General features: G+C 39.5%; 1 protein-coding gene and 1 long non-coding RNA gene across 3 annotated transcripts; one reads left to right on the forward strand and one right to left on the reverse strand.

The window, feature by feature from the left end:
• Positions 1–4,499: 4,499 nt before the first annotated feature.
• Positions 4,500–223,531, reverse strand: LOC148188931 (uncharacterized). 2 transcript variants are annotated; one of them, XR_015777132.1, is made up of 7 exons: positions 222,966–223,531; positions 92,160–92,430; positions 49,165–49,205; positions 23,081–23,201; positions 13,659–13,721; positions 7,859–8,025; positions 4,500–6,684 (listed from the first exon to the last, which is right to left on the reverse strand). It is a non-coding gene; the product is annotated as an uncharacterized LOC148188931 (long non-coding RNA). The 2 variants fall into 2 exon arrangements; XR_015777131.1 differs by lacking the exons at positions 4,500–6,684; positions 7,859–8,025 and adding an exon at positions 12,658–13,568.
• Positions 181,779–203,819, forward strand: LOC121948481 (uncharacterized). The gene is given in 10 exon segments (XM_088081134.1): positions 181,779–182,192; positions 182,521–182,652; positions 195,184–195,274; positions 196,293–196,393; positions 196,483–196,566; positions 196,727–196,788; positions 196,878–196,973; positions 198,670–198,724; positions 200,730–200,918; positions 201,833–203,819. Coding segments are annotated over 9 exon segments (1,797 nt in total). The 5' UTR covers positions 181,779–182,192; positions 182,521–182,529; the 3' UTR covers positions 202,829–203,819.
• Positions 223,532–235,490: the final 11,959 nt, after the last annotated feature.

A 235,490-nucleotide genomic window follows, 5' to 3' on the forward strand; every position in this document is an offset into this window, starting at 1 on the left:
CTGTAATTTTTGTATTTGAAATGACACAGAACTTCTTACACACTTAAAATTGTGCTGTATGTAACTTTGGAGAAAGACAGTTAATAGATGAGTTTCATTCAGGTTGTCAAATACCAACACTTTGGATTGGCCGTTTGGTCCAACCACCAACCCATAGCGTCAGTGTTTGATGACCTGAGAATAAGACTCAGCAGTCAACTATCTTTCTCCAGAGTAACATTCAGCACCTTTAAAGCTGTAACCTCTAAATGAAATTATTACTCATGGCAGGTACTTATTGGGCGGATTTCTTTGGTGTAGCCCAATATATTTTATCGCAACCATAGTGCAACAATCTTAATACCAGATTATGGTCTCTGTACATCTCTTTAACGCTTATATGCCTTATTTGTCTCTAAAGAATTTTAAATTCTCTTACCAGAATTAATCTATCTGAGAACATTGTGTTGTGTTGTGCAAAGAAAGATCTTTCATCTTTTACCCTATGCAGGTAATGATGTCATAGTAGAAGTGAGTGATAGTCTGTATCGTAATAGTCATCACGCCATAAGAAGAAAGCACTCTGTGTGTGTGTGTGTTGTGTACATAGCTGTTAATGTGGGTGAGTTATGGAGAGCACGACCCAAACAGATGCCAACAGGTTCACAGGGCTCTCTTTACCCATCTGTGGCCATCTGCTTAAGCAGAGTTGAGGGAAGAGAAGGATGAGTGAAGGTGGGACTCTCAGGGGTATTCAAGGACACAGCCTCGCTTGTCATCACTTAGAAATGCGAGGAGGGTGAAAAGAGAGTGAGGCTGCATCCAATCAGTGTTTTCAGAAAGAGAGGCCGGGAGTTACATAATCAGAGATACAGTACGTAAACACATTGACATGGAAGTTGTGAAATGTCTTGGCTGCATATCAGAGAGGACCAACATCCAGGACTTATAAAAGTTAGTCAAAAACAAATGACTCAAAAGACATGAAAGAAATCGGAGCTCTGTGGTACCTGTTTCCCCGTAACCCTGGTGTCACTGACATGTTAAAGTTTTGATGCTTCTCCTCCCATGAAAACTTCGTAAGTGTGTGCTCTCGACACACGAGAAAACCTTTGAACTCCTCAGAGGGAATTAAGCAGCACTTATTCTCCGCTGACGAGCAAATCTGTGACTCAATATGTCTCTCAAGCCTTTCTGTCCTCCCCAGTGAAAAAGAGGATCATAATCATCAGCACTTCAATAGCTTGCTTATGACTTAAACCAATCTTCTTAGCACGTGCTTTATTACTATGAGAATGTACAACTGTGCTTCTGCCAGCCATCTGCTGCACCACTGTGAGTTTTTGGTTGTGGGACAAGTGCAAAGATTCAGGATTGCAGCAGCAGGGGTGTATAGGGTGTGAGTATGTTTTTCTTTTGCAAATCTCACAGTTGACAGTCTTGTCACATCACTGGTTCTCTTACTGCTCTCCACAGAGGCAGAAGGAGATTTACGGATCTGCGTCCTAATATTAAGTGGATTAATCAGGAATGGAGAGTCGAGGTTGTCATAAATATAAATGAGGTCTTTTGAGGCATAGGGCGAGACACGCTTCATGTCCACACAGTGTAGGCTATTAGGAGTTTATCAGTGCAGTGGATTAAGACCAATAACCTCAATTTAGAGGCCAAGACACGCAGTCAATCTTAATGATGCATTGGAAAGGGGTTAAACCCAAAGGTAATATGGACCAGCAGGCTTGTCTAAACCACTCACTGACCCAGGGCATAATCCAATTGTCTTTCATGCCTCAGGAAGCAAAAAGTTCAGTGTATTTGAGGTTGAAGCTCCATTTTAGAACATTTTTTGCCTTGTTTTCTGTTACTGTAATGCAGACTAGTAAATGTGAGAATAAAAGCAGAATTTGCTTGAGTAAACAATGTGGTACCTGTCAATGTTAGCCTGGAGGATAGTACTGGTTGCAGCCAACACATCCAGTTGATAAAAACTGGATGCCACCCATCAATCCCCAAAGAGAGATTACCAGATGCTCCTATCAATCTCACGTCTTTCCCAGGGCCTGGTAGTATATCCTCCTTGCCAGGAATCTGTGTTGGAGAAACAGAATGAATGAACACATTTGTACATGCAGAAAAACACATATTTGGGTATGCAAAAAATTACCAAATGTAACTGTTCTGGAACATATGTTCCCTTAACGCCTGCTACATATGTAAACACTGCAGTTCTTCATCTGATGGCTACATTCATTTGGCTCTTGGCACAATTAACAAAGATGGGAAAATGTAGAGAATCATGTCAGTCAGCTAAAATCAAATTTCAAATTAGTTTGGTGCTGTTTTCATATGAATCTATACAATTTATTTTAGAGGTATCTCTGAGATCTTGGTTGTCACTCCCCAGGAAAATCAAGTTTTCATACCAGTGAATCCAGTACATACAGTAATCCACGCCATCACTCATGCAGCGCAGCTTTAAACCAGTCTGAAATCATTATATTGGAGCCACCAGCATGACAACCTCACAGATAGACTGATAGGGAAAGGAAGATGGGAAGAGGGGATGAAACAGGGGAGAGAGACGGTGGAAAATTGATTTTCTTTGAGCTGCATTAATCAAATAGACTACAGAAAGGGCATTATCAGTGCAATGGATTTAATACAGCGTATTAAATGAAGACAAAGGCGTGTCTGGTGGGGCGAGCTTACTTTGAGGGATGATGATGGGAATGATCAAAATTCGATGACATTTCCATGACATGCATACATTTCAGAGTACAGTTATTCATAAAATATCTCTTCTCAATGTATTACTCACATTCACCATAATGTATAAATGAATAATTTTGTGATTTGTATTCTTAAAATTATTTCAAACTGCAGCTGTGTTTCTGCAGAAATCTGCTCAAGTCAATGTCTGCAACCTGAGTATGTGTGTGTGCACGAGTTTGCTCTGATGCGTGCAAAAGTGTCAGCTGTACAGTGTGTGTGTGTGTGGGTTGCTGGCACATGCAGACGTCTGCCGCTGAAATGAGGACACCAAACAGACAGCATTGGACAGGGAGACGAAAACCTCCTCATTGTAGAACAGTCACAGTAAAACCAAAACCTTTTCAGCTTACAATATGTCCATTTCATTAGAATTTTGAGACTGTTGAAAAACAGGACTGAAAAACATATTCACTATGCTTTCTTAGAGTGAGAAAAATATATACTTTAAAAAAACATAAACATCAGTATAAGTAAGCAGTTGCAAAAGTGGCCACTCAGTACTGAGTTTTTAAAAGACAGATCTGTAAAATGTTTTGTGTATCACTGTAAATGTCTGTGTGAGCCTACAGCCCCGGGCAGCAGCACCTCATGGCCACAGGGTAAGACAACAGCCAGGCAGGATATGGTGACTCACTGACGACATCCTGAGAGGAAAACAGGGAAGATCAGTCTGAGAAGCTAAACTGCGAAGCTAAGAGAAGAGAACATTGAATATAAAAGTGAGAACTGAGGTTATACTCGTTTGCTATATTTGTCTTACTGAATCACTATCTTCTGTTAAAATATACAAACGGACATTGATGGAATCTATTCAGAGAAAAAGCAACACCCTGCGCCACATGTCAGTGAGCCCTGTTTGGAGGTGAAGACTGAGTGAAGGAGACAGAGAGAGGAAGCTCCACAGGAGGGAGACAAAAGCACCACATGGAGCATAATAGGAAGGTGGGCTGTTAATTTATCTTCAAGTTTTATGACTACTATTAGGAGAACTTTAATTCTGATCCATTGACAGCAGGGGAGAGAGCAACCCTGCTGATTGAGAATTGAATTTCTATTTTAATATTTAAATGCAGGCAATATTGCTGCTATTAGCTAATTAATTTATGACAAGCACAAACTATTCATGATTTATATACAATTTGTGTTGCAGGCTACTCTTATAATTCTGTATAACAAGCAGTGTTTCGCTGTAAGGAATGCATTTATATTGTGTTATATAAAGCGCATCATAATTTGACATTGCAAATGCAACTATTTACAGCTATTTGGGGTTCAATGTCTTATTCAAGGACGCTTTAACATATGGTCCGGAGAAACCAGGGATTAGGGGTCTACCTGCTGAGCCACAGCTGAGTAATTTAAATAACAAAATATTATGGTACCTTTTCAACCTATAAATAATAATGAGAAACAGATCCAAATATATTTACCATCAGCAGACACCTAGTTAGCTATACTGGCAACTCAGTCTCACTGCCAACATGTCAAATATCAGTGCTTGGTTAGTGGCCCATTTAGTGGTGACAGTTGTTTTAAAAAAAAAATAAACAGCTACAAAGTCCAGCTAGGGTGGATGGGAGGGGAGGTGGATGGGTCAAACAAACTCTGAACGTTTAACCCGAGGCAAATTTGTGTTTCTGAGGAAAGCAAAGACATGACCCGCCCTTCTCTGCCTCTGATTGGCTTACTCTGACATTCTTACCCTAACCAATCTCACTTCTCAACTAAGGCAATGAATATGAGATAGAGTAAGGCAAGTTATTTTACTAATTACGTAGCGTGCTTATATATTTTGCAGACTATGCTAGCAGTGTAGCCTATGTCACATGATGTTATATTATGTAAGTAACAAGCTAACATGCTAACAACAAAAGCACTAACTATGTGCTTTTGTTGCCTAAAGCTAAGGATGTAAACGTAAAAAAAAAAAATATATATATATATATTTTTTTTAACCAAAGCATTTACTGGGTAGAGACTGTGCATTTTTTCTGTAAAAGAAAAAAAAAAGAAAAAGAAAAGTTTATTTTGAAAAGACACGTTGCATGTAAGAAGTGTAAATTGACATGCTTTCCCTGATTTTATGATGCAGAAAGGCTGCCTACTACATCATTTTTTGACAAGATCAAGCATCAGTATTAGACATGATGGGATTAAATAATGGCCAATGTGATTCTTTTTGCAGACTCCAGAGAGAGACATGGACTTGCTCAGCTAAACTCACAGGCAACAAGCATCAGACTTCTTCAGACAGTCTTTATTACTCTTTCAGACTCTTTCACTCTATTCTTTTCAGACACTTTGGTGCTGGTGCTTTTGTGCCTCTATTTGCAAAATCGACAGATAAACAGTGTTTGTTATTTACCCTTTAGCTCTGTGTAAATACTGCTGTTTTTCAAAGGGGTCAAACTTGGTGCCAGACTGTATTGTTTATAAAGGTTTTAGCCTGAGAATATATTGGGACAAGTGTCCCAATGTGCCAGTGTCCTCATGTGCTGTGCAAGATGTATGGACAACATGACCTGATCATCCAGTTGTAAGTGACAGAGAAAAAAATCATCTCTAGTCTTTCTGCTCCTTAGACTTGCTTCATAATTCAAGATCTCTACTATGAAAAAAAAAATTCAAGCATCTCGAAGCCCGGGAGTGTAATAGTGATGCATCAACACTGTAGAGCCCTAAAAGGAGCCCGATGGTGAAACACAGAAGAGAATGAATATCTGATGAGAAGACAGTGAATATCTGATGGAGAGACAGAAAACATAAACCATAATCTGGCCTTTCTGGAGGAAACATACAATATTTATGATGGTATGTACAGTAGGCTAATATTTCAGGCCTTACAGAACCAGACCGGAGGATCTGACAGTGACACACAGTCGCAGAGAGGAAAGAGAAGACATAATGTGGGGAACAATCTGAACAAATAAAAGTCAGAAGGAGAGCAGAAAGTCCACGTCATGTCGTGTTTTGTGTTTCAGCAGAGTTTAGAGCTAAGAGACAGCATTTTTCTGTTATAATATAAAACAGCCTGTTGAAAATTAAAGCTGTTGATCTAGAGGGCACATGGGGGTCAGTCCACAGACATTCAGGAAAACATTAATTAACAAAGCAAAAACATGGACTAATTCCATGGTTGAAAGAGACAATAAGCACACTTATTAAATTTCTTATTACCTCATCTGGTAAGATGTGTTTCCTCAAAATCCATACAAATATTCAACATTATGCCAAAAGAATGTGTAAATTTAAAAGAATTTATGACCTGAAATTAAAGATAAAGTAGAAAAGAAAATACTTCAGTGTCTACTTATTGCATGCAAAAGGCAGAGATTCATTTTTGGTATGCATGTAAAAAATCTTCTATGAAAAATGGTTCATTAAACCATACCATGTTACATCCAGACAGGACACATTAAAACACACTTATAGAAAAAACAAATAAGCAATAGAAGCTACATTAACAGGAGCACCAGGTGCTCGACGGTGATGTCTAAATTAAGGTTGAACAAATACATATAAAGTGCTGTGTGCTGAGATAGCAAGTGGCTTCCAAAAGTGGTTGTCCCTACCAATTCACATATCTTTTTGCAACAGAGACAAATGATTTTAAATAGATGCTTTTATTTGCACAGGGAACTGTACTTTTGCCCCGTGGGCAGAAGCAGAAAGTGGTGATTAAGGATTGGCCATAGTCATCCAAGATTTTGCCATTAAGAGTTGGACTGCTTTAAAAGTGGGATTTGTTTGCTGCCCAGTTTAACTATTTAGAAATCTTTGTCTTGCTTTTGACACTTAAGAACTTCAACCAGGATTTAGTTTTTAACAGTAGAGACACACTATTTAAATTGCATTGTCTGACCTTAAAAATCCTGAGTTTATGAAGCAGTAAGAGTCTTTTCTGTGCTTTTTTGCAGATGCATTCCACATGATCTGTAAAGATAAAACAACACACTACTTAGAGGAGGTCCTCAGGCACTTAAAGGAACTTACTTGCATCACTTACTGGCCTTTAATGTAACTGGTTTAAACATTTTAAAAGGTACTTGTTACCATTTAAAAAACCTTTCCTTTCAAAAACCAGTTATTAAACCACTTTATGAGTTATGTAACAGTGTTGGTATACATTTTTACTGCCTGTACATTCAAGGCATAATTGTACGGTGTGACACTAAAGTCACATGTCATTTGCATGTAAAACTAATGTGAGACTTTCTGTATTACACATACATTAATTTGTAAATGTATACTTAAATAAGGATTGGCAACAGCTCCTGGGGAACTCCAGTGTTTAAAACAAAACTGTCAGGCATAAAATAATTTTCCATAAAGATATACTAGGCAGGACTGCACAGTTGTTTACAAACACTATAGCCAGGGAAAGTGATACTGAAAGCACAACCTGAGATTCACTCTGCTTCGCTATATTTTCATTTTTTTTTTTTTTACACTGTGTCCCTGATTTTTGTAGCATACTCTTAGAGGTGTTCTTATTCTCTGGCTCCTTGTCGCTATACCTTTTTATAAAGTCCCAGGTTCACCTGTGCGTTGTGATGAGGAGTGTCCCAAATACAGCAAAGTAAGAAGGTAATAAGGCAGACAGAGGGAGAGTCTGCAGATAAATACATTGCCACACACTTCTAATGGGTCATAAGTGATGAATAAAAAAGGGATAGCCTTAATCTAAACATTGTTTTTTCTTTTAGGAAAATCCTACATAGTATACCTATAACTCTCTGAGATCAGTTACATAAGAATTCTTTTATCCAGCAAATAACAACCATGCAAGCATGCAAGATAAAAAGACGTGATAGCGGGATATCTGTATTAAAAGTATTAAGTGCAGAGAAGAAGTCCATACATAAAATCTGGCTGCATGCTTTGGCTTTTTCTGTTCAGTTTTTTTGGTGTTCTTTGCTCTCATTGAGGGTTTGTTTGCTGGCTCTTATGGACAACAAGAGACTCCAAAATAGTGTCCACTCATCATCTGGCCGGAGGGTTATTAAGCACTCTTAAGTTTGTGGACCTACTAAAATGGCTTCAAGTGTGTGTTGAGAGCAGAGAGGGCCCTGGTTTGCTTATGGCAGAGTAGATGTGGCAGAGCTACCTGACATATCCAGTTCCGCCCTCCCTCTCCAGGTCTTCATCGTCTTCAGTAGCTCCTCTGGGATGGTCTGTTTGCCTTCCTCATTCTGTTCGCCTCCTTCTTTTGGTCAACAAAAAGAATGACATCATCCCTGCTGCCAAAATCCCCAGATGCGTCCAGCCCCTCATCTGAAGAGAGATAAAAACAGACAATAAGACCTGAACTTACAAAGAAGCTGGCAGATTGCTTTTGATTGTTTGGTGGATTTTTATGACATAGCCTTTATTATAACCCCTCATCATCTCAGGCAGGGGGACAGATATGTGAGTTTGAGCTCAGAGGTAAAAAAAGGGACACCAAACAAACACATACATATGCAAGGGGGAGAGAAAACCACAGGAACACTTCAGGATGAAATACAATCCAACATAAAAGCACCACAAACAACATCCTGTACACCTTTCTTATACAATGGCAACAAAAAAATCAACATTACAATCCCTCCAGGCTATTATCTATTCAATAGCATATAATGTAAGGTATTTAAACAGTTAGGAAACACCTCTTTTCCATTAATATGTAATACATATTAATTAATAGGATTTAATATGCTTTAAGGCCTGAAAAGTAACTGAAAATTAGCACACCTCTAAACAAGCATACACTCAAAGATTCCCCATTGGTTAGATATTATTTTATTCAACACTGAATCACATGGCTCCTTATAATGTGAATTCATAACCTATATTGCAACCTTATGCAATTTCAGCTCAGGGTTCCTAGCTTCCTAGGTACCCTCCACAATTTAAAATCTGCTTTACCAAGCATGCAAGTGGATGGAATGATGGATACATATCTTGACATGGTGGAGGGCCAAAGTAAATGTATAGCAAGCAGTGAAAAGTTCATGTAGTGAGCCAAAAATATGCAGCATTATTTTTCTTAGCTGTTGACAAACATGGGGGGAAAAATGAGCCAATGTGGGCTTTATCTTGTGCAGGTGAGTAGCAGGATAACTCCCCTCAGGATATTCATGTTGTTTTCACTGGATGTGCAACAAGGGCGTGAGTTTCATTTCAACATTGGGACACACACACACACACACACACACACACACACACACACACACACAGAGAGAGAGAGAGAGAGAGAGAGAGAGAGAGAGAGAGAGAGAGAGAGAGAGAGAGAGAGAGAGAGAGAGAGAGAACTGGGTGCTTTGCGGTTCTCTGCCAGAATATTTTGAGCCTTAAAAACTTCATTTCCTGATACCTATGCACCAATGTCTGCCTTTTATATATCAACTTCTGGTGCGAATGTCTTCAGCTTTGTCAAAATGAAAGTTTTCTGCTACTTTTGTGTTCTCCTTTTCATGCACAACCTTTCAAACCAGGAAAAGACAAAATTTATGGTATTCATCCAAATCTAAGATAATATGTAGTCTTTTTTAATCATAATATTGATATAATATCGATATATAGCCCTGCCTTATGTATAAGTTTACGGTGTAAAAGTCTCGTTCTTGTGTCTTCGGGGCCCTCTAGGGGTAAGAAAAAAATGCTTAGGGGACCTTTAACTACTGAATGATCTCTGTGCAACCCACAAATCACATTGTGGTACGTCTCTAAAAGACAGCACACTTGTAACTGTGATGTTCACTATGTTTCAGTACAATGCTTAAGGAGAAGCTCTGCAGGCTGTTTCCAGCTGTCCAGATTACACTGGCAGAAAGATGACAGTCTCACAGCACTCCACCTGGATCAAAGAGCTAACTCTGAAAGACAAACCTACTTTGCAATAAGTGAAATGGGAGACCTTCCCTGCTTGCATGGACAGTGGTAATTGTAATGCATAGGAGAAGGACGGCTAGCATTTGTACTTCTGATTATACGTGATAAATTAGGGATAGCAGGCATTTGAACAAAACAGTGCATTGCATAATTTGATTAAAAATAAAACAATCAACGAAAAAAACAAAGAGGTTAGGTTTTTCATCAACTTTAGTCCACGCTTTTTACACTTATCTCAAATTAATGGTTTGGTCTTACTGCAGTGGGGTTGCCTTGCTTCTTGGAGCCATGCACTTATGCTGCTTTATTTGTCCAACACTGTAAACAAGGAATAGTGAAACAAAAACATGAAAGGGAAGAATCTTCAGCTTAACAGTGAAAAAGACAGACCAGAATCAAACATGCCTCTGTGCATGTCTCCTTTACCTGTGGCCAAAGGTATCATATTCAGCAATAACTTATCATTATGCAGGCTGCAGGACAACAGACCTGATTCCTACTTAAAGGCAACCAGTCAACCTACAATAGCATCTACACATTTACAAACACTCGCACATAGGCCATTTCTCAAATGTGTATTGTTTTGAGGAAAGACTAATATGCTCGATGATAAATGACTAGTTATCCGCATTCAAGGTGTAAAATGTGTGGGAGATGCTGATTACTTTAAATAACAACATGGAATATAAAGCATAATGTGTTAAGCTTTCAAAGTGGGCATGTTATGTCCTTGGACAGGGATGAGTGACTACAGCTTCAACTCAGCTAAACTAACCTGGGGTCTCTTCCTTTGAGTCTGGATCATATTTTTTTATTTCTTTGGCAAAGCAATCCTACAAACACAGAAGGATAGTTTTTTTCCAAAACAGTTTTATCAACAAACACGCAAGAGAAATTTTGGATATTGATCCCTATCCACCTCATTCGTCCTCTCCATCCTTTTGCCGATCAATGTATTGATTAAACCACAAACAACTTCTTCACATTTTCTGTCAACAAAAACCTGCCCATGCTTATCTGTTCAGTTTCATTCCTGCCTGTCTTGCTGTCTCCCTCCAGTTTTCATGTTGTACCGCTAACCCTTTTTCCTCATCATTTTTTGCAACAGGCTGCAGGAGGCAATGCAACCACTTCATTTTTCATCAATTTCTCTCCAACTCCAGCAGAGAGCGTCCACTCACAATATCCTATTTGTGGAGGGTTTCAGGGTGTGGAAATGAGTGCAAGTTAAATGTTTGGCAACATCATGCCTGCAAACCTAAGTGTTCAATACACACTGTGGCATCTTTCATTTCCAGTCCCCTTAACTTTTCCCTGCACCCCCCGCTTTATCATTCCCTCTGTCAGACTTCATCAGGCTATATGGAAAACTGTCCTCATCAGCCCTATGTTACTGAAAGCAGCAGCACCACACGATATTAGATAGATTGCTGTCCTTGGAGGAGTCACAGGAGTTGAAGAGGGGTTTTATGTACAGCTTGTACTTGTTCAGGTAAATGGCAATCAGCTCTGATTCGTCCAGTAGGAGGTGAAAGTTAATTTCAAGCTAGCTGACCAGCCAGTCCAAAGAGTCCCTAAAGATGGGTAAGATACTTGTTTCGAGAGCTACAGGCCAGTAGCTGACAGTTTGTGAAAAATGCATTATTTTCCATGACAGAGAATATCCTGATAATCGATATCTATTTAGATCTGGCCAGTCTTAAACGACCATTAGAAAACAGAAATGAAATTGACTGCTCTAGACTGGTTCTGATTTTATTGATAAAAACATTTTCATTAGTTGTCAGTGTCTTCTTTGTCTCATATGAGCAGTGGTGTTCCCCAAGGCTCCATCCTTGGCTGCCTGTTGTTCCTTGTATACATAGAGCCACTGGGAAAAATCACATTGTACATAAATACAAAATACACTACCGTTATTGTGTGGATGACAGACAGATTTATGTCCCATTAAAATCTGTGAAAAAGTCAGTTTCTCATGGGTTATTATCTTCTCTGCCATAACTAAATATTTGGATGCCAAAACTTTCTCCTGCTAAATAAAAACATATAGGAAATCATTATTTTTGCATCTCCTAATTACACAAAAAAACATCTTGGCTCACTGTTTACGAATGTCAAACCTGCAAGCATATACCAAGTTGTAATATTCAATTCATTATATTAATTGTTTATTTATGGTTAAACCAAAAAAAAACTGTCTTGCCTTCAACTTGTACACAAAGCTACATAGCTACTCTGCTTTTAAAAAATACTAGAAGACATATCAGCCCCGTTGTAGCCTCTCTTCACTAGTTTCCTGTCAGTTTTAGAATGTATTCTGTAAGATTTTACTGATAACCTTTCAAAGCACTTCATGGTTAAGCTTCCGGTTATACTGCTGAATAGCTGTTCCCCTATGAGTCAGAATGCTGCCTCAGATCCTCAGGCAGGGCTCTGTTGGCTTAACCTGACGCAGCAGATGGTTTGTTACACAGAACCATCTGAGAAGCCGTCACTGGAAACTGTTAGGAAAAGAGCAGACACTTAAGAAAATACTTGGCAGGTATTGGATGAACCATCTGACTATCATCGTCTATCGCAAGCCAGTTCGGTGAAAAACAAAAATATCTTTTAAATCAAGAACGGCGTTCAGTGTCATTCTTTGCTCTTCTTTAAATGAAGACATAATTTCCAGTTCTTATGTAACTTATGCTATTGCAGCATCCACGCTAACCTCATTGGGAGCCGCCTCTGTTGCTGGAATGAGAGCCTCTCCATAGCTGCCAGTAACAGGATGCTAATTGGTTTGAACCACTGAATTTTGTGTGATGTTGTGATACCTCAATTCTTGCATGATCCTGAGCTCAAGACTAAAGGTAACCTGGCTTTTGCAGTCAGCACCCCTCAGTTTTGGAACTCCCTGCTTGGAGAGGGGAGGCAGCAGAATCAGAGGAAAAACAAACGTGTTATTTTTTTGTTTTATTTTGGTGATTCACATGAACCCTAACAGCACATTAGAGGTATGCAGCACAGAGTGTACAACCAAATCTCGGGCAGTATATTTCAGTGAGACAGTTTGTAAAAATTGCATAATCTGTCACTTAAACCAGGTAAAAGAAACATGATGTGGGCAGTGATGTTGTGTGCTGTTCCTGTGGATTTCAGCAGATTATACCACTATGTGTGCAAGAATTGACTTAGAAGATAGGGTACCGTAATGTGTTTGTATGCTATATAGTTCCAGGAACAAGCTTTCATACTCTAAAATGTCCACACTGCTTCCACTGCGTTATGAGCCCCTTAATACAAAAATACTAAGTCAGCCTATGTACCAATGAGTCACCTAAACAGAGCCCGTAGAGCTCATTGTAGCATTTTCTTTTTGTCTTTCTTTTGTGCTAGACAGTTCTCAAATTGAGTGTGATAGATGTTAGCATCACCCACTTCCAGAGGGAATGAGCAAGTGCGCTATATGGAGATATTTTCTAACGTGGATTCACAAAAGATAAAATATCAACAGATATAATAACATACAGAGACAAAAGGACACACAAATCTCTCTTAGTCATACAGTCACACACATGCATGCACACTTTTGCATCACGCTTTTTACAGCACCTCTAACCTTTGTGTGATGGCACACTCAAATGAAATATTACCATTTAAAAAATTGTTTCTCTGTCAATTGACTTAAAATCCTTTGTCTTTCCCTTTGTTTTTCACCACCACAGTGGGCATTAAATGTACACACTAAATTGAAACAAGATAAACAGCAGAGGGCAGTAATGCAAAATAAACTGCATGTAACTATTACAGTAAATACTCCACACCTTCGCCAGATGTAAATAAAAGGCGTCCATTTCAGCGTTGGCTGGTAAGAAGTTGTATTCCAATTCATGGTTGAGTTCTTTTACCACTTCATCCTGCAGATTTTTAGTGGGGGGAACTCAAAGCTGAGAGTGAGTCTAAAATGAGGAGACAGGTTAAGTGGGAGAAACTGGTACGAAGCCCTACAGTCACACTTAATTCCACACACACAGAGTAGAAATACTCACGTCCAGTGGAGTCAAAGCTGTTTGAGGATTGCAGGTATCTTTTGGCTTCAAGTTCTGAATCACCTACAAATAGAAACACAAAGGAGGGACACACACACACACACACACACACACACACATAACTTATGTTCCTCTTCTTTCTATTTTTTAATAGAAACTCTACTTTTAATGTAACACAGAAACACATAATCTGTTGCAAAGTCCTGACCGTTACCATAGGAACGCAATCTGATAATTATATCTGACCTGCATATTTGATTTGTGTGTGTGAATATCTCCTTTGATCGGCAGCACTAATTGATAAACAGAGATGGCAGCGTGTGAAGAAAACACATGAGTCACTCCACGAGGAGGGACGTGATGTGTGTGTGTGTCTGCAGCACAATAACACCATTATAGCATGCTGGCAGGAGCTGAGCTGAGGTGAGAGTAAACATGCACAGAAAAGGTGAGGATCCAACATCTCACACCCACACCACACACAATTACTGATTGGTCACTTAGGCAGTTGCCTCAGCTGCTGATGTACATGTTCAGCCCTGTATAGGAACAGCAGTAACTCTTTATATCAGGAATATTACAGTATATCTTACATACTTTTTCTTTTAATTTATTTTATTGATATAGTTTATTTGAAAGGGACAATGCAAATAAACATAGTACACCTTCCATCTGCTTGAAACAAGTTGTAGTAACTGATGACCCACATATAAAGATTATAGGTATTGCTAGTTTCCAACTCCTTAGATTTTAATAAAGATATCCTGAAAGTCGATATCAAGGTTAAATACAACAGAGTGCATTCAATAATAGCTATGGTAAAAATAAGCAAAAAAATTGAATATTTATTAATATCAATGTAACACACTTAGCGATAAGACATTATAAAAGAGTTAAAAATGCTCACATCTCTGATTTTGCTTCAACCAACCTTTCATACTTTTGGTGAAAATCTTAATATCTTGTGTTTTATTTTAGCATACTGTTCAAACGGCAACCTCCAGGGCTGAAAATGAAGTCAACAACAAAGTGCCAAAAAATTGCAGATCCTCTGATGGCCACTTGAGGCTGGCTCCAGAAGCAAGTCAGTCCCTACAGACCTCCATGTTAACCCTTTGAAACCTGAGCAAATTGGTTTGATTTCTTTCAAAAATTTGGCAAGAAGGCAATGAGCAACAAAAGAAGGAATGGCCCAAAAATTAGGGAGAAATTAGTAAATACAAAGAAATTACCTGAACATTATTAAATATCATAAATAAAAAGTAAAAAGAAATGTTAAAAAAGGAAATAACATGGGAAAAGTGCTTACGATTATAATAATTCTTTAGCATAATTCTAAATATGTATTTATGATAATTAGCTTTAAATATAGTTTTTTGTTCTTTTTTTCCCTAGACATTTTCCTCTAGCTTTTCGGAAATCATTTTTCAAATCTACCAATTTGGGCAATAAAGTTGCCCATTGCCAATTTTTCCATGTTTTTAAAGGAAATCTCAGATATTTGTTCATGTTTCAGAAGTTATGACAACTGTACAGGGGGGGAAATGTTATATAGGCTAAATCATCAGTTTACATTTTATTAAGGCTTAAAGTTATGCATAATTATGGGTGGATCGCTTTGAGTTACAGGCTATCTGATGATCAGTCTGACCCACCCCTCACTCCACAGCACCTCCTGCCCAAATATGGTCACTTTTGCCTTTAAATAAATAAATACATACATACATACATAAATTAAAAAAAATAAAATAAATGAATGAATAAATAAATAAGGTGACGACCAAAATGCCACACCCTAGGCTTCAAAACAGGAGACCACAAACCAATGGGAGATGTCATGACAGCTACTGTACATTCATCATTTGTACAGACTGTAATAGGCTGTAATAGATTTTCATATACAGTATTTGTTGGAATTATTCTAACAACAAAAGTGGATGATTAAAAAGCAGTATATAATAAAAAGGCTTCATATTTTGCCTCAAATACCACAATCAGAAATATAATTCAAAGAGAAGTGGATTTGATAAGATCAGAATAATAAAATGATGACTAACCCTGCGGTAATATTCTCCCTGCTTCTCAGTAGAGGCCATTTATCTCAAGACATGATTTCAGTCGAAACACTCATTTCCTCTTGACTCAAAAACAGAGGTTCATGTCTTGTTCACTTTAATGTTCCCTTCCGCTCTTTTTCCATTTTCTCCCTTTGACAGTCTTCAGTGTTTGGAAACAAACTTAATTTGTTTCACTTTGACACTCATTCTACTCTTTCCTCTGATTCTCCTGCTGCTCTGACTTATCCCTCTCTCCATCTTTGCCTCTCCTCTCTTTTTAGGCTTTGCACTGTGGCCCATGATGAGTCTCAAAGGAGCCCTCTTTTCTGTTTCACTTGGCGTGACCCAAATTGTTTTGGACAGGAACGGCTCTGCTGCTTGTGATGGAAGTCCTTTTGCTGGGCAGTGAGTCAGAAAGCCGGCGCGGAAAAGGTTTGCACACTGTGAGGTTCACATACAAAGGGACAAGATACACAGAGACAACATGTCCTGTTAGCTGTTTCTTTCAGCAGCACGGCGGGGTCAGGCCGGCTTAAAGATGTCGCATTCAGACACACGACTGACATCAAAGTTGTTCCACAGAGGATACATGGTGACCACTTTTACATTCAGAGCACAAGGGGGCTTAGTGGTTCAGAGGAACCTTCAATAGAGGGCCCTGTGAGGGGAAACATTGACCCTGCTGAAGTCATCTTGAATGAGACACTGTGTGCCAAACAGCCTCCAGGGGACTGTGGCTGATCGGCACTATTTGAGATGATAAAGCAAAAATAGAGTTCTGTACATGGATCTGTGAATATATCAGATTACTAATAGATTTAAGTCCAAAAATAAATCAGTGATAGAGTAACACAACTCAATAGTACAACTATAGTGGAAATGGTCAAAGAGTGGACAACAGAGTGCGATACATATCAGATATATCAGATATTTGAGGCTAATATTGATATTTAGGGGTTAAATAAGCCTCCAGGCTTGCGTAAACAAAACATAAACCCAATATAGACTTACAGATTGTGAAGAATATTCTGCCCAGACTGTGTGACAGATGTGTTGATTTTAACTTTCTGGTGATTATCTCCGCCAGGCATAGACCTGGAGGGGATCATGCATTTGCGCATCTGTGAATGAGTAAGCAAGTAAGCGAGTAAGTGAGTAAGTGAGCGTATGTGTATCTGTCTGTCCACTGCTGATGTAATCTTACAAACTACTGGACCTATCAGCCTAATATTTTGTGCACATTTATGACTGTATGCTCAAGAAACAATTGTTGAAAAATCTGTTTTATGGCTGTTTTATACGGTCATTGACTGCTGACTCCTCACTCTCCATAACTGGCACAAGTTTTCCGGACATGATCTTGGCCTTAGCAGGCCTTACTGTTTTTTGCAGGCCACATTTTGGCCTTCAATGTGGCTCAAAAGCTAACATCTATAGAAAGATTAATTTTGAACCATACTCACGTTTTGTCTGCCTGATTTTGTTGATTCAGTCATTTTTCCTTGATATTTGTGCTCTATAAGTACGTTAGCAGGCAGTTAAATGGCTTCTTTTCTTTGTCTGTTTTAGTTGTAATTATTGCTGTTTTTTATACTTTGTTGTGCTCTAGCCTACATACAAAGTATTAACTGTTCAAAGTTTAATTATGAACAACATGGATCAAAGATTTGAAGCTGTGTTTTCGATATCAAAAATACCTTCATCCTCATTATTATGTTAGATATATTCACATGCAGTACCTATTAGCAGGAGCACTCGATCTCCTCCGTGCACCGCACCACAGCTCTGTCAAAAATAGACGTGGTGTGTATTCTTATTAGCTTATGGGACACTTCTGAAACAAGCTGCAGTACGTCTGCTGGAATAACAAGATTTGTCTAGAGTGGCTGTGATCAGCTCAGACGGTCGCCTGGCAGAGATCTGAACTCCACTGAGTGCACTTTCTAATTTGTAAAGTTAAACTTGATTACATTAACATCAAACTGGACAGGTCAATTATTACAAAGGTTGCCAAAAGTTCAAAACGGATTTTGTTAAACCTTCTTCCTTGGTAAGGGTATGGGTAAACCCAGACTTTGCCATGCTGATGGTAAAGGCAAAGACATACACTGTATGTGAAAGAGCTTTCATAAAACTGGACAAGAGAGAAATGGTGGGGCGAGTAATTCATCTTTGCAGTCAAGATGTGTAGGTCATCCATCTGCCCTTTATGCAGAAGTGTCACCATCAAATATAAGAATGGAGCAGTGAGAAGGAGAAGGGAAGTTGACATGGAGATGGATAGAGCAATAGAGAGACACGGAGAGGAAAATGGGGAAAGTGAGATTTGAACAACCACGGGCACAGAGAGAAGTGCCGGATATCTGATTCCAACTATGCTTACTGATTCTGGTCTTGTCAAAATCCTGGATTCAATTCTTGTTTTATTATTTGAGAATAAAAGCTAAAAACAGTCCTCAGTGAAAAAACTATTTTCCACAGAAGATGCAAACCTAGCACAAACAAGTAAGATATACAAACCAAGACAAAAACATGAGTTAGCACTCTTCACACCATGGATTAAATTTCTTGTTATTCAAAGTTACTTGTACAAAGCTCACATGGCTGTAGGAACAAAGCTCTAGTCTATACATCCAGAAGAAAGGGGAGTAAACTGCTGGTTGATCTGGGTCATGTGTGATTGTGATTGCATTGCGGATAAGACAGTAGGTGACACAATCACATAAATTTGAAATACCAATGGTTACCTTTCAGAGATTATTCTTATTGGTGACTGTAAGCACATGGAAAAAAATAGATGGCATCATACATAATAACTGGGTTGGTGCGACAGTAAAGAAGAAGAAGCGGTGAAACAGGCTACAATGTAACCTTAGTTAAACACTGTGACTGTACATCCACTAAAAGTGTTTTTGCCACCACTGACACGCTCAGGTTATTATTCTATGTGTCTGAAAACATTAAGGAGAGAATCCATACAGAGGTCGGCTGTTTTGTTAAAGAGGAGGATCCTTTTTGTTTAACCAGAAACAATCCAAAACCGCACTTGCCAAAGCATCCAGACTCCATTTGTATAAACAGTAATTTTATTATTGTGAAACACTTGATTTAAAGTTGACAGAAACATATTAAAATTCCCAAAGACCATCTTGGTTCGTCTTTCAACAATCACCAACTTTGGTCTGTATGTAATAAACCCTTAATTTACCCAGTAAGATGTGTAAATATGCTGGCTCTACACACGGAAATGACTCTATATTTAAATGGAGTCTGGTGGGTTTGGCGATAGCAATTTCTGGGCTGTTTCTGGTTAATCAAGGAGGATCTTATTCTTTGACAAAATGGTCTATCTCTATATTGATAATAAAATAACAATCTGAGCCTGACAGTGGTTAAAAACAAAACAAAAAAACAAGCACTTTTGGTGGATGTAAATTGACGTGCGCTCATGCTGTGTGGTCACATTGCAACCTGTTTTATAGCTGGCTGCAGCAGTCTCCTCAATACTGGACTAATTTCAGAAACTGCTGTTACCATTAATCACTTAGAAACAAAAACATGTGGAAATAAGGCCCAGGTTGAAAAATACCCAAACTGCCTTTTAAGATAGAGAAAGTTATTGTTGCACCATAAGGATAAAGAATGTTAATAGACAGAGTGAAGAGTCTTTGTTATTGAACGGTACGGGGATGGCTGTGTTATCTGCATATTTGAAGTAGAGGGTCATTTTTACAGAGTGTAGAGACACGGATTGAGCACCCACTCCTGTGGAGTGTCGGTATTGAGAATAATGGTGGGTGACAGTAAATTGTCAACCCTTCCTGCTCGTGGTTGGTTGGAGTGGTGATGGAACTTGAAGGTGCTATAGTGTGTTGATTGCATAATGGCACTGGATCGTGTTAAAGGCGGAGTTGAATTGATGAATAGAAGTCCAAAATAGTTTCCAGGAATGTCCAAGTGTTGTAGCAGACAATAGAGAGGCCACTGCATCATCTCTGCCTCTCCTTTACTTAAATGCAAACTGGAGGGGATCCAAGAATGGTATAACATATTGAAGGATCTCACCATGTGCATACTGATTGCTCACTGTTCCACAACTTTCACATGAGTTAAGATAGGTGGCAGTTTTAGCAGATACTTGGGGGATTTCAGCCATGAAAGTGCTACACCATGCTGCAGTAAATGCTTTGTGATATTAGATGAAATTGATTTTGTGCAGCAATGACATTTTCTGTTTTACTTCTCAGTTGTGCAGCTTAGCCATATTTGTGAGACTAATTGCCTACTTACACAGACGCATACCGACATTTGCATTTCTTTTGCACCGTGTTTCTTAACACCTGATAAATTTTAGTCCAACAAAGCTGCATTTTCATGTAAATAAAGTAACTGTGACAAAATAAATTAAGAAGATGATGTGAGGAATAGACAGTGGGGAGGAGGAGAAGAGAAAGGCAGGAAGGCCGTACATGGACCGCATACAGACTGATCAGTGTGGGGTTTTGTGTGTGTGAAGACAGTTATTTGTGTGTCTCACGACTCCACATGCACCCAGGAGGACGCTGTAGTAAACAGTCAGGCAGAAAGGCTGTGTGTTTCTCATCAAACACACACTATTGATCTGGGCCACAGGTCCGATATCAAACGCCGGATCATGGCTTGGAATTACCATCGTGTCTTTCCTATCTTCTCTCTTCTCACTGTCTCTCTCACTCCCTCACTCCTGTCTTTCATGCAGTATTTGTTAACTCAGATCAATAGGGAATGGCAACAAAACAAAGCAGGGAAACAGAATAGCCAAATTTTTCTCTCTCACTCACACATACACTTGCTCACATATCAGATTTGATCACCTTTGAGAACACTGTGCTGCATTGTTGTAACTTCCCCTTACCAAACCAAAACAGTTAAATAAAATATCAATAATATCAACAAAATATATATTAGAAATGACCTTAGTGGACCGGCAAATAGCTATAAGCCAATCTGGTCACTTTTTTCGAACATTGTACCACTGGTGCCACTGAGACTTTTATCCAATAATAAGAACAGTGAACCTGAACTTACAAAGATTTTATCGTACCAAAAAAGAAATTTACCAGACCAGTTCTGATCAAGGAAGCTGTCTCTACCTCCAAACATTGTTTGAGCTTTTGAAAACTTCCCTACTAATTTGAATTTCAAGAGGCAAGCATCGGTTCTGCCGCACTGACACTGAGCAGGTCAGCAGGTAAAAATCGTTGACTCATCCAAGTACTTTGGCCTTATCAATAATAAGTTGAACTTTAATTTTAACACCAATATGTTCTGTAAAAAAAAAAGACAGCAGTGCCTTTTTGTCTGGGGATGCTGGCTAAGTTTAATGCTTTTTAATGACAGTTCTCTGATGACTTTGTCTCATAGATTTTCTATTGAGTTGATTTTTATTTTTTGGTGATCAAGGTCTGCGGCACTATCACAGATACTTGCCAGAAAAGTCGGTCCATTTGTGTTGTTAAAAAAAAAAAAAAGTTGTTACAGAAAGCAGAATACCTCCGATATGATAGCACCTGCACTTTGCAGTTTCAGAGCTGGCCTTCTGATTGCTGCTTCAGATACCCACGAGCCAAAAACAACAGATACAAACTCCTCCATACCCTCAGCTATTTCTGTGCTTAACTCCAGCAGAAAAAGGAATTATCTTTTATTTATGTAGTCTGTGTTTTGACTTTTACTATATGTTGTATTTAATTGCCTTGTGTGTCTTTTTGATTTTTTTCTGTATGTGTTATTACTGTTTTTACTGCTGCACGACCAAGGCCCTCCTGAGGACAGAATAAAGTTTTACTACATACATACATACATACATACATACAAGTATGCATACAGTAAGTGTATTCATATCACAACGGAGAACGGATGCTAAAAAGGATAAAGGAAGAAGTCTTTGTCATCTCTGAAATCAAGGACACATCCATATTCATGAACACATCATTTCTGCATCACTCAGTAGCTTTGACACACAAGCATGTATACAGACACACACACACACACACACACACACACACACACACACACACACGCACACGAAGAGAGAGAAAGAGATCCTATACTGTGCTGAAATTCAACCACAAAGGGTTTTGATCATTATACATGAATGATTACATATTAAATTATGTATTAAATATGTATTAAATAAATAGTGTATGTTGATTCCAAACACCAGATTAAGTACCCCATTTCTTTCTGTCTCTCTTGATCACACGCATGCACGCACACACGCACGCATGTGTAACCGATTAGCTGGCTAACTAATGCTTCTTAAGTTCCTCTTATTTGTTCTGTAAGTTAAGATCTGTCAATAAAACTTTACGATAATAATAAAAATACTTAAAATTTAAAACTCTTAAATACAGTCAGACAAATGTATATGTGTTCTGAATTTACCATTTCTAGCAGTGGTTCTCAAAGTCTTAACACCACGTACAACCTCAAAAAATATTAAGCTGTCAAAGTACCATCACTGACCGGCATTAAAATACAGTACTGTGGCCTTACGCTGTTTAGCTACAGACAAGTCATGCTAGGGGCAGGTTTATTCCTATAGAGGGTTATTTATTGTTAACTGTTGGCATCCACAGCCTCGCTGTACAAATAGGAAGCACTAGAACTGGCACTTAAACTCTGTGGTTAAGTAGCCATCAGTGCTTGTGCTCGGTTGATTGTCGTCCACTTCAGTTTCAACAGGGCTGCTTGAAATATTCTCCTCCTGATTTGCACTTCTCTTCCTAGTGAAATATTTCCCATTTGGAGCCACAACTTCAGTGTTTTTAAACTAACTACTAAGGGATGTATGCTACTGTCATGAATACAGTTACGTAGCAGGCTGATATCGAAACAAAAATATTACAGGAAAGGCAAAAAAAAGTAAATACATTTCAGGGGTCTCATAGTCTGAATATTTCAATTTTAGATGTTGTAGTATTTTTTAGCATTTTATATTTAAATGTATTAGTGAAATATTGTTATTATTATTATTATTATTAAAATTTCTGAGATTCCTCCATGTACCTCTTAAAGGAGCTCGCGCGCTACCAGTGGTACACATACAGTACCATAGTATGAGAATCACAGATTTGCGGTAAATGGTTTAACAGTTGGGTTTGGTGCAAAAGCCTCTCCTATTTTGGGATCTCTCAGTGAATCAAAGTAGCAAAGATGATTCTGCTAAGACGGCTCTTCTCCCTGAATATCATACATATGCATTACACCTTAGTTAAAGCAACAACACCTGAAATACCACACAGGAGGAGGTTGGGGGTCATGGAGGTGAACTCAGCAGTCTCTAAGTTAAACTAAGTATTGTTTCTGAACAGAGTTTCTTACCAGGCGTCTCAGTCTTGTGTGGCAGTATGCTGAGATCTTTATAAGTCAAACAAGGACACAGTCCATCACATTTCATTGAGATCGTCTTCCCAGACAGACAGCTCTTGAACTCCAACTTTCTCTGTAAAAAGACACAAAGAACCATGGGTCATTGAGTCCTCAACTCCATTAAAAGGAACTTTGGAAAAAGGCTCTGCATATCAGTGGTGTACTGATGAGGACTTAAAATGAGGCACGGTCTTAACAGTTTTCATACATAGATGTGTAACTCACAACTGAGTCTTCTCTGAACAGGGTGAGCAGAGGACGAGATTGGTCATTTATCTATGATGAACAGATGTGTCCATTAGGCAGCCATGTAGACACACCATCACACACAGAGATATCCAGTGTCACTCTATTATTCACTGCACTACATGCCTATGCAATGAAAAAAAGCAAGATGGACTTTTTTTTAATGCCATTTTTAAATGGTATACATCCCATGTCAGGCAGTTGAGTGGTGGCGAGACATCGTTTTGATAGTTTGAGAAAAAATCCAATTAAACGATCCTTAAAAGAATAATGCAAACTGAGATGGGTTATGTAAGTTCTGCCTGTTATGACCTGCGACAAATTGCACTATATATAAACATGCTTTACAATGGCTTAGCTTTAGTGCTTACTAATGTTGCTTGACAAATTTTTTTGACAAAAGCAGTGCTGTGGGTTGTGGGTTAAATTTGTATAAACAATAAATATAAACTGTTTCAGCACCTATTTATTAGATATAAAAACAGAGAGGACAGAAGAGGACAAAATACCAAATGTCTTTATTACTCTATATATTACATGGCATTTTTGCCAACTGTGAGTAATAGAGGACGTAGCATTATGATTCATTTATCTTTTTGTCACAGTGAAGGTGACAGGGATAGAGGGCGGTAAAAGCAGTGAGAAGCGCAGAAGTGAGACCAAAGAGCAAAGAGGAAGTAGTTCTAACAAAAGATCCACCATTTCTATGTCTTTTATAGAAGAAATTAATATTATTCATTTTTAAATTACATTTCTGACTAAATATTAAGGGGTGACACGCGGGGCAAAGCAGACTGAATGTGAGAAATAAAAAGTGATGAGACAAAAGAATAATAAAAGTTAAGACTGACAGGTTTTAAAAAAAGAACATTTCACCTTTAAAGAGTGGGATTGTACAGGACTGGATTGGAACTTAGATCATAGCCTACGTTTCCCATGAGCATCTGCTGCTAGTTTGACCTTTCCTAGGCTTCACACTGAGAGAGAAACAGCAGGGGAGACTGACAACAACAACAACCTGGTAGGACGAGATGCAGTTTTTCATATACAGGCATAATCAACTCTTTTGTACAACTGTGTGTCTGCAACATCATGTAACTGAACAAGAGTCTTAGTGGGGTGCATTTTTTATCAGGATGTTGGTGTAAATAAATGTTGTCTTTTGAGCTTTCTGTGCTTTCTCAGTTTAAACTTGCACTGGGTGTTTTTTGACCAGTGGGGGGCAGAAAGAATCCAGAAAAATATTGGTTTTTGTATCTTTAAAAGCACAACTCATGATCACAATACAAATAGGTTTAACTGAGATTCAAATCACTGAACACGATTTCACATGTGCATTACATTGAAATATTCTGTCATATTTATGGTTAAGCTGTGGAATGTGTCAAGAGTAACTATCCTATGTTATAGTTGTAGGCCTGTAACAAAAATAAATCACTTCTTAAGAAATAGTGGCCCATGTTTAATAAATTATTACAGAACTCTATACAGACACATATATTTTATTTGTATGATATCAAATGAAACATAAATATTTCTGCTCCATTCATAAAAGTTATTTGCTTGGATTCCTGCTTTTCTTTTCCAATCATTCAAATGTGGGCTTGAAGGACACAGAGGAGCAAGCTCAACCAAGGCTTGTTTGCCACTGACACATCACTATATTCAGCTGTGTGTGTCTGTTTCCTGTCTCTCCGTGGTGTGTGACACACAGCACAGAAGCTGTTCACACAGGGGTCAACATGTCTCACTGTGAAGTTACGATTAAATAGGACAAACAAGGATGAATGTTAACAGCTGACATGGAAGATGTAATATAGCAAAACGAGGTAAAGCTGTAAGCTTTATCTTGAGCTGGTGCCTGCCATGTGTTTTAATGTTCCACCTGGTAGATCTTCTTAAAGCACAAAAACACATAAAAAAACAAAGTGATGAATAAAAATGCCAATTTCTTTAGGAATGTCAACATCTTCCACCACATCAATCTCCATGGTGATGTTAACATTGTGACAATAAGGCACAGCTGGCCGGTGTTCAAGATGACAGAGATCAAGGCAGCTCATTGACTCTGAGCGTTATTTCATTTCACACTAGGCTAACAGCGCAACCCCGCTTTAGGTGTCAAAGGTGGAAGAAGTTTTAGAGAAGTGACGGTGGCAGTAAAACAGAGACAAGAGGGGGAATAAATGGAGATGTAGCTTTCACGGTGCACAGAACAAGTGTGAGTGGAACAGTAACAAAACCACAGAGGAAGTTGTACTATCAGATTACAAGAGAGGAAGCTGTAATTGTGCAATGTTTATTTAATCCCTGCAGTGATAGCTGACAGTGTGGCTGATTTAACACTGATTCCATCACAGCAGCTCAGAATAAATCAAGACACCTGTGTGATAATAACTGGAAAGACTCAACACATTGTTTTTTTAATAAGAAAAATAATCCACACTTTTAATTGCTCCCATGAGTCAGACAGACTTCATTAACTACTTTTCTAGTCCCCCGTAGCAGAAATAGTCTGGCTTTACATTTGTATGCACTGCACCGCCACCTGCCACCATTACAGCTCAGCCACCTACATGTCTGCTTGTGACGTCTGAGGTGAGAGGCGTGTTAGTGCATCCACCATGTGATTCAGATCTGCTCCTAAATTGAAGGGTTTCCTCCATTCTTCATGATACACCCTTTCACTATGTTTCTGGAATTACGGTAACAAAGGACCCATACCGACACAACCATTGTTGGCAATGCCGTATGGATTTAGTTTATCGTAGGAGCCCGTATGCCACAGCATGCTGGGACCTTTGCTGCGGTAATGCCTGCATCTCAGACACTACAACCATCCAAACTTCAGACCTTCAGGATCAAACAACTTGATCGATTGTCTAATTGTATCTTGTGATACAACATATCCTCTCTGAACTGCACGGAGGTGCATCCATTCTCGCATTTGTCCATTAACCGCTATTTCAGCTTGCTCGAATGCGGCCGCCTCTTCCAAGCTTGTATGGTTTATTCATCTGAATAGACGCAGTTTTCGGCAGAGTCTCTTCAAAGTCCTAATATTGATAACTACACTGTGTTTATGAGCTAAAAGTTAAAGAATTTCTTTGTTATTATTTGTTAATAAATTCATTTATACAAGGCATTTTGTAGAGGAAGTCACATGCGATGTTTCTACATCTCAAAAGGTCGACTTTATTCTTGAAATTTTATTTCAACTTCATTCTCAAAATTTGATTTCAACTTTATTCTTGACATTTCAACCTTTTTCTCAACATTGTATTTCAACATTTTATTCTCACCGTGCGTAATGGAAAAATAAATCTCCTTCCTCTCAGAAATATTTCTCCTGCCTGGCCTTAATCCTCCTCTGTACTTGCATGATGCTAGTTCAGCTCCTGCTCGTCTTCTTAATCTTCTCCTCAATGTTTACTGATGTTTACATTTGAAGACCTTGACCTGGCTAGCTACAAGAGCTTGCATGAGGAGCCTTTATAGCGTGGTGAGTTGATTTCCTCATCTCAATGAGTGAATTACAGCCACACGTCACCACAGTCCGATGCCAACCAAAACACCACCACCAATACTCGCAAAATAAAAGAGAAATATTTAGCTCAAATTTAGCGGACCAGACAGACAGAGAGGCAACTGGAAAAGTCTAAGCTTACATCATTTGAAACAGACAAACACAAAAATATATGACCTCCTTTACTGAGTTAATAAAACAAGCCACTGCCTTAAAGCCTGCGGTAAACCTAATGTTTGTGCATTTTTAAACCGTGTGTTATTTAAATGTAGAAAGATAGTGGCTGCAAACTTCGAAGAAAAACCTTGTCCATAATACGGGCCTAATGGGTTGTTTCTGAGCCACAGCTGGTGTCTGATGTGAACCTGATCACACACTGCCCTGCCATTTACATGGTAGGTTATTACTGATAAGTCACACTATTAATTCTACCACAGGTATTACGTCTGTTTTCCCTGATCTTGTCAGAATAACCACATAATCTTATTTTCCCCTGAATCTCAGAATCTCATCCTGGTTAAATAAATATAGTAAACATGCATCATTTAGTAAAAGCATGTACACACATATTTCTTTTTTATTACTCAAGCTAGTAGTTTCTTTTTCTGGGGCTCACACAGAGGCTCTAAAAATAGATTACTGCTGCAGAATAAAGATGGGAAAATGTTAATAATAATAATAATAATAATAATAATAATAATAATAATAATAACTGGAACATTTCCCAAGAGATTTTGAAGGGTGCCTGCTCATGCGCTAGGTACTAAGTACTGATAGCAATAGCTGCTGAAGCATCCACACTAAATAGGGTAGGTCATTCTGTCAGGTAGGAAATATCTGAGGGTGACCTACTACCTGTATTAATGTTGTTAAAAGTAGAGTCTTTCATTCTGAAAGGTAGGTTATGTCATCAGAATGACCTCATAATTCTATAAATGTAGTTAAAAAATAGATCACATTGTCAAATCCGAAATATCTATCAGAATGGCCTACTACCTCTTTAAATGCAGATAAAAGTAGAGTAGAATATTTTGTCAGATAGGAAATCCGAATGAACTACTGCCTACTAACTAGTTAAAAGAATAGTAGCTCATTCTGTCAGGTAGGACATGTCTATCAAAATGACCTACTACTTTTATATATGTAGATAATGATAGAGTAGGTCATTCTGTGGGGTATGAAATGTCTATCACCCCTATAAATGTAGTTAAAAGTGTAGTAACATATTCAGTGAGGTAGGAAATCTCTACCAAAAAGACCCACCAACTATACTAATGTAGACTGAAGTAGTGTTCATTCTGTCACTTAAGAAGTATCTGTCAGAATGACTGTGTACTTATTTAAATTTAGTTAAAAGTAGAGCAGCTCATTCTGCAAAATAAAAAATAAGAAACTGAATGACCATCTACCTCTATCAATTTAGGTAAAGGTAGAGTAGGACACTCTGTTAGGGATGGAATAGTCAGAACGACCCACCACCTCTATAACTGTATTTGAAAAGTATAGTGGCTCATTTTGACAGGTAGAAAATATCTATCAGAATGACCTAATACCTGTATTAATCTGGTTTAAAGTATTTAAGCTCATGCTGTCAGTTAAAATATATCCGTCAGAATAACCTACTACTTATAGAAATGTAGTTAAAAGTTGACTTCTATGCTTTCTAACTGTGAGAAAAAGATGATGGTGATGACAGGATAATAGAGACTATTTATATACTAACACAAAACTTCACATCTACCAACATTCAGAGAAGACAGTCAGTGAAATTCTGGATGCTTAATATCCTCTTATGCAAAGGACTGAATGATGTCTGCATACTTATGGTGACTAAAGTGAGGAAGAAAAAGTCAAATTCAGTCAGTACAGAAAGGCTGAGAAGAGTAATGACCGCATGACTGAACCACAAAAGTGGGCAGGAAAGAAAGATGTAATGACACTGATAAAAGGATAAGGGGAACAGGTGAGGTCAGGAGAGCAGGCAGGAGCTGGGAGGAAGGGTAAAAGGGATGAAAGAAGAGGCTCTGGAACTGGACTCAATTATAATGCTGAGATCAGGATCACTAGACGTTACTATGCTCAGCCACCTCATACTTTTTTCACCCATTCATTCCTCACTGATCTTCCAATTCTCTTTCTTTGTTTCTTCAATTTGCACATTTTCCTCTTTTCATTGTTTTATGACTCCGACAACTAGTCAAGCTACAGTTTACACCCATGTTAGTCCAGACTCATATGTAGCCATGACCAATAAATCTACCTTACCTTACCTTTAGACAATGCTTCATCATATAGATGTTGCTGCAAAGAAGCTACACATCCCAAAATATGGATGATTCACTCACATCCTAAACTTGGCAGCACAGAAGATCTATACAATCAGCACAGTTTCAAGGTGTGCACCAAAGATTGGTGTCACCAGGTCAGTATCTGACCAATTGTCTCTCCTTCTGTTCCCAAGTTGAATAATAGTCAGAAAAGTGTTTTTGTAGAACATTATGATGTCAAAGGGAAGCTGACCTTTAGCCTTTTGGATATAAAATTGCATCACATCACCATTTTATCCTATCAGACATTAGTGTGAAATAAAGTCAGAATTTGTGTGTGAATTCTTGAGTTGTGGCCCAAATCATGTTTTGTTAAGTCACAGTGACCTAGACCTTTGGCCATCAAAATCTAATCAGTACATAATTGAGTCCAAGTGTTAAATGTGAGGAAATTCACGTTTCTAAGATATCACATTCATGAGAACAGAATGAACGGATGGACATACGGCCACACAATGACACGAAAACATAACGCCTCCGCCCACAGCTATTGTTGGCGTGGAGGTAGAAAAACTTTACAGTGTAATGACATTGTTCCATTGGCACCGACGTTGGCAAATGTGTGAGCATAACAGATTTTAGATAACAGATTTCTAGGATGGAAAAAAGCTGCAAAAAAGAAGTGGGAAGAATGTGAGTGTGAAATGAGTGTGACTCTTCACCAGATGCTTTTTTGGTGAAAAAAAAAACACTTGATCTAAGAGGAGGTATGTCAGTGTCACTTGCTATATGTTATATGTGAGAGTGGTTTGGTAAACTATCTTGGATGGCCAGTGTCGATGCTAAGAATACACGAGGTTTTGCTCATGTAACATTATATTGATTATAAAAATATTCTCTAAACAAACTGTCAAGTAATGATGAGTCATTCATGAAAACTAAAAATGACACTGACCCCAATTTATCAAAACTTCTTCATAAAATAGAGTCCATTAGTCTTCACCATTTTTGTCATAGTTGTGATAAATAAGAATCCTCTACAGAAACATGGGCACACCAAAGTGTTACAATTTGGCATGCTTGTGTTTGACCTTTTGACAGAAAGAAAGAAACACAAAAACATGAGCAAATACATTTTTCAAGCACATGTGCGACTGACCTCAGGGCAAGATGGAATTGATAAATAAAACTTATTAATCAAGCTGGAAGATAAACTACAAGCAGCTCTTTTCAGAAATGATTGTCTGAAATGTATGTTTAAATTAGAGAGATAAATTCAAAACTGACAAAATCGGACTTAAATTGGACTAGAAATAATGAGAAATCCAGCCTACTGTAATTCTATTTTAGTTAATTGGCCATAAAAGAAAATACTTGTGCAGAAGAGCATGCAAATGTAAATTTAGTAACTAGAAATGCTACCACTGCCATACTGTTTTGGGAGTCGAAGTGGGTGTTTGCGCTGAATTTGAGGAAAATCCCTGAAGGGCATCTTGCTTTAACAAGATTGAGACGGAGGTAAAGTCACAGTGACCTTGAAACAATTCATCATTCAGTCTAAGTGGACATTAGTGACAATTATTAAGACATTCCCTTAAGGTGTCTTAAGATACCGCATTCACAAGAATGGGACAGATGAGCTCACAGTGACCTTGACCTTTGATCTATGACCACCAAAATCTAATCAGTTCATCATTTCATCTAAGTGGACATTTGGGCCAATTTAAAAAAAAAAAAATAAATAAAAAAAGGCTTGTTTTGAGATATCATGATATCATGTTAAATATGGAAAAGATAGACGGACACACAAACTGAAAACATAATGTCTCTGGCCATCGACCAGCACGGAGGCAGTATAAAGGGATGCTGGACTACCAGTGTTGTACATGCATCACTGTAATGTAATGAAAGCCTTAATTAGAGTGAGTTTATGATACAGTGCATACAGAAATTAATTATATGCATTCATTAACTTACAATATGCTGAGCTGTTAAAGTTACGGGCTTCTACCAATTTTCTGCTGGCGAGTATAAGTGTTACAGCTAAAAGTTGGGTGTTGTAATGTAATGTGGTGTAATGCATGATGAATTTTGGGGAGTTAAAGCACCACAAATATGGGAGGAGGGAATGGAGATTTATGCAAATGAACACTGAAACTAATTACTCATGGCCAATTAACTGCAGCAGTCGTGGTAATTACATTTGTGATTTACTTCTGGAAAAAAAAACAAACAAAAAAACATGAAATTTGAGGCAGTGTTGAAGCATTTGCAGACATTAGAAGGATCAACAGAATAACTTTACCTGGAAGGTGGTGATGGGGGACAATATGGACGTTACTATCAAAACTGCTACAGGTATGTTGGTCACAATCAGATGTTTAAAAAAAGGATAGAGAACACAGTAACATGACAATGAAAACTACATAAATGACAGCAGAAGAGAAAAATGCACGAACTGCACTTTATGAAATCACTTTATGGGAGTTTTTTGTTCAGCTCCACAAAACCGCAGCTAAAGTGGAAATGCCAGCAAAGCAATAACTATTATTTTTCACATTATTATTTTTATTGCTGTCCCTCAGTTGCTTTCTGCGTGATTATGTACTTTCCTGACATTAAGCAGCTCACAGCAGACCCTGTTCAGTGTGTTATGATTGAATCTGCCAATCATGCACTTTTTATATATTGGATTCTTTCACGGCAGAAATCTAAATTTATAGCTTTCATCATACTCATCATGGTTTCTATATAAACAAGGGAAACACAGGAGCAGGCACTGGCACAGAAAGAGTCAGCAAAGTCATTAAATCATAAAGTAAAGCAGCATGGACGATGTTTATTAGTGAATACAAAAACACCTGTTTATTTCTGACTATGTTTATATGCTCACTAATATTCCACTCCAAATACTACAATATTCAGAATTTGATATGCATCATGTCAACAGCACATACTTTTGGATATTCAAAAAATAACATTGTCATGTTAAAGCCTTGTTATGTTTCTATTAAACAAACGTGAATTGCATGCCCTCAATATCAACTTTGCCCACGGTATCAAAAATGTTTTCAATATCATTTTTTAAAAGGTACTGTATCAAAGTGAGAAATTCCAGTGTCATGACAACACTAGTACAATATCATACGAAGGTGGTTGGATGAATGAACGAGGAAGGCTGTGTTCACTGCAATGAACAAGTCTGCCATCAGCGGAAAACTGGGAAAAAAAACCATGATGCACAGACACAAAATGGCAAAAGCAACTCCAGTTGTTTTAATTTTTCACTGATATGATAAACAACATATTAAACAGAGTATGCGTGACAGCATATAAACAGGAATTTTAGTTAAATATTAATTTTCATTAGCCATGTAAATGGCTTGGAAAGAATACTGTCTTTTTGTGGAGTAAGGGTAAAAGCCAGAATATTTTGTTTGTGAGTGAAAAGCAGCCCAACTACAGTAAGGGACTAATTTTGACAGATAAAAAATGTTTAAAAAAATGAGTCTGCGTATGCATTTGGATGGACATGAATAACCCATTTGTGATCAGGTTTTTGTATACAGGAAATAAATAACCTGATTTCTCTGTGCTTATTCTAAACACCATATCCCAGATCTTTTCAAATTTGGGACAAGCGTCATAAATTATTATGTCCATGTAAACAAATGACTTTAGGTGTTACCAAACTTAACTTCAAGTTTAGCAGTGATAAAATCTTGCCTTTTTGTAGTTGCAGCAACACTTCCAACCAGGCCTCTGGCAGGGAAACAACACCATAGCCTGGACTTAAAAATTTCATTACAAGAAAGGTTAAGAGTAAAACACCTCCCTCCCTGAAAACTGCAGTCACATATTTCTTACCTTTCTTTCACCTAATCTGCCCTCAGACAAACACTGAGTCCAAAAGAGGATGATAAGATAAAAGACTCTTCCTGGGTCCTCTAATACTGGACAGATGCCAGCTCTGATTGGGTAACACTTTGTCCATAAGCCCTCGCAGAGAGAAGAAGAAGATGGCCTGTAATTAATAGCTACAGAGCGTACATCATGGGTCAGAGGGATGTTTCTTTACACAGCGTGTGTATTTTTGTATTTTGATCTTTAGGAGGAGCAATTTTAGTTTTAGCAGCAGACAGGTACCGACAGGCCAAGCGGAGTGCGGCGGCGGCGGCGGTCGCTGAGGCGAAAACCCGGGCGTGGGAGAGTTTGGCAAGGCCATGGAAAACGACTTCCGGATGGCTTCGAAGAGGTTCTGGACCACCATCCGGCGTCTCAGGAGGGGGAAGCGGTGCTCCGTCAACACTGTGTATGGTGGCAACGGGGCGCTGCTGACCTCGACTTGGGACGTTGTGGATCGGTGGAAGGAATACTTCGAAGACCTCCTCAATCCCACCGACACGCCTTCCGTTGGGGAAGCAGGGCCTGGGGACTCGGGGGTGGGCTCTTCTATCTCTGGGGCTGAGGTTACCGAGGTGGTCAAAAAGCTCCTCGGTGGCAGGGCCCCGGGGGTGGACGAGGTCCGCCCAGAGTTCCTCAAGGCCCTGGATGTTGTGGGGCTGTCGTGGCTGATGCGACTCTGCAACATTACGTGGACATCGGGGGCAGTGCCCTTGGACTGGCAGACTGGGGTGGTGGTCCGGAGGGTGTGTTCCAACTACAGGGGGATCACACTCCTCAGCCTCCCTGGTAAGGTCTATTCGGGGGTACTAGAGAGGAGGGTCCGCCGGATAGTCGAACCCCGGATTCAGGAGGAGCAATGCGGTTTTCGCCCCGGTCTCGGAACTGTGGACCAGCTCTGGACCCTTGGCAGGGCACTTGAGGGTGTGTGGGAGTTTGCCCAACCAGTCCACATGTGCTTTGTGGACTTGGAGAAGGCATTCGACCGTGTCCCTCGGGGAGTCCTGTGGGGGGTTCTCCGGGAATATGGGGTTTCGGACTCCCTGATACGGGCTGTCCGTTCCCTGTATGACCGGTGCCAGAGCTTGGTCCGCATTGCCGGCAGTAAGTCGAACTCGTTTCCGGTGAGGGTTGGACTCCGCCAGGGCTGCCCTTTGTCACCGATTCTGTTCATAACTTTTATGGACAGAATTTCTAGGCGCAGCCAGGGTGTTGAGGGGGTCCGGTTTGGTGACCTCAGGATTAGGTCTCTGCTCTTTGCAGATGATGTGGTCCTGTTGGCTTCATCGGGCCGTGACCTTCAGCTCTCACTGGATCGGTTCGCAGCCGAGTGTGAAGCGGCTGGGATGAGAATCAGCACCTCCAAATCCGAGACCATGGTTCTCAGCCAGAAAAGGGTGGCGTGCCCCCTCCGGATCGGGGACGAAGTCCTGCCCCAAGTGGTGGAGTTTAAGTACCTTGGGGTCTTGTTCACGAGTGAGGGAAGGATGGAACGGGAGATCGACAGGCGGATCGGTGCAGCGTCTGCAGTAATGCGGACTCTGCACTGGTCTGTCGTGGTGAAGAGGGAGCTGAACCGAAAGGCAAAGCTCTCGATTTACCGGTCGATCTTTGTTCCTACCCTCACCTATGGTCACGAGCTTTGGGTAGTGACCGAAAGAACAAGATCGCGTGTACAAGCGGCCGAAATGAGCTTCCTCTGTAGGGTGGCTGGGCTCTCCCTTAGAGATAGGGTGAGAAGCTCGGTCATCCGGGAGGAGCTCAGAGTAGAGCCGCTGCTCCTCCGCGTTGAGAAGAGCCAGATGAGGTGGCTCGGGCATCTAATTAGGATGCCTCCAGGACGCCTCCCTGGGGAGGTGTTCAGGGCACGTCCCACCGGTAGGAGGCCCCGGGGAAGACCCAGGACACGCTGGAGAGACTACGTCTCACAGCTGGCCTGGGAATGCCTCGGGGTCCCCCAGGAAGAGCTGGACGAAGTGGCCGGGGAGAGGGAAGTCTGGGTTTCCCTGCTTAGGCTGCTGCCCCCGCGACCCGACCCCGGATAAACGGAAGAAAATGGATGGATGGAATTTTAGTTTTAGACCTTCAGAGTAAGGTAATCTGAGGTGACTTTATTTTTGTATTTTATTATTATTATTTATTATTATATATATTTTTTTTTTTTAGGTGTTAGCCCTAGGGTTAAGAAAAAATGTTGACGATGAAATGTCTTCATAATAAATGTAAAAGGATGTATGTTTGTGTTGTTTGCTCATTGCTCTTGAGTGTTTGTTTGTCCAGCTCCTAATAGTAAATCAATTAAAATTAAATAAACAATTTAATTAGTGACTGTTTTTAGAAAAAAAAATGAGCATCTCTTTCAGGCTTTTATAAACCATTAAAAAGGTATTTCCTCTCTTTTACCTGGGAGGCTACTGAGAAAAACAAAAATGCAGAGATAAAACAGACAGACTTTATAAACGGGTTTGACTGTTTGGCCTGTGAGAGACATTGTGGTAACAGCTAGGAATGACGGAGGGATGAAAGCACAGAGAGAGCCTCTGGGAAGATAAAGTAATTTAAAATCTGATAAATTAAGTATTGAGCATGGCTATCTGTGTTCATTCCTAAAACACAGTCAAATATTCAGGTGGACAGAACTGTCGACTTGATGAAATAAACAAACTATTTTCAATTTAATAAAAGAGTAAAGCAGAGGAAGAAAGTCTTGCAGAAACTGTTGTATTTGAAGTATTTCTAGTATGTTGTAGTAGTTGTTAAAGGGCCATTTTATTCCAAAATCAAAAACATAGATTTTTTCTCTTACCTGTAGTATTATTTATCAATATAGATTGTTTTGGTGTGAGTTGCTGAGAGTTATGAGATATGGGCCATATATATCTGCCCTCTTTCCAAATATAATAGAAGTCGATGGCACTCAGCTCATGGTGCTCAAAACACCAAAAAGATACATTTGAGAAACTCACCAGAAATGTCTTTTTCCAGAAATCATGACCTAGTTGAGAGACAAGGCAAATAGAGAAAGAAGAGGAAAATGATTTTGGGGTGAATTGTCCCTTTAAGAGATGATCTGTAGGTTAGATGTGAAGCCCTCTGAACCTAATGCGAGTTTTACGCCAGACTGAATTACTACATTCATACACAAACAGGGCTGTCCACTTTTTCTCTTCATATTTGCCGTCGCACTTGAACCTCTAGCTTTTGCAGTGTGTATTAATATCAGGCTTTTTAAAGCAGACATGAGGAGCGTAAGCAGCTTTTACTCATGGATGCCATATTATTGGTGTCAGGCATCTCACAAAGTGCTGTTCCAGCAATGTTTTCTCTGATCAATAATTTCTTTCAGACACCAAGCTACAAAATAAACAGGACTAAATCTAAGGCAATGCCTTAATCAATAAATTGTCCTCCATTAGTTGGGATCAGCTGGCTATTCAACAGATTCCTCCAAGCGTGGTATTACTCTCAAAACAGACGCTGAGAAATAACAGTCCGCCTACATACAGTATTATTCATAGCATTCAAAGACTACATAATTGAAGGAAATGGAATATATCCCTATATTGTATCAGTATTAATATAATAACCACATCAATATAAGCTACGGTATCTGCTGTCACTTACCCTCCAGCCATCAAGAGTACAACCATGTTTGATTTGGCAGAGTAAAAAGCCTCTTTTTAATTGCACGTAGCTTTACTATGTCGAAGAAAGCACAGGATTTTCTTCCTAGATCAGACTCATATTGTCATTTTCACTCTTACAGCAAACAGACGCAAACAGAAGTTACGCACAATACTATAGAGAGCATACGATGTCTGATCTCCCTCCAATGGATGGTTTTCCTACACAGTATAACCAAGTATTTAGTTTTTTTTTTTTGGATGCAGAGCTTCATATTTCTATACTACAAGCCAAGATGTTAGATTTTTTTGGCAGTCATTTTTCTCATATTTTACTTGTGAACATGAAAACAACTGATCACAGTGGGACAACTCATGATGAAAGACGGGGCCCTGCAGTTCTCCAGTCAAAGCACATCAAGCCTTGAATTGCAATTGTACAGACAACTGATAGAACTGCCAAGGAGGGCTTCTGAAATGAAGAAAATTATCAATTTTGGCATGCACACACACATGCACACACACAAACACACACACACACACACACACACACACACACAAATGAGACAACACTTTCAGTTATTGGAGCTAAATGCATGCCTATGAGATCAACAAATAAGCACACATTAGTTCAACATTATACAGTACACACACACCATCCACAACTGGAGTAAGAGTGCAAATGACTACAAGACCAGGCATGTCATTTCAACCACACGAGGTCAGAGAGAAAGACACAAGACTTTCTAGTCATCGACCATCAGCACTACCCAACATTTGTGCAAAATGTTAAAGCCAAACAGGAGCTGTTCTATAAAGCAGGAGGCTTGTCAAGGCTGCGTCGATTTGGTGGTCGGTTTGACCATTTAAAAGATGGATAAAACGACACTGGCTGAACTTGTGATTCTGTGTGTGGTATGTGAGCTAAAGACTGATGCCTAAGGCAGGGTTAACTCTGTGCACATTTCACTGCGTGTGCCTGCCGATGCATGGATGTGAAGAGGGCTATATCTTTCCTATCACACTGCCAGCTTTGATTTCAGCTATACTCTAAAAATCCCAGAGAGAAACAACTGACTCTTAGACGGATGAGGTTCAAATGCCACCTTTACCTTTTATTCAGTGCCATGAAAAATTCATAGGCAGAGTGCAAATGATTGATAAAATGCTGGAGATTGCTCATCTGTGTCTTCCTGGTTAAAATGTGAAATATGTTGCCTCCGGCTCATCAGTGTTCGTCCTTGTTGTAAAATATAATCACTTATATTCAGATTTCATATTTGTATACCGTTTATCTCCTGCTTAAGTGAACACTATTTTCCAGTATATTTATATCCAATTTGTCATTAAAAGAATAATTCACCCCCAAAATACTGATTTGTACATCAACTGCTCACCCTGTGTTACACTGAATTTAGGAAGAAATTTGTTATTTTTCTCATGTGTCATCATGGTGAATGAAAAATCCTACAACAGAAAAAAATCTTGATGAATTGAAGTAAAAGGGAAATCCAATTTGATGCCCTTCGTTAAAATGAGAATGTCGTTGTTAGAAGAGACAGATCGTTTTTATTTCCGCATGAATTAACGAACGGTCAGTGAAGATGGACGAAAGAAAAATGTTCCTGTCGATATATATGATACAAAATATAGCAGCTCTTGTGCAAGAGAGATGAGACATGACTTCATGTTAGACTGTAATAACGACATTACGCCCGTGAAAAAATGTGAGAAACGAAGGGTGCTAGCTAAAAAGTAGTTCATTAGCTAACATCAGGAGTCAACAATTATTGAAAATATAGCTTTTCTAATGTAACGTTTTGCCAACGAGGTTCCCGCCATTTCATACGCGCTCTATGCTCTGCTGCTCCTTCTCCCTGGAAAAAGTACCCAGAATTCACTCTTCTGCTCTGACGGTGTGGCGCTCTGGATAAGAATACATTTCAACAGCACTGAAATTTACATGCAGTCCAGTTTAGTTTATTTCCGGACGCACCCATCATCAAAACATGTACAAACTCTTTCACTCGAGCAGTGTAATAATGAAAATAATACTCAGTTTTACAGCTTTATGCTCAGTACTTCCCAAACACTTGCATTTCTGCTTAACATGATACTATTTAAAACACTTCTTCAAACAGTCTCGCATACAGACGGCTAGTGCTCCTTTGGGAAATACCAAGCATACAACTGGATAAGTGAGACTTGGATCATACTGCACAAGTTCCATGATAGTATACAGATGTTTTAATATAGTTTCGCTGTTAAAGATGGTCCCCAATGACTTCAGTTCATCAAGTTTTTGGATTCCTCATTTACTTTGGAGGCCTGCGAGAAACAGTTCTTTTCTCAAATTCAACGTAACATGGGGTGAGTAAGTGAAGTACAAATTTGGGAGAAGTATTCCCTTAAAGCAATACAATTACTATAGTTCAGGTTTTCAAGACGAGATATGTCAGGATCCAAGTGGCTTACCATCTTGGCTAAACAGTTTAGAGGGATACATGACTCTCTGCCTGTCCACGAACACCAGCGGTACACACTGCTCTCTGCTGTCTGGCTGCAATAATCTGCACTGCATTCTTGATTAACATAATGCTAATCAGCAGCAGAAACACAATGCCAGCGGGTCAAAAGATTGATTCTCTGGCACAGATGTAATGCCTCTTTGGCTGCCGGAGTTTAACACAGAAAGAGACCATGCTTCAACTCAGCCCGGTGTTAATTAAGGCACAACAGTGTGACTGGGAAGCCATTCTGGCTGCAGGCTCTATATTTCCTCCAGAGATAGTGCAGGGCTTTAGGGCAGGCCTCCAAACTCACTGCAGTTATACAACCGACTGAAAATCTTCATGTTTATTACAATTTCTAGTTTATTTTCTTTTGGCTGTGTTGCAGCTTTTTTAGTCTCTCTCATTTATCAGCTAATATACAGCTACTAAGCTATATCAGTCTTTACAACTACCATTTTATGTGCCAGTATGTGTGCTGTTTACTGCCGTTGCTTCATTTTGGACTAAGCTTGTTTGTTGCTGACTTTGGTTCTGCCCGTAAACTGTAAGTGCATGGCATTACAAATCAACTGTACCTGGAGCTTCATTGTATTTACTTTAGTGTGTGCGTCATCTCTGCCCCCTGGCACATGTACATCCTTCTCTACGTTGTCATAATCAAATGCATGGCATCCTTTTGGTTTGATTAGAATTTAATTGACTCTATCTCCCCCGAGCAGTCTGCTTGCTCAGTTCACAATGCCTTATTGCTTCTTTTTCTCTCTCCATTGTTAACAGTGTGTGTGTCAGTAGAACCCGCAGCAGTGATTATATGTGTGACAGGGTAATGTGATGTGGGCAAGAGCTTGTGTCAGGCTCTAGCTTTGTTTATGCAGTACTGATAGATGACTGGAAGTGCACGCTTCCATGAGGCAGAGTCATAATAATATTATAATAATAATCACTGTGGTCGAGGTTGCTGGTGTTGATATTGAGTCACTGTTTATAAACCATTAAAATTCAGAGAAGTAAATGAGTGTAATTCCTGAAAAACAAGTTACAAACTGTCAAGACATTATAAAAATGGGATTCATTAGTCCTTGCTTCATTTAATATTTCTGACTGTTCAGTGTGATTTAGACTGTGAGGCTGAAATCTACTAAGTAAGGCAGACAGTAAAACGATGTGGCATAAAGTATTAAACACTGAAAATTCATGTAAAAATCAAGCCTCATACTTTCTCCTTGACCTGGACTCAGTGCAGACAGTCATAAAGTGCCACATCATTTCATGCACAATTGAATTGTTGCACACAATAACAATGGTGGTTTCCCTGCCATCAGGCAGATTGACAGCTTATAATTACAATGTAACTGATGCCTGAATGCTAACCTGCCAAACAAACCGGTTTCACCTGACAGCAATATCTGAGTGAGAGGGGAAATCGCTCTGCAGGTGAGCTGAACTGACACTAACTGGGCAAGGGAGTGAAAAATATATTTCTAAATTGTAGGTAAGGTAGATTGAGGGGAAAAAAACACAAATAACTTTGAGTGTGTATAAAAAAAGGAAAAAACATAAACCACATGACAAATTCATATACCAAACATGCTCTCCTTTCCCCTAAAAGTGCCAATTTTGAGGCAACTCTGAAAGTTCTCATTCAAGCCATAAACTTTAGAACGTAAAGGACTGTAAACGCACTGTAGCTGAGTCAACGTCTGTATAATAGCATGAGCCGACAGGACGGTGTGATGTTTTGATGATGATGTTATGTGTGCAATCCAAGCCCCCAGGAAGTGCGCCATGCGTTGATGCAAAATTTACATAGTGGCCGAAAGTGGAATTACACCGTTTGAGTCAGTCACGGGATGCACACTGGCCCAGAAAGACTTTTCCCCATTTGCTAACATGGGGAAAGAGACATCTGTAAATCAGTTAATAATTTTTTGTGAGCATCAAAACCTCCACACAGTGTCTTCTATCCCTGTCGGTCGCTCCGCCAGCGGGAGTTAACCGTTCGGCCGCTCTCGGCACATTCGGCTGCCGTTAATCTGTACTACACATGCCCTATGGGCCAGTAGACCCGGATATTTTACACATTTCTAAACCCGGAAAAAGAACTTTCTCTGCTTTATGCACCACTGAGCAGCTCTCATAAGAATGAACGAGGCCCCGCCCCCACGGCTGTATCCAGATTTATAATAGATCCATGGTGCAATAGAGGATTTTGAAAAAAAACAAAACAAAAAAAAACAGGTAGCAGCAGTTAGCCGCTAATTCAAAGAAGAAGAACAGCAAATTGGGGAGACAATGAGGTCCGGGAGTTCCTTAACCTCCAAGCAGAGGACAAGGTCAGCCGCCATATAACAGGGGCAGCAATAATTGTTATTGCAATGTGTTATACCACTGTTATTGTTTAGAAAGTTCTGCTGACGCATATGTTATATGTCACACTAGACGCCAATGCTGTCGTGTTACATGTCATGCCCGTCACGCCTCTTTTGCATCCAGAAGACCAGCATGCTGTCTCAGTGGTTCTTTGTAAAAGCCGGCATAATGAAGCTCTTTGTTGCAGCCGTATTCCGGGATCTCTGTGTAAAAACGGCCAAAACCACATTCAGACATATCTTTCTTTCACCACTCTTTCTATGAGCAAATATCTGGTGTCTCTGTGCCAGTTTGACTCTCCTGTGCTCCTCTGGACTGGCTGTGATAATGGGGCACTGCCTGCCATTTATAATCCTCCGTTTGACTGCCTTCACCAGATAATGCATTACAATCACAACCTCACAAATCTGTTGGGCATGCAGATAGACAAGACCCCAGAATGAAATTCGCCTTGCTGAGGGCTCAACTCTTATCTGTTCCCAAGGATTCTTCTCTCCCTCGTGGCTCTCTGTCTGTTTACTCAGGCTTCGAGGCCTTTACAGGGCAACTCTCCAGCCATTACAGATCAGAAAATAATGCAGATGATGAAAACAAAAAACAAATAAATAAATCAGAGTTTGATTTTGGAAGAAGGCTGTGCAAACCTAGAGGACATAATAAGCTGGACACTGGAATTCATACAACATGGGAGCAAAAGACAGAGTTGGTAGAGAATAAATTACTTTTCAGAAGTCCTTGTGATTTTCTCTCTGCATTGTGAGTTTATTTGAGAATGAGTCTGTTTTCCTCGTCCACATAAATGGGATATGAAGTAAATGTCAGCACACAGTTGACATTTTAATGACTACATGGCAGCTACTCCAACCTGAGATTGCAACAGTCAGTCACACCTGAGGGGCAGAGAGCAAGGGCAACCACATGTGTGTCTACTTGTACGTGTGTGTGTGTGTGTGTGTGTGTGTGTGTGTGTGTGTGTGTGTGTGTGTGTGTGTGTGTGTGTGTGTGTGAGCCTTTAAGAGGTATGTTAAAATTAATGTTTGAGTGACCCCTAGTTGAATGAGCATGTTGCTGGCCCAGTTTACACCAAAATGGAAATAAGGGGCTGTATTTTAGGTCGTGACCGGGTTGCTGATGTTGTATAGCTTGTTTGCAATCACTTGACTATTGTTAAGCATGAAACTAAGATGGAGGGCGGGTAGTGATAAATCCATATACTGTGTGAGTTTGAAATAGATGAATGTAACTATATAAGTGTATAGTGTATTTTATAATCCAACTCTGTACATTAATGCACCTCAATATTACTAGCTTACTTTAGCTACTATTTTCTACCTATAGGTCAGAAGTTGTAACAGCATGTTGTAGTTGCATCCAACTAGAGGCTTGCTTAACACTTATAATAAAATAAAATAAAAAATAAACTTTGGCATTAGTTGACTCCACCCTGTCAAATTGACGATGAAGGTTTTTGATCCACATCTGGCACCTTCACGTACTTTTATTTTTGGGACTTAAAGTGGCCCTTGTTTTTCTCCCCCAGTCTGATTGACTGGAACACCCATAAACAGCACAAATAATGTCATATGCAAATAAGCTATTAGGTTGCAAAAATCAAAAGTTTGGTCAATATTTTAGAGGAAAAAAAAAACTTCACACAACTCGTGTGGAGCAGGGGCAAACACGAGTAAATTAAGTTAAGAAGCTTTTTTCAAAACATAGCTGCATGTAAAACACAGGTCGGTTTCAACCCTATGGTCTTTATCAGGGTAGAGCAAAGCAATACTCGTTTGCACCAATCCAAACAACAAATCCTCTGCCATATGACCTTCCTCATGAAACTCAGTGACAGTGATCATCTGCCCCGCTACTGATCTAGAGTCAGTCTTCAAGATCAATCTTGTGATAACAGTGTTACCTTGAAGGTTTGAAGACTTTATCTGACATCAGTTTCTCACACAAGCACTGAAGCCCCAACACCCATCGAACGCTCCATCTCCCTCCCTCCCTCTGTATGCACATGGGCGGACGCAGGTTTGTCAGAGCTGCCCTGTCCCTAAGTGTGAAGTATTACATTCATTACCAGTCTGTCAAACCCAAACACTCACACTCACACACACACACACACACACACAACAACTAGCTGTATTTGTTAGACACCCTCAGCTGAATGTCAAATCAAATCCGCTGGCCCATAGACCATTAACATGGACACACAATGATATCAAGCGGTGGCATAATATGGTATTGCATATTACAGAGACCGTATGCAAATGCAAAGAGTTTCACATTTCCAATACTCTGTGCAGAAGTTCTACAACTGTTGACATTGTGAAAACGGTATGATTTGTGCTTCTGAGGCATCACGTTCCAAAACTCAGGGAGAGGGACTTCTGCCATCAGTTCCCCATATGTCACTGGCAACATTTGCTTTAGGCTAGACTTTGTAACTTTTGCTGAACAGGAGTGATTATCATGATATAATGCTAAATGCTGAAACTTATTGTGACAGTAGAACAAATGGGGTTTAGTAATTAAGTCAGTGAACATCTGTGTAATGTCAGTTACAGTAATACACTATATCAAAAGTTTTCTAAGATAAAATAAGCCACAAATAAGCAACACAACTCCTAAGTGTAGCAAGAATGAAGCAAGGCTGCCTTTTTATTAGTTATGACTTCAACATTTTATCTGTAGAAAGGATGTGTTGTTTCATTTTTTCTCTAGTTACATAGTCTAGCTTTAAAGCTAGAGTTTGTAACTTTTAGAAAAATAACATTTTGTCATTTTTGCTGAAAATGTCTATACCTGAGAAGCTTACATGCACAGGAATGAGTAAAGCCTTCCTCAATTTCAGTTCTCTGCTGTCTGTATCTCTTCAATTCCACTGACCTTGTGTGTGAAAACCCCAAGTTTAACCCCATGAAACACCACACACTATCAATGACAGCAAAATGCAGTATAAAATTATTTATGCAATGTATCCATTTATGTGCACTTGTTTCTTTTCAGCTATGTGTGAGAGTATGTGCAGTGAAGAACCAACAATACACTCTCCACACCACTACAAGTGCAACAAAAGTAAGCAAAAAGCCAGTAAGCGTCTGTCAAGACAGCAACAAGGCCAAAAAAAATTACAGTGTGTTGTTTATTTGATAGCCTACTTAATTTTGTAAAGATAAAAATAAAAAAAAAACAATAAAGGAACAGTCTGGATGCAGGCAATCTTTTACTCAATGCATTGCAGAGCTGTTCACTTGTCAAGTATATGCATTGGATTGTTTTTTTTTAACTTAAATATACTTGAAGTATGCACTGTGCAGCTGTATTATCCAGGAAAATGGAAGTATTGGATCAGACTCCGTATCAGTAGATATAAAATGACTCAAATCAGTATCAGGAAAAAAACCCCCCAAAAAAACAAACCTTGATCAGGACATCCCTCATAAATACTGTGATCAGTGAAGTCCAATGCTGCAAGCAACACAAACACTTGATCATACACAAAGTAAACAAGCATTTAGCTGGATTATCTAAAACCTGGGAGTCAGAACCCCATTAAGGGGTCACAAGATAAATCAGAGGGGCAATGAGATGATTAATAGGATAGGAAAGAGGATAAAAAAACTGTTTCTGCTGCAGAGCATTAAGATTATTTTTTCAGACTCTCTGAAAAATCACTCTAGTTCATTTGGACTGGTGACAAACAGCCTGTGATGAGAGGTTGCAAGCAAACATTGCTTCATTTCATGACAAGCCAAAAAAGTTTGGAACCGCTGATCTATATCAGTGTATTTTGAGGTAAAATTGAAAGTAAACACGCCTGAAATGTCAGTAGTTATCCCTCATTTCACAGGAAAGAAATGTTCTTTTCACTCAAAGTCTCATATTTGGGGGTGAATAAATTTTCCTTGCAGGTGCAAGTAAAAGAAAACATTTGGGTAGAAAACATCATGCTATAAATCGAGCACAAATGGAAGACACCGCCGCAGGCTTGAAAGGTTGTTTGTGAATCCATATAAACTCTCTTCACTGACACTATTTGAACTGAAGCTATGACAAATAAAACCTAAATGTCTGTTCTGATAATCATCACTAAAAATGGTCACAGCTGTCCTATTTGTTTGCTGGATCAGATGGTGTGTCTGTGATGCTTCACAGACAGGAAGATAAACACATCCAGTTATTTCATGGAGTCGTAAACACACTGTGAATATAAACAGATCTCTGAACTATGCTTTTTTTATTGATGCAATTTCAAAAAAGGAAAAGATTATCTATAAATATTGGGCCAAAAACTTAATAAACACTCTTCACACTTGTGTTTGAGCTTGAATTCAAATGAAACAGGAGAAAGTCGGCAGATGCTTACAGCACTTGTTTGGTCCAATGACGATTCAAAGCAGTGCATAAAAGGCTAATAAAACGAAAAGATTGGTTAGATAATAACAAGAAAACCATTTTGTTAAAGAATGTGTGAAATACATGCAAATAATTATCAACTAAATCCCAGAGGTCTTTGGTATGTTGATTCACTGTCATCCATATCAGGGAAATAACTTGAGATTCATCTACAGGGCTCAATACATAAAAAATGAGAGTTTCTCAAAGAAAAGAAGAGAAAACTCACTAAAGGAGTGCAGTAGATAACAAGCCAGACAGGAGAGAGAGAGAGAGAGAGAGAGAGAGAGAGAGATGAAAAAAAAATCAGAGAGGGGATGATCACATATACATGCTAAGTGGGAGAAAGGATTTAAAGAGAGAGAGAATCCATTAGGAAGAAAAAGAAATGTGTTAAGAGAAAAACTTAATGTGCGTTCAACAGGGACAAAACAATTTAGTTTGTTATCATTTATTTGTATTTCTCATCATTCCTAAAAGACCCAGAGCCAAAAACTGTCGAAAAGAATGAATAAAGCCCTGTATATTAATCAGGATGTAAGATTAACAGCAAAAGCTTCCATCACAATCTCAGTGCAGTCAGTGAACATTTCAGAAGAACCACATTAAAGGAGGTGAAGTTTGGCTTCCAAAATCCTGTATTGTGCATTGATTTATTGTCTGCTTCTGCTCTGTCAAAACTGACTAAATATTTTCTTCTACAGCTGAGGCATAAAAATAATCAGATGTAAAAAAGTATCTGATTCAGTAAAACTGTGACAAAAAGTTCTTGTTTAAAAGAGGCCACACGGACTGAAAATCAGGCAGATTTAGTCTTGATTATGATGAAATGATACAACTAAGAACCACAAAAACAACCAAATCCTTTGATGTAAATGGTGCAAACACCCAGTGAGATGGTGCTTTATGTAAAATAACATTAATTTTTATTTTAAGCTCTACCAAAAGATTTGCATGCTTTCTTTTGCTACTTTGGGGTGTCCGAAAAAGCCAAAGTCCTTCCTCTTCCAGTGTCCATGAGAATTAATACTCTGAGGAAAAAAAAGACCTCCAACATGTAAAAGTTTGATGAAATGGTCGTTCAAGTCGTAAACTTAGGCAAAATCCATCTAGACGACAAGGTGGCCGACATAAAAGCACCTGACATTATAGCAACATGGCGGCCCACTGATTAACCCTTTTCTACCACATTAGCTTTGGCTCTTGAAGCGTTACTGTTCGGGATAATTACAACCTTTGTGTTTTCTAGTGAACCAGCCAACGTGTCCACAAGTTTTGAGTGGAATCACTGTAATCAAGGATATGAACGGAAGGCACTGCGTAACTTGTATGAGTACATTTGTAGCATAGCTTCAGTGAGAGAGAAAGTTAAAACGTCACTTACATGACTTGTGTAGTCTTTCTGACTACATACTTTCACAGTCCAATACTTTAACAGTTTTATGACAAACTGCACCTCCCAAAACTTCCAGATTATCTTTCACAATGACAAACGTGTAATTTATGGCACAATTTAGGTGGAGTCAAAGAATGATTTGTCTCTTGCTGTTAACTATCGCACACATTTTTTTTTTTTCTGAAATAATGTCCCATGATGGGCCACCAGAGGGGGGCGGACTTCACCTCTACAGAAAGTTGACATAGCCAACATTTTCACAAACTGCTTATTTGATTGTTGTTGCTTATTTAGACATCCAACAGATAGGGAGCAACATAAGCATTCATTTGCAGCCGTGTTTGTCTAATCCAATAATCACTCTCCTTCAAGTTCTGTTTTGGTCTCCAGCAACTCCTGAAGGAAATATCTGGCTCTTATAAACATCTAGCAGCTATACGCTCTGTATCATCATCAGCTAGTTGCTTCCTTCTCATTATTCTGTTGTGTGGTGCGGGCCACGTAGTGCACAGTTTTTTTTAAGAAGAACTTTAACCTAATTCTCTTAATATCTCCCTCTTCTTTCCTCTCTCTGAACACTGTTTTAAAGAGAGACTCTCTTTAAGATCTGCCATATATCAACTACGGGGAGGCATTATGGGAAGGGGCAAAAAGGTCTATCCATAACTGCAAATTGCCCTCTTTCCTTAATTTTGCCTCCTCTATGGCTCTGTTAACTTTACTTACTTCAGCAGAAACTGTAAAGGTGGATAGTATAGCGACATATTCCTTTAGCAGCTAGAGTTTTACAAAGCAGCTCCAAAGACTTCACTTTATAATGACCTTATACACATTAGAGTCACCTTCTCCTCACTGAATGATATCACCTTCTCTTTAAATTACTTCTTTTGCTGTATTCTCTATTTCTGCCAGTGTGTAGAGGAACTAGTCATTTAAAAATGTTATCTGTGATATTGTACAATGATTCTAAATTGTCCTTAAAGAGGAACTTCATCATTGTGTCCATTTAAAGGTTCATACTTGTATTTTGGGCTTCTACTAAAAGAGCACGGCCACACACACACACACACACACACACACACACACACACACACACACACACACACACACACACACACACACACACACACTCACACTCACTCACTCACTCACTCACAATGACAGGGCTTACTGTTAGCATGAGATTACCTTTAGTTACTGACTAGAGACAGTTTGATACCACTGGCGCTGGGTTATGTCAGTCAATACCGAGAGATAGTTCAGATTTTTTAAAGTGGGGTTGCATGGGGCATTTTTCTATATTCAGTGTATTACATACAGTAGATGACCTGAAACAAATAAATACTAGTTAAAACATATGCTATGTTGAGAGTATTTTCACCGCTTTGCCTTTCCATCAAACTGCTTGCTCCAACAAGGGAGCCGTTAATGGCTCCATTTCCCCATCTATGCTCTCCTCACAGCCGCCAGACTAAACTGAGAAAAACAATCATTTTAGCTTTGGGTGGGTGCTGCTGGTCTACAACAGCCTCCATCAGTTACGCGTGACTTGGGCGAATACGAACTAATGCCAAAGTCACACAATAACACAAACAAAATAAGTAACACTCTGAATGCATTCTTCCTCCATAATTCAGACTTGTCAATCACGCCGAGTGGGAATACACCTAAAATATATATATTGACTGCGCCCTCATGTTGTCACTTCTTCCCATTCACAAACAATTGTTGCTCCCTCTTCTGCTCAAGTATGCCAAAAGCATACATTAAAGGACAAAGACAGACAGGTCTTACCTTTTTGAAGGGACTTGGCAGGAGCTCTTAAGACAGTCATCCTGAGGAAAAAAAAACAGCAGAACAAAACTGAGCGTACACAGAGAAAGACACATAAAGAAAATGTGCTTGCTTAATTAAATGTGTTCATGCCTTTTGTACATTTCTACACATACATCACTGGGCTTTTGAGAATGAAAATAAAAGAATCTCAGTGAGATGACAAGATTAGTGCAGCTCCTTTGTAACTCTCTAATTTCTTCGCTGTCTATTCCCCTCTCTGTTAATGAAATGCAAATATTTAAAGAGCCTTTAGGATTGCGGGTCTTCATGAAGTATTCATCCCTCCAAAATCCTTATTTGTGATGCATCAACAAACCACACCATGAGACAAAATGGACGCCAAGTGGCATTAGTGTTATCAGGTTAAAGCACAAGGAGTATGCACCGGCATGCACACTGAAGAGTTAACACGGTTGCTCAAACAACATCCACAGTGTAGAGTGTCTCTCATAGGGCATAATAATTTTGTTTGCCTGACTGTGATGGCTTTAGATCTAAACACACACACACACACACACACACACACACAAGATGATGCAGCATGCAGTGATGCTGTGCTGCTCTCATCTGTAATCAGCTTGGCTTATCAGGTCCAGCAGTTCAACAGGAATTTAGAGACAGACTACAGTGATTTGTTCACCTGATTATCTCCCCTCCCCAGACCGCCGATCTGTCCCATTGAGATGAGACAAATCGCAGAGAATTAGCCTCCAATTACACTCTGCAAGCAGGCTAGCCTCTCTTCATCTGTCATCCTCAATTAGCCCCACAAGCAAATGTTTGAAGTTAAATACTGAATAAAGGGTTGTCCTCTGAAAATGACCCCCCCCCTTCACCCACCTACACAGCAACCCTCTAATGTAGCCTCCAATGCCGTTTATCTTCCAAGGGCATCATGTTGGCGTTATTACAATCAAACTGGTGTATGATCAAAGTGTGTGTGTCAGCACCGGGATATTACTAATAAATCACAGTTGCATGTTGTATGCACTACAGATGGGATTTGGGCAAACAGATGTGTGATGTGTGTGTGGTGATGTGCTACAGAGTGCGGGACTAAATCTGTTGAAAATAAAGATGGGTTTCGCTGCCAACATATTTCGTTTTATTCGCTCTCTCTCTCACACACACACACACACACACACACACACACACACACACACACACACACACACACACACGAATGGTGGTTCCTCAAACAGCTGTTTTGTTCTATCAATGTGACAGCCAGCTCTGAAAACGCTTTGATACCCTCATTGTCACAATCCAGAACCGGTGCTTTGTTTTTTCACAATGCTGCTGGGCACGTGCTTCAATAGATAAACTTCTTCATCACCCACAGCTGGATACAAATCATTACCCACAGCTAAAGGCCCCCATAGTTCATCAAAGTGGCTCAGTTGGCTTGAGCCTAGTGAAAAAACTCCCTCTCCCACTGAGAGATGACAAAACCGCCCAGTTCAGCCCACAGTTCTGCCTTTTCACAGCTCACTACCCAAAGCTGCTTCAACTCTTCAGGCTGTACTGACTTCTTTTTTTTTTTTTTCACCAACAATTTCTCTCTGCCTCCCCACCGCTATATCTTAAGGCTTCGTTTTGTCTGTTCCCTTACCTTAAACAGTCCACCTGTCCCTCCTAGATTAGAAGATTTTTAAAAAGTACAACTTTTAAAAACTATTTGCATTGATGCGTGCAAAATTATGGAAGACCAGCTACCCAAACTTGTGTGTGCTGTGCATCTAAATCAGAAACATCTCTCCTGCTTTGCAGTAATGGCTCATGAGAACACTTCTGCACTGCACTATATTTCAACGTGGTATACTAGCGAATATAAACAAAGTGGCTTTATTTACCTCTGCTTCCTTTAAATGGGTGCAGGAGCAAGACAGATGAAGACCATGCAGATGAAAGAAAGGTCAGTGATAATGATATACTGTATTTCTATCAGATATATTACAACCCCCTGCTACTCATTCTGAACACTAAAGTCAACCCAGAGATTCATTTAATGGAAATCTGGTTCTGAGGATAGCGGTGGTACCACTGCACTGCTGGACACACACACACACACACACACACACACACACTCACACACACACACACACACACACACACACACACACACACACACACACACACACACACACACACACACACACACACACACACACACACACACACAGGCTGCAGAAGCCAGATAGCCTTATTTGATGTGACATGTAATTCCAAACACATCGAGGGCAAATTATACAGGCTGAAAGAGAGAGGAACAGAGAGCGAGTTTAGAGAGAGATAAATTCCAGGAGAAAAGAGACAGCTTCCTGTCCTTCCCTCATCTGTTTCTTAACCTCAAATATGTTCTGACTCATGGAAAGTAATACAAATCAAGCCAATTAAGTTGCAAGCTATTAAGAATAACTGATGGTGTGTCCGTATATCTATTAGGGAATGCATTCAGAAATCAGGAGAGTAAAATATATTAAACAGAAAATATTTTTCTTTTCATTTTTTATTTATATTCAATACCTGTAGTTCCATCAAAAAAACAGTACAAAGAGGGTGTTGCAGCAATTTAGCACTGCGTTTTTATCAAATTCAAGAGAGAGAGGAAAGTAAGTATGGTCAACACTGATGTGACAAAGGCTGAGATATCCTGACATGTAAACCCTTAAATATAGGGAAAGCTCCAAAAACACTTGTTCCTGCAATTTCCACAATGCCAATCAATGGTGTCTTTTCCTAACTGCCTGGTGAATGCCCAAATCTTTCCAAGACCGTGCTCTAACTGGATATACCGCCATGCATTTGTATGCCTCTGCACACCAGTCAAGCTCCACTTACAGTTTACATCCATGTACACGGAGACATGGATGCTTCACATGCATTTTCCCCCAACAGCACAGAAGATCTATGCAATCACAATTTCAAGGTGAGCACCCAAGGTTCTTGAGTTATGGCCCAAAGACCTGTTTTATGACGTGCCAAATTTGAGGAAACTCCATAAAGGCCGACTTCAAATATTGTGTTCATGAGAGTGAGAGGTGACAGTGACCTTGACCTTTGACCACCAACATCTAATCAGCTCATTCTTGAATGTACCTGAACTTTTGTGCCATATTTAAAAAAAAATCCTTCAAGCTGTTCTTCAAATATTGCATTCACAAGAATGAGACAAACATGATCACAGGGACCCTGACCTTTGGTCTCCAAAATCTAATCAGCTCATCACTGAATCCAAGTGAATGTTTGTGTCAAATATGAAGAAATTTCATTGAGATGTTCTTGAGATATTGTATTCACAAGAATGTGACGGACGTGCGGACAGACAACCCGAAAACATAATGCCCCGGCGGGGCAGCTGCAGCTACAGGGTTACAGACACAGTAAACTCACTATCCCTGATAATGCTGCATTGTGAACAAGTCAAAAACAGGACTAGTAGTCAGGCAGCGGCTGCAGGTGTTAATTTTGAGCCAGGTAAGAAGAGACCATTAACACAGTTAGCTTGTCCACTTAGCATAAACTTTAACTTAATTCACCTTGTATAAAAACTAGTGCTGGGCCGTTAACGGTGTTAACGTGCTGCGTTAACGCGGGATTCTTATCGCGCGATAAGGAAATTATTGCGCGATAAACTATTCACTAAGTTGGGTCTATACAGTGAGCAAGGCACCGATTTCACTTTGTTGTTTAAGCGCGGATGTACACCTGGTCGAATTACGCGGAGGGGGCTTGAACAAGGCGGAAGCTGGTCTGCCTGAGTGACTGGAGTGATTGGCTCAAGCCGTGTCACAAAGCTGCTGACTGTTAATGGTCTTCTTCATGACCTCTAATGTAGGCCCACAGTTCAGTTAGGGTCATGTTATCAGAGGCTGCGCCCTCTGCTGTTCATTCCAGTTAGCAGGAAAAAGCTTTTTCCACATGGAGACAGAACCTGTGTTCCTAAATGTCTGTGTTTAACAAAATAAAAAAAAGTTAAACACCAAAGTAAATCTTATGGAACATTATTTTTCTTTACCAAATATTATAGTAGAACAGCTTTCTCAAGCAGTTTGTGATGCATTTTCATCATTTAGATAGATAGATATTATTTTGAATGTCTTTGGCAAAATTCAAATCTATAATTTTAATCTAGATTAATCTAGATTAACTACAGGATTGCAGTGAGATTAATCTAGATTAAAAAAAATTAATCTATGCCCAGCACTAATAAAAACATAACACCACACGTCCTCTCTGTCATAAACAGTTACGTCTAGCTGCATTGGAGAGAAGGAGAGACATGAAGGAGAGATCCCGCTCCAGCATGATGACAGTGGAGTGGGAGAGGCTCAGGCAGGAGACGTGAAGGACCCCGAAGGACACAGAGAGGCTGCAGGCGCAGCAGCAGGAGCAGGCACTACTCAGATGGAAGGACAAGGAAAAGCAAGCCCATCAGATTACGGCGCAGTCAAAACGACGGAGGGAGATTGTAATTTTAGTGAGGGTTCAGGGTTATGGCCAGCTAAAATGACAGGGTGAATGTGGTGCGTGTTATGGCACAACAAGCTCCTTTTTCAGAAATGGCAAAGGTATTGACAACAGCAACAGAGGGCAGGGCAATCCCAAAATATTTAAAAGATTGATAAAAAAAATGAAAAAAACTGACAGGGACTGGCTAACATATATAACATACAGCTATAAAAAAGGCAGTAGTATTATCATGCTACTTTTCTGAGAGATAACCTTATATTGTTAGATTCATAAAATGCACCCAAATTCATGAATACGTTGGATTTTACTACAGTTGCTCTAGCCATTCATGACACTTTTCTGTTCAGGGGACGCACCCTATTTTTTCTCCTTATAATGCTACATTGTAATAATGGGATTTTGCCACTGATCCATACCGTAAAAACTCATGCCTGTCCATGGGACGTATAGTGTTGAAAAAGTACTTCAACTGGAAATGGCATTATCATGTGCCAGATGAAATTCTGTTTTGTTCATAGTTTCAGCGAGAGAAAAGAAAGCATAACAACAACTCTTCTCAGAAAAAAGTCAAAATCGTTAACTATTAAATTAGCCCATACAGTAGCTCACTTAAATGTGTACAGATTGTCACAATATCACATTTGATTTACTTAATAGTGGGTAGATGATTTTGGTGCTCTTTATACTTAGCTAAAGATGTGGCATTTTTGTGATATATTAACATTGACTGTATATAACAATACACTTGTGTAAATAACTTTGTTTCAGATTTGGCATTATAGTTTAATTTCTGTAAAAAAAATAAATAAAATAAAATAAATCTGTCAAACCTGGATTGACATACCTTTTTTTTTGTGCTGCAGGTTGGATGCCAAAGGTATTTAAACCTTGGTGAGCATTTTTAAGAACATTTTTTCAAGTACTTTCCTTGTTTGTTTGTTTTTCATGTCCTTTATTTGTTGCTAAATTTCAGTACAATTTCCTTGTACTTTTTTTTGTAATTTCTTACTCATTTTTGGGTCATTCCTTGCCAAGTTGCTCATTGCCTTCCTCCCATGTTTTTTAAAGAAATTAAGCGTACTTCCTCAGGTTTCAAAGAGTTAAACATCACTGAGATGTTACAATCAGCTCTCCTAGTATTTCGCCATAGTCTTACAAATGACCTTTCTTTTCCTAGAGCCTCATTAATATTTTAAGTATGCTCATCTCAAAAGCATTAACTTAGCCTTCCCTGACTTCGCCCTAGTGTCACTCAAATCCTTCAAAGTGATTACAAGAATATAAAACTGTCCTTTGAGACCGTATCATCTTTTTATTGCTACTGTCTGTTTCCTCATTCACCACTAATAAATAACAGACTTATGTCCATGTATTTCATCCCTCTCCCTCCAAAGCCTGGACAAGGTGGTGTGAGACAGATTTAAAATGCCATCAAAATGAATGATGCAGCTTTTACTACATTACAGTGGTAGGAGAGCCGGACTGTGGCAAACGGGAAACTGGCCAAACACAAGACACAGAGACGAGTCACACGCAGTTAAAGGCACGCACACTCTTATAGTCTTTGCAGTAATGGTTATAGTAATTAACACACAGAGAATTAACTGTTAAATGTAGTCAGCAGTGGGCATTGTGTAAAATTACGTTAATGAACTAAAGGTTTAACGACACATCCCTGTCCCGCTGTCATCTGTCTTGTGAGGCCATGCAGGCATAAATACCAAAGATGTCAAACAGGATATAATCATTGAGTCACACAGGGAGGAATAAAATGAATTAGACTGCAGAATGCTCCTGACTGCTCTGTGAATAATGAGAACATTTTTTAAAGCAATTTGCCAACTTTCCAAAACTAAGTGAAAATCATTACAGACAGAAAGTTGGTACTAAGCCTATGATGAATGTATTAGAAACTCAGTGTGCCCTGTGTGTTTGCACAGGGCTTCAATCATTGAGCTGTGCTGCTGATTTGTATGAGCCAGATGGCACGTCTGACATCCTTCCTGTGTTTCTGCAGGTAACATGCATCCGTTGCATTCTGGCAACAGCTGCTGCATCAGCTGGACAGGGTGTCCTGGGATACTGTGGGGGATATTTCAGTCCTCTGTATCTATTAGGTGATAGACTGGTATCAGCCATTGGCTAGTAGCTCATTCACTGCCTTCATGGCACAGTTATTAGGCAGATTTGATTTGGAGATGTGACTGTGAGGATTTGGTTGGATAGATGACTGGATTTCACAGTGTCTGGCTCGCACAGCTGTAGAGTCACTAGATTAAAAAATGATCTTCCCAAAAGGATGCGCCATTAACCTCAGAAACTCTGTGCTTTTGCATCTCTATCACAACAAGACACTAAGCAGGCAAATGCTGAACAGTTGGAGGCTTTATATATTTCATTTATGTATTATTTTACACATATTCATAATGCATTGTGTATTTTGTTTCATAATGTATTAAAGTGTGCCCAGGGATCCACTTAGTATGTGTTGTGTGTGTGTATATATATATGTGTATATATTTACACACACACACACACACACACGCACACACACACACACACACACACACACTCTCTCCTTAGCTTAAGTAGACCAGTAGGGAGTCATTATAGTCAACTATGACTCCCACTAAGTAGGTTACTTACTGTGCAACTACACAAATTACGTCTCTGACAAGAGATGCTGATCATAGTTTTGTGTTTAAATATAAAGACTGTGGTTAAAAAGACTTGGCTGTGCAAGAGATAAATCACTGTAGTGGAAATAATAACATCTGATTAAATCTACCAGTTGTACAGAAACACAGTTGTGTCCATGTGAGTTTTGTTTATTCTCTCTCTCTCTCTCTCTCTCTCTCTCTCTTCTGTGTGTGTGTGTGTGTGTGTGTGTGTGTGTTTTCACACATTTTATCTTTACAGTATTATCAGTACTGGTGTCCTGTTGAGGCATTAGTTGGCTTACAGGCAGTTATTCATTATTTAACACAGTACAAACTTGTGGGAATACTGTATCTATATATTTGTGTTGATAATATAAGAGAAAGAGGAGCATTAAATCTACGGGAAACAAGATTCAGAATAATGGTTCTCAACGAAGAATCCAAAAGTTTTCTCTTCCTCCAACGTTATATCCATAACTATTCACTTCTGGTATTAATCATATCTAGCAGCCAGAATCTTTTCACATAGAGGTCCCTGAAGAGAACTCTTTCAAGTGGAAGTCTGTGAATGTGTATCAGTTTAGGGATCCTTCACACAAAAAAGGTTGAAAACCACTGATTGAGAATCATACTTTTTCTGCATCTATATATCATTGTACCTGTGCAACACGTTGTGTCTCCCAGTTCGTCAAATATGGCAAATTGGTCAGTTGCCAAATGCTTCAAACTATGATGTTGTATGTACCCCCCTTGCATCAGTTTTGGGTGCTCAAGTTCAGCATGTCAATTTTGATTCATTACATGCCTAGCGCTCATTCAAAAAAAGAAACGTGTTTCATCACCAAAACTATTAGGTTAAAGCAACAAAACTACTTGGTTAGGTTTAGACAAAGATCATTGTTTGGGTTAAAGTAAGTATGTATGTTGTGAAACTTCAGTAAGTTAACATGGCTGAAAAAAGAAAATCTCAAAATTTTTCCACAGGACACAAACAGTGGTCTCCTAGGTGAAAGTCCTGTATGTATTTGACTGATCAGTCCCACCTCCCTCCTGTCTACCTTCACTTCCTCTCATATCATACTATGTTATTGCTACAAAGGATTTACGTCCAAGTTAGTTATAATCCTGGTACGTCTCATACAGATGCTAAAAGGTGCCTTGTGCATCAGAATCCCACACCAAAGGCCACTGACCAAGCTGCCATATTTGTCACCAGGAGAATGAGAACAAGTGACATAAGATGTGATGTGCAAAGCATCTGCAGTTACATATAAAAAGTTTCATCAAATTTGCAAAGCCAACAAGCTTTTTAAAGTTACTTGTCCACAGAGGTCCATAAATTCCTTTTTTGAAATTCCTTTCTATCCCCACTCTCAATACACTGTTTCTTCCTCACTTGAAAAAAGTTACTTGGCATTTTTATGATAAGATTTTCAATTAAATGTACAGGTTTTTTCATTGCCCTTATTAAAAACTACACAGTGGCTGGTGAGTTGCAATTATCTGAACTCAAACTTGCAAAAGAATGACCTGTGGCCCGTGACGGGCAGGTACCATTTTCCATATTCCATATTTGTAGCTGTCTATATCATCTTTTTAGTTACAAATGTACAATTCAGAGGTTTAGCTTAGAACATTTCATGTGTATCTTAACCCTTTCATCCTATCCTCAAATGGAGGAAGGATATGATCTTCTCTTCTCTTTTCTGTACACAATTAAAAAACATGAGATCATATATTTCAAACTTGCCCATCTCAATGCTTCACCATTTTGAGAGAAACATGCACTTGTTTTATTCATGGGTCTGCGGCCTTGCTCAACTCTTTCACTTTTCCTTTTCACCCCTGTCTCCCCCCACACTTTCTCCATTTCCTTTCCTCTCTACACTGTAGATAGAGAAGGTTCTGGTCTAGGATGGATCAGATATATCCCATGGAGCTACAGAAATGTCAGTGAAAGAAAGAAACAGAATCTGATATGGAAGACAGATGGACCAGCTTAGTGAGTGCAGCAAATGTAAGGATGTAGGAGGAGGCAGAGGAACCTGATTTTTTGAACAGATTATCTGTCACATGTACTATTGTCAGAAGACAGTGGAAGTTTCAGCAAATATGAGTTGCTAAGTAAGAGTTGTTTCTTTAAAAGTTACCAACTGTAGCTTTCACTTTAATAACCTTGCCCCTAACAAAATTTGTGTTGCATTTTGGGTAAGCAGCACAATTGTCATTTTTTCTACAAAGGTCAACCTGGTGGAAGCTCACTTCTACTATCCGTATTTCTCCTTCTACCTATGCCTCAAACTCTTGCCGGTTTTGCTGGGAGACCCTCTTGGAAGTGTAGGAAATCATGAATTGACGTTCTGTGGGAGAACCAGGTTCGTGGAAAGTAAAGGTCCATATGTGCTTACAGTTATCAAAGATTGTTGCTTCTCTAAATTTGTGTCTCAGGGTGATGTTTTCCTCCCTATTTTAGCAATTAATAAAATGGAAAAAAAAAAATCAGAATTCCTTCTTGTAAACATTTAGTGGTTAGAAAAATAAAAACATTTTGTTATTCACCCACAGATCAAATATGCAACATAATGCTCAGCTCATTCAAATTCAAGGTTGGTTTCCATCCATGCCCTACAGCAGAATATAGGTGTGAGTTCACCCTAAATCTGGTATTGGCAAAGGCACTGACTGGTGCAGCTAGAGTTATGAATAATAGATAAGTCAGCATGCTTCTCAATTAGTGAGACACTATGAAAATCCTGCTGCCACTGGCTATTTGAGAAGGATGGAAGAAAGAGAGGGAAGAGATAGGAAGGTGAGAGAGGGCAAACACATATATGGGTGGACAGATAATGAGAAGGCAATAAAGGAAGGAAAAGAAGAGATATCTTAGTAACTGTCAGATTGCTGCATCAAAACACTGACAAAAAATAATGAGAATAGGCAGATAAATAGGAGAAATTTTCTATGAATTATTTGAGCAAATAGCCGTGAAAAGATTCCTGCAAACAGAAACAAGACTGCCTGAATATGTACAGGTGAGAAAACAAGTGAGGATGGAATAGCTGCAGAACGCTGCAATCTGTTTATACTCTGTTAGTCTGTCTGCTGACCTATGACTTTTTCTTTGTCAGGTGAGCAATTTCAAAAGTTATGCATATTTAGTTTTGTTTGGTTAAATAGGTGGGCAGAAGTCTGAAAAAGGCAAAAAAAAAAAGAAAAAAGAAAGAATTTTTACAGTACATAGTAATGAAGTATTTTCCATACACTGATTTATTTAATCTTATTTCACTGAACAGTTGCATGCAGCTCATTCGCTCACCTTGTACTTGCCCCACGCTATTTCTCTCTCTCGTTTTTTATCCCTATGGTCCCTCCACCTTTGTGGACTGCTTACCCAGCAGAGCAGAGAGTGGCTGAGGAGACAGACCTACAGATGGCCGTTGTAGCAGCTGAAATCCGGCCAGCGCAACCCCCCCCCCAGGCGTGTGTAACAGCAGCAACAGAAAGTTTGCTGGTCTAACACAGAGTTGGGGCTGTCCAGTCTCCTGGAGTGAGGGTTTGCACTGGCTGGATTCAGGTTTCTGCAGCCACAAAATGGCGAAATGGTCCGTAGCGGTGGGGAGTGGGGCAGGGGACACTCTGTGTTTCAAGTCTCTCTCTGAAGTTAGCAACATATATGTTAACTTGGAGGCGCTGCTGTGAGCCTCAAAACAGAGGCAAGAAGTACGTGCAGAAGCCTAGTGTTAGCTCAGTCCACTTCAATAACAATACGCTAAACAGTTATTACAAGATTACAAAAATTACACTACTTACCCCTGCTTTAAACGATTATCAATGATTCAAAGAAAGGGTAAATACAACACGGCACACAAAACCAGTTAGGATACCAGACAATGTACTGCTTTTTGACAAGGAAATAATACAAATGCCATGATGTAGAGTAGAGATAAGTTTCCTATGCCAATGTGTATCTGCAAAGTAGCTCTCACTGGAACTGAAACACAAAAACTAAATATTAACCCTGTAAAATCTACAGGCCACTATTATGTGTGAGGTGAGCTCTACCACTGAGCTAACAGCTAGAAGGTGATGAATTGAGTTTGCGGCTGCTGAGGCGTTCTGGCGCCACTGCTAACAGTATCAGCTCCCTGCTACAGTTCTCACACACCTCTTATATGGCTGTGGTGCTTCCATAACCTCTCCATGGTGTGAAAAACAAAGTCGTAGCCGTCTGTCTGTGTCTGCAACTGAAAGAACTCAACAGCTTGCTCCAAACATTTCTGTTTTATTTTCAGTTGCTTTCCTCTAGCTGACAGATGTTGGAATAATATCACCGCTGAGCACGATATAGATCTCCACAGTGAAAATTATAAGCTTTTAATAGCCCACCTGTTTCACCTGAGTGTGATATTCTGTGTGGGTGTTTGTTTATTTGTATATGTGTGTGTGAAAGAAAGTGACTGAGGGACGGCAAAAGAGGGGTAGTTTGTATACCACTGCGCTGATATACCTGTCAGGTTTTTCCGAAACGAATCAAAGAAAAGCAGACACAGAATTTACTCCAGGCCATGACTAAGTGTCACACTAAACTCCTTACAAAGCAGTTCTGCTTGTAAGTGAAAAGAGAGAGGGAGCAAAAGAGAGAGAAACTCTTTTTAACTTTTGGAATAAAATATGTTTTTACTGTGTGGGCTTTTCTGGAGGTCAAAGAAATTGTATTTGCAGTAAATGCTGAGCTCAGCCTGAATCCCACCGAGCCAATATTTCCTTTCCTTCAGGAACTGTTAAATAAATAATTTTATATATTGATGTAGCCTACAGTACCCTTAATGATCAATAACTCACTGCAAGTTTAGAACTGTGTAACAACAAATGTGGAATTAATTCTATAAATCCTTCTTTTTCAATTTGTGGTACCCAGACTTTGAGGGCAACAGCGACAAATGTTTTACAGACAAAATGTTTACTGGCAGCTATGCTTGTTGAATATAAATGGTGATATTTGTATATTTGTTACCACCCGGAACTGAGCATAAAATTACATTTATTATTACAAGGTCGCTAGATTTCTTCAGGAAACCGAACCTCAGCGTGTGTGAATTTGAGGCACATTATGCCTCCATTAAACCTGTAGCTCTCAACTGTTTTAGTATTATTCCATCAATTAATCAAGAAATGGGATGAGATATACTTTTGCTTTATTAAAGAGCAAGACCAAATACACAAAGAGTAGACAGCAACTTGAATTCAGCCTTCATCTCAACAATCATATTTATTTACATTAAATGTTAAAATTACCTTGTACTTGTGCTCCTTCATTGAATGGAAGCATTGAATGGATGCTTTCTGTAGCGATCTACTGTGGTAGAATAGTTTGGCTTTACAACAGATGTTTTACAGTGTTTTTATTTATTTATTTATTATTTATTTATCAGCTTGAAATAATCTCAAATTTTGGACACTTTCTATTGTTTTCTCTGGCTTGACTCTTCTCTTCATCTCTGATTATTCCCTCTCTCTCCTCCTCCATTTTGTAATTCTGATGGCTTATTTAGCAATCCAGACAGTAGGACCGTCAAAAATTCAGATGCCTTTCTTTCTAATAAACTCATATGGAGAGGCTGTATTTAGAGTGTATTGTACGTAGTGCACAGCATGCGCCACTAGAGGGCCGTCTCTACATGTGGATCAAGCAGCTGAGCTGACCAATGGCGACTGCAGATGATGAGGATAACGTTATAGAATAATGTAACTGTCGGCCAGCAACAACAGAGAGACACTGCAGGGAAAAGCAGAATATTTTCACATCTAAGTCAGTGACTTAAGGGTTTATTTTGAGCAAACTAAAGTTGGTGATTGTTGGAGCGGTGGACTAACTAACTAGATGACCAACAAGACTAACTAAGATGGTTTTGGCCATCAAATCACATCACCTGTGCACAGCAAGTGTGTCGTGTGACAGTAATAATCGCGGATTAAATGAAGCTTTGATGTAAAAAAAAAAAAAAAAAATGCATGTATGAGTTTTAGTAATTGAGTTACTCAAGTTTCTTGAGAAATAATTTCAGTCCCAGCCACCTCGCATCATGCATTTTTGTGGTGAGAATGGACTATAGCTCAAAACATATTATGAGGGCACAAACCACATCATGTTTGGCATGGATATGGTTAAGTGTAGCTGTTTGTTTTGTGTGTAGTAAATATTAGTACGCATTCCCTTAATCGATAACAGCATGAACATTTAATCTCTCAATCTCTCCCCCAATCTTGGAATTGAGGAGTGCTTTCAATGCTGCATACATATGCAGATAACTGTTTATAGATTTTATCTATTCCATGGAAAAAATAATAAAATATTACTGACGAAAAAACAATAGCATTAGTCATTTGTACTTTCTCCAAATTAGCATTACTGAATTCCTTGACCTTTAAAATGTAGGTTTAGCCACCAGAATTATGAGCCTCAGACATCTATAAAATGGAAAATTGGGAATCCTCATTTTATGGTCGCCATTTATAAAATTCCAAAATGGCTGCTACGTCTGTGTTGACATCTGGCAAAATGTCAGCTTGTCTCTGTGATATTTCTCCATGGGGAAAGACAAGAAAGGGTCTGTAACTTTAATTAATCATGGCATTTAAGAGAAGGACACCAGTGGACCTTCTGTGTGACCAGCCTACCTTTTCACCAGTCCATCCATCATTCTAACCATCCGCGATCTCTGAACACAACTCTGCTGCTCTCACTGTCGCCGCACTCTTTGATACCATCACCTCTGAGATGTTAATGAGCTCTCCGGGGATGAGACTTTCCCATCGGGAGATCTGAGCAAATTTTAAGTAAATCAAGAAGTGGGATGTCATGAGTTGCTGTTACTATGGAAACGTCTACGCAGCAAATCTTTTTTTGTGATGTCATAAAACAGCTCCAGACCTGCTGCACACAACCACAACAACTCCACACCGACAGAGCTCCTTCATGACGGTCACATCCTCACTCATCAGGCTTCAACTCACACACACGTTTGCTACCAGCACAGCACCCTGAGACAACAGGTGTCTGTTTGTTAGGTATTTTAGTGCCTCAGTAAGTCTGATAACATTTGTTGAGAAGGTAAGCGATCAGTTATCTGTAGCTGAATTATAATTTAGCCACAAGTCTGCAACATGATGTTTTTTTTAAAGAGTAATTAAACCGCTAGATTTTTGGCTGAAGGGCCTCTACCACAGAAATCAAAAAGTGCCTCTAAAACATTAAGACACATGAATCTGGGCAGGGCTGGGAGAGAGAGGCTAATACACTCCCATCACATCATCATGCTTTGGAGCACTGAAGCGGGAAGGAGGGGGACAAAAACTGCCACCATACACGCCAACAGCAAAAATCCATTACAATAGTTTAAACCAGTATAGGGCAGTTTCTACGAATATTTAAAGCACAATATGTAAAATTCAAATACTTCATACCGATAAGTTTTGGACCTGGATCCACCAACAGCAATACAAATGTTTAAAATATTGAGGAAGATCACTAGATGCTGCAATAGAGATGTAGAGCATCAGCTGAAGTTGTGTAAAAGCTGGCGGTCTGTTGAATGGCCTTTTTGCTGTTTCGTTAGCATGGCTGACCAGAGCCACTTCTCCCATGTGTGGACATCATCAAACATTTTGATGCAGAGTCTACATCCAGTCCGACTCAGCTTTGCCTCTTTCTTTAGTCATGTATTATATTTGTCATTAAAAAGCCATACATTAATAAACATGCATTTCCCAGGTATTAAATGCTGATGAGGATCACACAGCGCAGCTCTAGATTTTGAATTAGTCATACAGGGAATGTATTTCATGTATAAGATTAAACATGATTGGGATTTTCATGAACACATGAGCAATTGCCGAACCAATGTATATTCAAAACGTTTCCAAAACATTTTGTTCATACCAAACAATTTCTAAACCTGGAAAACTGTTTTTCTAATTTCTTAACTTTTCAAGGAATGTCATGACTATAGGAACCCTTATAATTTCAATGTTTAAGTTAAAGAGCATATATACCACTACTGTGGGCTGCAGTCTGTGCATAATGGTGCCTGTGAACAAGAATTTATTATCTGTCTATCAATTATTTGTATATGAATGTATGTGTGAATAGAAGTGAGCTTTGAGTGCTATTACTATTCAGCACACACAGGCTGTCTATCACGGCTACATACGTCTCTTTACAAAGCAACGTGTCAACAAAGAGCAAACGACTATGAGACCATCCTTTTACTTTATAAACGGCAGTCCAGCTGCTCACACAGTTTTCTAATCACATTCTTTAGACGTTCTCTTGTCTGTCCACAGTACAACCTTCATCTGTGTTTTGTGTCTGTCCCGCTCTCTATCCATTACTCTCTCTGCAGTGGATAATGAGAACGGCAGTAAAATATGTTAAGCACTAGATTAAAAACAGCAAAGAAATATTTCAGTGGGCCTGTAATACTTTTTGTGGAGCAAACAAACAGTTTATGTGCTGTTGGGCGGGGGGGAGATGCTCTGCAGCAGGGATGGATATATTGATTGTAGTAGGTATAAAACACATCATTCTGTTGTCAATTTTAACACAATCACACTGTCTCACAGATATTAATGACACCAAAACAAACTGAGGTTTTACTGCAATTAAATTAAATTGAAGAAGTTCCTGAGAAGACGCAGGGAAGATCAATGCTCTTCTCAGCCTTATCTATCCTCTTCTGGCTCAACAGGCACCAACAGCACCTTTGGTTTTTTACCCTGTAATGATAGATGTGAACTCAATAAACTCAACTTCTGGTCCTCTGAATAGAGTGGATTATGGGGCTGCATTAATGTGGGTTTAAAAAATTGCTGGACCTGAAAATGCCCCCTTTTCACCAAAATAAGCACTTGTACACTTTTTTTTTAATGCGAGAAAAACTCCCTAAAATAGGCAATAATTAATGGAAAACCAGTTTAATGAGTTTCAGCGCAGAGCTGGCAGAAACTCAAAGTCTGATCTGATTGTGTGTCATATATCAAAATAGCTATTTAGTTAGCATTAGCTACCCAGCTACATGGCCGGGACAGTCCCATAAACAATGGTGGGTGCATGTAGTGCATCTACAAATGTTACGCTTTACTGAAATATTGTGACTCAGGCAGAAAATGTTGCCAGCCCATCTGTTTAGAGTTTTTTTTCACACTCCAATTACCACTGCAGGTGTATGCTTCTGTAAACCAGTCAAATTGGAGTTACAGTTTACATCCATGTCTGTCCAGAGTTATTTATGTGACGTTTTGTTTTTGAGTGTTTCGGCAAAACATTTTGATGTCATGGTGAAGTCGATCTTTGACCCTTTGAATATAAAATGTCATCACTATACCATTTTATTCTATTAAACATTTAAATGAAATTTTGTCAGTAGTGAATTCTTGAGTTTTGGCGCAAAAAAATGTTTTTGAGGCCACAGTGACCTTTGACCTCCAAATGCTACTCAGTTCATCCTTGAGTCAAAGTGGTTTGAGCCAAATTTGAAGAAATTTCCTTAAGGCCTCTTCAAACATTGCATTCACAAGAATGAGACGTACGAATGTTCACAATCACCTTCGACCACTAAAATTTAATCAGTTCAGCACAGAGGTCCCAGAGCCATAATAACCTTTTAGTGTCTGTTTTAATAAATAATTTTCACTATACAGACATTTTACACATCAGGCAATGAAAGTATATCCCCCAGTGTCAATACTTATTACTGAAAGAAAGTCACATGTCACAACCAATCTTAAAATCAGTCAGAAACATTGTAAACTTCACTTGCATAACAACATTTCTTTAACCCCATTATTCACCTCTAGGGCTGCAACTAAAGATTATGTACATTATTAATTAATGTACTTTTGTGAAGACAGAAGAAAATTAATGATAATACCCATCACAATTTGTCGTCACGTCCAGGGTGGAATGTGTCGTCAGACCAACAGTCTTAAACATAAAGAATTTCAGTCTAAAAATATCCTCACATTCAATCCAGTGCAGCACAAGTCATGTCTGCTTTAAAAGTGACTCAAATAGATTCTAAAAATACTTGCCAATTAGTTTTCTGTCAACCGACAAATCAATGAATTCTTTCAGCTCTACATCATCACCATCATAAAGCTGACAAAAGTGAAATGGAGAGGAGTTATATTGGAGAGAACAGTAAAGAAGATCAGACACCAAAGGGAACAATGCAGCCTTCCTTTGTGTACGTACGTGCCACTGTGTGTGCTTCCACTGCAGTCTACAGGGATCACCAGTGAGGTCCGTCCTCTTATGACCCTAAATTCTAGCAGGCGGACGTGAGCATGTCAGCTCTCTTACAACAACCTCTCTGAAGCTGGTTCCTCCTTTTTCCTACTGAACTGTCACTAATCTATTAGACAGAAAGACTGAGGAGGAAAAGTGATAATAGCTGCTCTCAAGACAGCAAAATAGATCAGAGAGTAAACAGAAACCAGCAGCTATAATGGAAAATGCTTATTTATATGAGTTCATTCCAATATGTGGTGCTGACTTTGTCCTCTGATGATTTTGACATTGTGTACTCTTAATCTGATGTATTCAAAGACAGCAGAAATGCTGCTCCTCTCCTGCAGCGAGACTTAAGATTGAAGAAAAGTTGTGATGGGATTTTGACAGACATCAGAGCGGCCTCAGACGGGAAAGGTCAGACATTATCTGGGCTCAAAAGCAACATTTTACATTTTCTAAAAGCAATTTATTCGTCTGTGGTCTGGTTTACACTTCTAAAAGAAAACACACTGAATGAAGATAAACTAGGGAAACACATTTGGGTCAGATTAAAATAGATTCTTTGTTTTTCTCCATTTCCTCCGTAAACAGGGGAAACAAAGCGTCAAGCACTTTCAGATATCTTCCAATGTGTAGATCTGCCTGTACATCTGGAGATACAGTCTGCTGATTTCATAAAAAGTAGAGTACATTTTTTCAACACATAAATGTCCTTTCCAGAAAAAAACAGCATCATAATCATTAAAGGTGAGGAAAAAAATATATTTAGTATAGTACTGCGACATTTTTGTGGCAATATTTTATCGATACACAGATGGCCAATATCACAATATCACAAATACAAATCAAACATTTGTCAGCCCTCTAGAATAATAGAATCAATTACTTTATCAGTCCATTAGATATATTTTGCTGCAATAAAGGGTACTTGTTGTGAGGTTAATTGACTAAAAAACTTATCAATAGATAAAACAGATGTTGACAATATTTCCATTGGGGAAATGATAAACAGAGGAAAAAAATGTTAAAAATTGCAGTATGTTATTGTAATACTTCAAAATGTTTAAAATCACTATAATATTGTATTGTGACTGAAGTAAAGTGATTAATATTGTATCATGGGGCCTCTGGTAATACCAGCCCCTACTAATTATGTAAAGTATATTTATTCTGATCATGTTTTACTACATACCAATGTATATATTGTCCAAAAATTGGGTATATTAAAAAATACACAGATTAATACTACAGTCACTGGGTTGTTTTTAGCACTGATAATCTAATGCACAGCAGAAATTGATAACTTCCTCACAGCTGATCAAATATTTCAAATATTATTGAGAATTTAAGTTGATTCCAATCTGTCTTTTGTGCTCTTATCATGCATATGAAGCAAAGTTGACTATTTATTATATTCTCTGCAAGAACAGATGCAGCTAACTATAAATTAACCAACACAATATATATTTTTTGTTTATTTTGTGTAGTATGAAAAGCATAAAGTTGTTGTTTTAGGACAGTTTATATGCTGAGCTTTTTCTTAACTGGGCACAGTCACTACTTGAAGTCCTGTTGTCACTGTAAAGTTGCCAGGCAATGACATCACTCTTCTCATCTAACTCTTGATCCTATTGGAGTAGGTATATTTCCTAAAATGTTGAACTATTTCCATGTTAACCAGGGTGAAGGGAGTAATTCCTAATATGGTCTATTATTAAGCAAACATAAACTGGAGAAGGGCATAATTACACCTGCAAACACACACACGCACGCACGCACGCACGCACACACACACACAGTTCTTGTTAAAAACAGCTTCTTCCAAAATATAGGCAACAGACACAACATGATGGAAACCATCCCACATCCCACTGGCTCTGAAACAGTAACAATGACTCTGACCAGAGAGAAAAAATCACCAGTGACATTCAGGCTGCAGGCCAAACAGTTAATAGGCTCTACCCTGCTTATCAGTATACTGCACTGTCTGCCAGCCCACACACACATACACACACACACACACATGCATGCATACACGCACACAGGCGCACTCACACACACACACACACACACACACACACACACACACACACACACACACACACACACACACACACACACACACACACACACACACACACACACACACACACACTTGTCAACAGACCTCGATGCCCTGAGGGTTTCTGTCTCCCTTCTTTTCTGACTCCGAGCCTCGGGTGAGCCTCTCTGTCCTGCTTAGAGCTGAGAGCTTAACAATTTAAGCCAGTTAAGTGCCGTATTGTTGCTGATAAGGAAGAAGATGAGGGTTTGGGAGAAGGGGTCTACGGTCTCAAAGCCAATTCAGGATTCATAATAAATTTGTATGCGCGTGTGTGTATATCCTAACTGAGAACCTGAATGCTTGGCTGAGCTACAAGCTTGAGTTCAAAAATGCAATTACACAGCATTTCAAAAGTCCACCTGTGCATCTGAGTTTGCATGAATGCACATTGCCCCAACCTTTACCTGTAAGCATGTGTGAGTCTGACTGTTTTTCACTGTGTGAAGAAGACAGAACAAATAGTTGTGTATGTGCTCTGTGTGCAAGTGAGTATGGTTGAAATGTACTTCTTGAGGACAAACTATAAAATAAAAGAAAATGAGAATGTGATTAAAGAGTGAGTATGTGCCAAACATACATCAAGAGCATAATCTCATGATCTCATCAAACAAGGTTAAGAGATAGTAACGTTCAACCAGTGTTCGTGTTTAAATAAGACTGTGACGTTGTCAACCAGACAACTCATGTACTCTCAGAGAGTCTGTGGTTAAAATCAAATCAAAGTAATCCAGGTAAAAATGCCTAGTTTTCAAGGTATTCCAGTTCTTACATTTCTGAGTGCTTAATTTAAGTCCTTCAAGCACCTCAAGCACCTTGTATAAACCCTGTAAATGTGCATTTTTTAATGTTACACATCTCTGTCTTTTAGATTGATATTTAAAAAAAACAAACAAACCATATTGCTTGAAAAAGACATGATGGACTACAACTTTGGGGAAAAAGTAACTTGAAAATCAGAGTTTTAAGAAAATGTTTAGTGAAAAAAGAACAAAATGATCCCCACAGAGTCTTAATTACCCTAAATTGAACCATCAGCAACTAATTCCTCCAACAAAATCAAACATAATCAATCTAAGCAACATCTTATTCCAAGGTGTTGATGGCCTTCATTGCTGAGGCAGAGAAAACCCTGTAACCAGACAAATGCCAGTGACATGGACTGTTCCCTTCTATAATCCTGTTTCCATAGAAAACAGGCTGGTAAGGAGGAGTAGTTGAATAGTTGAGCAAACATTAACAAAGCAGACATGCTGACAGCTGTGAACAGAAAGGAAAAGACACAATGAAGTGTAAGATGTTGTGAGGTTAGATACTGGAGGGAAACCAGAAACAATTGTCTGCTCTCTAAAATGTGATTAACTGAATCCATGGTGGAAATGATGCAGCGACAACACACATAGGACAAACCACAGACATTCGTCTCTGTCCCCCACACAGTTTAATTACCATTCATTACAAACTTCACATGCTTAGTGATTGGCAGTCTGTTTGAGGCCTGAGATCAGCACTGTGTTTTGTTTGTTTCTCTGCAGGAGGACTCATTTCAAGCACTAATGACTTAGTTGGCTCTTTATGGATGATAGAAATAAAGGAGCTGTCAACGTCAAAACTCAAACAAAGTCCTCCAACAGACAAGGCAAAAAATAACTATTCAGTATTGCCTTCAAGCTCCCCTGTGCCTCTCTCCAGATCCAATCATTCTTCCAAGGAGGACATAATGTCTGAAGTTCAGTCTTGACCTTTGTAACCGCATGTGTGACGATATGATCTCATTAGCCCAACAGTTGATTTACTTCCTTTTTCTGAACTTGTGGAGCTGGTTCAGGTTTATGTAAGTGATCTAATCGTAGATATGGTCAAGCAATAAGTGCTTAAAAGGATTTTGAGTACTGAATGCTGATGAAGATGCTGCTGAAAATGCAAAAAAAAGCTACAAAGGTGACATTCAAGTACATATAATTTTGTGGCATAAGATACGATGTTTTTACACATAATTAATAATAACTGACTCTTTGATTTGTGGTTGTTTATCAAAAAACCCTCCTTCTAAAGTGCACCCGCTTATTTACTTGAAATTGTAGTTAAGTGTTGCTGGCGGAAGATTTGTCGGCTTTAATGGGAAAGTGATATAAGTAGTCATTCCCCTAATGTGAAAAACTTCTGTTTCCATTTTATGAGAACACTAACTTTAAAGAGCTGCATCATAAGATATGGACATGTTATTAAACATAATGCTGTGGTGACTGGCTGGCCTGTAAATCATGATGCAGTTGTAGATTGACACTGAATAGCTTACGGTGATTAGAAATTGGGCAGAAAAAGAAAACAGCTTGCTCCTTCTGGTGTAGAGATGTAACCAAAGCCTGTATGTTTGTGTGTTTATACTCCAGCACATTTTACATAATTTGATGGATTAATGTTAATGATAATGAAGAGATAACTGTTCAAGTAAATTCAGTGACAATACCAATGCAAACCACCAAAAGACAATAGTTTCTAAGCAAAACATAGTTTCCCCTACATTCATTTATTCATGGTCGTCTGCCACAATATTGATTTTGTATTTTTGGAGCTGGACTATTCATAAGAAATGCTACTGGAATGCCGTTCAGCTATTCATTACACAACACTTTTGGAGCACAGAGTGACTCTGGGCACAGACGAAGCAGCAGAAGAAAGCCAGTGAAAGTAAAACTTTGAAAAGTTTGCATTCGCTCACCTATGCAGCAGCTGCTCCTCTCATCCATCAATCTGATCTTATCAGCTCTTATCGGATCCGCTAATCAGTTATTTATCCTGTGACTCAAACTCCACAAATTGCTGCTGAGCAAAAAAGAACTCAAGAAAAGTTTGCCTGTGCTGTGGTCACGGACCCACAAAAATCTCAGAATTTAGAAATGCAGCACAGAATGACATTAACAGACAAACACAAGATTAAAATTTTTAAAAAAGTAAAGTCTGCTAATCTTTGATCAGGAGGTGGCAAACAAGACTTGGGAACTTTTCTTGGGTCTTGAGTAGTTGTAGCGTTTATTCACTGATGAATAACCTAAGCTCTACACACACTGCACAGCTAAGAAAAACTTCATAATCTCTGCTCCGGTCGCTTCAACCTCACCGTGATGCGTCACACATGCCGTCTCTTTCTTTCTTTCAACTGCACTCTACACACACAATCTGGCACTGAAATGAGGCATCAAAATCTGTGCTGTGATGCAGTCCAGTCGGTACATGTCAAATAAGAACTACTGCCATAGTAGCAATGGGTTTCCGTACCCAACCCTAGTAAAAACTATGGCCATTAAATAAACTGAATGCAATTTTATTTACAGTGTTGTGCAGATGTCTCCATGCCACATTAAACTTTGCTGTTTTAGCAAGGTTAGAATGATCATACATATCATAAAGGTTATATATATATACAGCATTACACATGCAAATATTTCAGATCTCCTTCAATAGGCTAAAGTTGCAAGTATTTAGTGTGACCTCCCTTTCCACTGAGCATATCATGAATTCTTTTCAGCATACAATGAGATTTGCAACACTAATCTTCTGATAAACCAGAAGATTATTTAAGAAACTTTTAAGATATTCTGCCCATGAGAGTTTAAGATGTGCTTCGTATAAATGGAGGTCAGACTAAACATTGACTTCAGTCTGAAGAAGCCACTTTGTTCAGACTTTTTGGGTGTTTTAATGCATTCTATATGTTCTCTGTATTCTTTGTTTGTACATTAATTAAGAAAGTGAAAAAGAAATATGTATGTATCCTCACTGCAACTTTGCTAAAACAACAAATCTACGGTGGCCTGAGACCGTTGTACAGTACTGAACATGGCCCAAATTGCCTCCGAAGGCGTTACAACAAACGACACCCTCTGTCCTTGGCACCTCACAGCACCTAAGGAACACCCCACCCCCCAAAAAACCTTCAATTGGGGTAAAAAATAGGAAGAAACCTCAGAAATTAACTCACATTATGGCATCAGGCAGCACACACACACACAAAGTGCACATCCTCCATTTTACACGAGTCCAGAAAAGATAAAGTCCTGCCCATTTTGTAAACAAATCCGTCTGGTGTGTGCCCTTGCGAAAAATAAACCATTCATCAATCAGCAAGGTAGAAGCAACTCTGGGCTGCTGCTGTCCATCAATCAAACCACTGGCCAGCTGTACAATGGAAGGTAGAGTGACAGTGACGACCCCGCCCACCTGGTCGAGTGGGTGACCTTTGAGTCGTCCTGACAAGGTGATGGATATCCTGTGTCACAGGAAGTGAAACATTTCTCCTCAAGACTGAAGGTGAGCCGACAGACGTACAAGCCTTATAAATACTACACCCTCTGCCAAAACCACACAAACTTTACTGTCAGAACATATGAAACATTTACAGAGATAGATGTACATGAGCTGAGAGCAAAGTATTTACAGACTGTGACTAAGTCCAGTCACGAAAAATGAACACTAAAAACAGCAATGAGCCACTTCTCTCGGAAAAAAAGAAAAACAAATCCATCAGATTCAAAGTGCTTCTATTGATTAGCAGAATCAATGGGATGTCAAAGGGAACACAGCAAGCCACAGGTTCCCTCTGTAATGAGAGACCCAATCTAGCTCCCCGTACAGATGCACACAGAAACAGCTGCTACTAAACTATTTATTCTGCCTGAAGGCCACAACACTAGCATTTGGTAGTGAGGGATAAGCTGTGCAGCTTTCATCAAGGTTTACCTACCATTAGTAACACTATGAAAAACACTACTTTTATAAATAAACCGAGAAAAGCACGTAAGCAAAGCAGAACTGCTGTCCCTTTAAATGTTTTATCTTTTTTGAGCTGCTCCCCACACCACAAAGAGTTATAGCCATTTACCACTGAAACACACACACACACACACACACACACACACACACACACACACACACACACACACACACACACACACACACACACACACACACACACACACACACACACACACACACACACACCAAAACTGCAGTGTCAGGTATATGCATTCTCTTCCCTTCTTTGGTGAGAGAAATGTTTTCCAGCCTCATTAATTATCTTCTACCTTGAAGTTTCTCCCTCTTTCTCTCTTTCTCTCTTTCTCACTTTCAAACACGCACACACACATACACACACACACACACACACACACACACACACACACACACACACACAGAAAAGTTTTTTTTTCATTATGCAAGCTGCTTGATTAGTTAGGCCTAAATCCACGAATCCCTTCACCCCACCTTGCAAGCATTTCTTTGCATTTTCTCTGTTCCACCCTCACAGATGTGAAGAATTGATTCATCATCAGTGACACTGCAGAGCAGCTACTGAGCAAATACACAAATTCAACACATTTTCTAATAGGCTGGTAGTGGTAGTCTGTGATACTGGTGTTACATGGTGTTTGGGCATACACCGATTACACATGACGAAATACGAAAATACATGACGAAACAACTTGCTCATACCCCACCCCACTGTTGTTTTCTTAATTTTTTTTTTAAACCCATAAATAATACTGATTCATCATTTTCATGTTTCAGCACTCATGTTCATCAGTAAAAATACCGTAATTTGAAAAGTACTATGTTTTATCACTGCTTAATTGCACAGTGGATGCAACATTTATAAACTGAAAGTGTCTGCTTTGTACATCAGCAGCAGAGTTGCAGCACAGAGCTCTGCCAGAGGACCTTATGTGCATGGCAATGTTCATGGACCCGCCCTACCCCAGCCACTATTTCCCAAATTTGGAGTAGACAAGAAGGGTAATAGAGGCACAAGCGATTATCCTCTAGGTGGAGAGCACACCCCAAGAGAGAAAAGGGAAAGGAGAGGAGAAGGGAGCCACCACCGAGCCTGAGCAACAGCCAAAAGAAAAAAAAAAACATAGTGAGTTTATTAAAAGGCTACACCAACTGTTCCTGTTCTGTTCTGTTCAAAGTAAAGGGAAAATCCATTTCAGTGTTTATCTGTCCTCTGTATGCACTAAATCTGTTGCACGTCTGTCTGTCCACCCTAGCAGAGGGATCCCTCCTCAGTTGCTCTTTCTGAGGTTTCTCTCATTTTTTCCCTATTACAGGGTTTTTTGGGAGGAGTTTTTCCTTATCAACTGTGGGGATCCGGTGTAATCACTAACACTAAAGCCACAAGTTTATTAACTTCCTCACCATGCTATTTTTTATTTTCTTGAATATATATGTGTGTGGGATACACACAAACACAAAAAATTAATAGTCAAATGTAAAAAAAAAAATTAAAAAATAAAGAAAAATTTACATTTCATACACAGTACATAACTACAACATGCACATAGTCACAATAGAGCTATGCAGCTGCAATAATCAACATGCAACAAAGTCTCCTGAGAGAAAGTCTATCTTTAAACAATTGTCAGGTGACATGAACATTGTTCCAGATGTTGCTTGCTGGTTTCAATTCTCTTTTTTATACTGGCATTGAAAAGATCAGGTTTTTACTTTATTTTTATTTTTAAAGTTGTTTCTAGTTGTGTTTTTTTGTTTTTAGTAGTTTTTTTTGCCCTTTTCTGATAGGATAGCTTAAGCGTGAAAGGGGAGAGAGAGGCGATGACGTGCAGCAAAGGGCCACAGGTTGGAACTGAAGCTATGGTCGCTGCAGCAAGGCCACAGACTCAGGACATGGGCCGCCCTCTTTACCAGGTGAGCTGTCAGGCACCCCAAGACATCAGTTTCTAAGTATATCAGTGTAAGTGATGGGGAACAAAATCCACAGTCCTCGTTTTGTGCAAAAATACATTCCACAGTAAATCTGATGCTATCACGAGGCTTCAACAGTCTGAGTTAGTTAAATCAAGTGGATATCTTCCAAAGTTAGTGTTTATTTAATACAAGCGTCCCACTCTGTATTTCCCCTGACAGCCTCCGGTTGATAAGCTGGGATGGAGGGAGAGTGACACAAAAAGGGACTGTGAATTTTGTCACCTTTTGAATTGCTTTGGGAACAGATCTCCTCAAGGCCAGTATGAACAGGATTAGTGATTGCAGCTAACAAAACTTCTTTCAGTGTTCACATGGACACCTGATCTTAAAAAACTGTAAACCTATCTTTTGAGCACATTTTCTGGTTAATTTTACACCCTTTTTATTAGGCAAAATTGAATTGAAAAATGATAAACATAAAAGGTCTTTGCAGGGCCACAGATTAGGACATTTAATGACCTTTAAACGATGGCTTCTCCTTGATACATAGCTGTATGTGTGACATCCAACAGTTAATATGACTAGGAGATCAAACACCATCTGTTTCATGTCCAGATCAGTTATCAGCAACCCTCTCGCAAACACATTTAAACACAGAGGGCTGGAAGGTCAGCCAAAAACATGACGTCCATGACGCCAGCTGTTGCCACATCATAGAGTGCCATCAAAGTAGGGGAGGCGGCCATTAACTCTCATTAAAAATTAGGATGAGCAGTGAGGAAATGTTAGATATTGATATGGAAATCAACAAACTTACTGACAGTGATTATGTCTGTTGAGAGGGTTTTAACAAGTTAATAGTGAAAATGAAATATGAGCCACATTTTTCATTAGCATTAACATTAATTGTCATTTACATTGTTCAGCCAAAACATTAAAACCGTTGGCTGGTGAAGTGAATAACATTGATCATGTTGTTACAATGCCATGTTTCTGCTGCGAAACCTTGGGTCCTGGCATTCATGTGGGTGCGATCTACACACTCAATCCATCCAAACACTGACACAGACCCATGGCAACTGCACTCCCTGATGGTAATGGCCCCCAGCAGGACAATGCACCATGCCTTAAGACCATCTTAAAAACTGCTCAGCATGTGACAAAGAACTCAAAGCATCAATCTGGCCTCCAAATTTACCCAATCCCAATATGACTGAGCATTTATGGGATGTGCCAATACCCCAGAAGTATCCCAGATCCATGGTTGGGCCTGCTTGAATTGGACTCGGCTCTGACCTGTCAAAGCACGGACATGGGACCTTTGGGGGTTGTCCGTTGGTGTTACCCACCAGTGTGTTGGCGGCGATCCTTTGAGTCCTGTGGATTGTGGCGTGGGGTACAGGCAGGTCCCATGGAGGCTTGGTCATATTTGGGCCATTGGGGAGCCATTGTCATATGAGGGGGTTACTTGGTCTGTAAAGGTGTTTTCGGTGGGTGATGCGGGTCAGGTGGCATTTATATGAATGCCAGGACCCAAAGTTTCCCAGCAGAACATTGCATTGTAACAAAATGATTAATGTCATTCACTTGACCTGACAGTGGTTTTAAGGTTTTGGCTGATCGGTGCTTATGTGCAAGCACAATCAACACACTTCGAGCATGCCAACACCAGCCATAAGTCTGTCAAACTACTGTGCATCTGGTCACATATGAATTAAAAGCAAAAACTGGCCCAGCTTACTCTGTGGTCCTATTCCCACATCAATAGACCAACCCCTTTTGACTTTAGACAGTCTTCTTCTGGGTATAAAATGCATTAAACTACAAAAGATTCACAAGTGTAGTAGCAGAAACACAGGTATTAATCACAAATAGAATATAAAAGTGGGAATGAAAAACAGCTAAATAGATAAAGAATTATTAAATACTGTGGCAAATCTGCACATGAAATTACATAAAATGAAAAGTGTAATGAGATCTAAGGAATATATAGCATGAAATAGTACATAGTGTTGATGGACAAAATCCTCATAGGACATATAACTTTGGGGAACTCAAAAGGTTTACCTCATAATACTTGACAAACAGACACAAATAGCATGTAGCATCTAGATTGGAGAAATGGAGCTGTCCATGGTACTGAAATATAAAGCAGAATTACATGAGAGATTTACTCTTTATAGAGATCTCTGGTCATTTTTAAAGTTTGTTAGCCAAAGACTAATTAAGGAAACTGATTAAAACATTCCATGTAGAGAGCCCGTTGTGTTGGTCCTCTTTACTCTGAAAGCCTGCTTGATTTAAAAAGCTGTTAGAGGTGCATGAAAAAAAAGTGTCCTAGTGAGTGACTCTACAGTAAAGTAGCTTCGGTCTACAGGGGCAATGCTGAGTATAAACTTCATACACTCGCACACATTCAGGTGTACTCTTGGCAAAACTAAAAATACCAAGAAGTTTAGCATCATTTAAATATACTTTAAAATTCTCTCTCTTCCGTCTACCCTTGGGTTCTGGCTAGGCACACACACATACACGCGCGCACGCACGCACACACACACACACACACACACACACACATTAAAATCTTTTTTAATTACTTATGGCTTGCTATAAAAGTTTTCATCTCAGGAACCTCAGGGTGGTTAACTGACGGAGTGTGTGTGTGTGTGTGTGTGTGTGTGTGTGTGTGTGTGTGTGTGTGTGTGTGTGTGTGTGTGTGTGTGTACTGAACATTCAGGTAGGCACCTATTGCTCTCTCTTTCTCTCTCTCTGTTATCAGTACTGACACAATAGTGAAAGAAAAATAAAGAAAGATAGGAAACAGAAAAAAGACACAAGGAATAACATTTTAATAACATTTAGAGACAGTGGTTGACAACAGAAAAAAGGAAAAGCAGATAGCAATACATTTGATGGGGAAAAGGGAGACAATAAAAGACAGAGGAAGAGTAGGAAGGAGAGCATGAGAGAAATAACAGGGCTTTAAAATATGGCAGCAGTTCATCAGGATTACTGAAGCATGAAAGTAGCGAAAGAAGAGCTGTGAGATTTAGAGGACAAAAGAGGAGGAAGAGATAAGAACAGAGGAGGAAACATGAGGAAATAGGGAAAGCAGCAGGAAACAGGAAGGAGATGACAAAGAATGATACACTAGATCCTGAGCCGAGCCGTTTTTACCGGTCAGTAACGGAGTGAAAAGGTGTATGTGTTCTGACTGGCTGAGTGTAAAGTCCAGTGGGGCGATCTGGCTGAAGCTTCGACAAGAAAAATATGGAGACATCTAAGAGTAAAAAGTTTTTAAAATAGACAACAAAAGATGGTATGAGACACTATTTAAATGGCAGGAAACCACTGCAGCTGCAGACATGTGGAGAAACATGTATATTCTCAGAAATGTTGCATTATGACTTCAAATACTGGGAAATCTGAGACCTTTCTATCAACACAAGAAGACAGAAAGAAGAAGTAGAGGACGAGTAGGAAGAAACAACAACAAGGATCAAATCAGTTGTACTTGTTCAGCAACAACAAGCTTTCACTGTTTCCACACAGAGAATCTGACAAAAGATGCTGAAGAAGCAGGAGAGGAGAGGAGAGGAGACGGGACTGCGGTCCATTTGGTGCAAATCGTGTTTCTCAGAAGTCCACATGCAAAGACAGACACTATCACAACTGCAGCACATATTTCTGTATCTACCTTCCGAAAATGAGCAAAAGCACCAGAGGAACATTTATAATTACTCTGCACAAAAAAAGCTCAGCTGAGTGTAGTACCAGCTGCTCTGGGTAGGGACACAGTCCCTAGTTTTAGGCTCATGCACGAGCTGTGACAGATTGACCCAGTTCACTTTTCTGCTAACAGCACAGCAGGCAGCCATAATAAGACTCTTCCCTACCTGACAGTTGCACTTGACTTAAGTTTTTGTGGGTCAGTACTCTGGATATATCTCCGCTTGGCCTTGGAGCTCTTCATTACCCCTACTTTTGGTACAACATATTGGTAACACCCGACACTGTACAATAATGGAGTAACACTCACAATTGATGGGAACATACATCTTAATAATTCTAACATGATAATAATTGAATAAGTTATCAATAATATGGAATCCCAAAGCTTTGTGGAGTGAAAAACTGACACAGAATATAAACATACAGTGTGTATAATTCTGCTTTAGTCAAAACTTTCTCATGTGCAATGTGCCAGTTAAAAACATATACACGAATGCTTTAATGGTAAGGGGACAGTTCATCATGGAGCTAGGAGGCGATGAGACTTCACTGACTTCAGCAGGCTACGGCTAACATCACTTCACTGACTGGATCAGGGGCTTTAATATAGACAGTGCAGGCAGAGTGGCTGCACTTGGGCACTTTGTGTCATATATAGAATCTTTTCCACAATTTATAAAATATTAAGTAGCTTCGCATGAAATCTATCTATATGTGTGTTTATACCTCTCCTTCTCTTTTGACCGGAGTGTCATTGATTTCCAGTCTAACAGATGGGGCGGTCCATCCACATGGGAATAGTAACTCAGTTTATATGGAGATTTCCAGATAATGCAGTTAGGGCCCAACTGAAGAAGAATCCACAGTGCATCCAGCAACATACTTGCTGACAGCTTTTTATGCATGTTGCAGGTCTAGAGAGCATTTTGGGCCACTGAACAGATTAATGAGTAAATTATTAAAATTTACCAACTACAGCTTTAGGAGTTTATTCAGAGAGCTGTTGAGTCAGTTTTAATGGTCTGTAACCACATCAGCGTGTTGGTAAATGGTTGAGTGACACAAAAACATCACAGATCTTAGACCTATGCATCAACAACCAACCAACAAACAAACAGTATATGAGGTAAGGTGGTTCAAATAAGCTCCAGGCACTTTGAACAGCTAGTAGAACATTAAAATGCTGCTTACGAGTGTTGATAATAATGCAGTGATACCTAACACTGAAGTGGGTCGTTCATAATGAGAGCTTCTACTCAATATTTTAAATTTATTTCTGCATCTAATTACTTTCTTTAGTTAAAGTTTCAATCCAGGACCTTTACTTGTAGTTTTACCAATACTGTGGCGTTACTACTTAAGTAAAGGATTTGAGCATTTCCTCCACTGTTGGTGTCAAATCTGTCTCTGCACGGTTGTGTAAATAGTCATCATGTTGAATAAATGTGTCCTAGTGCAAAGTTAATGTCTCTACCCCCTACTGACACTACTATTCTCTAAGCATCCCCTACTGCTGCCAGAGTCAGTGAGGTGGATTAAATTTTCAGCTGCACCTACTTAATAGTCTAGTGCAGGTGTTCATCAGAAGCAGAAAATGTAAACTGAAGATGGTGGTATATGCTCTGCAGGTATCTTTAAATATGCCAGTCTAATCTTGCATTAAAATAAGCATAGATCATCCAATCAGTCTTCAACTCATGAGCTTTCATGCTCAGCTGCAACGGCATGTCTAAGCCACCTACCAGTTTGCCTGAGGCTCGCTCATACATTCATACACAACCCAGTGTGACAGATGAGGCAAACCAAATCAGGGTCACTTGCATGAAGTGTGTGAGTGCATCTGTACATGTGTGTGAGGACCATGAGGTTAAACCTGCCACCAAAACTCACTCATTTGTAAAAAAGTATCTTCTCACATTACGGTATTCTCATTAACACATCGCTGGTAACAGCAGCCCGAGGCCCCCGCAATCACACCCAATTACTGAGAGCGGTCCCATTTAAAATAAACCGAACGGGAAATGGCACACACGGTTTCAGTGGCTTCTCTGCTGGTGACGGCTGATAAATTTAATTGCAAATTTTAGTTTGTTATTACCCTAATGCATTAGCTGGCTATCTTTACCTGTGCTGCATTTTTAGACATGTTGTTGCTGTATTCAACATTATATTACAAAATAGACTTTTTTTCAACTCTACCTGAGCAGAAATTTAAAATATATTCACATTTATACCACTGTTGTACAAAGAATAGATTTTGGCCATGTGGCTTGACATTTACTAAAAAAAAAAAAAGCTGGTTTAAAAGATAACAGAAACTGAGCGTGAAATCAGTGTACCTGCTGAGCAAGTTATTTAATGTTTCTCCTAACAAGTGGATTTTTTAAGTAAAAAGTAAAGCTGCTGCTTTTATGGTTCCTCTTTTTCAAAGAAAAGAGATAAGAGCATTTTCTGCTGTTTCCTTTTATGTGTGTGTCTCTTAAGAGGGACACAGCTTAGGAAAGGTCAATGATAAGTTTTCTTTGAATTACTCACAGCCTTGAAAGAAAATAGCATTAGAGGGGGATATGACTTAACATGCAAATGGTAATGCAGCTATAATAACACAATGGATTATCATAGGTAACATTAAAAACACTCCATAATGAGACATTTTACTTACAAATTCAAAATCGCAAATACAATGACAGAGTTGCTTCCTGTCACTTAATGCAAGTTCAAGTCATGTCTTTGGCATTTTAAGGCTGGATTTTGTACCATGAGCTTTAAGATCTTGTGAAATAGCTTTAAGATCATATATTTTTGATGATATGAAGGTCTTGTGTGTATGATTTAAATTAAACTTTTACTGTCTGCCAAGCACATAGGAGAACTACAGTGGTTGATTCAAAATGCGAATGGCGCTATCTCGAGCTAATGCCGGGTTTGTCCGTTGTGGGCTACTGTAGAAAAACATAGCAGACTCTGTGAGAGAGGACCTGCTATGTACGCAGATGTAAACCGCTCATTGTAAGGTAAGGAAAACACAATAGTTTTTATTTCCAAGTGATTATACACTGATGAAAACAAAGTTATAAATGTTATATTCCACTGCTGCCAGTATATAATCCCCAATACTACACACCAGACCTTTAATGTGTCTTCAAATGAAACAAAATGTTGGGGTGAGGCTTATAAGAGTGGTAGGAGGGAAATGGTTTTATCCTAGGCATCATCTCAGATTTAAGACCTATTGCAGTGGAGACAGCTACTGCTGCTGTTGGGAATGTTAATGGAAACTCACTCAGTGTTACTGGTAATACTGAACTGGGGTTTTATATATAATTGAGGGAGGAGGTAGCCAAAGTTATTATCTTCGTGCAAATTTAAAAGATTTTTTTTAAACCTTGAACTTGAAAAGGTCATTGAAGACTGATTATATAGTGCTATTTTGTCCAACTACATTAGAGACAATATGAGTCATAAAGAGAGCAAGATAATCAGACAAAGAGTTTTAATAGTCACACAATGTTCTGCAGCTAATCATCACACATCCCATGTACACCCCCACTTCTTGGTGTAGGCGTCGTGTCTCTCAGAGAGTGCACTTGTTACTCTGATGTTCTCTAGATTTTAATATTAAAGAGAGGCTCTGCAGGATGTCTCCTGACTGAGGAAAGACAACCACACAGCAGTCCAACTGGATCAAAGTGGTACCTCTAAAAGACAGCCAGACAAATGGGAGCCAATGTAGCCAGAACAACAACAACAACAACAACAACAACAACAACAACAACAACAGCAGCAGCAGCAGCAGCAGCAACAACAACAACAAAGGCAAACCTCACCAGACTGGACTGTGTAGAAAGAGGTTTGGTTTGTATGCAAACAAACAATGTTGTTAAAAAGAAAGAGAAAGACAACACTAAGGGACACAAGGAAACAGGAACACGGCTGGAAGTATAAAATGAGAACTAAAAATGAAAGGAGGTAGTATTAAGAGACGTGTTGGAAACATAGTGAAACAAAGCTAAAAGCCAATGTATTAATGTAAAAGTCACATCCGATCCTCTTTATTCCTACCATGGCGCTTGTGTTTTGACAGACTGACAATCAATAACAACTGTAAGGGCTGCAGGTCAACAGCTATACATCCTGCAATAAGTGGACTGGTCTTATTCAGGTTCATATGCACCACATGTACCCAGCAGGGCTGCAAAACACATGCAAAATGTCACCGATTTGTTATTTTTTCTGGGTTTCGGTGTTATTTCATGTGTTCCATTTACAGGGTCTTCCTACACATTCACTTATTTGAGGCGGTCCGCCACGATTAAAACATCTGCTGCCACAAACAGATTTTCAATTTTTCGAGCCGCACCAATCATTAGGAGCACTATTGGAACATATATAAAATATATGGTTCTTCTTAGCACCAAACTCTTGGCGCACAGAGCATACTCTGGGCACAGATGGAGCAGCAGAATGTCAGGCGCACTGAAAGTGAAACTGTAGCAACTACTTCTCTTACCCATTAATCTGATCTGATCAGCTCTGAATGGATTAACAGATCAATTATCCATATCCCTGAGTCACAACCTGCCGCTGATGAGAAAAAAAACCCCAAAAAACTCATGGAGAGTGCTACATGTGCTACGTTACCCAAACCTGCAAAAACGTCAGAATTTAGAGGAAGGACACATGATATAAGGGGACACACAAGTATTTAAAAGAAAGGAAAAAAATAGTTTGCCTTTGCCCCCAGCCTCACTGTCAGCTACTGCCACACATACACTATGTAGGAAACACAGATTTGGCTATTTTAAGATCCATGGATAATGAAAATGTCATTCCAACATGGGTGTCTCAGTGTAGTGTGTGTGACAGCTGTGTGACTCCAGTGACCCTGATCTAATTCTGACAGGCCAAACCAGGATCGAAGACTAGACAAGGTGAGGTGATTTATTCCTCACACCCATTAAAACAAAGGTTCAGTGACCCTAAGCGCCATCAATCTCTTTTGAGTACCTGACATCCCCCCATCCCATCTTCCTTCTCTCTTTCCTGTGTTTTTCTACTCCCTTACCTCTTTTATCTTTTTTGGCTCCTCTTCTTATTTTAGTACCTCTACTCCTCCTTTATTCCCTCCCTCTTTCCATCAATCACACTGCTACTCTGGACATCAACATTCTGAAAACCTAGCACCACTTGCATTTCTGTCAATTTGACCTGCACTTACACCGACTCTATGGTCTTATTTTCACATGCTACCCTTCTTCCCTTTTCAGCAGCCTGAGTCACAACACAAGTCTGCTTCTCAGTCATTTCTTCCTTCTTTACTCAATGTTTCCTCCCTTAATCTCTCCTTTACTCCCTTACCCTCAGGCTTTTGAGTATAGCACCACTAGTTAGACTGCTTCTCATCCTTGAAGGAGTCCAGGTGGACAGCACTTGAGGTCGAAGTTGAGCTCTGCCTTGTTAAACATCCAGCCAAGTGAGCTGTTACGTATGGGCAGGATGCTGGTGTCAAACACTAGAGGGATGAGAGACGAACAGGCATGAATAGAGGTAAAGTTATGAATGTAAAAAAATCAGGAAAAGTCTTTCAATGATAGTAGAAATGACTGTGTGTTTGTGTGTTTAAAGAAGTATTACAGGTCCTCAGGTAAAACTGGGCTGTCTACGCAGTAGAGAGGCAAATACCTTTGAATTGGTGCCACAGGACCAGAGGAAAAAGGAGAAAAAGGACTGTGGCATTCGCTTATGCTCAAGAGGTAGAAAGCCCACAACTACCAGAATGCACTGCGCCGTACCGGACCACTAAATGCTCTCGCTGGTGGGTGACAAAATACAAACTTGTCCATTTCACACAATGGCAGCTGGGAAGTAACAAACGATCTTGTATTAAAGTTAAATGTTAAGCTAAAATATGTTTCTAATTAATTATTTATATTATTAATTAATTATAATTTAGATATAAAGAAGATCCCCACATAAAACTAGGCCTGTGCAGTAGAAAGACACAAATACTTCTGAAATTGGTGCTTCATGACTGGAGAAAACAAAGAAAAAAGCTGCTTAACTACCAGAATGCTGTGCGTGTGATGTGATGTAGAATGGCCCTTGTGAAACCATGGCAACCGGATAGATCTTGTATTACAGTTAAACGGGAAGCTTAAACATGTTTCTGAAAACATCGGAGGTGAGAAAAATGGAACTCAGTGACAGAGTCTTTTATATTTATGTATATTTATATTTGATCAGGGATGCTTAGTTATACAGTTTGATCTCAGTTTATTCAGCCTCTGCTTTCACTGTGCAGGAAGTGGCATGGCGCCCACTTTCTGCTCACAAACTGTTGCTATTACAGCTAAACAGCGCACCGAAATATATGTCTGAAGAAGAGAGACTGACTAGTTTAACTGATTGAATTTCAATCTAAGTTTGAGAGAGAGAGAAAGAGAGAGAGTGAGCGGCAGGTCTGTGTCTTGATCTGCTTCTTTACTCTTTGTGTCCGCAGTGGCATCATGGGTAGCGGGCAACAAAAAAATGCAAAAGTGCAGCCTGTAGTTTGAGCAACAGCACGAGAGTCAGAGAAACTCACGTCAAACAGCACAGTTTTGCCACAGTTCACCTATACTACCCACATTGTATTGATACAAAACTGGTTGAAAATCAGCTACGTATCCCTTTAAGAGTGATGGAATAGCAAAATTGTGTTGGATCATGTTGAGATGAAAGACAACAAATCGAGGTTGCATCCCCATCAGCTCTCATGAGAAAAGGAAAGAGTAGCTGTTCACTAGAAAAGGACGGTCAGACACATTTAGGTTAGTCTCCACACTGATGTGCTCTGCGTCACTGCAGACCGCACACACTGGGGAGAGAGAAAGGGTAAAAATCACTCACACTGTCACTGAAAATTGGTGACAAACAGTTGGAAACAACGAAAAGGGAAGTAAAAACAGGAGCCACACGATATAGAAAGAGAAATGAAAGACACAGAGCGGAGGCAGAGGTATTGTGTCTGTGGGGTGATAGATTGAAAAGCATTAAAGAGTCCTCAGCTGGGGTACAGCAGGTAAAAATTATACGCCTGGAGTGGAAGGCATTCTGTGGATGTTTCAACATGTATTCTGTTCATTAATGCAACTGCAAAGAGAGCTGGTTCCATTTCACAACAGGTAAATGATACAATAATTTTGAAAAAAGACAGATCGATCATCAAAATGCTGCCTCTTATTAAATTCTCTTCTTTTTCTCTCTCTGTATAGAGGTGCTGAATGTGACTTTTTGTGAAGGTTGTAACAAAGTGAGAAGCAAAAGCAGTTCTCTTGCTCACACTGAGACAACCAAAAGTCAATAATTTTTGGCAAACCGGATAAATAACAATGTTTTGATATTTTACAAGGACGTTTGGGTAGAAGGGGGTATATTGCTGTGCTGGTGTTTCTTCAGATATTGGTCTGTTTTTTGAAAAAAATGCTGTCTTCTCAATGCAATCTGTAATGAAATATCTCTTTCTGTAGTTTTTCAACAAAAGCTAATTACATCTCAAAAGTGTCTCTCTCACATACACACACAGAGACATGCACAACTGCATACTGGAGTGATTCAACTGTATCATAATCGTAGTTTGAGACTGTCACGTCATTTCAGCCTCTGTAAAATAGTGGTGTCCAGGTAGGAGATTGAAACTGAAGAGAAGAAAAATAACAACATTATCTGGCTGGATATCCAAGCTGACATTTCTACTGTAATTGCAAGTTGGTCTGTGTGTGTGTGTGTGTGTGTGTGTGTTTGTAGGAACCCTTTTGGCAAGAGTAGACAGATAACATTTCAGAGTGCTCTTCATTTCCGCAGGTCTCTGGCGCACACACAGAAAGATCAGGATCCCAACAGCTAAACATTATCTGCCTTCACCTCCTAAATATTATTCTTCCTCAGGCAGAAGTGGATCTGTAGCATGTTGCCCTTTCCCCTCCCAAACAAAAAAACCTCAAGAAACTCCAGCCCTTTATTCATTTATCTGACTCTCCTCTTTCATCGCGTGTTTCTTCCCTCAGTCATTTCAGTCACTCTCTGCTTTTTCCATTCCACTGTTGCATCTGAGGACTTGTTCATTTCTCTCTATATTGTCTGGTCCATTTTCCATTTCTCTCTCCTCCAGCTGTCAATCTCCCGCTAGCTAATAGAGGCCACTTATATCCAGACTCTACCTATCCCACTTTCTCTTAGATCATTACACTATATCTCTTGAGCTTGCTCACTCTCTCTTCTTTTATTTCTTCTTTTGATGGCTTGGGGATGCTCTGAGTGCTTCCTTTCTCATTTCTCTCTTCACTCACTCTATAGCTTTAAAGTGTTGAAATACATCTCTTGTTACTTTTGATACTCACTGTCTCCACAATCCAATTTCTTTTCTCCTGACTCCCACTCATCTCTCCTTGGGTTTGGCTGTGAGGCCCGAAGTGAGTGTAGATCGACCGTCTCTCTTTCACTTCTATGACCTAAAGTGTGGAGGGACTCCAGGCTTTCTTTAACCATCTGGCATAGCAGGCAAATGCCAAGTAATGAACTGACTTCTGAATATGAATCACATGAATCTAAAATGAGACTAATAATGTTTTGTTGTTTTAGTATCAGAAAATAATTACAGCTGTATTTTATGTCTGCTTGGAATTCTATGCAACTTTGCAATTTTCTTTCTAATACTATTTTTTAAATGAAATTAGAGCATATATGCAAGTTTTTCAAAACACAGGAAAGCCTGGTAAAAAAAGCTATAGATTCCTTTCCCCTTGCAAGTGAACAAGTATGTCTTTCTGGGTTTTTTTTGTTGTTTGTTTTTTTGGGGTTTGTTATGTTCAACATTAGAAATGCACAGAAAACCAGAGTTAGTAAATAGTATAAAGCAGCATGGAGGCCAGTGAAAATGTTACAGTACTAACTTTTTTTAATATCTTTTTTCAAACTCTGTAACAACAAATCTGAACAGTGGTCAAGAGCTGCTTGGACACTGATTGGAATTTGTGGCTGATAAGTTATCAAAAGTCACTCTGGAAAAGGATGAAAATTAACATGTATATATCATGTTTTATAACACTAGAAAACCCTCTAAAAACAGGTGATAGACCTCTAACCTAATGCCAAATAGGTTTTCCCTTCAGTTTTTCCCTTCAAGCAGCATTATGGCTAATGAAAATGTGACGATGATTTCTTATTTATAACAGTTATTTATTCAGTTTCTCTTTCAGTCTCAGTTTAAATGATGTTTGAATGCCTCTTGGACATTGATGGACAGAGTTTGTGGCTGAAATGACAAAGAAAAGTTGTTCACTGTTGTGATAGAAAAGGGGCAAAAATAAATGTTTCCACCCAGGTGTCATTATTCCAGTATTGCCAATCAGAGCTGGAGCCGATAAATACCTGTGACTCCTGCAGAGTCATTTGTCCTTAGAATTAATGACCATTGAAACCCTTTGAAATAAAGACAAAAGCCAGACGTCAGTGTGTGTTATGGGGTATTTGTTCAGTGGGTAAGGGGCTTCATACTTTGCCTGAATTCCAGAGCCACTTCCAAGTCTGACCCTGCATGAAGCATTTCAGCTACTGAGTTGTAGCTAGAAACATTCATACAATGTGGACACAGACAAAGGCAGAGAACACAAAGGAGGAAAAAAAAGCGGTAAATCGGGGTTAAAAATACCTTAAAAATAAACTGAATGAAGGCCTTTCTTCTGGCAGTGGAGAGGACTATGGCAGAGCTGGACTTTGTGTGGAGCCTATTACAAGCAACAAAAAACAACCATTATAGTGTTTGAAATAGAAAGCGCATATAAGCCTGTTGATTCAAGTTAAAAGATCCCTGAATAGACACTGAAATGTTTACAGTGTTATAAGACTTAAAAAGAAAATGAGAGGAGAGGCAAATACGATTCACCTCCACTAGGTTATTTAATGTGCTATGAATCGCCTGTGTGTTATTCAGATTTAGAGGCAGTGATAAACTCCACCTTGGGCACTGAGGTGTTTTTTTTCCAAAGTCTCTTATCACACAGAGAAATACATTTTCTACACACACATATACAAACACACACACACACAGAAAACCTTTCAGCAAAAGGGATTACCCACAAACACATTAGATCACGAAGATACCAGCAAACACAATGATGCTTGGACTGGAGAAACTGAGAAATCAATAGGTCATCTTGTGGATAGATAGAAAACAGGAATATTATTCTCAGATCTCACTTGCATTTTTTTCTTAAATTCTCAATGTGATTATTACCCTCTGCCCTACTAACAGCAGAAAGTAAAATAACTACTTGTTGGCTATAAAGGCAGCTTCTTCTCCATCCTGAGCCTTCCTTGTGTTATATTCCAGAGAAGGAAGAGGAGAGCAAAGACGGCATCTTATCGGCTTCTAGGTTTTGTTCACTTCAACACATGGGGCCAGAATGAGCCACAAACTATTACAAGAGAATAACTCTAAAGCCTCTCTTACACATAATTCCCTTCAAGACACGGTGACGTGAGGCAGCACAGCAGGAGGCTTTTGTCTTTACTGCTTGTTGTTTCTGGGCCTTAAAAGGGGTCAGCAGATTTAGACAGCAAAACTAGATGGTTAAGGGTAGGAGAAAAGTGTGGTTCATGTAAGTCAACTGACCTAGTTTCTGACTAACAGCTGATGAATGACTCACATGATAAACAATTCACGAGATAAAATAACTCAACGCTGACTTTTAGTTTCACACGGGACAATAACACTGGTCTCCTAGGTCAAAGTCCTGCGCTTGTTGGACCCATCTACGCCTCTTCCACCTGGAGTTAATTGAAACCACAGTGCATCCCTAAAGGATGTCACTGCTCAAACTGTGTTTTTTGACACCCTTGAATTGAGACCAGGAAGCCGCTGATGACATCCCCAAAACACTAAACCAACGTATTGTATGTTTTCAGGACATGTTTCACTTTAATGTGATTCCCCAGTTTTACAATTTTACTGATATAGTATGACTGCACATAATCAGGCACACATAACCCATTTCTCTTATCTCATCATTGAGTACAAGGCCACTATAAGACGCTGACATTTTATGTGGAGATGTGAAAATTTCATGTCATTTAATTTGGTCAATTTCAATTTTCAAAGTCATTTATTCACCAACTTTATTAAGATATGCTCTTTAATGAACCGACATTGCCACCCTTGGAGGAAGTCTTGCTGTTTTGAGCTTATGGCAGGTCAGACTTCCCCAGTTAATATGTTCAGGCTAATATCTGAATTGTAATGTTTGAGTGGCTTCAGAGTATGATTTGTATTTTTCACGCCTCAGCTCTAGAGACATAAACGGTGGTCTGTAATTTTAAGATGGGTACCAAATCTATTCGTTTATTTTTTTTACATAACTGAGCTTTCATTCTGCACCTTTTCTTATTTTTTAATTGAGCCATTTTACAAATGTGTTTCCACATAAAATTTGTTTTGGGGGAGTATGTCTCCATTGTACCCAGGAGGAAGTGATAGTAAGAAGCCAGACAGACAGTCAGTGTGTTTGTCACAGGAGAAGCAATCGATCAGCTGCAGGTCAGATATGAGAAACTGGTTTATGGCTGGAAATTACATTTTTTTCCCTTTTTCTGCTTTCTGTCTCCCTGCTTCCACCTTTCCCCCCCAACTCCCTCGCTCCCATAGTCTTTCAAGTCTGTTGTCTCAGATCGATAGAGACTCCTGCGGCATGAAGCGGACAAAACCCAGTGGCCGGTGTGTTTTTCCAAACACATGCGCACGTACACGCATGCATTGTTTCATTGACTGCCTCCTTCCGGAAAAGTGGTAGATACACAATAATACAGCACGTACAGTCTGTACAAACATCAGCGAGAACATTTTCCTCTTTCAGTACATCAGCTCCCTTAATTACATCCAGCTACTTTCCTCTGCGTCCACCCCTCTTTTCCTTAAACTGCAGCACAATCAGCCCACATGTTCCTTTAAGCATTCATGGCTTTTTTAATCAACTTGAATCTTCTGTATGATAGACTGTGTTGGTGTGAGTTGCCAAGTGACGTAGTTACTGAGTAATACTGGGAGTAGAGATGTCAGAGTTCTCTAAAAATGTGATGAAACTAGACAGTTTCTTAAATTGTGGTGCTCAAAGCATCAATGATACATTTGAAAAACAGAAATCATGACCTGGTCACTCAAGATAATCCACAAACCATGTTTTAAGGAACTTCATGTAGGAACTATTTACTAACCAAACTACACCTGCCAACCATATCACCTTTGAGAATGAAGCGTACTGTTTGCTCACCTAGCACCACTGAGTGAGCTTATATTACAGCTCAGCCATAAAGGATGCCATTAATGTTTACATCTCGCACCACCATGAGCACAAGCCTCCTATCCATGAGTAGATGCGCTGTGATACACTTGGCTTTTCGATAGAGAGAACATAAGACCTATACATGAAACTCCTAACAACAAGGTCTGTGGATTATCTTGCGTAACTGGGTCATGATTTCTGGAAAGAGACATTGCTGACGAGTTTTTTTAATTGTTTTTTTTATGTTTTGATCACCACAAGCTGAGTGCTATTTAGTTCCATTACATCTAGACTGATAAATAGCGCTACTGGTAAAAAGAAACATATGTATTTTTGATTTGAGATGAACTGTCCCTTTAATTTTCAACCCTCTAACTTTGGATTATGGAGGACAATAGAAAGCATTTAAAGTAACACTGAACTTCATTGTAATGCAAAGTGAGATTATTCAGGTTAAAGGTTGCTTGATCACGTTAGTTAAATCAAAGGAAGAAATTAAGGGGACAGGAAAAATTGGTGTTATTTGGAGACAAAGGCTTTGGGGTAGGTCAGACTGAATGACAGGTAAACACAAAAACAAGACAGGTAAACACAGGAATCACACACACAAACACACACACCAGAGTGAGAGTGTAGCTCGCAGAGCGAACAGAGGTCATGTGGTTGTTATAACTCACCTGTATGATTGAGTCAAGTCCTGATGTGCTGCTACATTGTTCTGAGACAGATTACCAGCGTCGCCTGGGGTTTCTGACACCTTGACGCGAAGGATGAGGATGTGACAGCTATCGTCATGGGAACACAGGGGATCAACACTGTCACATACATCTCTCTGAGTGGCAACACATAGTCTGTTCTTCCCAATCTTCATTTAGTGGATTTCCTCTGGTGTATTCACTCCACTCCTCCTTACTCTCTTGCCTCCATAGTTTTTTTTAAGAATATTTTCTGTAAACAAAAAAAAGAAAAAAAAAAGGTGGTGGATGCAGTTTAAAATGCTTTCAGCACCAGTCTGTTTTCTATGCTTGACAGGTTTTATTGTTAGGTGAAAAAATAGCAATCACCAGGAGGCACAAGCATATTTATGCATTTTTGCAGGTGCTGGGTAACAATAATCTGCAATATTCTACATGGATATGACAGCATGTTGATCACAAACGCTATTCTTTACGTGTCTCTCCATCCCTTGTGTGAGGAAGACCATTGATAGTGGAAACATTGTCATGGTTTTTACCAATAAAAGAGAACGACGTAGCATGTGGATCTGTCCTAGCTGTGACAAATATTAAATTATAAAAGTACACTTTATCCATACAGAACCCTTAAAACAATCTTACAAAATTATTTAAAATATAAAAATAAAGTCAAATTAGAAAAGTGCGCTCAGACTGCAGATGCATGCCAAGTGGCCATCTGGGCTGATCATGGCCAATCTAAACAATTCTTGTAATTCCAGCATGTTTCAGAAGCATCCAAAAGGCTATAAAAATAAACTTGTCTTTTAAAAACACATACAAAAATCTTCAGTCCATGTCATTTATAACTTAATGTTGAGCTTACTAACTTGCTTACTTATGGGAGAAGCACAAACATCAAGTAAAAATGACCAATTCAACAAAATCGGCAAGTCTACAAAATCAGGCAGGCAAAACACTCAGCTCTGAGTCACTCCTGGTGTGGTATGATGCTGTGCAGTGTAGCTGAAAGAACAAATCCAAGTCTCATCTGCGCCCACTGATATTATCCCCCCTGGCTCCCTTGCAGTCAAGATGCTGGTGACGATAACAAAAACAATGACTAATTCATTCACCCCGTATCCTGCTTAACTTTAGTGGATCAACATATCGGGTATGGAATTAATCTGCAGATGCTCCTGTTCAAAATGAGACCAAACTTTTCTTTGGATGTCAGTTTTTTAACCCACAATGAAAGTCAAAATGTGGCCTGCAACAGTTGGTAAGGCTTGTTGTTTTTAGAAAAACTTGCAGCCCCTTTTGCTCAGTTAAGAGGAGTGAGGGGTCAGCAGTCAATAAAAACAGGTTTTTCAATAATTGTGAATCATCACATCCAAGAGAGGTCCTTGAGAATACAGTCATAAATGTGCACACACAATATGTTAAACCTGTACGCTTAGCGCATTCAAAAATCCAAATTTATCACCACCATAGTAGAAACTACTGAGTCATTCAGACAAAAGCCATTCATTTGGAAACAAGTTGATTTGTAACACCAACATCCTTGGCTCTGGAGATTTAGTAATTGGTACAAAAATATAATTTTGGTCAAGTGCTCTTTTAAAAGCGTAGGCTTCTTCAAAAGTAAAAACAGCAAACAAAATGAATTTGTACAATTATTTGTTGCAACTTAATGATGAGAGCATTTGTGTGTGTGTGTGTGTGTGCTTTTGCAGCAGTTGAGATGAATGTTTAATTACATGGGTTCAAAGACACTCCATTATGAGAGAGCAGACAGAATGGAGGGGAGGGAAACGAGTGGAGAGCAGGAACATAATCCATCCTCCTGTGAGCTGTGTGGCTGTCAGACAATGTTGCAAGGACAAATTTAATTTAGTCAGGGGATTTAGCCCATTCAGTGGCTGACTTTGCTTTGTGAACGTCTAGTTTCCTTCAGCTGCTGCAAGCCGATGAAGAAGCAGAGTTAAAGGATCCAAACCCATTCACCTTTGCAGCTCCAATTTGAGCATCTAATTAACTTTCAAAAATGAGAAAAAAGACTTCCATGGCCTAATGAGTTCATATCAGCCCCAGTGACAATTTGGAGGATTGAACCATGCTCACACATTTTTACTGCAGCAATTACACTTGTGGTAATAATAATGAAACACTGAATTATTGCTTTTCAGACAGCAGAACACAAACACCATTTGGTAAATAAGCAGAGATGATGAGGACAGCTAATACAAATGGGACAAGTAATATGTTTGTGTATCCAGTGCAGGAGACTAATAGACCGTTTTTAATGACCTAAGAGAGATAAAATATCCAGCCAGTGAGTCTGTAAGAGTTCCAGATAAAACTGTGAACTTCTGGTCGTAAGTTCACAGATTTGAGTCTGTGAACTCACACGCTCCATGACCTTTTGGGGAAACTTCAAAATAAATCTCTTGAAAAATCTTTGAAGATGGAAACCAAAAAATACCTTCACACTCGTCTCTGTCCGCCCCCTACACAACCACAGTGCAGGTCCCGTCACACTGAGCTGACAGGTGCAAAGGTCTGAGAGAGTTTAACTACTGAATTGTCATCCCAGCATGCTCCAGTCTGTGCTCCTAGGAGCAGGGGAAGACAGGAAATAGATAAGAAAAACTAAAGAAAGTTATCTGGATTGAAAAATTGAGTGAGTGAACATCCCTCTGCATTGAATGCTGGTCATATTCACCTGCCCATTCATTCCAGATGATATAATATCAAAGAGTAGACAGGGGAAACAGGCTGGTTCACTTCATTTTTACCTCCCCATCAATCTCTTTACAACCATAGTGAAAAAAATGAAGGAAAAAAACACAGCGACTGGCTGGTGAGAGAGGGAGCGCTGGCAGTTAATTGTCAGAGTGAATTAAAGAAAAATGTGAGAAATGCAACTGTGTCTGTAAAGTTTAGTCTATCAGACAGAGAATAAGTGAGGAGAGAGTGAATAAATGCTTAAAAGTAATTAGTGAGAACGTTGAGAGTAAAACCTGGATATTAAAAACAGCTGCCAGGAGGGAAAAAAGAAAGATTAGAGGCTAATGTGAAAGAAGAAGAGGAGGAGAAGACTTTGGACTTAATGAGTTTAGTTCTGCTCATCTGTCTGAATATCACCTCACAGACTGCCTTTTACTTCTGAAATTAATACCTTAAGTACTGACTGTCACTTTTTTAAAAGAGAGACACAAACTAAATAGCTCAAGAATAAAAGCAGCGAGCCAAACTCTGCTGTTTACACAGTCCAAGACCTGGAAATAGATATTCTTTCACTTCACACATCCACTTCTTTAACTCCTAAAGCCAAGCTCTGAGCAGACCAAACACATAATTATAGGTTCCACCGATCAAACACGGAGACATATTAATTAGGCAGCAGTCAAGATAAAAATAATATATCTCTGGTATAGCATCACTCCCATCATTAAGCTTCATTATTTTCAAAACCTGCTCTTATTTTTTTTATAATTTTGGAGATAATTCTTCTTAGCTTTGGTAAATATATAATGTATATTAAACATTCAGATGATCATTAAAGTTTGAAACACACTCCTGTTTTAATCCAAACTTTAGAGAAGCTCTGAGAGGCAAGGTGAAAACTTTTTTTTTTTAAATCTCCTACGTATATGATATTATTTACATCGCATTAGATAATCTCTCCTAAATACAGGATGTTATCTCCTATGTAGGATATAATAGGAGACAGGAGATGATAGCTCCTACATGGGAAATAACATCCTGTACATATGGGGTTATATCTCATACAGAAAAAATAATATTTCCTACATAGAAGATAACATCCTGTACATAGGAGACAATATCTCATATGTAGAAAATGATTTCTCCTATGTAGGATAGCGTGACCATGCCTTCACACGGCCATCTTATAAACATTTCAACATTTTGAATAAGGGAAAAAAACTGTAATGTGAGTAGATATTAGCTAAAACTACACAATGTGCTTTATAAGAGGCGGAGTATTTATTATTCGATGTTTGAATGATGGGTAAAAAAAAAAAGGTAAAATATGCATTCTGTGTCTTAATAAATATAAAATATTTTAACTTTTATTTACCTTAATATATTCTTTTTTTTAAGTAATACGTGTAGAATTATGGAAGTTGGACATTCATCCCACCACTCCCCCATCTGGGGTGCACCAAGTCTACAGTCATAACAGTCCATCCATTCTGTGCTGGCCCCTTTAGATTACATTTCTCATCCAGAATCTCTCCATCCATCTGCTGAAATCCTATTTTCATGACAAACAATAAGATGCACACACTCCCTCCATCACTGCTGTCTGAAGCTGCCAGAGAGTGGGACGACAGAAGGGATAGAGCAAAATTAAAAATGATGAGGTGGGAGGAAGCTGACAAAAGGGTCCTAGTTCTCCTGTGGTGTTTAATTAATATGTGTAATATCAAGTTAGTCATTGATCTGCAGGAGTGCTCTGAATGTGAAATGAAAGGTGCGGCTATATCTAAAAATGTTAACTATACCTGTGACTTTGAAGGTTTGAGCTGCTGCTCTGGTACCAAGATGGACCAAAGCTTGCTTCAGGGAACAGAAAATCCCGGGCATATTCCCAGCTGTCAACAAACGCAATCGTAACTCAGTTATCCTCGTACGAGGACCGGCACCCAGATGTGAAGTCAGCATGTATGTACTGTCACAACACCACTGCCTTCAAACATCAAAGTAAACTGCAGCGGATGCCGTGAGAGCGACCATTTGACAATCAGCGCTATCGCCTACAGCAAGGACTCACCCGGGAATAAATCTTCTCAGCATAACTGTGATTGACCTACTCTGCGCTATATCAGTAGCTTCAGTCTCTCTGCGGCTCACAGAGTGTGAAGCAGCTGCTGGGCTGCTTTGCTTTGCCTGTTAAGCAGATGTCATTCCCCTCAGATACTCCCTCCAGCTCTTCCTGTTGAAAATCGAGGCGATATTAGTTGGCATATCCCACCGGCTGCGTTTTATCTTTTTAGATGGCTGTGCTCCTCACCTGGTCACTAAGGCCTCAACTTAAGCCCTGCATGAAAAGCCTGGCTATGCAGTAAGGATGCCAGAAAACCCTGGCAAAACAGGCCGAATCTGGCCCAGCAAGGCGCTGTGGTGGCCAATAAAATACATGTAAGGGCCCATTTATACTCCCTTTACATATGAAAATATAAATTATTATTTCACCATTGTAAACTCCACTGTACTCATACTTTCATGTGTCCTTTATGATAGCTCAGATACAGCCAATAGATGACACTAGAGGGCAGATTCAAGTTTTACACAACAAACGCGGTAAGTAATAACGTGTCTTTGGAAGCAGCGATGTGGACGGTGGTGGTCTGTGAGGCCATTACCTACATCACAACATGTACACTGACGGTTCTTCCACTATATTAGACATTTATTCTGTTCCGCCTTTTTGTACGCGTCTTTGTCGTATCTCACTTTCAGGAAAGGTGCATAAATGGGGACAAAATGAATGCATATAGGTAACTAACATTGAGCATAAATGAGCCCTAAGAGAACAATCCTGGGGAATTTTCACTTTTTCCCTCTTGATTGGTGCTGCTGTAATACTTTAATAGAGGTGTAAAATCCTGTTTCATAGGATTACAATATGTCTAATATGAAACAACACCCCCCCACCAACACAACTCCCTGATTTCAACAGTCTGAACTAGGTCTGTAACTAAAGATTATTTTCTCTATCAGCTTATCTGCCAACAGTTTTCACAATCAATCGATTAGTTGTTTTGTCTATAAAATGTAAAACATTTTGAAAGACGCTAATCATAATTTCCCAGAACCCAAAGTGACATCTTCAACTGTCTTTTGGTGCAACAAACAGTCCGAAACCCAAAGACTCTTTATTTACTATCACAAATGACAAAAAGAAGATGCAAGTTCTCACATTTAAGAAGCTGGAACCAGAAAATGTTTTGATCGACCAAATTGATTAACAGTCTAATTGCTGCAGCTCTATTGAACGCCCAGTACTGCTGAGCCTATAAACTGCAGAGGAAGGCAATTTCAGTCACTTGCTCACGGATCTAAATATTCGATCTACTGGTCACCAAGTGAGCAAATGACTCTCATAGCAGATGCTTTGCAAATGGCTGAAAGCCGTCACACTACACAGTGGAAGTTACGACCTACTGATGCTAACAGAACTACATCATCAGCAAAATGCAGTGGACCTGGCAGCTTGTGAAAATCCTGAACACCTGAACAATAAGGCTCCAACATTTTTCTGCTGCTTGATTCTTAAAAGATCCCTCATGATTAAAGCGGTGCAAAAACACAGACTTAACCCTGCACACATATAGCGTTTGGATTATTGCACAAAATTAGCTCTAAACAAACATTTATGATATACTTTTGTTGAGCAAGATAATCTTCACTGATGAACATCACTTTCAGGATTTCTGAGGCCTAAATGCAAATATCAGAAGTAAAAAACTAATGTGAGGCTATAAACAAACAACACCACGGTCGCATCCTTTAACGTGGCCACAACAGTGAGGCCGTAAAGCCGTGTTTAGCATGGCTTGGTTTGATGACGTTCTGTAGTCTCATTTAGCCACTTATTAGCAACAGCCTTTTTTAAGACACAAAGTTTCAGAGTTCACGAGTGGGTTATTTACTGACGTATTTTACGTTATAGAACAAAACATTAAGTCTCTTCAGCTTGTGCTAACCACAGACCTTATTTAGACATCTATTCGAAAAAAAATCATTCAAAAAAAACTGTTGACTGAGACAAGGGAACTGGGAGCGCTGAAACGTTAACTGACATTTGGGTTATACAACTCATTACTGAGGTTCTCTAGTAGAAGAAACACAACAAGACAACATCTTGGTACGTGGGAAGTGAGCCAAAGCAAATGAAATACTTCAGAAGGCCCAATAACAGCATCACTCCTCTTTAAAATAAGCTCGGGATAAGACATTGTTTGGTTTGAAGAAAAAAACACAACAATCAAATCACAAGGTTCCCCCCAAGAGAAATAATGGGAACTTAAGTAGGTTATGTAAATTCTGCCTTTGAATGACTGAGGACAAGTGTTGTTAGTGTGACACCATGAAGCGCACACGCACACGTACACGCACACACACACACACACACATACGCACGCACACACGCGCACACACACCTTTCTCCTGCTGATTCCTTTCTTTATCACATTCTAATTCAAATCCATTTCCTTCCTGTCACCTCTCTGATAAGGCTGCTAATGTTCCTTAATAAAATTATGCAAAAGAACAGCTCTCTGTCCTGTTCTGAACATATCGAATTATCTGTCTGGGGACGGACAGGGAGAACGAGAGAAAACCCAGGAGATGAATGACCTCTTCAAGTCACTGGCACATCTCTCTCCGTCTCTCTCTCTGGGGGTTAATATGGCTTAAATGAAACCCTGCTCCGACAACAATTTATGTCACTGGGGAAAATGAGTGGCAAGTGATGGAGAGGTTCGGTGTGAAATAGTTTTGTTTACTATTAATGAAGGACGAGCCGTGCAAAACAACAGGGACAGCAAAATATGTAATAACAACATATAGGCAGCAGCATGTGAGCCAAGTTTGAGCAGAGGGATTCATCACTTTACCCAAATCCCTCCAAATGATGTATGGTTTTCTGAAGTAGCTGTGGGTCTATCTCTCTGTTAATATGGTTTTGATACACTGTTTTAATGCGGCATGAACAGAAAATTGAAGGCAGAGCGAGAGAGAGATGACAGTTGCTGAAGGGTTCAATCTGGAGCCGCTCCACTTAACTGGAGGATGAACAGGAGAGAGACGAGGAGCGATGATGATTTAAGAGAGCCGAGGAGTAATGTGCTACGCTGATGAGGGCATTGTCATATTAATAGGATCTTGTATACGTGTTCGTGTATGTGAGCATGTGTGTGTGTGTGCGTGAATCTGAGTGGATGTATGTTGTATAAAAGAAGAAATACTGCCAGCTGGTAGTTGTGCACTCATGTCCGCACAGTGGAGAAAGACAGGATAGATCACACGAGACAGGAAGGAAGGACAGAAGACAGAGAAGATGAGGAGATACGTGAGGTGAGACAATGTGACATGAACCAAAAGGTGGGAAGGGAAGGAAAAGTTATTTGGGGTGAGATGTCACAAAGGATATATTAATTGAAGTTTACATAAAAAGTTAAACAGATGTGACCTTCATTACGATGCAAGAAATGTGAATTGGGAATAAGAGGGCGACATACTCGAGTCAGAGTAAAGTACAAAGAGAGACTTTGATTTTCCGAGGCATATACTGTAAACTGAAAAGGACATCTTACCTTACACCTATGATGTGTGTATAATAGAGTGTGTTTACATGGGCATGAACAACCTGTTTACGATTAGGTTTTTGGAGTGTTTAATTTGAACGTTTGAGCTTGTATACACTAAATCCCATTTTCTGGAACCTGGATAAGCCCTTATCTTATGTGAGAGAAACCCAAATATTGCAACCTGGAGCACTCCCAAAGAAAATGGGATACTGTTGCAGTTATACACTTTATCTTAGTTATTGAGAGTCGCCGACTAACTGCACAGGCCGTGCTTCAGCCATGTGATGTACTAGAAATGGTGCAAGCGACAGGATCTCACTACTAAAAAGATAAAGAAAGCAAGTTTTGTCTTTTGGTATCCAGAGGCTGCCTTTCTTCGTCTATCAGTCCCTTTCCTATACACAGTGACAGTGACAGGCTGGCATCAGTGTGCAGAACAATGATATAATAGGAGTGTGACCCGAATTCTCCATGCTAATGTGAACACCATATCCTGAATATGATCAAAACCAGGATAAGCCTCATAAATGGCTTATACATGTCCATATAAATGCATTCTCAGAGTACCAATGCTGTGCTTGCGGAGCAAATTGTCCAAATTGTTGTTTACATTAATATCCAAATCTGCAGATGCTGTCTACCAGAGTCTGTTCTTCAAAGTACAGTTTAACTAAAATTTATTGCATATAGTACACTGAAATCTTTCCAATCTCTGCTTTTTATCCCATAATCCTACTAAACAGGAAAGATCAACTTTGCAAGTGTATGCGAGCTCCAATTCTTGCCGAATCAAAGAAGCACATTTTAATAACAGTTAAATTATCCAACATCATCACAGATTTTAACTAGCCTGAACTAAAGAGCCTAATGTTAAAGACATACAAATCATTTGTCGGGAAAATAAAACAGCAATTTACAGAGTACCAAAATACACCATTTTCACAGCTGACATGTTGACATGTTGACATGCTACTAATAAAAGATGGCTCCATTACATTTAAGTGTACCAGCAAGCCTTGACAGTATTTGCACTTGTTTCAGTGAAAGAGGTTTATACTATGGCTCATCTAACAAGCATGGTAGTAGAGTTTAAATGGCCCAATAATAGTTAGTAATAATAGTTTGGTAAATGGCACAAAGTGGATGACTTATTAATGTCATGTGACCAGCAAAAACACTCATCACTTCATCAAAATTAGCTTATTTAAATGTGTATATGTATAAAAGACAGCCAAACACATCTTTTACTAATAAATGGTCCACTGAAGAAACTATTGTTTTTTGTTTTGTTTTGATGCTTCACTGATGTCAATTTTTATACATTTTGAACACTGGGATGTGAAACGGATTTTTTATAGTAACAGTTTTACACTTGAATGGGTTTAGATGAAACCCAAGACAGAGCGGAAAAGAGGCAGAATCAGAAAGAAAGTAAAATAGATGGGGACAGTCATCCCATAATATTTTAGACACTTACAAAAGGTTGGCTTTTTATATTAAAGCGCCATGTACTCAGTAATAAGTTGTAAGATAAGAAGAAACTTCATACTAATAGGAAAGTTTCTCTCTCTGTCTGGGTTGGCTGGAGCAGAGCGTCCTGATTGGCCCATTGAGGTATTTTCAACAGTCGGTGTAATTACATTTGAAAATCTAACAGCACTCTCCCAAAGTGCTCTCACAGATCGCCCTGATGCCTCCTGGTCGACCACCACTGGAAAAAGAGTCCTCACATCATGTGACCAGTTGGAGATTGTAGTGCATGACTCCTCATACACTACTCATACAACCTCTTTCACGTTCACATCCCAGCCAGCGTGTCACATGCCTCCATCACCAACCAAGCTACAATCATCGCTATGATAGATCAGACATGTTATAGCTAAGCGTAAGACATCCCTCTGTTTTCTACCTTCCTGTTCATGTTATATCTTGAAAACCCAGGATAGAAAAAAATCAGTTATATTGATTATTTATGCTAATAGCTTATTATGACCAGTATTTGCATTTATTGTTAAGCGATAGCCTCTTGTGATCGTCATAATTATGACAGAAACAAAGGAAGAAGTCAGGTGACATGTATAGGGAGCGATAAAGTCTGCAAAGTAAGAGATTGGGATGGATGGACGAGTCAAACAAACACCAGACTTTGACCCAGAAGACCGCTGTTCATGTCATGTCCCTAATATACTTAAATTATCTCACATATGTAATGTTGGGTTATTTGCATGCATCACTTAGATGAGATAATACTGTAATTATCTGAACCCAAAATCTTTTGTCAAACCCTAACCAGGTAGCTCAGTGCATAAGTGCGTATGTTTCACAACATAACAACATTTAAAATGGCAACCTGTAACTGAATTATATCGGTAATACTGAGTATTGTTTCACATTTAATTCATTGCTGCTAAAATTGGTACCTGAGAGCAAATCTGACGTCATAGTGGCTATTTCCACTATTTTTACAATCTATAATACCAAATTTCAGGTATTGGTTCCAATGTGGACGATACCCAACCCTACATGCGCCTGTCACTGGTATTTTCCAACAGTAATATATGTAATTATGGGAGTCACTGGCAAAAAACCCATCCTGTAGTTTAGGATGTGTTGCAGCAAAAGAGCAGAAGGGCGTTCTGCACTGTGTGTGCTGAAGTGTTGGGTTTCCTTGCAGTGGATATCAATGACAGCCTGCTTATATGAGGGAGTGTCTCTGTGTCACAGCTGAGAGAAGCACAGGGGACGCCGCTGTGAAGTGCTCCCTGAGAAGCCAACCTCATTTTAAAAGACAGAACACTAACAGAGGGAGACGTAATAGTGGCTGAGAGGTTTAGTGTGGAGCTGCTTTATCTAAGTTGCAGCAGAGGACAGGGGGCCGCATGCATATAAACAAAATAAACAGCTCTCAGTTTTGACCTACCTTCTACATAACGTCAGGTGAAGAAACATTCTGCGGGTTTTCTACCTCTTGAGCTTTTTTGTCTGGCCATGTGGCACCAATTTCAAAAGTATTTGCATCTTTCTACTGCACGGCCCAGTCTCATGTGAGGTCTTCTTTATATCTGTGAAATACTTCTTTTAAGAGGCCATATCAAGTATTTTCCTACTGTAACTGCAAATTTCTAACAAATGCTAAATAACAGCTGCTGTATGAAAATAACTTCATTATGACCTGAGTTGAAATATACAGTATTCTGTGAGTGATACCACTACAGGGCCCTACATCATTGTTGTATTAATTACAGCTCAGTCAAATTAAATGAGATTAAACAACTGCATGGCTCAAAGCCTCAATGAGTGATACTCTTGAGAAGATAGAGTTATAACACTTGTAATTTGGTAGATAAATGTCAGAGCTAATGGGGAATTTAATTAATTCAAATATAAACCAGCGCATTAATTTCTTAAATATACCTACTGAAATTTACACTTAAGAGTAATCAAAGGCAAAACAGTGAATTACGACTGAAAGATCATAAAGGAATACTTCATTTTAGCCAAATACTGGCACTAAGAAGAAGAAAAGAGCACAAAGGGTGTATCAGTTTGCTTCTATATTCAGATGAGCTGTTGTTGCTCAGTGACATTTGAGGCTCCATGACCAGGAGCATCAACATGCATGAACTATAACTCCTTTCTTAATTGCACAATTGATTTATTGTTGCCAAGAGGAATGAGAGAGAGCACAGAGGCACAGGCTTGGGTGTAGAGAGATACACCTGCATCATTTCATTCCTCATTCTTTCTCATTTCTCCTTCTTTTCTGTGTTTGTCAATGTCTTTGTCAGTACTTTTGGGGCCAGATTATACAAAGTCTGAGAGAGGCAGGTTATTACTGCTGATTGCAGGTTTGGTGATATTTGAAATCACAGGGCACAGCGTGTGGGTGGCAGCTATTTTTACTCCTGAATAAAGTTACAATTTTATGGATTCTGATTTCTGATAAAGAAAATGACATACATCAGAAAAGCATACATCCTCTGCCCTTTATTGCTGTTATTTTCTTCTTTCCTTAATGCACTTTATTTTTTCTTTGTCTTATTCTACTAAAGTAATAAATAGAGTGAATTCCCCTCATGGCAAAAAACTGACTCTGACCTAAAAACTTTCAAAATCTGTCTTCTTGTGAGCAATCTGACAAAACCTAATTTTCCAGCCAGCTCATATACTGTACCTGTCCATTTTATTGTTTCTTTAGCCTAACTAAATTTTACCGTTATTAACCCTTTCGATCATTAACAATTACACTGCAGGTGTCTGTCCAAACACTGAAGGCGCTATATACAATATTAAGAGCATTGATACAGAAGCAAACAACTACTTGTTATATAAAGATACTGAGGAGATAATGGATCTGGAGCAGAGAATAAGGTCACACCACCCTGGAGAAGGGTTCAGCAATCTTCCCTTCCACCTGGTGAGAGAATAATTGATCTGTCGATCCAGAGCTGATCAGATCAGATTGATGGAAGAGAGGAGAAGCTGCTGCAAAGGCAAGTGACAGCTTACTTCTCCACTCACTGCATCTGACGTTCTGCTGCTTCAAACCGTTCTCATTCTGCACTCATAAAATAGCACCACTCTATCTATGCTTTTAGTGTAAGTGTGCAATACCAAAAGGCACCTTTCGCGTGCCTACGTAATGCCACTGGACAGCAACAGGGGAGAAAGCGGCGGATGGCCAGCCAGCACCTGGCCGGACAGCACCTTGTGCATGACACACGGCAGGATGGCATCAGGCTGAAATGCTGCCAGTAATGACGTAATGCAAGGAGCACGAGGGTGCCTATAGGATGGGCGAGAGGGGAGGTGGAATGTTTTTTTTCTACATCTTACCACGTGCCTACTTCCCCTAATCCTAAACATCTGTAACTTTGTGGCCTAATCCTAACCATCCATGCTAGCATGTACATGTGTTAATGTCCCAGCATGGGTTGCCATGTGCTGTTGTTGCCTAAACATAGCCACGTGCTGGAGCGTAAACAGCAAACACAGGAGGATACCCCGTTATATGTAGACACGGAAGTCCGCAGACAAAGCGACAGCATGTGACGATTTGAGATGACAACTTGTTGGCTGCCCCATCTGCACCCAGAGTACACTCTGTGCTCCGAGAGTGTTGTGGAATAAATAACCGAACAGTATGTATGTTCCAGTAGTAGTCCTGATGGATGTCCAGCCCAAAAATATAAAATCAATATGTAGCAGCAGATGTTGATCATCAGTCTGCAACAAATAAATTAATGTGTAGAAAATGCTCAAGGTTAATACGCTGATATATTTGTTTGTACTCAATTTGATTGGGGAGAGTTTGGTTCTGTTGTACTGCTTTCAAACAAACAATTTTGATATGTTGCAAAAATATAGGACATTTTCATGGTATTCTGGCACATTCTCAAATTCAACTGCCTGAATTGAAAGCACAAAGTAACCTGCTTAGAGACAAAAAGTGGAAAAAGAAAGAAAAAGTAGAGGAGGAATAATTAAAGTTAAGACATCAAGTTTTCTGAAGTATGAAGAGATTAATAAGGACATTAATTTGAAAGACCCAGCTGGCTGGAGTCCTGGCTGACAGAGATCAAAGACGCTTTGACTTTGAACCATTGTTCATTTATTTCCTCCATAAACCCACACACATGCACACCATTCACACTGTAAAAAGGCTGACGATAATTTCAAAGCTAGTTAATCACCAGTTAATCATGATTAGTATAAAGATGAAAGAGACGTGTGTAGATGCTAATGTCCATTAGAGAACTGATGGGATGGGTTTAAAGCACAGCTGGTGCCTGTTTGTTGTGAAAATGAACTCTGACCAGATCAGCCAATGTTTACATAACGTTCATGAGGAATCAACCTCATTCTCAGTCACGAAATCTTCTCAGGTTTCTGATCTTAAGAATAAACACTTCATAGATGTGTGTAAGCAGAAATTAATAGGGCATCTCACACAGTACATTTTTAGTCCTGGTGGCAGTGTGGCTCTGTGGATCAGTCATCACTCAATCCTTTATCATTATTGGATGGACTGTCCTAAAATTTTTACAGAGATTGATGATCCACAGAGGATAAACCACACAGACTTTGGTTATTCCATGACTTTTCTTACATTATTACCATAGAGGTTTTTCCTCATTTACAGTTTGTCATTTCAAAAAGTAATGCACTAAAATAACTCATATATAATCACATAATCGTGAGCCAGGAGGATGTGATCACATGACCCTATGCACTGCAGGCTGTCCTCCTTCCTATAATTGGAGCAAAGGAGGAATAAAGGTCCTGTAGTGTATAGAGCAACAGGTCTGCAGTGGGAGGCAGTCAGGATGGATGGATGAGTCACACAAACACAGGACTTTGACCAAAGAGACAGAGGTTTGTGTCCCGTGTAAAACCAAAAGCCAACTCCGAATTAGCTATGTGCATACTTATCATCATGTCTTGTAACTGTGATTCTTTCCCTAAACCTAACCTTGCCCAGTTGGAGCACTTATTCGTATGATATTTTACAAACCATTGTTTCCGAACGTGTTGCACTATAAGGTGCATAAGGACATTTCACTAAGGTTTACAGTACATGATGGAATTTGTGTAAAAAAAAAAAATAAATAAAAAAAACATAAAAGCTGAGCAACTGCTGACAGAAGTCGCTGGAGCATGTATGTCACTGACAAGCCTACAATGCCTTGTTTCTAATAGGAAATTAGCCTACTTGGGCAAGTCTAGGTTGAAATATGTATGGCCTATGAAATAATAAAAAGATAGTAAATAACACTAATTTTTGCTGGAGGACCCAATGACACTTGCTGCAGCAAATACTGACAAATCAGTAGGCTGAACAGAGGTGACGTGTTAAATAAAATCATGTCCCTAATAAACCGCTTTTGTAGTTGGAAGAAGTCATGTTAAGATAACATTATGAGCGGCAGTACTCCCAAGCAGGAGCAGAGGCATTTTTCATTTTAACAAGTCCTGTACAATTATCCCCACCAATCATAGTTGCCATCTTTCACAGCTCAGCTGCCTGTTTTACCAGTGGAGACTGACCTCTGGTGGCACATGCTGTGCACTGCAAAACACTGCCTAGATACAGCATCTCCGTATCAATGTAAAAAAAAAAAAAAAAGAGGAATATCTAAATTTTTAGCAGTATAAAAAAATCATACCTTCTAAAAAAAAACACTATATCACAATACTGCCTGACACTGGGTTCACACTGCCACGAATGGCTACAAAGTGCACCATTAGAGCGCCGGCTGCTTGCTTTTGGCACCTGTGTTGAGCAGTTAGACCGTTCACATTGGATGCACCATGGCCGAGACCTCTTCAGCAGGCTCACAGCAGTGCTTGTTTCAGCGTCTGGTGTATTTTTTCCGTGAGCTGCAAGCGATTCCCACAAGAAAAAATCAAGATTTTATTGTGGCCAGGACTTTGATTCATGGCCAAAAACCTGCATACCTTAGCTGCACTTTGTATTTAGCGTTAATATTAGATTGCTAACAAAAACTGAGATGGTAAAAAACCTTATACCGTCTAATATTGTGAGTTTGAGATTGTACACCCTGCTGCTAGCATGGCTCTGCACTTTTATCATTTTTCCCCTTCTTTCTCCTTTCTTCTTGTTACCCTTTTCTTTCATCTCTCTTCCTCACATCATGTAATTTGAGGAGGGAAAGATCCTGAAATTACAGTTTAGCCTTAATTTGTTGTAGCTCTAATGTTCTTTTATTGTTTGCCTCACATTTCTTTCTTCTTTGTTGTTTTTCACTTTGTTCTTCGGCATTAGCGGTTATTGTCTTGTCTGCAATATAAAAAAAAATAATGAGATCAGCCGTCCATGTATCCATTCATTCATCTTACAGTAACATGTCTGGGACATTATGAATTATTAACCTGATTATAACTAGAATCACATGACTTTGTGTGGACGAGAGTGAACCATCCTCCCTCATTATTTTTCCTCTTAACTCCCCACTGACTCAGCTTTCCCGCCTAAACTAATCAAGCATGCTGCAGCCAGATCTATCCTCAGCGTACCCACGTTCTCCCATGCTGCCTTATTTGCTTTACTGGCTTTTTATGAATTCTTCAGTTGATTTCAAAAATATGATGCTTGTGCACAGGGCTGCCTGGGGACTTGCACCTGTGTACCCCTATGTCACGACAAAAGTTATTGCTTTCTAGATGTTGGCATAATGCATTGTGACTCCAGTACACTCATGCAAAGCTGAATATTTGCAGCCTTTGAATGATCCAGCATCTTTGAGACCTTGAACACAAATTTAAGTCAATATCCAAGCAAAGCCTGTTATTATTGTTTGTGCAGCATGCTTGTTGTTAAAAGGACAGTAATTGTCTGCACTGATTGGCTCTTTCATCAACCTTAATTGTTTTGTATCAAAGGATGTTTTTGGAGAAGATTAAATAAGAAGGGAGGTTTTTTGTTATTTTAAAATGAGATTTTGGTTTGGTTTTGATACACTAATAAAGGTATTCCTCTCACGCACTTCAGGGAGTTAAAGGCACAAGAACAAAGTATAAAACAAGACAATTTCAGAGTGGAAAGAAAAACACACTTCTCGTTTTGCCTTTAAAAATCATTCCCCAGGGTGTGACTCGGTTTGGCCATTGAGTGGCAGTGGAGTGTGGGATAACAGAGAGGAGGAAACAGAAAAGAGGAGTGATAGAGGGATAAAGACAGACAAAGCCTGTAAAGGGATGATGGGAAAAAGGACAGAATTAATGTGCATGAAATATCGCTGCATATTATGGATGTAACTCAGAAGATTAGTTATATAATAAGCTGCTCAGAGAGAGAGAGGGAGAACAAGCAGATTTGGCTCCATTGTGGGACTGCGGACTGACTTGCTGTCTTGAAGTCAGGACAGATTTCACACAAATAAGCACACAAACAATTGACAAGCTGTACAAATCCCTAAATTCATTCCAGCCTGACAAAATCTACGACGACTGCATTCAAAACATCCACTCACTCAGAGGCTCTTTTGACGACAGTAAGTGTGACATTTAGCCAGAGGACCTTGCAGGGCCAGCACATCTGCATGATGACATTCCACTAATTGGAAGTTGACTTAGCCAATTTTACTGAAATAACACAAAGTAGCAGTTTAAAGACTTGACACGGTGGTTGACCTTCAAGCAGACCTGCTGTGTGGGAGATTTTCCTTTTGCGCTTTCTTCTTTCCAACTTTTAAGTTTTAACAAAGGCGTGTTTATAATGGCCTCTCAAGTCTTCTTCAAGTCCCCAGTTTCCTCTGAGGAGACTCCCTTTCCCCTTAAAAAAAACATACCCTCACCTCTAAGACAGCTCCAGCGCTGCTGTGCGACAAGGATTTCTTTTCATCCTTTCGATGAACTGTGGTGAAGTGGTGCAGAGACACAATGTGTGCCTAAGAGTCGACATTTTAAACACTCACATTCAAAAGAAGTAATTTGCCTGCAAAATGTAACTTTTCATTATTATTTAGTCAGCAGGTCTTTTTTAATTGTGTCTTTGAAGCATAAAGTACACTAATACATCTATATAAATGCCCATGTTAATAATGAAAATTGACATAAAATTAAAAATCCATTAATCCATTATGTGCAACCGCTTATCCCATTCAGTGTCATAGGGGGCCTGGAGCAATCCCAGCCGACACTCGCAGCAGGCAGGGTACACCCCGGACAAGCTGCCAGACTATCAGAGAGCTGACACATAAGCCTCCTTAACACTGCCTGTTCAAGATGGGAATTTCATGCCGGTCCTAATAATAGTGCAAAAGCAGAATGGAGAGACAGAGTTGTCTAACCTTTTAGTGAGTGGAGTTGTAATGGACATCTTTGTAAAACGGACAGCCAGACAGACAGGATGGGTTTGACTTTTGTGTTGTGTTTATCACCCAGCACGGGGAGTTTGCAGCTAACTCAAACAGGGAAAACAGCAGCCGAAAATTTTACTTATATTTTGGTCCCCAGATTTTGAGTGAACGCTCTTGACTTTTACGCTACTCTTTGGTACAAACAGCTGTGGACACGATGCAGTGGCACATGGGAAGAGAGACTCTGCACTGTTGGGCTCTGAAATAACATCGTCTCTCTTCTGTTCAGAGGTATTGAATGTATACCTCATAGCAACTTACTACGACAGTCTCTGGCTTTTGTTTGAGATCTAGTGTCTGCAAAAAATGCACTTGCACACTTCTGACCTGTCATTAGCAAAGTTAGCTTGTTAACAATATTACGTGAATGCCACTGTCATGCCGCCTGAACGTCCAGCGGAGGCCGTTAAAACTTCTTATGGGGAAAAAATTGAATGGTCGGATATTTATATTCTAAGTTGGGTACAGCCCTACTCGCAATTTGGGGAGACAATGAAGTGAGGGAGCTCCTTACCCTCTGAGCAAAGGGTGAGAATCAACGGCTATATTACAGTACCGTAGATAAATGTCATTGTAATATTATTCTAATTATTTAGAAAGCGTTGCCTGATGTGTGTGTTTTATGTCACACTAAAGGTTGACACTGTTGCGTTACAGGTCACACCTGTCACTCCTCCTTGCTCCTGGAAACGCTGGAAAACTATCTAAAATCACACACATGGAAGGCATGATGCCCTCGTGGTTCTGTAAAAGCCAGGAAAGCTGGTGTAAAAAGGGCTATGAGCTACAGCCACGGAGAACAACTCATGCTCACATTCACCACCAAGGGGAGTTCAACAGTCAACAATTACTCTATCATACATGTCTTTTGACTGTGGGAGGAAGTTAGAGAACGTGAAGGAAACCCATGCTGACATGAGGAGAACATGCAAACTCCATACAGAAAGGCCAACCTGAAACTTTTGTATGTACATACAAAAAAGCAAAAGAAAATTTGGTTTTCCTTCCTCTGATATACAATATTCAGTAAATATGGATAGAAAAAGAAGATGGCGAGCATAGACGGATTACCATGACCACGGACCCTGGACACAAACTCACCTTTGACCCCTACCTACACACGCAGTGTGTGTACCCTCCCCAAGTATACAGAGTTTGGTTGCACAATAGCACAGGCCAACCCACAACCACACAGCACGTATTACTTTGAAACTGCGTTATTTATTGTTTAATAATACAATAACCCTGTCTGAGTTCGTCACAAAAAAAAAGTAAATGATGAAATGTTAACTTTCTGTTGCGCATTATGGTCCTTGCACAATCTAAACAGGTAAAACATTCAAAAAAATGTGGAACTTGCTTATGTTATGACTGACAATAACTGTCTCATTATTCCTTCCTCCCTTTTATATACATGAAACAGTGTGTAGTTCCAGTTGGCACATTATAGAAACAGCTCTTTGCGGCTTGCAACGCTCTCGCTCAAGTGCGCTCTCTCTCTCTCGCTGATCAGCCCTTTACTTGCCTAAGAAAACCACGAAAAGCAAGAAGGCAAAGAAACCAAACTAAGACCTACACACACCAATACACAATAAACATGACTCAATTCAGGACTCCTATTTGCTTGGGCCCTGGACACTTCCTTTCTTTGCCCATGTGGTGATCCACTTATGATGGCGAGCTGAGAGAAGTAATTCAAGATTAATGTGGAAAATAATTGTTGGTATTGGTCAGGTGGCTACAAAAGATATTTAAATCCTGACCATGATGTAGCCAAATTCAGTAGATATCTGGGGTAAGTCTTGTCTCCGCTCTGCTTTTGTTCAGTGGTCCAGCCTTAATGTGAATAATCTTGTTGAAGTGAAATGCTAATAAGCTGCAGACGGACATGCTGCCAGAGGGCCAGTGGACAGCTGCCAAAGGGCGACCAGTCGGGTATCGTCTCTGAAATTTACCTGTTAGAGTCACAGCGAGACTCCAAGTCTCTAGTGTGTTCTGGTGTTAATGACGGCACAGGAGAGTGAATTTGAGGCCACTCTGCCTCCAGGCTACAGGATGCCACTGCTGATTGTGACCAATTACAGTCAATAGAGCTGAAAATAAATAATGGAGCTCTGTGACACTGTTTAAAAAGGTTTTCTCAACACTCGCCCACAGTGATTTCTGCATTGTCAGCTCTGCATGGACTGTTTTGACTGCTAGAAGTCAAGGCAGCCACTTTATTTGCACTAATTAAATCCTTCATTCTATCCAAATACATTTGAGCTACACAGTTATTTTAAATATATAATATAACTAGACCATCAGAGTAATAGCCACCAGCTCCTCTGAGCCACCACGGCATCTCAAGCTCAGAGTAAATAATTCCTGGCAGTGCCAATTAAATACAAGCATGCTGGGGTTATCAATGGCCACCCTTACTCAAATGCAGTCGGTATAAACCCGGGTATCACCTCAACACATAGGAATGTAACTGTCAATCTATATAAGTAACCAGTAACAGACTAAAGGAGACAAACTGAGGCATTATATCCCTATTACCATTGAAAGTGTCCTAAACAGTGGGAGGCACAAAGTTAAAGCTAAAAAAAAACCCCGAACAAACAAAAAAAAACTTTAGTTCCTCTTTTTGTTCCTTTTCAGCTCAGGTTTAATGTAAGCACCACATTGGCTCCTCCACACTCGTGAATGCGATTTGTCACACTTTCAAGTGTACTTGTTTTAAAATAGCAACAACGTAGACCTGTATCAAATGCAGGTACTTAGTGGCTGAGAATTTTACTTTATAGGGATTAAGTGCACAGAGCTTGGTACTTGTAATGAAAAGGACCAAATAGATGTCAAGCATATGAGCATATACGGCAACTAATGGTTGAACATAAAGAGTTAATAGAAATTATACCAGTTTTTTTTAGATGGTATGATAATAGCAGAAGTGTATGATGTCAGTGATTCATATACAGGGTCTCTCCTGCTACATATCACTTCTAAGCAGCTTAGAGGTGCATGTTAATGTTAAAGTCACAATAAATAAATGTAGATTTTTGCTGCTGAAAAGGCATTTCAGCTTTAAATAGATAAACCAACAGTTTGTAATGGTAAATCCTTTTCTTAACTGTCTAGTTCAAGTGGGCAGTTCAACCCCAAATTTAAAAAACACATTTCCTCTTGTAGTGCTATTTATCAGTCTAGATAGTTTTGATGTAAACTGCAAAGTGCTGGAAATATCGGCCGTAGCGATGTCTGCCTTCTCTCCAGTATACCACAATTAGGTGGCACTCAGCTTGTGGTGCTCAAATACCAAAAAAGATAACTTCTGAAAAACTGAACTGCAATGAACTCAAAGTCATGACCCAGTTACTCAAGATAATCCACAGACCTCGTTGTGAGCAGTTTCATGCAGGAGCATTTTCTTTCTACAGACTTACACCCGCCAGCAGTATCACCCTGCAGAAGAAAGCGTGCATTTACTCATGGAAGAGAGACTTTGAGCACCACAAGCAGAGTGCCATCTAGCTCCATTATACTCAAGAGAAGGCATCTCTACGACCAATATCTGCAACAGTCTGCAGGTATCACCTGAACGATCTAGACTGATAATTAGCATTACAGGTAAAGGGAAGAATATGTATTTCTTCTTTGGGGGATATCTTACTTATCTTAAAAGTAAAAAGTTTCTATTTGACGTAACTGAATGGCAGACATGGACTTTCTTTGCATCAGCAACACTATGATGCTTGACTCAGCAGCTAAGTGCTTGTTATGAGCTCCACTGTGAAAAGGCAGAAAACACCATTTATCAGAAATCGAACTACAACAAGATGTACTTGAAGAAACACTTGACATTCTTTCTCATTCTGACATTAGTATAATATTTTTGACTTAACCAGCTTTGGTACAGTACCATGCACATGAAGAGACAAGACTAAAGGCCTTTGCACACTGAGGCGCTTCTCTTCAGATATGTTGTTACAATCCATCATCCGATAAAACAAAAAAAACGCACAGAAACCCTGCACACTGAGTCTGATGCCTTTTATTGTTCTATTTGTCGCGAAAATTCACAATATGAGACTCATTTGCTCCCTTAGTTCTCTCCCCTGGAGGTAATCGCTACTCTCTCCCAGTGTTTTACATCTGTAACTGCAATTTCATGCAGAGACTGAGCTGTCTTCCCCTCTCTGTGTCCACACGTTTGCTTTCTCTGTGTTCAGTCCTCATCCACTTGTCATCCACCTGAATATCATTATCTGTGTAAAGTTAGCCATCTGAGTTATGAAAAGATACTGCGCGCCCTGCTCCTCTGTTTTGTTGTGGATGTATGTATGCTGCTGCCACATTTTCTTCAGTGTTTCTTGGTCTCTCTAAAAGCTTCTGACGGATGCAAAAAACGCAGAAAATCAAACCTGTTCTGAAAACTTTAATGACGGAGTAAAGTTTCGAAGTCACTGTGCAAATGTGATTGACACTTGAGGTTGTATTTATTTTTAGATGTGCACCAATTTCAGATGAAAAAAGAAAAACAGACTCAGTGTGCTGAGGCCTTGAGCCAATAAAGAAGTAAAAGAGGCTAAAGAACATAACGTTGCTTCTGTCTCTAAATAAAATAAATAGTAATGCCTTACTTTATTCTATTACAGGGAATTACTACAGCACGGCTGCCCCCTTGAGTTACAGCTTTGGGAAAGACACTGCATTATCTAGTAAGTATAAAAGATGGTGTGAATATTAAATAAGTGACCTTTTCCTCCCTCCCTCCCCCATGTGTCACACTCACCCCCCTGTGTGTTTCCACCCAGGTACAATGTGGACATCTGCTATCACTAAGAAGCATACCTGAGGCCGGGAAGTTGTTTTAAGCTTTTACATCTCATGTCTTTTGAAACAGACTGACCTCGGGAATCTAACTTTCCAATTCAAAAACCCAGAACAACTAGCAAATGTAAGATTTAGAGTTTCTTGCTGGAAGGCTGTGCTGTGCTTTAATAGGAAGGACTCTTTCCTTTTACATTTTACGCTGTGCTGCAGTGTTCAGATATAAGCTCCAGTAAATGAATAGCAGAAAAAACAACCCTGTCTATTATTTTTCCGTTAATGTAGTTTGCATTAGAGTCTGCCTGTCTATGTACTCTGTGTCTCTGCAGCTCAGCTAACAGTCCAAGTCCATGTGTTCAGACTGATATTCACACATTCAACACACATACGAGCAGTCAGCAGGATACTTCATTTCACTGGTTCCCCACCGGTATGTGACGCACACACAGCCACACACACAAACACTCACTGCCTGCAGGTAATGCCAGAGGTGGCCAGCATTCATCTCATTTGTATCCCACCTATCTGCTGAATCATAATAACCACGGAGAAGCAAATGCATGGCAGGGAAACAAATGGGGAGAACCACTGAACCATTTGGTCAAATTTAATAAGGTGGATGCAGAGGAGGGCAACTTTTGTTTTCTAACTATGTTGTTTTTTTTGTTTTTGTTTTTTTGTTCGTGGCACAGCAGCTGGAACTAAAATATATTAGTTTGATAAATATTCCTTCATTGCACCCTGTAGAAAACACAGATTTCAAGGTTTCACTTCAAAAAGTTTTCGCAAAACACACCAATGAGGAATTTGCTTCTTGTGTTTTTTTTATTGCTTCTATTAGTTCAGATAAGTGCAATATTTCTGGCATCAGTTGAGTCTACTGAGACAGGTTTGACATTACTGTAAGTTCAATGATGGTCAATAAGCAGACTGCTCAAATCTCTGCCCACTGTGTTAAAGCCTGTTAACAGAGGCAATGTTAGCCTTTATAATACAAGCTACTGGAAATACCCTTATGCTGCTCTGCGGAGGAGGATCTTTAATCTACTGCCCACACATTAACAATGTGTTAATAGCAGCGGTGCTAAGCTACAGCTTTCATGTTAGTAAGCACTAACAGACCATGATGTTGGGATTGAAGCTAACCCTGGAAATAGCTCCATGTTACTGACGGGGCTAGCTTTGATCCTCCTGTGTGCATTCGCCATGGCTCTATCTGGTTCAGATGACAGGCTGTCGGGTTGGTTATCTTTCTGCTCCACACTGACATCTCTTCACACTTCCGACACATGTGGAGCGCTAATTACAAGAAACGCTACTGTATACTGAAGCTGAAGCATCACTTTATACTGTGTGCGTAAGAAACAAGTTGGTTTTCAAGCTCTGTAACTGTTGTTGTCACACAACCATTAAATACTGAGGCATCCAGTAATGATGAGAAAACTGTGTCCTCAGTAAATCAATATGGAATGTGTCTTGTCCAGTTTTTTATGCCTGAGCGGTCACAGCAGGAGGAAAGTTATGAATCAGGTTTGGAGTGAAGTTTTGGCAGAAACTACAGAAAAAGAACAAATCAATATAGGGAAAAAAACAGGAGGTGGGGGGGGGCAGAATTTCCTCAATGCTATTATGGGCGAGATAGTGTGAGAGAAAAGCTGCCCTGTTTCCTGAACAAGGCTTTATCCAGGAAAACAAGGAAGAGGGTTTTATTTAATCTGTTTATGACAGTTTCTGGTTTTCTAGGATCCTTGGCATGTTTAGCGTCTCCCTAAAGCCACACAGACGTAGGCTATTACAGGCTAGTACAGATACATGTAATTCCGGTTCATTCAATCATTGGCTGGACTGGATGAGGTGGGTTGGGTTGGTGTGGGTGGGTGGGAGCATTAGGAGAACTGAAAATGCCTGTGAAGCTAAAGAAAGAGAAAAGTTTGAGCATAGTTGGATGAGGCAGGATGGTGTTTCTGATTCCTGCTGTTGGCATCATTTTGTTTCATTTGAACGCATGACCCAGAGCGGCAAACCAATGACACAGCAGTAAGTAGGCCGAGGCCCTGGGGTTCGGCAGACAATGTCGGCACCCAAGTAAGCCGACTGACCCACTATTCTACCTGGTCCAGCTGAAACACCCGCATACTGTTATCCACTATCACCTTATCTCTATATGTCCATGACAAAGACAACTTTTTTACACTTAAAATAAATCATCATGATATGACTTTGGACCAACTTAATAGTGTCATTACAAATTAAATGCACTTTTGATCGCACTACACAACCTGTCTGAGAGGATGAAGTTCACCCAACTGTCATGACATTGTCGATGTTGTAGGGTACATGCACAGTTTTTCTGAGCTCTTTTAGGACTTGCTGAGAAAGAAAAGAAAAGAACTCAATCTTTGATCTGCTTAAAAAGATTGTGTGATACAACTGCAAACATCAGAGAAGCTATTAAATGGACCTTATAGTGAGATTTGTTATTCTATTTTTGATCACTTGCTGTTTCTGAAGTAAGAATGAACTTTTGTTCTCAACTTTTAAGTAAAAAAATCCTTTAAATACTCAGTAATGACAACTAAGCAGAGAATGATCTGCTGATGAAGATCATGTAATACAATTGAAAGCTCCGAAGGAGCTACTAAATGGACCTTGGATGTGTAACAAAATCCATGGTTCAGTTCTTGAGGACCACGAAATAACATAGAAGTAGATTAACTTTATAAAAATAATTTTACATAACTGAATAAAGTGGAAGAGTCTACACAAACATATGGACTTTAACACCATGCTATGTGCATGAGAGAGTGACAAAGAGAGGGGAAGAAAAGGTGGGAGGTGGACTATTGTACACAATGTTTCTATATGTTGGTAACAACTAACTAGGAATGCTGATTTGCCTCGTTTTGAACTACCCGCCCAAATCCTTGATATTTCCCATAAAGCATACTGAAACTTGCAAGACCCGAGGGTTGTCGGTCGACCTGTGCATCACTAGTTCCAACACTGCTGACTTGTATGTGCCCAAGAGAGCTGCGTTATCAGATTTATTAGCAGCTGTCCTGAGAACTCAGCCTATTAACATAATAAGAGCTCAACAGGCTGTAGCAGTCAAGGTGGCAGTGGTATGGGGGGACAACACAAGAACCCTGGACATCTGTGTGATGGATTCAGAAACATTACACTGGGGACTTTTGCTTTGTCAACTACATATGCTGCAATTTCCAAATAACGTGATCTTTATTAAATAAAAGTTAAATTAAGCTTAAAGGAACCATTGTAGCAATGACCAGAAAATAAAATACATAAAGGGCTGAAACTGGCTGATCATTGATACAAATAAATATGTGCACACTTATGCTCAAAATACGAAGTATGGGGTCATGCACCTTCATCAACCTCTTCACACACACTTCATGCTTTGACACCCCACCATATGGTGACGTGTTGGTACAGCCTGAAGGAGGGAGCAGAGCAGCCCAACACTCAGGGGTACAGGGAGTATTTCATGTCTGTCTGTAGGCTGTGACATTAACAACCCAAGGTGATTTAACTTCCTAATTCATCCACCTCCTTTATTTATGAGCCAGCAAGGCTTTTTAGCAAGTGCTGATGGATCGCTTTTGCTCTTTATGCTCCACCCCCGAGGACTTGGTAGCAGCATAAAAACTGAGACGGGGGGCGAAGTGAGGTGGAGAAAAGTGGGAAACAAAATAGTGTTGCAGAGGTGTGACAGGGTCATGGTTTGTTGCTAAGCCACCCAGGAAAATACATTTCATTTCAGAGAGAGCTCTCTATTTTTTCCTTGTTCCTACACTTCCCTCCATGTCTGACATTCTTTTACTGTGTCAATTCACCAACATCCTTTTTTTTAATCATGAAGTGTCTTTCTTATCTTAGAGTTATCCCCTCCTAAAGTAATCTGTCTTTCTACAAGGCTTTCTCAAGGCCTGTATATACCTCTACACACACACACTCTCTCTGTCTGGGTATTTTGTGTTTCTTCCTCCCAGTGTCGCTTAACTTGCCGACGTCTGGCCTGAAGGCTGCTGTGATCTTCACTTCACTCTCTTTGCTCGTCATTTTGCCTGGGGAGCAAAAATGTCAAGATCCAACAGACACTGAGTGCACACATGCAAACACGTAGAGGCGTATACAGTTATTCATCTGCTTCATCGAGATGTGTGTGAATGTGTGTTGTCCTTGTAAATAACAAAACGTGCAATTTGTCTGCAAACAACTAACAATTCAGCATAGATGAAAAATACAGTATAAAATTATAAATACATAATGACGAAATATTTACTTGTAGTAGTATACCAGTTTCACTGTATACTATGTACTACCGCTTATATATGATAATAAATTCACCATATAAATCTTATTAAAAATATTTCAAGTTCATATCTAGTCCCTCCAGGATTTCAGGATGTTGCTTTTACAACAATGAACACAATCCCAAAAACAGTGTGCAAAATCCTGGTGGGACTTAAGATCAACTTTTCTGTTTTATTTCGTCTAATGGTCATTGTAACCAATATTAATGATAGTGTAATACTGTATATACCATGATACTTGGGTCAAAATGGAGTAGTTCTATGAAGGAGATTCATCCAGTAATCAATAATGAACTCAGCTCAGGTAACTGAACTGACTAAAATAACAACCTTCTATGTTGTAAGTAGTCCCAAGTGACGAAATTTTGTTGTTGTTTTCTCTTTAAAGTGTCTCTAAGTATCCAGAAAAGCGCTATATTAGTCCAATGTATTATTATTATTATTATTACTGATATTTTTCAACAATGCTCTCATACATGTGTTGTCTAAAGTTACAAAAAACACAGTTGCATTTTAACTTGGAGAACTTGTTTCAATTCCAGTCCGTCTCTTTCTTCCTTACTCAGCTATCAATATTTAACAGCAATCTGGTCATTTCCGCTGACATGACAAGCATGAGTGCAGCAAAAAACACCCCTTGACAGTCTGTGTGTGTGTTTTTATGTGTAGCAGTTTTCATCTCTTTAGTCTCAACAGGTTTCACATCACATCGCAGTGTTTTGTTGAGGTGAGACTGTAGGATATAAACCATTGCTGTAAGCATTTTTTCTTCTTGAAGCAGGAAGATGGGAACTCAGCTTGAGGTCGCAGGTATTTACTCTGAGTCTCTTTTTATGATATGACCAACAAGTCATTGAAATCAGAGTGGTAAACAATGAGTAGAGAGCACACAGAGAGCGAGCTATGAACTCTTGGCATATTAAAATTAAATGAGAATTGTTCTTGCTGTGAATCTCACTCCATTTAATGCAATACATGGAACCCCCTCTAATACAGACCTGAGGCACTCACTACCGTTTTTCTGACTTTTCATTGTTAGACTCTGTTTTCAAAGAGCTGCAGTTATTGGACTTTGTCATTTCTTACACCAAAAGTTAGATTGTTCTCTAATTAATGCTAGGGTTGTGGTTAAGCATAAAAATTAGGGTCGACGCCGCTCAAAGCTGAGTCATTTCAGAGTCACTGCATTTCATTTGCCAAAACACTATTGCAACAACTCTGGCGATAAGCTCCTGACTCTTTACAATCCAACTTTCAAGATTTTCACATTGCTGATTTAACAAAAATCCAAAAATCTACCTGTACATTGCCAATGTTTATGGTTACTTCCACGTCTTAACTTGGTGGATAAAAACGGTAAAGAGGTAGTTTGTGTCTAAAGATAGTCTTTGGGCAAGTTGTATTTGATGCCTCTCTGGCTGAGATTCAGTACAAACTCAAGGTCTTGTTATTTTATTTTTTATGTTGAAGTGATACAATGTTAAACAAGCCTTGAACAAAACGTCCTACTCTCGTGAAATGTGCAGGGCGTCTTTGCTGGCGAGAGAATTCAGTACATATAAAGGGAAGCATGTGTTATGCTGTATTTTCTGCTTGGCCAGGTCACACATACCCAGTGGCAAGTCTGAAAGCAAAGCTCTGCATGCCTTAGGGTTGAATACATTTCCCCAGGCAGAGTGCAAAATGTGAAACAGTGGAAACCGCTTAGAGTCGTCACTTCTGTGCAGGTCAAATTGATCACTCTAAGTGGATGATTATTATAACTATTTTTTTCCCCTTTTTTCCTCATTCATCATGCAGATTACAATCTCATTGAAATTTGTTTACAAATTGAATGAACATAAAGTTATTAAATGGGCAACTTCATTATCAGACTGTTTCAAAATACGGCATAGCAGCTTTAGTGCGTGGGCATCGTAACATCGGGCATTATCAATCCTCCTGACGATGAATTCAACCACAGCTGTTTTTCTTGTGTGCACTCCTTTTCTGTCTCCATCACCAGCAGCAATCATTGTTTCTCTTTGTTTGCTGACTGATGAACATGTTTTGCTGCAGCATCCAGTTGTCTCATATTTGGCAGGTTGTCATGAGCTCTGAGGATACTACGCTGTTGTAAAGGCAGAAAATGACGTTATTTTTCCTGACACGATTTTTGATTGATCTCTTTAATTTTTCTTAATAAGGGCAGAATAGAATAAATGTAATAAACACCAATAATAACCATAATAATAACAATAATAAATAAAGGGTGAGCATAACAGTAAAAAGAATAATAAGATAATAATTATTACTTTCCTGTCACGCAGTACCAGCCTCAGGCAGCCAGCTGGAGCAGACAGAGCAAAGTGGGAGTAATGGGAGTTGAGTTAAAAGCTGTTTCTGTACTTACTTCTAGGGCTGTAACAGTTTGTATATTTGTGTTGAACCATCGTGGTATGGATATCATGGTCCAGTGCGTCCAGCTGCATGCACAGTAAATGGTATAATAATAAAGTTTGACGATGCTTTTAAAAAACAAAAGCAAAACAAAGCTCACAAGCACCAATTCTGCCCAGAAACCTTTAACTGGAAACTTTATCTTATCTTTTTATTTCAGACCACAAAAGTTCCTTTTCAGTTTTATATCCTTTCTGATCTGTTGTTTGTTCAGTGTTTGTACAAAGAAGTGTTCCACAGCTTTATAATGAAAATAGATCACAAAATTGATTTTGACCATGATTTGACAACAGCACTGCTGTTTGTGCTAAATAAATGAAAAGAAACGCGTCCATATATTTATATTCATTCACTGGCCAGAACCGCTTATTACCTCTTAAGGGTTGCGGGGGGGCTGAAGCCTATCTCAGTTGTAATTTGGTGAGAGGTGGAGTAAAATCTGGACAGGTTGCCAGACTATCACAGGGCTGACACATAGATAATCATTCACGGCAACATTTACACCTACAGGCAATTACAGTCACCAATTAACCTGACCTCCGTGTCTTTGGAATGTGGGAGGAAACTAAGCCGGGCCGGTATTTTTTATTTTTTTCCTATAAAAAACTATGACTATCAAACTATGGCTTTTATGTACCATTTAATCCAACTTAGTTTGATTTGCTTTGGTAGCTCAAATTTGGAAACATACTATTACCTTTTTGCAGATGCAGCAACCACTGAAAATCAAAACCAACCTGGCAAAGCCTGACAGAGACAGAATCAGTGTCCATGTCTCTATTTCAGTTGATCATCTCCAAAAAGTTTAGCTCAACATTGGCTGATGGACGATAACCCTGCAAATTCAGATCTGCCTCTCTATCACCCGTCCCTCTATTTGTACAATTTATTTCTGTATCGTGTCCTCTAGTTGGGTCTCTGTGCCAGTTTGACTTTCCAGTGCCCCTCTTGTCTGGCTGTGATAATGGGGCAATATCTGCTATTTGTAATTCTTCCTTTGACTGCCTTCACCAGATAGTACAAGACAAATGCACAACACAATGATGTTGTGAACAAAAGCACCAAAGAAATCACCAAGTCTCACAATACTGATACTGACAATAGTTATCTGTTACCAAGGACCCTTTGCAAGTGCCTTTCTGCTCAAGAGTAACAGCAACTTTTTAGATCATTCTAGACGAAGCAGAACTTTAATTTCCTGTAAAGTTTCCTGTAAAGAACTATGTAATTTAATGTTAATTTAAGTATTTTAAGAGGTCCTCCACCTAAACCCAGATAAATAGTCAGTCTTTATTCATATATTATGGGAAATGACATCCTCCACGTATGTTAAATTGTATTTTTTATATATTAAATAACATGCAGAAGTCGCAGCCATCAAAACCAAACATGGCCATCAATTCACGTGTTGTAGTGATGAGAGCTTGTGACAAAGTTTAGGCTTTCATCAGCCATTCACTCAATGACTTTTTCCAGGTGCAGACCACCGCACACCCTCCATTTCAAAACATCATCGGATCTACACGAATCACACAAATAACCTTTTTTGGATTCAAAACAGCTATTTTCACCAAAAGGTGACAAGTTTGCACCCCAGATCATGAAAAAAAAATAGACTTGACTCTGTGGAAGTTGGTAGATATAAATAACAAAGCAGTTTAAGGAGCCAAAAAAAATTATCATATACATCACCAAATATCAACTACTAAACCTGGTGGAGTGCTTAAAGTTATTACTAGGATCCATGAATTGAAGTTTAATTTCAGTTTGAAATTTAAACACAGATTAAATATGGCATGTGAGACTTAATGTTTGGAATACCAAAGTGTAGATCTAGAAGCAAAACCTCACCTTTAATCCTCAAACTAAGACTCAGGTCTGTTTGATAAACTGTTGCTCATATCAAGTCCCCATGCCCCAATCTCCAATCAGTGTTTAAAAGGACATGCCCCCTGGTGACTGAGACAATATTATCTCCAAACCTTTGAGTTCTGATCTGATATCAGCCTCTGGCACAAAAACTACACCTCTTATCCCATCATACATTATGTAAATCCTTGCTGGCTGATCCAGGGTCAGCTGAGGGGGATTGTGGCAGACATGTGAAGCCCTGCAGGATCTGATGGGAGTTCAGCAGATGTCTGGTTAAACCACCCACAGGGCAAGCACGGCTGTCTGCGAGATATGGCCAGACTGACCTCAGAGCTGCCTGTCACCTTATCTCTCTCCACAGAGAGACACACACACACACACACACACACACACACACACACACACACACACACACACACACACACACATACACCTCCATTTATTTTTTTGCTTTAAGTGAGAGCTACTCCTTTTATGCTTTATATTTAGAAGATTTTCATCCAGCTCTTGCACACTGAGAGCAACAGTAAAAAGAGTTTTACCTTCTTCACAAGCACCTCAAAGAAATACAGTAAAGTAGAGCAACAGACTGAGCTCTGACCAGGGAGGAGGATTGGAATATAAAAGAAAGGATATAAGTAAGATAAGAGAGGCTGACCTACAGTGTTGGTTCTTGAAATGCTGAGTTTTGTGTACATAACACAAAGTAATTCAGCTGTGTGGACAGGATTAGGAAGGCCGTTCCATCATTGTAAAGCTAGCAGAGAGAAGAGGTGAAGCTGGGCAGAAAATAAAATTGCCAGTGCAGAGAAAAAGGTGCTCAGGCCTGGACCAGAGCCAAGAGGTACGGGGGGCCTTGATAGCTTACACAGCAACAGTGTTTTGAGATTCAGTTTGAACAGGAACTCAGTACCAGGTGAAGGGGGCTCAGGAGGGGACACTCTGAACCTCACAACCTGCTGGCAGGTTTGAAAGACAGATTTTTTTTTCCTAAAAAAATTAATCATCGTTGGGTAATCAAGTTTAGGAAGATCCTTGTACTCATCATGTGTGACAAACACTTCTATCAGCAAACATCTAAGATTATCAAATCTAAGATTAAAATGTTGATATTTCATCAAATTCACTTTATTCTAAATGTGTCATTCAAAATTTCACCAAAAGTAAACCATTTACCCAAATCCACATCCTGTAAAAAGCTTACTTAGCTAAATAACTCAGAACTAAAGCTAAACACAAAAACACATGAGTGGCTGACACTCCACGGCGTCATTAGATCACTAAAAAGCTGAGGTCAGGTCAACTTTTGTTCATGGCAAGTCACGTCCCCCCACAGCAACAAATGTCGGGCATCAGTTTGTAGCTTCATGCAAATGTCTTCCATTTAAAATGACTTGTATCCTGATGCTGCATCACGAGTAGTGTAAACACAGATTTAGACTGCAGGCAGTTACATCAAGCAAGTCCTCTGGGCTGAAAAACAAACCTAATGCGGAGCTAACAAAAATAGCAGTTCCTTGAATGGCCACTTGCAGCTGACTTTAAAAAACAAATCTAGAATTTTTCAAATGATCAGTCTTATCATTTTAATAAATATCTGTGCATTTGATCAGCCTATTTCAAATGAGTCTCAACTTTGAGCATGAGCTTTAAAGTGAAGACAGCAGAGATGAGAAGGAAACGCCGATATTAACGGCAGCACAATAAAGCCGATGGAAGAGGACTGCGTCACTGGAGAACAATTAGGGACCGAATGTGAGAGTAATAACTAAACCTCTTGAATAAAATATAAATGTATGAAAACTGATAACAGATGATTCCCACTGGCTTTAATTATGTCTATGTGTACAGTGCATAAGTATAGCATGTTTATCCACTCGCTCCACTCCTGATGCACAACCATCAACATTTAATTTTTGTCTGATGAGCTCAGTAAGTCAGAAATCATATAACACTGTGTGTGAGCAGCAAAAGAGAGTTTGTGGAGGAGGAAAAAGAAAGAATGTAAGGCTGAAAATTTGAAACATGTTGCAGGAATTCAGCAGGAAAAAGAGAATGCATCCACACAGACAAAGAGAGTCAAGAATAGACAATGAATAAGAACAAAGAGAGGTGGACCATAATGAGGAAAAAACAGATGAGTGTGGCCACAGGCTTAATGCAGCGTCCTCTCTCTGCTACAAAGCAAACTAAACAGATAAGCTTGTGTAACTAAGGTACTGCCTGTTTAATAAATTAGCTTCCCTGAAAAGAATACTGTACAATGCCAACAACACTATTCACATTAACAAAACACTAGTGGGGAAAGAAAAGTAATTAAAGCAACGACGCAAACAAGACAGAGACGGATTCTTTAATGAAACAAACAGGAGAGCTGGAGGAACAGGTCCCCATTTAAAGAGGTGTTGTAGTTTGAAACTGCTGGGGCTGGATCCCCACACACACTGCAGAGTGAACACAGAGTCAAAAATTAACACCAACAGTGTGAAGCAAAAGTGCAGTCCTGATATGATAATAATCAAAGTTAGGGCTGGGCAATTAAACAGTAATTATCTCAATATAATTGACCTTGATGAAGATCTAATAAGTGATCGATATAATAAAACTACCCATACGTCCATAGAGAGGGTAATGCCTATTAAATGTTATTTATTAACAGTGGAAGAAAGTAATAGTATTAAAGAAAGAAGAAAACAAGACTAGCCATCAAGCTAATACACACAGTAAAATTATAACAACAACATTCAACATGATAGTTATTTTTAATATGATGATAACCCCATGATGTTACCTATAGTAACCGGGGTGTGGACCCCAGGAAGAATAGTTGTTGCTATGGTAACAACTAATGGGGATCCAATGTAAATAAATAAAATAAAACCGATGGTTGACTCATCTAATGCTAATAGTAATTTATCACTTGACCGACATGCTGCTGTGTTATTAGAATGACAAGACATAACTAAATGTTACTAACCTTCAATACATTAACTTGTCCGTGAACATGATTTCTGCCTGAGTCACGTCAGATAAATTTTCGTAAACACCGAATGATCCCACGCCACTTCAAGAGGTCAACAAAGTCTGTCCTTTGCTATTGTTTTGATTGAGAAATGGCAGGAAATTATATTGTTTAATATATATTGAAAGAAATGATGATTTGACACATATTGCGATAATTATCAATATTGACTGATATGAACATTTTTATCATAACACCATATTTAGCCATATGGACCAGCCCGATTAGAAATATATGAGTGAGATAAGCCATGTGCTCAGGAGAATAATAAAATGTGAAGCTTATTGTGTTCAATAAACTGTAAATAAACATTTGCATCTTACTGAGTCTTGAGAATTGATTAACAATAACTCTAACCACAATGCATGCAGGGTATAAACCAATCTACCTTGAATCTAGTAATTTCCTCTTTCTCTCTGTCTAATGGTGCAGGGACGTGGGTTATTTAGGCAAAGAACAGCAATCACTGTGATCATGAAGCAATCATCCCCTTACGGTGTGTAAAGGGAAGTCAAGAGAAGTTGGAGGAGCCATTACACGCTCGTAATTAACATAAAGGACCTTTCACCGTTGCCATAGCAAGCAGTTGTTGCAGATTAACACCAAACCAGAACACCCACACGCATGCATGCATTTGATACTTAGGTGTGGGATGTTCACTTAACTCTCTTAGCAACAATCAAGTAATCAGCCACAAGAGGTCTAACCAATCAAGAAATTAGTATCAACACATGGTGAGTTTACACATCCCTCATGTTGTAAACAGAAACATGAGCTTGTGTTCCAATTCACCTCAGTGGATGTGAAGCAGAAATGATGATGGTAGATTATGTGACACAAAAGCAAAATTAAAACTGAACATTTTCACCCCAGGAGATATCAATACTCATGTTTATATGCAATTTTTTATTTGAATGAAGAGGAAGCGCTACATTAATATACTTCGCCTGATTCATAATGAGGTGATCGAAGTGGATTGTGGGTGTACAAAGTGCAAGACCTTTACACCAGAGGTTGGGGTTCGCTTCCACTGTCCTGACTGTGTTTAGGCATCAAAAGCACTTCAATCTTTGAAGCCCTGAAAGTCAAAGATTCGAATCATCAGTCAAGTTTAGCAGTCATTTTTGTTTTTGTCAGTTAGTGTGCACTGTATTTCTGGAGATGTTCTGATCCCCAGATTTAACTGCAGAGTGATAAGTAGTATATGCAGTGGCAGACCAAGACCACAGATGATTACTGAACAGGCCAACTGGGCACAGGCCCCCAAAGTAACAACAAAGGCAAGCAAAACAACCAGAGGAGACACACAACTAAAAGAAAGAAAGGCAAAACCCCACAAAGTTTGTGTCTTGCTCCTATAAAAAAGGTGATGAGGTCTTTTGCATATCTGTGCTCATTGCTTCATAATCCATCCAGGGTGAGTCTGAATGACATGTATGAGTTTTTACTCCGTCAGGCTCCAGGGTAGTGTTATTTTCTGCCTTCTGCTGATCAGTGATGAACTCACAGCTCACAGCAACTTAATACGATACAATCTCAGGCTTTTGTTTGATATCTGCTGTCAGTAGGAAATGTTGCACATTTCCAATCTATCGTTAGTATAAATAGCCTGCATTAGCTCGGAGGATTAAGTTGGCTTGCTTACAATATTACATGAACATAACTGTCGACCTGAACATCCCATTAAACCCCAGTCAAAATTACATATTCTGTGTGCAAAAATGAATAAATAGTCAAATATTCATATTGAAAAGCCAAACCAGACTCAAATCAAGTCCCTAATCTTCCTCTTACCTTGTAATCAAATACATTTTTATGGGAGCATGCACTAGTGTGCAGACTTTATTTGTTCTTTCACATCTGTTTTTGCTTGGTCCAGCACCCAGTTTTTATCACTTTTGGAGGCACGCTGCTTGAACTTTTTTCTCATCCGAACCTTACATTAACTGTTAGGCACTGTGCTGTCAGTGCTGAAACCAAACAAGAAAAAAGTTTAACAATACTGAAGTCACTATGAGCCAATATTGTATTGCAAGGATTGTTATTTTTAAAACAAAAGTAAATGTGTTACAAATGAATGCAACAATATTTTTGCTACTTGCCAGAAGCATTCATTAACAGTATTTCTTATTGTGTTAACATAAAATGGACCCCAGCCAGCATTACAATTCATTCAAAGTGTTTTTGTTGTTTCAAATCAGTTGTTGGCTATAAATATAATTTATGAGACACAGGGTTGGAACATAAAATCCACTCATAGAAACTACAGCATGATTAAACATTTTTTGGATATGTTTAAGCACTCACAGCACTTGGCTAAGGTTAATTCTTGAAAAAGTCATTAGTGACTCCGAGAACTTCCTTCACTGGAAAAAAAAAGTTGCCAAGGACACAATCCAAGGAGATATTACATTTTCTAACAAAATGTAATTGGCAAAACAAATTAGAGAAAATTATTTTAAGGTGAAAGAGATACATGCCGTCAAACTCTCTACAGTATAAATGAATACCAGCTACTTAAGGATCTGGGTCCTTGTCAAACTGAAAAGATTTGTTAGGTAGAAGTAAATTTGAAAGGAAATAATCAGAGGAGAAAACGTCAAGAAATAATGGTGCGTAACAACCTGAGGATCTATTCAGTTTCTCTGTTCTTTGTTTTCATAAGACATCACCATTCATCTCACATCTATTTCAGAAACAAAATACTTTTGGCTTAAATAACTGATTTTAGATGCTTTCTTTTCCACCTTATGGTTTTCCACTTTGTTTAAGGTACAGTGTGTCGGATTTAGTGGCATCTCACAGTGAGATTGCAAAACTGAAACTTCTTCTGTGTGCCAAGCATGTCAGAGAACTGTGGTGGCCCACACGAAAATGCAAAAGTGGGAAAACACAAACATTAGTTGATGATTTGTCCGTTCTAGACTGCTGTAAAACACAAGGCAGACTCTGAGGACCTGCTGTGAATGTTGATATTTATGGCTCACTCTGAGGTGACGAAAACACTTCTTAATCTTATTTTAAGGTGATTATTAACTAATGAGAACATATTTATAATTATTATAATCAATTTCGGCCAATAGGTGCCCCCACAATCACTGGACCTTTAAGTATCATTTAAGGATTTATTAAAAAATACACTATGCCCACTGAGATTAATTTCTGAGAGCTGATTTAGCGTCGTACACTCTCAGACACACACACACACTCACATCAGCGAAAATTACCTTCATATTTGAAAAAGAAAGATCCAAACAATACTCTGTCGGTTTCTGTCTCTGTTGCTGTTCATTTCCTTCTTCTTCAGACATTTAATTTATTGTATTTTTCTTATTACCACCCTGTCTTTCTCCTTCTCTGTTATGTGCTCGCGGTTGTGTTTGGCCCAAATTTCATGAGAACAGTGCTTAACTAGTTTTTATACCAAAAGAAACCCAAAAAAAACAGACCGCAATGGAGTCAGTAAATTCTCCTCTTCTTTTCTGCTCTCCTCTCTCACTCTTGTCTGTGTTCAGGAGAGCAAATATAGCAGGAATGGAAAAATCAGACAAGATCAACAGAACGACTGAGAGAGAGCCACAGAAACAGAGGTAAGGGGAAAGATACAGTGACCTGGACGTCAAGCTTGACTAAGCAGAAACTTTTTACAAAATGGGCCAAGAGAAAAACACACAAAAGTTGCTCTCCCTCTTTCTGTTCTCTTTCTGTTCTTATGGTGAAAAAACAAAGAAAAAAAGGGCGATTGCTGAACTTCCTTTTTGGTCAAGCTGAGTTGGCAATTTATTTAAGTAGAAAAGCCATGAGAACATAAATAATATGCTGAAATGGAGGATTTGGATGCTTTTCAAAATGTATAGGATTATGAGGGCTTTTCTCTTTAAAATACATTACTAGCAATGATCAGATGTGTTGCTATAATAAAATGAACTTATTATTTTTTGGTCTTTATTTTGCTCTGTGGCTGTCTATGTTGTAAACTACTGTAAATGTAGAACTATTTGAATAATAGGGTTTTAAAATCTCAAAACTCCCTCTCTCTCTCTCTCTCTCTCAGAAACACACACACACACACACACACACACAAACCCCAACTCCCTGTGGAAACCAAACTGGCTGACCAAATTATCCCCGTAGGTCCTAACTTCAGTCTGCACTTCTCTTACTCCTCATTGCATCTTCATCTCCCTCTGTAACTCAGCGTCTCTCTATCTCATTTTACTTAATTAAGACTTAATTAACCTTTATGAAAGTGGGAAGTGCAATATTATCACAATATTATAGTCTGATTCAATAAGAGTTGAGACTGAAATTTGACTACAGTAAGTACATTTTCATTTAAAAAAGTAAAAGCCAATTACTTTAGAAACCCTCTGAATTACATAAAGCATCTGGGAGTTGCACACAGCTGATAAAGAGGACATATGACAGTCCATAACATTGGCATTATTAAAAATTATCGGATAATCTAGCACAACCCAGCAGCCTACCAGAGGTACAGGGGTTATCCTGTATATCAGTTTTAATAAATAAACTTGAAATGTAATCAGTGAGTGAATCAGAGGGGCAAAATTCCAAAACAATGTTACTTAACACTAGAATCTCTTACGGCAGATGAAAAGCTATTATCTCCTAAACAATTAATTAATTAATTCACGGGCATTTATTAAATAGGCCTTTGTGGGAGCATTTAGACAGATCTTATCATAAAAATATTTACGCCTTGTAGCAGTATGCCTCATGAAATGTCTTTTATAATGTCTCAGAGCTGTACGAGGCTTCACTAAATTAAAGGCAGCGCTGCTGTGATTGTACTGTATGCTTATATGTCATTCAAGTAAATCACAAAAGATATTTCAACAGAAGGTTTCTTCCTCCCACAAGATAATGTGTTTGTAAGGGATAAGCAATATAATAGCATTACTGTATGTCTGGCCAGCTACCCAACCTTACCAAGCAGCTCGGCAGGTCTGCTGCAATTCCTTCTGACAACATCCCCACGATGAGAAACATCAGGTTTGACAGGATCCTGCAGTGAATTTCAATATACACCTCCAAAGTATAACAATAGTGGATTAATCCCTTAACTGCACTTACTTTAAATAATTTCTGAGGACGGAGAACTGTTGGAGGGAAAGAGGGAAAGGTCACTGACATACGTGATGTACATCAGATCTGATTAAGGTGCCTAGCTACTTCTTCTGAATACAGAATAGACGCAAGAACTTCTTTTAACAGCTAATTCAAGAGTTTTTTTTCTCACAGAGACTGTGCTACAGGGCCGCAACAAAGTCCCTAATTTATGCTGTATTTGCATATTTACATCGAACAAAACAAAAGCAACATCATGCCACTGCAATTTGTCATTTTAGACAGCATGCTGGCGTTGTGGAGGCAAAACAAAGGGTGTGACCAGCATGTAACACAAAAGCGTCAGCCTCTGGTGTGACATATAAAATACGCTTTGGCAGCACTTTATAAACAATAACAATGGCAATAACATGGTAATAACAATCATTTACTGTTTGGTTATATGGAGGCTGATTTTGCCCTTTACTCAGAGAGTAAGGAGCTCCTGGACATGACTGTTTTAACAACTTGCGGACATTTTTGGCCGGTGTTCTGTTTCTTTGAGTTAGCTGCTAACGACTATCAGCCACTTTTAAAATCTCCCAGAGCTGGGTCACACACATAACAGGTCATCCAAATGTTACACCCATGCTGCCCATGATCTCGTCCTGCCAGCCGTCCCTTTCATACAGAAGTTGTTCTGTATGTATTACTACCTCTGAAGACGCCTCAAAGGCGAGACAACTCCTGTCTCTCCATTCAATAACTGCACCTCTCATAAAGAGCAGCAAGGCCGAATAACGGCTTGACATTCCCGCCTTGATGAGGCAGTGTAAACGGGGCACTGTACATAAGCATGGGAACATGCACATGAACAGTCACCATTTCACGTGATCACAAGGCCTTCTGCCGCAATCTAAAGCTGCTTCATTATTTGATTTGCATTTGCAGGTAAGATCAGAGGGACCCACAACAGATGTTACAGGTGATGGCTGCATTTACTTTAATGCAGGTGGTAGTGGTTAATTACCATTATTATCTCAGTATGTGGATGAGAACAGCCAGGCAGTCAGTCATGTGAATTTAGCTTTCATTTTAGTAACATTAGAAAATGCAAAACCTAATCCAATTTGATTTGTCACCGACACAACCACTGCACTGAAATCTGAAGTCCCAGCAGCTGGTTGTTGCTACAGGGAAAAATAAACTATCAGAGAAATAGCAATCCCATTCATTAAGCTTTTATTCACTTTTAGTTACCACCTCCTCAAGCTGCAGCTGCTTCTTTTAACTTTTAGACATTTAATAAGACTTATTTTCAGTTCACATCTTGTAAAAGTGTCTTATTAAATAGTTGAGTAACTGTATTAGCATTTTGTTGGATTAAAGAAATAAAATTTTCTGTGAGATGGGGCAGACGGATTTTCAATAGATTAACAGTGTCGCAGGCGGCAGTGATCTGAATTTTAGCAGTAACTTGTCAGAGTGGGATGGTGGATGGTTCAGTGATGGTCGGAAATCCTTACACAGGAACAGGTGGGAGCGCAAGATTGAGGGAAAAAACCCGATGCGTAAGCTGTTTGGTAGCAGCTACAGCTATGCTGATAGAATATATGTCATACCAATAAATTCTTGAATAATCCACAACTTATATCAGACTTAGTCTCATTGAAATCGGCCTTGACATTTGCATGTATCCATTTGCTTGTGTATGTGCTGGTTTCTCTGCCGACCATCAAAGCCGGACAGCATCCAGTCAGAAGCCATTAGTCCAGTAACGTCCACATCACATCCAAACAGCCTCCGTCAGCTGATAGTCAGACAGGCTCGGTTAAAATTTGAAGACTTCAAAAGATAAAACACAGAGAACAGACTCACATCTTTAATGTCATGATGAAAAGCAAACTGGACCAGTTCCATCGATAATAACATGCCGACTGACTCAAAGTCAGAGTGTTACTTTGGGATTGTACATCACAGGCTTGCATCACAGTGCCTTACATCAGGGTAGAGCATCTCTGGAATAGACTTTTCAAATATTTCATATTTGGTTTGATTTAAGATTTAACTCAAGATTGTAAGGTTAATTGTGAGTAATGCGAGTCTGCTATGGCCGGTTATTCCCTTTTAAATGATGGAACAGAATTGATAAGATTCAGTGCAGAACCATTCAAAGCTAATCAGGAACAGAGACAGAGAGACGAAAATTCATTAATTCACAGTCAGACTTTCTCCATCTAGTGTCACTGCCGATCTGAATGGATTGTTTTGCAGCTATTCTAACTTTCCTGAAGATCCTTCTTTGAATAAACCTATTCACAGTTTCCACCAATTAAGTTTCTCATGAATTTGTGTCCCCCATTTCTTTGTGTGGAGACATTTTCTGTTCATTTAAGCCTGCTTAGTGAGGGAAAGAAGGAAAAATTTAGGCTGTTCTCACTAGACAAACAGCATCAACCTTGTTTCAGCAAATGCCCCAAAACGACATGTTTTTACGTTTAAGTGACAAAGCCCTCCAGTGGCTGCGAATTCAGTCAGTGACCATGATACTTTGGGGAAATAAAGACACACTGACATAGCATGCTGTTACTAACTAGCTAGTTAACTTTATCTTAGCTTTTTGTGGTGATAAGTTGCAAATTGATTGATTGGTAGACATTATGATATTATCGTTTGAAATTGGTACTAGCTTACGCGTCATATTTTGTTTTACAGGAGGAAACAAGAATGCATATAGAACTTTTATTTATTTTGTCTTTGGCACATGTTGCTAGTTAGGTGCACAACATGACCAAGGATGTTATTTAAAAGGGTTTAAAAGGGCATTTTTAAAATTTGATGAAATAAGTTATTTTAACCTGAACCCCGATCTTTCCCATGCCAAAATGTTTTTTGATGATATTATTATAAAAAATATCTTGTGAATGTTGTTGTCGGGCTGTGACAAAAGTCACGATAATACATGGTTATTTCACTATTACAGCTGCGTTTGACTATCTCATGTCGAAAATTGTCAGGGCTGGGAACCTTTTGCTCAGGGCAAGTAAACTCTGTGTTCGGGCACGTGGGATGCCTCATGTGTTTGTCCGATCAAACAAGTGAAAAATCAATCTCATGTCTAATGTGAAGTTATCTAAAAAATATACTGCTTTATTGTATCACTGAAGTGGAGCTTTTCCAGTTGAGATGCGTGGCTGGGTCTGTCTCACTGTCAAGCGTTGAACAGGACTGGTGAGAAAAATCAGACATACTGGACACAGCTGAAGTTAACTGTGGTCAACATGAAATTTCTCTGAACGCTGCATCTAATGAACTTAATTCTTTAGCTCAAAGCTAACTGCTGTGCTGCGATTACATCCCTCTAAGAAGGTACATGATCCAGCCTTAAAATGCAGTGTAATTTTGGAAGCTTTGTAAAGTAAACCCACAATGATAAAGTATGAGTATTTATCCATTTTTCCATATTAAAAACAGTTATAGTTGTTGGTAGATGTCCATTATTCCTTAGTTGAGTCCGTCGACCAATCAGAATCTGTGTTGTGGCAGAGCCAGGCAAAACAGAGAATAAAATTATGTTTAAGTTAAAATCATCCCAGCCATGAAAGAAGAGCTGCTGGAAAAACAAGAAAATGGAAAAGTGTAAAAATTATGAGGGAGGTGATGGGAGAAGAAGACAGTCTGAAGGCCTTCGGAGCGAGAGAATAGGGGAAACAGAATGATCACACTGCAGAGACGAAACACAGCCCAACAGAGGCGAGGAGATGTTAGGAGGCAGAAAAAAAGAGGAGTTGAAATGGGAGGAGCAGAAGCAGAGAGAGGAAGACAGGAAGTTAATGAGAGTCGGAGCTCATCTGGATTCAATCCCGTATTCATGTCTACAGCTTCGGGATTGACAGGCAGAGTCTCATTCACATGAACAGACAGGTAGGTGCTAAATATTAGATGTGGTGCTGAGAGGATGAAGCAACACGCACAGCCACACCACTCTGGATGTGGTTTGAAAAACAGGCACAATGCTTCATTAATAGATATTCAAATATACTCATAATCCACCCTAACAGCTCCACTTCTTATGGCTGACAGGCACATGCATATTCTAATCAATAGTTCATTAGCAGATACACAGACACTCATCCCTCTAGACACTCAGACAGAAAGAAAATGACAAAAAATCAACATGTAATTTCACTCTTTGCGTCGTCGGACGAAAAAGTGACCTGCGCATCAGTTGGTTGTATTAGGGGAAACTTATGCTGATAAAGAAGCTATATTAGCAGTAATTGAATCCATAAATTTGCATTGATGGGCTGGGAGGGGGTACTAATGAAGGGACATAAATGAAAACACAGGAGGAGAGAACAATGACTGGGCAGAGGAGATTTGCAGCAAATGTAATATTTTGATAACATAATAGTCAGTTTTCTCTATATATCACAATGTTGATGGTGTGCTAACGGGCCGAGAGTTACGCCAATGAGACACAGACATAAGACACAGACAGAAGAAGACATAAATGTCCTCAGGCTCAGGCTCATATGACTGTTAGTTTTTAATAACATGATAACTGGATTCAACAATTAGTTATTTTTACAATTTTTAGGGCAAAAAATATATCCACTGATTCACAGATACGTCTTTCACAATGTAAGACAACGAGAAAAGTATTTGTGCCTCTTGGATTCAGAGACCTGGAAGTTGTAATTTCCTGGTTGGGCCATTATGCTGCACTGGCTAAACAGCCAAGTGCTGTTCCTGGAGGCTCTGACAGCACTTTTCTGTTTCCATATCACATCATCCGCCTGTAAATGGGCTTTGATTGTTGTAAAGTATCATTTTAATTGCCCTGAAAAACGTAGTATCTCACGGTTTCATTTAAAAATCGTCTCTATCATTAACAGTTCAAAAGTTTTTTCATGTTTTGTAGCCCATGTCTGGCATACAATCAATGCTACACTTAGTTTCCAGTGTCAAACATCTTAATTATGTCTCCATCAGTGGATGTCACATGAAGTGTTTCATTGGGTCACATGTTACGTTTATAGATAACAGTTAATGTTTTTAAGCGTGGAACCAAATTGAATTAATATGCTAATCCTTCTGTAAAGTTTCTGAGACTCAGTGAGAGGCAGTAATGAAAAAAATAAAAGGTGCTTTTTTTATGCAGTCGAGAGAAATTCAATTAAAGTACAAACACTAGTTAATGTACCTTTTCATGGAAAATGGGCCGCTGTGTGTGTGCATGTGTGTGTGAGTGCGTGTCTTGTTTGCTTTAAAACTGAGGACCGCAACAAACAAATCAAGGGTTCTGCTCTCTTTCGTGTCCAGAGTAAACCCAGGGGGGACAGAGGGAGTCGCACGGCACAGGAACAGACTGAAGGCAAAAAACAACAACAAACAATCCATGTGAACCATGTTTGCCTCCATAAATGATACAGGGCCTTGGGCTACCTACTAACAAGTTGCATCATCTTTTCATTGAAGTTTTCATCAAAGCAGGACCAGTAGTTTGCTGTTTGGACTTGACCTTTAATTACAACACCTAAACAAGGCGTTTTGCTTTTCTTTGAATCAATACGTGCATTCAAACACTGACTTAACTAGTTTGCTGGACTTTTTTGATATGAACTTAATTCAACTTCAGGTATCAAGTTCCATCATTAGAAAAAGTATGCTGGGTTAGATTCCCTCTCCAGCTGGAAAACATTGACGATGCAGTTTGTTGCCGCCTGCATATTGTCTCAACACCGACACAGCAGGAGCAGGAGCACGGCGCTCTGCATTATCACTGATCAAAGAGTAAAGCTTTCAAAGACTAATTCCTCCTCAACGCATGCACATGCTCAGCTCACAGACACACAACAGCTGTGATCTCATTTCACACCATCTTAGAAGAAGCACAAAGTCTTACCTGAAGACAAAGTTAGGGAAGAAAGAAGTGAAGCAAGAAAGAAAGAATTATAATGTAGCAAAGAGACAATGCAGCAGAGTTCTTCTGAAGGTTAGCCGCTGAACAACAATGACACGGCTTTCTTGATAAGCACAATACACCAAACTGAATGTCAGTCAGTCAGACACATTTCAACTAAATCACCAGAAAACATATTGCTATTGCACCGCTTCTGTAAACCACAGATATGTTACATTTGCGGGCTATTATGAAGGAGAAACATTGACATGTTTCACAAAGATGTGGTTAATGTGTGGTTAGGTTTAGGCACAAAAAACACTTGGTTGTGGTGAGGAAAAGTTCTTGTTTTGCCTTAAAATACCCAGTTTTGCAAATCATTGCTGGAAAAACAGTGATGTCTGAGTAGAAAAACAACCTCTTTTCATGCCACTATCCCTGCTTGAGATAACAGTGAAGGTTCACTAAAAACACCCCATTTGGTGCCTAAAAAACTGCTGGAAAAACAGCAAAGACTTGCTGAGTCACAGCAGGTTTGTTGTTCGTTGGTCTCAAACACTAGTCTAGTCTGCAGCTTGGCAAGCGTCTCGCCTCAGTGATATGCCGTCCACCGTCCACATATACTTACGCCATCTTAGAAATGTCATGTATGTATGAAACGTAAAAAAATGTGACATATTCATGGTTTGCAGAAATATACATTGCCAACATTTTCATTCTGACTGGGCAGCAAATGTTAGCTTTAGCTGCACTCTGGCATGGATAGCTGTCCAACATCTTTGCCTGCTCAAAATCTAATACAGACTTTTAACAATGCAGTCTACAAGTGGTAAACTACAATTCAGTGCATAAACTGAATTATTGCCCAACCCCTGTTTATTTGTTTCTCATTATTTTTTTTAATTGTGCCATTGTATATCAAAGGAGCGATGCTGTTTCCCCAGACCCTCTACAGTCACCCTAAAACATATAAAATCTAAATCCCACAGCATTTCAGTTCTGTCAACCAACACTACAAGGAACCTAATGAGCCCTCTTGAGAATACGACACAACCCCCCCACCCACTGGAGTTAATCAGCAGCCAGACATTAGTCTGCTGAACGCTGTTCTGCAGTGATGCAGGTCTGTAGGAGAAATTACTTTGACATCACATTAGGGAAGTCCTCCCCTGTTACAAAATGATTGTACAGTACAGCCCAAAAGTCACTTTGCATCAGCAATTTTTGATGACTCTGGAAGTGAAAATTAATTCTATTTTTTTTTCTGCTCAGATTTGAATCACAATGTCAGCCGCAGTCAGTTTCTGCATTTACACCAGGCTCCACAGAGGCCTTTTTCACTCCACACATCATCAAAGTTAAACTCCATCAACCGCTGTTTGGACAGCAGAAAGGACCGGTGTGTTCAACATATTTCACTGAGTCAGTGAAGTCTCACAGTATTCATACTTGCTTTCCATTTTACAATGTTGCATTTAGTTGCAGTTGATACGACAGTTTAAAGCATGCTTGAGGTGGTATTTCAGGCGATTCAAAAAAGCCATATTTTGCAAAACTGCAATGGAAACACTTTACTCGCTTTTAAAGCTGATATGATGTGCAACACCAGGTGGCGGGAATGTGACTTTATGGATGCCGACCGCTTTTAAATCCAAAGAAGAAAAATGACAATAAAGTTAAATGACACTCTACAAAACATGACTCGGTATGTGTGGACGGAAGAAGAGACTGAAATCTTATTTAAAAGACAAAGAAATTCTGGCGATATTAGATTGGCTTTATTAAGCGGCTGCAACAGAAATGAACCTATCAGTGTTTTGGACATCCATCGCCATGCTTCGTGGAATGTTATCATGACCGGAAAGTCGCATCACTTTGCGAGAGAAGTCGCTCAATATCACTCAATGGAAATGCAGTCATCTCGCAAATGTGTTTTATCGAAATTTTATCGAAAATATTGCTTAAGTTTTGCGCAAATCTGTATTGAAAACCCGCCTACTGAGAGTTTATCGGTTTTGCAAGACGTGTGAGTGAAATACACAACTGATACACTCGCGGTCTAGACATGGGTAGCTCATTTAATCCAATAAATCTCTTTATTTACATTTAGGAATTTGTGTGAGGAAAATATGACATTTAAAGTTTCATTTGAAAATCTCAATAGAAGATTTGAATGTTAGAAAATACATCCAGTACAGACCTAATATTTTACAACCAAAATGACTTAAAGCCACACTGCTGCTCCTATTAAAAAATGAGCTGAAGGACTTGCACGCCTCGCACCCGCCTCCTCTATCTCTGTACCTACAATGATCCTCTCGGGGCGACAGAGGAGACTGATAACATTTCCATGCTATAAGGCTGCTGCTGATGGTTTTTTAGAGTTCCAGGGAGCTGATATGAATAACAAAACACACCAACACTTAGACAGACAGTCAGTGGGCTCAGCAATTAAAAAACTGACACCTCATGTTAAAAGCTATCAGGTAGGAAATCCACAGGCACCTCAATCACTAACAGCTCCATTAAATAAGTGATTTAATTTATAGTAAATAGCACTTTTATTTGTATTATTATGTTAGCCTGCGTGCAAAACTGAGACTGACATGGTCCAAAACAAAGCATAAACACCTCTAAGGAGGTGCAAAAAAGGCTTATATTAACAATTGTTTTTTAAGGGGTACTACACCCAATTTCAAAATTCGTATATGTTATTCCTGTGGTCGAAGACAGTCCAAAAATATTGGTAAACAGGAACTCTCTCCGAATAGTTCCAAGGGTTCTGTAGCTCAAATTTGTGATGTTATAGGGTATAAAGTCTGTAGCTGCTCCACAAAAAATGACTTGGGAAAGAAGTTATAGATGATACTAAGAGTAGCCAGAGGAGTTGTTAAAATAGGTGGCGTTCCCCTTCAATATACATTAATCTGAGGAGTATTTTATCTATCACTCTTATGATCGTTTAAAAGCAGAGGAATAATAGAAAAAAAAAACCACCTACCCACGACGATGTTTATTAATTGTTTTGTCTTTTTAGCATTAAACAACCTAAACATGTGCAATTTACTATGACAGAATAGGAAAGTCCTCATATAAAAGAAGCTGAAATTAGACAATGTTCAATATCTTTGCATGAAAAATGACTAAGCAGTTATCAATGGCCAGTTGTTTTCTGTTGACTGACAAATCTAGTAACTGTCCTTTTTTTTTATATTCCAGAGACTGAGTCAGTGTTGTGTGATAGAAACCGACTGAAGAGTATAAAAAAGGCTGCTGTTTATGTCACTAATATCTTAAAATGCAACAATTTCAAACATTTTCTATACAGATGAAAGCTGGTGAGAGTTAGAATAAAGTCAATAATTACAAAAGTAGTTTGAACAGATGCTCAAAAAGAAAAAAAAAACAACACTGATGTCTTTTGTCATGTACAAACCAAACGCAGTGACTACAAATGAGTTTCTTTCCCTGTGATGGTAAAATAAGTGGTGCTGAACAGTAGAGTTTTTTGCGATGTGACCTCCCATTCTGGCACTTCTTTTGTATGGCAACATAAAACAATTTATATAACAAACGCACATAAAAAATACAAGAAGAAAAATATATCATCTCATGTTGAAGAAATACACATTCACCTTTTTTCTTTTCTTTTTTCCGTCTTTCCTCGATCAGATATAATCCCATATCATCCGCTTAATACAGAAATACATGTTTGTATTTGTAAACTCCGTCATGTGTACAGATTACTGGAAATAGGAGAACCCTCTGATAAATAAAAAGACAGAAAGGTAAACAGAAAGAGAGTCGGGGTTAAGACAAGGCAAACTTACAGACACCACCAACAAATATTAATTTCACCAAAACAAATTGAGGTCTCCTTGCACTTTAATAATTATAAGAAGCTTTCCAAACAGAAAAGAAAAACACTGACGTTCCCCATAGCCATATCTATCATGCTCTGATTGAGCAGGCAGAAAAAGCACCTCTGGTATTTTACCCTGATCAATAATAAATAAACAAGGCCAGTCACTCCTGTTCTTCACATTAAGGAGAGGTGTGTGGAAAATGCTGAATATGTATTGCCTGAGAGAGGTTGCTGCTGGGAAAATAACCACTTCCCTCTCCCTCTTATTGCCTTATTATAAAAAAACAGATTTTGTCTTCATTTTGAATGATGCTTGTTGTGGTGCAATGTGCCGACACTGTGCAGCAGACAATTCAGTTTTAGTGTGTATCATGGCGAAGTGTAAATCAGTGGGTGGATTTTACAGGGTTTCATTAGTTTTAGCATAAGTGTAGCTTCATTGCCCATTCTTGTGTGTCCTACTGCCATATGGCTTATAAAAGCTGTTTTAACCTTTAAAATATAATGTTGCTCATCAAAGGATTTATTGGTTCTACTTCTGTTAGGAGTAGATTTTCCTTAATTGTACATGATTTTAATTGTTTATTCATTGATTTGAAATTAATTCATCTTCAGCATGACTTTAACAACCCTTACATCACTCACAACCGTCACACAAGGTGACAGAGACATGCCTGGGGCAGGACATTTTGTCATGTCTTTAAAAGACCAATAAATCTTGGTAAATTAAGATGGGATGTCAAGCCATGACATTTTTGCCAGGTAACCTGTCACTGACAGACCAAAATCAACCACCGTACACCAAGTGAACTAGGAAACATTCATTTTTGTATGATAAAAACTAAACACTCCAGAGGCGGTCAGGTACTGGGCTGTGGACCGGCTCCAGTTAGCGTGTGTTTGCTACCTGACCACCTGAAACAATATGACTCAGCAAGGACAATGACTAAATGAATAAATAAACTTATAACATTGTAGGCTACTTGTGAGGTGTTTGCATTGAACTTGTTATGCTCTGTCAGTGCTGCCCCTTTCCTTAACCCTATCACACCCACAATACACACAACCCATCATCAACCACTGAGTGGTGCCTTTTGCAGCAAGCTAACTTAAGTCATAAGTGAGTTATTATTATTATTATGAATAATAATACTAATAATACTACTACTACTACTAATAATAATAATAATTTATTGATAGCCATAAAATATTAATACATAATATACTACATTTTTTAAAAATTTAATTAATTGATAATAGTAATTATAACAGAAATAAATTCATAAATTCCATATTGATTGTATTAACTATTTAATACAATTACAGTTTAATTTAATCATTTTTAATCAAATTAATATTAATTAGTTATCAGTGATTAAAGAACAGTGCGTGCAGAAGATCAGCTCCCTGTGCTTGCAGTTGACTGAATGGCCTGAGAGCTATATAACTTCTCTGCCAGTATTCCAGATCAAAGTCAAGGGTAAATATCCTGAGAGAGCAATGAAAGCACTGAAAATGTTGCCTCCATTTCCAATATATCTTCTCTGCAAAGCAGACTTTTCTGTGTAAATGCAATAACAGCTAAATTGCGGAGTAGACTAGACATGGGGAACTTGCTTCAGGCGTCGCTGTCTCCTATCACTTCTCGTTGGGACAATGGGGCACTCACGCTGTCTCTGCGACCTGGGAGCAGATTGTGGTTTGTGTGTGTGCTGTTTGTCAAACGTTGTCTTGCGTGCGTCCACAATTTTAAACTGTAACTTTTATCTTTAGTCTTTTATTGAGAGCCTCCTGTGTTTTTCATTTATCAGCTGGTTTCACAGCCTCACACTGACAGACAGAAACAGTCTGAACAGCACTGTTAAAATCTGCTCAGAGATCAAAAGCATGACACACAGAGACTGGACCACTTTTGCAATCAGCAAATCCTCTATAAAGCGACAAGTATTCAAGCCTCTTCTGGACACGTTCTTGCAGGCGAATTGTCTCTGTTGCTGACAGGGCGTCATTATGTTTTTTCTACTTGTAAGACTAACTGCCATTCAAAATCTTATCTTTCATCTGCAGCTGGTCATATATGTTTACCACAGGACGGTGTCTATAACTTTACTGATTCCCTGACTTTAACTCTAGCGCCACCAACGGGTTAAAATTTCAATAACACTTTGGTTTAGGACTAAATACCTGCAAAACTAACAATAGTCCCATCAGCCTCAGCTGTACTTAATGTTTAACACTAATTACTGTAGTGAATGTTAGCATGCTAAAATGCTAAACGATAGTAAACATGCACACACACACACACACACACACACACACACACACACACACACACACACACACAGTGAGAGAGAGAGAGAGAGGACAGGTGTGGTGTCTTGTTAAGCTCATTCTTTTCTCCTCTGTTGTTAATTGTGGACAGAATGAGTCTGGTGCAGAGGGAGCTGGCTGACAAAATGAATCAGAAATTGGCGTTGGGTCAATAGGCAGAGTAATCAAAAACACAACGATCATCATCACAGCAGGTATGATCACCATAATTATAGAGCTGACACAAGTGGTAATCAGAATGCAGATCTTGGAGTAATTTAATTTCTTTTGTTCCATTTTCTTAAATCAAAACCAACAACTCTGTTCAGTAAGATACTGGCTGCATTTTATAGATAATGAACGACAAACTTCAGTGAATGGCATGTTTTTCTCAAATGGATTCAACAGAAGCCAAATTACTTTTCAGTAAACACCAGTTCTGGTTTGGGTTGTCTTTGGCAGAAAAACTGATAAGGGCCACCTGTCATAGAGTCGACAACAGGAGAATAATATTCTGAATGCCTCAGTTATATGAAGTCCATCTGCTTCACTTTGCAGTCTTTATCCCTGATGATATACTCTCTGACTCAGCCAATTAAATGAAGTAAAGAATATTACTGTAGATGAAAAAATCCTCTTCCGCACACTAAAAAAAATTATCCCCAACCAATTTTGTCAAAGAAAAACGATAAAAATGCACTACATTTGTTGGTTTTTATTGTTTTATGTGATAGCACACTAAGTAACTCTGGATTCAGGAGTCTTTATTGAACAAAATAAGCTGTTTGAATATGTAAACTTGGGGTCTGGAGATCATGAGGCGCAATTTTCAAAATGATTCCATGGCAGGTTTAGAGATCTAACAAATATGTGAGGCAGCTTGGCTATAATTTACAGGTTCTGAGAGCTTTTAATGTGCAAAGCATATTTACTGTTCCCACAGAGGGCGGGGTGAGGGGTGGGACACATTAGCACCTCACAGCTAATGTAACCTCACTGTCATTGACTTGTTTAACAACAGAGTCGCATGTTTCGATGTTGGTGTGAGTTTACTGGGACCAGCAACTGCTCAGTTTTGAATGTAAGACGCTGCTTGCTGTCAGCTCGTACAGCAGGGTTCAGCTTGTACCCAGCGTGCCATTCAGTGGTCTTTCATTTCATTAAGATCTCGTGGCGGTAGTAGTGCACTCTTAATAAATATGGCTGTTAGATATCAAAAGCTTGCAATCAACACCGCAGTTTCTTGGGTCCTCGGTGATACAACCGCCAAGTGTGAAGTCAATTGAACGAAGGATTGTTGAGAAAATCGAAGTACAGAGAGACTCCTTTCATTTAGTTGGATGACACCATGTATCTTCACAGCAGTCACTGAACAGCAGAGAGGAGGGGCAGAGAGGAGAAGGGAAGGGAAAATGCAAGAAGACATAAAACGCCGAAAAAGCTACACAGGCCATAATCTCAGGGGTGCTCTCGTTAAAATGTAGATAAAACAATGAAAGCTGCATTTCTCCACTAGATGACAGAAGTTTTGTCCAGATTGCAGCATGCTGGAGGCAAACATAAGCACGCAGCGAGAGAGCGAGAGAAAAGACTGAATCAGAAGAGGAAATGACAAGAAATGAGGTTTATGGCTGTGGAGGTTAATGAATAAAGAAATGACACAAAAAAAAAAATCACATGATGCAAACGCATCCCACTGGCTCTCTGATAAATGTGGATGTGGTCTCTGACCAGACACAGAAAATCACCAGCGACATTCAGGCTGCAGGCCAAACTGCTAATAGGCTCTACCCTGCTTATCAGGGTACTGCACTGTCTGCCAGCCCAGAGGACACACACCCAAGCATGCACGCTCAGACACTAGAAAGAAATGAGTGACAGGACTGAATTTATAATTTCGTGTGTGTGTGTGTGTGTGTGTGTGTGTGTGTGTGTTTCTCAAAACAGGACTGAGCTGCTGTGCTATTCAAAATCTCTTATTTAAAATGGGTTTTGTTTGTATGTGTTCAATGTACAGCTTAGGTCATTAAGGACATTACTTGACCAAACACTACATACATATTTTCATCTAAAATTTGAGTCTTAACTTGACCAACCTGCCAAAACTAGTACTTCATTTATAAATGGGCATTTTCTATGTTGGGCATGAAATGACTGACTCAATATGCACCATCACAAAGGCGCCTAGGCGGATTTAATGCTTATTTTTTTTTATTAATTCAGCTGAACTTTTCACTTCCAGCAGAGACATTTAAATTTCACCTTTTAGGCTGGTAGAGACACACACATTCACACCGACGTGATACTGTTTTTGACTTGGAACAAATATGAATGTTTCACGGTTTTTCACAGTCATTCAAAGAAATTCCATTATTCTTTGTGTCACAGTTATAAATAAAACAAGACAGTTGGTGAGACAGCGAAAGAGAGAGGAAGAGGACAGATGGAAAAATGTGATGACATGAGAAAAAGAAAAACATACCTTAAAGAAAACATGGCCATGAAACAGAAGCGAAAGAAATGGGAAAGAGAGCGTTGCAAGCAGAGAGGGGAAACAAAAGACTCCACAATGATGCAATTTGAAGAGGACGCAGGACAAACTACAGGCACTGCTTCTCCTCCTCTCTTTTCTTGTATTCCATCACTCTCATTAAGTCTTTCATACATTATAGCTGCTGTTTCTACTCCTCACTCTCTCCTTCCTTCTTCCTGTTTAAATAGGATTTGCACATACTGCATGTGTATGAGCAACAACGATCAGCTGCTGTCAGCTTCGCAATTAACCACAAATCATTACTGACTTGACTTAAATCTCTCTGCTACTATTTATTTTATCTTCAAATTCATCAATTCTGGCCTTGAGAAAATAAAACATGCACACATTACAGCAATGAGCAGACGTTGAGGTTCATTAACAGGATGTTAGTCAGGCAGAGTGCAAAACTGACAAAAAAACGCTTATTTGCGGGCAGATATTTATTGGGATTAAACCTGTATGACATGATGGCAACGGAAATCATCGTGTATATAATTGTACACATCTAGTAGGGCTGCAACAAATAATAGATTAAAACAATTAAAAATCATTATAAAAATACTGTGGTTGGCAGAGACTTTCATCACTGATTGGTTGGGTCTACGCTGTGTTTTGATGTCCTCAGGTGGAGGCAGTAAGCCAGTCAATGCCGTGCCTTGTGTAGCTCATGTGATGAATAATAGAATATTACAATGTCTTATTTGTTTCTTTCTGTTGTGAAAAACTAAAGGATTCATTTTGGATTTTCTCTGACTTATGACATACAATATTTTTTTAAAAAAACCCTCCATAACATTACATTACATTCCAGTGTCTCTCCTACCTAATTCCAGAAATTTAGCTTTAAATTTGTCAGATATGTGTTTTTTTATTGAACAATGAAATTAATATATCAATCAAAAATATGTTTAGTGCATTTTTCTCCATTTTGAAACAGATTGATGGACCCACCAGGCCCCTAAAAGAATAATTTAATAGCTTACACTTGATAAATCTAACAGCCGGCACTGATACATCACAAAACAGACAGAAAACAGAAGGTATTTCAGATAAATCTACCTGTAATCATTCATTTGTCCATCAAAATGTACACAAATCTGCCAGACACAAGATATTTAGCTAATGCTAATTAGCTGAAATTACGTCTTGGAAAGACACTGTTGAAACATGTAATTTTATTGAGTTGGAGTATTTCATTACTCAGAGAAAGTGAATCCTTTATTTCCTCAGAACAGACACTTGGGCAACATCCGATTAATTATACATCAGTTACATTGTCATTTTTAGTGCATGGCTGCATTCGCAGTGCCCTTTTTTCTCTGTACTTTTTCTTGATGTAGCATACATGTCCTTTTTTTTGCAAGTAGTTTGAAAGAAAATTGTGTAAGAAGATGAGAAATCAGTTGTTTTTTGGAAAAGGAAATGCTGGAAATATTATTTTGCTTTTCTCATTTTTCCTATCAATAGTCAGTTAATCAAAGTACATGTCGACAGATTAACCATCTACTTACCATTATTTGCACCCCTACTGTCTACTAAATCAGTCTGACTAGAAATACTCCCAAATTCTTTCTTCTTTTGCTTACTTCAAACTGCTCTGTAAGGTCAAACATTATTACTCTTTGCAGTGTGTACATTTACGGTGTAACATGTAACCTTAATCCCCGTTGTCTCCATTTATTTCTCTTTGTCTTCATCTTGTTTTCTCAACTTATCTACTATTTATCTCATTTACTGTACGTGGATTTATTTCCAATTCTTTCAGTCGCAGCATTAGGAATAATTTCTGCCACTGATTATTTAGCGGATCCTAATGGATGATGGCAAATTGAGATTTAACTGTCAAGAGTTAATGTCTTTGTCTTGTCCTAATGCCTTCTCTCCTCTCATTTCTCTTTCCCTTTTCACTCACCTCTAGTGAGCAGGAAATCTCGAAACTGTTTTTTGTTTTTTTTTTAATTATTATCTTTAAATAGCAGACTTGTGGGGAGTGGATTTTTTTTTTCAAAGTCATCTCTAACTAATTAATCTTACAGCTTCTTATCCAGTCCAATACCTCAAATATAATGTTATATGTGTATTCATTACCACAGCACAAAAGGGATGCAACATACTTTATCCTTCAAGTCTGTCACTCTAAAAGAAGGGAAGTTATTTCCACTGTAATTTGCAGTATCAGCTTGCTCATTTTCTATGTGAGACTAATAATCTTGATAAAATACGCAGAGACCACGATAGTTTACAAGTTACTGTGAGAATAATGATGATGAATTGCGTTCACTGTGACTTTTTTCAAAAATGTTGCTTTGCTACAGTGCACTTTTGTGCAGCAAAGGTTTGATTAGACATTGAGCTGTATCTAATTCAGCTTTCTAGTTGTACAGGTATCTTCACAGTCTTTTAGTATGCTGTGCTGCCTGGTGACTGAACTCATAAAAATGACAGTGGCAAAATTAAATTGACTAGAGTCTATGAGTACTAACTTTAAAAAGGAGAAGGGAGAAAAAAGAACTACAGTAAAAGTCAGCCAAATTTTAACCTAAACATTCGTAGGAGCCACGTTTCAGCCTGCTAGTGTACTCATGTGTGGCTCTAGAGTAAAATTTGAAACAGAAAATCGAAAGATATCAATAAACCAAAACAGACAATCCAACTCACTCACTTGGATGCAACCTTGAGTGTGTCAGGCTTGTAGATGGTATTTCTGCTGATGTACTTGTTCATGTGATGGAAACATACCAAACACATACAGCGCATTCTGAATTCCAGCTTTACTGAAAACAGACGTTAAGCACTGTATGAAGGTGATACTTCACGTACCTGAAGTAGCTCAACATAATGTGGTAAAAAAAAAAAATTAAATAACTACATAAATGAATGCAGCTTGGCATCTCTCCGCTCTTCATAACAAGGTTAAGCTCAGAGTGAATTCTTGCTCCAACTGCTGGATGGATTGGCATATAATTTGGTAAAGGTCATAATGGATGTAGCAACTGTGACATCACCCACTGGATTATGGACACCCATTTTGAAGCCAAAAGTTCGGCCATGATCCGCCCCAGTGGACTGATTGCAGCCTGAACACTCTGCAGTTTCGCACAGTTGAATCCAGCAGTTAATCTTGTTCTCCTATTAGAGGTATACTATAACTACGGCTACTGCTTCTTTCAATATTTGTTCCCTGAAACAGGTATTTGTACAAACCATGGAGTTAGCTCCTACACAGTAAAAGCCTAAAAATGTCGGGTCAGACAAAACCTTTAATTCTGAGGCACAAGATTTATCCAGCCATCAGATCAAACAATAACAGAATGAACACAGAGACGATGCTGACAAAAATGGCCTGACTCCACTGGTGACCTCAGGTAAAAAAATGACAAGGTGATGGATATTATTTTAGCCCATAAAGGGAAGTGAAACATTTCCCAATAAGGCTGTCTGACAGCTCTGATAGATACAAACATTCACACAAGTGCACTAGAATTACAGGTCAAACAACAAGGTGACATGTTAGATACTGATTGGCCTTGAGGGACCTGAATCCTTTCATGGGGGACAGCATGTTGAATTGTTGCAGTTTTGCAGTGTGTCCTTGAAGCGAGAGAGGAGAGGAGAGGAGAGGAGAGGAGAGGAGAGGAGAGAGGAGAAGAGAAGAGAAGAGAAGAAAAGAGGAGAGAAGAGAAGAGAAGAGAAGAGAAGAGAAGAGAAGAGAAGAGAAGAGAAGAGAAGAGAAGAGGAGAGAAGAGGAGGAGAGTCTCATAGGAATTGCATTTTGATTTACAGCTTTAATTAGAGGCTCATTTGAGTCACTGGGAGAGGGGGATGTGATGAAAGATACAGAACTCCAATCAAAACCCCTGATTTCTCTCTTGGACTCTCACTGATGAAAAGAAGAAGAAGTCAGGCACAACCGGGAAATGACTGGCCACTGTGAGTATGTGTGTGTGTGTGTGTGTGTGTGTTTGTATGTGTGTGTCTGTGCGTGCACTGATGTTTGCCTAGTATAATCACAGCTGCCTTTATACTGTTGATTCAAGCTACTTCTCTGCCACAAACAAAGCAATGCATGCTGTAAACAGGCCCGTTCGTGTGCGTGTGCACACACAGGACAGCAGCTTTGAATATTTTATCTTCTGTGTGCTGCTTCCCACACCAAAAAGAGCTAGGGCAATTTACCTCTGACACAGACGCAGTCTGCAGAGTCAGCAACACACACATGTGCACACACAAGCACATTGTTTACAGCCTGAGTTCTCTGGCAAACTTACACAGGTAAAGAGTACAAAGTAGAAAAAAGGAGTGTTTATAGAGAAATCCTGTAGAGTTTAGCAACTATACATCAAGGAGGATAGCAGAGGAAACACACACACAGTTCCATACAAATAAGATCTCAATGTGAGATGAAATTGGATTACATATTTGACTACGGCCCTCGTCAGTTTGTTTTATCACATAATAACTTTCTCAAATGTGTTTCTCAATTATGTCTGATTGTCAAACTAAACACAGGATAATTTTCTAAATTAAAACCATACAGAGAATTAAAGAGATGCAATGTATCCAGTTTAACTAGATTCTAGGTAAATGTCTGGAGGTTTCTTCAGTCAGAGTAGGCAAACAACACGGAGCTGTCCATGGTGCTGAAATGTACTGGCTGGGTAATTCCACTGAGATAGATTTGGTTTTGAGTGGAGTAGCCAAGTTATTAATAATTTGTTTGCCATTGTAATATGTGTACATATATATATATATATACCTCCTTTAAACATCTCTTTGCAGTCTCAGTCCCACTTAAACTCTCTTACTTACAACAATGCAGCAGGAAGAAATGTAGCCAACAAAAACTGAGGACTGTGTTGATCAGATTAGACATCTCTTTCTGTCAACGCATCTTTCCATCCAACACTCTTTCTCTAGCCTCCGTCATTCGCCTTCTTTTGCTTCTTCTCCCTCTATTTATGTAAAAAGTAAATGGACTGCATTTAAATAGCCCATTTCTACCTCACCGGGTAAAACGCTTTACCATTTTCCTTTCATTCATCCATTCACACAAGCATTCATACACGGACGGTGGCGGAGCTGCAACACGCCAGCCTGCCCAAAGGACGCAACTTGGGGTTTACTGTCTTGTTAAAGAAGACTTTAACATGCGAACAGGAGGAGCTGAGGAGTGACTGTCAACCCATGTGATTAAAGACAACCCACTATACCTCCTAAACCACAGCCACCCATGTCTCACAAGAGACTCTCAAGAGACACACAAAACAACACAGAAATCCTCTGAATTATTAAAGATATAGTGCCTCTTTCACATACAAACACACATACACACACATGCACACACACTGACATAACCACAGGCAACTTAAATGCCTGCCCTCAGCAGATAAAGGCAGATAATGAGCTATTCAATCTGACATGGTTCGAGAGAGTGCACACATCAGCAGACACTGCCTGCCTGCTGTACCTGCCTGCGTGCTTGCAAACTCATTCCCTCTGCTCTCTCTGCCACCACACCATCCAGCCACACTCCATTCTCCCTCTCCTTCCTGCCGTTCTACAGCCATTCCCTCACCGTGGTCACCTCCTGCTTTAGCACTGTTACAATAAACCTGCTAGACTTCTTTTGCATCTTGTCTGTCGTCTGTGCTTGGATCCACTTGCAACAATTCTCAACAGTAGGAGATGAGCAGAGCAAGAGAGATGTAAAAGGAAGACAATAGAGTAGGAGAAAAAAGCCAAAGAAGCCTGGAGACTGAAAGGAGTGTAAAGCTTGAATCTGTTGTGAATGTGAGACCTCCTGTGTGTCAGTTTGGATCCTGATTCCAACCCACTGCAAATTGCTTCTCTTATAGTTGATGACAGCCACAAAATTAATCAGGTTTTGCCATGAATTGCCATTATTATTTACATTTGGGAATAAAGAGAAAATTAGAATGATAAAGTATAATAATGGGACACTTATAACAAAAGTAGGTAAAAAAGGTTCAATTTAATAATTTGCAAAAAAAATAAATAAAAATAAACAACAATATTACAACAATACTTAGCTATATGCATAATTACAATGTACTCCCTATCAAGAAACCTAAGCTGGCCAACACTGACTGAGTAACTGAGCAGCAGAAACGTACAGGCAGGGGTGTGATAAGGAAAGCTCTCAGTTCATAAAAAAATTCCTACATCAATGGCTCCCAACTTGTGGGCCGCAGTCCAAAAGTGGGTCACAGATGCAGTCTGAATGGACCACAAGTGACTCATAAACACGTCAAGATGTGAAAAAAACACCCTTAATTTAGAAGTACAGTGAATTTCAGGCACAAAGCTTTTATTTTATTTTTGCTGTAGAATGAGAGAGGTATTGGCTCCAGCCGCCCTGCGACCCTTGCAAGGACAAGCTGTTATGGACAATGAATGAATGAATAAATGAGTAAGAGATGTGTGGGAATTACTTTATTGCGTATTGAGTTTTTGTCACTGGTCTGGAAGCAATAATATGCACTTTTTTGGTTGCAGTGCTATTTAGTTAGTAATTTTTAGGTAATGGTGCTTTACTCTTGCATTACATCTTATTTCATTGTGTTATAAGCCTATGTGCTATTGACATTTTGTAAAATAGAATTTATAAGTGGTAATTTTTCTTATGTCTGGACCTTGAACTAATGACTGTGAAGAAATCTGGATCCCATGGCTAGACAAGTTGGGAACCACTCTTATAGTATATATACATTTTTGGAACATACAGATAATGTAGTTTCTTTTTGGAAGAAAGACTGAGACTGATTTATACAGACAGAGGATGCAGATGAGAGAGACCACATATTACTTGTAATAGTGGACAACAGCTAGGCAGGGTCCACATTTACATTCTGTATGTATGGTCAGTGCCGTTGGTCTTGTAAATGATGCATGTAGCAATACTTATCTGTGTCGCTATGGTTCATCTCCAGTCATAATGCTGCACTGGATTTACAAGCTATAAAACATAGATCAAATAAGACAAAGCCGACTGGCATATGGAGAGACACAGAGGGAAGCCAACGGGGAAACACACACAAAAACACATACATACTCTGCATATTTTTTAGAATGCACGCCCAAACATGTGCAGAACAGCATGTGACACATCTTATTTTTGATCAAATCAATCAACAAAACTGTTTCGCTCCGCTCTCTGCTGCAGAGAGATTTCTTTCGATTTGCTTTTGGACATGTGCAGCATTTTGAATAGATGTTTGATTACACGACTGAACTCATTAAAATATATAATTCACATCAGTCCAGTCAAAATGACAGCAGTGATCCTATAAAGTGCATTCAAAGATATATTAATGGCTGTCTGTCATTATTAGCATAATGCAATTTTTGCTATAATAACCTACAGCAGTCACCATGAAGATGACATACAGTGTGCAAAAAGATACAGTCAGGATGCATAGTGCATTATCAGAACTACAGTACTGCATGCAGGGTAATGATGGAAAATTATTCAGGGAATCAGGCTGTATTAGCCTTTTAGATTAATATTCCTCACTGCGAAGAACAGAAACAGAGAATGTATTCAAATGGCATTATGGAACACTTTAATGCATCTTTGTGGGGTAGTTTACCTTAGTTAGAAATTACTTGTTAAAAGTAGAACTGGACATGATCTTCTCTTAGGGAAACTACTATCAAATTGTAGCTCAAAAAGTTGAGACGTGTGCATTATGTACAATGAAGCAACTTCGTCTACTGCCATTATTCATTCTTTGAAAATGTTTAGTAATAAATTGGTCAATTGTGCAATAAATAAATAACTGTATATTGCATTTAATATTACTGAAATGGGCAGAAATTGCAGCAGAATCATAGAAGACAATGCGGTCAGACCTGCCTGTAACCCATCCACGTAACACTCTGACACAGAAACTAGACGAGAGGACAGACGAGAGACAGACTTTTTTACTGGTCTCCCTCAGCAGCAGTTTCAGAAGGATAATTGTTCTGTCAATCCAGTCAGAGATGGCCAGATAGATTGATGAAAGGAGCAGCTACTGCAAAAACTGAACTTTTAGACCCAGTTTAAGTTTTCGGTTAAGTTTTATTTTCACTGCACCTGGCTTTTTGCTGCTCCCTCTGTGCCCAGAATACACTCAACACTTCAAGACTATGGTGCAATCAATAGCCAAAGCAGGGTTTCCCACATATTCTTTTTTTTCTGGCAGACCACCACAACTAAATCATCTGCTGCCACAAATAGATTTTCTAGCCCTATTGAAATATATAGGCTGCACTGTGCGGTTACTCATTGCACCACACTCGCAGGGCTCCGAGTGTAACTTTTCATAGTGTTGGGTCTAAAAGTTTGCATTTATTCACTTTGCACTGTTTTTCCTGTCATCCACCCATCTTATCAGCTCTGACCAGATCAACTGATCAGTAGGTATGGGTACTGAGAGCCAGTATTAACAGGTACCAGTACGTGATTGGGTCAGTATTTAAGTACTGAAAAGCTTTGTGACAGACGATGCTACTATTGGTAATTATGACTTAAATTGTGTAACGTTCATTTATTCTAACCTGATTCTAACATATCTGGCAACCTGCTCCTCACCATGAGGAAGCTGCCTTCATCGGGCGATGACGTATGGTGAACGCTGGATAAGACCAAGCGGTCGAGAGTGTGGCTCACTTTTCTGAAAGTCATGACTGTGCAGCTAAATGCACTTTGTTGCAAAGCATAGATGCAAGTGCAGCATTTCATAAATATGAATCAGTGCAGCATTTTTGATAGCATTAGCAAAGCCGCTAATGCTTACGTTAGTCTGACGGTCAGGCCCCCGAGGCCCAGTGGCTGAGATGGCTCTGAGTAGATGGAAGTCAGACACCCAAGTTCAACACATTTACCAGCCATGAAATGAGGGGAGATTACACAGGAAGAAACAGCAGAATGTCACAGGCCGTGGCCAAGGTTACAGTGAAAGACAGCCCTTCACTTCGGTGGAGTGAAGTTGGTTTAGATTTGCTAGATAACTACTGGAGTGAAGATAGTTCAGGCATGATAGATAACTGCTGATAGGTATGCCGTGAATCAAGTTTCAGCTGCCCTAATAACAAATGTCAGTTAACAAAGACTGTAGTGTATATTTTTTTTTTACTCCAGGGAAACTGAAGATTCACATGATAAGTTATTTTGTAGAGAAACCTTGTAGTTTACTCAGCTGGTGGAAATAGGGTCAGTCAAATAAAAAGCTACATGATAAGTCCTACAGGACAGGGCAGAAACCTGAGGTCATGTCAGCTTGTGGAAATAGTTTGTCACAGTAAATCAGAATAGCCAGTGTCACATGAGAAGTCACATAAATCATTGAGTTGCCCAGTTTGTGGCAAAAACAAAATAACTTGAATTTTTTTTCATAGCTTTACATGTCATGTCTTTATTTTCTGCACCAAATTATAGAGAGCAGTAAGAGTATTGATGAGTATCGGTATCGATAAAATCCTAACGATACCCATCCCTACTGATCAGTTATCCACACCACCAATCAAATTGCTAGAGGGCTTAAAATAACTCGTAACAAATTTCACCTGCACTGTTTTCATGGACCAGCAAAATGTCCGAATTTAGAGAGGCAGCACAGAATGATTACGCAAACACAGTGACACATATGCAGGGAATTTATTTGTGGCAGGCCGCCATAAATAATTGTGTGAGAAAGCCTGAGTGTGGATTATTTTCTTTCCCTGTGGTCCTTGTTAGACTATTAGACAGTCCCTTAACAGCTAACATATTAGTAATGCACCTTTAATGTCTCCTCTTCTCTTCATATCCTGACTGAGCATACTCCCAGTGATGCCAATGCGAATAAGATTATCCCTGCTGCACACATTCGTTCCCTGTTGTTCAACAGCTCCAATTTGTTCCTTATAATACAGCCTGGCAGCAAAAAAAATGTAAATTCCTCACATCTCCTTTCCATAGGATAGTTAGCACAATATTCAACAGCTTTATGCTTCTAGTTTAAAAAGGCACATGCGTAAGGTGAAAGAGTGTATGTTAAAATGCATATGTTTATTGTGCATCTTCTTGAGGTGGTTATCCTCCTTTATATCTGTCATATTGTGATACTCTCAGTGTATCCCTGGGACAGACTAAACTGCTACCAATATGAAATAAATGCATGCTGTTAAGTCCATAAGCTTTCAAGTGAGAGACCACTTGAGGGAAAGGTTATCTTCAAGATGTGTCAAGACCTGCTTTTGGATATAATCACTAAAATGCAGGACTGGGTGTAAAAATATGCAAAATCCACACCGGGATACACACACACACACACACACACACACACACACACACACACATACACACAAAGAAAGAAGTTATAGCAAGTGGCAGCCCCTGAGAGACTGTCAGAGCTTGGCAAAGAAATGAGTGCTGATAAAAGATGACAATATCTAATCCTCGTCGAGGGACTCAGCTGAGACAGGCTCTCTGTCTCTTTTATACATACAGAGAGCAGACAGAACTGCAGAGCTGGTGGGTGCCACACAGGCAGGCAACAAGGCATGTGATGCTTAGAAAGAGAACATTATTACACGCAGACAGAGATGTAGATGCGGAAATATACCTCACAAGTAAGGCACCTGCTTTCCTTGACAGCGCTTAGGCAGTAAACAGCAGAACTCCTTGTCAGCGCACGCAGAGAAAAGGAGGGAATGAGCAAGAGGGAAGAATTGGAGGGGGACAGGCGAGGAGTAAAAAGCCTTTGAGGAGAAACAAACAATGAGCTTAGACACAGACAACAACTTTTCCACCTCTTTAGGATCAAAGTGGGGGTGTTTGATTGGCAACAGCATGCTTTCTGTTCCTGTTTCCAAACAGATTTTGACAAGAGATGCTGAAGAGGTGTAGAGGAAAGAAAAGTGGGGAGGAGATGCCAACCGTACCTAAAGCTCAACAGGGATTTTCTATATCCCCTGGTAAATCTCATATACACACAATGCTCATCTGAGTGTCCTTTATCCATCCATCCCTCTGGTCATACATGTGTAAGTTGCAGTGGCAGGAGGCCAAACGAAGTAGCCCAGATGTTTTTCCTCCCCAGCCACATAATCCAGCTCTTCACAGGGGAGTCCTTGGGCACTTCAGGCCAGATGGGATATATAATCTCCTCAGCATGCTAAGGGTCAACCGAAGGGTCTCCTCCCCGTTAGATATGCCCAAAATACCTCCATAGGGTGGCATCCAACTTTAACTGGTTCCTTTCAACTCTTATTTGATGGAGGATTAGTTCTACTCAGAGCTCCTTCTGGTGTTTGACCCCCTCACCCTGCCCATGTGGGTGAAACTCCTTTCAGCTGCTTGTATCTGCAATCTCATTCTTTCACTCACTACCAAACGGCAGCCTCCGAGGCTGAAAAATCAAGCCAATGCAAAAGTGCCAAAAACTGCATGGAATGGCCACTTGAGGCTCGCTCTGAAAATCTCCATAGACTCCATGTTAAAATGCCCAGCACAAATAAACATGTTAACAGCTTGGTATAAAAATGATTCTGGTCTTTATGGCTAATTTCAACATTTATGACAATTGTGCTAAGGGTGAATGTTTTTCATAACTCCTGTTTACATTTAATCATGGCCCAGAGTTACACATATTTAAGGGCAGGGCCTCTTGAGTGACAGGCTGTCTATGAGGAGTCACTATAGTCTTTGAGTTAGATCCAGCTCTCACTTCTCCAACCTCTTGTCCAGATACGATCACTTGCGGCTCCAAAAAAACAATATGCAACAATTACGCAAACCAATCAGTGATGTCCCACCTACATCCATTTTTATACAGTCTATGGTCACTACCCAAATGACTCATGACTTGGGCCTGGTATCATTCAAAAAATGACATTACCACTACTTTTAAAGTCATACTGATAGAGTGCTTCATTTTAGACCCTTTTTCCATCTACCTTATTCGATATGCATCATACGAATGGGGTGGCATTTAGGTGATTCTTTCAAACCTTTTGGTGGCATCTTGGCACACTTAACTGCTAAACATGTCAAATACACCACACTTGACTTCATCCCACAACAGACCGTATTGGTTTTAGCTGCTGCAGAAGTAGGCCAATCACACATTTCATAAAATTAACAAACATTTTGAGGTGATTGGATGTGAGCAAAACCATACATAGTCTTTTTTTTCTAGATGTGGCAACAAAAAATTGAATGCAGGTGTCTTTTGACAGGAGAAGTTTTGATGCTACTTGGTAGTGGGTTAGTTTGATCGATACTTTAAAGGAATCGAGTACTGATACCAAGGCCTACTCATAACCAAAGGTTGGACTGGATTTCAGCCAATAATTCTTGGGCTCCTCCTTCAGTATGATGTGGTACGATTTCTGTATTTCTGTGCACAATGGAGCAATCCGCCTGTCAACCTCATGCTCCCTCTGACCCCCACCTGTGAACTCAGCAGCAGAGGGCCATGCCCTGTGATTGGAAGGTGCTGACCAACATCTTTACAATATAAACTGGACTGCAAACCAGCTCTGTACACGCTGGAGGTCACAGTCTGATTAAGCCAGCCGAACTGCTTCATCAGCAGAGATTGGATGCTGAGGTCACTGAACTGGACACTCTCCATTCTTCAGCTGTGCCTGCAGATCATCATATGAGTAAGATGTAAGAAATCAGTTTTTCCTCTACATGTCCTCTCTTTGGTTTTAATTTACACTGGCACTTTGATATCCTATGCTGCAGTTGGACAACAGTTATTCATTTTAACAGTTAAAGTGTTTTCTTAAAGTCTAAAAGATTAACACAGCCAGTACTGAGAAATACTAAGAACAGAAGTTGTATTTGAAGTTCTAAACAACTTACACAAATTGAGTACTGTCGTCAACAGCTGTTCTAGCCTTCCAGATTTGGGTTAGAACAGATGTTGAAGACAGATTGCTCTTTTTTTTGCTGCACTACGGCCCATCTGGAATTGAAAGGAAATACGCCAAACACCAAACTCCTGAGAGTCAACACTAACATTATATCAGTTCTGCTCTTAGGTTCAGAAACACGGAGAGTAACAAAATCCTTCACCAAGAAAGTCCAGATCTGTGTCAACAAGTGCCTAAGATCTGGAAGATACACTGGCCAAACACCATCAAAAATTAAAATCTCCAGGAAAAAAAAACAAGAGAAAATAGACACTCAAATGAGGAAAAGAAAGTGGGGTTTAATCAGACACACCATACCGAAGCCAAAAAATGACGTAACCCACAAGCCAGCTCTAACATGGAACCCGCAAGGAAAGAGAAAATGACAGAGACCCAAAAAGAGCTAGAGGAGGTCAATAGACATTCTGGCAAAGGAACAGAACTGCAACTGAAAAGAATTGGAGAGAGTGGCCCAAAATCGAGAGCACTAGAGAAGTATTGTGGATGACCTATGCTTCACTAGGACAGGAAGGATCTTAAAGCCCAGTCACTGATTCAACATGCTGTACTGGCCAGAAAACAGCCAACAAGTTCAGACAGTGCAGGATACACTGCAGAAACTAGGGTGTCAGATACTCATTGCAAACCTATATTGACCAACAGCTGGCCAAAGGCTTAATGTGTCAGGGACCTTAGTCAAGAAAAGCAACTCAACTGCATCAGTTCAGTGATTACATTACTGTAGGTGATGCAAAGTAGCAGTGTTGGTTTATTAGATTAGAAATGTTGGCGCTGTGTCACCACAGGAGATTTGGCACCAAAAAATAAGTGTTGCTCTTTCACTTTACACTGCATCAGCAGGGAACTCACACCTGTCAATACATCACTGCTGCCTTGCTGCACTAGCCTGACACATCCTTTCTCACTGCATTTTGTCACCCGTCTTTGCTTAGAGGTAGTTGACAATGTCAAGACGGCATAAACCATTCATACTAAATACATCTCTAACTGCTTGTGTCCTTCCCACAGTATACAGAAAAACACATACCAAATTGTCTCAGCTCTACAATAAATAAAAAAGCTGTTAGTTTGTTTTCAGCTCACATTAAATAAATCTTCACGTCCAGCAGCGCTGCAATAACTGTTGACTGAAAGCTTTCCATTAACAGCATGTCAACAAAGCACTGGTAGTTCCGTATTGATTTGTTTCAATTAAACAGTACTTATTTTAACTTTATTATAACAGTACTTTATTTAACTTTATAAGAACAGTACCTTTATTATAACAATAATCCAATTTTATTGTAAAAGCACTTAATTATAACAGTACTTTATGTAACTTTATTTTGTTAAATGTTCTTTATTAAATTGATTATATAACAAAAGCTACTTCATTAAACTTCATTGGTACTGTGGTTTATATTGTATTTTTATAGTTTACAGTTGTTAAGAGGACATTTCAAAGTATCAAGATATATATTGTGCACTACACCATAGCCTAACAATAGTGCTTTATTATTTACAGGCCATATCGCCAAGACCTTCTCGTAACTGTGTATGGCTTCAATATTTGATTTCGCTTGGGAAATAAGGAGCTAAGGAAGTTCTCATTTCCATGTCACAGAGACTTTTAAACATAAAGAACAGTAGCTGCTGTCATGTTGTGTGCTGACGCAGATACATGCTATGTATGAACCCCTCAGGCTACATACATAAATGTAGTCTCTAACACTAAAAAAACCATCACATATCATTTGGTAGCAACTCATCTTGTCATCTGGAACACATAGCAGATGCATGGCTGGGATACTCCTGGTTTACTAGATGATGATATTGCGTTGGTACAACATATGTATTGCTGGTTTTGTGCGATGACTCGTGAATTCATTTGTGCATCTGTATGGGTGCTGGATTTGATCGATCTTCTTGAGACGACAGCCTTGACTTGCGTATCCCTCTGCGACTTTCCCTTAGACCATGAGCATTAAGGTGAGCTGGGTTATGGCTGATCAATACTTGGAACACATTGAAACTCAAATTGATGTGGTTCTTTGATTTTTCTTGACTTGCCCCATCACACTGCCAGCAGGCCATCCCAGCCAACTGCTTGTAGACATGGATTTTCTTTGAAAGACGCCTTTCTGACTGCTGCTAGAGGCTCATTAAACCAATGCCCTTCGCTGAATGCAGCTGTGCCGTACATTTACATATAGATCTCTGCAGAGACATAGATGTGTGTGTACATGTTTTTATAAGCAATACGAATGGCTCCTATTTGAAAGTAAATGCCCCATATAAAGTAGGGTGCATGGATCTGCTATATTGTACTATACATAATTACCTTTAAACAAGTCATTCCCAGAAAATGGAAACATTTGTAAAATGGCAAAGTAACTTAACCCTTGCTCTTCAGAATGTAGTTAGAGAGATTTTAAATTTGCATAATCACCTATCAAAATGTAAATTAATGTTTTGACCAATCAGAAATAAATTAAAGTTATATGGGAAGTAAATATGCCATAAATATCCACCATTCAGTGGCCAGTCTCTGTTGTCAATATCAAAATTACAACAATATTTCTGGATATGCAAAATAACAAAATAATCACATATGGTTGGTTGTTACAATAAAAAAGTCATTGCTGATGTCCATATGTTGATGCTTCATTAGGATACACTGGGATTACTCTTTAAAACCCAACATTAGTTAGTCCCTTTAGTCTATATGTAAACTTAAATTACAACAAGCTTGTGGGAATTTTATACATAGAGGACATACTCCATATAGCTGTACTCCTCCTACAATAGTCAACTATTACATATGACATCAAAGTCAGTATGTTTCATTCCATTTCATAATAAAATCCCTGGTGCTTTGGGAAGTCTAGCCTTTCTATTGTGTACCAGGTCAGCCCTAGCCCTGTCGTAACCAGTCGCTCTCAGGAGCATGATTATCAGATGCCCGAGTCAATAACAACCAGCTCCCCACATCAACCAGTCAAGGTACCTCATTGATTGCAGAGTTCCTCGTCCTTTCACAACAAGTTAGGATCATTGGCCTACACAGAAACCTCTTTCCAGCCCCCTTGCGTATGTGGTCACTTTCTTTAGTCACCACTCAGACCCATGTTTCATCACTCCAATCCTTTTTCATTCCCTCAGGATCACTTTCCGCTGCCCTCTTACCCAGTTCCCATGGTTAACAGAGACTCAAAGAGGGAAAAGGGTGGCAGGAGGTTACAGCTGAGACCCCTCATTGATAGTTCAGTATCCCTCCATCTGTCCTTTAAAAGTGTCTGATACAATAGTGAAACAATGACATGTGTGTGTTTGTGTATATGAGCATGACAGATTGTGTGGTGCACCAGTTAATAAAGTGATGTGACACAATTGCAAAGTAGATCCATCATATACTGACATCGTAGAAAAAAAAAGCCCAGTATTTAAAAAACTAATTTGAACACTACATGGTACAAAAACGCCATATACTGTATTTGTATGGTTGCTTATCTATCCCTCACATAATAGAAATATGTATCTAGATATGCAATCTATGGTTCAAAATAACATGTATCATTTGTAATTAACTGCACTGTACTGATTCATAGCTAACTGGAAATTGGTTGATTCAGTGGAGAATCAATTTCCAGCTCAGATTCAATATGAGTTGACATTCTGAATTGCATATGAATCAAAATGAATGAGCACTGACAGGCAATTACAGATGATTTTCTTCCTTCATGTATTCACCTGTAGTAAAATAAGCAAATATCTGCCATAATAATCGTTACGGCCACTAGAGGGCCTTACAATAAACAGAAGGTATGGGTCATAATAAGCTGTGTACTATGGACCTATCAGGTGGGTTTTTGGGGTTGGTGTTTTGGTGAGGGCAGACTGGGTAATTTCTTTTCACACAGTTCCCTTGGTCATGTTAAAAAATGGAAAAACCTGGAATACTCAAAAAGTTAGTTAGTCAAACTAACAATCTCATTTTCCAGACCTGGAAAAGTCATTGAATTAGTGAAAAGCATGTAAAGTTTTGGATAAGTGATGGAATTATGTTGTGTGTAATGTAATTAATTGACACACTACTCTTTTCTGAATAACCTTTCATGTAATGTAATAAACATAGCCAACTTTTTGAGATTGGAAATCATTGCCATTTAGTTTACCATACAGTTCTGTTTGTGTCATGTTGTGAATGGTCATTAAATTTTAATGTGGGTCCTTGAAAAGTCATGAAAAAGCCTATACATTTTGTACATGAAAATGTGTGGGAACCATGTATGCTATCTCTATCAAAGATTACATCCAGTGTTGAGTAAGTGTCTGGATGACAGGCCATATGAAGTCTTTTTTTTTTTTTTTAAGTATGGAGATAAATGAGCTGTTCCCAACTTTCAAAAAGCCAAAACTTTAAAACATGAAAAGTTTCACTGTCACAGTCTGTGTGTCTATGTGTTTCTTTGCTGGCAGTGCCTTTGTGAATACTCTTCTCTCCGGCTGGGAATATGGCAGCTGTGATTTGTAACTGTACATCTCTTTTTCTCTGGGGCTCAGTCTGAGTTTCATTTCATCACTGTTTTATATTTGCTTGGCCACTCACCAAAGAGAATAACCGCTCATATAACCCTTTATAGCTGGTGAGGAGTTCAAAAGGCATGAAGGTCCCTATAAAACTAACATAACACACAAGGTTTCTACCCTAATGCTGTATCTGATAACTCACTGTATAACTTTTCTGTAGTTTTGTAACAAACACATGCACAGTCAGTTCCAGTAATATGTTTGCCACTGTAGCTGAAGGAATGACTGTAAAGCAGTTTGAATTTACACAGACTGTTTGACTGGCAAGGGACTTTTAAATCTGTTATTCTTCATTCTGTCCCTCAGTGCCTTTCTCTTTTCAGCTCTGCTCTGTGTCTGAAGAGTCATTCTGGGATTTATTCCTGGGAGATGTTCTCCTGCACAGCGTCTGTGTAACAGACATACGACGACCCCACACTCAGAGAAACACAGACAGAAGTGGGAAGCTGACTGTGATTGATATTGTTTGCATTACAACATTTGTGTCAAAGATTCCTGCTCCCCCTTCACGTCTCATTACATTGTTGCCTGCAACGCCTGTCACAACGGCAGAATGGCTGTCACCCTGATACAATGACTGCTGTTATGACAGGAGAAGAGAAGAAAAAAGAAATACTCCTCCTGAGGCTTTCCAGATGGATGAGAAAAAGTCATCAACCTGGAGCTGGAAAGAGAGATCTGCTGTGCCGCTTCAGTTGCTTTGGTTTTTGTCCATTTTAGTCAAGCTTTCATGGGCCTTGTTTTTGTGGCAGAGGAGGAAATCACAAAAGTGTGAGAGAATTTAATACAGTCACTGGCTGAGGAGATGGCAAATAACCCACTTGGCATGTCAAATAGTGCAATGTCCATCTTTAACTGACAGGCTGTCCATCTAAGTGGGCACTGTTGATGTTATTGATTACTCCCAGCACCTCTTTAAACCTCCAAAGCGAAACCCTCAGAGAGGCTTTTTGCTCAGAGAGCTGCAACCAAAACAAATCTGAATTTACAGCAGGGCCTCGGGAAGTGTTATCAAGCTCCTCTGTGACCCCGACTGAATCACTGTAGAGGATTCCCGACATCTGAATCCAGAGATTGTACAAAAAGCTTCAAGCACCGATTTAACATGACTGTAAAGCTCCCCTGAGTCCGCCTCAGAAATTCACTGCTGCTATAAAAGTTCAGGCCTCAGTATCTAAAAGGTCACAGAGAAACTGTGTTTTTAAATGTATCAGCTTCCTTTTAAATGGGATCAACAGGGTCAAATCAAACATATGACTGACTGAAGCAGATAAACAAGCGGGCGTATACAAATATACAGCAAGATATTTATCATTTAACAGATTTCATATTAAGCAGAGCACAACTTATATCCATACGACAGTAAATATGATATCTCATGAAAATTTCTGCCCATACAGCAGATCATACAATATCTTGTGTATTAATATCCCTACCAGTTAAGGCCATGATACACCAAGAGGTGGTCAGCCATTAGTCAATGTTGCGTATGTCAGTGAGCGTTTAAAACCCTAGTTTTGGGGGTGTGTCCTGCACCGTTGGCCCTTGTCGACTCTTGTCTGCCATTTTTGGCTTTTTTGGCCAATTCAGCAATGAACAGACGGTGGAGCACATCGGGAAGACAAATTACTCTAATTGGCAGTTCAGCTCATTGCAGGAGAAGAGAAATGGAAGTGAGGACAGTAAACAAACCGCTTAAGTAAAGAGGATCTGAGATCGAAACCGACTTGCTATATGATGCATTTTAAGTTTGTTTTTTTGCCATAAAGCTCTTTAGCAAAAAAGGTTCATAATGGTTTGTGTTATTATTTACAAGTGCATGGTAAATATCCTTTGTTCTTTCAACATCAGACTGTGTTGTTAATGTGTTAATTGGGCACTCACGTCTTGAACTCATCCATCGGTCTTCTGATTTCCCTTTTTAATGATGAACTACTGCCACCCGTTAGTCTAAAGAATTATTTCCTCTCGTGCAGGCACAGAACGGTCCCCGTGGTGCATTCAGGTGCATTTTTGTGTCCAAGACACAGACCATGTGAACAGTCAAACGTTGTCACCACTAGTTCTTCATTTATTTATTAATCGATTGCAGTACTTGTTATTGTTATCTTTTTTTATTTTAGCATATATGGATACTTTTAAACACTCTTATTGGCTTTTACTGTTGGTGCTGTAAGCTGCTGCGACAAATGAATTTCTCCATTGTGGATTAATAACAGTTTTTCTTATCTTATCTTGATGTCACTTTGGTGCATCTGAGCCTTTGGGTTCGGGTTAGAAAGAGTAATGGTTGGGCATTGTTGCATTATATACATACAAACGAACAACCGTGACAATGTGATTTGAAATATGTACATGACACATGTTGATATTTGGTTTCACACGGGTCACGGACAGAAGTCTCCTGACCTAACATCCTGTGCTCAGTTGATCGTCCATAGACTGCCTCGCTATGTTAACTTTGTTAATCTTCATACTCCATCACCCGACTTCCCCTTTTGCTATTGACAGCCTGCGGCACACACTGTAGGTCAAATGATCATCAAATGATGAACCTCCAGGCTCACGATTAGGTGGACATACGAGATTACAGTGCATTACTCTCCATAGATAAATACAAACATTGAATACAACTGCCTGTAGCATCATAAGCATTCATTTGATGTTGTGTTTCTGGCCACCAAAAATAAAATACATGCAGTATTCAGCCTCCCTTACACTCTGTTTTGGTCGCCATCAATTCCCCAGAAAGGTCGTTTTTATCTAACTTTTTTCTGCTGGCCTGTGGCTGGAGGCCAGTAGCTTGTTTGCTGAAATGTCTGCTGGTATAAAGGTTAAACATAAAGCTGTTGTTCCTCCTAAAACACAATAAATCTGAATGCCCTTGGAAACCTAACGCAGGATGTCCGGCAAAGCATTGAAACAATAAAGAAGATCCACATCTCAACTCTGAAAGGTGAAATAAGGCTTTCCTCGGCCAATCAGAGGAGAGATTTTACTTTGGGTTTGGCTGGAGCCTCTTCCTTAAGAAGGGTCACTGGAATGTCTTTGGTGTGAGAGTAATGGTCAAAGAAAGACAACAGATAGCGAGGATGGTAGAAAAGTACATTTTTGGGTCAAACTGAGGTCTGCTCCGCCTTTCTTTCTACTTTTATCTTGGTGCATGTCTGTAGTTAAATGATTGTGATTTGCTCAGCTGTGACCTAAAAGTATAGTGTGTGTGTTTGTCATGTCTGGTGCAGTCGATCTGGATCACGTGTAAGAGAACTAACAGTCTGTGGTTTTATGGGCCTAAGTCCAGCACGCTGCTGTGAGCCAGTCAGCTCTTTTACGGCAACCTATCTGCAGCTGGTTCCTCTTCTAGCTGAATCACCACTAATCTATCAGACGCTATCTGCAGACCGAACGCACAATCACAAGAGGGGAGGGTGACAGCGAAGGAAAGAAATGGGACACAGCACACAAGCAAACAGCAAAGGCCAAGCATGTGTCATCCTCTCTTTCCTTTTCTTCCATTTCTGAGCGGAAATACTGCGGTTTCTCTCCTGAGTATGAGGCTGCGATGATCTATGACAGCGCTGGATGAGGATGACGATCAGAAGGGATTAGCTGCTGAGACTTGGAGGTCAAACACCATCTTAGCTCAAATGTTACTCTGAACCCAGTGGCTCTCTGTTCTTTAGTTGCCTGATTCCCTCTCCTGTTTGAGAAAACAGTGAGGTGTTTTTCTGTGATCAATAAAACTTACTTTTACACTCTCCAGTTATATTTTACCATCCTCTGTCCCATATATAGTTTCAACACAGAAGAAATACATAACTTTAACCCTCTGAAACCTGGGCAAATTGTCTTGATTTCTTTAAAAATCGTGGGAGGAAGGCAATAAGCAACATCCGAATCAATTCCAAAGGTCACTCTAAACTGATACTTTACCACTGTGTCGTAAGGTATTGTATTACACAATGGCTAAATGGTTAAACCAATTATTGTCACTGTAATAGCCTGCCTAGAAAATAAATGAAAACCAACACAATCTTAATGCTATTCACAATGAACATTAGGCTGTAATTAATCATATAGAACTCCATCCTTCATCTGTCATGGAGGACAATTTGTCATCCTGATTGACAATTGTTGCTGATGAGGAGACTAAACCTGAAATTTACCAGTGCATTTTTCTTCTTTTGTGTTGAATTCTTTTTAATAATCATAACTTGGTGTCAGTGTTTTTGCTTGTCTGCCACCTTGATGCAAAATTTAGTCAATCAGCATGTTTCATGATAAAAATCAAACCTTACAGTGGTAACATGGGAAAGTAACCTTCGCAGAAACTGTCCTCTGGTGTGCATGTGCCCCCCTCTGCTTTCTCAGGCGCTTATTGATTACATCAAGGTTCCAATCAAGGCTGTCAGTCAGTACAGATTAAGTAATTGATCACTCTATGGATCCCTGGTTATGTAAATAGGTGTGTGTGTGTGTGTGTGTGTGTGTGTGTGTGTGTGTGTGTGTGTGTGCGTGCACATGTGCATGTGTGTGTGCATGTGTGCGTGTGTGTGTGTGTACAGGGAAGGGGGAGGATCAGTAGTGGTTTCTTGAGTGTATACCCCTGTGACTCTCACAGTAGCTTCCCCCTTCCTTTCCCTCATATTTTTACCTTCATATTCGACCACAGTGACCTCCACACATACAAATACACACACAAACAAATATGCACACACACATAGTGAGACCTTGTTTCATAGGGAAATGTATATTAGCCTCTGTTTGTGCTTGAATTGATTTTCTGTTGTCCAATTTGCAGACCTAACAGAAGCCTAATCTTTCTCTGTCCCTCTTAGTATTAATGGCTGTGCTTTCTGCCTCAGCAAGGGTGACAATTTTGTGTGTGCCCGCGCTTGTGTGTGTGTTAAATTAAACAAGTAAATGGAGTGAGAGGGGACGGCCCGTAGCTTTTTCTTACTTTTAATGTTCTCCTTTTTCTCTATGTGTAGGAAATGTGCATTTATACAATCACAAACCAATACTGATATCTTAGAATCAACACATTGATCGATCAGACACTGAAGAGGTCATTTCAAATAAGATGTAGATGTTGGTGTTTCAGGATCTTTAAAGCTGCAGTGTGATTACTGAAAAAGAGATGCTGTGGAGAGACCTGATATATAAAGATGTAATGAATCACTTTAATGAATGCAATGTATCACCTTGAAAAGAGCCCCTGCATGAGGTTGTAAGTTGAAATGCACACATGATATATTATGCAATGCCGTAGCTCCTAATGGTAGGTTAACGACATATTTGGATTCTTTCTGAATTCATATTTTAATGTTCTGTAAATATAGTAACTTACCCACTGCAGCTTCCCCAGTCAAAAATAAATGAATAAATGCATTCAAAAAGCAATACCTGTACCCTTTTGACATAACACAATCAATACACCACCCCCAGCAGCTACTCTGCTGTGTGGGAGTTCATGCCTTTCAAAATAAGACTTTTTGACATTTAATTGTCAGGCAAATGAAGAACATTTTAAATTCACCATTTCAGTTCATGAAAACTGTAACCATGATTACCAAGATATCATAAGAGGAAAATTTCGTTAAACATCACTGTCCAGAATTATAAGTCAGAGTCAATGTAATTAGGTAATTTCTCTTAACTAATTAATTAATGCTGTGACATCTCTGGCATGAGAAAGATGTTTACTTTTTACTTGATGAACCCTCACTTTATTTAGGTTGGGAAAGCCTGAGAGGCAGACATGAGTTAGCACAAAGGCGCAAACGCTCGCGCGCACACACACACACACACACACACACACACACACACACACACAAACACACACACAAACACACACACACACACGCACACACACACACAAATGCTCCAGACTAGCTTTGAACTCTCACTCTCTCTGACATTTGCTCTCTGTGGCCAAAAATTCAGAGACAAGAAAGAGTGCAGGATTGTAGAGCAGCTTTAATGAGCTGATAGGGCAAAAGAGCTTTAGAGAAATAACTTGAAGACAGAAAATCACATTTGAAAAAGTATGGGCAAGCTGTCTGAGGAAATAAGAAATCTTAGTTTTATTGGGTTTTTTTAAATAATATGTCTTATATGAGACATAGGGACATATTTAAATAATATGTCTCTGTTATATGTCTGTCTGTCTGTCTGTCGATCCAGAATACAAAGCGTATTATCTTGACAACTAAAATCTTAAAAGAATAGCTGAAAAGTTGACTGGGTTGATACCAGTTTGTCTGGCATCGCTACCTGAAACGGTGGTTTCTTGTTTAAAAAAAACAATGTACGTTGCAGGGGGACTCGATTAGTCCATCAACGCTAAGAGTGTGACTAATATTGTTGTCAAGCTCCACTCCACTCTTCAATCCAACAATGAACCAACGAAACGAGTATGTTGGCGTGTCTACGCATCAGTGTGCACTTTGTGCACAGGTTAGATTTAGGCAGATGCATTGGTCTTTCGTGTTTGGTTAGGAAAATTCAAATCCCCATCCCCCAAAGAAATGCGTTAGAGTGGACGTAATGTCAGACTCAAGATGCAAAAGGAGTGCAACAAGTTGACCATTCTGTTTGCTATAAGGCAAGGCAAAAACTGGATTGCATTAACAAAAAATGCATAAAAATCATATGAAAAACACAATTTTCTGTGTAAGCACTCTGTGGTTTAATTTTTTTCCATTGTATATTTGCTTACTTGCTTTGTAATCAGCAGCTTATTTGCCCTCACTTTTCCATGATTTCTCTTTGATTTGTAGGGACAAAAATTAGGATGGAAAAAGTTGTTTTAATTGATTTGCTCCTTTTGATAATTCTGGGTTTTTAAAAAAAGGCAAAAAACAAAACTAAAATGATCATCATTAATAGACTCGGGATCATTGTTGTAGCCAAGCAATCAATCAACTGACTAAATGTGGCCTTGTCAAGGAACTCTACTATCTTCTCCACCTCTCTATAAACGGACTGATGATACATTCATTTATATCTCCATTCTGAAACTTTCATTAGCGCCACACAGCTAATCAATGCAAATGTATGGATTCAATTACTATTTTATTTATTGCTCGCCACCATCCCAGACCAACACCACACAGTGATTAACCATTTACATTTCAATATGGACAGAAGTAATCAACCCTTCTATGACCATGAACAGCATATCAAGCACTGAAGCTGAGAGGAGAGGAGAGGAGAGGAGAGGAGAGGAGAGGAGAGGAGAGGAGAGATCGATGTGTAGTGAAAAGTAGATTCAGCTCTGGGAGGAAAGATGTGTGGCATGTTTCTCCCACCACAAGCTTCCACTACTCCGAGCTTCTATGTTATTAATAGCTGTAGATTCGCACACACTAACACACCCACAAAGCTGCAGTAGAGAAACAGGTGGGCCATTAACAGCTCATAATGTGGGCTCTATACAACCATATCCTGTGCAGCGCTGATGAGATGGAAACAGAAAAGTCTGTCAGTTAGAAAACTGTGAGACGAGAACTGAAAAAGAAGAGCTGCGGCCAACAACCCAGTTGAGGCAAACAGATTTGTTGTCCACATTCACACATTCATTCTGTGGGAAGACAACAACCACAAAAGAGTGAAGGCTTTAGTTTGATTTTGGATTTCTGTAGTTTAACAGAAAGTCTGCTGGTCCAGTAGGGAGTTAGGACAGTTAATATCAGGCCCCCGGCACCAAAAAGGATCAAATCAGATCTAGATGTGACACATATCAAAGTACAGCACATATCACATGGAATCTGATGTTTTCTAATCTAATGTTCCATTTTTATGTCATCCTCAGTCAGATATCGGTCTGATTTAAGGAGTCTTGTTGTGAGACTGACAGCTGTAGTTAGAAGAAGTTCTTGACATTCTGAAATTTCAGAGGAAATCTGTTTCAATGAAGCAGCTCACATTTCAATCCCACCACTCATGCCGTCACATCCGCATCCACAAACACCTCCGTATAAGTAGCAGCCATTGCTCCATAAAATGCAAAAGTTGGTGAGAGTCAGCCTGGCTGCAAACACACAGTGACAGGGCTTATTGTTAACATCACACAGCTAACGATAACTAATGGAGCACGTTTAAGAGAATCACAGTTTTGCTTTATAGTTGAGAACATGCTAGTCCTTCTTTTCTTTTTCTATTTTTTAATTTTACATTGACAGACTGTTTCATCCTGCTTTCAAACTTTGAAGTAGCAGCTGAATACACATGAGTTATAGACTGATTTATTTATTATTTTGAAATTAGAGTTTGCATTCGTACCTAAAACAGTGTTCTCCATAATACACCACTTTTAAAAAATCTGAAACTTTAAGAGAAGCTACAAACATTTTCAGCTACAGTGCACCATGTGCTGACTCAGCAGAATGACTCCAACTCTCCAGCTCCAGTTGTTGGTTTACAGGATTACTGATAAAGCAGAACTCTCCACTTAAACTTGAGTTTTGAAACATTTGTCCTTCACTTTTGTTTCTGCATATTTCAGCCTTTTGTGTTTTTCTTGTGTCTTTTGTGTTCATACTTACTTTGTCACATCTTTCTCATTTTCCCTCTCTCCATTGTTTTTGCTGCTTCAACTTTTACACGCTACTAATCTCATGTACAATAAATTGCACGTTTTGTTTTAAGCAGACCGGCAGAAATGCTGATCTTTCCATCCTATTGCTGCCAAAAAGACTTTGCAAAACAGGATAGACTTTGAGAAGAGAGGCAGTGAGTTAAAGGAGAGACAGGTACTGCAGTAGAGGGAAAAGGCAGGAAAAAAAGGAAATACAGGCGGTGCTTGTCTTAACAAGTGTGAAAGGAGCGAGTTATTTTGACTGACACTGTGCGGTTTGTTGCTGACTCAAGGTTTTTTTTATTCATTTTCTTGAGCGAGGAATGAGAGTGTGGTGTCAGAGAAGAGGTACGAGTAGAGAGGACGAGAGTGTGAGGAAACAGACAGAGAGAAGAAGTGGAGGGATGTAGTGATGTCTCGCTCAGAGTCACAGTGATCTTGCCTCGGTCAGCTTAAGGGCATTTTCCGAACGAGGAGAAACAGACGGGACTATGAATGCAAACCCAGACTCTGGTGTAAAGTCCTGCTCTTTGTACGCCAACCATCAACCCGACCACCTCAGCGTCATCAATCAATCCATGATTTACATGTCACATGAAGTTATACAAACTCCTGTTAAATGCAACTCAGTCAGCTCCTTAATCCTATTTTGCATCTTCTTAAGCGGTGAATTTACAATCATCCAAATTTCTTGATTGATTCTAGTAATCCATGGTTTCTAGTTGTGGAATGATTAACCTGTAGTTTGGGGTATTAAGGTTTCTACTGTTATTAAATCACAAGCATTCTCAGTATTTTTGTCATATTGTCAATAATATTATCACAAAAAAATACCCCGAAATATTGTGATGTTACAGCCATATCGCCCACCTCTACGGGACAGTACCTCACATTCCCACTGTCACACCTTATTCACCATAAAGCACAAGCTTTCTTCCGCTGCTCTCACCAGAGTCCTCCGATCTTTCAGACTGGCATACAGAAAAAGAGTCACCTGGTTAATGTCATCCGGTACTTCAGGATTCAGCCAAGTGAAACACTTTAGCACTACATGAACCTAATTTCCAGTACACAAAGTTGTTGTAGATGGCAACCTTGGTTGTAAACTTTTTCACCAATCTCGCCATGTTTCCTGCACAGTTCCTTTTTAGGTTCTGTGGACTCTAAGTTTGAAAGGAAGGAAAAAACTCTGACCCTGATAATCAGATGCAGGGGTGTCCCACTGCAGCTTGCTAATCAAAATGGTTGGCAAACAACATTGCAGGATCTCAAGCGCTCAGCAGTTGCCAAAACAGCTGAAGAAGAGAGAGCAGACTTTGAAACGAGTGAATCAAATCTGCTCTTACAAATCCGAGCCTGCGCGCTCTCAAATATTGACTTGCAGAGTGACTAGTGCTGTGAGTTTGTTTTGTGCTCCCTCAAATATTATGTCATCAATATAACACAGGGACTAGATAAATTGTTTGTCAGTAAAAGACAAATGGAAAGAAACAACCAGGACTTTTGCCACAAATTCTGAATTCACTTGAACTTTCTCATCATCTTCTTTACTTCCATTTCTACATTTGAACCCACAAAATAAACCACACTGACTGCCCTTATCACTTAAACATCACACATGATTTCTCATGCTTTCCTCTTTTCATTGTCTTACTCTTAGTCCCTGCTCTGTGATCGTTCCTCATCAGCATCTGTTTCTGTTTCTTCTGTTATCTGATCCTTCCTCCCCTCTAGGGCCGCAACAACGAATTGACAAAATCGATTCTAATCGATTATCAAATATTTTGGCAACAACTATAATTATCAATTTGTTGTGTTCGTTATTACCTCACTCACTGTGTGTTTTGAAGAGGCAAAAGTTTGGAGCACTTTATGCAAAACAAGGAAGTGTCAGACACGACATGGCTCCCAAGCACGGCAGATGCAGCATCTAAAAGGAAAGTGAAAGTGAGGAGGAGGAGAGTTCAACAGCGGGTAAGTCAACAAAAAAGGACAATCAGTCAGAATCTCTAGTGACTGATTTAAGGATTTACACAAAAATTTAACAAATGGATCAATCTGCTTTCAACAAAACTGTTAAAAGTGAAAGTAATGAAGTATGAAATTAGACTTTATTTGTCTTCAATTATGTTAATGACAAAAAATGCATAGAATTGGACATTTTCCTCATTAGAAAACCTTGAAAGGACTTTATATGTGTTTGCCAGGCTCATATCTGTTGAGGATCTTATTGAAAAAAACAAACAGATGATCACTATTTAGTGCTGCTTGATTAATCAAATTTTAGATGAGTTTGGCTTCCAATGAGTGTTCCTACAGTTCCAACTCCAGCAGCGACACATTTTCTCTCTAGCAGATCCTGCACATCAGTTTCAACAGTTGCATTCTCATCTTTCTTTCATATCACAATAATCCTCAACCAAAGGCTTCCAATCTCCCCATCCCAGAGTTCCCTCTCTTTACAAATCTCAATTTAACCAATGTCAATGATATACAAGTTAAAATGGGAATGAGTTAATACAAGTCTGAATGCCGTTAGCTCAAATTCAATACAGACCCTCCATGTAACCATGTCCTTAAAGGTTAAATGAGCCCAGACCTTGGAGGCAGTGGACAGGAAATGAGAGGAAAGAGGGAAACAGAAAAAGAGATGGAGAAAGATGAGAAGAAATAAAAGAGAAAGGGAGACACAAAAAAGAAATAAAAGAGTTTCATCAGCCATGTCAAACTCATGGATTTGTTAGCACAGGCCTAACTAGCATTAACTTGAAGAATAAGTTTTCTAGAGGTGAAAAGAACGATGTTCCTGATGCTTCAGAGTCTGTGGCGATCCAAAACTTAAATATCTATAAACACAAAGTAGAGGCATATTTACAGTCTGTGGCAAACTTTAGAAAGTCCTAAATAAACATTGTTTTAAAGAACTACACTTTGGTTGCAAGTTGGGACGAGCAACACCCATATTTAGTGTTTTCCATTAAGTGAGTATATTATTTCAGCGGCTATAAATATATATATTTTTAGACAAAAATCAAACAGTGACAGGAATTCTTCACAGGTCAGAATTGTCTCTCATGACTGCTTTGTGTCTTACTATAGTACTTTTCTGTCACGCTCTATGTTCATCAGTGTTAAAGGAAGTACTGGTGGTTCAGATACTGTCATCCACAAAGCTTTACTTCTTGATGAAACTCATACTGCGCACTACTACTACCACCAGACCCCTCTGCAGAGAGTGTGACTCAAACAAAGAAAGCATTACTAACACATAAGGTACAAGGTAAATTCAATGACATATGTTACTTTGCCCTGCAGTAAATCAATTAACTATTATCCAACACATTATCTCTCTTGCTCATTTTTATGTTTTTATGCTGTTGTTTTATATGTTTTATAACTCTTCCAGATAACTGGTCAGGGTATTTACACTGCTCATAGCCTGGGGTGATCTGAGGTCACTTATGAAAAACCAAAAGTGAAACATGAGAACTGTGTTTTGTAATCGATAACAGATGTGGATCAGAGACACATCTTGTGTAAGAACAGAAAGTTATAAAACAGATGTAGCAGTGACTGACATTTACAGGATGTGGCAGTTTAATTTACCTTCAGTAAAAAACATTTTCTCAATGCACAGTGCCAAAACAAGCAAACACGGAGGAGCTGAAAAGACAATGACACCAACCAACCTACTTAAAATGAGGAGGAGCTTGTGCCCAATAGAGGAGCTACTACTGAATATACTCGATACATTATGGCCTGTTCCATGTGCAATGTATAAAATTACTTTATCGCGGGGATAGAAAACCTCCACATGATGCACATTTAATCATATGGTCCTGAGCAAACTCTGCCTTGATTAGTTTTAAGCCACTTAAAAAAGATCCCCTAAAAATCACTAATAGTTCAAATGTACACTATATTTAGAATATTGCCACCGAATTACCGTGCTGTAGTCAGACAGCCCTTGCCGACAGGAATTTGAAGCCGGTACATCAGGTCAGTTTTAAATTAAGGAAACGTAATGGTATTCTGTAAAACCTGTCAACATTTAGTATTTGAACTGTTTCATATTTGATTTTGTAATTATTTATAATTTAATATTATTTTGACAGCTCAGGGATCTTCAAGCAACCAGCTGTTTATGCACTGCACTTTATGCACTGTTGTCAATGATGGGAGAAAAAAATACTTTTTATTATTATTTCTGGGGTTTTTTTTGTTTGTTTTTTTTAATCCAATTAATCGACCAATCAAAAATGAATCGACCAATCAATCTATTGTCAAAATAATGGTTAGTTGCAGCCCTATTCCACTCCATTGTTTTTTACATCTTGCACAAACTGATTATTCAGTGTTTCCCCTACCATTATATTAGGGACCCCCCCCCTCCCTTAAAGGTCAAGTTAATTTTATTTTCTTTATAGCACCAGATCACAACAGCAGTCTTGTAAGGATACTGTTCCTATAGGTCTATACCTTGTCCTTTTATTTAACAAAATATCCTTATATTATTTACCTCATCTACACGACGGCATGTCATTTCTGTCTTTACATGGTCGCGCGTTAACAATTCTCTGCTCTCTGTATCGCACTTGGCGGAGTTCCGCTCCAATGCCGGCACACGTGCGCAAAAGGAGAGAGCATGTACAGTTAAAAAAGAAGAAAGTCCTCCCTAAGGCAATGGTGTCGACTAATCTTAAGACTGTCGAGGCCTTTTATTGTTGGATTTTACATAAGTTATGCCAGTATATCACACAATGTTAAAGACCATATATATCCATATATCAATTCTTATAGTTGCCTCCTGTTGAAAGCAAAAACCTCCTTTGATAATTACTGAAGTTAAAGGTGAACTGCTTGTCTTTCAATCACTCCCATGTCCTCTGCTTTGTGTATAAAAATGTGTGCACACCAACACAAATACCGCCTGATTACTTGCATCAATATTAAAATTGGCAAAGTCATGCTTGAAGTGCAAACTGATGATGTCACAGTCAGAGTCTCATGTTGAGGCTAAACAGCATTAAAGATTTACTGCCTGCTTTATTCATTTTATTCATGGGCCTGGAGACTTTCCCATTTCCACACATGGCTTTGCCTGGTTGTAATATTAATGCAAATATTTGTTGTGCAGCGTCACAAAACAAACACACACACACAAACACACACACTGGTCTGAATTTAGCGAATTGAGAAATGGGTTTCTATCACACAGTTCCTCTGAGAATAACCACTCCAACTTAAATGATTCCTACTTTAGTGCCAGTGAGAATCCATCCTTTTCTGTCTGACTGCCACCGATTAACACAGAATCCCTCAGCAGTGACCAACAATGTGTCTGTTACATCATTTAAAGAATCCAGTCAAATATATACAACTATCGTATTTATGTCTTTGACCTTAGTTTAGAATCCAAGAATCTCTAGTGACTATGACTGAAGGATTTACACAAAAATGTAAATCAATCAACAAACTGATCAATCTGCTTTCAACAAAACTGTTAAAAGTGAAAGTAATGAAGTATGAAATTAGACTTTATTTGTCTTCAACCGTGTTAATGACAAAAAGTGCATAGAATATGTAATGTGTTTGCCATGTTCATATCTGTTGAGGATCTTATTGAAAAACCCTGGAGCTCTGATTCAGAAATGATAATGATAATCTTTTTAATGCTGATGCAGGTGTGCTCTAAAGCATATTTAAGCAAGTTCTAAAAGTCTTGTGGAGACTACTTGTTGTATATAACCCATCACCGCAGTCTAAAGTAGAATTAAATTAGTCAGGGTGTGTGCTGCAGAGCACTGCGAGTGTGTGACACATATGTGTAAGTGCAGACAACACTAAAGCTGTGGAGAAGTAAAAAAGTGCATGTACAAAATGTGTTCATGACACCAGCATGGTCTTTGCATAGACAGTTTACTCTTGAAATACAAATAGATACACTGCAGAGGAGAGACTCTGATCCCTTTTTTGATCCAACTGACGCTAGGATCGCTCTTTAAAACGAAAATGTGTTATCAATCCACTCACTCCTATGATGTCCCACTAAATTTTCTATCGTCTCCACTCTCTTCTGATTCGGCTGCCCCCTTTCAGCTCGCTGGTATTGGACCTTTATTATTCATACAGTCTATGATATAGATGAAATCACAATGTTTATTTACAAACCCCAGTTCTTGCAAATCCTTTTCAACCTATATTCAATTGAATACACTACAAAGACAGGATATTAAAGTTCGAACTGATAAACTTTATTCTTTGCAAATAATTTATTTTTTGCAAATATTCACTTATTTTGAATTTGATGCCTGCAAAACACTCCAAAGAAGCTGGAACAGGGGCAACAAAAGACTGGGTAAATTGAGGAATGCTCAAAAAACACCTGATTGGAACAGTCCACAGGTGAACAGATTCATTGGAAACAGGTGAGTGTCATGATTGGGTATAAAAGGAGCATCCCCGATAGGCTCAGTTGTTCACGAGCAAGGATAGGCCGAGGTTCAGCACTTTTTGAACAACTGCATGAACAAAGTACAATTGCAAGGAATTTAAGGATTTCATCATCTACAGTCCATAACATCATCAAAAGATTCAGAGAATCTGGAGAAATCTCTGCACGTAAGCAGCAAGGCCAAAAACCAACACTGAATGCCCGTGACCTTCGACCCCTCAAGAGGCACTGCATTAAAAACCAACATCATTCTCTAAAGGATATTACCACGTGGGCTCAGGAACACTTCGGAAAACCATTGTCAGTAAACACAGTTCGTCACAACTTCTCCAAGTGCAAGTTAAAACTCTAACATGTAAAGCGAGAGCCATATATCTACAACACCCAGAAACGCAGCAGGCTTCTCTGGGCCCGAGCTCATCTGAGATGGACTGATGCAAAGTGGAAGGGTATGCTGTAGTCTGACGAGTCAACATTTCAAATTGTCTTTGGAAATCATTGACGTTGTGTCCTACGGGCCAAAGAGGAAAAGGACCATCCAGACTGTTAACAGTGCAAAGTTCAAAAGCCAGCATCTGTGATAGTATCGGGGTGTGTTTGTGCTCATGGCATGGGTAACTTGCACATCTGTGAGGGCACCATTAATGCTGAAAGGTACATAGAGGTTTGGGAGCAACAAATGCTGCCATCCAAGCAACGTCTTTTTCAGGGACGTCCCTGCTTATTTCAGCTGCTTATTTATTCTGTTTTTATTTACATTTTACACAACATCCCAAATTCATTGGTTTTGGGGTTTGTACAATAACTGCGGGATGGAAAACCACTGCATCATGTGCATGTAATCATATGGTACTGAGCAAACTCTGCCTTGATTAGTTTTAAGCCACTTAAAAAAGACTCCTAAAAAAATCAATACCAGTTCAAGTGTACACTATATTTGGAATATTGCCACTGATTGACCTTGCTGTAGACAGACAGCCCTTACTGACGGGGATTTGAAGCCACTGCATCAAAAACACCAGACTACAGTGAAACGGCAGAGCTGTTAGTCTACTGCTGCCTCAATCAGCTTTTGTGTTAGGTAAAGCAGAGCAAATATTTTAATGGGTGTACACTTAAACAGATATTTATTTTTTCAATGTGTCTAAAATCAGTTTTGCTGCAGCCCCATCCACAGCAGTATATTGCTTAGCTTTCTTCCATGGCATGTAGTGGGACTGTACTTCTTTTTGCCAGAGGAGGAGGGTGGCTGGATTGTGATTTGTTTATTTAAAATGAAATAGAAAATACTACAATTTAAAGATGTATGTCCCTAACCTAAGCCACAATTGGAAGTACAAGTCCCTCCTCAGTGCTTAAATATATGTGTGTGTGTATATATATATATATATATATATATATATATATATATATATATATATATATATATATATATATATATATATATATATATATATATGGCACACATTCCCCCCACACAAATAATGAACAGTCCCTATCCCTACCCGCCTCGGGACCCTGGAGCAGTGATAAGGAGCACACGCAGAACGCCTTTTCCAGCTTAAGTCCAACTAAGGTGTCTTCATGACAGCACAACAGAGTACCTTGGATTCAAATCACATTATCTGAGTTTTAGTTTAACTTTGAGAATTTGATTTTGAATGATTTCAGGCACGTGAACATGTAATTTAAAAGTCCAGATTCAGTCTGACTTTTTCTAAAATCATGTAAACATACTGATTTTCTTTTTCCCTGCATTAAATCAATAAATAGGATATTTTTGAGTACGCCAACTTTCTTGCTTTCATTTCCACATTTAATTTTAACACTATTTTATCCAGATAACTAGTCACAGTATTTACACTGCTAATAGCCTGAGGTGAACTTAGGTTAACAGGGAGGGACCAATGAAAAAAAAAAACAGATGAACTGGTTTTAGAATACAGATGACAGATGAACACCAGAAAAACATCCTGTTTCCAGTTGTGTCCAAAAAGTATGTTTCAGCCAGAACATGACACGTTTTAAAAGTAAATTTTCACACAGACATTATCAGAACAAATTGTTGGTTTTAAAAATTGACAGCTTTTAACACATTTTATTCATTGCTTAATGTTGTGAATTCTTGTCTGTTTGCTGGTACAGAGCAACATCAGCTGACACATGAATGCAAATACATTATGATATTAACATCTTGTGATAGGAGGATGAGGAGGAAGTGACAGTAGGATGTGGGTAGAGACCTGAATAAGTTTAAAAAGGTATGGTTCACTTTTGGTTCTTAGAGCTGAGCATCTTTCATCACAGCTGGGTACGTAAACTACTTTTATGTTAAAATATGGTGTAGTTTTAGTGATCACAATACAAGGCTTTTCTTTTCTATCGTTCTGTTGTTATCCAACAGAAATCAAAACAATTTTAAAGGTAAATGCAGAATTTGGTTTGTAAACCGATGTTCCTTTCGTAATTGAAGGTTAATGAGTAAATCATAGACTGACAAGAGAGTTGTAGGTCCATTTAAAAAAGAGAAAAAGCAAGAGACCTTTTGTAAGTTAAATGTCACGGCCCCTGTCTCTCATTCCCCTCCTGTCACTCTGCTTAGTACTTTTCCACTCACCCTTCCTCTGCTCCGCTCTACCTGCAAGCCACGCCCACCTCTTCAGCCAACTCAGCTCACTCACCTCACAGCTGCAGCTCAAGATCAATAGGTCCTGCATATAAGCCTCTCCAACACTCTCACTCACTGCCAGATTGTTCTACTGTGTCATGCGAGACTTTCCAGCGTTCTTCTGCCAGATCTCCCGAAGCTGACTCTGCCTGTCCCCGACCTGCTCTCCTCATCTGCCTCCCGGTAAACCTACCTGCCTTCTGTCCCCGACCACGTGCTCTGCTTCAGCGTTTCTGGAATCGGACTGCTCTAACAACTTCTCTGCCTGGCCTCGACAATCCTCCTGCCTGTTCCCCATCGGTACTGCTGCCTTCACGGACTGCTCAGCTGGCAACGAACCCCCTGCCTGCCCCCGACCATCCCTCAGCGCTCTCCCTGACGGCACCTCCACACGCACTGACGGTTCGTCGGACTACGGGGCTTTCTCCTCGCCAACAACGTTTGCAGTAAGCTTCGTCTCTTCTCCTTGTCTGAGCCCCAGAGACTGTGTGTGGGCTCTCCGCCCCAAGAACGAACTTTACTCGATACTCATTCATTCTGCTTTGTACCTTGTTTGTGTTGGTAAAAATAAAAGTTATTACCAACTGTTTCTGAGTGCTGGTGTACTGCATTTGGGTCCAAACCCCACCCGTTTCATTAAAATTAAATGAGATCTGTACTTTAACATATAAAATGGAAAACTGTTTTGTATGAGAATTAAGACAAAAAAAAAAGTTTTTAAAAAGTCTTGACATGACAATACAAGTGTTGATTTAATCATATGTCTGCCATCAGGGAATAAAGATGGGGCAAGGACAGAGCATCTTGAAAAAGCATGGCTACAGTCTACAAAGGGAAACCGATAATTCTGTTGTTGCAACAAAGGGAGACGACACATTTCTCATAAAGAAGATCATGTTGGGTCGGGTAAGTAAAATAACAAACATATGTCCAGGGCTGTGTTTCAGAGAGTGGCATTGGTGAAAAGTCTGAATGCCTTAACCCTGAGATTAGGGAAATAATAATAAAACCGATAAATAATAAATAAGTAAAACCCAATTAACAAGACTAGGTTCAAACCTCGTATTTGGCTGGACCGTGTATAGTGGTTTCCAACCCTTTCCCTTGGAGGACTTCTTTACAATCATTAAGTAAACTGAAGACATATTTAAGGGATATTTCACATTATGTTAAATTCAACGATAACAGTGGAGAACAACTGATAAACTGCAAATAACCCAAATTCTTAACTGCAGATTTTGGCAATTATTATGACTTATGCGCAGATTATTTGCTTTTTCTGATATTTGTTGGAACTTTGTATAGCATTTGATATACCTATAATCATACATTCTTTTAAGGCTTCTTTGTTGAGAAATTTCTTTTGCTTTTTGCTTTTTTTTGCTCTTTCCTAAGACAGGATAAGGTTGTTCAGAAGAGTGAAGACTACATCTTATGTTTAGGTCCTCACAGTGCCCCATGAGATTATAAAAAAGTATATGTTGAACATGATTCTAAACTTAAAAAATACAATAGCATTTAATAATTATCTTAATTGCTTTATTTGATTTTATTTTTGTATGTTTTTAACAGCTTTTAAGATCAAACCGAAAGTGTTGTTTTTTGTTTTTTGGGGATCATGTTATCAAAGGAGAGCGTGCACATTGCTCACGTGAGTAGCACCTTTTAGGCTTGTCTCAGCTGCGTGTCAGCTGCAGCACGTCAGTGGCTCACTGTTTTTTTTACACGTGACCACAGGCATGAAACACGCTGCTGCTCAGTGAGGCTGATTGTACGGTTTTATCAAACTAACTACGTTGATCTGATACATCCCACCGCACGGGGTGTTCTCGACTGGTGAAACCGTGTCATACTCAGCAACGACACTCGATCTCTGTCTCTTTTAAGTGTTTATTTCTTCTCCTCAGCAACTCCACACATGTTTGCACTTAAACAGTGATTGTGCCATCAGTAGGTAATCAACTGGAAAACATAAGATATAACAAAATCACTATTTTATAGGCACAGACATATTTATGATATTAACACCAGTTACAAACACTTTGTACGCATTTCCTCACCAGCTCAGCTTCACCAGTCAAAACGAGGCACAGCACGTAAGAATAATCACCGGGAGAGAAAAAAAATACAAGGTGGACTGCTGCCGCTAGAGGGCGCTACGAACTCACAACAAAATAAAATAGTAGAACAAAATAACATGCCTGAAAAATGGGAGAACTTCACACACCTCCCACTTGGGCTACTAGTCTCTGACCAAGTAGGCCACAACAACAATTATCAAGGCAACAATGCAATACACAAAACATGTGCAACTTCCAAGTGACACAATAAAGAAACAACATGATTGTCCAATGACACAGATTTGGTCTGAGTCCTGTATTCAAGTGTCCACTGTCCAGGCACTTAGGGGTGTAAGTGACGCCCCCTACTGCTCCTCTACTGGTAGCAACACCACCAGTCGTCTGACATCCCTGTGTAGTATGGTGGAAGGACACGGCCCCTTGTCCTTCCTGGCTTGGGACAGGCTGATGGGAAGGCTATGACAAATCCTCACTTTGACGTCTCGGACGACACCCTTATCATCTGGACACGCCTCCTTGACACGACCCAGCCTAAATCGACCCCGGAGGGCGTTTTGGTCTGCAACCCATACCAGGTCTCCAACAGAGACATTCCGGGCTAGGGCACGCCACTTTTGCCGGACAAACAGGTGAGGCCCTGCCAACTGGCTCCAACGTCTCCAAAACTTGTCCACTTCCATCTGGACTGCTCGCAGATGACTAAACGGGTAGGTAGGGAATTCGAAACCCTGGGTGTCATCCCTGGGCCCCGTCCGACCCAACAGCAACAAGTTCGGTGTCACAACGTCTACTGTCTCCTCCTGGACCTGAGCTCTGGCACTGATTGGCCTCTCATTGGAAGGTTGGCAGCCAGGTAGAGGAGGGTCTGAAACTCCAGGGTGGTCAAGTCACCCTCCTCACCAACACTGCCCAATGACCTCTTCAACACGCGGACAGCCGACTCCGCTGCCCCATTCCGGTGTGGTGAGTCTGCCGGACTGAACTCCCACACCCAATCAGTTCCAGCCACAACCGCTCTCCTTTGGACCTCCTCTTTGTCGATACCTGCCAGGAAGCCGTAGAGATCCTCCAGCGCAGGTCTGGCCCCCACGAAGTTGGTGCCCTGGTCGTACCAGAGCTTTCTGGGATGACCCCTTAGGGCGGTGAATCGCTGATAAGTTTTGAGAAAGCCCTCAGTTGATAGGTCTTCAACCAAATCCGCGTGGATCGCTCTTGAGGCCATACAACTAAAGACCACGCCCCAGAACTTCTTCTTCGTGCGCCGCCTCACGGCATCCCTGACTGTGTATGGACCAAACAGGTCGAGCGTTGTGTACTCGAAAGGGGCTGCTGGACTGGTGCGTACAGAAGGGAGATCGCCCATTGCTTGTGAGCATAGCTTGGCTCTGCACTTCCGACAATGTACACACGAGTCAATGACTTTGCGAGCGACTCTAGGGCCTTGCACCACCCAGGCTCTTTTCCTCATTCGCAGGAGGGTGCCAGCAATGCCTTCATGGTTGGCACGGTGGGCTTCTTCAGCAAGGAGGATGCTGATCCGCTCCTTGTAGGGGATCAATGGGACCCCAAGTCTCTCCTTATCAATAGACTGGACCCGACCGTGGCATAACAAGAGGCCTGTTGAATTGTCCTGGTTCACAACCAGGCGGTTGAGCGTTGCTGTCTGGGCAGCAAGACATAAGTCCTGGAAAGCCGCCTCTCGCTCCTGGACTGTGAGTACTGCCTCCCACTGTTCTCGCTTTCGGTTCAATCTCTGCTGAGTAACCAGGAGTGCACCGCTCTGCGGACGTATCCCACAGCCCCACAGAGTCTGGTTAGTGTAGCAAACCTCGAAAGATCCATTTGACTTACAAGAGCTGACCCCCAAAACCTCTTCGTACCGGAGGCACCAGGTGTTATTGAAGAGGACCCTGCAGCGGCATCTGGCGAGGATCCCCTATCCTCGACTGAAGAAGGTGATGTGGTTGCCTCGTCCCTGACCATGGTATTGACACCAGTAGGACCATCTGGAGCAGACAATTTCTTGGCCTGGGCTCTTGTGGTGATGGCAGTCAAAGCCTTCCTTTGGAGCTTACTCACAACCTCCCTGGTACCAGAGGCCACCTCTGCCACAGACTTCATGGGCCACTCCTCCACTGCTCTGGACAGAAACTCGGGACCTCTCTGCCACTGGGAGTCACCATCAAGCTGATCAGGGGGGCACCCTCTAGTGACCAGGTCAGCCACATTGTACTGACCGGGGACCCACCACCAATCTGTTACAGGCCCGGCTTTCTGTATTTCGCCAACACGATTAGCGAAGAAAGTTTGGAACCCATAACTTTCCCGCTGGATGGCTCCTAGCACAGTTTGGCTATCGACGAAGTGGTACCACCTACCCACTTCCAACCGCCCATGTTTCTGCACGTATCCCTTCAGCCGGGCAGCAAAGACGGCTCCGCAGATCTCTGCTTTAACTGCATCACCCTTCTGGTCCAAGGGGGTCAATTTAGCCTTTGACTCCACGAGCCAGGTCACAACGCCCCCTGTAGTCTCCCAGCGCAGGTAGAGAACTGCCCCATAAGAGTCGCAGCTCCCATCGGAGAATGTTATCCCCCAGGGTTTACGCTGCCAGCCGGAAGGTGTAATACTCCTGGGGAAAGTGATGGTACTCAGCCGGGCATACTCCTTGAAGAGCTTGATCGCCCTCCCGCGCAGCTCACTGGACAGTGGCTTGTCCCACGTATCCTTGGTCAATGTCCGAGTTTCTTGAAAGGCCCTCCTGACGAGGATGACGCCCTTCTGTTTCAGGGGCGTCGCCAGACCAAGGGGGTCGTAAAGCCCTGCTACCTGGCTCAGTAACATGCGACGGGTAAGGGGATCTGGGGTCTTCTCCTCTATCTCCTCTACAGCGAAGTTGAGCTCTGTGCGCATCTTTTTCTTCCTTGTGGAGAAATTAATGGCCACCATGAGGAAAAGTTTGTCCTCCCCGACATGGTAACCCACTCCCAGGGCTTTATTGTCCTCGTCCCGTAATTGATTGGGCAACACAATAGTCTCCGGATTGGTGGGAGCACCGCCTTGCCTCCCACTTTGGCCAGATCGCACCCATGGCTTGAGGTGAAATCCCCCGGCTGCGAGAATGGCTTCGACCCCATCAAGGATCTCACTCAGTCTTTGGGGGTCATTGTGGGACACAAGAATGTCGTCCATGTAAGCGTTGTCTACAATGACATGTCTTTCTTTCACTTTGTCCGTGAACTGTGGTAAGTGGGCAGTCTCCCGCATTGCCACCTGGGCGATGCAGCCAGCCGGCTTATCGCCCATGTTCACCCGCACCACGGCGTAGTCCTCAATGTCATCGGCTGGAGAATCTCTCCACAGGAAGCGATGGACATGCAGCTCCTGATCCTCCAACCACACCGAGTTGTACATTTTTGACACGTCGCCAATCGCCGCATGTTCCCCTTCCCGGAAACGGAGCAGGACCGCCCGGATGGGGTTCAAGACGTCTGGGCCCTTCAGCAGGATGCCATTAAGGCTAACGCCCTTGAATTCCCGGCTGCTATCCCAGACTAGTCTCACTGGGGTGGAGACAGAGTGTGGGTTGGGGGCTGTAGTTCACCCTGGAAAGCTTGATTGCAGCCCCCCTGGCTACCATGTCACGCACCTGGCTCGCGTAAGCCTCCTTCCACTTTGGATCTCGATCAAGGCGCCTCTCTGATTTTAGGAACACTGCTTTGACAGCTTCGCTGTTGTTAGGCAGGGTAGCAGGGTTCTCCTTCCAGGGGTACCTGGCGTCCCAGTGGGGCTTGTCGCTGTGGTGGTCGCTTAACTTGAAGGTCAGTCCTCCCCTGATGATCTCTAACTCTCTCTCATCTGCGAGTGACATCTCCTTCCCCCCAGGGGCACACTTTCCACAGCGACACCCACCACACACCGGGTCGCAGGCGGCACCAATGCTGTCCCACTGCAGCCAATTGACAATCTCGGCATTGCACGCAGCTGTGGTTCCGACTTCCATGCTGCTCTTTAGCTGGGGGCAGTAGTTGTGGAGAACCTCGACCCTCCTGGACTCCGCCCTCATGGAGCATGCAAAGTGGGTCGAAGAGTGGCGTGCAGTCACCTCAATGTCCTCAAAAAGATCCGGATGTACGCCACTGACGGTCTTTCCGAGTGGACCGTCCCACAACACCAGATCGCCGCACCTCATCATCCGCTGGGGGGCAAGACGGCCCTCCCGGGTGCTGATAAGTAGCTCAACCTTCTCCGGGTGGGTCAGCTCCCCCGGTTTGACAACACCTGGGAAGAACTTCTCCAGGCACTCTGAGTCCACTGCATGGTCTACTCTGGCAATCTCCTCCAGTCCATAGCAGAGCAACTCATGGAGTCGCCATGTCCCCTTTTTCGTGGCTACCTTGATGCTCACACAGTACCTCTTAGACTCAACCTTCACCTCCATACCACCCACACCATATACGACCAGTGTGACTGGCTCACCAGGCAATCCAAGCCTTTCTGCTGCTTGGTGAGTGATATAGTTAGTATCGGAGGCTAAATCGATTAGCGCACCGACCCAGTCCCCCCTCTTGGTCGTGACCTCCACCAACATCATGAGAACCGGGAGCTCCTTCGGTCCACTCTCATCCACCAGATCTTTGCCAGCACTTACTGTTGAAGACACCTTGTTTGTGCAGGCTTTACGAACAGCCTCCAGCTGCTCCGGGGTCAGACCTAGAGTTGAAAACACAGCCTCTTGTTCTTCGGTCGGACCGCGGGGTTCTCTCCTCTTTGCCCCTTTGGTCTCCCCCCTGGTGGTGTCCTTTTTGGCTGGTGATTTGAGGCACAGGAAGAAGTGGTGATCTGGAGGGGTGTCACCTCTTTGACATTCCTCATTGCGACACAAGAAGTTTTCATTGCATGGACTGTCCCATGGAGATCCAGGCATCTGGGGCAGGCTTTTGTCTTTTTAACTTGGGCTCTCCGCTCTGACGGGCTGGACTTCTTAAATGTCTTACAGCGGTACAAACGTCCAGTGTGCCCCTCTACACCACACATACTACAAGGCTCTCGCGATGATTCTCCTCTCGCCTCGCTTGCCGTGGCCTTGGTAAATGAACGCCTCTCCTGCTTCCGATCGCCCGGTCTTTCCTTTGTCTTTTCACGGGGACTCGGTTCACCTGCTCTGGCAGGGTTTGGTTGTCTGGTGATCTGTAACTGCTCCAGTTGCACCAGAACCGTCTTCTGATCTCTCAGGAACTGCCAGAGTTTGTCAAACTGGTTACGAGGGTTGACGTTGCTGGCCGTGTCGCACCGGTACAACAGCCACCTTTCTTTCATACTGTCTGGTAACTTACTTTCAAGTGACCAGATCACCAGCTGGTTTTTTATGGCGTCCTCACAACCTAAGTCTATGAGGTCCAACAGCGCCCTTTCCACCGCTTGGATCATCTGTAATGCCTCCCTTGGTTGGTTGTTTCGCACAGCTGGTAAATCCTGTAGCTCCAGTACGATGTCGTCCGCTATTTGCGACATGTCCCCATAACAGTCCTCCAGGACCCGGAAGACCTCCTCCGCAGTACGGCAATGAGACAGCCTGTGTTTGCGTTTCACTGAATCACTGATGCTGTCCAGTTGGTGAAAGAGCCTACACTCCGGGGAGCCTGTGGGTTCAGCTAATGCCTGAAGGGTCCCCCAGTTACTCTCCATCGCCAATAGCTTCTCCTGTCCCCAGAGAACTTTGGCAGGCTTAGGGGTGCAGGCGCAATCCTGGGCCCGATTAACCCCTGCGAGATGGTAGACACGCTCTGCCCTGCGCCAACACTATCTGGTAGCATAGTGTGCGCTCCTCGCTGCTGCTGTAGGGTACTGGAGAAGCTGGGGCCAAACGTTGGGTTCATAGACCACAGCGGGGGATGTCGTTGTGGTGTCGCTTGGGGAGACCCCGACAGGGCGCCCGTGCCTTGTGCCCGATCAGGACGGTCCACATGACTATGCAGTGCACTGCTAGTCACTGCAGTGGTTGGGTTGACGACCGGGCCTGCACCTGCACTTTGCACGCCGTCATCATGTGCCGTGCCACCGACCCCCCAACCATCTGAAGGTCCACTTGCCCCATCAGCTGTGGTTGTTCCTCCATCATCCACACTGCCTTTACTGTCGACTCCACTGTCAACATCTCCCTCTTTCTCTTGACTGCTTGCCAGGACACCAAGGTCGCCATGCATTGATCTTGTGCGCATGTAGTTAGTCAGTATAACTATAGTCACACTTTTCCTCTCCTTGCAGTCTTTGAGAAAGGTCCGCATGATATCCACCTGCTTTTCCGGGACATAGCGCTCCCAGCCCTGCACAAACTCCTCCAGTGCTTCGACTCTGCTCTCAAGTGCTGTGTGCACCAAATCATACTGTTCATCGGTTATGTGACCTGGCTGGAGTGCTTCAGCCTGATCAAACATGTCCTTAAGGCTGACTGTCAGGCCACCAAATTGACCTGATGCACAGCGGGACCACAATGTATCTTTTACCTTCATCTCTTTGTCCTGATACTTTGTCCGGCAATCATGCAGCCTTTTCTTGAAATCAGCCACATCTGTTTCAAATCCACTTGCATCCTTTTCTTCCATTGCAGCAATGTAATCAAAACTGCTATTACAGATCTCTTCATAGCTGCCCTTGAGCGCTCTCAATTCAAGTTTGAGGTCGTGTTCAGTTAAAAGGTCTATGTTAAAGTCAATGGCATTTGCTCTCCTATTAAAAACCCCTTGTGCATAGGATCGCTTTTTCTTTAACTCTCCACAGTCCACCATCCTTCCCTTTTTGGCCCCTCTTTTGTTGTACTCGTTGTTTGTTTTGATGACGTACTTCCGGCTGTCGTACCTGGACCAAAATGGCGGCGATCTACTTCCGTTAGCTTAGCGGCTAGCAACGAGCTAACGGCTAACTCGCGGCTCCCTAACGTGCTAACACAGTAAATTTACGGCGATCGGCTTATCCTATGCCGTCGCGCTAAACAGTCACAATTACAGTCACTCAAGCACAGTCACAGACCACACGATATCCGTTCCCGGGGGCTTGATCCGGGTCCGAAGCTCGTCAATCGGCCGGGAAGCTCCGCCGGGGTCTCGTTCCCACGTTAGCCTCCTGTAGCTTGCCGTTGTTGACACTGTCCGACCTCCGCTTCTCCGTCACGGGGCTGGCTTAGTGTTGATTACTGTACGGTTTTATCAAACTAACTACGTTGATCTGATACATCCCACCGCACGGGGTGTTCTCGACTGGTGAAACAGTGTCATACTCAGCAACAACACTCAATCTCTGTCTCTTTTAAGTGTTTATTTCTTCTCCTCAGCAACTCCACACATGTTTGCACTTAAACAGTGATTGTGCCGTCGGTAGGTAATCAACTGGAAAACATAAGATATAACAAAATCACTACTTTACAGGCACATATTTATGATATTAACACCAGTTACAAACACTTTGTACGCATTTCCTCACCAGCTCAGCTTCACCAGTCAAAACGAGGCACAGCACGTAAGAATAATCACCGGGAGAGAAAAAAAATACAAGGTGGACTGCTGCCACTAGAGGGCGCTATGAACTCACAACAAAATAAAATAGTAGAACAAAATAACATGCCTGAAAAATGGGAGAACTTCACACACTGATGTCTCACACTCACAACGCACTGTGTGAAACGGGCTTTACATCCTCCTTGGGATGCACTGATGCAAGTTACGTAAATCTCTAAACTAAACTACTTTAAATGATTGAAATATAAAATTATTAAAGGAACTACAGTTAAAAATAAATTAGCCATAAAATAAAGTTACATAAACTGCTTTTATATTAAAGTTTAATAAGCCACTGTTTTAATGTTAAACAAAGTAAAGTATAAAGTGAAAGTACTGTTATAGTAAAGGTAAAAAAAAATATTGTTATAATTAAAAAAATAAAAGCAGACTGAAAAGTGCTTTCATATTGAAGGACCTGGCTCGTGTCGGGTTGGAGTTGTTGATATTTTTTCTGGTGCTTTTTTTGTGTGTGTCTGTGAGAGGCAGAGAGACGTAGAACAGAGAGAGAAAAAACAAATGCCAAATGCTTTCTTTGTTTGACTCCTCCTCATTTTAAGTAGGCTCATCGGTGTGTCTTTTCAGCTCCTCCATGTTTGTTTGTTTTGGTACTGTCCATTGTCTATCCGCCCGCTTGGTCAAGCAGACAGACGTGAAGCATTATAAGATGACGTGAACTTGTAACATGTTGTGTTTTGAAAACAATGTTGTGTCATAGAACCGTGGGAATATGTTTTTTTCTGGCTGAAAATAACTGACACATCGTTGCACAACATCCTGATCTCCCAAAGGGTGTTTCTCTATTATTCATTTGTTACTGATTACAAAACACAGTCCTAATATTTCGCTTCAGTTTCCTTATGATTGAATTGCAACATTGAAATAAGAAGTAGCATGTGTGTGCGTGTGTGTGTGTGTGTGCGTGTGTGTGTGTGTGTCCCTGATAGTGTCTTAGAACATCCTGTAAATGACAGTTACTGCCACAACCATTTCACAACATCCTATTCTTGCACAAAACACAGTTCTCATGTTTCACTTTTGGTTTCTCATAAGTGACCTCAGATCACCCCAGGCTATGAGTAATGTAAATACTCTGACCAGTTATCTGCAATAATTAGCATTAAAATTAAACGTAAGGATGAAAGCAAGAGAGATAATGTGTTGGAAAATGTCTTGTTTATTGATTTACTGCAGGGCAAAGTAACATATGTCATTGATTCTACCTTGTACCTTATGTGTTAGTAATGCTTTCTTTGTTTGAGTCACACTCTCCGCAGAGGGGTCTGGTGGCAGTAGTAGTGCGCAATATGAGTTTCATCAAGAAGTAAAGCTTTGTGGATGACAGTATCTGAACCACCAGTACTTCCTCCAGAACTGATGAACATAGTGACAGAAAATTACTATAGTAAGACACAAAGCAGTCATGAGAGACAATTCTGACCTGTGAAGAATTACTGCCACTGTTTGATTTTTGTCTAAAAAAAATATATATTTATAGCCGCTGAAATAATATACTCACTTAATGGAAAACACTAAATATGGGTGTTGCTCGTCCCAACTTGCAACCAAAGTGTAGTTCTTTAAAATAATGTTTATTTAGGACTTTCTAAAGTTTGCCACAGACTGTAAATATGCCTCTACTTTTGCGTTTATAGATATTTAAGTTTTGGATCGCCACAGACTCTGAAGCATCAGGAACATCGTTCTTTTCACCTCTAGAAAACTTATTCTTCAAATGAATGCTAGTTAGGCCTGTGCTAACAAATCCATGAGTTTGACATGGCTGATGAAACTTGCTCTCCAAGGTGTTTTCCATCAGTTCCTACTACCCTCCTCTTCTTTTATTTCTTTTTTGAGTCTCCCTTTCTTTTTTATTTCTTCTTATCTTTCTCCATCTCTTTTTCTGTTTCCCTTTTTACTGCAGTTTAAAGTCTCTCCCTGTCAAAGAGATATGAAAATACAAAGATGTCTGTTTAACCTCAACTTCCTTGCTTCCCTTTCAAAATAAAAGGCCTTTCACTGTGTCTCTGTGGACAGAATGCCATGAGTTATTGATACAATGCATTTCATTTTGAAACATTTACAGAATGGGGTTGTCAGCTGTGCAGGAGCTTGCACAACTTCATAAATGAGTGTAATATGTGCTTATAAATATGAAAATACAGCACTCATATCAGCAGGCAGCGGTATGTCTTAAGGCCCAGTTAAGGCTGGACTGTTTTGATGCATAAAGAATGTTCTAGTTATAATTATTTCTGTCAGACAAAAGTTACAGAGTTAGTCCCCCTAAAAGTGACTTGTATTTTACATTGCTTTTATTTATTTTGCTAAATGTAGATTGCACTACATCCCTTTCACTTGAATGGAACAAGCTCTTGCATTAATTTTTTCTGGAGACACTTATATCAGAATGTAAAACACAGATTACCAGTTAAGACTGGGCCAGTTTTTGTTGGGCAATAATGCCTAGCAGTGTATACTCTGTCATGATTGAAGATAATTAAACAAAATATTGAAGTATAAATGACGATGATGTTTTGAAATGTTATTTTATTTTAAGAAGACATTTACAACATAAATCCTGAACACTTTTTTTTGCTTCCAATCCTTATCCAAGTCATTTAATTATCAGTGTCTACCAATACCTAGAATGCAAAAAACATATTATTAATTATTTTTATTTATTTGTTCAACAAAATAAAGCAAAAAAATGACAACCCTTCAATTTAATCTTTTTGGCCTTGCTGTTGTCCTGCGGGAGCATTTCTGTCCTTTAAAGAGAGTATTCTCCAGTGTATGTTGCTGTGGTGCAGCCTGTGTCTGAGTTAGCCTTCCTGAATGAACTGTGTTCCCGTGAGTGTTTATTTTTGTCATTTTCGCACCATTTGGATGGATTAGGCTAGCTTCACTAATACATAAGCTATGTTAGCTTTTTGCCCCCGGAGCCTGCACGTTGCAGTTGCTTGGTGAGTGAGGTATAGTAAGCTCTGCACCGCTCTTCTGCTCTCTCTCCTCTGGGCTGGGTGGAGAAACACTGTCAGCTATTGTTTAAGGCAGAATGGGAGACTCACACATTAAACTGAAATGAAAAGCTTGTTCATAGCTTCGGTTAATAACGTAAATAAACACTCTTGTTTATTGTGTGTGTTTTTTTGTGGCTCAGCCCCTGCTTACACACACACAAGAACCTAACAGAGCAGAGATAGAGACAACCGAGTGGAGGAATGTTGAAAAAGGCTGCGCTCCGTGTTGCTGTGCATAAAAGTAACAGCTGACATAAAACAAGGGTTCAGATCGGGCTCTGTAAGCTAACTATTACCAATCCTGTTCCGTCGAAGAATGCCTTGACCGGACCCCCAGGGTTGCAGCCTGATCAGGACATCCCCATACAAAATATAAAAATGTCCTCACCTATATTTAGATAGAGCTTTGAAATGCAGTACAAGAAAAGAAGAAAACATCATTTTTCTGTACAAACATGTCACCACTGATAAATGTCAGAATCATTGTGAAAACTGCAAGTATGTTTTAAGAAAAAAAGAATTCTTAAGAACAGTTGGTGAACATGGCCCATAATTCCTTCCCTGTCACTTCTATGCTGTGTTCTTTGACTTTATAATTGACAGTGAGAGTGAAACACAAACATCTATTACTTTTGGCAAACGCCAGCGATGCTAATAAACTGTCCTCAGTTTGTTGACAACAATCGCAGACGTACAACTTTAACGTGTGTCCTGGCGGTCACTCTGCAGCCACCTCTGCCAGGCCATTCTAATGCAAGTGTTTTGTTTTATGTTTAACAGACATCCACTAATTCAGCATTAACCACAGAAATTGAAACCCTTATGTCAATTAACCATCCTCACATCGTGAGCCTCAAGAACTCTTTCAAAGGTAAGCTTTAAAGCTTTCAAGTTTTCTGCCTGAAATTGTTACCTAAGGTGATGTCCATAAACAAATATTGTATGCATATAAAAGATTTCTGATGCAAGTAATGGGACTATACACAATTTCAAAATGAATGTATTACAGAATAAAGCCCTTAAAGGCAGATTTATAGTTGTGCATTGATTTGAGCCTACACTATGTCCACGTCTACACATTTGGCTTTCATAAGTATGTGAGCATTTATCCTCGTGCAGTGATGTGTCTGTGTCGCTCTACATTTACACCACTAAAATGCTGGTCAGCATTGGGGTTTCTGTGAAGTGCTGTAAATTTTGACTTTTTCAAAACAAACATTATAATATAAAACACACATTATATGTGACTGAACAGTGACAGTAACGTAGACAAATTGTTTTCATAATAACTTTCAAGGTTCACAGCTAGCGGAGTTGTCCTTTACTCATATGAAGCCAGGGACAACACCAATATTTTACAAAGATAACATTTCAGAATTTGGTTCAATTAGAACAAACAAGGTTCACAGACCAAACAAGAAAATGCTTAAATTAGCCTGGCAGCTAACTTTCTTCTACTCATATAAAGCCAGGATAAATCACACACAGGACTTCAAATGCTACTTGTGGGAGCTTTACTGTCTCCTTATTTATTTATTGTTTTTTAATTACAAAATTAGATTACAGAAAATTATGACTGAAAAATATTCTATTAATTATTTCAAACAATTAAAGAATCTCTTGTTATTTCTGAGGTAGGATATGAATGCAAAACACAAACTATGCAATGAATGCATTTCTGGACATTCACAATGTCCCCTGCTGTTAAAAAAAACACCCTTTCACTTCGGACAGAAGTGGTTGGAAGAAGGATCGCTTTTGCTAGAGTGGAAAGCAAAGAGGGCAAGTTTGAAGGATTTAGTTGGCCATTTCCCACTGTCACATTCCTATTCTTACCTGTGTAATAAAAGTAAATTACAGTTTTGTTTCCACTTGTTTTTGTCCTATAGGTGAAGAACATAACGCTTACTATATAGTAATGGACTACTGTCAGGGCGGGAGCCTCGCTGCAAAGATCAGAAAGATGAGCGACTCCCCACAAGAGTCACAGGTACAGCAGTCTGATACAAAGACATATCAAACCTACATCAGTGAAAATATCTTTGCTGTTGTTATAGAGCCCAATAATTTGTTTCCTAGATACTGAGCTGGATTGCCGAGATCTGTGTTGCTTTGCGAACCATTCATGAAAAGGGCATCCTCCACGGACGCCTGAGACTCGAGGTACAGTACAGATTTCAACAACACTGACTAAGACAACATATGTATTGATGATGTGCTATTTCTAAATTCACCATCATATATTTTTAATTTTTATACAGGTTTGGGCAGTAAAATACACACTTTAAATCATTTATTACTTATTAACTTTCCTCTTTTATAGAATGTATTCCTCACAGAAATTGGAACTGTGTGTTTGGGCGGATTAGGAACCATCCATGACAAGTACTGTGCCCCATTATTTTAATTTCTTTTCTTTCTTTTTTAATATCTTGTTTTGTTGTATTGATACTTTTTTGCTGTTTTTCACACAGTTCAGAAAGCACTCAATCAAGCAACAATTCAAATCAGTTGGAAATAAATTTTCTGCCACCAGAAGTCTTCACAGAGGGGACCTATGACACCAAAAGGTAAAAAAAAAAATAAAAATGTTTTACTAAAATGATTACCTAACCACCTTAAGGCCGAACACATTAAGTAATCCTCTTGGTTTAGGTTATTATTACAAAAAAGGACTGTGCACACTGTAAAAAATCTCAAGAATCCTCAAGCCATAAACTGAATGCGTGAGCCAGATAAACTTTAAAAAATGGTACCAAAAATACCACAGAGCCGCCTTGTCACTACGGTTGGGCTGGTGTGAAAACGCTGACATTTCAGATCAAGGCACCAAAAGGAAATTCTTTTTGCCACTCACCAAATCAATTAAACCAGCCCATAAATAATAAAATATGTCTCTATACGGACATATTTTTTTCTTTACATGTTCGCAATAAATAAAAATCAAATCTAATCAAAATAATGATCTCAATTAAATTTACTGAAACAAATGCATATGTGAAACAAAAAAGACAATTTATAATTTTGTCTGGTTAAAAATATGCTTGGCAGGTGGATTTAACAAGCTAAATTGATTGGTGAGTCTGACTGTCAGACTGTAATAGTTCAACCAAAGTTAGCAGCAACAATTTTGTACAAACACAGCAGCACTAAACGTGCAGCCCATCCCTCCCCCTTCTGAAAACATCACATGATTTTAGTGTGTGTATCAGAACTTTTGGAACATTTTACAACACATTTTAATATTAGACCAAAATTATCGAAAGAGTATCAATTATCATGATAATTTTGGGCACGACAATCATGATATGAAAATTTAATACTGTGACAGAAGAAGCCACTTTAACAACAGTACTTTGTGATCATTACACATTGTCTGCATGGTCTGTAGAGTGAAAGCAGCGCATTAGCAGCACAGCAGCAGCAGAAGCACCATCAGTTCTGCTTTCACATAGGCATAAATATACACTTTGGGTTGTGGTTACGCAATAATGGTAAGCGGGACGTGTGCAGACAGTTGTGGTAATTTCAACAGACTGACAGTCTAAAAGCCAATGGGTCAATCATAAATGGCGAGACCCCAAACGTCGAAAAAGCAGGCGAAAATATCCACAGTTTTTAGACGCAAACAACATAAAACTAGCATCAGTGGGAAGGTGCAAACGTCCTGAACAGAACCTTTACCAGCCTCCTGCTAAAACTGCATCCTCTCACAAGCAGCACAGGACTCACCACAGGATGACAGGCTTTGATCCAACTTGACTGTCAGAGAAGAAATAATCCTCCTCGTTCTACTAGACTGAACTTGGTTGGTTGGTTGGTTGGTACATGATTGATACATATATACATACATACATACATACATACATACATACGTACATACGTACGTACAAACATGTTTTGACAAATGTATGAACTTCAGCTGCACTCTATAACAAAACAAAGAGGTTGCACCTCTTTGTTAACCTTGTCTGGACTCTAATACGCTAACAGGGTCTTTTAAGTAATTTTGTTGCAAGGGATGCCCTGGTTATGTTTTTGTTGCTGCTGATATCAATTTTGGGTCGTCTAAGACCCATATTGACTTATACATGGCTGATACTGATGTCAAGTAAAGAGCCACAAAAATCTCACAATCTCACAGGTTTCTCACGCTGTCATTTTACTTGGTCCAATCAACAGAGTAGTAAAAAGAATTCTAAAGTATTATTTTGTTTATTATTATTATTATTATTATTATTATTATTAAATTTGCTTTATTTACAGTGACATTTGGTCAATGGGATGCATACTCTATGAACTCTGTACTCGACGACCAGCAGTAAGTAATCCAAAGGTTTGCATTTCATCAAAAATGTAATGAATGAAAACATGACTAAGATTAAACTGACCAACTCAAGTGAGCTATGTATTCTCTTGTAATTTCTATCAAAGTATCTGTGAAGAAGAAAGTAAAGAAAGCAAATTTGGTGTAATTTTGAATCTACATATCTCTATCACTATCTCCATCTATCCATCTAGATCTATATCTATCTATCTCTCTCTCTCTCTCTCTATATATATATATATATATATATATATATATATATATATATATATATATATATATATATATATATATATATATACATATACATACACAGCATTGGGAGTAACACGTTACTTAGTAACGTCATTACTGAGACTGTTACTTTTGGCAGTATCAAATAATGTAGTTTATTACTTTCAGATATTCAGTAACGGCATTACGATTACTCAAATACAAATAAATTTGTTACTTGTTATTCATTACTCATTACTCCGTCAAAGGAGCAGACAACTGGCTCCTGTTTCACACAGCACGCGTCAACAGTGCATGAGCTGTGCCGAACATGTTTTTTATTTTGTGTTATCAGGTTGAAGCATCCACACTGCCCGACTGAGCAGCGGTGGCCAGGCATGTCTCAGCTGCATGTCAGCTGCGGCAAATCTAGAGAAACGTCGGCTCACTGATTTTTTTATGCGTACCACACGTTTGTCAGTAGAAATACACAGCGAAAATGGTGTTTTGATGAGTATACTGACTCTGTACCACTTTTTCTGTAGTTTAAAAGTCTCTCTCTGTCACAGAGATGAGAAGATGTCTGTTTACTCCAACTTCTCTGCTTTCGTTTCAAAACAAACGCCCTCTGACAATGTCTCTGTGGACAGAAACCCATCAGTTGCTGACACAAGGCATTTTATTTTGAAACATTTGCAGAATCGTGTTGTTAGCAAGGCAGATCTTGCACAACTTCATAAATGAGAGGAATTTTACTGTTATAAATCATCCATTATTGAAGCTGATATGAATGGAGTTCATAAAACAACCGTGGCGGACCTCCAGACCGATGTGGACAAGCTCGAAGCATCATTAAAAAGCTTAAAGAGAAAGTTAATGTGGTTGTGGCATGGCTCCAGGAGATAGTCTCCAGCTTACAGAACATGAGGAGCAGATGTGACTCAGCTAACATAACTGGCAGCAAGTTAGATGAAAGTAACCTGTTAAAGCTTGGCTGCAGAGCGGGGAGGGGCCTTGGGGGAGTTGCTAAACTGGTTTGACTACTTCAAGTGATGAACATTGGCAAAATTGCAGCACAGACATCCAGGGTTGTACATGCTGCAGAGGTAGCGACAGGTGTGTTTGCTGGTCTATTTGTGGCAAATGATGTCTTTTTCATTGCCATGGATGCAAAAGAGCTACGTCACATCAGACAGGCCAGAGCAGCAGAGGAAGAAAGTTAAATTGATTTGAATTTCTGTTAATGGGATTAAACAAAGGTTAAACCACGCTGTTAAGTATGAAATTACTGTTGCGTGTCTGTGAATCTGTCAGGCTATGCTATATTTCACACTGTCAAAACAGTGCAGGCTTACTGGTGCTCGGTTTGAGGGCATGCTAAGGTTACAATAAATATTCCTATGAAAAATTTTTAAAAATTGTGTTTTGTTGTTCAACTCCTTACTTTTATCATAGTGATAATGGGGCCAGTGTATAAAGAATTTAACAGTGTTGTCCAAGCTGTGCCAAAACAACACTAAAATAACATGTGCATATATAATTGAAGCATCAACAGATACAACGGAATCGCATTTTTTTTGTTATTAATCATTTTATTATGCAGTAAATTTAAAGTAATTTAATTACTTTTTGATAGGAGTAACTATCAATTGTAATTAATTACGAATTATCAGTAACGTGCCTAACACTGTGTGTGTGTGTGTGTGTGTGTGTGTGTGTGTGTGTGTGTATATATATATGTCAGTATACAACACAGTATTGAGTATTGCTAACAATAATTCTTCAGTTTTCAGCAGAGTCATCAATCAAGCTCATGCCCAAGATCATCAGTGGTCATTACCCATCTCTCCCAGATGAATTCTCATCACAGCTTTGGGACATATTGAATGGCATATTCAATAAAGATCCTCAATCAAGACCAACAGCCAGTGACATCCTTGAGTGTCCTATTATTATACGTTGTCTATCAGAAAAGGTACGACATTTCTGCAAACACAATACTGTACTCACATCACATCAAACCAAGCCCTAATTTCTTCTTTAGCCCTAAAATGATTATTGACAGAAGCACAGCTTAGCAAGCAAATGCAACACTGCAGATGTGTACAAACACCTGTAATCGTGATACAAAACAAACTAAAATAAAAAAAACTAAGCTAAAAAAACTGTCACCTAGCTTACCTTGTTAAAATTTGCTGCACTAATATAGAGTATACAGATTATAAATATTACATGGCTAGCTGTTGTACTTTTGTGATAAAAGAAAGCTGCAGTTAGATAACTAAAATTAGCCAAAAACAGCTTGGCTCAGTGTGATTGGCTGAGATGCCACTTAAAGCTGAGGTCTGAATGTTAATATCTGCCTCCATCTCTCTCTCCTCTGCTCTGATTGGGTGTCTGTTAACATGAGTGCGGGGCTGAGACCAACCAGCCCCTCAACTCAACCTAGGGCTGCTCGATATTGGCAAAATTGATAATCACGATTATTTTGATTGATTGATAATTGATGCAGCCCTATTTATTACATTATTTGTATTATTACAGATAAAGCAAAGTCTTCAAAACAAAAGTTACTGAATGGGCACAAAACTTTGTATTATTTAATTTGTGCCTTTATTGATTAAGTAAAACTTAAAAAAAGTAATTTAGCACAAGACTGAACAGCAGTGTTTCACATCTGACCACACCCAGCATCACTGAGTTAAGTAAGGTAAGAAATGTGCATTATTGCACCTGTGACCACACAAAACAGTGATGTTATGGGGTCCTTCAGTACACACACAAGGTGAGAGAAACTTCTGAAGAAAAACAAATTGCTCTTTAGTTCAAAAACTGTCAATAATTGTCAATAATTGTAACTAATTTTCCTGACAATTACCTGTTTTTTAGTGCAAAACAACCGTGGCGGACCTCCAGACTGATGTGGACAAGCTACGGGATGTGGCTGAAGGTTTGGAGCGTGTGCATCAGGGCACCACCATTGGCAGTCTGACAGGTGGAGTGATTGGAGCGGTGGGAGGTATTACATCCATAGTAGGCCTTATACTGGCCCCCTTCACTCTGGGAGCCTCTCTTATTGTTACTGGGGTAGGAGTGGGAGTTAGTGTGGCTGGTGGAGTCACTGCTGGTGCCTCAAATATCACCAATATGGTCAACGAGTCCTCTGATCGCAAAGCTGTTCGAAGCATCATTAAAAAGCTTGAAGAGAGAGTTAATGTGGTTGTGGAATGGCTCCAGAAGGTAGTCTCCAGCTTACAGAACATGAGGAGCAGATGTGACTCAGCTAACATAACTGGCAGCAAGTTAGATGAAAGTAACCTGTTCAAGTTTGGCGGTAGAGCGGGGAGGGGCCTGGGTGGCGTTGCTGAACTGGTTCAACTACTTCAAGTGATGAACATTGGCAAAATTGCAGCACAGGCATCCAGGGTTGTACGTGTTGCAGAGGTAGCGACAGGTGTGTTCGCTGGTCTATTTGTGGCAATTGATGTCTTCTTCATTGCCATGGATGCAAAAGAGTTATATCACATCAGACAGGCCAGAGCAGCAGAGGAAGAAAGCAGAACTCGTTCTGAGTCAGTGTCTGAGACAGAAACCAATGACTCTGATCCCACCTCTGACCAAGCTTTGCTTTTGCGCAGGGCATCGATGAACGAGGGACCTGTCATGGCTGAACAAACTGAGCCTGATAGATCTGTGGCACAGAACCAGTCTTCTCTAAACATCCAAACTCCAGTCAAATCTGAGACCATGAAATTTGTCCATTCAATCAGAGAGGCTGCACACAACTTGCAGGAAGTTGTGGATGAGCTGAGAAGCATGATCTCAGTTCTCCCTTCACTTGAGGATTAGAGCAAGAAGGAAAAGAACAATATGAAATCAATGTGACTTAAAAGTCACATTTAATGAAATCAGCTCATTTAATGTTCGGGTAAAGTAAAATCAGAGATTTCTTTCAAAACACATTATGCACATCGTTCTTTTAAAACCCAACATGTAGTCTCATACTCAGACCCTTGGTAACCCGTGACAATAAATCAATAAGGAAACTCAACTTCAAAGATTATTTCCAGATGGAGTCTCTTCTTTAAGAAAAAAAAAGCCATTAAAAAAATCTGAATCAGTGTAAATATCAATGAACAATTCTTTAATATACTTTTAACAATGGCAACTTTACTATGAAGTTACTTCATTTCTATTGGAAAGCTGAGTCACCTTTGAGGTAGTCATAACTATGACTATCTAGTCTAACTACTAACGTCTTTGTCAAATTAGTTACCATATGGTGATTAATGCTGTTTAGTAATGGTTTTGAGCTTTGCACTTAATTGGAGTAATGTTGAATGTTTATTGTAAAGGTAAACAATGTATTTCTTTTTAAGGTGTTTCATAATGCTAGCAAAAACAAAAAGCTTAAAGTTTAATGTTTGTCAATTATTCTGCACCACATTATGTGTACTTCTTCTGTCTCATCTTCATTACAATGAACATTAATGTAATGTTTTAAATTGCAAGACCTCAGTGTGAAGGATTTGAGAACGGTTTACTTTGATGTCTTCTAGTGTTAGCATCAAAAGGACAGTGTCTCACAGTGCATGTGACAGTTACTCATGCAATTATTTGAAAGATGATTTAATCACACTGACATTTTACAAATAGTCTTTAACTGCATTTAAACATGTATGCTTGTGAGTCTTTGGCCTAAAAAGAAGTGATTTTGCTATTTTTTCAATTTCAGATAATTCTGTATAAACATGAGGATCTTGACATGTTGCTGTATGTCTCCTATATTAAACTCAAAATATACCATGTGAATGCATTTATAATACATACATATATATTTACAATGATGAACAATAAAGTCAAATTATATCAAGGATTCAAGGTTTCATCATCAATACCCACATACAGTTATCAATATTATTGTTAATGCCTATATGGATATTGGGTTTTTTTTAAAACTTTTTTTAATAGTTCCTCTACTTAATTATAAGTGGTTGGCTGTGTCTCTAACATAAGTGTAAAATATTTATTCAGATCTTGGTATCCTGAAGGCACAGTTACACATTTAGTACTGTCACCTTACAGCAGGAAGATTGTGGGTTAAAATCTGTCCGCCAGCTGGACCCTTTGGGATGTAATTTGCATGTTTGAGTTTCCTTACATACGACATGCAGGTTAGGTGAAATGTAAACTCTTAATTATCCAAAGCTCTCAGTGTGTCATTTTAGTCCTATGATTAAGCCACACTGAGTTTAAAAAAGCCTTTATGTAACAAAAGAAATCTGCTATGAACGTACAGAACGTACTAGTTGTTGCTGTAGAGAATCAACAAGGACAATCATCTAACGTCAAACAAACTGATGCACCAACAAGAGCAGCTCAAGCACAATGCCTTGCACAGTTTGCAATTAACTTTGCAGGCAGGAAGTTAAAGGCTTAAAATCCAGTCAACCTTGACACAAAATTGTTAGGGTATTCTGATATATACTGTTGCTTTTTACATAACACTCTTAAAGACAAACACCTGCAGATCACAGAAGGGCAATGAGGCGTAACAAGGGATGCAGTGATTTTTTCAGTTAAGACACTTTGGTTGAGTTTGCTTGCTATGCAGAAGTGAAATTGGCAGCAGTTCCTATTAGTTCTAGATAAAGGGAAGTTTAAAGCTCGCAGGAAGAGAGGCCCGACACACTTGTCCGTGTGGTTTCAGTAATGATTTCTCCACCAGTTTTGTTGTCATTCAGCAATATTATAGTTTGTCATTGTAAAATTGATCCCACCCCTTCTGTACTGTGATTGGATGCAGCATTTTACTCAAAGTTGAATATTTTTCAAATCTCTGCGACCAGTAAAAAAGACAAACGTGAGGAGCTCTGTGCAGAATAGATGCACAGCACCATGACATTAGTAGCATAGTAAATACACGGTGCTCCCATGAAAAATAGAAAGAACACAGACACTGTGGTAGGGGCTAATTACTTGCCATCCCCTGCAGTTGGCTTGTCAAGAGTAATAAGAGTAACAATATTGCCATTTTGCAGTTATTGCAACAGCCCTAATCTTCATCCACATCAGTCCGCAGAAAGTCACAAAAACACTGAGTTAGAGAATTTTACTCATATGTGTACATACACAGTAGTGTTAACAGTTAATTCACTTTTAATCAAAGAAAAAAAATATGGTTAACATTTGTTTCTTTTAAAACTATTATCAAATAAAGAAGAATGAATAGTAAATTGCGGGCAAGCTGTGATTTTAATTTTGGACTTTAAATATTTTTTTCCGAGCACAAACACTTTATTTAAGATGAAACAAAGCCAGTAAGCTGCAGAAAGTTTACCTATATGACAAAATAACTAAAATAAAGCATTTATACCAAATGACCCAGTGCTTATTCTGAGAGGTTTCCACATGTATTTTCCTTTATATAAGGCGTAAAGAGTATCACAAATTTTGTTTATTGAGTAAAACGATCAAGCATTCTGCAGTTTACAGATCTGCCAACTGGCTTCTATCTGTGTGCATCCCTCAGCCATTAATGCATCCCAGGGCTGTCAATCACTTCATGAACCCCATAATGGCAGGACGGGGGTCAGACAAATCATTTGTGTGCGTGTGTGTGTGTGTGTGTGTGTACATTTCAAGACTTCCCTTGGCAGCTGCAGTTCATGCCATCATATGATCAGACACACACTCTTTTAACCCACATCATTGACTTTTTCCATTCTGTTCCTCTCTTTATCAGCTAAAGTATTATGTGTCTTTTCACAGCCTCAGATGAAGAATCATCACAGGCACACACACAAAAACGCAAACACACTCCACTCTTTATTTGGCAACCCCTCCTCTAATTTATCAACAACAGAGGACCTTACTTCATTTAAACCCCCCGTGATAGCGTAGTCAAGGCAACCACCATGGAGAACAGAAGGAGCTGTGAAATTGCTGTGAAGTAATGAAAATTTACTTTATCATTTCAGCTCAGCAGCTGAATAGAAGAATCATGTGAATCAGAGTTGAAGAGCTTATGCTTGAGTGGTGTGTACTGCTCCGTATGGACTATGAATTATAATTGGCGCTTATCTTAGTGTCTTTTCTGAAGCCTTTGGAGAGCTTTTACTCATCTGCGTCATAAACATCTCCATGCAAACATGGTTTTGTCATCTTTGAACCAACACTGTCAAAGGCTCAGTGGTGGCTTTCATATAATGAGGGTGTTTGAGATATGGACATAAGTGACACTACTTTTAAGATGTTCTCACTGTTTTAGTACAGAAACATTTCAAAACAGGATTGTCTCCATGTGATGATGGATGACGGCCGTCAGAGCTTGAAACTTTCTGAGTGGTTTGCCTTTGACAGATATTGTATTGCAAAAACTGCTCTTTAGTTTCACATTAAGACAATGGCTGCTGTCTTATCACAGTGTGTGGCTGCTAGTGTTGTCACGATACCAAAATTATGACTTCAATACGTTACCTGCCTAAAGTATCTCGATACCGATACTGAACCGATACCATGGCAAAAAACCTAAAACACCAGGAACAGTAATGAAATAATATATAGGATGAGAGTCCTGACGGGACAGAAATGAAGGGCATCAAAAGGGAATGGCAAAGGATAGGTATTTACACTACATTTGAGCTGTTTTATTATCAGTTTTACCACACACACACACACAGCCTCACTGTCAGAAGAAGACACTACTCTTATAAAAACACTATCATTCATAAAGTATGGTTATTAATAAAAGGTGGTAATGTATCGTTTTGAACAGCTGGGTATCGCAATACTTTCCTAGTATCAGTATACCGTGCAACACTAGTGGCTGTCAAACTATTGATTTTTATGCACCTTTTGGCAACTCTGAAAAATAGCGACTTTCTGCCTGCATGCATGCACATTAATGGCAAAGCCTGTTAATAGAAAAAGATCCACTGGAAAAAATGATGCACTCACTGTCTGACACAACATCCCAGTGAAAACCAAGCTGAACTGGACAAAAAAGGAAATAGATATGCACATTTTGACATGTTTTTTTCTCGGGTCCTGAGTACTGTTTTAAATTCATGGCACCAGTCACCTTTGTGGCAGAAGCCTTGGGTTTTGGCTGCAATTTATCTTTTAGCTTTATTGGTGCCCAGTCACTGTCTAAAAACCATTTTCATCACATGACTGACTTCAGAGGATGTCTATAGTAGTCAGTTCAAGGTCTTCTGTTTCAACCCCTTCGACATGCTGCCTACACAGGAAATTTGACCCCTATTTTTCAGTCTTCTGTCATCCTTTCAATGGGATATGACTCTAACAAGAATTTTTTTTTTTTACATGATGACTTTGTAAGAGGGCTTTAACATCAGGGACCTGGGCCTGAATCCGAGTGTATTTGACCCCACCGTCCGGCTCAATTGATTAGTGTGAAGATCGTGTAACGTACCCTGACATCATACTCATCCCAGAGTCTGCCTGAAAAGTGTGTACGCTAGGGGTTAACAGATTATCGGCCTGGCGGATTACTGGAGCTGATATTCGGCATTTTGCTGATTATCTGTATCAGCGTTTTATTTTAATGATTGCCGATAAACTTAATTAAAAAGTGCAAAACAAAGTGTCAGCATGGGAGGAACTTCGTAAAACCTCAGGGATCTATTTTTATTTGTTAATTTTTTTAATTTAAATTTTCACTTGATTTTATGAAAGAAGTTGCTGGGAACTTGCTGTATATGATGTTGAAAGTTCCAGACGTGATTGGACATTTGCTAAAGGCATTTAAACAAAGTTGGAGTTTGTTATATTTCAAATTCTAAATTGTGATTTTCATCTTTATTGTAAATGTAGATCTGTTCCAAATATCAGTTATTGGTCTCATTTATTACTAACAATTGGTATTGGTATCAGCCCTGAAAAACCAATACCAGTCAACCCCTCGTGTACATCAGTGTATGCCGATGCAGAGCACATCAGGGGTGAACACCAATTGTACCAAAACACAGAAGTAGACTGCTTTTGAACTCAACTACAAGGAGTCTTTAATCAGTCATGAAACAGTCAATTTAAAAGTGATGCCTGATACAGCAGCCCCATGCAACAGACCCAGATCCAGCTTCAATGCTGCCTTCGCCCTGTGGTCGGAGCTCCGGCATGAGGCAGAGAACTCCGCGCCCAACAGCAGTGGCTCCTTCACCCCAGTGTCTGTCTGCAGTGCCCTTTTCAACACTGTAGTTTGTAGCACAACAAAAATGTCACATAGATGTTGACTCAAGTTCACTGGGGGAATGGGACAGCATTACTAACGTGAAACCTAAGCTGTGGGGGCGTGGAAAAGGGGGGCAACCGTTCTCAGGCATTGTACGACTCTATCGTACCTAATATGAAAATGCCCTATAAGTGAGTGGTGTGGTATAAATGAGGTGTGTGAGTTCATCCAGCTGGGTGAACTCTGTAATATGGTTGCTCTGGCAGGGGTCAGAACTCAGCTGCAATTAGTATATTGTTACTGCTTTTAAATGCTCATGCTTAAAACAAGCAAGCCTGACCCTGTTGTGTGCATTCTCCACAGTGCACCAAATGCCAGCATCTGCTGAGATTGTGTCTCCCTGAACTCTATAGTCAAATAATAACAACGTGGAGCATAACACAATGGGTCTTAAACTGTGACCAGTGAATGGAGGCTTAACTGTCATACTAGAGTTTACAGTTTCAGCAGAAGCACTTCACCTGGTTTGGGTTATCAGACGCAATAGGTGGAATGTTTTCAGAGGTAAACTGATGAAAGTTCAATCCTAAACTGTATTTTTCCAACAATGCAGAACAGCTGCCTTGTGATGCAAATTTCATATGTGAGCATGGCAAACACCAGCTGTGTGATTCAGTTACATACAATTATAGGGGGAGGGCCAACAACAAAATAATAATTTAGCAGATGGCTTTGATACCTGTATATGAAAGTCAGGATTAAATTTGACTTTGAATTTGTTTTTAAACCTGCCATTATATTGCAGCAATTCAAGGTAGTCTGCATCTGTAAAAACAAAAAAAAAAACTCAACTATTAATGTTTCATATTATCAGTCTGACTCTGACTTAGTGTAATACTTTTGGTTATTGTGATTTTTTTTTAGTTAACACACATCTGACTTAGCCTTACAGGTTTACCATGACCACAGAACTAGAGTCGACAGCGTGGTGTCAGCTTGACCTCCACCTTCGTTTCTTTGTCAAGTTTGCTTGCCTATATCTGTACTAAAGCTCAATTCTCTTTCTATTGCTGCCATTTCCTTTCTCTCCTCCTCCTCTTAAAGCTTGTTTTACCCCCTCTTCTATGTCACCTGCATCTGAGTTTGTGCTTTTAGCCTTTGTGAAGTGGCACAATGCTCAGAGTCAATAAGCTGCTTTGAACTCTGTCGCCTTGGACGCCTGCCAGTGTTGTCACAGAAAGAATAGCTCTTATTAAGTTGTTCACGCTTTGAGAAAACTGACATGTCTTTTGTTATTCTTCTTTTCATGCTCACCCCTTTTTTCTCATTTTCTGACAGTTTTTTTCTGCTCTCTTCATTGTGTTTGATAGACAGAAGAACTGAATTCTGCTGGGAAATACAAAGAACAACTGGCTTCATCTAAAAATAGTAACTTAAGTTACATGTTTGCTTTGTGTATGAGAATAGACAGTCCTCCTGCAGATTGAGATAACAATGACTTCTCCATCTTTCAGTGTTTCAATAGTTACACGGAGAGGAAATACACGGGACACAAGGGGTTTAAACTTTTTCATGAAAGTACTCAGGCTGGTGGTCCACATAATGACTGACAGTAAGACAAGGAAAACATTGAGATTGTTTTTTTCTCTAAGGCTGTTGTTCTCAGTGATGACGTAAAACTTCAGTGGTATGTTTGTATGTTGTTTGTACTCTCATCCAGTTATCTAAAGTACAGTCACTTTGGTGCTCAGAAGTTGTCCTCAACAGTCTTTCCTTTGAATTTTAACCCCTTCGCCAGGCCAAAATATTTTTTTTAATGCCAACAATATCATCAATATCCATATCTGCTGTTAATTCTGTACTGATTCTGAGTGGAGCATTGCTGTGAGTCCATGAGTAAGGCAAGTGTCTGTGGTTAGTTCACATGTCAGCAATACAGTCAAGTAAGACAGTCAAGTGTGTATTATCTGAACTGCAAAAGTCAGGTAAAAAGGTAAAGTAAAGGCAATGTTTTCGGAAGGCTGTCGCTTACAAACAGACTCAGTAGTGAACGACGCTCTAATGTGCTGCTGGATTATGGGTTTTTAGCTGAGCTAGATCACAGAATATTTGGTTATGCTGTTTTGCCCTCATTGTTCTCCGTGAAGTTTGCTGCCTTCTGTGCTCTGACTAAATTTAAAGGCAATTAACACACAAGTCACAATTTTGTTTTATTCAAAACTCCTGGTATTTGATCCTCACCGCTGCTTTTTAAGGAAATGATGGGTGCAAAAGGCCTGCCAGCTTCAAAAGTAAAAACTAAAATGGGAAAGCGATGTGCAGTGGATTTAATTTTTGCTGTTGAGAGGAGTGGTATTGTGGACTTTGAAAAGTAACTGATAACTAACTGTTAAATAATTAAAGAAGCTTTAAAATGTGATGATTTAAAAATGAAATTTGGTTCGGAGGGAGTACGAGTGTTTAATTGTCTTACCCTCCACTCCCCGTGACAGTGATCAAACATTTTAACTGTTACGCTTTTGCATATTAAAGTTCAAAGTTTAATGACTTGTTTTTAATTTGAATTCAAACTGACTTATCTTTTCTGATCAGTTGTCTTTCAAACAAATTATTCACTTGGAAACTTACATTCCTGTACCACTCAGCGAGGCTTAAGAAATCAAGAGTTATAAAGATTCACATAATGATTCTTGACAGCAACTTTAAACGAATCAAATCTGAAAACAAACTTTAGTCACATTTTAACAGATCGGTGAAAATGCTTGAGCCGCATCAAATCAAATGTTTTACAGATTTCACACCCAAGTGCTTTGCGAACACAATCTTTAAAAACATGTTTACATGATGCAGTGTTTATAAAGCATTGTGTACAAATGTTAAGTGCATACCAAAGACTTGAATCAAATATAAGAGTAAAACTGGTTTTATTTTTAAGAATTGTGTCAGAGCCTCCAGAGCTCCACTTTTAATCAGCATTTTTTAAGTGATTAAAACTGTATATAAGCTACACTGTTGAATAATTTCTCAAATAATTATATTTCATAACATCCTTAAACTAAAAAATATTTACAGTTTTGAATGTTCAAGGTGACAAGGTAATTTTTGTTCAGCTCTAAAGATAATAAAGCCACAGCTCTTTCTCTGTGCTTATAAATTTATTTCCTATGAAGCTGCATCTTTCACCCCTTTGCCTTTTTTGAGTTCATTCTTTCCATTTTGAGGTCTTTTTCTACCAAAAAAAAGTCAATGTTCTCTAGCTCTGGGTTTTGGGTTTTTTTTCACACCAAGCACTTTTGTGTTAGAAGTTGAGCATTTTCTTTTAAACATACTGACAATATGCGTAAAATGGGTTAGGGTCATGTTTTATGAAAAACAAAAACATTTTTATTTTACGTGGAGGTTTTAAATGACATCTTATGTGTTTTAATTCATGTGTCAAATTTACTGGCCCTGACTGAAACTATGAATTGTGTTTTATGTACTTAAGTAGGTTCTAGTTCAGCTACGTCTGAAGTCAGCAACAATGTTGCCATATTCTGTCCCTGATCGCAACAATAAGACAGTATGCTCAAACTCTTATTTCACAGCTTCTACAGTGTCTCCCACAGCACTGACCACTGAGGCTCATGGACACTGTAATATTGAAAGTCATTTGTATCAGCAAACTTACAGAAAATACAATTCTATTGTATTCTTTAATTACTCAGGAAACCCCAGCGATGATTTGTGGAGAAGCACTGAGTTTATCATTACAGAAACAGAAGTCCTGCAATTTACAGAGGGACAAATCTCTTGAACTGTAACGCAGCTCTTGCGAGTTGGGAGTGACTCAGAAATACGTTCGACAGTGAGGGAAGGGGGGAGTTTCAGAGAAAAAAGTGGCAGCCGGTTTTGACAGCTCCACAGAATGATGGTATTTAACACGTTACTGAAAGGGAAGTAAATATATGGAGTGCAAACATCCATCCATCCATTCACAATCCATGTATTAATATGACACACACAGGCCTGATAATAATTCCTTCTGTTACTAAGAATATGAGTGGGCACCAAAACAGAGGAGGAAAAGTGCCAAAGCTGTTTCATTTAAGATGACTCTCTCATTCACTGATGATAAAGACGATGACAGTAAATGTGTCTGAGTTTAATCATGATGAACCCAGACGGCAGATGAAACTTCTGCACAGTTTCTCTTTTGTCATACAGTATAACTAAATGTTTGCATTTTCTTGCCTCTGCAGCAGCTGCTCCTCTCATCCATTCTGATCTCATCTGATCAGCTGTGATTGATTCAACTGATCAGTTATCCATTCATGGTTGTTTATACCTTTGTAGCGCTGTCGTCCTCTATGTTTGCACTCCATACCATCATATGCTGAATTTGTATCTGTGGCTTGATGGATTCATCAACTGGAGGTTCATTACAGTTTATGAAACTGAAAAAATGAATTAACAATTGAATTTAGACTCAAATTTTTCAAGCGGGATAAAAACATGAAATCAGGCTTTATCTCTTTAGAAATAATTTTTGAGGTGCACCCCTTTATCTAATATGCCTAGGAATGTATTTCACTGTCATGGGAAAAAGCGTGTGGGGGAAAAGCAGCCGCCATCAGTCCTCATGGGGGCTGCTCTAGCCGACACTTTCGCCTCCAAGTTAAGTGGTCTTTTGCTCCCTTTCACTTCCCTTTCTCTTATCATGTTTCTCATGTCTGTTCCAGTTTGTCTCCTCTCCATTTCCCAGTGTCATAGCTTTTCAGCTTGTTTTTTAAATAAAATATATCTCATGAGTATAACATTTTGAGTGAAACTTTTTTAGGATTCCATAGACATTTGTGATTCTGCACTAGGCCTAATACAATGGATTATGTTTTCCTTTCTGTTGCATGTAGATTTTGCTTATTTCTACTTCTATGAATCTTAAGTTTCTCTTTACCTCACCTAACCTCTGGTGCTCCTCTCTCATCTAACTCTTATACTATCTAAACTCCCTCTCCCTATCTCCTGTTGTCACTCCCTCATTGCTGCACACTTCCCTTCCGCTTCTGCCAGTTTTATTATTATGATAAAATGACAAAGGAATCTCAGCCTGGTAGTAAAAATGTCTCCAACAAACTCTCTCACATATATCTTGCCATGAACTCATCCAGGACAGAAAGGAAAGGCAGACTGAACCGTCAAGGACCTCGGTGGCTTATAAGACCGCGAGGAGTAGGAGTTGGATCACAGTGACTTTTACACCATTCACACACTGGGACAAAGAATAAGAAGAAACAGAATAAATAGGACCAGTAGGGTCAGAGATTCTTCCAGCGTTGTGAATGATAACCAGTAATAATAGCAGTGCTCATCACTGCATATCCAAAGGCTGAGTTCAGTTTACTGGTACACTAACGAGTCCCTCTTGCCCCGTCTAAAACCACAAGTGGGCTCACTAGTGAGCATTTCTATATGAAGAGGGCAAAGACACACTTTGATTTATTCTATAACTTTTAATCATGTACACACACAACCTTGACCCTTTATACTCCCGATCCTATTAATATGAAAGTGCTCCAATCTCGAGAGAGTTCACAGACCAAATCCAATGCCTCCCCCCTCTTTAGCCATCATTCTTCTCCTCTCCACTCCTCCTGCTTTTTTCCTGAGCAATTCTTTTTTATTTCACGTCATGGCTGTTTTTCCAAACCATTTCCTCCCAATCTCTCACTGGTGCTTTCTCTCCAAGTTTACGCATCACTCTCATTCCCCACCCCCCACCCCCTCTCGTGGTTGCTATCTCTCACGTCCTGCCCTCATATTTCATTCTGACACTGGCTCTCATTAGGCACTCTATCGCTCTTGTCCACTCGTCTCTCTCTCTCTCTTTTCTTACCTTGCTCACTCTCCTCTCCCCTTCTCTGCACTGTTTTTACTGTTTATCTACTGCCTATCCCCAGTGCCATTCTTTTTCTTGACCTCCTCTTACACTGTCTTTCTCTTGCTCTCCCTTTTTCACTCTTCTATTTTCATGCTGCATTAAGTCAGTGAGCAGTGTACAGAAACCATATTAAGCCGGAGAGAGAGAGAGAGGGAGGGAGGGAGGGATGGGGAGAGAGAGACGAAGAGATTCGCAGAAGTTCTCAGTGTGCTGACAGTGACTGGGGGAGGTCATCTATCTCCTGGGTTCTCTCTCTCTCGCTTTCTCTCTTTCTTTCTCGCCTTCTCCTTCCCCAGACAGCTAATTTAATATGTTGAGAACAGGACAGAGCGCTGTTTCTTTGTCAACAAATTTCATTAAGCAACATTAGCAGCGCTATCAAAGAGGTGACAGGGAGGAAATGATGGATTCAGATTAGAATATTGAAAATGAAAGTGTTGGAGAGGCAAAATAACTGATGTGTGTATGTCTGTGCGTTTGTGCATGTGCGCAGTCTCACACTTGTCCCTAGCCACTTAAGAGGCAGAATTTACATAACCCATCTGAATTTTCATTATTTCTCTTGGAAGGATTTCATAATTGGATTTTTTCCCACAGAAATTCTTCCTACCCACATGTACCCAAGAGGAGAGGAATACTGTTAAATTACTGTACCATTTTAAGTAGTTAAAGCTGACTGCGGTTTGCAAATTTTCTGTCCTGATAGTGTTATTAACACTTTGTGAAAAATGAACCACTTTAGCATTGCTTTGCTTGTACTCACATATCAGCTTTTGTAAATGAATCATTTGCTATCACATTTGCCAAATTCTCATGTCCTTAAATGGTACCAGAGTGTAAAAAACTGAAATGTACAACCCATTTAACAGACTGCTGCTGAAAGGGTAGAGAAGGCTAGATGTTTTTTTTTCTATTGTATTGTCGAAGAAACTCCCTAACCAGGGATTTTCCTGGATCCAAACAGGGTAGTGGTTGTAGGTGCCACTGCGAAAATTTCTGATTAATCTTTTGCATGACATATTAAATTCATGCAATTAACCATAGTTTCAGATACTTAAAGCTAATCAGTTTATAACAACTCAAAAAGATGGCAAAATGCATCCTTTCAGTAAGTATATTTTATTTACGTGTGTTTAAGTGGGTCTTTAAATTAAATATAACAAATATAAAAATATACTCATTTACAGTGCCAAAAATCTGAACCATCCCTTTAAAAAGAAAAAAGAAAAATAGTTCACACGGTGCAAACTAAGCCTTTAAACTACCCTAAACTAAGCCTGCAACTACCCTGTAATGTGGCCCCATTACAGGGTAGTTGCATTAAAGTTAGTTTTAATAAACACAGTTCACAGCCAGAGGCAGAAAATTTCAGCCTCCTGTTCTTCTTCATTCCCTCCTCATTGTGTCTGAACCAGGTGAATTTTTCCAGCCACAATGGGTCAAAACCACAGGCTCTGTGTTTATTGTGTTTATTAGATCTGGGAAGATGAATAAAAACTGATGTTAACACTAGAAGGGCCAGAATTCAATACCTACTAACATTTTTACATTATTTATGTGGAGGCTCCAAATAAGCCCAGTGGGTTTTCTGTCTCTCTCTGCACTGCGTGTCTTTGTAATTCTTGTGTATTTTTGTCATTGACATTTTGTGGTTTTATTATGTTTTTTTTTTCTAATGTTTGAATCCTGGTCACCATTTGCTTTAATTGTTTGGCAGATCAGTGCGACGCCTTTTCCCTCTGAACCCTGGCTGTGTTCAGTGGACTATAAAACTTCACTCGGCTTTCCATTGGCACGAGGGTGAGTAGATAATGACTGAATTTTCATTTTGGGGTGAGCTATCCCTTTTAGCCCTGTAATGTAAATGTAGCCTAAATAACGATGTTGAAATAGTAGTTTGGGATGATTTTTTACAACTCAAATTACACTTTTGTTCAAACTGAGAGAGTAAAGTACCAAAAAAAAGTACTAAGTAGTATTGATACTGAATTCTAGATGATAATAGTGGTGACTGTTTAAATGTGAATGGTGCCCAACCTAATGAAGTCAGTCTGATGATTAGTCAGGACAATGTATAAAGGAGTATCTTCACTGTCTGATTAAATACAGCCACTGAGGGAAAATGAATCCCGAGAGAACAAATTACAGGCAACAATCTGCCGACAGCTACCAACAGACCTGAATCAACTAGTCATTTGAAACTAGCCATAAAGTAAACATTTAGTGACATGTGAGTGAGGTCTGAATTTTGGATCTAGATAATTCACAGACCAGTGTTTTAGTTTTTGGACAGTGACAGGCTCTGATTCAATGACCTGTGTTATTAAATCTGACAGAGTCAGTTCAGCTGGATGAATAATAAGGGCAATAACCAGCGCAAAACAAAACACTGAGATAGGTTGAAGGTCAGTACCTTGACATCTTTTTACTTTTCACTGTGCTACGACAATCAAAATTTCTGCATTGTCACCGAATGTTGTCACTCAACATTTTAGTTGCATGGAAACATCTAGTGGGCATTGCATTGTGTGTTTACCAGATTCAAATTTGATGTTTGGCCAAGTCTGAACACTAGGAAAAAAGGTTTACATGCAGACCTACAAAACCACACACAAACCCATACACACACTGGTAATCCCTCAAATTGTCTTGCGATTCAAATGGTTTCCATCCCTTTTGTCACCCCTCCTCCCCCGCTCCTCCATCGTCTGACTCACTGGCAGCAACAGGGAGCAGTGACTGAGAGAGTGTGTGTGTCTTATTGTTTGTCATGAAAATAGGATTTCAGCAGATGGATGGAGAGATTCTGCAGGAGAAATACAATCTAAAAGAAAGTATACACGGAAAGAATGGATTGTTATGGTTACCGGTTTCCTCTCTCCCACATGGGGGAGTAATAGACGGTTCTTTTGTATGTGTGTGCGAGTGCACGTATGACCACACGCTTGTGTGGTACCTGTGATAAGTGTTGGCATGGGTCCTAATATATTTTGAATTTGTGTGTGTGTGCGCTTGATGCTGGAGTTGTGTGGGAGTTGAAATGGGGAGAGAACAAAAATGCATTCCTGTATTGACTACAAAAGAAACGAAAAACCTGTGCACTGAGACGCAAAAGGAATGAACCTTAATCTGATATTTACAGTCAAAGGCACACATCGCTACCTCCACATCGATATAGAGGGATTATCTTGTTTAGTAGATGCAGAACTGATTGTTTGTATACAGCCCACTATATGTGAGACATTTAAACAGATCTCCTGTGGGTTTTTTTTCTGAAGTGACAAGAGGGGAATAAAAGAGTGAGTGTGTTTCCCACATTAACGCTGCTCTCTTCAGCCTTCCCCTGAGATGCTGCGTGATGCAGAGATGATGAGCCAAATTTCCCCATGGGGATTATGAACAATTCATGTTGTTATATCTATATTCATATTAGTTCATCTTTTCTTATTTTTATCTCATGAGTTCATGAATATGTATTATGTTTTGATAGGATGTCCTCTACATTTTCAGGGATGGCAAAAATGCTAATGCAACTATCTATCCATCTAATCTATCTAATAGGGGTGTGTATCTCCACTTTTACGACGATTCGATGCATACAGATACACAGTCCACATGTCTGGATTGCGGACAAAAAAAAAAAAAGTCCTATGCAATGCACAACCAAACAAAAAAACTCTGGGTCTGAAAACAATGTGCCTTAAATGGCCACTTTAGGCTGGCTCTGAAAGTGATACAGGCCCCTTAGAGCCCAATGATATTATGCCTAAATTTAAAACAAAAGATAAACATGTTTACAGCCTGGCAAAAAAACTCAGTTTTGGTCTCTACAGCTATTTACCCCATTCATGACAACTTTATGGAGGGTGAATTTTTATAGAACTCACCCATTTACATTTTATTAAGGCTTAAAGTTGCTCATTTTTAAGCATGTGAACGCCTGAATGTCTGCGAGGCATCAACACAGTTTCGGATTCAAATCCATCCCTCGCTCCTCCACAGCTCCTAGCTCTCATCCAAATATGGTCTCTTCTGACTCCAAAAAAACAAGATGGCAAGAGCCAAAATGCCGAAACCACTGTGGGACAACACGTTAGTTCTGTCCATTACTTTTGTACAGTTTTTGTGGAGGAGGGCTCATAATTAGAGGCCACCAACTACTCCCAACATAAACTAGTAATGCTAGCATTATTTGCTTTGTGTTCACTGGTCCTCTCTTTAACTTGACTACAAGCACGAATGTGTAATCAAGTTTGTGTTGCCACCAGCATGTTTTACGACACCACTACACACTTCGAAAATTCCTAATGCAATTCACATTTGAGGAAATGTTGTACACAGCAGTCCCAACAATCCGGTGTGTGGGAATTTTCCAGTGGATTTTTTATTTTATTTTATTTATTTATTTATTTTGATTACGTGGCAATATTTATTACGTTAAGGGAGACAAGGATTGAATAATAAATACAGCAACAAAACTGAAGCATGTCATGATATTGTAGTTAGTAATCAAACACCATATGTGGCTCAGATTCTATACACACACACACACACACACACACACACACACACACACACACACACACACACACACACACACACACACACACACACACAGACACAGGTATTCTGCCGTAACTGGTCTTTTCTATTCATTCTCTGATAAAAAAGCATTTCTATGAATCCTGACATCCATCAGGCATATTTAAAGAATTTCAAGAAAAGAAAAACCTCTGCCAATTAACAGCAACTTTCTTTTTATCTTATTCTCTCCTTTATTAGGCAGAGGAATGGAGGGAACAGAGAGGGATTCTGTAATGGAGAAGTGTTTTACCAACTTGACTGCTGCCTAATTAATTCCTCCCCATCTTTGTTCAATAGATACTATAATTATGCGTTTGGCATGCTGAGAGCTCAGCTGTGGGAGTTAAGGGAGTGAGTGTGCGTGAAGAGAAACAAGATCCATTTCCAGATCTTGGACTCTGTCAACAGCATTACACAGATTTCCAGTGTTGGCTGTCTACTCTGAGTTTCCTTTTTGTGTCAAATAAATCACCTCATGATATCTCTGTATCTGGATCACTCTGTCAAAAATCACTGTATACAAAAGCACTTTCCTTAGCTGAGTCTTTAATGTGCTAATAAATATTTTTGATTCTCTTTCCCTCATCCTCCCTTTTTATGGCTGTGTTCTTGTTCTTTTTCAATTTTATGCTTTAACGGTCTTCTTTGACTAGTTAAAAATGACCAGCAATGTCCATTATGATCACTCTTACTTTCACTGTACAACTTTTCCCCTCCTCTTTACCCCTCACTGCTGCCTCTGTTTGACTGCATGTCATTGTAAATAAACTTTATATAATGCATAGGGATGCAGGATCTCTCGGGGCAGAGTTGATCCTGTCAAATATCATGCAGATGAAGTATTTTTGCCTCATGCTTGCTGACAACACCTATTTTCTTACTGAACTGAGTTTGTCTGTGTGTGTGTGTGTGTGTGTGTGTGTGTGTGTGTGTGTGTGTGTGTGTGTGTGTGTGGTGGGTGTGTGGGTGGGGGGGTGTCAGTCAAACCTCCCCTCATCTCATCTTTTACACTCACTTCTCTTCGCTCTATCTCTCACCCATTTATGTGCTGTCAACAACTTTCATATCCATCATTGCCCTGTCCAGCTATCTCATTTTCTGGCTCCTCTGCCCTCCTCCTATTTCCACTGTTTTCCTTGCCTTCCTTCTGCCCGCTTAGTGGCACAAGAGAAAATGCAAAGATAACTTGCTGGCCTGAAAAGCAAGGAATGCCAATCATCACTAAAATACCAGAAATGACACCTACCACATTACAATAAGCCCAGGGCAATGTGGCTGAAATCCATACCACAATCACAACATTAATAAAGATTAAAGAGTAGCGGTACGAAGAAGTCACAGTACGATTTATACCGCGGTTGAGGAAACCCAGTGCAGTGCAAATTTGCTACAGCTGCTACAACAAATACATAAATATACGCTTCTTTTCATTTATTTTGAATGGACAGTAGTAAGAGTTGCAAAGACAGACAAAATAGTATTGCTAGGGTCGAAGGTAACATTTTGCCAAATATTTACAAAAATAAGGAAAATGAACAAACTACTTCCCAAAACACAGCAGGTCACAAAAAAACTGATATAGAACTCCTGTTCTATGATATAGATAATACTGAAATAAAAACGATAAGAAGAAGTAAAATGTGTGTATTAGGAGGAGTGTTATAATTAGGTCTACCTTTGTTGTATGCCAATATAAATGCGAATAGTTTAGAGGGCTGCAGCTAATGATGATTTTTTATTTTTACTGTCTATTTCCTGTCAATTATTCTCTGGATTAATCTTGTTTGGTTTAGAAAATGTCAGAAAATGGTGAAAAAAATGTTGATCAGTGTTTCCCAAAACCCAAGATGTTGTCCTCAAATGTCATGTTTTGTCCACAACCCAAAGATATCTAGTTTACTGACATAGAGTAGTATAGAAATCAGAAAATATTTACATTTAAGAAGAACAACCCAGCATATTTTGACTTTTTTGCCTTGAAAAAATTACTCAAAACTATAAATGGATTGGCTGGCAATTAATTTACTAGTTAATTTATTAATTATAGTTAATTTTTTAATTTTTAATATTCTCTTTCCAGTGCTGCTGTAGCTCACAAGAAACTTGCAGGTAGGCCCTCCAGCTTTGGAGCTTCATTTGCACTCGCCAAAGTGTGACTGACTGGCATGCCAATCCACTTTCATATGTTGCCCTTTGCACAAGTCACAACCTCCCCTACAGTTTTGTTAAATGACAGAATTTTGCAATGGCAGTGATCACATAGATCATATTTTTAAAATAAAACTGCACTGAAAGTCAATTAAATGAAATACTATCCTTGCTTGATTAAAAAAATGTTCATCACATCCTATGATTCTCTGTGCACTATGTGCAGATGCTATTCCAAAAATGTTCTATTATTACATATTATGTAAAACTATTTGTGGGGGTATGCAGCCTTGGAATACTCTCTGGTTCTTTCCTGTTTTCCCGAAGGTTTTTTCTTTCTTTTTTCTTTTTTTTTGTTCAATAACATTTGCTGTTGCCATTACTGTCAAGTAATGCAAGCCCATTTTCTGTAAACATTACTGACAATCAGTGCAACTGAAAAAAAAAAACAACTTATTGTTAAATAATGATGGTTTTTCCCCTCTACTTTCCGTTTTCTTGTTGCTTTTGTACCTTTTTGCCTTGGAATTTTATTATTATATATTTGTTTTACATTATGATGTAAGGTTTACTTGTGTGGACCCAGTTGCTACTCTGGTAGTGGCTACTAGGGGTTCCAAATAAATAAAATGAAATGAAAAAATTTCTTCTGTCCTTCAACTGGAGGTCTTAAACCCAAGCAATTCTAACAGTCATCACAAATGAGAGCTCCAGAAATATGCCTGTCAAAACACACAAACACCCACACACACATCTCAAGGAGATACAAATGCTTGGGAGATAGGAAGTTGGAGGCCAAAACCAACGGACGATTAAAGTATAAAAAATCATAATGAGGCTGTGTTAAGGACGGAGCAAGAGAAGGAGAGTGAAGGGATGGATGGCAAGAGAAACCTTGAACAATGAAGGACAGTGTGGTGCAACAGTGCTGAAACAGCATGTAAGTGGCTTGATAGACACGGGCTGCTATGCCACATTGCCACATACTCACAAATGTTGATTGAATACAATAATATTTTAATATAGCATATTGTCACTCACAGTAAAGGCTTATACTGAGAAAAAACTGGTTCTGATACCAGCATAGTCTATTCAGTATGATGCATAACAGTCCACTTCATTAATTTAAGATAGTCATGTCCAAAGTCCGGCCCGAGGCCAATTATGGCCCACTGACTAATTTGAAACCCTTAGCTTGTCTTTCAAAATATAATTTATAATTAACACAATATTGGTTAATCAAGTAAGATTACGTGGCATATTTTCATCCACCCCATGAAAGCAGGACAATCATGTAGACAAGCTCCTAGAAAGAACTACGCAAGACGAACTAATGTGTTTTCATATACAGACCGTAAACAAAAAAACGAAAAATTACTTAACACCAGATATTTCCTGCTAGGTAGGAGAAAGGGACACAGCAAAGAAGTGCTGAGACAAGACCAGGGGGCACTGCTTTCAGAAGTCCTGGAAAGCTGAGTACTTGTTTTTATTATTTAAAGGTTGAATAGCTGTGTTTGTGTTATTTGTTTGGGGTTTTTTTTCATACCATAACCCATACACTGCGAAAAGCACCTGCCCCCCAGGTATTTTAACTTCATCTTATCTGGCGTCCACCCAAAAAAGTTTGGACACCCCTGATTTAAGACAAGTCATGCAGAGGAAAAAAGCAAGCTGTCACATTTAATGTAAGACATGTCCTCAAAACAGCAAGCAAAGGAGAAAAATGCCTCCCTTAACGTGCAAGATGACTAAAGACTACATGCTAATAGTTATGCCACAAGACATGAAATTATTACAGAATTTATGAAGTACCACGCCTGGCTTGCCTTTTCCATGACTAACTCTCCAAATAATCAAGTGCTGAACATGGTTTAGTTCTGGTCCTAGTTTAGTTATCAATGTATGTGTTTGGGTTTAATAAACTGTAAAGAAAAGGGAAAGGGCAGGAACTGTAGCAGACTTCACTACTGATATGCTTCATTACACGCCCAGTCAATGACACCACAGTGCCACAGTTTGACATATGATCATCATAACAAGCTCTATAACCACTGCAGTAACACACAGCTGCAGGGGCACAACTTTAAGCACAGAACAGCATGTGGCACGGCGGCCCACACATAACAAGCACACGGCTAATAACATGCAAATGCAAAACGACTTTTACTCACTGTTTGTAGAGGTACTTCCAAGCTGTGCGACCATGTGCTTAACTTCTTGTTCTTGTCCTCTTTGACATTTTTTATTCCGAGAGTATGGATGAAAATTGACCTCCAAAGTTGTCAGTGTCCCTCCATAGGCTGTTGTTGGGGGGGGGGGCAGTGGCTACGTTTCGTTAGCTTAGCACTGATAACAGAAAACTGTGTCGCTGGCGTTTGCTGTCAAAACCAGGCTGTCCTCCCTCCAACGTAACGTACGTCTGAAATACACGGTGCAGAGCGGTTTTTTTTTCGATTCACTGCAGTTTGTTAACTCCGGTGGCGTGTCCCTCCAGAACTTCCATTGAAGTTAGTCAAAATTACCTTTCTCCATGCCGTAAAAAGGTGTGTGTCCGAGCGACGCCATCTTGGGTTTCACGCGCACAAACTGGGGGCAGATGACATGCTGTCATCAACAGCTGCGTCTCCACGAGAGTGTGTCTGTCCCTCTGTCCTCTTTAATACATCCACGGTGCCTGCAGGTCTGGCAGGTCTCCACTGTGAAGCCAGTTCCGGTGCAGGCTTCCCTCTCAAGTCACCTCCACTGTCAGAACAGGAAATAAAAAACAATAAGTACAAAATACATGCACGGAAAAATTCAAAATAAAATCGTATCGAGACACTTCCGGTGGAAGCAACGTTTTCTTTGCTTAATCTTTACTTAATTAGTCAACAATGTAATATGAAAACCATTATCTTAAGTGTAGATACTGTTTTTACATTTTGATTTTGCCTGTTTGCGTAGAACATAATGTTGGTATTTATGCCAGTGTAGCAGCCTATAGTATAAAGATTCAATTCTTTTAAAAGTAATGTTATCTTATTTACATGTGCTATTGGTTTACTTGGTCAAAATGGGACATAAACTCTAAATAGCTTAGTGACATCAGTTCATTTAAAAAAAAAAAAAAAAAACATTTTGAACTATTGAACAATCTCTCTCTCACACACACTACCCATTCATAATTTCCCTTTGAAGAATATATGACGGTATTTTAACTGCAATCGGCTTAATTTAATATAAATTGACAACTGTGGGTATTTCATATGACACATAAGCCAATGTGTCTATTTGTACAGCGAATGTTGTAGTGTTGTCCAACTCCTGAATGCAGCGTGAGTGTCCTATATAACATCCATGGACAATAATAATACAGGGAGACAAGACTGTTGACAGAACCTTTAGTGGCACCACTAGGCGAGCCAGCATTTGTATCAGGTTGCCCCCTCACTACCACCACCACCACCACCCCATGGGAGCCTAACCGACCTTCAAATTGAACTCAGGAGCCTGTGATTACAAAATGGGAAGTCACTTACACAATATGTTTGGCTGCTGCCGTCTGTGTCGAGAGGCCAAAGAAGCTTACTTTGCTAATTAAGCAGACAACCAAAAGCAGTTAGTTCAAAGGCATAATGACGGAGGACAAGCATGACACTGTTAGGAATATTAACATTATCCTTAACAATGTTATAGAATTAGGAAGAAAAACTCTATTTGAATAAAATCACAATACATCAACTTACCATCCACCAAAAAATAAAACTTTAAAGCCTCCACCATTTCTGAAAATATCAGCAAATATGTTACACATAACATGAACTCAGAGCTTTTAAAACGATTTCCACTTACTAGGTTTGTGGAACCATCCCCATGGTTGGGGTCAGTTGCAACATCTGACTTCTCCCATTCAAACGGAAATTATGAACGTTATTTCATATGTAATCATGGTTAAATGGTATGGGTAAGTAACAGACAATTGTAGTTTAATATATAAGAATATGGTTGGTGTCGTCCAAATAGCCTCTAAGTAAATGAGAGAAATGCAACAAGTGTTGCAACCGTCCCCAGTCTTCCCTACAATTATATGGAGGAGTTATTATCATGCACTTCTCTTACACTTACCAGATCAGATGTTGTTTATAGTGTCTCATCATGTTCGCAGTCCTATTTGATTAACAACAGCAAGCTGTCATTATTTTATTTTGATAAAGGAGGCTCACTGATGGCTTCTACCGGAATCACTTTGCTATGGGAAAAATATGAAGCAAGGGATGCTGTTACCTTGATAGTCTACACAGCGTCCCAGTTTATGTAATAAAAACCATCAGGCCTGTTGGAAACTGTGTCCTTGGGACGCATTGAACACACACACACTTCACACAGCTTCGTGAAAAATAATGAGACAATTACACTTCTCTGTTCTCTTAACAACAGCAAAATCCATCGAGATCATCAGTTCTTACCGAACCTCTGTGAGTGTCTTCTTACAAAAACAAGGGTTACCAGGGCAACAGCTGCATCCACTGCCTTCCAAAAGGCCAGACAAAGGATCTTTTTTACAGCGAACATTTTGACTTCTCATTGCAGGAGAAGCACGGATAAGTTTGAAAACATTAAAGGTCTACTGTGTAAGATTAACTGGAGTCTAGCAGGGAGGTGTGTTTGTAGGAGAACCATGGAGGCCAACATGAAAACCATGGATGTATAAAGAGAGCTGGATACAGCGCTGGAGAATTGCTGAGTGGTGCATACCACCAGAAAGCTTGATCTCAGTGTTATGAAATTACTCTGATCCTCTGCATCACGGGGCCCATAGAGCAAGCGCATTCAAGCCTTACAATGACAGAGCAGCTCACTTCCCTTGGCAGAGCAGCTAGCTTTCAGATTAGCCCTCTGTCAACTTAAATGGGGATTAAAAATGATTGAATTGTACAGCTTCTCTAAACTTTATAAATGTTATCAGACCATGCATCAAATCCCAATTCTGAAAATATGGAACTAAATGGAATGCAGCTACCATTAGCTGTATTAAATATACCTGTTTTTTCTCACTACGATAGGCCAAATTGTCTGCTGTTGCTTATGCAAAAGGTCTTTGGTAATACTTAAAAGCAAAACATTATAGGCTACAGTACATTTAAAATATTTTTGCCATATTCATTTACATGTAATATAATCAGCCCACATAAATAATAACTCCAATTTTCAAAGTCTGTCTTAGAAGTTCTGCAGCAGTTTCTGATATAGAAATTGTCAGAAATTGTCCGAGTGACAGTGTTGTTAGCAAAGCTGGATTTATTACCAACCATGCACAGCGGGAAATACCTTCAGGTCCAAGACCCTCAGAGGCTCCAGACGCCCTAGGTTTACTTCATGTCAGTTAGTTATATTTTATTAGGAACTATAATGTACAATATTATTAACATGTTAATCCAACTTTAGTTGTAATGCTATGATAGTTTTAATTTGGCTGAATTGTTTCTCTGTCTGAAAACTATGCATCATGTAGTGATAAACCTAAATAGGTAATTAGAAGTGCACTACCTCTGTTGACATTATTAGCAATGCTGTTGCTGTTTTGTAAATCTTCAACAACTGACTAAATCCAGTGTTTTATATTCAACCTATTGCACAAATCAATAACTTCTCTTGAGCTGTTCTTTGTGGGGACAAACAAACAAATAACACACCCCCATACTTGACAATACAGGGAGGCCACATAAATTATCTTAAGATTCAAAGTTGCAATTTTGTGCTCAGTCTAGCAAATCAAAAGGAAGAAAAGACTTCAGGAAGAATATGTTTTGCATTGTATTGTATTTGAAGTTAGAATTCAAGCTCAATCCAAGTCTTCTTTGTACTAACTTGTTCAATGCACCCTCTCTACTTTTTTTGGCTTACCATGTATTCATATGTGGCCTTGGCTGGCTCGGGAGCCTCTATTCTCTCTTTCTGTGTCTGAAACTATTGACAAGGCCAAAAACAATGTGCACGGATAATTCCTTTCACTTTCACTTTCACAATTGCAGTCCAGATTTTCCCACCAGTTCAGTGATTTTGAACAAACAAACTTCTTGTTGAAAACTTTCCGCAGCATGGTCTCCTGAAGTTATAATCTGATCCCATTCCACTTAACACCCTGTTATGGGCAGCAGCAACTTTCCTGTCAGAAGCTTGTATTTTTTGGTCCTTCATGCTACTTACTTTTTATTACCCACTCTCACTGCCATTGCCTTTATGGGTGGAATCCTTATTTCACTGAAGTTACAGAAACACCTCCACTGTAGACTGCAAGAGTTTATTTCAAAGGCATTGACTGGTGATTTGAGCTGGTGACCATCCATTTACAATCTGGCTCCATTAGCCTTTCACATCTCAATGATTGCTGTAATGTAGCTCTTCTTTAAACTGTAGGTTTGCTTTAGTTATGGGCTGTTTTATTGCAATTTGAGTTGTGAATCCACCATTATATTCTTTGATAATGTCTTATACTAAAAGGGTAATATACCCATTTTTACTTGAGCTGTAGCCACTGTGGTTTGCAGTAATTAAATGATTTCTATCAGATTGACCTGCTGTGAAAGATTTCTCAATCTCTTTGGAAGGGAATTAGTGTACTCCACATTAAAGTGGAGATTATTCAAGTGTTAAACCTTGTATCAGTCGTGTAGAAGTATTCAGATCCTTTGCTTAGAGGTACAATGTGCAGGAAATGTTGTTTAATGTTGTGATGTTTGTAAAGTAAAAGTAAAAGCCAACCCCAGATTTATTGCCTTGGCATTTTGGGGCAGTTTTTGAAATCTATATCGATAAAGTCTAAACACAGTCTAAACAGTATACCTTTAAACCGTCCCTCCAGGAGTTCTCGGGTAATTTTTGGGATTGTTGCAGCCTGAAATGCCTGATTTCACAGCAGCTTTGTGATGCAAGTTGTGATGTTTAGAGGCTTCTTTTTTTCAATGAAATTGCAGGGGCAAGTGAAAATTGTAAAAACAATTTACAATTTTTGTACTTTTCTCTTGGATGTGTGCTGCTGATAGCCTGGCACCTAAGTTGCTACCTTTTTGTAAGTCCTGACTTCACCTGTGTGCTGTTGGGGGCTACACACCACTGCCCAAAGGCTGCAGCTCATGAAAGTACTGCAAAATACAAGAGGGCATGGTCTCCGTCATTTGACACAGTGCTGAAAGACTCTGCAGGCCATGAGAGAATTTAAGTGCTTTAGCTGAAGTGCAACATTTCTGTCTGAAATGAAAAGAAGTTTTTAAAAAGTAGCAAAAACATGGAAAAACATACTTTACAAAATGTAAGCACAAGTCAGAATGGTACTTTAGTGCATAGTGCTTGAGAAAATGCATGACTTTGCATAGCTGCCTTCAATGAACTGCTGTACAGCTACACTCACAGTAACACTCTCACTTGTTTGTCCTCGTTTAACAGTTGCTTTACTATTATATGTATTCTCCAGCTTGTGTCTTTTTCCAGCCTCATGTGTTGTTTTGAAGTTACTAGATGCTGATAAGCTGCCAACCTGGCACCCCTGGCTGTGTTTCATTTGTTTGTTTCTTTTTTCTCCCCTCGTTTTCTCTCTTCTCCCTTCACCAATGATTCATTTGTTTTTCTGTAGAAAGAGATGAGGGCAAGAGGAAGGCATCTTCACAGGTGGCTGCTGTGGTAACAGAAGGTGGGGATTAGATTTCACACCCTGTGTGTGTTTGTACGTGTGTAGAAAGTTATTTCTCAGTGTGTGATAAGAGAATATGGAAGATCTCTGTTAGTGCGGCAGGTAGAGTTTATCACTTCCTCTACATCTACACACAGGATATTCATAGTGCATAACAGATCCTGCCACACTTTACTCTTCACCTGGTTAAATCTTTCTTCCTTGTTCTTTGCACTTCATACCGATATATTAACCATTTGAAACCTGGGCAACTTTGCTCGATTTCTTTCAAAAACATGGGAAAGAGGCAATGAGTAACAAAGAAGGAAATTACCCCAAAATTTAAGACATTAGTAATAGAAAACACAAGAAAAAAACCAAGGAAATTACCTGAAAAATCTAGCTTTTATCTTTTGTCCCTAGACATTTTTTCCTAGCTTATTAAAAATAATTTTAGAAATCTACGAATTTCTTCCAATTTGTGAAGGATTTCCTAACAAGTCACTCTTACTTTTGAAAGAATTTGCTTAGGATTCAAAGGTTTAAATACTTGTGAAAGGCATCTGAAAGCAGCACAAAAAAGTCACTCCAGGTTTTGAAGAATTAACCAACAGGTTCTGCACATTTGTTCCCTTATGTGCTGATTTTAAAATAATCTAAGTTTAATGTAAGGATTATTTCTATACTGACAGCAGCAGTTTTTGCCAAGTTCTACTCTAACTGTGCAACCCTCAAAACCTCTCCACTGCCCTTGATAAGGGTTTGATGTGGTTTGTGTGACTGACATCTAACGTATAAACCTGCCTGAGCCTGCTTCAGAGCTCAAAGGGAGACAGTTAACTGGCTGTGTTGTCTCTCTGTGTTGTATCTTTCTATCAATGTATCTCTCAGTCTGTGCAGGGATGTTTTCAACTCCAGCTTTCTGAATCATTGCCCAACAAAAGGACCTCTGGCACAAGCAGCCATGTCATGCCTGTCCGAAACAATCTGGGTCACACCGAGAGAAACAGATAAGAGGGGTGTTCTGAGACTCATCCTGAGCCATGATGCAAAGTCTACAGAGAGCTAAGACGGGTCAGAAAGAGTAATATAAAGTCAGAGGATGAAAAAGTGTAGAGAATAAACTAGAGGGGCAATTGGGGAAGTGGAGAAAAAAGGAGCTTGCAGTAAAAACAATTTTTGGATTGTGGGAGAAAGAAAAAAATGAGAAAGATGACGGGCTGGAAAATCAGACTCTTGAAAAAGTTGAGAACAGTTTCAAGTGGGAAGTGAGACAAAAATTGAGTGAGTGAGGGGACATTTTTAGAGAATAAGTGAAAAATTATAACAATCCATTGGGCCAAAGAAGGACTTGAAGAGTGGTCTGATACACCACCTGCGGAGTATCGCCATTGTCATGTATTCAAATTTGACAGTTTTTAGTTTTCAGATTGGTTGAACAAATACATACTCCTTAAAGGTAAACTATGCAGGATTGTCGTTTACTGTGTGTAAATACACTCACCAGCCAAAGTAAAAATTAAAGCCAACTCTAGATTCACTCTAGTTTTCACTTTGTTATATTTGCATTTTTTGGCGTTGTGTCTCTTGGATGCCTGCTGCTTATGTATGGCACATGATCCACCCAACAGGACCTGAGTGCTGTCAGGTTAACCATAAACGTCCAAAAAACAAAAAAAAAAAAGAGGAAAATAAGAAAATACAGACAGAGGGCAAAGCGTAAAAAAAAATGCAGAAAAATACACTGCCACACATATACACTTCTAAACTGTAACATCTGACAAGTTGCTACTAGTTAAAAACATTTAGGAACCCTATTTGCCTGGAAAAATGGAAGAAAATATAACTTTTAGTCTTAATTTATGTTTACTTTATATGTAAGTGTTAAGTTTATGGAAAAATGTAATATACTTACTTGATTTTGTGAAGTTGTTGCAACTTAAAAAAAAAGACAGATTTAATCAATCTTTTTAAGTTTTAACAACTTCAGTAAAACCAAGTTTACTGTGCTATATATCTGTATTCTGCTGGTTGTAGACTTCTGATACATATTTGTATTAACAAAACAGAACTTGTCAAACTTCATCACTGGTGAAATCTCTTTTGTGACGATCAAGTTTAGTCAGGCTACCTTGGTTTACTGAAGTTGCTAAAACTTAGAAAGAAGAAGGTAATTTCACTTGTCATTTTTAAGTTGGAACAACTTACAAAATTAAGTAAACACAGTGACATTTGAAGTCAACTACAAACTACAAACAATCATCTACAAAGTAAACATAATTAATATAGATATTTACTTTCCTTTTTTAAGTAAAATCAACCTATCAGATTTTACAGTGTAGTGGGTCTTAAGTGATGATTGAGAGGGATTACATCTGTATGAGCCAATTCATGTTTTGTTTTGGTTTTTTTTGAGAATCCTATAGTATATCTTTAATGTGATGAGGGGTTTCCTAGGCTGCAATGTGACCACACTTAAACCAAAATTGCTTTCCAAAGTTAATGAAAAGGTGACTTTTTGGAGTGGCATGACTGTCGAATTACAGCCACAATATACAAGGCTGTTCTTTAGAATATCATTTTCATTTATGTTACCCTTGAGGCTTTACCCACATTATTATTTCCATTCTACACAAATAAGATGAGAGTACAGAGGAGCTATTGCAATGCTTATTATAGCCCCTTTGTGAGTTTATTGTCTGTTGACACAGATTTGAAGGAACAGTCCACCACCACCAGGAAAATTAAAGATACATAAGTTTTAAAATCAGATTTCCCTCCTCAGTGTTTGATAGGTCTTTTAAAGTATGCACCTACACTGGACAACACTTAAACCTTCAACAGCGAGCCCACTAGAGGTTGTCTTTAATTCAAGAAATAAATGTCTGGCAAATGCATTCAGGAAATGTCAGACAGACTGTCAAGGACCTATGAAATATTAGCTATTCCTGTAATGCACATAATGTCAGTTCATTTAAATACTCTTCAAGCCCTTCTTTCTATGACTGTCTCCTCATTGAAAAAGAAGTGTGCGGTGTGAAAACTCAAAAGCAGTTCTGTAAGAATTATTTACAATTACAGCCTCCTGGAGTGGCAGCAGAGGTGACTGAGTTTCTTTTGTGGTTCAGTTTTGAGCAGCAGGGCACAGGCGTGGATTAACAACATGAACAATCCACTGCAGCCTAATTTTTTTCTTCTCTTGCTGTTGCTGCAAAATGCAAATAAACAGCAAAATATTCCGTCTCTTAAGTGAGGTCTTCAAATGTGCAACTTTTCTCTGTGCAGGATTTTTATTGTATGTTGTGTTTAAGTTATCATACTCAAGATGAAGAATCTTAGTTTTTCAGAGGGATCATTTCTGCCCACGCTATCTTCTAGATAACTTACGTTCTCTTAGTTATTGCCTATTTCATAGTTTAAGAAACAGTCATTCCAGATGTAATTCTGTGGACACATATACCAGTTTATTAATATTTTATTTCACTTGTCTTGTCTAATCAATCCGTATGTCAGGCTGCACTTGAAACTGCGAGCTGAATGTTAAATGCTTCCTTGTGGAATATTAATAAATTTTCGATCAGGCATGCTGAGAATTCATCTTTTAGATTGCTATGAGGTGGAGAGTGCTCCCCTGGGATTATTTTGACCCTTACAAAAGGAAATGAAGAGATGACATATATATTACAGAAAAGTCAACTTAATTGGCAGTCAGACCCGGTCAGTGTCAAATATTTGAAGGAATGAGTGATTTGTTGAGCAGTGAAAGAGACTGATGTAGACTGACAGTGTCTGCAAATATGACACAGCTTTAAAGGAGCTGTTTTTGAGCAGTAATTTGATTATATAAGCCTGCTCTCCATGTGGATACTGTCTGCTCTTACACTTTCTTTCCTTTGGTTATTAATCCCTTTCTTTCTTCTGCTTCTTGTTTTGCTCATTGGCAGTGAGATCAAACAACAATGCCCCCTTGTTTTTTATGATATGGAGCCAACACATGCCAGATAATATAACATTACGCACAAAAAATAACAATTTAACCTGTCAGCAAAGTTCAGAAATAATAAAAGGTAAAGTATCAGTGGGTTTTATTGTTCTTCTCTGCAGATCTAGAGTCTAATTAGCTTTCACAGCTGCAACTTTACTTGAAAAGAAAAAAAAACTTGGTATGGGTAATCTATTTCCTCCCACTCTGAGGCAACCGTGACCACACCGCTGTGGTGAGTTACTCGGTTTACTCTCTGTCCACATGGATCGAGGAAGCACTCCAAGCTGGGATGATGGCGGGTGTGTTCAAACATTCATTTATGGATCACAAGAAAATGACTCTGTGTGCTTAGAAGTTCACGCTGCCTCATTAAAAAAAGAAAAAAAATTACAAGCACAAATAGAGAATAGCTGAAACATTTACGGGCATGCATCCACATTTTGCCCCTTTTTGCCAATCTGTCCTTTTCCCTTATGACCATTTTTTCCAAAAATCTTGTGCAAGTCTGTGAATCTATTTGGAAGTTATGTGCTTTTTTTGATTGGATACTCATACTGGCCCCCTTCCTATCCCTTTAGCCAACTGGCATGAACACAACACATCTTCACCCACACACAGCCTCAATGCCAAATGTTCCTTTGCCTCCTAGGGCAAAAACTGTGACAAGGTGGGGAAATTCTCGTGGACTCAACAACCTTCCAACTGACTAAGGACTCATTTATGCTCAACATTAGATACTGCATACAGATGCAAATATAACCTTCTGACTATACTGCACATTCATTTATATATGCATGTTTTCTTAGAAGTAACAGATATGAATGAAAATGGAGCAGTACCATCAGAGAATGTGGGGGTAGTGTAGTGTGCTCTGAGTAAGATATGACCGTAGGAGATGACAAAGACATTTAAAAAATAGTGGAAAGAAACACATCAGTAACATACAGAAAAAAAGGAATTCTCTGTTCACATGTCTCTATGTATTTAATGGCCAACCATGCCATCTTTTGGATACATGCTACATGCTATCATAGAGGATGCATGGAAGTTTGAGGGCAGTGACATTTACAACATTTGAAATGGACATAAAGGGAAAATACATAAGCCCTAACAGAGCAACCTAAAGAGCTGCTAGAATGAGTTGAAACATTGACCCATATCATTTTTTAACTGATTTATGACTTTTGGAACATTTTCCTCATAAGCACCAAATCCAATTCAGGTGTATTCTTGAACTTTGCAGAAAAACATTGTGCTCAAGTTTTTTTTCTTCTCTGTTGGTCTGACAAACACAAACATCAAGACAGAATTCAATGTGACGGTTAGTCAAGGCTGAAAACAAATCACTCAGAGAGTGTTTAGTGTTTAGAAAAATCAGGAAAATAGTGAGTGTGCGCAAGTGGCTTATATCACATAAACCTTTGACAGATCCAGACTATATTCACACCATTAAATAAAAGTACATTGTCATTCACTCAAGGTGACAGAAAATAAAGTGCAAATGTCCTTTTAAAAATCCCAGAATTAGCTCAGATTTGCTCATTTTTACTCATACTATTCCCCCTTTTGTTGTTTTATTGTCTGTGAAGCAAAAACTAGTCAGTGAAGCGATCCACGTTATAACAGCATAAACTCTCAGGAGTACAAATACAGCATATCTAATGAAGTCAAATCAAAAAGAACAGCTAACAGAAATAAACTTCCTGATGGGAGAAAAAAAGCTCTCAAAGTTGTTCATATGTGAAGAAGGTGAAGAGGGGGCTGCTGTGCTTCATTGCAGATAATAGCTTTGACATGGTGTCAAACATCCCTCCCTGGGGTGCTGTTGTTTCTCTGGTGAGAAACTCCTCCTGAGAGCGGCTCTCCTAAATGCCTGAGTCAAGAAACCTCAGCGACCTTGCATGTTGCCTCTTCACTGCTACCCTTGAGGGAGGCCCGGCAGTTTTTGGTGCTATGCTGCATTGCAGTGCATCTCTCTTTCTGTTGTGTCCTCTGGAACAGTGGGCTGCTGTAAAACGATAACCTCCCAGTGTCATTGCTAGTATACAACACTAAACTGTTTTCTCCTCTTCTGTGTCCTCTGCTCTTTTGGAATATTGTTAGACCCTGAACACAACACTAGCAGCCGAGTACAGGTAAGAGGTGGTGTAAGGGCTCCTAAAATGATTTTTTCTGTTGTCTGTTCTATGCCATTGAACATCTTTTTTTAAATATCTCCATCTATTCAGTATTAGCATCCTGTCCTTGGCAGTAACATCACTGTCTGCCTCACTGTCTGTCTTGATAGAGGAATAGATGATGTCATACTGTAAGAAAATTCTGCAAACTTTTACTGATGCAGACTCCTTTCTCTTTTGCTTTTCACCCTCTTCTGGCTTGTCTCTAATTCTGTGTCTTCTCTTTTTCTATGTTCAGTATGTGTATCAATGTCCGAGACTCTGTTCAATATGTTGGGCCACAGATTTTTCCAAGAAGCTTGTATTCTGTATTATCTTCTTATGTTCTACAATCCAAAATTCAGAGTCATGTTGTGCTCCATTACGTGGTTCTGCTCTAAATGTCTTGGCTATTTTGTTATTTTCTGGATGATTGTTCATTGCTTATGTATGTTGTTCCTCCAACCTGCACTGTCTTTTGTGAAGTTTTTGCTCCAAAATCTTGGTGTTAGCTACAGTCACCTTAAAGTTGACTCTAGGCAAGGTTGAGCCTAGGCAATTTTAAAAACAGGATTAAGGACACTTTTGAGCACTGAATGCATACGTCTAGTTTCTGGATGCTGCTAGTTTGTTGTTTGTTTTAAGTTTGTTGTTTGTGTGTGAATTTTTGATGTTTTAACTTTTGCTTTTGTGTTTTAAGTCTGTTTGTTCTTTTAAGTGAAATTCTTCACACTGCTTTGCCTTTACAGGGACTTTCCTGAAAAAGAGACTTTGAATCTCAATAGGACAACTCCTGGTCTTTGTAGCAACAAGAAGTGGGCATTTTAGACTAAAACACGATGTTTTCCTAATGGTAACCAATTGTTTATTGTGCCAAAACTTAACCACACAGCCCATCATGAAAGTGAAG

The sequence above is a fragment of the Plectropomus leopardus genome, chromosome 8 (assembly GCF_026936395.1).
Source record: "Plectropomus leopardus strain MGB_pleo_1.0 chromosome 8, ASM2693639v1, whole genome shotgun sequence".
Taxonomy (NCBI): Eukaryota; Metazoa; Chordata; class Actinopteri; order Perciformes; family Serranidae; genus Plectropomus; species Plectropomus leopardus.